The sequence below is a fragment of the Myotis yumanensis genome, unplaced genomic scaffold, assembly GCF_028538775.1.
Source record: "Myotis yumanensis isolate MYYU_CA2020_CCGP unplaced genomic scaffold, mMyoYum1.0.hap1 SCAF_22, whole genome shotgun sequence".
NCBI classification, from domain to species: Eukaryota; Metazoa; Chordata; class Mammalia; order Chiroptera; family Vespertilionidae; genus Myotis; species Myotis yumanensis.
In genome coordinates this window covers 13,055,983-13,344,340 of record NW_027223773.1, presented here as the reverse complement: position 1 = coordinate 13,344,340, position 288,358 = coordinate 13,055,983, and the positions used below count along the sequence as shown (strand labels likewise).

Genomic DNA, 288,358 nt, shown 5'->3' with positions numbered 1-288,358 from the left:
TGGGAAACTCTAAGCTACCAGAAGGCAAGAAAAATGTGTCTTGTTCATCACCACACCCAGCTCCTCTGACAAAGGCTGCCTCTTGCACGTGCTCACTAGATGTTGATTAAACCAGGAGGGAGGCACCCTGCACAGGTCGCTGTCAGTGAGGCCCAGTAGCTAATCCTGGGACCTGGCTCTGCCACTTGCTAGCTGTGTGGCCTTGCAGTTACTTTACTGTCTAGATCTCAATTTTCTCATCAGTGAAAGGGTCTATGGAGAGCCTTCCCCAAAAGGCTATTGTTGTGAACATTAAATGAGTTAATCAACATAAAGCGCTTAGAACAGGGAGCTATGTATATTGCTTCTATTAGTAATACTAGAGGCCCGGTACATGAATTAGTGCATGGGTAGGTTCCGGCCAGCCCGACCCATCAGGGCTGATCAGGCTGAGCCAGCTGGGGGGTGGGGCTGCAGGCAGTTGGCAGGCGGGCCCTGCCCTTGATTGGGGTAGGGGGGACCGATTAGGGGCGGGGATGGCTGGGGGGAGGTGCCACAGGCAGTTGGCTGGCTGGCCCTGCCCCCTGGTCAAACTCCTGGTGGAGGGGACAATTTGTATATTAGGCTTTTATTATATAGGATAGGAAGGGCTCCAGCCCTAGCCAGTTTGGCTCAGTGGATAGAGTGTTGGCCTGTGGACCAAAGGGTCCCAGGTTTGAATATGGTCAAGGGCATGTACCTCGGTTGCAGGCTCCTCCCCAGCCCTGGTCAGGGCATTGCAGGAGGCAACCAATCGATGTGTTTCTCTCACATCGATATTTCTCTCTGTCTTCCCCTCTATCTTTTACTCTCTCTAAAATAAATGGGAAAATATCCTCGGGTGAGAATTTAAAAAAATAAAAAAATAGTATGGGCTCCAGAGCCAGACCAGGGGTGATGCCTCTCTCTGTTGTCTATCAAGTGAATGGTCTCTCTGAACCTCAGGTCGTCTATTTGTAAAGTGGATATTTTAATGGCACCAACCTCATAAAGTTATGGTGAGGATTAGATGAGTTAAATGCAGCAGAGCGCCTAGCACAGGCCCGTGGCATACCCGACCGAGTGACACAAAGTAGTCTTGTCCCCGCTTAATCACAGTCCTGCCTCACACTCCGCTACCGCAGCTGGCAGGTGGCTCGCACATTTCTGCATTAGTCAAGCCTTAACTTACGGAGACGGCGTAGCTCTACCGTCATTTCTTCCCCTTCAGCTTCCTTCTAGGGTGATTTCTCTAGTAAAATAAATTCTGAACTTTTTGTTATGCAATTTTCAAACATATATCAAACCAGAGGGATTAACATGGGGAACCGCCATGTAGTCATTGCTCAGCTTCAAAAGTCATCAACACATAGGCAATCTCACCTCATCTACTAGTATATCACCCCTACTTTCTCCACCCAGCTAGATTATTTTGAAACAAATTTCAGAAAGCATATAATTTCATCCATAAATAGTTTGGTAATGTATCTCTACAATATAGTCTTTTTAACATAACCAACCACTCCATCTGAATTTTCTAATGATAATTCCTTAATATCATCAAAAAAGCCAACTAGCATGAAAATTTTCTTGATTTTCTCATATATTATTTATTTATTTTTAAATGTATATTTATATTGATTCGAGAGAGGAAGGGAGAGGGAGGGAGAGAGAGATAGAAACATCAATGATGAGAAAGAATCATTGTTCGGCTGCCTCCTTGCATGCCCCACACCTGGTATAGAGCCCGCAACCCGGGCCTATGCTATGACCTCCTGGTTCATAAGTTGATGCTCAACCACTGAGCCACACTGGTCAGGCCTCTCATACATTTTTTTCTTACAGCTTCAATAAGTAAATAAATAAATCAGGATCCAAACAAGGTTCCAACGTTGCATTTATCCGATGTCTTTGCAGTCTTTTCCAAACTATAGGTTTCACACCCCCACCCTTTCCCCCTTTGGAATTTATTGCTGAAGAAAGTGAATAGTTTGTCCTACATGTTTCTTACATTCTCCGTTTTGCTGATCGCTTCTTCATTGTGTCATTTAACGTGTTCCTCTGACCCAGAACATCTTGTTACATCAGAAGCAAGGAAACTGTCAAAGCCTTCCGGGTCAGGCAGAAGGGGCCAGGGCCACTAGCCGAAAGGGGCTATTTTGAGCATTAAATAAATAAGTAAATAAAGTGCAGCATAGTGAGATACAGCGGGCATGATGATATCCATGGGTTTGCAGTAATGTTTCAAAAATAGATTTGTTGGTCACCTTTGAAGGATGGGAAGGAAACAGCTCTCCATGCCAAAAATGAGTAAATAAAAATAAAGAATCAAGCATTGGTTCTGTCTTTTCTCTATGAGCTGTTTCTCAGGTCATCAAATAATCGATGAGAAGAGAGCCTTCTAATAAAGAAGGAGCGATACCATTACAATATTGCCATTTTGCAATCTTTAATGAATAAACTCTCTAATCAAGGACGATTGAGGGCCGCTAAAACCACAGAGGGAGGGCCGGTGGGGAACCTCACCAGTACAATGGATGTATCAGGTTGATAGTACCTGTCAGCCGATAGTGTCATCACAAAAAGATAAGCCACTAGGTATCATGTACCCTTGATGCGTCACAGCAGAAAATATACAGCCTCTGAGGTATTTAAGCCAAAAATTCTATCAGACTTACCAGCTTAACGGGGGTTCATACTCTTAATATTTATTCTTTTTCTCTTAAAATGAGCAAACACTAAATAAAAGGACAACCAAAAGCACTAGGCACATGTCAAATTGGACAATAAAGGAAGGTGCGTTAAAACAGTCCCAGTAGGTAAATGTGCCCGCCCCTCCTTATAAAACCATGAGAAAATGCCAGCCCTTGCCAGTGTAGCTAAGTTGTTTGCGCATCCCTCTCTCTGTGCTCCTCTCCCTTCTTCTCTCTCTAAAACTCAATAAAAATATAAAATAGCCGGGCCGGCATGGCTCAGTGATTGAGCATCGACCTATGAACCAGGAGATCACTGTTGGATTCCCGGCCAGGGCACAGGCCCAGGTTGCAGACTCGAGCCCCGGTGTGGGGCAGCAGCCAATCAATGATTCTCTCTCACCATTGATGTTTCTCTCTCTCTCCCTCCCTCTCCTTTCCCCTCTGAAATGAATTTTAAAAATATTTTTAAAATATTAAAATAACCATTTGCACTTTTTGTTCTGATTATTTCAATAAATATTTATTTAAAGGGGGGAGGTGCAGGCCCTAACAGGTTTGGCTCAGTGAATAGAGCGAAGGCCTGCGGACTGAAGGGTCCCAGGTTTGATTCCGGTCAAGGGCATGTACCTTGGTTGCGGGCATATCCCCAGTAGGGGGTGTGCAGGAGGCAGCTGATGGATGTTTCTCTCTCATCTATGTTTCTAACTCTCTATCCCTCTTTCTTCCTCTCTGTAAAAAATCAATAAAAATATATTTTAAAAAATAAAATAAAATAAAGGGGGGGTATTTCAGAGCAGACAGGGCTTTTGATGTTTGGATGTGTGTGGGTATCTCTTTTTGCCTTGCTCTATAAGATAAACTTGTACTAGTATTCACGTACGTCATGCCTAGGCAAGCTGGCTTCTGACAGCAGATGCATCCCTCAAGATCCCCTGTGGTGCGACAGGGACACGGAGCCGTGGCTCTGCCAAGCCCACGGCGCTGGGCCAGCTCTGCAGCCCCTGCGCGCCTGACTCCGGGTGGATGTGCGCCCCGAGCCGCAGGAGCCGCCTGTGCGCGAGTGGCTGTCAGGCGGGGCTGTCCCCCGGGTCCCTGCCAGCGGCTCCCAGGAGCACAGGGCCCAGGGCGCAGGCTGCAGGCTGCCTCATTGCCTCAAGCCCGTTCATATTTATCATCCTACCCCCAAAGCCTCAGGGCCCCACGCTTCCCCTTATGTATTCTCCAGTAGCACGTTCTGTGTTCCCGAACACAGGCGTGCTGATTCGGGGATCATTTTAACAGAGAAGTTAATTACATATATTTTGAAAACCACAACCCCAAACATGACGAGTTGGCAGGCGGTGCCTAACATATTGCACACTTAATGGGAGTTGTTTAAGGACTCTATTTTCTACTTAAGAACACTGGTACTTTAAAAAAAAAATTTCAGAGAGCACATGAAAAGAACATGAATTACAAGAAATTAAATTACAATACAAAAATGATCCCTAGATTCTTACATGAGAGAGACTGTAATTTTTTTAAACATATTTTATTGATTTTTTTACAGAGAGGAAGGGAAAGAGATAGAGAGTTAGAAATATCGATCAGCTGCCTCCTGCACACTCCCTACTGGGGATGTGCCCCCAACCAAGGTACATGCCCTTGACCGGAATCAAACCTGGAACCCTTGAGTCCGCAGGCCGATGCTCTATCCACTGAGCCAAACCAGTTAGGGCAAGACTGTAACTTTTTTTTAACACGTAGGAGGATTTCAAAGCCAAGATGTATTCTGGCATTTATTTATTTGTTGTTTTTTAGGTTAGCATTTTAGATATTTTATCTAAATAGTATTGCTGTGCCCAGCTGGTGTGAATCAGTGGTTGAGCATTGACCTATGAACCAGGAGGTCAGGGTTCAATTCCCGGTCAGGGCACATGCCCAGGTTGCAGGCTCCATCCCCAGTGTGGGGCGTGCAGGAGGCAGCTGATCAATGATCCTCTCTCATCATTGATGTTTCTATCTCTCTTTCCTCCTTCCTTTCTGAAATGAATAAAAATATATTTTAAAAAATAAATTGTATTGCTGTAGAAATTTTTGTTTCAAGATAGACTATGCATTTTATTTTTTCTTTATTTTTATTGTGGACACTCTTGCAGATGTCCCCACTCCTCCCCTCTTCGCCCCCCTCCTCCCAGCTCTCACTCCCCCTTCCCTCTGGCCATCAGCACACTGTTGTCTGTGTCCATGGGTTATACATATTTGTTCTTTGGCTACTCCCTTCACCTTTTTTCATCCAGTTCCCCCTCCACCACCCTTCTGACAGCTGTCAGTCTGTTCCATGTATCCGTGCCTCTGTTTCTATTTTGTTCCTCAGTTCATGTTGTTCATTGATTCCCATGAGATCATATGGTATTGACTTTCTCTGACTAGCTCATTTCACTTAGCATAACAATCTCCAGGTCCATCCATGCTGTTGCAAAAGGTAAGATTTCCTTCTTTTTTACAGCATTTATATGGGTCTCTTTGCCATTTTCATGGAAATGTGGTCAATGCAATTTCTGTTAATGGTAGTATTTAGCCTGGATTCTGTGAATTCAATTCAATTTTTTTTTTTTTAATCGAGTGGGATCCACGTTGGAGCTGGGTCTGAGCTTTTCTGACTTGTATATGTTGAATCCAAAGAAAAGTTTCCTTGTGCGGCATGAAAAGTCCAGGGTTAGCCTCTTAGTTTGCCATCAGCTCAGGGCAGAATGCTTATTCGAGGCCTGACATTCAATACACCAGTGATCACAGATATGGCCACTGAAAGCTTTTCCAACAAAGCAGGAAACAAAGAACCTTCTAGCAGTGTCTAACTTAATTCACAAAAGTGAGGGAGCTGGGAGATGAGGAGAAACACTGCCCTTAGGGACACTATCAAGTGTCCCCGTGCCACGTGAAAGAACAGCAAAGCAAAGAGAACCATATGTAAAGTAAGTATGGGCTCACACAGTGCAGGGCACAGCCAAGTGCAAGGTGAGAGTCTGGCTGCGGAAAACTGTAAGGTATGTTATTGAACCCAACCTCATGGGACCCGACCTCATGGGAGTATGTCTATGCAATCTCTAGGCTAAAAATAAGCTGGGATGAAGGGAAAGGTAAGACAAAATTCCCTCTGTATGTTATATCTGCATATTCTTTTCTCCCACTAAGATGCCTTACCACAAAAGCACTTTTATTTTTTTAAATATATTTTTATGGAAGAGAGGAAGGGAGGAGAGAGAGATAGAAAGATGAATGATGAGAGAGAGTCATTGATTGGCTGCCTCCTGCATACCCCACACTGGGGATGGAGCCCACAACCTGGGCATGGACCCTGACAGAGAATCAAACCTTGACCTCCTGGTTCATAGGTCGACGCTCAACCACTGAGCCAGCCGGGCCACAAAAGCTCTCTTTTATGAAGTAGTATAATAGCACTAAGGGGACAGGGAGAGAAAATATATGTATTATAGCAGCTGTCATTTCCATGTTTTTGTCTTTACTGCTTTGTTAGTGGTGTTTATACCAAAGTATTATTAATTACTTCACCCCACTCATTGTCTTGGCTTTGAGTTTGTTTTGACAACCACGAGGAAATATTACTAGAGCTCTGCTTCAGAGCAATCTCATATAGTTAACATTTCAAATGTGTGTTTCACAAGCAACTGTTGCTAAGGAATTTTGTTTAAAAGATACAAATATGAAGACATAGGGCTGGCTGGGTGGAGGAGGGTAAAGGGGTTGGATGGGAGATATCTGTAATATTATCAACAATAAAAATATATTAAATCAATAATAAAATAAATAAAATAAAATAGCCCATCCAGCATGGCTCAGTGATTGAGCGTCAACCTATGAACCGGGAGGTCATGGTTTGATTCCCAATTGGGGCACATCCCCGGGTTGTGGGCTCGATCCCCAGTGTGGGGCGTGCAGGAGGCAGCCAATCAATGATCCTCTCTCATCATATAAAAATAAAATAAATGGTAAAAATGATGATTCGTTAAGGATCATCCTTATCATGACATCAATATGTGGGGCTCGGTTTCCTCTCTCTCCAGTGCATCAGGAAGGTGGTGAGCTTCTCAAGGTCACAGCCATCCCTCTTCTTCTTTCCCATGTCCTGGTACACTGCTAGGACTGCAGGATGTACTCAGAGGGTATTTGTTAAATAGATAACAGGTTTCTGATTCAACTTAATTCATTTTTGTTATGAGCCGTGGACAATGATAACAGATTATAGAACACAACAACAACAGAATGCATTTGAAATTTCAGCTCTGCCAACTTCGGGAGAAGAGGAAAGTCCTACCTGAGAAAATAAAATTTGTCTTGAAAAATAAATATAAAGAACCCGGCCAGTGTAGCTCAGTGGTTGAGCGTTGACCTATGAACCAGGAGGTCACAGTTCAATTCCCTGTCCAGGCACATGTCAGGGTGTGGGTTCGATCCCCAGTGTGGCCCGTGCAGAAGGCAGCCAATCTATGATTCTCTCTCAACATTGATGTTTCTATCTCTCTCTCCCTCTCCCTCTCCCTTCCTCTCTGAAATCAATAAAAATATATTTTTTAAACATCATGATGAGAGGGAACCATTGATTGGCTGCCTCCTGCACGCCCCCACACTGGGGATCCAGACTGCAACCCAGGCATGTGCCCTTGACCAGAATTGAACCCGGGGCCCTTCAGTCTGCAAGCCGACGCTCTATCCACTGAACCAAACTGGCTAGGGCTGTAGAAGCATTTTACACGTTACATGCAAAGCCAGGGTCCCCGATAGAGAAGAGATTTCATGTTCTGAGACAAATATATAAAGTAAGGAAAATATAAAAGGGACTTTGTCAAACTTGCTCAAATCAAGCCTTGTCTTAACCATGTGCACCAGCATAAAACGACCTGATTCTATAGTAAAATTCAGGTGCTGCTGACGGCGATAAATCAGTCATTGTCAAACTTTTATTCTTAAAATATTGCTCAGAACCCTAAAATATGTAGCAGAGAAAGTGGGGCTTATCTGATTGAAGCCGAAGAGAGTTCCAGCAGCTCAGCCTCCTCTTCGTTCCTGTCCTGGAGCCTCCACGGCCCGGCCGGGAAAATCAGTGGTTAAAGGAATTTCTAGAAATGGCCAGAACGAAGCCTATACAAACAGCGACCGGAGTGGGTTGTGGCTTCATCATGCTCACAACCAGGTTATTCACGATAGCCTGACGGATTTAGCTCTGCCACTCGGTGCCGGTTAAGTTCAAATGCACTCAACGCCTCTCATTGTTAAAGGTCTGTATGTTTTGCTTGCTCTTTTCTTCTCTGTGGCCGGGTTTTCGACCGTAAGGGGGGCTCATTGAAAATGCAACTCTCCTTTTCCATCCCTATAACCTCTCCTTCTGTGAGCCTGGGGTACAGTTCGTCAGTCTGTACCTCTAACAGGTACTTCAAGTGAGCAGTGGACCCCACTTTGAGAAGCACTTCTCTGGAGCATCTAATAAAACATGGCACACGCCTGGCCAGCGTGGCTCGGTGGTTGAACGTTGACCTATGAACCAGGAGGTCACTGTTAGATTCCCGGTTAGGGCACATGCCCAGGTTGCGGGCTTGATCCCCAGTGTAGGCTGACCAATGATTCTTTCTCATCATTTATGTTTCTATCTCTCTCTCCCTCTCTTTTCCTCTCTGAATTCAATAAAAATATGCTTTGAAAAAACACACACAAGCCAAACCAGTTTGGCTCAGTGGATAGAGCGTCGGCCTGTGGACTGAAAGGTCCCAGGTTCGATCCCAGTCAAGGGCATGTACCTTGGTTGCGGGCACATCCCCAGTGGGGAGTGTGCAGGAGGCAGCTGGTCGATGTTTCTCTCTCATCGATGTTTCTAACTCTTTATCCCTCTCCCTTCCTCTCTGTAAAAAAATCAATAAAATATATTAAAAAAACACACACACAAAATAAAAACAAAACATGGCACTTAAGTATAATATTTCTTCTTCTGAATATAATGTAATTTTCACCATATTGATTGAGAAGGAGCTTCACATAACAGGTCCTGATGATGATGCAAATTATGACTACTAATCCATGAACCCAATAATGTGTTTTAAATTGGGATGAATCTAAAGGCTTTTGACCAAAATGAGACTAAATGGGGATTGATGAAAAGTACTTTGAGCAAGAGGAACTCTAATAGGTAATCAACTGGAAAACCAGTAGTAAGGAAAAAATCAAAGAAATCTTTCATGTGATACAATTTTTCTATTTGAAGTCGACACCTGACATATTTGATGGTAAACACTACAGACATTCACTTAAATATCTGAAGCAAACATGAAAGGTGTGTACTCTGTGACCACGATTATTCAAGGTTGTTCGGGTAGTTTTAGCCACTCTAAGAGATAATGGAAAAAAATGAGTTTAATTATTGGAAAAGAAGAGATTATTACCTTTCTTTCTCTCTTTTTGCACTTGTTATGTCTGTGTAGTTGGAAACACCAAGAGAATCAACTGCAATACTATTGGGAAGAATAAGACAATTCAGTGAAGTGACTGGTTATAAAATCAATCTTAAAAATAGTTTTCCCATAAGCCAGTTACAAACATAATGGGAAAATGTCCAATTTAAAATAGCAACCGCCTTGTCCCGTGGTTGAGCGTCATCCTGTGTGCTAAAAGGTCGCTGGTTTGATCCTTGGTCAGGGCACATGCCCAGGTTGCAGAGGCAACCGATCAAGATGTTTGTTCTCTCTCTCTCTCTCTTCCCTCCTCCCTTCCTCTCTCTAAAACAGGGGTCCTCAAACTTTTTAAACGGAGGCCAGTTCACTGTCCCTCAGACTGTTGGAGGGACGGACTATAGTTTAAAAAAAAACTATGAACAAATTCCTATGCACACTGCACCTATCTTATTTTGAAGTAAAAAAACAAAATGGGAACAAATACAATATTTATATTTGCATGTGGCCCGCAGGCCGTAGTTTGAGGACCCCTGCTCTAAAATCAATAAAAACATATCAATCAATCAACAGAGCAACCAAAGAATGTAAAATGTCTAGGTATAAACAAAATAAGAAATGTGAGGAGCCTTTAGGAAGAAAAGTCAAAATTTCCCCTGTAGCACACAAAAGATTAGAGAAAATGGAGAGGCATGTCCCGTTCCCATTAGGAAAGATCTAATGTTAAAATTGTTTATGCTCCCAAATTAACCTACACATTTAACTAAGGATCAACAAAAAGTCCAAAGGAATTTCATTAGAAATTAGCAGAGTGATTCCAAAATTAATCTGGAAAAGAAAATGCATGACAATATGAGATACCAGTATATGACAATATCCATATGTGATGATGTGACAATATTCACAAATATCTCTTATAAGGAACTTTAACATTTACTCCTTTTCTATTTCTAACTTTGCAATGTTATTTTATTTCATTTTCATTTTATAGTTGGTAAACTGAGGCACAGAAAGGCCTCCTCCTGTGGTTGCCATGCTCTCTCCACTAGAGCAGTGCTGTCTCCAAAGATATTTGATTCCTTTTACCCATTGTCTTCATTTTTTTTCTTTTTATTTCACCACATTCTTGATTCAGTACCTAAATCTCCCACAGAAATGATAAAACCTACCCAAACATCACTTCCTGTATCTGTCATGATTATGCACATTCATCTCTGTTTCTTTTTAAAAAATTGTTTTCATTTATTGATTTGAAAGAGATAGATTTGTTGCTCCATTCATTTATGCATTCATTGGTTGATCGTTATATGTGCCCTGACCGGGGATTGAACCTGCACCCTTGGTGTATTGAGACAATGCTCTAACCAATGGAACTATACAACCAGGCTCATCTCTGCTTCTTTGCTAGTACTTACACACCCCAGTCACTGTCATTTCTACATGGTTCAGCTTGCAACCCATTTTTATAGTCTGCGGCTGTTTCTACCTTCTTTCATGCTGTCCTTGATCTAGAAGACAATACAGTTTTCCATGCAAAGTTATCTTCACAGAGACTCTGTGCTTTACCTATATTTTGTCACCTTAATCCTCTCATGTTTCAGTTTTCATCCTGACAAATCTAATTCATTGAAATATCCAACATTCTCATTATACCCAAAGAATTTGGTAATCACTAAGAAAAATAATATATCTTCACCCAATAATTTAAAAACGAGCATCGTACTAACAAAAGCACTAAATATTCTAGGGAGATATGAACTGTCAGTTTGTATGTATTTTAACAATGATAATCCTCCTATATAATAAAAGAGTAATATGCAAATCGACCAAATGTCGGAACCTACCAGTCACTATGGTGTGCACTGACCACCAGGGGGCAGACGCTCAATGCAGGAGCTGTCCCCAGCCCGCAGGCCCCCATCGCCCAATCAGGGCCTGCCAGCCAACCTCTTGGTCCGCCCCCCGCCCCCCCCCCCCCCCACACTGCCGCGGGCTCTGATGACCGATGGGGAACGGAGAACCAGGGGTGGGTAGCTGCGGACACAGGTGGCACCAGGTCAAGGCCCCCACCCCATCAGTTGCCCAACATACAGAGGGTGACTGGCGGTGGGGTGCAGGGCCAGTGAGTGGGGGGGAATGGCCAACGTCTCAGTCCCTCCCCCTGGCTAGCAGGCTCCAATTGCCCAATGGGGAACAGGGAACGGGGGGAGGGGAGGGTCCTGGCAGGGGTCAGAGCGGCTGCTGGCAGCCAGGGAGAATGGCCCTGATTGCAGGCCAAGCCTAGGGACCGTACCCTCACACGAATTTCGTGCACCGGGCCTCTAGTACTAATAATAATAGCTAGCATTTGGTAAGCATTCACCATGTAATAGCCATTGATCTCTAAGCCCTTTACATACATGTAAACTCGTGTAATCTCAACAACCCTTATTACTCACTTTCCTTGGCCATCCCTGTATTACAGATGCAAAAACTGAGAAACAGGGAGGTAAAAACAACTTGCTTAGGGTAAACAGCAAACAAACAAGAGCAGTCATAGCAAAACAATTTCCAAATGACTGGGCTGGTGTGTATTTTTCTGCTTTGCAGGTTATAACTGGAGCAGTTAATAGTAACTTCAGTGCACAGTGAAGGCAGGAAGTTGCAGATTGCATCGTTTCTTCAGACCCGTTATTCACTCAAAGTACTGCACTGATTCTGCATTTACAAAACCCATCATTGGAAATTAAGATCCTATTCAATTTGAAAAATATATCTATGTGTTCTGTGGGACTGGGGTTAGCCACTCAGAAGTATGCAAATTCCCCCAAATTACCCTTCAAGAATTAGAAGAGCTTGACGCAAATATAAAAACCTTGTCAGGCTCCTTTCTCTCTCTTAGGGAATGATCTTTGCAAATAATTCACAGTGGAGGCCTCTGTTCCAACCTCATGCAAGTGGTTGCTTTTGGAAATCTTTCTGCCTGACCATCAGGTTGAATTTCCACATGATGGTACTGCTGTGACTCATCACCCTAGCCACTTTTCCATTTATTAAAGACTAGTGGCCCAGTGCACGAAATTCGTGCACGGGGGGGGGGGGGGGAGGGGGTGTCCCTGAGCCCAGTCTGTGCCCTCTCCAATAGGAGACCCTTTGGGGGATGTCTGACTGCCGGTTTAGGCCCCATTTGGCCTAAACCAGCAATCAGACATCCCTCTCGCAATCTGGGACCATTGGCTCCTAACCGCTCACCTGCCTGCCTGCCTGATCGCCCCTAACCACTCTGCCTGCCGGCCTGATCTCCCCAACTACCCTCCCTTCCTGCCTGATAGCCCCCAACTGCACACCCACCCACCCCTGCTTGCCAGCTCACCCCCAACTGCCCTCCCCTGCCGGCCTGATCACCCCTAACCACCTCTGCCTCCACCCCGCCACCATGGTTGTCCGGAAGGACATCCAGAAGGTCTCCCGGAAGGTCTCCCAGTCTAATTAGCATATTACCCTTTTATTATTATAGATACGTGCCTCCTACATAGCTGTTGCTCAATAGTACTTTCCTGCCTAGACATTTTGAGGGACGAATGGAAGAATGAATCGACAACTTCATTCTTCACTGTGCTCCTCCTGACTTGAGCAAAGGGTCCCTCATCAGAAGATCTAAAAGGGATGGTCTCTGAGTAAAGAGCTGAATTAGGAGACCATCTGGACACTGTAGTATTGGATTGTGGGGTGCAAGGCAGTGCCAGTCTCAGTGCCCATGTGCTTGTGGATTCAGAGGCTCCTGCTCCTTCCACCTGCCTGGCATCACCTGGGCTCAGTTCTGCTGCAGTGACCAAGCTTCTGTCTCTCTGTCTTCCCGTGTTGTTTCTGACTGATGGGGACCCTGCCTGCACTTTTGGCATCTAAGAGATCATCTAAGTCAGCGGTTCTCAACCTGTGGGTCGCGACCCCTTTGGCGGTTGAACAACCCCTTCACAGGGGTCACCTAAGACCATCCTGCATATCAGATATTCACATTATGATTCATAACAGTAGCAACATTACAGTGATGAAGTAGCAACGAAAATAATGTTATGGTTGGGTCACAACATGAGGAACTGTATTTAAAGGGCCAGAAGGTTGAGAACCACTGGTCTAAGTTTTTGTTTTTTAATTTACTGAATTCATTGGGATCATATTGGTTAATAAAATTACGTATATACATTTCAAGTGCATGATTCTAAAATACATCATCTGTTTATTGTGTGTTTACCACTCAATGTCAAGTCTCCTTCTGTCACCATTTATTCCCCGTATACTCTCTTCTACCTCCGCCCTCCCCCCTCCCCCTCTGGTAATTACCATACTGTTGGCTGTGTCTGTGAGGAGTAGTTTGTTGCTGTTTTTATTAATCCTTCACCTTTTTTCAACCAGTGCCCCAATCCCCTCTCCTCTAACAACTGTCAGTCTGTTCTCTGTGTCTATGAGTCTGTTTCTATTTTGTTTGCTACTTTATTTTGTTCATTAGATTCCACATATAAGTGAGCTCATATGGTATTTGTCTTTCTCTGACTGGTTAGTGGTTTACTTACTTTGTCAAGCACAGTTTCTAGCACATAATAGGTGTTCAATAAATATTTATTCAGTGAACAGATCAATCAGAAGAGTAATAAGACATGGAAGTCAAGCAATGCGGTTGCCCATTGGGCAGCGGTAAGACATACAGGAAATCAGGCAGACAGAAAAAGTGAACGTTTGGTATAGAATCAGCAGGATAACTCCCATGAACACTGAGTTAAGTGTGAGAAGCAAGCTTCATCTGACAGAATAAAAGTGGGGAAAAAATGTTTATTTTATTTATTTATTTTTAATTTAGAAAGAGAGAAGGGAGAGAAACATCGATTCGTTGTTCCACTTATGCATGTGCTCATTGGTGGTTTCTTGTATGTGCCTGACCTGCGATCAAACCTGCAACCTTGGCGTATGGGGACGATGCTCCAACCAGCTGAGCTACCTGACCAAGGCTGGACAAAATATGTTTAGACTTCCTACCCTTGAACTTTGTAGTTCTATTTCTAGAAATTTATCCTGAGAAAATAACCAGGGATGTGGGAAAATTTGTGTATGATGATCTTTGTCATGGCATATTTCCACGTGATCACAAAGTTGAAAAACACCACAAATTCCCCTCAATAGTGAGTGGTTACATACACCCTCCACGTGATGAAATACTAGGCTGCCATCACCGATGAGAATATTTACTGAAAAGGGGCAAAGCTTGCTAAATAGCATTGGCAAGAAAGAAAACAAAACCTTAACCGGTTTGACTCAGTGGATAGAGCATCAGCTTGCAGACTCAAGGGTCCCAGGTTCGATTCCGGTCAAGGGCATACACCTTGGTTACAGGCACATCCCCAGTAGGGAGTATGCAGGAGGCAGCTGATCGATGTTTCTCTCTCATTGATGTTTCTAACTCTCTATCCTTCTCCCTTCCTCTCTGTAAAAAATCAATAAAATATTTTTTTTAAAAAAGAAAGAAAACAAAAAGCAGGATATGAAATGTTCAGAAGCACTGATTTTTTTAAAAAAAGTTTAAGGGGTTGAGGCCTACGACACAGCCCTTGGTCTGAAGAAGTTCCTGGGGAAAAGTTGAAAAAGAGGAAATAGAGAAAATTAGGATTCTGGAGTCAGAAGCTAGATAGACACAAGTTGAGTTAGCAAGCAAGGAATCTGCTTTTGTAACATTCTAAGCCAAAATCGAAACTGAAAATAGAGATGTTCTAATTCATTAGTCAGGTGCTTCTGAGCACACACTATGTACCAGGTACTGTTAGGCGCTGGGAACACACTACAACACATACATGGAGGTTAACGTTCAGTGAAGGAGACAAAATTAAACGATCACTAATGATTAGTTAATTACAAGTACACAGAGTGGGTGATGAGGTACACAGGTATTCTCAGACTATAACAGACTTACCTAAACCTTGGGGGTAATGAGGCGACATTCAAAATGAGATCTAAGGGAGCTGCAGGAATTTTCAAGGCATTCAGAAAGAGGTAAGGATTCGAGGAGAAAAGTGTGTTCCAGGCAGTGGGAACAGCATTTGCAAAAGCCCTGAGATGGCATGAGGTCCAATCTGACAAAAAAGTAGGGGTGGAGGTGAGAAGTGATGTGAAGACAGCTGGCAGGATGGGGAGGACAGGCCATTCAGGGCCTGGTTGGGGATATGAAGAACTAAGGATTTTGGATTTTATTATAAGAGCAAGAGATGACAGTAAAAAAATTTTTTTTTGTCTTTTTGATGGGTGATATGGTGAGAGTCCCCTGCTGTTTCCAAATGCACCTTTTGGGAAGTTTGCCCAGCATTTAGTATGTGGTCTCACCCCCTTGTTCAATGCTCATTAGACCAGAGATATCCCACACCTAAATTTCTAACAGATTTTTTAATTTAATTTTTATTTATTTTTTAAAATATATTTTTATTGATTTCAGAGAGGAAGAGAGAGAGAGAGAGACATCAATGATGAGAAAGAATCATTGTTTGGTTGCCTCTTGCATGCCCCCCACTGGGGATCAAGCCCACAACCCTGGCATGTGCTCCGGACTGGAATTGAACCTGGGACCCTTCAGTCCTCAGGCCGACGCTCTATCCACTGAGCAAACCAGCTAGGGCTCTAACAGATTTTTTAAAAACTGTTAACTTCTATCAGATTGATTTCACAGCCTCTGATGGGTAAGCCAAGTATTAGCTTTTAATTCTTAAAGAGACTGTTTCTCCTCTGTGAACAGTGAAAAGAACCCTGAACAGAACCAAACTGCCTTCACATCGAGAGAAGACATGTAAACAACCCCCAAATGAGGGCCCCACTATTTTCTTTCACGGTTTCAGGGAGAAAACAACCTCTTCTTTTTCCTTTCATCTTATAATCCGACTTGCTAGTGTGCCGGCCCAGCCAAAGGCTAATGCAGCTTTGTGATGTGAGTTGAAAAGCCCATGGTCTCAGCCATACTGTAGGTTTCTAAAATTTGGAACTGACATATAACGTTATTTTAGTTTCAGGTGTACACATGATTTGATATTTGTATATGTTGCAAACCGACCCCAATAAATCCAGTTAACGTCCATCACCAGACAGTTACAAAGTACTTTTTCTTGTTTTGAGGACTTTTAAGGTTTACTGTCTTAGCAACGTTCAAATATGCAATACAGTATTGTTGACTATAGTTATCATCCTGTACATGACATCTCCAGGAAGTATTTCTCTTGTCACTGGAAGTTTGTACCTTTTGACCACCTTTACCCATTGCACCCGCCCTCAACCCCCGCCTCTGTCAACCACAGACTTGGATTGGTTTTTTTGTTTGTTTGTTTGTTTGTTTTTAGAGTCCACTTAAAATGAGGTCCTAAGGTATTTGGCTTTCTTTGTCTGATGTTCTGATGTCTTTCATAATGCCCTCCAGGTCCATCCATGTTGTTGCATATGGCAAGATTTTGTTCTTATTGTGGCTGAATGATATTTCAGTGTGTGTGTCTACCTACACTAATAAAAGAGAAATATGTAAATTGGCCATCACTCTGCTACGCCCACCAGCCAATCGGGATGAGTATGCAAATTAAACCAACAAAGTGGTGGGTTAATTTGCATACACAGGCGCAGAGCGAAGACCGAAGGCTCCGGCCTGAGCGAGGACTGAAGATGACTAAAGACTGAAGAGGCTTGGCTTCTCCACTGCGGCCAGACCAAAGGCCTGGGTCCCAGGTGCTGGAGAAAAACTGGTGCCGGCAGCCAGGGGAAGGAAGGCCTATTGCGAGAATCTTCGTGCAACGGGCCCCTAATATATATATTTCTTTTTTTAAAAAAAATATATTTTATTGATTTTTTACAAAGAGGAAGGGAGAGGGATAGAGAGTTAAAAACATCGCTGAGAGAGAAACATCAATCAGCTGCCTCCTGCACATCTCCTACTGGGAATGTGCCCGCAACCCAGGTACATGTCCTTGACCGGAATCGAACCTGGGACCCTTCAGTCCGCAGGCCAACACTCTATCCAATGAGCCAAACCGGTTTCGGCAATATATATTTCTAATAGATTAAATACACACATCTTCATTCATTCATCCATTGATGGACACCCAGGCTGTTTCCATATCTTGGCTTTTGTAAATAGTGCTGCGGTGGCCATGGGGATGCAGATAACTTTTCACATTAGTGTTTTCCTTTTCTTCAGATAAATGCCAGAAGTGGAATTACTGCACCATGAGGTAGTTCCATTTTTCATTTTTTAAAAAATATATTTCTTTATTGATTTCAGAGAAGAAGAGAGAAGGAGAGAGAGATAGAAACATCAATGATGAGAGAGAATCATTGATTGGCTGCCTCCTGCACGCCCCCCACTGGGGATCAAGCCCACAACCCAGGCATGTGCCCTTGGCCAGAATCGAACCTTGGACCCTTCAATCCGCAGGCTGATGCTCTATCCACTGAGCCAAGCCAGCCAGGGCACCATTTTTCATTTTTTTGAGGAAACTTCATAACAATTATTTGGTCTTTTTGCCAAATATTTTAGGTCAGTGGTTCTCAACCTTCTGGCCCTTTAAATACAGTTCCTCATGTTGTGGCCCAACCATAAAATTATTTTCGTTGCTACTTCATAACTGTAATGTTGCTACTGTTATGAATCGTCATGTAAATATCTGATATGCAGGATGGTCTTAGGCGACCCCTGTGAAAGGGTTGTTCGACCACCAAAGGGGTCGGGACCCACAGGTTGAGAACCGCTGTTTTAGGTGACCAAATGCTTACCAAAGGTAAATAATCAGATATAAAATACTTCTGAATTTTCTTGAACTGTGGTTCTTCATCAGGGTGATTTTGCCTACACAGAGACATTAGGCAATGTCAGGGACCTTTTTGATTGTCACAACTAGGGAGGGATGATCCTACTGGCATCTAGTGGGTAGAGGCCAGGGTGCTGCTAAATATCCTACAATACACAGGAAAGCCCCCTGCAACAAGGAATTATCTGTCCAAAATGTTAATTGTGCTGAGGCTGAGAAGCCCTGTGAAAAGGTGAAGACAAAAACAAACAAAACAAGCCCGGCCAGATAGCTCAGTGGTTGAGCATCAACCTACGAACCAGGAGGTCAGGATTTGATTCCCGGTCAGGGCACATGCCTGGGTTGAGGGCTGGATTCTCGGTGTGGGCGTGCAGAAGGCAGCCAATCAATGATTCTTTCTCATCATTGATGTTTCTAGCTCTCTCTCCCTCTCCCTCCCTCTCTGAAATTAATAAAAATATTAAAAAATAAATTTTAAAAAGGAAGAAAGAAATTTTAAAAGGTGAAAACAAAGGCAGTGGAAGGGGTGCTATTTCTCCACTGCCTTTTAAAAAAAAGTCCATTTACATAGAAATACAATAAGATTTAACAACAATAAATTATTATAAGGATTCTAACTCTACCTTATGGAAAATGTGAAGCTATGGAGAGAGTATAAAAATCAGTGGTTGCCAGGAGTTGGGAGGAAGGAAGAATGATCGGGTAGAGCACAGAGAATGTTTAGGGCAGTGAAACTACTCTGATACTACAATGGTAGGTAAAGGCCATTACGCACAGTCCAAACCCATAGAATGTACGAAGCCAAGAGTGAACCCCGACGTAAAATATGGACTTCGGGTGATAATGAGGTGTCAATCAATGTTTATCAACTGTAACAAATGTCATTCTCTGTTGGGATTGCTCATGTTGGGGTACAGGGGTACAGGAGTATATGGGAACTCTCTGCCCTTTCTGCTCAACTTTGTTGTGAACCTAAAACAGGTCTAAAAAAGTTTTTGTAAGCGAATTGAAAAACAAACTTTAAGAAACTTGGTGGGTTTCCCACTCTGACGTGTTGAGGAAAAGAGATTTGAAAATTCACAAAGAATGTTTATAACGACGCCTGCCTTTCACTATAAGATTCTGAAAGGTGTGTCATTGCCAAAGGCAAGAGTCATGCCAGGGTGGGGCATCGGGGACGCCAGGCCAGCAGGAAACGGTTTGGAAAGCCCTGGGTTAACAAAGTAGAGCAGTTTTTGTTCTTTCCTTTCAGGAAGAATCCCTCAGGGACCTCCAGAGGCTGGTGTTCACTGTGAATCCCTAAAGGGGTGTACTGTTCACTGCGTTCCCCAAACTTCTGGGACCCTAGGACCCTTTTCTTAAGGAAAATCTGAAGGGGCTATTTTGTGTTTTTCTTCTTGTTGTTTGTTTTAATTTTTTAATCCTCACCTGAGGATATTTTCCATTGATCTTTAGAGAGAATGGAAGAGAGGGGGGAAGACAGAGAGAAATATCGATGTGAGAGAAACACATCGATTGGTTGCCTTCTGCACGAACCCGGACCAGGGTGGAGCCTGCAATCAAGGTATGTGCCCATGCCTGGAATCGAACCCGGGACCCTTTGGTCCACAGGCCCACGCTCTGTCCACTGAGTCAAATGGCTAAGGCTGAAGGGCCTATTTTGGACACCAATGGAGAAGATACAGGAGAGTCAGTCCAGTTCAGTGGTTCTCAACCTTCCTAATGCCGCGACCCTTTAATACAGTTCCTCATGTTGTGGTGACCCCCAACCATAAAATTATTTTTGTTGCTACTTCATAACTGTAATGTTGCTACTGTTATGAATCGTCATGTAAATATCTGACATGCAGGATGTATTTCCATTGTTACAAATTGAACATAATGAAAGCATAGTGATTAATCACAAAAACAATATGTAATTATATATGTGTTTTCCGATGGTCTTAGGCGACCCCTGTGAAAGGATCGTTCGACCCCAAAAGGGGTCTCGACCCACAGGTTGGCGACCCACAGGTTGAGAACCGCTGGTCCAGTTGGTTAATAGCGTGGTCTTCATGGCTCAGGTTTCGGTTCCGGCCCCTTGTTTTCTTATGTGTGACTTGTTTTGATTGCTTCTCTCGATTCCTCCAATACCAACCAAGCTGCCCCTCTTAACCCCCCCCCCACCCACCCCGCACCCGCCCCTAGAACTCAGAATGCAGTGCTCACCAGGGACTGCCCCCAACAGAGGATCGGTATATTGCTCAGTGGCTCCATCGCTGTGTGGCTGAGAGCGCCTCCCCCATGTCTCCTGGCCCCTTGCCTCACGGGTGGCTAGTGTTACCTGCGTAACCTGCAGGCCTGTGCACTTCCTGCAAGCTGGCCATGCCTACCCTGTGAGCCTGGAGCAGCCCTCCCCGCCTCGAAGAAAGGTGTTGATTTCATTCTCTCCCCATGGAAGGGGAAATTCAAGCCCTTTTCATGGGGAAATTTTTCAAGTCAGCCCCACCAGGCCTCCCTCCTGACATTCCGCTCCTGCCCGCAGGGAGGGGCGTTCCTGTGTGAGAGTGGGAGTGCCTGGGCTATTCTGGGTCTTTCCTTCCCGCTGCCAGCGGAGCAGGTGTTTCTCCTGGAACATCACTGCTGCCAGGATCCCCGCTGCCTCCTGCCTTGTGTCCACCACTTGTGTCCGGGGCTGCCAGAAACCGTGGCTTTGTTTCTCTGTCCTCTCCCGTTGCACGAAAAGACGGAGCAATCTGTCCGACCAGCCACAATTTTCCCTTTGTCTTTATGGGGCAAGAAGAACTTCAGAACTCTGTTTTCTTGATATTTAAAGTGGAAGTCTTTCCCCCAAAGACTGAATAATATTTGAATGTAGAAGGTCAACTTCTACATTGACTTCATTAAACACTGGAGAACCACTGTGGGCCAGGCACTGCGCTGGGTGCTGGCATAGAGATGGGTGAGGCACAACCACACCTGGAGGCTGAAACGAACCAGGAAGCAGAGTGGGAAGTGCTGAGAGAGGGCTGTGCACAGGGAGCCCTGAGGGACAGGGGGACGCGGTCTCCACCTGGGGACCGTGGGTGGGCCCCAAGGAGCCGATGCCTTGAGCTGAAGCATCTCAAGGACTTTTGCCAAAACCCCAAGAATGATACATTTCCTTCAGGTAACAAATTACTACATATTTCAACGCACTGTATCTGACATATCATTGGGAGCAGTTTATTGATTTTCATCTTGAGACTTTAAGAATCATTGCCATGTAATACTCTTTGTAATACTTTAAGCAATAAAAAAAAAAAAAGAATCATTGCCAGATGGGTGACTGCCATTCCTGAACTGATTATTTTGTCAAAAGGAGCGAGAGGACGTCACAACAGAAAAATCTATCAAGGTGTCTTACAAACAAATGATAAGGGATCACATTTGTATGACATTTTAGCCTTTGCAAAGCACTTTTGCATAAATCAGCGGTTCTCAACCTGTGGGTCGCGACCCCTTTGGGGGTCGAACGACCCTTTCACAGGGGTCGCCTAAGACCATCGGAAAACACATATATAATTACATATTGTTTTTGTGATTGATCACTATGCTTTCATTATGTTCAATTTGTAACAATGACATTGGGGGTCACCACAACATGAACTGTATTAAAGGGTCGCGGCATCAGGAAGGTTGAGAACCGCTGGCCTAAAAAAACTCATTACCAAACTTCAGTCATGGTTTCGTTCAGCTTTTCAGCGTGTCCCCTGTTTAACTGGAGTGGTCATGCAAGAAGTACTGGGCATGTGGGTGAGGACTCCCATATGAAAGACAGGAACTAAAACAAACAAGCAAAGAAATAGGAGAAAAAAATTAGAGAAAACAAAGGCAACACAGGAAATGGGAAACAATCTTCAGAAACTAATTGGCATCCTCAGAGAAGTAAGATAAAGTGATAACAATTTTTTTTAAATGAGGAAATTTCCCATAATGTAGAGAGATGGAGCAGCAAGAAAATATTTCTATAACTAAAGGATTAATCCAGGTAGTCCAATAGCCAACGAATAGAAATTTAAGAAATAGGACGTACAGAGGAGGAAATGATCAAAGAAGTAACAGATGTCCCAGAGTAGGAGAGCAGGCTTCTAGATTCAAAGGGTCCATCCAGAAAAAATAAATGACAAAGAGGTTGACACTAAGTCATATCTTCATAATATTTCAGAACACCAAAGATAACAAGGAAACACTAACAGTTTCTATAGAAGAACAACAAAAAGGTAAGTCTCACAATAAAGATTCTGGAATCGGACTGGCAGGGGAATTCTCAAGAACAGGACTGGAAACTAGAAGACAATGAAGCAATGCCTTCAAATTTTTGAGAAAGAGTGTTTTCAACCTGCAGTTCTCCACCTCACCCAACTATTAATCAAATGAGAATGTAGAATAAGGCCATTTCCAGCCAGGCAAGATCTCAACACTTTCACTTCTGGCTCATCCTTTCTTAGAAAGCCACTACAGGATGTGCTCCATGAAAATGAGGGAGTAACCCAAGAAAGCCTAGGATACCAGGAACAACGGAATCCATCACAGGAGACAGGCGTAAGGAAGCCCCAGGACAGAAGTTGCACCTAGAGAGCGCCAGCCCATCAGGAACAGGGGCCGGGGGCTCCGGCAGGATGAAGTCCAGGGGAGAAAGGACACTGGTAGGTAGCCTACGTGATGTGTCCGACCATGGGGAAAATCTTATTCAGGGCCTTTGCGATTCAGCTGGGGAGAATGGGAAGAAAGAGTGATAATGATATGGGAAATTGAGCGAAGGAGAAATAAGGTAGCATAAGAAAGAGAATGCAATGATTATGCATAAATTGACTCAACAATAAATAAGACTTATCTAGTAGTTGTAATAATAAGGCAAAAAACAAATATTGGCTTAACCCACATTTTTATATAACTATGTTCGGGTAATTGAGGAAGTAGCATTGGGAAGGTAGGGTAACATAAGAGCATGATACCTTCATCTTCTAAAACAGAAAGTCAAATTGTAATGTGTCTGAGATTGATAGCAATATAAACATTTAATTCTTAGGGAGCTGTGAATGGGAGGAGAAAATCATTTTGTGTACTATCCCTCACAGTTTCTGTGGGTCAGGATTTCAGGCAGGGCTGTGCTGGGCAGTTTTGAGTGAAGGTCTCTCAAGACGTTGCTATCAGATACAGGAAATGCAGCTGGACCTGGGGCTGGAGCAGCTGGGGCCCAGCCAGGCATTTCTCTCTCTCTCTCTCTCTCTCTCTCTCTCTCTCTCTCCACGTAGTCTCGGGGATGCTCTGTGAGATCTCTCCAGCTGGGCTCATTGGACCTTTCTCATAGCATGGTGACCTCAAGGCAGTTGACATCAGGGTTCCAGAGGTGCGTGTCTCAAGAGAACATGATGTCCAATAGCGTCTTTGACAGTGAATTTTCTGTGTCAATTTGTCTAAGTCATGGAATGTCCAGCTACTCAGTTAAACATGGTTTCTGCGTGTGTCTGCCAGGGGGTTTCTGGAAGAGATTAGCATTTGAGTCAGTAGACTGAGTAAAGTAGATTGTCCCTCCCAATGTGTGTGTGTGTGTGTGGAGGGGGGATGGGGGGGTGGGGCATCATCCAATTCATTGAGAGTCTGACTAGAGCAAAAAGGCAGAGGAAGGATGAATTTGCTCTCTGACCACTTGAACGGAGATGTTTTTTTCCTCCTGCCCTCAGTGTACCTGGTTCTCAAGGCTTTAAACTACACTTGCACCATCAGCCTTCCGGAATCTCTAGTTTGCAGAGGGCACATGTGGGACGTCTCGGCTTCTGTAATTGGATGAGCCAATACCTTATAATAAAGCTCTATCTCGCCCGGCCGATGTGGCCCAGTGGTTGAGCATCAGCCTATGAACCAGGAGATCATGGTTTGATTCTTGGTCAGGGCACATGCCCGGGTTGCAGGCTCAATCCTCAGTAAGGGGCGTGCAGGAGGCAGCTGATCAATGATTCTCATTATTGATGTTACTATCTCTCCCTCTCTCTCCTTTTCTGAAATCAATACAAATACACATATTTTTAAAATCTCTATATCTCTACAGAGAACCTTTTGGTCTGTTTCTCTGGAGAACCCTGGCTAGTACAGCATCCCTTCTGCATACTACTCTGTCAGTCAGAGCAGTCACAGAGGCCACTCAGGTTAGAGGGAAGAAACACAGATACCACCATTCCATGGGAGGAATGCCAAGGTCTCATTAAAGAAGAGACTGTGGGTCCTGGCAGGTTTTGCTCAGTGGATAGAGCATCGGCCTGCAGATTGAAGGGTCCCAGGTTCGATTCCGGTCAAGGGCACATGCCCAGGTTGAGGGCTCCATCCCCAGTGGGGGGCGGGCAGGAGGCAGCCGATCAATGATTCTCTCTCATCATTGATGTTTCTCTCTCTCTCTCTCCCTCTCCCTTCCTCTCTGAAATCAATAAAAGCATATTAAAAAAAGAAGAAGAAGAGCACTGTGGGATGGGAGAGATCACCGTGGCCATCTTTGGAAAATACAATCTGTCATAGGCAGTGAATTGCTGGGGTATGTGTGTGTGTGTGTGTGTGTGTGTGTGTGACAAGCCTTCGATGATTTAAACAATATGCATGTATTATTTTTATAAAAATACAAATCAAGTGTTGAGGATACTTGTATCATTCTTTAGCAAATGAGAGCAATGTTTGCAAAGAGGTGAAGAGGATGCTTGAGATGGGGCTAGGACGTGAACCAGAGCTCTTTACTGCCAACGGGATGACGAAGGAGAATCGCTCTCACTTATATTAACGACCATAGCCTATCTCAATCACAACAGCTAACAAATGGGCTGGCTCTCCAACCTTAGCATTGATAGCCTTACCTCTTAGCCTGAATATCAGTATGAACTTTGAAAGCAAATGATCAAATCTCAGCTAAGCAAGATCAGAGCAAAGACACTCCGCTGCCTAACATGATGCCTTAGGCGCCCGAGAGATGAATTTGGTTTTTCAGTTGGAAGACCCTGGAGTTGGAGTAACACTCGTTGTCCTTCAGGATGACTGCGCCTTGCACTTGGACTTTTCTTTTTTTAAAAAAATATTTTTATTGATTTCAGAGAGGAAGGGAGAGGGAGAGAGAGAGAGAAACATCAATGATAAGAGAGAATCATTGATCGGCTGCCTCCTGCACACCCCCTAGTAGGGATTGAGCCGTCAACCCCGGCATGTGCCCTTCATCGGAATCGAACCCAGGACCCTTCAGTCCGCAGGCCAACGCTCTATCCACTGAGCCAAACCAGCCAACACTTGGACTTTTCAATGCCTACTTAACACACACACAATTGCCAGACTAAAACACAAAACAAAAACAAAGTTATTTTAAATAAGGCTCTGTGTAGATTAGTAATGCTACCCTTGCTCATTTCCTAAACATCGACCCGCACAAACCACCAAATTTTCCAGGACAGGACATTGAACTTGGGCCTGTGATTGCTCAAGGCACAAGTTATCAGTCCCCAGATCTGTTCCCATCAGGAAGTTGCATCACTGGGCCACTGACACTCCTGAGAAGCTACCCGACACCCAGACCACAACCCAGGACTAGGACCTTGCTCCTGCGCGGCCAAGTGTCTTGGTCAAGTTTGAACCTGGTCTATGAAGCGAGAATGCAGTTGCAAATATACATATAGAAGCAGGAGGAAGAAGAGCTACGACCCCCAAATTATCTACTTAACATGTTTCATGGAAGTCAGTGCTGCTCACTTCGCTGAAAATGATATTTATGACTTTCTAATTGGCACGATCATGTATCTGGGAATCCGGATTTGAACTGTGCAGGGGTGAGTAAGATTTCAGTGACTACATATCGCAAAGAGTTGATTCTAAAAATTCTAAAAGCCGCTTTTACAGGAAACAAGGGCATGAAGGAAAACAGCCGGCGAGAGTGGAACGCCGTATCTCAGAAATTCCATTGCAAATATAAGGGCGTAGGCTAGTCTTCAAAAGACTACACGTCATAAACGTCAGAAAGAGCCCTGGCTGGTTTGGCTCAGTGGACAGAGTGTCGGCCTGTGGACTGAAGGGTCCCCGGTTCGATTCTGGTAAGGGCACATGCCCGGGTTGTGGGTTTGACCAGCGTGGGGCCTGCACGAGGCAGCCGATCAATGATCCTCTCTCATCATGGATGTTTCTCTCTCTCCCCCTCCCTTCCTCTCTGAAAATAAAAATATTAAAAAAAACAAAAAACAAAAAACAAAACGTTGGAAAGAGCACAGGCTTCTCCAGGCAGCACCAGGACACACTGACTTAGTGACAGGGCAGCTGTGACACGTGAAGCAGTTCTACCCAAAGGACATGGGGTAGGTCTTTCCACATGAAATAAATTCATTCCTCAGACCAAACAAGGGCTGCAGCACAGAGCCCAGCCTGGACACCGGAAAAGGAAGCACAGGATCCGAGGCCCATAGCAGAGCTCGGAGGTGCACCCAGAAGCAATTTGTTAGAACAGTGAGTCTGTGCAAGGCTGTGGCAGGCATTAATATTGTATTACTATTCTCCCTTCCTGCCCTGGCCAGTTTGGCTCAGGGGATAGAGCCTTGGCCTGTGGACTGAGGAGTCCTGGGTTCGATTCTAGTCAAGGGCACATGCTGGGTTGTGGGCTGGGGGGCGTGCAGGAGGCAGCCAATCAATGATTCTCTCATCATTGATGTTTCTATCTCTCTCTCCCTCTCCCTTCCTCTCTGAAATCAATAAAAATATTTTTAAAAATATTCTCCCTTCCTCTCTGAAATCCATATAAATTTATATTTTTAAAATCCTTTAGGGTGGGCCCTAATCCAATCTGACTGGTGGCCTAAGAAAAGGAAGTGTGGGCACTGGGAGAGACACCAGGTGTGTGTGCGCAGATACAACCCCGTGAGGACACAGTGAGAAGACAGCCGCTGGCAAGCCAAGGAGAGATGCTGCAGAAGAAACCAACCCTGCCGGCTCCTGGATCTTGGACTTCCAGCCTCCAGAACTGAGAGACGATAAATCACTGTTGGGCCCTAACCGGTTTGGCTCAGTGGATGGAGCGTCAGCATGGGGACCGAAAGATCCCAGGTTCGATTCCGGTCAAGGGCATGTACCTTGGTTGCGGGCACATCCCCAGTGGGAGGTGTGCAAGAGGCAGCTGATTGATGTTTCTCTCTCATCGATGTTTCTAGCTGTCTATCCCTCTCCCTTCATCTCTGTGGAAAATCAATAAAATATATTTTAAAAATAAAAATAAAAGAATAAATCGCTGTTGGTTCAGCCGACTAGGACACTTTCACAACAGCATGTAGCTTCTAACCTGAAATTTCCTCTCACGGGGTTGAAATTGAATTGTGCATCTGATGTGACTTTGTTGGCTGAACCACAGGGGATATGGAGAAAAGGGCACGTTACCCTAGAAGCCTTCGGGGCAGGGTCATGACTCCGGACGTGGGTTTTCACTGGAGAAGCAACCACCCTCATCACCTGTGGGACCCCAAAGAAGCATCTCAGGCTCCTGCCTGCAGAGGCCGGAGGGAAGCAACACCCCCCCGTTTCTCTATGGTTCTCATATTGATGTTAGTCCCAGCAGGGCCTTTCAAATGCATAGGATGGTACAAATTTTTAATGGGGTTTATTAAAATAAAAGATGCAAATGAAGAATGCACTGCCTAGTGAATTTGTTTATTTTTCCCAGGCATGGAAAAGAGAGTTCTCTGGGCCACTGATGCCCTAATTAAAAAGAAAAACACATTGAGCCAGAATATAAATGACAGGCCTGAGGCCTTCGCTGGGCTGCAGAAGGAGCTGGCTGGCTGGCAGGCTGGGCTCCTCCTTGGTGCCTCCTTTGACTCCCAAAAAGCAATTTTTTAGGATAAAATTTTTTTAAAAAAATTAAACAACCAACTATAATAAAGTGAAATGGTAAAATAACTTTCTAAATATGATCTCCAGAGGGGCCGGAATGGGGGAAATTGCAGCAGGAAAATGTGTCCGTATAGATTTGAACTGGATCTTCTGAAGAGCTTTGAATAGTACTCTTAAGACCTCAGATTCATTCTGTAGGCATGATGAGGCGTCAGAAGTCCAGGAGGTAATAATATTGGTAGCTCAGGAAGTTAACCCTGAAAGCCAGGAAGAGGGGGTTGGGGAGCAGGTTAAGTCCCAGAAGAAGGGAAAGTAATGAGGAGGTTTTATAGTCCGAGAGAGAGAGCAATGGGCCCTGAATGAGGGCAATGGCCATGGAAATTGGGAAAGCTTATGGATTATTCCGGAGATCCTCAAAGTTATAAGCAAAAGAAATAGGTGATTTATCAAAATATGTGGGACTAAGAGGAGAGAGCTTTCCAAGGTGAAATGAAGGTTCCCGGCTTAGATCCTGTATTTGTTTCCTATTGCTGTGATAACAAGTTGTCACAAACCTAGTGTCTTTTTAAAAAATATTTTTTATTGATTTTGGAGAGGGACAAAGAGATAGAAGCATCAATGATGAGAGAGAATCATTGATCGGCTGCCTCCTGTATGCCCCCACACTGGGGATCGAGCTCACAACCTAGGCATATGCCCCGACTGGGAATTGAACTGTGACCTCCTGGTTCATAGATCGACCCTCAACCATCGAGCCACGCCGGCCAGACACAAACCTACTGTCTTAACACAACTTTATAATCTTCCATTTCCGGAGGTCAGAGGCCTGGCATGGGTCTCACTGGGCTAAATTCAAGGTGTTGCAGGGTTGCACTTCTTTCTGGGGCTCCAGGAAGAATCCATTTCCTTTCCTTTTCCAGCTTCTAGAGCAGCGGTTCTCAACCTGTGGGTCGCGACCCCTTTGGCGGTCGAACGACCCTTTCACAGGGGTCGCCTAAGACCATCCTGCACATCAGATATTTACATGACGATTCATAACAGCAGCAACATTACAGTGATGAAGTAGCAACGAAAATAATTTTATGGTTGGGTCACCACATGAGGAACTGTATTTAAAGGGCCAGAAGGTTGAGAACCACTGTTGGAGGTTCGTGGCCACCTTCCTCCATGTTCAAGGCCAGCGGTGGCAGACTGAGCCCTTCTCACTTTGCATCTCTGACCCTCTGGTTGTCACTTCTCCTTCTCTGGCCAGCCCAGGAAGGTTTCCCACTTTTTATAAAGTCTCGTGTGATTAGACTGGGCCCACCTGGATAATCTGATATAATCTTCTCATCTCAAAGCCTGTAATCACATCTGTGAAGTTCCTTTTGCCACCTAACAGAAGGTAACATATTCACAGGTTCCAGGAATTAGGGAGTGGACATGTTAGGGAGACATTATTCTGCCCATCAAACTAACCCATTAGTGGACTGTGAAATCGATTTAGTAGAACACTCTTGTTATTTTTCTTTAAAAGGGAACATAAACTGGTAGAGTACAATGCATGTAGCAGGTATCAATGTTTCTTGAAACTTCAATTTTGTTTTTAGGTATTAGCGATATGAATTTTCTGAACTGTGATATAAAATGTATTTCTTACTGAAGGTCATAGGCGGAGTGTTTGAAAGCCACTGACTTAGACAAAGAGGATGATGAGAGGGGTTAAACAAACAGAACATAATGTTAACAGCTAACATTTACTGGATGTTCGCCGTGAGTAGTGCCTGTTCTAAATGCTTAGCATTCATTAACGTATGTGATGGTTCTAAGTGCCCAATACAGTGGATACTGCCATCATCTCCGTGTTTTGAGGGAGGAAATGAAGAGACGTTGAGTGTCCTGCCCAAAGTCACCCAGCCAAATACAATACCAGGCAGTCCAGCTCCCAGCTCCCAAGACTGTACGTTGAACAGCACTCTGCAGTGTCTAGCAGCTCCCAGGGCTGGAGGAGGAACGCAATCTTGCTAACCTGCTACCCTGAGAACCTTGGCCCGTGCAGAGAATCCTATTTTAAATAGGAAACACTGCCCTAGCTGGTTTGGCTCAATGGATAGAGCGTCGGCTTGGGGACAGAAGGGTCCCAGGTTCAATTCCGGTCAAGGGCACATGCCCGGGTTGCTGGCTCCATCCCCAATAGGGGGCATGCAGGAGGCAGGCGATCAATGCTTCTCTCTCATCATTGATGTTTCTCTCTCTCTCTCTCCCTCTCCCTTCCTCTCTGAAATCAATAAAAATGTTTTAAAAAAATAAAATAAAAAATAGGAAACACCAATAATTGCAGAGCAGAAAACAAAGTTCTTATGTAACTCCAGGTATGGGTGTGTATTGGGAGAAGAAAGGAAGGAGTCTCCCCACCCAAAGTATGCAGTGAGCTCCCCTGAACAGGCTGATAGCCTGAATTTCAGCCTAGGAGTTAGAGCATAAGTGTGACATACACCACTAAGGCTAATATGTATGAAATTAATATTATTTTCTTAGCGTCAAAAGATTTACCAATAGATTAGTGCTCTTAGAAGAGAGAGACATGCACTATGCCACATATTATAAATACAAATATGCAAACTATATTTTATCTCAATGAAAGCTATTCTGCTTATTATCATAACAACTATTCTACTTATCATCATGGCAATCAAATAACAATTAAGTGACGAATCACCATTCCCTTTGCTGTGGAAATAGGGGGAAAAAAAGAAGTTGATTCTTTCCCTTGGAGAAAGGATAAGAAAGAAAAGATATAAAATGCTCATTTTTCTTCTTTGTCAACATTATCTCAAGGCTATTAACTTAACAAAAACACTTAAGAAATCTCATTTCCCTTCATGCATAAAATGAAGGTAACAAGAGCTACCCTGGAGTTGGGAGAATCTGATGAGGTGACGTACATAAAGAAGTGTTTTGTAAAGTATAGGATGCTAAGGTGTAAATTAACTATATTTGTAATTTTATTTATTTATCAAACTTGGATATAATACTTAATACAAGCCTGCATTGTTTTAAGTACTTCACAAGTATTAGTTTATCTAATGCTCATGAAAACTCTATGAGTATCTCCTATTATACTCATTTTATAAATGAGAAACAGAAGCATAGAAAGGTTAGGAAACTTGCCTCTGGTCATACAGCTAGTAAGTAAAGGAAAAGAGATTCTGTCTCTAGCAGCCTGTTCGTCTGTGCTCTTACCTACTCTGCCATGTTGCCTCTGTTCGGAATATTAGAACGAGAACTCTGCCTACATGTGTATGGAAGTCAAATGAGATCTCTGGCTTCAAATCCAACTACTGTCACCTCTCTCCTCCTTTCCATTTTGTCTACCATTGAAAGCCAGGGTCCGTGGGAGACTTTGCTCCTGGCAGTAACACTGTTTGACACTAGGCCTTGAAACTAGCCTATTCTTTATCCTCTCATTAGCCTCATGCTGTCAATGTTCCCTTCTCTTCATAATGCTTCCTAATATTTTACTGTACAGTATCTTCTCATCTACTTTCTTACATTATAAAAAGGCTGGCATTTTTTTCTGTGGAAAATAAAGGAAGCAATGAGAAAACACGACCAACATTCAAACTACTGACAATGGACAAATGGGTGGTCTGTGATTCCTCTTTGAAGTGAGATGATTAATACTCTCAAGGATGCCAGGAGGTTTTGTGACAGGTAGCACGAGTTCTCAGGATTCTAGGGCATGGACTCACCCACCTTCTGCTACACTGGCCTGTCCCCAGTAATCTTCCACCTCACAGTCAAGCATAACTCTTTTCTGGGACTTGGGCGCTGTCAAAGGTATAAAGGAGCAAAATTTGGTAAAACATGGAAAAGAAATTGAGGAAGTTGTGCTGATTCTGGCAACAGAAAGTCAAGAAGAAATGGCTGTTAACATGAAGGAAAGGGAAAAGAGAAGAAAGGGTGAGAGTGAAGGAGATTCTGGGATAACATGAGATACTGTTGGTGGAAGTGTTATGCAATGGAGAAAGCCCTAAACAGACACTATATTATTTGTCTTATTTTGATTTAACAAACATTAACTGAGCACATGAGTGCTAGCTTCTTGGGATATAAAGATAAATAAGACCTGTCTATCTAGTTAAAACACATTTTACACACAAAGGGTGGTTGAGATTGAATGTTGAGCATATTTTATATTTACAGACTATTAAATAAGTCCAAAAGTACAGCTTTATGTTTTACCCAGAGTGGACACTATGAATATCTACTGAATTGAAATATTGGAGTTGGCTAGGAGCTGGTTAACTGCTTATGCATTCATTCAACAAAATGTTTTATTGTGGTACAATATACTAGTACATAACATAAAATTGACCGTTTAACTATTTTTACATATGCAGTTGTGGACAAAAGGGGCCACATGCTGACCTGACAAACTCAGGGGAGGCCTGCATGGCGGTCTTGCAAACTCAGAGACCTAAAGTCACCACAAAGGATGGTCTGAATTTAAACTTTAACTAAAGCAGTGATGGTGGGCAGTTACGTCCTAGGCCAGTATCTTCACTGACAAGGTCAACCTTTACCTTAACTGAGCCTATCTGTCTTTTTGCATCTATGATAACACGCCCTTGAAATGTCTGGGTAACTTGTAACTTCCCTTTTTCTGGAGCCCCTGGGGCACAACCTAAGGTGCTGGGCGCCAGGACAGATACCACAAATTCCTTCATTATCATGTTCATTGATCCTGCACCCACCTAAGTATGTGTCCATCATTTTACTTTTTATCCAATCCCAGGGGTTTCCCTGCTTTGCTTTATCCCTCCTCCTTCATCTATCACCAAAGAATTTCATGTAACCCACCTATGTCCCTCCTTTGATTGCAAATGTATAAATACAGATGTAACTCTGCCATTCTCTGGAGCATTATCTCAATTCGTTGAGGTTCTGCTTCCAGTTTGGCTCAAATAAACTCACAAAAATTCTTTACAGGTTTCAATGGTTCTTACGTTAACACAGTTTAGTGGCATTAGGTATGTTCACGTCATTGTGTAGCCATCACCCCCATCCATCTCCAGAAGTTTTCCATCATCCCAAACAGGAACTCTGGACCCATTAAACAAAACCTCCCCATTCTCCCATTCAACAGATTTTTATATATTCCTTCCCTCAACAACTATGTAATGAGCACCTATGATTCAGCTTAATTCTCCTCGTTGTGGGAGGTCTGGGTTACAGAACGAACAAGGCAGATGCGCTCTCTCCTCCTCCGTGAGACACAGTCTGGGGAGGGAGGTGAGCAGACCAAGCAGACCAAGAGCTAACGTGTGCTGAATGCTCCCCGGACAGCAGGCAGTTCGCATAGACGACGTGCTGTGGAGGTAGGTGTGTAAACCAACAATAGTGTTCGGGAGGTGCCGTCTGCAGGACATAACTGGGTCAGGCTATCAGGGTTACCTTGAGACCTGAAGCTTGCGTGGGGGTAGCCCAGAGTATCCCCAGCACAGGCAGGCCCTGGAAACAGAGGGGTCCCCCAGGGCCCACGAAGCACAGAGAAACCTGAGATAAGACTGAAGACCAGTGGTTCTCAACCTTGGCTGCACATTAGAATCACCTGGGAATCTTTTTAAAATCCTGATTTCTGGGCCCCATCCTCCGGAAATTCTGTTTCTTTGTTACTCATGTTGTGGCCCCACCCCATAACAAAGAAACAATTTCCGGAGGATGGGCCCAGAAATCAGGATTTTAAAAAGATTCCCAGGCGATTCTAATGTGCAGCCAAGATTGAGAACCACAGCTGAAGAGGCAGCAGAAGCCACCTCCAGGAGGCCCAGCGTGGGTCTCTATCCCCAGGGCAGTGGGGAGCCACTGAAGAGCTTTCAGCAGGGCCTTCAAAAGATCAATCACTCCAGGTGCTAATGACGGACCCACTTCCCTGCGGCATTTTATTGTCATGTAGATGGAAAGCACAGCTTCGAAACACCTGTGATAGAAAAACCACTAGTACTTACATTGTAAAATTTGTCTGCATTTATGTTTGAAGTTCCTGTTCTAGGAATTCACCTTGAAGTAAAAGCGACTCAAGGTCTGATGAAGGAAAAAACTGGAAACTAGTTCCATCTTGCAGCCCATCCAGCTTCTCCTAGGATGCGAAGAAATCATATCGCCTTTCAGGAGGATGGGACTCTAAAGCAGCGGTTCTCAACCTGTGGGTCGCGACCCCTTTGGGGATCAAACGACCCTTTCACAGGGGTCACCTAAGACCATCGGAAAACACATATATAATTACATATTGTTTTTGTGATGAGTCACTATGCTTTCATTATGTTCAATTTGTAACAATGAAAATGTATCCTGCATATCAGATATTTACATGACGATTGATAACAGTAGCAAAATAACAGTTAGGAAGTAGCAACGAAAATAATTTTATGGTTGGGGGTCACCACAACATGAGGAACTGTATTAAAGGGTCGTGGCATGAGGAAGGTTGAGAACCACTGCTCTAAAACATAACTGGCCCCCCTTTTTCAACTTGTAGGTTCATGTCTGTCCTGAGGGCAGGAAGCTGAACTCCCCCAGTTGCTTCTGGACAAATGTAAATTAAGAATCTGGCCCTAACTGGTTTGGCTCAGTGGATAGAGCGTTGGCCTGCGGACTGAAAGGTCCCAGGTTCGATTCCGGTCAAGGACATGTACCTTAGTTGCGGGCACATCCCCAGTGGGAGGTGTGCAGGAGGCAGCTGATCTATGTTTCTCTCTCATCGATGTTTCTGACTCTCTATCCTCTCCCTTCCTCTCTGTAAAAAAATCAATAAAATATATATATTTTTTAAAAAGAATCTGTTTACAAAGTGCTTCATGAGCTTGCCTGGGCAATATTATCCACCACAATTTGAGAGTGAATTTGTTTCCAAATCATTTGTGCGCTTATGCAATAAAGGCCGGCTGCAGAAGTCCGGTTTCTGGAGGGAAGACGTGGGTAGGTAAGCACCTCCAAGGTGACACCCCATTCTGCACCCTGGGGCCTTGCCGTTGTCAGCTGACTGTCCACCCCCGGATCAGATCGCCGAGCAATCCTGGTGACAGTGGAGGCAGAGCAAACTCATTGCCATTACCAAGAAGAGACCTGTTTCCCCTGCTGGGCAGCCAACGACCTTCTCTTCACATTTTAAAGCACCGCACTCTTTTCTAGGGCCTGATCCGTTGTGTTTTTACTTTTCATGCGAATAACAATGCTTCTGCCCTAGCCGGTTTGGCTCAGTGGATGGAGCGTCAGCCTGCGGACTAAAGGGTCCCAGGCTCGATTCTGGTCAAGGACACATGCCCGGGCTCGATCCCCCCCCGCCCCAAGTGGGGGGCGTGCAGGAGGCAGCCGATCAAGGATTGTCATTGATGTTTCTATCTCCCTTCCTCTCTAAAATCAATTAAAAAATATACATTTTAAAAAATAATAACAATGCTTCTGTGGAAAGTCATGCAAATAAGGCCCCAGGTATCTTTTTCTGTGGGCAATAATGGTGATGTGAACCTCCTGTACAGATGAGCATCCAAGAGTCAAAAATCTCTCGAGGCCGCTTGTTCAAATGGCTTTGCTACTCCAGGGAGAAGACGAACTGTGTGTGCGTGGCCTGGACTCCCAATCACAGAGGCGGAGGTTACTAATCTGGCCAACGCTAGGAGTGTATTCCCCGAGCTGTCAGACTTACATTGTAAAGTCTTTCAATAAACACTGTTACCTCTCACTTTCAGACTGAAATAAGTAGGTAGTTGCTTTCCCCCGCCTTCTCCCCCAAAGCCTACATTTGGTACGCAATAATTACATGACTACCATCCGTTTGTATAGCATTTCGTGGTTTACGATTCTCGCATATGTGATTCTTACTTCTAAGGGGTAGATAGGACCTGATCACTTCACAAGGTAAGAGGCTGACGTTGAGAGAGGAGCAACCTTGCCTACGGTACCTGCTGGCTGGTAAGGAATGGAGCTGTTTGCTGAGCTCTGTCGCTCTCCAAGGGCTCACGCACTCCCCTTGTCACGTGTCCTGGATGCTTTGTTACCTCTCAGGCCAGGCTGGAACCGAACGTCAGCACTGTTTAGAAAATTAACCCAAATGGTTGTATTTGCTAAGAATGGACGGTCGAGTCAGAGGCCCAGTGAACATCTCTGGGGCTTAGGAAAACCCTAGGAATCTCCAGGAATGTTTTTCCCAGCCCTGTTACCCTCCTCAAGATGGAGCAGATGCTCTGACCGGTTTGGCTCAGTGGAGAGAGCGTCGGCCTGCAGACTGAAGGGTCCCAGGTTCGATTCCAGTCAAGGGCATGTACCTTAGTTGCAGGCACATCCCCAGTAGGGGGCGTGCAGGAGGCAGCTGATCCATGTTTCTCTCTCATTGATGTTTCTAACTCTCTATCCCTCTCCCTTCCTCTCTGTAAAAAATCAATAAAATATATTAAAAAAAAAAAAAGATTGAGCAGATGCATTTGACCTGGGTCAGAGTGGCCTTCATCACTTCTCACCTGCTCCACCCCCAGTGGCCTCCTGTGCAGTCTTCCTGCCAGTGCCCGGGCCAAGACCCTCTAGGCCAGCGGGCGCCAACTGGTGGTCCGTGAGGTCCGAAAGGTTGGCAACCGCTGTGCAGACGGAAAAACAAATGGCAAAGACACGGTCATCTTGGCCTATATAGTGTCAACCACCCCTCAAATGTAGGGGAATTGATATAAAAATGAAGATTTCCACCCTAGCCGGTTTGGCTTGGTGAATAGAGCGTCAGCCTGCGGGATGAAGGGTCCCGGGTTCGATTCCAGTCAAGGGCACACGCCTGGGTTGCGGGTTCGGTCCCTGGTGGGGGCGTGCAGGAAGCGGCAGATCAATGATTCTCTCTCATCATTGATGTTTCTATCTCTCTCTCCCTCTCCCTTCCTCTCTGGAATCAATAAAAAATATTTTAAATAAATAAATAAAAATGAAGATTTCCCACCTCCTTTAAAAAATGAGAAAGCCTCAGGGATGTAAAGTATAGTACAGAGAATATAGTCAAGAATATTGTAATAACCAGGTATGGTGGTCAGATTGGTGTTAGGCGTATTGGGGATCACTTTATAAGATACATAAATGTCTAATCATAGATTGTACATCTGAAAGTAATATAATAGTATATGTCAACTGTAATTGAAAAAATACAGTTCACAAACAAGGGGGGAAATTAAATGGGAAAACAGCAATCCTGAGTCCCATTTTTTAAAGAAAGGGAGAGAGAGAGAGAAAGAGAGAGAGAGGGACATCGATGTGTGGAAAAAACCATCCATCAGTTGCCTCCGCACCCCGACCAGAGATGGCAGGAATCGAACCCACAACCTGGGTATGTGCCCTGACCAGGAATTGCACTGGTGACCATTGGGTGCTGGGGACAATGCTCACTGGCCAGGGCTCACCAATGCATTCGCAGAGGTTGTTCCTCCTGCGTGGCATGGCCTTTCCTCCCTCAGCCCTGCTCACGTCAGAAAACCCAGCTCAGTGCCTCTTCCCCTAAGAAGCCTGTGGCTCTGTCTCCCAAACTGAATACACGCCTCTGTCACAGCACGTATTACTCTGAGTAAAATAGTTGGTTCGCCTGTCTCTCCTGCACTACATTCTGTAAAATCTTTCTGGAACAGCGCATGTCGGTTTTGACTTTGAGCAGTGGTTCTCAACCTTCCTGATGCCACGACCCTTTCATACAGTTCCTCATGTTGTGGGGACCCCCAACCATAAAATTATTTTCGTTGCTACTTCCTAACTGTAATGTTGCTACTGTTACGAATCGTCATGTAAATACCTGATATGCAGGATGTATTTTCATTGTTACAAATTGAACATAATGAAAGCCTAGTGATTCACCACAAAAACAATATGTAATTATAGATGTGTTTTCCGATGGTCTTAGGCGACCCCTGTGAAAGGGTCGTTCGACCCCCAAAGGGGTCGCGACCCACAGGTTGAGAACCGCTGGCTTTGAAACTCTAATGACTCGAACTCAACGGTGCAGGAAAAAGACTTGGCAAGGCAGTCAGGCAACTGTGATTGGATCTCTTACCTTTACCACGTAGTAAGCCTGGCCAATTTCCTAACCCCTCTGATCCTCAGTTTCCATATTTACTGTATAAACTGAGACAAATGCTTCCTACCTATGAGCTTGCTATGAAGATTAGAGATATTTGGTACAAAATGCCTAGCACTGTGGCTGGAGCATAGCAGGCACTCAATCACTGTCAGTTAATATCACAAAGAAATGAATCAGGACAAAACACAGCGGACTTAAAAGACAGCCCATGGGAAATGTGCATGGATGGAGCCAAGCGGAAGCAGGAAACAGAAGGAGAGGCTAGTAGATACCAAGGATACACAGTGTCTAGGCCAGTGCTCGGCAAACTCATTAGTCAACAGGGCCAAATATCAACAGTACAACGATTGAAATTTCTTTTGAGAGCCAAATTTTTTAAACTTAAACTATATAGGTAGGTACACTGTTATGAACTTAATTAGGGTGCTCCTAAGGCTTAGGAAGAGCCACACTCAAGGGGCCAAAGAGCCGCATGTGGCTTGTGAGCCGCAGTTTGCCGACCACGGGTCTAGGCGATTAGGACAGTGCAGGAGGCACTTCGTTGGACGTTACCCTCTACCCCCTGACAGCTTTTTTAAAAATTAAGATACAATTAGCATATGATATATTAGTTTCAGGTGAACAACATCATGATTCGAGATTTGCATATATTGTGAAATGACCACAGTAATTTTTTTGTGTGATCTACACTCTTCACAGCTTTCAAATATACAACATAGTATAGCACTGTAGTGACCATGCTGTACATTATATCCCTAAGATTTTTTAAAAATATATTTTTGTTGATTTCAGAGAGGAAGGGAGAGGGAGAGAGAGAGATAGAAACATCAATGATGAGAGAGAATCATGGATCAGCTGCCTCTTGCACACCCCATATCGGGGATGGAGCCCGCAACCTGGGCATATGCCCTCACCGGGAATCGAACCGTGACCTCCTGGTTCATAGGTTGATGCTCAAGCCCGGCCGGGCCCGGACAGCTTTTAATGAAGGACTTGTCAGAGGGCAGAAGTCTGCAAATGATTGGCAGCTCTGTATTTAGAATAATGAATATGATATCAGCTCATCTTAGCTAATTACTGTTTACTTGCAAATGTCATACACTGGCTTCTGAAGTGCGTGTGTGAGGCTGTGTTATGTTTTGCTTTTGCATGTGTGAATGTTTGTGGGTGGGAAGCACGTGCACAAACCTGCGCCCTGGGAACCTTCCTGACAATGGCTCAGCAGATGGTCCAAATGGCGGGTTCCCCATGGACTTTACTAGTGTCCCAGTAGCATCCTGGTTATAGCTCGTCTTTTTCTCCAAACTGCAAGCTCCTGGATGCCTGGGACTGTGCCATTCATGTCTGTTTTCCCTGCAGAGTATAGTGCCTGGTACATAGCAGGAGTTCAATAATATTGGTTAAGTAGCCCTGGCCGGTTTGGCTCGATGGATAGAGCGTCAGCCCACAGACTGAAGGGTGAGGGTTCGATGCCAGTCAAGGGCCTGTACCTCGTTTGTAGGCTTGATTCCCCACCTCGGTCAGGGCACATGCAGGAGGCAACCAATTAATGTGTCTCTCTCACATCGATATTCCTCTCTCTCTGTCTCTCCCTCTCCCTGCCACACTTTCTTAAAATCAATGGAAAAATATCCTCAGGTGAGGAATAACAAAAATAAATAAACAATATATATCTAAGTATATATACATATTTGTTAAGTAGAGACATAGATGAATTGGGAGTTGACTGTATGTGTGTCTATAAAACTGTAATATAAATACACATAAGCACACACACTTTTACTCTAATTCTTTACTTTCCATTTAGTCTGGCTGTTGAGCCATATATGGATGAGGGTTCCTTCCTTGGCGTAAGCTGTACTTTCAAAACAGTCCGTAAAAGCACTGTCCCAGAGAACTTGGATGATAAAAACATTCTATTCTGCATTGTTCAGTATGAGACCAATGGCTAGGGAGCATTTGAAGTGTGGGTAGTGTGAGTGAGGAATTTAATCTTTAATTTAAATAGCTACATATGGCTTAGCGGCTACTCTGTTGGACAGCGCTGGTTATAATCTTTTTTAAAAAATATTTTTTTATTGATTTCAGTGAGGAAGGGAGAGGGAGAGAGAGATAGAAACATCAATGATGAGAGAGAATCATTGATCGGCTGCCTTCTGCACATCCCCTACTGGGGATCCAGCCTATAACCCAGGCATCTGCTCTTGACCGGAATAGAACCTGGGACCTTTCAATCCGCAAGCTGACACTCTATCCACGGAGCCAAACTGGCTAGGGCCACGGTGGTTATAATCTGTTATCATTATGTGCTTTTCTAGGTCATAGTCAACTGGTAGATCCTGGATGACACTTTTCGATGGTGCTTGTATCTGGAGCTAGAAGACTTTCCTAATAGTTTAATACCACCTTCTAAATAAACTAAAAAATATTCGTCAAGCATCTGGTACTTGGCAATATTGCTAGGAGTGATAGACAATATAAAGTCCTTACCTCTGTGTTCTATCGAATAAGGAAATGGGTTAGGAGACCTGGGACATTAGAGAAATAGACTACAGCCTTGGGCATGGCTACTCTTAAGATGAGTATGAAATTACTTGTTACTTATTCTGCAGGTGTTATGCCAAGGAAGCTCTGGTAAATAAAACTCATTATCACAGCCTCTACTTGATTTTTGGAGAACTCTCTTAAATGAACAATTATTCAGTGCGCATCAGGGCTGTGATACCTTTCACACGTCTTTGGAGGATTTTTTTCATTACTGAGCATCTTGTCCCCCACACCCCGCAGGTCTCTCCGAGGACAAGACACTGCACGGTGGGGCTGGAAATGTCAAGCGCATCTCACTCCCTGCCCTCAAGGAACTTAGACTAGCTCAGAGGATGCCTGTGGGAAGAGAGAGCTTGTGAGGTCATAATCACGTTCATCTCATTCTTGTGCAGAAGGGACTACATATCTTCTTCATGAGAGCATTGAAAGCATAGGAAGCAAAAACAATGAGTAACATTGGCATTAGATGTACTTCCAAGTGGTGAAATGTCCACTGGCAGATTTCACCCGTTTCTAAGAAGAGCAAACAGTAAGGTGATGGCTCTGTGAATATTTTTTCTTTCAAATGTTGCCCTAAGAAAGCCCAGCATAATGGAGGAGCCCTGGGGTGGGAATTCCCTGGGTTGTAAAATGAGCGGACTGAAGATCTCCACGCTTCCTCTGGCTCAGAAAGTCTGCAGAGCTCCTGCAGAGAAAGCCATGGAACTTTCTATACTTCATGTTTATTATTACAACTGACTTCACCTGCCAAGAACCATTATAAATTGTTATGTCGATAAACTTTATTTTTTCATAGTTTAATTTTTTCCAGTTAAATTGAAACTGTTTTCATATCACTAATATTTACTAATATAAATATAGGTACACATAAACTTAAAGGACCATCATAATAACTATACTGAAGCTCTCATTCACTAATTACCCAGTTTGTGAACACGTAAACATCCGATAGCTCTCGTCACGTTGTTGAACAAGGGCACAGAATTTGAAAAGTTTAAATTCTAGTTTGTGACTTGTTTATTAGTCACATTATATCCAAAGGACATTACTAGTATACCCAGGACATTACATCCAAAGGCTAAAATGAGTTTTTTTTACATTACGTGGAGGTTCCTATTTTGGATGCTATGCCGTCTACCTCCATTAACTTGAACTGAGAATTACCAGTACTGTACATAGTCCATTCATTTCAATTAAAATCATTTCATAAAAAAATCATTTCATAGTGTTAATATTTCATCTTTATTCATGACTACATGGCAACATATAAAAATGTATATATCTATGAATCAGTAAAATCATATTAACCTACAGGAGAAAGTTTACATATGTATTTTTCCAAATTTCAAATTAATATTGGGGCAGCATTATTGTGCCAGTTAAGCACCAGTGTACCCAGTATAACTGGCCTCCTTAGTCACAGCTAGTGGAACACGGGGAGATTTTTCCGGGTTTTAAGCTGTTCACCTCTATCCCAAATCTAAATTCCGGCACCCCTATCTAAAACCTCAACAACACAACACACCTTAGCAAAGAGGAAAATTAAACTTCAAAGACACCAAAAAAAAACCCCAAAACCCCACACATTTCTAGAGTGAGTCTATTTTCCTTTTTACAAAATCACGGCGCTTTATTTTTCACGAGCTTTTATTAGCGTGTCAGCATGACCGGGTCAAGAATGTTCCTGCGGGAGAACGCAGAGAATCCAGTGCACGGTTCGCGGGGCCTCATCCTCGGGGTCAGCTCCCGGGGCCTCCGCCCGGCGGCCAGGTCCTGAGCTGGGCCGGGGGCGTCTTGGGGGGCAGGGGGTGCGTCTGCTCGGTAGGCAGAGGGGACCCCGAAAGGCAGTTCTGAGCCCGATTTCTGGGCTGTTAGCACCGGGTGCCGCTGCCCCGATGCTGAGTGTGGTTGGGGATCCCGGGCGGCCCCCCCAGCCCGCAGCAGGGGGAGAGGAACGGACAAAAGCAGGCCCTGCCCTCGCCCTTCCCCAGCTAAAGTCCACTTCGCCCGCAGGACTTACAGACACTAAACCAGCGGTTCTCAACCTTCCTGATGCCGCGACCCTTTAATACAGATCCTCGTGTTGTGGGGACCCCCAGCCATAACATTATTTCCGTTGCTACTTCCTAACTTTAATGTTGCTACTGTTATGAATCGTCATGTAAATATCTGATATGCAGGATGTATTTTCATTGTTACAAATTGAACATAATTAAAGCATAGCGATTCATCACAAAAACAATATGTAATTAATTATATGTGTTCTCCGATGGTCTTAGGCGAAGCCTGTGAAAGGGTCGTTTGACCCCCAACTGGGTCGCGACCCACCGGTTGAGAACCGCTGTCCTAAACCAAATGGTAAGCGTGTAACAACTGCCCATTTGCGTTGCACAAATCAAAACTGAAAAAACAAACAAACACATTTTAATGAGGCATTTGAAACCAATAGCTGGACGGGGCGAATCTAAGATGGCAGGCGGAGGATGAGAGCCGTGAAATTGACACGCTGCGGGCGGAAGGCGGTCGGGCAAAAGCGGGCTCCGGCCGGAAGGGCAGAGACGGTCCGAGCGTCGCCACCAGAGAAGCAGCGGGGCCCACGCGAGCCGCGGGGGGTCGGCCTGGGCGAGAAGCGGTTGGCGCTTCCTCCCTCTGCTCAGGACCGATGGGGCCCGCCGCGCTCAGGGCCGGGACCCGGGCCGGGCGCGGGGGCGGGGCGTCGGGCGCGCGGGGGGCGGGGCGTCGGGCGCGCGCCTGCCCTGCGCGCAGACCCGCCCGGCGCGGGGGGGCGGGGCCGCTATATTACGTGCGCGGCGCCGCGGCGAGAGGACGTTGCGTGCTCGCTCGCGCCAGGCGAGTCTCGGCGTCTCCCTCGCGAACTCCGTGAAAGGAATTGGCGCCGTTCGACACCAGGCGGGTCCGCTCTGCAGCAGGAACCCACGTCCAGCCGCAGCCGCCACCCGCGCCGAGGAGCAGCCGCCGCCAGTGCCGAGGAGGAGCGAGTCTGAGCAGCGCCAGCGTGAACGGGGCCCTCACCATGAGTTCCTCGCCTGTGAATGTAAAGAAGCTGAAGGTCTCGGAGCTGAAGGAGGAGCTCAAGAAGCGGCGCCTCTCCGACAAGGGCCTCAAGGCCGACCTCATGGAGCGGCTCCAGGCCGCGCTGGACAGCGAGGAGGCCGGCGGCCGCCCCGCCATGGAGCCCGGGAACGGCAGCCTCGACCTGGGCGGGGACTCCGCCGGGCGCTCGGGAGCAGGCCTCGAACAGGAGGCCGCGGCCGGCGGCGACGAGGAGGAGGAGGAGGAGGAAGAGGAGGAGGGGATCGCCGCCCTGGATGGCGAACAGATGGAGATCGGGGAGGAGAACGGCGCCGCGGGGGCGGCCGACGCGGGCCCGATGGAGGAGGAGGAGGCCGCCTCGGAGGACGAGAACGGCGACGACCAGGGCTTCCAGGAGGGGGAGGATGAGCTCGGCGACGAGGAGGAAGGCGCGGGCGACGAGAACGGGCACGGGGAGCAGCAGGCTCAACCGCCGGCGACGCCGCAGCAACAGCCCCAGCAGCAGCGCGGGGCCGCCAAGGAGGCCGCGGGCAAGAGCAGCGGCCCCACCTCGCTGTTCGCGGTCACGGTGGCGCCGCCCGGGGCCAGCCAGGGCCCGCAGCAGTCGGGAGGTGAGCGGGCGGGGGCGGCGGTCGCCGCGGGGCGGGCGGCGGGTGGGGGTTGCGTTGTAACGTCGCGCGGCGGGAGGCCGGCGCGGGCGGGGGGGAGGCGGGGGCGGGGGGGGCCGCGGGGAATCCCGGATTAGCCGGGAGGCCTAGGGATCGGTGTGTGCGACGGGGGTGGCAGCGCCTCCATTATGTGGCTCGAGAGGCGGGGGAGCTGCAGCTGCCGCGGGGGCGGGGGGGGTGCCCCGTCGGCCGGCGGTGGCGCCGCCGCGCTGCGTGCGCGCGGTGCGGGCACATGTCCCGGGGGGAGGGGAGCGTCCCGAGGGCCCGGGTTGGGCGCGCTTTGGCGGCGCTGGGCCGCGGTATTGTGCGCGGCGCGTGGGGGCTCGGTGTGACGTCACTTCCGGCGGGAGGGGCGCGCGGGGCGGAAAGTGAGTACAATGCGGCCGCGGGGCGCGCGGGCCCGGGCGGGGGAGGGGCTGCGGGGCGGGCGCGTCCCCTCCCCCGGCCGGAGCGCTCTGTCGGGTGCACGTGGGCTCGGCCTGTGCGGCGCTGGTTTTCGTTAGGGTTCTCGAACCTTCGAACGGCCTGCCGAGGTCTGTGATGTCTCTCGACTGCGTCACTCACTCCAGGCCAGTTTCGAGCGGATGGTGGTTGCATTCGCGTTGGATTCGTGGATTAAAGACGCTTACAACCAGGAACAAGGAAATGCCGGGCTGTTTTGAGCCTCAAAACCCAAGGGCTGTGTGTGTGGCCTTGGGGCTCGGCCTCCTGAATTCGGGGTGTTGTGTGTTGTAGGCGACGGCAAAAGCGAGCAGAAAGGCGGAGACAAAAAGCGAGGAGTGAAGCGCCCGCGGGAAGACCACGGCCGTGGCTACTTTGAGTACATTGAGGAGAACAAGTACAGCAGGTAGAGGACCCCCCCCCCCCCCGAAGGGCCGGGCCAGCCCGCCGCCCGCTCCGCGCGTGTCCTGGGGGAAAGGCTGTACCGGAGCCCCTGTTGTCTTTCAGAGCCAAGTCCCCGCAGCCGCCCGTGGAGGAGGAAGATGAGCACTTCGATGACACGGTGGTTTGTCTTGACACTTGTAAGTGAAGCTGCGGCGCCCCCTCCTCCCCCAATGTTCAAATGTGGTTTCGGTTTGAAATGTTAGGAAACTTAGTAGTACATTGAGCTTAAGTGCAGAAAATTTAACGGGGAAATGGAAACAGGTTTTTAAAGGCAGGAAGATGATTTATCCGGTAGCTTAAATATTTGGTATAACATCAGCTGTATTGATAATTACACAGGCTCTAAGCAATTTGGTAATACTTTTATGTTACCTGAAAGTTCTTTGTAGGAATGTAAAGTTAATGCCAACTTTTGACTAGCTAACTAATGGAAACTTGTAAGGCTTCCTCAATAAAGTAATTTCATCTTTTTTGGACTCACCTTACGTGAGCTATTTGGATTAGTTACGTATTTATTAATGGCTTTTCCCGTTAGCACACAAGTGTATTCCCTATTCTAAAAGATTGTAATATTACTTTCTCAATAACTGCTCTTTTGTTCTCAATTCCAGTTCAGTAGCTGCTGCTTTAACATAAGTTGATTTCTTCCAAAGACCTGGGGCAGCAGCAGTGGCCTATCACTGGGCCACTAGCTCTCTTCACCAGCGAATGGTATCAATGGCAGCGCTGTAAATACTGCTCCTTTACCCAGTTGGGTTGCAGTTGAGTAGGAGGAAGTATTAGTATTGCAAACCTCTCAATGGCCATGGCTGTTAGAGTTGTAATTTTTATTTACGAAGAGATTTGTTGATTTAGTATTTGGTCAGTTCTTATCAGTTCTTTCAGTGATAGAACAAAGGGTAGAAATAATTGCTTGAAAAATAAGAGGTAAGGTGTCAATCTGCCCTGTAGAGCCTGGGGAGTTGAAGCTTAGATTCTAGTGTTTTTGAATACAGATTGTTTTTTTATTCAGATATGTCAGAGTGTTAATATAAAACTCTTGATTTCTTGTTGAGTATCCTTTACAAGTAGTTAAGATAGTGGAGTCTTTTAAAAGAAAACTACATGGAAAAGTAGTCAGGTGGATGTTTTCTAAATTCGGTTTCTTAAATATAAAGTATTAGGTATTGGCAAGATAAATGAAGCAATAATTCAAGAAGGTAATACTACTACTATAAAGTAGACAGACTTGTAACTGGTCACCTAGGAATATCAATTTGTTAAGTGCAATATTGGGTTCATTCTATCAATGATGGTCGGGAATTTTAAGAGCAAAGCTAATGTAAGGGGAATTCCAAACTACGTAGATTTAATTTTTTCTCACCAATAAAAACTTTTTAAGGAAACAGCTTTCTAACTTCAGCTCTCCCTCAGAAGTGCATGTTAATGAGCCACTGACCCATAGGTAGCGAGCTAGGTTAAAGACGTTCTGGATTTGGATAATCTCGGAAGTGGGTAACCCCCATTGTGTTGAACAGGCAAGCACAAGGAAAGGAGACCTACAGCGCTATAATAGTTACAGCATTAGACAACTGGGTTTGTGTTTGTAGATTGAGGCTGCCTTCACAAGTTTTAGAAAAGAATTTAGGATCTAGAGTCCCTGGTGTTTTAAAAATAGAAAGTACAGGATCAGCAGCTCATACAATACTTGGTCATGGCCTGTCAGTTCTGTTGTGGCACTGGTAAATTCTACCTGGTTCTGGCATGCTTCACTTTGATTTCCTGCTATCCTCTACTGCTTGCCTCTAAATCAAGGTAAAGAGCAGAGCAGGTATGTATTAATGTCACATTGTCTTATTTTATATACTTAAAATACACATTGGACCTTGGTGTTTCTTAGTTTTATAGGTAGTTTACACTTCAGTACATAATTTGGGAAGTGACTTGGTGGGAGTGGGGCTTAAAATTGAAAATTTAACAGCATGTAAAAGTGTCCTATGTAGCATTTAGACACACGTGCAGAAATTTAATAACCAAGTTTTGTCTACATAGCAAATATGTTTACATTTGATGTGAAAAGAAATAATATGGTATTGATATAATTACAGATAATTGTGATCTGCATTTTAAAATATCAAGAGATCGCCTCAGTGCTTCTTCCCTTACTATGGAGAGTTTTGCTTTTCTTTGGGCTGGAGGAAGGGCTTCTTACGGTGTGTCAAAAGGCAAAGTCTGCTTTGAAATGAAGGTAAATATAATTTGTGTTTTGTTTTTTAAGAACCTTTGTGAGTTTCCATTTACCTGGCACTATTGGGTATCAGTAGAACTTTTTATTTTTGGAAAGTTTCTATGAATTAGAAGAGGGATAGAAACCTTTTGTAATAGTTGAACATGTTGGATCTGAATTTGTGGTACACAGCCAGCCCCTTTATTATTAAAATGCACTCTTTTTAATCAGGCACTTGAAAAGACCCACCAAGGGTTTAAAAATAATTAGACTCTTGATTTTGTTCCAGAGAAAAAATGTTAAATATGTGCTTTAATTGTTGTAGGTTGAATATTGAGAATATGTAATTTTTAAACATTAACTGTTCTTTTAAATGTGATTCAACCAAGTACTTAAATCTTTTCAAGTTATAAGCCCTTATCAATTCTTTAAGTTCTTGAGTGGGTGACTTTGTATTAGCAGCCAGAGCAGAGTTATCCCATGGAATGAAATAAGCCAGGTTTCAAGGGTTTATTTATCTTTTGGCTGATAGTTAAATCATTTATGATTTGACTTTCAGGTTACAGAGAAGATCCCAGTAAGGCATTTATATACAAAAGATATTGACATCCATGAAGTTCGGATTGGCTGGTCTCTAACCACCAGTGGAATGCTACTTGGTAAAGTTTCTATTTGAGTCCTGTGTACTCAGTGTTTAGGGTCTGATTTTAGTAGTTAGAGTAGAAGGCATTCCAAATATTTTGCTTGTTTTTGTCCAATTCTGTTAATATTTTAAATTAGATAACATTAGCATGTAGTAGGCATAGGCTAAATTTTAGTTTTTGTTCTTTTATGACCAATAATATTTAAGATAGAATGTTACCCACGTTATGCAATTCTTAAACTAGTTATATAACCCATTTAACTCTACATCTAGTATAAAGTCAGTGTATGTGAAAGAATATTTAGTATATGCTCATTTTTTTAAAACCTTACATCACGAATACTAAAATATATGGGCATTAAGCTGTTTTGAAAAAAATCAGCTTCATGGTAGTTTATTATTATTTTTAGGAGAAGAAGAGTTTTCTTATGGGTATTCTCTAAAAGGAATAAAAACATGCAACTGTGAGACTGAAGATTATGGAGAGAAGTTTGATGAAAATGATGTGATTACATGTTTTGCTGTAAGTCATAGCCAATTTTTTTGTGTGTAAATAGCAAGTTATATGCTGGGAATTTTTTTTTTTTTAAACTGTGTTAATATCAACATTCACTACTAACTGATAAAAGTACTTAAGTCGACCTGAAAATCTAGTCTTACCTTCTTCTAAGGCAGTATTGTTTCTGCTTTTGGATATAGATTGAACCTAAATAGTATTTCCATAGGATAACGGTCACTCATTTGAAAGTTGAAGTTTCTTAGAAGTTTTACAGGAAGCAGATTAAAACTTAATCTCTCTCCCTCCCTCCCCCTCTATTAACAGAACTTTGAAAGTGATGAAGTAGAACTCTCCTATGCAAAGAATGGACAAGACCTTGGTGTTGCCTTCAAAATCAGTAAGGAAATTCTTGCTGATCGGCCACTCTTCCCACATGTTCTCTGCCACAACTGTGCTGTTGAATTCAATTTTGGTCAGAAGGAAAAGCCATATTTTCCCATACCTGAAGACTATACTTTGATTCAGAATGTCCCCCTGGAGGACCGAGTTAGAGGTCCAAAGGGGCCTGAAGAGAAGAAAGATTGTGAAGTAAGTGACCTTTTTAGAAAGCATTTGAGCACTGCTTTTGTTTGGGCAAAAATGACATTTAGAAGAGTTAGGTGATTGGTGTTTTTCATTTACTTTATGCCATTCCTGTAATTTTTCTCTAAGTAGCTATCTTCTCTTCTTTATGTGGAGTGTTAAATTTTCCACAAATTACTTTGTTATAGTGCTATGAAAATTCAGCTATTTAAAGTGGGTTTTGTGCATTAAAATATATTTTAAATTTATTAGGTGGCTTCTGATGATTAGACAGTGAAATAACATTTCTTTCCATTGTAGGTGGTTATGATGATCGGCTTGCCAGGAGCTGGGAAAACTACCTGGGTTACTAAACATGCAGCAGAAAATCCTGGTAAATACAACATTCTTGGAACGAATACCATAATGGATAAAATGATGGTAAGTAGAATGTTTAGTGCATGATCTCAGCATTTTAAAAAGACCCGAAGGTATTCTGAGTAATCCTTCTGCCTACTGTCCTTATCCATTTGTGATAGTATTTGAGAGGGGAGTTTGGGGAAAGTGAAATTGGTTATTTAAATGTGGGCTCTTTATCTGTAAGGTAAACTGCTTTCCAAATTCTAGGCTTCATTGTCTTTTCTAAGGAATTTTAAGTTCTTACCATCCAACAGCTACAAAGATGAATAACATGGGGTGTTAGTACATGCTAGTGACCCTTTTTATTATAGCAATAGTGGGAAAAGGTAATTATTTAAATTTTTAAACTGTTGCCTGTTTTCCGTATGTAGGAAAGATTTAAGCTGATGCTTAGCTTAAGATTCACAAGCTCAAAGGAAACTTCTCACTTTTACAAACAGGTAGCAGGCTTTAAGAAGCAAATGGCAGATACGGGAAAACTGAACACACTGTTGCAGAGAGCTCCACAGTGTCTTGGAAAGTTTATTGAGATTGCTGCTCGTAAGAAACGAAATTTTATTCTGGACCAGGTAAGCTCTGTAGCTTTGAAGTTGAGAAAAGTAACTGAAAATTGGGTTTGTGTAGAATTAATAAACAACTTTTTGTTTGTTTTTAAGACAAATGTGTCTGCTGCTGCCCAGAGGAGAAAAATGTGCCTGTTCGCGGGCTTCCAGCGGAAAGCTGTTGTCGTTTGCCCAAAGGATGAAGACTATAAGCAGAGAACACAGAAGAAAGCAGAAGTAGAGGGCAAAGACCTACCAGAACATGCAGTTCTCAAAATGAAAGGCATGGAATTTTATTCTCTTGTCACAGTAAATCTCTTTCTGTGATTTATGTCTGTAAACTTAGTTTCTTCTAGAAATACTGTTCCTGGAGTTACATTAACTCTTTGTAAATGAGTATGTTTGGCTTATTTCCACTTTTAGGAAAACGTGTTAGTAAACCAGGAAGTTACTGTAGTGTGTGTTGAAGAACTTTAAGCCATTCAAGAATTGGAGCTTTAAGGATTGTGGGATTGTGAATGTGTGTTAATCTGACTTTATTCCTTGTAGGAAACTTTACACTGCCAGAGGTAGCTGAGTGCTTTGATGAGATAACCTATGTGGAACTTCAGAAGGAGGAGGCCCAAAAACTTTTGAAGCAATATAAGGAAGAGAGCAAAAAGGCTCTTCACCCCGAAAAGAAACAGAAGAGCAATAAAAATAAGAGTGGCAAGAACCAGTTTAACAGAGGTGGTGGCCACAGAGGACGTGGCGGATTCAATATGCGTGGTGGAAATTTCAGAGGAGGAGGCAAGTGAACATTCAGTAGTCTATGTGATTGGAAATTGAAACAAGTGAAAATCTTCTAATTTGGGTCTACATGTTATTTAGCTGAATTTAACACAGGAAATTTGATCCTCATTGATCATAGCTCCTCTAGTTTAAAGTTTTGATGTGATTTGGTAGGATACACACCTAGGTTATGTCAGCGGTTAAACATTACCTTCACCTTTAAACATTTATTTTTCCCCAGAAGAACCCTAAGTCATATGTGTAAAGGAGGCGCAACACACTAATCTAAAATACCTCTTGTTTTTTAGCTCCTGGGAATCGTGGTGGATATAACAGGAGGGGCAACATGCCACAGAGAGGTGGTGGCGGAGGCGGAAGTGGTGGAATTGGCTATCCATACCCACGTGGCCCTGTTTTTAGCAGCCGAGGTGGCTATTCAAACAGAGGAGGGAACTACAACAGAGGTGGAATGCCCAACAGAGGGAACTACAACCAGGTAATGATTTATGATCCTGATGCCCTGATCCCTAATTGTCTGTATAAATTAGTCTAAAAAGAGTAAGCTTGTGTTGCATAGCCTCTGTAAGAGTTGTGGGAACACAGTGTAAATGCATTGACATAAGGAAAATTAGTCACGGCAGTAAGATGAGTCCACTTAATTAAATTTGATTTTCAGGTACGCTAATTAGCAACTATCCCATTTCTATGCTGTGCTCCCTCATGCTTCCCATGTACAAACCTAAGAAGTGGTTGTGCTCTGAGTTCTTAAAGATTTTTCTTTTTCTTCCATTTTAGAACTTCAGAGGACGAGGAAACAATCGAGGCTATAAAAATCAATCTCAGGGCTACAACCAGTGGCAGCAGGGTGTAAGTAATCTCTTATGTGCTTAGTACATTAAGTTGTATTTTTTCATAAGAATCATTCTTCAAAAAGATCTTATCCAGGGATTGAAGTGTTTGTAAGTGTTACAGGGCAAGGAGTGAATTTTGTTGCAGTCGTAGCCATAATCTTATCTTTTGAAGGTAAAATAGGTTGATGTTTGATGTAACTTAATATTTTTTTAATTAGTAGTATTTAATGTATATGGTTCTTTTTTACTACTAGCTTTAATTGTATAAACTAACCAAGTCCTGATGTGTTTCCTTTTGTAATGTGTTTATTGATGATGATAATGGGATATTAATACTAACTGAATGTGGTTTGATAGAAATCAGAGGTATGACAGGTATAAATTTGTTTCCAGCAATTACTCTGAATTAGATTCATTGTCATTTCCTAAAAGCAGTTTGAGTGGCTTATTGATGTTTTTTCTTTAAAAAAAAATTTTCTCTTACAGCAATTCTGGGGTCAGAAGCCATGGAGTCAGCATTATCACCAAGGATATTATTGAATACCCAAATAAAACGAACTGATACATATTTCTCCAAAACCTTCACAAGAAGTCGACTGTTTTCTTTAGTAGGCTAACTTTTTAAACATTCCACAAGAGGAAGTGCCTGCGGGTTCCTTTTTTAGAAGCTTTGTGGGTTGATTTTTTTTCTTTTCTTTTTTGTACATTTTTAATTGCAGTTTTAAAGTGAATCGTAAGAGAACCTCAGCATTGTGCACGATAAGAGAATGTGTCAGTATTTCAGGGTTCTACATTTTATCTGTAAAATGTGACTTTTTTTTTATCACAACAAAAGTAAAATGTTGCTTTGTACCTGGTGTCTTTTATTAAGAATTTACTCCCCCCATTTCTCAGAGATAACAGTCGGGAGTCATTGTCACAATATAATAGAAATGTTAGCAACCAGATTCATGGAAGGGCCAAGTGGTCCTCATGAATTGCATAAGACTCTGTACTGCTCATATTACACTCCATCCTCTCTGTAGTTTGCTGAATAGTGGAGGGGGTTTGCTAAACAGTAGTTTCTGGCAATAACTGGGAAGGCTTTTTCTTTTTAAGTAACATTGGAATTGGCATAATTGAATGAAGATACAACTTGGAACCAAGATAGAGAAGATGGAGTGTATGTAGAAGGGCTGTTAAAAATGTAAAACTTGGTTGTATTATTTGTGGAGGCTCAAACTTGTGAAGGTTAAATACCATAATTTTCCATTTGTTCTGCATTTTGATTCTGAAAAGAAAGCTGGCTTTGCCCATTTCTTATTAAAAAAACTTGTTGTAAATCCAGTTGTCTAATGGGATCTATATGAAGTTAGCTATGTCTGTATGCCCTTCTCCCACAAAATACTGTATAACTAGTGTGCTTGTAGTAGTTAACTCCACCATCTTTGTAAGCTAATGCAATTGTGAGTCACCCATTTATATCTTAATTTTTAATCATGTCAGTTCTTGAATGGGTATCTCCTTAGCCTGCTGATTTCTTTTTTCTTTCTAAAGAAAGTGGGTGGAGAAATTAATTTAGACGTTTGTTTGCAATAAAAAGAATTCATTTTACTCTCGTTTTGGGATTCTCGCCATCAAGGTTCAAAATCCCTTTTTAAAACTCCCAAGAGGAGAAAACCTAAGTGTGTGCTCTCTGGACAGCTTATTCTTTACTCTGTACTTGGAACATTTAGGTTTTAAAAACTTAAATGTATATTGACAATTGATCTGAATTGTGAAGTAAAGTTGAATTCTTCCCTTCCCCTCCCCCATAGATGACTTAACATTAAATGAGGGGAAAAGGTAATGGCTGGGAGAAGTTAACACTCAGTTTATCATCTTACAAAATGCTAATGGCTGTCCTCAACTGATATTTTATATACATATGTAATACATGAAACTCTGGGAACAGATGCTTTTAGAAGCCATCATGCAAGCCAGTCATTGATTTCACTACTACACAACACTGCTAACTTAACTGTAGCTATGTGATAACAGTAGATCCCCTAACTGTAATTTTATTGGGTTTGCACAGAACACTTAATCTTCTAAAGGACCCTCACTAATGTGAAGTGAGGAATCAGGAGTCAAACTGTAGAACTAAAGCTTCAGTCTAGTGTTTTGTTGGTATTTTAGGTTGCTTCTGGTAAGTTTAGGTTTGTCTATATTTGATTGCTTAGATTTGTTTTAGCTGCTTCAAATCAGATTTTTAACTTAACTACTAGGATTTTTTTTTTTTCTACAAGCTGAGCTGGAGTTGAGTTGTAGATGTTGGTGTAGGTAGCTTCAGTTGATAAATTTGTGGAACAGGGCTAATGTTACAATCACCATAAGAATACTTAACAGAACAAGCACAAGGTAGCGTCTCAAGGGCTTTTGTCCTTTCAGCAATTAGCGTGCTGCTGGCAGTCACTAGCATGAGCTACTTTGCAGTACATATTATTACTAGGATTGCATAGACTTAATTTAAACCAAGGGGGCAAAATTCAAACTTTGTTGCTAATCAATGTTTAGATACTCTAAATATCTAGGTGCCTTTAAAAAATCTTAAATATACCTTATAGTTAAATATTGCTTACTAAGAATTCCATATTCTAATAATTGCAGTGGAAGAATAATGGCCAAATGACAGACACTATTTGATAGACTTAAGGAGTCTCAAGATCAGAATTAATAGTAATGTCTATGGTTATATTAAAAGAAATAATCTTAGAAAGTACATAAAAAATTCAGAACAGGGAGAGCACTAAATAGCAAGCAAAAGGGAGGAAAATGCCAAGTTTAGCAGAGTAAGATCTGTGAGTGAGAAACTTGGCTTATTCACTCCTCCCCTTACCTACCTCTCCTGGCAAGCAAAACAAAAACAAGAGGTACAGTACTGAACAAATGTCCCAACTATACCTAGGGAACACTCACCTGTGAGATCGCTATTGGGGTGCTTTTCACTAGTAAGTTACGCAGATGCTGAGTCAAGAGTTGGATCGGATTGATCAACTACCGTAGTATTAAAACCATTAACAACATAAAGAGGTTAATCGAGAAAAAATTGCACGATAGAAAAGAAGTAATGTGAACTGACATGCCTTAGTTCTCTGTTGCTGGTAGGTTACATCTTGTCACAGGATCTAGCCTTTGATGGAGGCTCTGACTCTGACCTAGGAGGCTGAGACCAGCTTCTGGCAGTAAGAAGCCATAATAAACCCACAAAACAATAAGTTCTCATTTGCCTACGGTACATCCTGTCTGAAAATGAGAACTATGAAACTAGAGATCCTAAGCACTAGCAACAAGGTATTTAAAGCATCTTTTAAAGACATTTTTCTTAGAAAAAGTACTTAAAAGTTTTCCAGGAGAGGTAATAGTATGTTTTTCACCTATCTGGGAGCTTACATTCATGAACAGTCTATTCTGTATTTAATATTTGACTCAGTTGTGGGAATTAAATGTAAATTAGCTTTTAATCCTAGGATCATTTTTATAATAGGTCCCATTGCACAAATGAAAAAGATGAAATATTTTAGCAGTTTTTAGGTAGTGACATCTCAGATAAAGGTCTGATGGTCAGTTTACAGGAGTACATTTGATGTTTGTAAAAAGCCAAACCAGATCCATTTCCATCCTTTAAAGTTAGTTTCTCATGCACATCTTAAAAACAACATAAATTTCCATAATTTCCTTCACATAACTATAGAATGTCTCTGAAAAAAATGGATGGAACTTCTCTACTGTCCAACCCTCCAGAATAGTCCTGAAATATTCTGGGAAGATGAACACGATATTCTCAAGCCATTTTATCCCTAAAATTCTTGAAATGCTTTGAGTCTGACTCATTATTTCTGGGGCTTTGAGGAAAACTGGGTTTAAGTTTTAACATTTTAGTAAATAGTTAAGAGTACGTTATGGCCTGGCGATCCATTAAGTTTTAAGGGGCTGTTAGTGCTTTGAGTAAGAATCCGTCAATGCCTTGGCTCTAAACAGCAATTTGCATTAATTATGTAAACCAGAGTCTCTTCAAATCATTAATTGCTACATTTAATCTAAAAATAAAACTGAATACCCTTTTGATATGGAGAAGAGCCTTTTCCTTTGGGTAATTTTTAAAATTGAATTTTCTTACTGGCCCAGTCATTACTCCATTTCCACACTGAAACATGCAGATGGTAGGGTTAGCCAGTTTAGCATTTGAGATTTTTTTTTTAGGTTAATACTGTTACCACAGGTACATGAAAACCTTTAGGTAGGTGGGAATGGCTAACAAAGATTACTATGCACTTACACGAAAGATATACTCTCACCTCCTATCCAATTGACTACAAGTATAGGTGGTTGAATATGTTTAATTTGCCCAAGGAACTATAAGGGTTAGTAGATTGGAGATAGGGGAGAAATGTTAACCTATAGTTTACTCAAAGAATGTAAATACCTTGTGTGATTAAGTTGGAAAGTGCTGTCCATGTGGAAAGCCAAATTCAGTTTTTTCAGCATTGTGTAGATCGGTGATTTTAGGTGATTGCAGATCCAGTATTAGGGGAACGAATGGTGCAGGTAACTGATAGGCCAGAACACCCGTAATCACTGCTTGGTTAGGTTGGACAAGGAACTTGACCATGTGTTTAATCTGTAATTACCTAGTTATTACTTAGGAATATTATTGTTTTCCTCCCTTTTCATGCCAGGAGTCACCGTTAACTTGCAACTTGACAAGGAACAGGGGTTTTACTTTTGACAAAGCTGGATCTGTGGTATGAGTAACTATACTCTAGTCAAGCAATGAGGTAATGACATTCGAGACAAATGGAGAAATGCAAGAAGATTCCGCTCCTTATTGTGGCTGTGGCACAGCAGTTACTCCTGAGTGTCCAGCTCGAGTGCCTGCAAACTGGAGGAATGCAGGGATTATAGGCTAGAGAGGCTGACATAGCATCCAGCTGATACACACAGCTATTTGTGGCATGTTCTTTCCTGCTGTTCCTTTTAACAGTCCGCGATCGCCCAGGAGGTAAAATTAGTTTTGTCCAGTAAACTTATGCTTTTGCCAAGCCCTTGAGAAGCATTGCCACAAATTACTGCCAGCCAGAAAATTTTTAGGTAAAAACAGTATAGACATCTAACTTGAGTGGCACAAGCTTTAAGATGTTAAGGCATCTAGAGAGGAGATGAGATAAGACCAATACTTCAGATTGATTGGGGCTTATGTAAGTGGCAACTAACAGGTTAATTTTTTAAGGTAGCTATTAAGGTGTTTCATAACAGTTAAGGGAGATAGAGGAGTCCTGGTCAAGTACAATATAAAAGGTTCCAACTTCACTATTTTTTTCTTTTAAGTAATAAAACAAATGTGCTGATTTAAATTTCATCTCCTTTTCCTTAGTCTGTCCATGTGAATGTGCTGTGTGGAAGAGTAAAAGGGCCCAACTAAATCTGTTCCAGTGATTCCAATAGGTATTCCACATTAATTGCTGCTTGTACATTTAACACTTGTTACATTGAGTTTCTAGGATCACCTTAGTTAAAATTGCCCTTATTTTAAAAAGATGGGGAGGAAGGGGAAACTTGGTAAGCAGACAGGTAGGCTTTATAACGGAAAAAAAAGCTCGATTTCTCCTTCGAATACCTGAAGTGGGCAGTCCTCTTGCATAGATATTTGCAGTATATGTAAATAGAGCCCAGTCCTCTTAAGGTTAGAACCTTATTCTAATTGTTTGAATTCATTCTGTTTAACTTTTTGCAAGACATTGGTTATAATGTCCTCCATACTGGTAGACTTTAGTACTCTGATGCAAAAAAAAAAAGAATACCTGTGTTCTTAGTCTCCCCAAAACTTCCTGCATCTATACTAAATGCATAAGTACAAAAATCTAAAACAATGATTGAGATCCTTTTGGATAACAAAGTGATATTCTAGGAAGTAAATGTAAGTTATAAAGAAGGAATAAGGCCCAGGGAGCTTTGCCAGTCCAGAGTATGTCATGTCTCTTCCCTGATGTGTTTAAAGCTTGATACGGAGCTTGGAGGACATTTATTTTTCCTGCTGCGGATTCCATAATACTGTATTTTGGTGAAATGAGTGGACTTGGGTGCTATATTGATTTGAAATGTAGCTCCGGGTTTGCTCAATGAAACAGAGTTCTATTCTGTCAACTAAAAACGATCTAATGGCTTCTGAAGATCCCATAGCTCAGCTTAAAGTGAGCAGTATTGCTCAGTGTCACTGATCGCTTTCTCACAATGGAAATACTTGGGGAGAAAGTCATCATTCTAAGAAATGAAGAGGAAGGCAAAGGCAGTGGTTGAAAAGACATATTTACAGCATATTTGTAGTGCTCATGTTACAAACTTGAAAATGTAATACTTTGAGAAATGCCTTCATAAGCTTTTTGTCCCTAAAGCTTCCCTTTTAAGAGAAAATGTAGAGATGGAACTTAATGCACAAAGTATTGTGTATTTGGGTGGTAAAGGATATTGGTATATTACACTGACCTGATTGGATGACCACTGGACAATATTTTAAGATGCTTCCAAACATCCTTTATTTTGGAGGACCATTAAAATCAATTATAGCAATCGTTTTAATTTTTCTACTTTCCTCATTAAGGTTTTCTGCTTACCCAAAGCATAGTGTATATATTAACATGACTTTTAAAGGGGCGCCTTGATCCCCATCTGCAACAGATTTTTATCTAGGAATAGAAGGATTCAAACCCTATTTGATCCCTAGCTCTGTGCTGAAAAGTGCATAAACAGGAATCCTGAATTTATTATATAGACCTCCTCGCATTATATAATCGAAGCAAAGGGAAACCAGCGATGGAGTAGAGGTACGTAGACTAAAGAGATGCTTGCAAATCAAATAATGGAACTAGGGATAGTCAAAAATTCTTGTTGCCTAACTCAGTCAATATTCATTACAAGTCCAGAGAGAAGCTTGAAGTTAATTTTAATTCCCTGAGGTCCTTTTATTAAAATGTAAAATCAAGTAGTCAAAGCAAAGGGGAGGGGCGAGGGAAGGGGGAAATGCATAAAGCACTGGAAAGTTAAAGTAGGTATGAGAGATAAGCCACGAGAAGTTGTGAAAACTACTAATGACCACAATTCTATTTTAATCAGCTATTTAGCTGGTACCTACTGCTATGTCACCTAGTGTGAAATTTCGGCTTTGCTGGAACACTGAAGACGCGGTGCAGCTGGAGGCTCCAGGTGAGCGTGGAAGGTAGGTTACTCTTTCAGACTAAAATCTGAAGTGTGTGCATGGATGAGAAGGGAACCTGGTTCCTGTCCATTTGCTAGTGAATAGTTAGTAATTCACTATAACAAGTGTTGACTGTCTTGTGACACTTGGTTGGAATGTGAAGATACAAACATTGTCAGGGTTCTTGACAAGACAGTTAGGCTCAACTTGTAGCACAAGTTAATGGAAGTGCCACCTACTGTAACAGATGAAACGGGTATGAGAACCTAAATGAGGTGACCCTAATCCCCAGAGGTTAGTGACCAGGAGGATGAAAAATGTTAGAGAAGAAGTAGAAGATACTTGCAGTGAAATTAAAAAGTTTGAGGAGTATGAGTTCAGGTCATGGTGGCCCAAGGTGCACTGAAGATAGAGATGATTGGACCGGAAGTGGGCGGGCAGAGTGGAAATGGACTGGAAAGGCTACAAGTGTGTCAAGATCGACAATGGAGGCCTTATCGATGTGTCCAGGGCAATGTGATAAAGGGCCTGGAGTCTTAGACATAGTCTACTAATTCAGTAATACATCTCCTAACATCTTACCAAAGAAAAAAATACATATGTTACTGATCATGTGAACGTATGAGTGACATCTCCCTGTTTTTATCCAGGTCTCCAATTTATAGAGCATCCTGCTGTGAAAATGAAAACTAACCTTGTTGGTGAGGGTCCTGGAATTTTCACCAGCCGAGAGAGGCTTCTCTCTCACCCGCGGTAAGATGTAACCATAGTATGCTAGAGCAAGAAGAGGCCTTAGTTATTTAATCCAGTTGCCTCGTTTGATGTATTACATATATTTGTAAACTGAAGCTAAGGACACAAGTGGCCTGCACAGATAACTTGTTAAAATAAATATCAGCTCTGATGAGTACTCATCATTTTTTCCCCAACTTGTGCAGCCTCTCAGATGGGTGTCACATCATGGCTTTTTAAAAACAAATTTGGTTGTAATATGAATATTTCTAATACCCTTCCCTAATCAATGCCCAAGTCCTTCCTTTGGTGGCTGTCAAGATGATTAGGATCAATAAACATTAGGACAGGTGTGTGACAATGTCATTCACTAGTCTAGCCGTTACGGTATTTGGTAAACCACATAACCTAGGCACCCAACCCTCATAGTAACAGCCACAAATTTATAATTTCCTAACCAGGAAGACCTCTAGCATGTATTTTATTTAACAGATTTTTTTTTAATGTTGATTTTAAAACAAAAAAATAAACAACAACACTGCTTTGGAGAGAATTTTTTCCTGAATGAATAAATGCTGTGGGTTGAGTTGTACATTGGCTGCTTTAAAAATATATAAATATATACTTATATATTTACAATATATAGAGAGCGAGAGAGCAGAAGAATGAATTATAAATGTCTTTTTTACATCCGTGCAATACTATGTAATCTGGCAGTTCTTTTTCCTTTGCATCAAACAAGTTTTGAAAATATTTTGTGCATATTTAAATTTTACATAAAACTTAAAACCATGCATACTGCCAAAACAATATTTAGAACAGTTAAGCAGCAATCTTTACCTTCCATGTAAGACATGAAAGAATAGTGTCAAGTAATGGACACGTTTTTAAAATAATTTGCAAAGTGATCCAATCTATTAGCTTTAAGTTTTATACTACCATTGGTTTAAAGAAACGAGGACATGCCTGGCTAGTGTGACTCAATGCTTGAGTGTGGAGCCATGAACCAGGAGGTCAGGGTTCAATTCCTGGTCAGGGCACATGCCAGGGTTGCAGGCTTGATCCCCAGTAGGGGGCGGGCAGGAGGCAGCCAATCGAAGATTCTCATCATCGTTTCTTTCTCCCTTCCTCTCTCTCTGGAATCAATAAAAATACATATTTTTTTTAAAAAGGAACCAAGAAGTATTCCCTCATTTTTTAACTGGATAGTAATACGATTGTTTTAAAGGCAGGTTTTAAAATCTAACTGGGATTTTATTTAAAATGGACATCATTTACACTCACTACAAAGGAACTTTTTAAAGCTTGCTGAACACTAGGTTTACTTTGTGTGACAAGTCCACTATTGAGCTATGCTGGTAGTAGATAACAGGGCCAGAATAAGTTCATAAAATATTCCTACAAGTGGAAAAAAGACTACAACTCACACATGCTTTATTTACTTGATTGAAAACCTTATGGCACATGCAATGTTTTACATAGTTGATCTCATCTTGGTTCACACTGACAGTTGTATTTGGGTTCTATGCTCGAGACTGTTCAGGTGCTGCTGCTGCTGTTGGTTTTTTTTCAGGATCAAGGTGGGTACTTTCATATAAAATCTTATTTTTAATTCCTTCTCTGGCCATTCTTTCCTGGATTCTTAGCTTTGCATAATTATACCTACAATGGAACCTTGGAAGAAAAGAATACAAAGTCATTAATAGAATAGAAACATTTGACATTTTACAGTAATAAAATTCAGGAATGCTTACAGATGAGTACCCTGAGACTGAAAGTATAACCATTCTAATCTGCAGACCTCTTTTTGGTGGTTTGGTGTCAGCGATACCTATGAACACTTTTATATAAAATGAGGATTTCTGTCACTTTAGCTTAATTTTACTTGTAGAACTTCATGCAAATGGAACCAGTACTGTGGGTCTGGCTTTTTTTGCTGACGAAAACAGAGCTGATAGTCATCCATGCCATATCAGTTCTCAGTAACATCAGATGTGATGCTGGGAGCAGGGATGAAATGGGAATTAGGGTGTAAGGTACAGGGTGGAGGCCTTCATAAATGAAGTATAAGCCATAACTTGGCGTTAATGGCATATTATGCAGTCATCTGCTCATTCAAGAAATGGTATAAAATATGAGTACATATACATACTGAAAGGATTAAGAGATTCCAGCAATATCATTTAAGAAATTTCCATTAAAAAGTCCTTTTCTTAAAAGTAAAAATCCTTTCTAAGTAACTGAGGGTGGAAATCTCCCAATGGGAAATTGCTCTGAAAAGAGCATGTGCATTGGAATTGGGTAAACCTATAATCATGGGGTCCTCTTGAATGCTTAGTGCACATACCAGCATCCTAAAGTCACGAGGATAAATCCTCCTACTCCGACATCACATGATCTTCTAATTCTACCTGTCAAAAAGCACAGTCATTATAATTATTATGACATATTGTTTCATCTAGAAAATAATTGTTTGCCACACATAGATGTGTGTTGTTTACTTAGAGAAGAGTAGATACTCACTAGTTAACAAAAAATGTCCAAGGCCAGCCACAACAGATCCTAGTGAACCATATAACACTGAGTCCCGTGCACAGGGAATGTTCTCCACATCTAAAATTCCTAGGAGCTTAAAGGGCTAAGATAAAATAAAAAAGAACCTAGATTGAACAAGGAAATACTGTAGATCACAGTGGTTTGGCAAAGAACATGACCAGGAATCGATCCATTTACTTTCAACATCCTGCTTTTGGCATTTAGTCTGAAGAAGCTGAATCCTAAAGTGGGAAACCTTGAAAATTTAATTAACGAGAAAGCCTCTAGAGAATAACATACCTAAATCAATTGAATTTTGATGTTAGATAATAATTTGCTAATTGAACAGTTTGGAAATAAGAGCACATTTTATGAGCTCTTTAGACATCTGTATGAAATTTGGGAAGCATAAGTGGGATTGGTACAATTCTAATGAGGTGAACATCAATTGTTTACAAGAATAAATATTTAATGTAAAGATAAACATTGGGCATTATAACTCCTGATCTGTTTCCTTGCCTGATAGGAAATTGCACTTAATTATATTTATCTTGTGGCCCTCAGTGGAGGGCAGGACAAAATATTCAAGAAAAAAGTCACGTCTAGAACACCATGCGGAGACAGAGCGCTGGGCAGTAGGGGTCACATTCTTTCTCTATTCTCTGGGGACTTTTTTTTTACGTGAATAAAAGTGGATTTCAGGGGGGAAAAAAAAAGTCACGTCTATTTCATTGTGGCATTTCTATTCAATAAAAAGGTAGAAAACTTCTGCAGGTTTTCAGTAATGTAGCTTTTAAAAGAGCTGCTTGTCCATTAAATGACAGTATAGTTCAAGGGTCCTCAAACTTTTTAAACAAGGGGCCAGCTCACTGTCCCTCAGACCGGACTATAGTTTAAAAAAAAAACTATGAACAAATTCCTATGCATACTGCACATATCTTATTTTGAAGTAAAAAAAAAACAACAAATGTTTTTGGCAGGCCGCAGTTTGAGGACCCCTGGTATAGTGTATAGCAGGAGGCCAAAGGGGGTGGAGGGTTCCTCCAGGACGAGGGAATATAAGGGAAAGACAGATCGCAAGAAGTGGAGAAGGAAGTCAGGTTAAAGGTTGAAATAACATTCTTGGTTGTATTTTTCTCCTGTTTGCTGCTTTGGCTCAAGCTTCTGCCAGGAAAGACAAAATGTGTGACCTGGTTCATAATAAAGCAAAAATTACATACCCTCTGGGATCATTCTATTCCATTTTTCCTTTGGTCTCTCCCTGCTAACCCTTCCCCCCCCCGACACAGGTTACTTCATGCACACAGCAGGTATTCATTAATATTGCACTTTAATTTTGAAAGTTCTTTAATACAAATTTTAATAGACATATTTGAATTGTGCTTCTAGGTTTTTCATTTTCACTTAACAAAAAAATTGAGTTCCTCTGTCAGCTCAAAAGCCCAGTGGAACATGTGGTTGGAGGTGAGGGTGCGAGTTGCTCTGCAGGGAGGGAGTGTTGGGCTCTGCGTTCCACCGCCAACCCAGCCTCTCCCCGGGGAAGGTGCTTAAGCTGCTAGGGCTCCAGAGGGTGGTCAGTAGTGTCAGCTCTAGTAGGTCCTAGGCGCCAACACAGGTAGAAGGTGAGGCTTTCATGTTTGGGCCGAGAAGGAAAGGGGCCAGCATGGGTTGTCCACACAGCAGGACAAGGAGGACACGCCACCACCAAAGATCACACAAGTTTCGGTAAGGCCTCTGGGCTTCTCCAGTCTGGACCCCCTTTTATAATGGAGCCATGGGGTGTCACCCCCCTCATTCCCCAGGGTAGACCAGAATCTGCAGACAAACATTTCCTGGGGCACTTGGAAAAATGCCATCCACCCCGATCCTTTACAAGTATATGAAGTATACTTGCCAAATAGCACATTGTTATTTAAGCCAGCTAGGTAACTATCCGGATTTTTAAAAAGGTATTTCCAAAATTCAGATCTGGGATAGGCCATTAGAATGTTTAGAAGATTGCAGGTCTCTTTAAAGACAAACATCTTCCAGAAATTACACGCCCTATTTAAAATGGTCCCTTCTAGAACCAGCACGTGGCTAGAGGCCCAGGATTCTGCTGCTACACATTCTACAACACATCGGCCCCACCTCCGACTTAACCTGTTGTGATGCCAGTACTGCCAAGGTTCAGAAACCAACGCAGGCCCAGAACAGTTCCAGTATAGAGCCTGGGGGGGAGGGGGGGTACCAGTCCCTGCCCTTGACAGCCCTTATGTGTTGTTCTCACAACCTCTGAGATCTCTGAACCGGCTCCGGGTCTTTACACAGGGCTGTTAGGTGCTGGCAGGATGGAAGTCGGCCTGGAACTATCTTCCCCACCCCCCTTCCTTCCCCCAAGAGCCCATCGTTTCCATTGCATCCTTTAACCTTCTGGGTCTGTTCTAGAGGGAAAAAACCAGGCCCACAGAGGAGTCGTGTTCCAAAGGTCACCCACTGAGGGAATACTAGGACTAAAATACGTAATTGTGTATCTGCAACTTTTCTCAAAACTGGGAAAGAATGAACAACATTTAAGATGAGAATCATTGATGGGCTGCCTCTGGGTTTGATTCTGATCAAGGACATAGGCCCAGGTTGTGGGCTGAGCCCCCAGTTGGGGATGTGTGGGAGGCAGCCAATTGGTGATTCTCATTGATGTTTCTATCTCCCTCCTCAGAAATCAATTTAAATGTAGTTGAAAAAAAACAAACATGCCCATATCTGACTAGTCAGGAGCACTGATCTCTTTTCCATTAGATTGTCCAATTTTAAAATGACAACAGCAAACAATAGCCATCTGGTGTGAATGAATCACAATTATACCTAATTTTTTTTTGTCAGCAAAAACTGCATTTTTGGAGTGCTGCAATTTTAGTAATAATGTGTGCCGCAGATGAAAAAAAAAACTGAAAATTGCTGGTTCAGAATATTGATTACTGTTAATTTCCAGAAGCAAGTAAGAACTAGTCTTCAGCATATGAATTGTAAGATTCTCAGAAATGTAAATTAACATTTCACTATTCCCTAATTAGTCTTCAGTTTAACTTGTCAATGAATTTAAGCCCTTAAACTAAGGAATTTTTCTAATAGTATTTTGTAGGCATATTCTTAGATTTAAAAAAGCAACATTACCAGCTCACCTTGATTGAACCAAGGGAAGTTCAAGATTTCTAAGCCAGAATACCAGTTTAATAATTTATAGGAAATAGATCAGATCAAATTAAGCCAGCTCATTACCCATTGCCAGTATTGTTTTCCTCTTGTTACAAGGGATGAACTGGCCAACCAACTGTGCCACAGCAGCCACAGCCCAAATTTCATATTTTAAAACTTCTCAAGCAAAGAATGAGAGCAGAAGAAAAGTTAAGGGCTAGTTCTTTTTTTAATCCTCACCCCAAGATATTTTCCCATTGATCTTTTAGAGAGAGTGGACGAGAGGGAGACAGAAACATTGGTTGCCTCCGGCCCCGCTCCGCTCCGGGCCTGGGCTGGGGAGGTACATGCCCTTGACCAGAACTGAACTCTGGTCTGCAGGCCAGTGCTCTTCGCACTGAGCCAAACCGGCCAGGGCCCTTTCTCATTTTTATCTTAGCCGGCTCTAAAAACCAATCTCTGGGTTGTGATAGAAATAATTGAAAAAAAAATTTTTTTAAGTGCAGGCTTTTCTGATATTACCCTGGGCTGCTAATTCAGACATAGCTTATATTAATTTTATACTTTTTGATGAGCTTTGATAGGTACGAGTGTTTCATGAACTCACAGGACTTGACTTACAGTATTTTGTTAATGCTGGACCAATTAAATAGGTCATTAATTTTTTCTTCCATTGAATTCTTTTATCAATTCTCAGTGAATTAAAACACCCTGTTGACCATTACATGACAGCGGTTCTCCTATCAAAGTGAACAATCCGATACAGAAGGGATTAAAGCTCCATTCAAGAGCCCAGTGTTCTCTCAAAACAATGGAGAATTCCATATACTAAATATGGAAGTTTCAAACAAGGGTACATTTTGTTACACTAAACATATTCCAAATAATATACAAGACATTAAAAAACAAAAGGCACCAAGTGTTGTATAAATTGACAAAATCTGTTGTTAAATATAGAAAAATCTTATCCAACCTTTGTTCCTATTAACCTTCTGGTGATCGGCTGTCTTGGCCAAATATAAGTGGAAAAGTCCCCAGAGAAACAAGAACTTTGAAGAAGTGAGCAAAACGTCCAAGCTGGTCAGGCTATCCTAAAACTACAGATCGGGAGCAACTAGGATGCCCTGCGCGTCCTCACTGTGTGCATGACGGACCCACTGACACCAGTGGACAGTAAGGAGCCCAGGGAGTGACTTCCGGCGATGCGTGTGCGGTGGCTGATGAGCTTGGGGAGCCCCGTTCAGCTCCAGAGCACCCGGGGGAGGCAGCAGCCGGCAGGGCCGTCCGCGCGAGGGGGGCTGGGCCCGATCACAGGCCCGGGGGGAAGCAGCGCACCTGGCAATGACGGGGGACCTGCGATCACACCGGTGCTCCAGGCGGTCGAGAGCCAGGTTAACGGGAAGTCCCGATCTCTCTCCTCCGCACGGAAACCCGCGGAACCTAACCAGCCCCCTCCCAGGCCAGCTCCTGTCCTCGGGAGCTTTTAAACCCCCCCTTCCCGCCAAAGGCCTGTGCGCGATTCACAGCGGCCCGCCCTCCCGCTGTGTGGTCACCGGTCCCGAATGAAGACAAAAATACCAGGGGAGCGGGGGGCACGAACAGATTCCACCCCGGGCGGCAGGGGAGCCAACGACACGTGCTCGGCCTCGGGTGTCCCAGCTCCGAGGCCGCGTCCTTCGGAGGCGCCCGCCCGCGCCCCGCTCGCCCCCGCCCCCAGGTTACCTTCTGCCCGGGCTCCTTGGGCTCCGGCGCCGCGGCCATGGGCACGAGTCGGCGCCTGCACCCCCGCCCCGCCCCGCCCCGCCCGCCCAGGGCCTACGCGAGCGGGAGCCCCGCCCTCGGAGGGCGGTGCCAGAGGGAGCCCCGCCCCCCGCGGAGGGCGGCCGCCCGCGGAAGCCCCGCCCCCGGCCGCCATCTTAGGGAACGTTTCTGCTGCTCTGCAGTGTCTGCGCTGGCCCCGGCCATCTCCTTTGTTCATCCAACGGGCCACCCCTTCTCCCCGAGGGGCTCCCCCCCCCTGCCGGCCGGCACCGCGGGAGGGGCGGGCTCGGGAAGCGACGCCGCACCCGGGCTGCGGCGGGGCGCGGGCGGCACCGCGAGACCGCGCCTCTCCCCTCCCATCCCCGCCTTCCGCCCCAACCGCCATTTCCAACCGTCGCCCGCGCTCGTGCTCCGCGTGCTCGGGCCCCGGGCGCGCGCCGCGGGGGTGGGCGCTCGCCGCCGCCGCTTTGTCCCGCGTGCGCGGCCCCCGCCCGGAAGTGGGCTCGCACCGGCCGCGGCCCGCGGCCCCGCCGTGTCCTTTGTCCTTCCGGCCCCGCCACCCCCTCCACCCCCTCCACCCCTCCCTCCTGGGGCTTTAAGGCAGCGCCGCTCGGGGCGCTGAGGGAGACGGACGGGGACAACATGGAGGGGCTGGCTGTTACTGAGCGTGCGCCGCCCGCCGCCCTCCCGGCGCGGAGGGACGGGGTGTAAGAGGAAAAGGCCTGCGCCGTGCGCGTGCAGTGTCAGCGGCGGCCCCCTCCCCGCCCTCGGCCGCGGGTTCACGGGAAGCCCGAGCGCTGCGTGTGGGCGGCCGGGAGGGGGCCGCGCTGCCGGTGCAGGACGGGGTCAGGCCGGGCCTTCTCAGGGTGTCTCTGTGCCCCCGATGGCCGCTCAGCCTGCGGGTCCGAGTGCGCGGGAGGCGGGGCCGGCGCTGCGCGGAGTCACGGTGCCGCCGCCGGTCACGCCGCTGCCGGTCACGCGGCGCCGGCGCTGGGCGGGGTCAGCGGGGACTGTGTCCGCCGCCGGCTGCGGGGCGGCCTCCCATTTCACAACCTCGGCGCCTTCCCGCAGCCCCCGCGGAAGACGCAGCTTGTGAGCCACAGGTGACAGTTGTTTTTTAAAATGACTGACCTTTGCGGAAGTTGGACAGATGACCTCCGGCTCTAATAGAAGTAAAGCCCCGCCCGGGCAGTGTTGGCGGTGGTGACTGATGCTCCATCACAGGAGGGGGGGTTCGCTGAAGTGTTTCCAATGATGCCCTCAACCAGCGGTTCTCAACCTGGGGGTCGAACGACCCTTTCACAGGGGTCGCCTAAGACCATCGGAAAACACATCTATAATTACATATTGTTTTTGTGATGAATCCCTGTGCTTTCATTATGTTCAATTTGTAACGATGAAAATACATCCTGCATATCAGATATTTACATGACGATTCATCACAGTAGCAACATTACAGTTAGGAAGTAGCAACGAGAATAATGTTATAATTGGGGGTCCCCACAACACGAGGAACCGTATGAAAGGGCCGCGGCATCAGGAAGGTTGAGAACCGCTGCTGGAAACGGAGGAGGACTGGAAAACTGCCAGCCTGCGTGGCTGTGGACTGTGACCTGCGAATGGCTGGGGTAAACTCAGTGGAGGTCCATGGCGTTTCTTTTTGAAAGTATTCTCGTGTCACCTTTTATGTTAACTTTAATTTCACAAAAGTTGCAAAATAATCGTGTGTTTGGTTTTTCCATGTTCACAGTTTGTAGAGTGAAAAGTCAAAATCTCTTGCACTTTCACCCTTTTCTCCCCTCTCTAAGGTAAACACAGCTAATAGCTTGATGTGTCTCTTTCTGAACTGCTTTTTTCTTAATCAAAACACTGGAATATAGGGTAGAAGCGAAAGTCTCTGTCCCACCTGACCCCATACCTACGTATGCACGTAGCTATGTGATGGACACATATCACAAAGGCTGCACTATGGGATTTGCAATCAGTCATTTATTTTTTACCATTCAACACTGTATCTTGGAAATTTTTTCGTCTAAGTACCAGTAGATTTACTCATTCATTTTAAAGGCTGCTCAGCAATCCTTAGTTTTCTTTCTAACTGACATAGAAAGTTTCAATTTTTTCAATGAGCCCCCCGCCCCCGGCGCCCCCCCCCCCCTAAAATTCAGTGAGCATCTTTATGTATACATCTTAGTGCACATGTTCAAGTATTTCCCTAAGATAGGTTTCTGGAAGTGACCTGATTCAAATGAGTATGAACATTAAGAATTTTAATCTATACTGCTAAATTGTCCTGCAAAAAATACTACCAATTTACCTTCTCCATTCATAATGGATGAGAGTGCCTTGTTTAAACACTTCACATTGTCATACTTACCTGATGGGTGAAAAAATAGTGCCTTTAAACTTTCCTGTTTACTTATAGGGTTGAGTATTATTTCAAATGTCTATTGGTCATTCTTTGCTAAGCATTAACTTTGTATAGCTTTTGCATATTCAAAAGTTTGGTTGGGTATGTGATTTTGTAAAATGATATTTTTATTTCAGAGAGGGAGTGAGAGCTAGAAATATCAATGATGAGAGCGAATCATTGATTGGCTGCCTCTTGCATGCCCCCCACTGAGGACTGAGCCCGCATCGAACCGGGACCTTCTGGCTCATAGGTTGATGCTCAACCACTGAGCCATGCCGGCTGGGCTATGTGATTTTTCTTAGTTTATAGCAGCTCTTTACAGTTGTGACTTTTAACACTTACATTTGTAACATGTCTTCTAGTTCACTTATTTGTTAATTTTGTTTATGAAGTTGTTGACTTTAAACAAATAGCCAGGTATTTCTCCAGCAAAATACGTTTTTCCCCAGAAACAAGAAGGAATTGCACCTCCGACTGCAGTGTGGTGGGGAAGCACCTACACCAGTGATGGCGAACCTTTTGAGCTCAGCGTGTCAGCATTTTGAAAAACCCTAACTTAACGCTGGTGCCATGTCACATATAGAAATTTTTTGATATTTGCAACCATAGTAAAACAAAGACTTATATTTTTGATATTTATTTTATATATTTAAATGCCATTTAACAAAGAAAAATCAACCAAAAAAATGAGTTCGTGTGTCACCTCTGACACGCGTGTCATAGGTTCGCCATCACTGCCCTACACGGTTGTCCAGAGAAACAAGCGAGAGGAAGGCTCGTCTATGGACTTGGGAAGGGCTGCTGTAAACAAAGAGTCCAGCCGAAACCGGTTTGGCTCAGCGGATAGAGCGTCAGCCTGCGGACTGAAAGGTCCCGGGTTCGATTCCAGTCAAGGGCATGTACCTGGGTTTCGGGCACATCCCCAGTAGGAGATGTGCAGGAGGCAGCTGATCGATGTTTCTGACTCTCTATCTCTCTCCCTTCCTCTCTGTAAAAAATCAATAAAATATATTAAAAAAAACACACACAAAAAAAAAACAAAGAGTCCATTGGAGGGAACTGAAAGTTCAAAGTACAGTGAGCTTTTCATTGGCTGATTTATGTCAGTCTCTCATTTGCTCAGCTACTACTAGACAGGGAGGAATCTTTTGTTTTTTCTTCTGATGGGCAGAGGGCCTGAACAGACACTTTTTTAAAGAAGACATACAGAGAACCAAGATGGCGGCGTAGGGAGCGGACCTGTGTGTGCTGCTCTCTCACAGCATCATTGAAACTATCAACTATGAAGTAAACAACCGCCACTCAGAACCATGGGGAAGTTGGCCCAGTGGGAGATCTACAACTGGAGGAAAAGAAAGAAGCGCAGTGAGACTGAGTGGGAGCTACGGAGGCACCAAAACCAGAGGTACGCAGTCACACGCCACTCGGGCTGCAAATGGATTCCCGGTTTTTTACGAACCCTCGAATCCTCTGGGCTTGCTCGGGGCGGGTCTCTGAGGCCCCAGATCCCACAGGGAGAGGCGGCCATGGCCTTGCAGTGGTCGGAGAGCGAGGGAAGCTCTGACACGCGGCTGCTCGCCGGCACCGAGGGACAAGAAGTCCTGGTGTCCCGGGGAGGCGAGGGGCGCGGAGACGCCGCCATCGCTATTTCCTCCACGCTGGAGACTCCCTGTGACCCCGCCCTACCCTCAGGGCTGTGCCAGAGGCACAAGAGGGAATGACTGTGCTTTTACAAACTCTCAAATCCACTGAGCTGGTTCGGGCGGGTCTCTGAGGGCCCAGGCCCCAAGGCGAGAGACAGCACGGCCTTCCAGCGGTCAGAAAGCGAGGGAGGCTCTGGCGCTCGGCTGCTCGCCAGCACTGGGGGACACAAAGTCCTGGAGTCCTGGATAGGCAAGGGGCCGCTGAGTCTCCGCCCCGGCGACTCCCTGTGACCCCTCCCTACGCAATTTACATTCCCGTCTGGGCTGTGCCAGACTCACAAGTAGAAACGCCTTTGCTTCTGCAAACTTTCAAATCCACTGAGCTGGTTCAGGCGGGATCATGAGGCACCAGACCCTACGGGGAGAGGCAGCACGGCCTTGCAGCCATCAGAAATCGAGGGAGACTGTTGCACAGCTGCTCGCCGGCACTGGGGGACACAAAGCCCTGGCAGAGATTCAAGGGGCCGCGGAGACTCAGCCAGTGCTATTTGCTCCGCCATGGCGACTCCCTGAGACTCAGCCCTAATTAATTTACATCCCCATCCAAGCTGTGCCAGGTGCACAAAAAGACCCACCTGCGCTTTTGCAGCCTATCCCAACAAATTGCAGACTTCAACTGCTCGCAGCCATGGGAGACACACTCAAGAAGCAGACCCAGGAGAACCAGGATGGCGGCATAAGGAAGAGACCTGTGCGTGCTACCTCACACAACAACATCGAAACTACCAAATATCAGACAAACACCTATCATACAGAACCATGGGAAAGTTGGCCCAGTGGAAGCTCTACAACTGGAAGGAGAGAAAGAACATTGAGACTGAGTAGGATGTGACACCAAGTACAGAGCCCAACCCAACAAACTGCAGATTTCAACTCCTCGCATAGAAAGAAGCGCATTGAGACTGAGTAGGATGTGCAGAGGCACCAAGTACAGAGCCCATCCCAGCAGGCTGCAGATTTCAGCTCCTTGCATCTGGGAGGGACGCAATCGGGGGGCAGAGTCGGGTCCGGGGCCGGCCAGGGCTGGGCCTGACTCGGCCGGCACTGTGGAACTGCTGTACCAGCAAGCGCACAAACATGCCCACTGGTCCCAGTCTCTTGTGGGGCGCTGGGGGACAGCAGACAGGCAGTCTGTGCACTTGGTGGAGGGCAGGAGTGCTGGATGTTCAACCACCAGGAACGCCTGGAGATTTTGTCTGGTGGGGAGCCGCCGGCAGGGGACAGAGGGCCAAACTTCCTGTTTCCCTGGTAAGGCTGGGATGGCCCCGGTGAGGTCGGGATGGCCCCGGTGAGGTTGAAACAATCCCGGTGTGGTAGGGACGACCCCGGTCAGGTCGAAACGGCCCCGGTGTGGTAGGGACAACCCCAGTCAGGTTGAAACAGCCCTGGTGTGGTAGGGACAACCCCGGTGAGGTTGAAATGGCCCCCGTGAGGTAGGGACGACCCCGGTGAGGTTGAAACGGCCCCCGTGAGGTAGGGACGACCCCGGTGAGGTTGAAACGGCCCCAGTGAGGTAGGGACAACCCTGGTCAGGTCGAAACGGCCCCGGTGTGGTAGAGACGACCCCGGTGAGGTTGAAACAGCCCCCGTGAGGTAGGGACGACCCCAGTCAGGTCGAAACGGCCCCGGTGTGGTAGGGACAACCCCAGTCAGGTTGTAACAGCCCCGGTGTGGTAGGGACAACCCCGGTGAGGTTGAAACGGCCCCCGTGAGGTAGGGACGACCCCAGTCAGGTCGAAACGGCCCCGGTGTGGTAGGGACGACCCCAGTCAGGTTGAAACAGCCCCGGTGTGGTAGGGACAACCCCGGTGAGGTTGAAACGGCCCCCGTGAGGTAGGGACGACCCTGGTCAGGTCGAATCGGCCCCGGTGTGGTAGGGACAACCCCGGTCAGGTTGAAACGGCCCCCGTGAGGTAGGGACGACCCCGGTGAGGTTGAAACGGCCCCCGTGAGGTAGGGACGACCCCGGTGAGGTTGAAACGGCCCCCGTGAGGTAGGGACGACCCCGGTGAGGTTGAAACGGCCCCCGTGAGGTAGGGACGACCCCAGTCAGGTCGAAACGGCCCCGGTGTGGTAGGGACAACCCCAGTCAGGTCGAAAGGGCCCCGGTGTGGTAGGGACAACCCCTGTCAGGTTGAAACAGCCCCGGTGTGGTAGGGACAACCCCGGTGAGGTTGAAACGGCCCCCATGAGGTAGGGACGACCCCGGTGAGGTTGAAACGGCCCCCGTGAGGTAGGGACAACCCCAGTCAGGTCGAAACGGCCCCGGTGTGGTAGGGACGACCCCGGCGAGGTTGAAACAGCCCCCGTGAGGTAGGGACGACCCCAGTCAGGTTGAAACGGCCCCGGTGTGGTAGGGACAACCCCGGTCAGGTTGAAACAGCCCCAGTATGGTAGGGCCAACCCCGGTGAGGTTGAAACAGCCCCTGTGAGGTAGGGACGACCCCGGTGAGGTTGGGGCGGCTCCCGTGGGGTGGGGACGACCCTGGTCAGGTCGACACGGCCCCGGTGTGGTAGGGACAACCCCGGTCAGGTTGAAACGGCCCCGGTGTGGTAGGGACGACCCCGGTGAGGTTGAAACGGCCCCCGTGAGGTAGGGACGACCCTGGTCAGGTCGAAACGGCCCCGGTGTGGTAGGGACAACCCCGGTGGGGTTGAAACGGCCCCCGTGAGGTGGGGACGACCCTGGTGAGGTTGAAATGGCCCCCGTGAGGTAGGGACGGCCCCAGTGAGGTTGAAACGGCCCTGGTGAGGCTCAGATGGCCCTGGTGAGGTTGAGACTACTCCAGTGAGGTTGGGACAAATAAAGGGGACCAGTATGGACTGATGAACAGGGGTAGATACAGAAGCAGAGAAACATTGAACAGAATGTTAATCTACAGTGGGAAGCCTGGGGAGGGTTGGGGGGGGGGGATTAAGAGACCAACTGAAGGACTTATATGCATGCATATAAGATTAACCAATGGACACAAGACATGGGGCGGGGGGGGGGCGGGGGGTAGGGGCCGGGGGAATGTCAAGGGGGGGAAAAAAGGAGACATATGTAATACTCTTTGTAATACTTTAAGAAATAAAAATTATTTAAATATAAAAAAAAAAAGAAGACATGCAAATGGGCAACAGTTTTATGAAGAAATGCTCAACTTTATTAGCTATAAGGAACATAAAAATCAAAATATAAATGAAATACCACCTCATACTTGTTAGAATGACTATCAACAAGACAATAAATAAGTGTTGGAGAGGTTTTGGAGAAAAAGGAACCCCCATACACTGCTGGTGGGAATGTAAATCGGTACAGCCAATTTATAGTAGTATCCTATATAATAAAAGGCTAATATGCAAATCGACCGAACGGTGGAATGGCTGGTTGCTATGACACGCACTGACTACCAAGGGGCAGACGCTCAACGCAGGAGCTGCCCCCTGGTGGTCAGTGCACTCACACAGGGGGAGCGCCACTCAACCAGAAGCCATGGCGAGCGCAGCGGCCATGGCGGGAGCCTATCCCACCTCCGTGGAAGCGCTACGGATGTCTGACTGATGGCTTAGGCACGCTCCCCGGGGGCAGTGGGCCTCAGCTGTTAGACATCCCCCAAGGGCTCCCGGACTGTGAGAGGATGCAGGCTGGGCTGAGGGGTCCCCTTCCCCCCGCTGAGTGCATGAATTTCTTGCACCAGGCCTCTAGTTTATTTATAAAGATGTGTGCACCCCTATGTTCGTTATAGCATTATTCATAGTAACCAAGACATGGAAACAAGTGTCCTTCAGTGGGTGATTGGATAAAGAAGATGTGGTACATGCACACAATGGAATACTGCTCAGTCATAAGAAAAGATGAAATACTACCATTTAGGACAGCAAGGGTGGATCTTGCGAGTATCATGCTCAAGTCAAATAAGTCAGATGGAAAAGGACAGGGACCATATGATTTCACTGTGGGATAAAAAAGCAAAAACTAGTATAGTGGTTACCAGAGGGGAAGGGGTGGGGAGGAAGTTGAAGAGGGTAAAAGGAGTAAAAAATATGGTGACAGGAAATTAGACTTTGGGTGATGAGCACACAATGCAATATATAGATGATGGATCACAGAATTGTGCACTGAAACTTATACATGTATAATCTTATTAACCAATGTCACCCAACCAATTTATCTTTTGTTAATCCTTACCCAAGGATGGATGGAGATATATATATATATATATATGTATTTTACCCAAGGATATTTTTTCCATTGATTTTAGAGAGAATGGGAGTGGGGAGGGAAAGAGAGAGAAACATCGATGTGAAGGACACATTGATCGGTTGCCTCCTGCAGGCTCCCCAATAGGGACTGGGGATCTAACATGCAACCCAGATACGTGCCCTTAACTCCTGACTGGGAATCAAACCTGGAACCCTTCGGGGCACAGGCTGATGCTCTAACCACTGAAAAACACCGGCCAAGGCAATGAATTTAATTAAAAAAGAAAAGATGCCGAAACCGGTTGGCTCAGTGGATAGAGCGTCGGCCTGCAGACTGAAAGGTCCCAGGTTCGATTCCAGTCAAGGGCATGTACCTTGGTTGCGGGCACATCCCCAGTGGGAGATGTGCAGGAGGCAGCTGATCGATGTTTCTAACTCTCTCTATCTCTCTCTCTTCCTCTCTGTAAAAAATCAATAAAATATATTTTAAAAAAAAGAAAAGAAAAGAAAGGCGTCCGTGACAGAACCTCATTCCAATGGCTTCTGGGAGTGCATGCATGGCCCCACCCGCTTCCAAGCATGTCCTAAGATACTTCATAGAGTTCTGAGATGTTGCAGAATTTTACCAGTTTGGGAAGCTTTTCTCCCTTATAAAAAAAAATGCATAACTGCTTTAAAACTATTCAGTTAACCTTATACCATAGTCTCTCCTACAGTAAGTAATATAAGGAAATCCTAGCTCATTAATAATGTATTTGCTTAGTGCTTTGTATTCTGTCTTATTGTGAAATATGACTAGAATCTCATTGTTTAAAAAAGAAGCTTATACTTTATTTAGAGCATGGTGCTATCTTCTACACAATATTAAAGACTAAACGTTGTGGCCTGGCTGGTGTGGCTCAGTGGTTGATCACCGACCTATGAACCAGGAGGTTATGGTTGGATTCCCAGTCAGGACCCATGCCTGGGTTGCAGGCTCGATCCCCAGTGAGGGGCGAGCAGGAGGCAGCCAATCGATGGTTCTCTCTCATCAATGTTTCTATCTCTCCCTCTTCCTTCCTTTCTGAAATCAGTAAAAATATATTTTTAAAAAGACTAAACATTGTATAATGAACTAAGCATATTTGAAAAGCCAATAAAATGGAATGGAATACTTGTTTTGAGCCACAGGAGGGCCATATATTCTTTGCAAATATCCATATTCTAATGGTTGAACCTTATTGTTGGGGGTAAACCCAACAATAATATAATTATAAATCTGACATAATTATAAATCAGCATAAAGATAAACCTATGAGAAGATTATGGATTGGAAAAACATTATTGGAAACTGAATTTCCTCCACGTTTGATTTTTCTGATTGATTTTTTTAAAATTGATTTTTAGAGAGAAGGGAGAGGGAGAAAGAGAAACATCGATGTGAGAGTGAAACATCAATCAGGGACCAAGCCTGAAACCTGGGCATGTGCCCTGACCGGGAATTGAACCAGCAACCTGTGGTGCACAGGACAACACCCAACCAACGGAGCCTCACCAGCCAGGACAATAATTTCCTTACCTTCTGACACAAGAGGTGTCCCTGGAACGTCTTGTACATTTTGTGTCATGGACCTGGACTCACCCATTTCTCCGAAGAGCCATATTTTTCTTCGTGGGCATTGTAATTGGAAATCAAGAAGCAGCGGGGTGCCACTGCTCCTAGGCTCTTTCAGTGGGCGGAGGCAGAAAGAAACATGCTAAAGCATGAATTTATATTTTATTCAAATTAGGACATTTACAACCTGGGCACCAGTGATGCCCATTGCTATTAGGTGTCAGTACTTCTTGGCCTTTTCAGTAGACAATTACTGCCTACCATACAACAGTCCATAGTAATGGGTTGGAGCAAGCATGTCAAACTCGCGGTCCGCGGACCACAGGCCTCTTTTATGTGGCTCGAGTTAGCCTTTGAGTTTGACATGCTTGGGTTGGAGGATTTTTATTTAACTTTTCTGAAGTTTAGACTCCTGTCTCTTTTATGCTGAAAATCTTGATTCCTAAGTTATTAATATAATATAATGATTATCTATCTATTTATCTATCATCTATCTATCTACTTTTGTCCTTAGAGTCCACCCACCAGGGGCGTGGGGTCAGTGCTGTGTTTTCGTCTCTCTCCGTGGATGTGCCACCAACTGGATATGCAGTTAGAAGCATTTGCTTCAGTTGGTCACACATTTTGAAAATATAAAAATTTCTCTGCCTTTTGCTAATTTTGTAATAAAAACATTTCCAGGAGGTAGGTGTGAATAAATACGCTGAGCAAATGCATCCAGGAGAGAAAAGGTTCCTCCCTTTCAACCTGCTCTCCTGCTGCCCCTAAAGGGTGGCCAGGGCATGTGCAGCCTCACCTTTATGTGCCCTAGGCACGCAGCCAGGGCCTTGGCAGATACTGTCTCGGGTGGCCGTCGCTACCGCCAAAGGAGGGAGATATTTTTATTATGATTTGCCAATGAAGAAATTGACTCTCAAAAAGGTCACACTATGAGGACGGGAAGAGTTCAGAATTCAATGACAAGTGTGCCTTGTCTAAAACCCTGTATCCTTTTCCATCCTGCCACGTTACTGTCATTAATAATTCTCTACTAAAAAAAGGAAACATATGTAATACTCTTTGTAATACTTTAAGCAATAAAAAAATAAATAAAAAATAATTCTGTACTATAACATCCAAGTCTAGAACTTTGTTCCACCCCAGTTCAAGAGAGATTTAGCTTGTTTGTTTCTTTACGGCTTAAGACTACATCTGGCACGTTCCAACAGCTGTCTTGGTAATAGCCCAAACTGGAAATGCCCCAAGTGCTCTCCTAGTCGCAAGAGAATGAAAGAATTACTGCCAATGTTATGACTTGGGTGAATCTCAGAAAGAGAAGGATGAGGGGGAAAAAAACAGAAATGAAAATAAAAATGCTGTATGTTAGCATTTATATAACGTTCAAAAACAGATCAACTAAATCTGTGGCCAAAAGTGGTGGGTCAGTGGCTGGGTGCCGGCTGTTCGATTTCTTTCTTTTTTAAAAAATATTTTTTATTGATTTTTTATTTTATTTTTATTTTTATATATTTATTTATTTTTACAGAGAGGAAGGAAGCGGGATAGAGAGTTAGAAACATCGATCAGCTGCCTCTTGCACACCTACTACTGGGGATGTGTCCACAACCAAGGTATATGCCCTTGACTGGAATCGAACCTGGGATCCTCCAGTCCGCAGGCCGAGGCTCCATCCACTGAGCCAAACCAGCCAGGGCTGATTTCTTTAATTGGGTGCTGGTTACAGGGGAGTGTTTGTCAAACATCAGTATTGGGTGAATGTTGTTAGCCAGGGCTTAGAGAGGTTAAATACTTTGCCTAAGGTCACATAAAAGTGCCTGAAGCAGGATTCTAACTCAGTTCTCTCCAAGGCCAGAGCCCATTTGCGTAACCACAGCATATGCCTCAGAAGAGCAGCACGGAGGAGGCATTCTGGGTGCAGGAGGGGCCGGCTGGGGCCTGAGGGGGGTGCACCTTGACCAGGGACAGGCCCTGAACTGAATGTGCTCCCAAGGCGCCTGGGAATGCCCTAGAATGAGAGGCTGTGTTTCGGCTCTGGACCAAGGCATGGGATCCTGAAAAGGCATCAGGGATCAGGGAAAAGCCATGGTGTCCACCCAAAAGGACCTTCTGCAGCTGTCACTATCCATCAGCCTCCCAGCTGTCTGCCACCGAGATCCAGTCATCACAGCGGGAAGGATACCAGACCCCAAGGCGTCTCTAAGGAACCAATGTGAAATCTCAACCAGTAACCAGAATGAGTCATTCTGACTCTAAGTGTACACATTAGCCCGGCCGGCGTAGCTCAGTGGTTGAGCGTCAATCTGTGAACCAGGTCACGATTGATCCCCAGTCGGGGCACATGCCCAGGTTGTGAGCTTAATCCCGTGTAGAGGGTGCAGGAGGCAAACAACCAATGATTCTCTCTCCTCATTGATGTTTCTCTCCCTTCCTCTCCGAAATCAATAAAAATATATTAAAAAATAAATGTATACATTATAAATTTATACATATACTAGAGGGCCGGTGCACGAATTTGTGCACAGGAGGAGTCCGGCTGGCCGGCCCCAATCAGGGCAATTGGGCTGGGCTGGCCAGTGGGAGGGGCCATGGGCGGTTGGTCGAACTCCCAGTTGAGGGGACATATTAGCCTTTTATTGTATAGGAAACCCATGGACATTGAGTTAAACTGTTGGGATGGCTGGAGAGGCATGGCAAAATGACATAACAGTTAGGGTCAAAGGTCAAGATTTATTGTACTATCCATTGCATTCTTGCAGAAAAAGGCTAAAACTCAAAGTACCCCCTTTTTCTTAGCCTGTAAACCAGTGGTTCTCAACCTGGGCTGCACATTAGAATCACCTGGGAATCTTTTTAAAATCCTGATGTCTGGGCCTCATCCTCCGGAAATTCTGTTTCTTTGTGATGGGGTGGGGCCACAACATGAGTCACAAAGAAACAGAATTTCCGGAGGATGAGGCCCAGACATCAGGATTTTAAAAAGATTCCCAGGTGATTCTAATGTGCAGCCAAGGTTGAGAACCACTGCTGTAAACAATTCATAAGCTTTTCTTTTTAAAAAATCCTCACCTGAGGGTATGTTTATTGATTTTAGAGAGAGAGGAAGGGGGGGAGAGAGAGAGAGAGAGAGAGAGAAGAATCCACTTGAAAGAGAAACATCAGTTGGTTTCCTCCATGCACATGAACCTGCAACCCAGATATGTGCCCGGACCAGGAATTGAACCCACAACCTTTTGGTGCATGGGACGGTGCTCCAACCAACTGAGCCACCAGCCAGGGCTCAGCCTGTAAGCAATTCGGAAGCTTTTTATTTCCTTAGCAACACAAAGCCTCTGAGGGCCAGGATGTATTCACAGAGGGAGGCTGTGCCACCTGTTCTCCCCTTGGAAAAAAGACCAGCAGCTGTCCCAGGAGAGCCGCGGGCCTGCCAGGCTCAGCCTGGGCTCCCGGAGAGAATTCTGGGGGCAGCAGCCTCCTCCCATGCCCGTAAGGAAGAGGGCTCTCGGATTAGGGTCACCGCTGGCCTCGCCGCTGCTCTAAAGCCCACCTGTCAATCTTCATTGGCCCCACGCTGTGTTGTTATTCAGGGGAGGACGTGAACAGCTCCCAAGTGTTTCTATCTCCACCACCAGTGGGCTGTCACCCCTTATTAGTAAACTCTCAGAAAACATTGTTATTGTTGATAATATTACAAGTATCTCCTATCCCCCCCCCCTTCATTCCCCCTCCTCCCAGGCCCTACCCACCCGCCCCTCCAGGTCTTCATCATCCTACTGTCGTGTCCATGGGCTATGAATATCCTATATAGCAGCGGTTCTCAACCTGTGGGTCACGACCCCTTTGGGGGTCGAACGACCCTTTCACAGGAGTCGCCTAAGACCATCGGAAAACACATCTATAATTACATATTGTTTTTGTGATGAATCACTATGCTTTCATGATGTTCAATTTGTAAAAATGAAAATCATATCAGATATTTACATGACGATTCATAACAGTAGCAAAATTACAGTTATGAAGTAGCAACGAAAATAATTTTATGGTTGGGGGTCACCACAACATGAGGAACTGTATTAAAGGGTCGCGGCAGTAGGGAGGTTGAGAACCACTGCTATATAGTAAAAGGCGGAACATGGTGGGTGTCGGCCGCGGCCGGATGGTGGAGCAGGTGAGTGAGGGTGCCAGACCAAGGCGGGGCACCAGTCACTGTCATGGGGTGAGCCTCTGGTGGCTACTGAAAATTCTTTGCTCCTGCACACTGCAGTCCTTCCTGGCGCTCCCACCTGGCCCAGCTCCGGCCCCAATTGCCCCTCAGGGCTTCTCCACCTTCCCCTGCTCCTGAGGGGTGATTGGGGCAGCAGCTGCCGCTCACACCCGCTGATGGCACCAGCCCCAATAGGTCAGCGCCATCAGCCAGTGTGAGCTGGGCTGATGCCACCAGTGCATGGGAGCTGTGGCAGTGGGAGCGGAGCTGCCGCAGACGGGGCCGGGGGCCATGGCGGGAGGGGCCAGGCAGGGGCCCAGAGGATGGGCTGAGTGCCCACCGCAGCCCCTGTGCCCACCACAGCCTCGCGGCCCACAGTTCCTTTCAAGGTGCATGAATTCCTGCACTGGGCCCCTAGTTCTATATATATAAAAGGCTAAGTTGACTCCCGCATGTGCAATACATATAAAGCTCTCACTGGCACCAATTGCACACGTGTGTTTCCATCTGTCATTGTGGATCGTAAATTTGGTTGACACTTCTATTATAGAGAAAGGGTGAATAGCGATATTAATATATTTCTTCTAATTAATTTCCTCTCAATGTGCATGTAATCCATGCACCAGGACACTAGTAAGTATATAAATTCTTTGGTTTATCTCTTCTTGTCCCCCCAACCCCACATCCAGATATGTCAGTCTGTTCCAGGCCTCCCTGCTTCAGGTCCTATTTCGTTGGTCAATTCATTTTGTTCATTAGATTCCACAAATAAGTGAGATCATGTGATATTTGTCTTTCTCAGTTTGGCTCATTTCACTTAGCATAATAGTTTCCAGGTCCATCCACCCTAGAAAACTTTTCACCACATGTTCGGTCTTAATGTTTTGTTATGATGGTTTATGGGGTTTTATCATAGTAACTTATTAAATAAAGTAAGACATTTTAAAAGAGGAGAAAGCTACAGTATTGTCAGTATTTACAACTAAAAATTGCCAGAGCTGACACTCACTTATGTAGATTGTGATCAAAGGACAATGAACAATTGCTTGTTGATCCTAATACTCATGGTTACATAAACATTTAAAATCCCCCTTTCATCCGTGTAAGCACAGAGCCTGTGGCAACAAAGAGCTCGCCCTTGTGGCCAATCCTCGCAATTACCATTACATTACCAACTATAAAGGTTAAGCGTAAAAAGCAGTTACAAAAACTCACTGTGTATTTGTGTTGCTGTGAAAAGATTCTACCAATTTCTGCCATCCAATTGATGTATATTATTTTAAATCTTTTTATTGAAAAACGAAACGCAGATACAGAAAATCACACCAAATGAATGTATAACTTAATGAATCATAAGGCATATGTCAATATTTAATATTAAGTTATTAAATTAAAATTAATCTAATCTTATGTAGCATCAAATTAATATTAGCTTATTACTATGTAATTAAGAGGCACGTGACTACCACCCACATCAAGAAACAGAACTTCTCCACCCCGAGAAGGCCTTCCATGTGCTTCCTTTCAGTCACATCCTTCCCTCCAAGTGACCACGAAGATAGCCACTCCCTTGTGCTTCTTTATAGTTTTTTCTCCCAAGCGAACACCCTGGGACTCTATCGTTGTCCATTTAACATTTTCGATGTTAAGTCTCTAAATCTTCAAGTTTCTCCTTGACCCCTTTCTCAGCCTTACCACTGACCTCTGGGGAACCCTGAGACCTTGACTTGGGACATGTCCTGCCGCTGGGATGTCGCTGGGAACATGCTCTCAGTGCAGGTCAGCACGTCTGGGTTTCCTTCCACTTGGCAGCTGGGGGGAAAGCTGAGGGTGGGGAGTCCGACTCCACCTTCTTGGCAAGACCATAGGTGGTGAAGTGACCTTGAACAGGAGGCACACGCCCTTTTGTTATGTAAGCAACCATTGATGCTTAATACCTACTTCCATTCATTCCCTGGGAGTTGCAAAATGGTACTATTCTAATCTATCGCTTTTTCGATTATTAGTTGTAATGTTTTCATAAAGAGATGCCTCCCTTTGTCAGTGGGTCTCCTGGTGGTAACTGATGTAGGAAAGGCAAGAAGAGTGCTTGATTCTTTTACTTTATGTACCAGGGCTTCGAGTTGCTTCCTTACATCCCCCAAGTGTGATTGTTTACATTTAAAAAATATATAATGAACCTGTGGACTTAACCAATTTCAGCCCCTTGGGCTCAGGCGATGGATGCCTCTTGCAGTGGCTCCTGCGTCCTCTTTACGGGGCTAGTGGTCTTCCACGGCTTCACTGTGAGCTGATATGACAAGATGATATGACGGGTCGGTGTGTACACCTCCTGCCCCAAACCAGGCATCAGCCAATTCTTCAAGAAGCCCTGGTTTGTTTCAGTGGGAAGCGGTATGTCAAAATAATAACTTGTAGTAAAGATGCTCATTGCTACCGTGATGGGCCTTTTCAGTTAATATAATGTAATATATGATATGATATAATGTAATAATATAATATATAGTATAAATACCCCATGAGTTCATACTGATACTTCAAATTCAGATTTAGGACTACAGGGTTTTTACTTAGCCTCTTCTAACTTCCACTTGTATATATATCATTCTCAGAAACAAGACGGATAATAGAATATTCCATACTGACTCATTTGCTTTATCCTATTCTAGAGGCTCTGTGCACGAATTCGTGCATGGGTGGGGTCTGGCCAGCCCACCCCCATCAGGGCCGATTGGGCTGGACCAGCTCAGGGTAGGGGCCCCAGGTGGTTGGCCGGCCTGCCCCACTCCCTGGTCAAATTCCGGGTTGAACTCCCAGTTGAACTCTGGGTGGAGGGGACAATTTGCATATTAGTCTTTTATTATATAGGATTACAACAGTCTCAAAGCAACAATACTAATACCATCACTGCCTATATAATTACTAAAAACAGTTATTTATTTTTAAAATTTCATTTATTGACTTGAGAGAGAGAGAGAGAGAGAGAGAAACATCAATTTGTTGTTCCACTTATTGATGCATTCATCGGTTATTTCGCATGTGCCCTGACCAGAGATCAAACCCCATAATCTTGGCGTATTGGGATGATGCTCTAACCAACTGAGCTACCTGGCCAGGGCTAAAAACAGTTTATAAAACCCCTTTATATGCCCCCTCGCCCTATACTTGTCCCATTAAAGAACAACACCCAGCTATATACTGTATCTACATCCTCGGAGCGTACGGCCAGTACAGATGATACTCACTCTCCTGGCTCCTTCCAGCTCCCTTCCACAAGCAGCTGTGCGTCCAGCGCTCGCCGCCAGTCCATCTCCCGTCTCCCAGCGGAAGCTCTCTTCCCGCAGGTCCACCTTCCCTCCAAAAGGAGAGGATGCGACTCTCTAAGACTCACCCCGGGGACCTGTGACCGCACTTGCACTCGGGGTGGGAGAACTTCTCCTTTGCAACCCACCACGCGGTCCTTGCAGCTGATGGCGGTGGCGGTAGGACAGCCGGAGGGAAGAAGGCCCGACTTGCTCCCTTCCGCTCCCCTGGCCCAGCTTTCTCAGCTCCAGCGCCGTCCACATTGGGGGCTGGGAATTCTGCCTGCGCCTGGCAGGATGGTTAGCAGCACCTCTGGCCTCTAACGCCACCCACCCCACCCGGCGCGCTGTGACCTGGGGCGTCTCCCTGGAGGACACACTCACCTGGCTGAGGACCCCGGCCCTGCACTTGCTGTTCTGACCCCCATTGATTGGCACATTGTAAATTTAAGCAGCTAGCCCCTGAGGGAGGTGACTAATGCTGTCTCAACTTTACGCGATATTAAAATCCCTTCCCCCTGGCCGGTTTGGCTCAGTGGATAGAGCGTCGGCCTGCGGACTGGAGGGTCCCAGGTTCGATTCTGGTCAAGGGCATGTACCTTGGTTGCGGGCACATCCCCAGTGGGGGGTGTGCAGGAGGCAGCTGATCGGTGTTTCTCGTCAATGTTTCTAACTCTCTATCCCTCTCCCTTCCTCTCTGTAAAAAAAAAACAAAACACCTCAATAAAATATATATTTTAAAAATCCCTTGGAAGGAAAATCCATGGCTGAAAGCTAACTTTGTACTAACTACCTCTATTATAATAATAGCCAACATTTGCATAGCATAATATTTATACAATTTATTATTATTTTTCTTCTGGGTATTGTCTTCCAATGACTCTTTTATCTTTAAAAAAATCTTTATTGTTGAAAGTATTACATCTGTCCCCCTTTTTTTCCCCTCATTGATCCCTTATAGCCCACCCCCAATATTTATATAATTTACAGAATAATTTCCACTTGGGGACACGGGTTAGTAAGCTCAGTGGGGATTATTAAATCTTTCTGTTTTGCAGGTGAGAACGCAAGGCCTAACGTGGCTGAGCAGGTGCCAGGTGAGAGAACCAGGGGCAGCCTGACCAAGCGCTCACCTGACCGCGTGGTGGCTCATTTCCGCCCGTGATGCACACGCAGACATGCGCACTCGCACGCAGGTCCACACACTCACCGCCTCTGGTCTCCGATTCTGCTTCTTAACGTTTCCATTTTACTTCATTTTCTTCAGGAAGAAATCAGGCATCTGCCGTTAGAGGCGGCTCACGCTGTTGTCGCATATTCTACCACCAGGTGTCGCTGTAGCACATCGACACTGTTTTCTTTCATTGGCGAATTCCTAATTTACTAAATTCTCCAAGGATTGATATTCCGGCTAATTGTAAGGAAGTGTATCATGCAGCTCAAAAGAGCCAAATAAAAGCAGAATGAGGATTAAAACAGTGACTAGGAACCATGGTGAGAAGGGGTTTTAGTTGACTTTGCATATAACAGGAAGGGAGATGCACGTTTGACCTTCAGTGCTACAGTTCTTTTTATTTTATTTTATATTTTGTGTGACAGTTGTTTATTATCATTCTCAAGTATTATGTACTGTATATAACTGTATTGCTATAATTTTATTTTTTTATAATTCTTTATTGTTGAAAGTATTGCATTTGTCCCATTTTCCCCCACGTTTCCCCCCCTCCATCCCCACCCCAGGCCCTCACCACCCCATTGTCTGTATCCATGGGCCATGGATACATGCATACAAGGTCCTTGGTTGATTACCTCCCTCCCACCACCCTCCTCCACCTTTCCTCTGAGATTCCACACTCAGTTCCATGCTTCCATGTCTCTGAATCCACTCCGTTCATCAGTTTATTTTGTTATTTACATTCCACATATGAGTGAGGTCATGTGATGCTTCTATAATTCTTTTTAGAAAAAGAGTGGCTGCGGACTGGGTATTTGTGTCGTCCTCCCCCCCCCCCCCCCCCCACCCATTCATTTGTTGGACCCTAATCCTCAATGAAAGCATTTGGAGGTAGGTCTTGGGAGGTCATTAAGATGAGGTGTTTTCATGAGAGGCCCTCATGATGGGATAATGTCCTTACAAAAATAGGAGGGGACCTGCGATCCCTCCATCCTGTGAGGACACAGCGAGAAGCCAGCATCTGGGAGTGCTGCCAGGGACCTAACTGGCTGGCATCTTGGCCTTGGGCTCCCTAGAGTGTGAGAAATAAACGTCCATCGTGTAAGCCACCCAGTCTACGGCTTTGTTATATCAGCCCAAGCAGACAAACTACGCACGAGTCCTCGCGGATGGGGCAGACGTGTGTGGTTTCCAAAAGGGCAATGTTGCAGCAGAGGTTCAGCGTGCTCCGGCCCAGGCCTGCTGATTGCAGCCGGAATGGAGAGCAGGCGCGATGGACGGATTGGTTAAGTGGGGGTCAGTTACCAGCATGCCCATTATCCTACGTAATAAAAACCTAATATGCAAATTGTCCCCTCGACAGGGAGTTCCACCAGAGGGCGGGGCCAGCCCACCAACGGCCTGCGGCCCCTCCCCCCGGCAGGCCTGCCTGATCAGCCCCACCTGTGCACGAATTTGTGCACTTGGTCTCTAGCCCTATATAATAAAGCGGTAATATGCAAATTGACATCACACCCTTGCACAAGATGGCCGCCCCTGTGTGGTCACAAGATGGCCACCACAAGATGGCCTGGAGGGGAGGGCAGTTAGGGGCAATCAGGCTGGCAGGGGAGTGGTTAGGAGGTGATCAGGCTGACAGGCAGAAGCGGTTAGGGGCAATCAGGCAGGCAGGCAGGCAGGCGAGCGGTTGGGAGCCAGCAGTCCCGGATTGTGAGAGGGATGTCCGACTGCCAGTTTAGGATTGGCTGCCTCTGGCAGTTGGACATCCCCCGAGGGATCCCAGATTGGAGAGGGTGCAGGCTGGGCTGAGGAACACCCCCTCCTCCCCCAGTGCATGAATTTTGTGCACTGGGCCTCTAGTATTTGAATAAAAATGTACACATTGAACTATCTCAAAACACAGAAAAAAGACAAAGTAATATTTAAAGAAATCGAAGACCTAAGTACGTCACCTCGATTTTTATCCATTGCTAGCTCACTTTAGGTTTTGTTTCCTGAGTTGAAGCCTTGTGGTGCCTTCAAGCGGCGGTGTGCCTGTGACCATCGGGTGCTGACTCTGCAGGTTTAATGGGTGGTTTGGCTCTCAATGGCCTGGGCCGCCTGGGCCGCTGCGGGACCCTCCACCCCTTGAGGCGCAGGAAGAACCCAGGTCCTCATTGCTGCTGACACTCATCCCACACGCACAGCGTGGAGTCCCCAGATCTGCTTTTGTGTTTTAAACACTTTATTGAGACTTAAGTGCAGACCATGCCGTTCACCCACTTAAAGTGAGCGACTCGGTGGCATCCGTGTGTTCACAGGCCGGTGCAGTCACCACCATAGCCAACTTCAGACTGTCATCACCCCAAGAACTCCCTCTCCTCTCCGCCCCAAGCCTGCCACTCACGGGGTGGCACAGGCCAGCGCCTTCCTCTGAAGGTTTAACACGCGTTTGAACAGCTTTTAGAGTTTACAGTAGGGGGAGGGGTTGCATTTATTCCCATGTTAACGCAGGACAGACGGATGCTGATAAGACGGCAACTCAGTAATGCGCATAGACACGTGCACACACACATGCGCCCAGAGCTGGACCCTCTGTCCCCCAGAGGGCAGGACCCTCCCTAACGGCAGGGCCGGGTGGGAGGAGGGCCTCCCATTTGCTTCTGCACCAGCCTGTGTCGGCCGCAGGCCCAGGCCAGAAGGACAGACCCCAGGGAAGGGCTCACAGCCTGGAAGCGGGCAGGCGGCTGGGAGCTATGTCGCCAAGGTGAGAAAACCAGGAGCGGAGCAGATGGCCGCCTCCCTCTCCGGGCGGGAATCTGCCCGCCCCTTGGCAGCGAGGGTGGAGGAGGCGGGACTTGGCTCCCTGCCCACTGCTGGGGCGAGTAGTGGGTTTCTCTGGACAGTTGTCCCCTCTTTTTCTTTTTTTTTTTTTCAAAAACATATTTTTATTGGTTTCAGAGAGGAAAGGAGAGGGAGAGAGAGATAGAAACATCAATGATGAGAGAGAATCATGGATTGGCCTCACACTGGGGATCGAGCCGGAAACCCAGGCATGTGCCCTGACCCGGGAATCGAACTGGGCACCTTTGGGTCCAGGGGAGGATGCTCAATCCACTGAGCCACCACAGCCGGGCCAGGTGTCCCCACTTAGGTGCAGTTTTGCTTTCTGTGCTTTCAGTTTCAACAGCGGCCTGAAGATATTAAATGGAAAATTCCAGAAATAAGCAACCAGTACGTTTTGTGTGTGTTTTTTAAAAAATATTTTTATTGATCTCAGAGAGGAAGGGAGAGAGAGAGAGAGAAACATCAATGATGAGAGGGAATCATGGATCGGCTGCCTCCTGCACCCCGCACTGGGGATGGAGCCTGCACCCCGGGCCTGTGTCCTGACCGGGCATCGAACCGTGACCTCCTGGTTCCTTGGTCGGTGCTCAGCCACTGAGCCCCGCCGGCCGGGCAGCAATCACTACCTTTTAAACTGTGCGCCGGTCCGTGGGGAGGGAATCTCACGAGTCCTGCTCTGTCCCGCCCACCCGAGCACGTGTTGGGCGTCCGGGGCTGCAGAGCGCCGGTCGGTCACCCAGCAGCCGTCAGGGGTCAGGCCCGCTGTCCGGTGTCCGTGCTGCTCACGTGCCAATGGCCGGAGCGCAGCCGGGGACGGGACCGGGAGGAGCCGCAGCCGGTGAGCGCGGGGCCCCTGCGCGCAGCTTTGGTTACCGCGCCTCGGCTCATGGCCCCGTCTTGCAGTTGGGTATTTTTTTTTAATCTCTTCTAACTTATTTTATTTTTTAAATTTTGTTTTATTGCTTAAAGTATTACAAAGAGGAGTATATGTCTCCTTTATCCCCCCCCTCCCCCCGGTTACTGCTGGGTACGGTGAGCCTCCGCTGTGTCCCGGTTATAACCCACTTCGTGGCAGGTGAGCGAGCGTCAGGGAAAGCCGGGCATTAGGCCCGGTGCCCTGCGGGGTCAGGCCTCGCAGGCCTCGCAGTGTGTCCCCGCGGGTAAGGGGGGGCTGTGTTCCGCTCTCGGCCCAAACAGTCAGTCCACCCAGTGCGCGGGGGGCCGCTGTCCGGCGCCCGGCTCCCGTGGGCATCGGCCTCAGTCAGCGGGGAATGAGCCCCAGGCGGGCCGATGTGCTGTTTCCTGTCCGTCTTTGTAGCTCAGTCGATCACGCTGCACTTACAGTCTGGCGGGGCCAGCTCTCCACCAGTTTGCAGGGTGATGTATCAATAGCCCGTGGGGAGGATGCGCTTCACCATCAGCTCCCTCGCTCCTCCCCGGAGCGCGCTGTCTCCCAGCTGCTACCCAGGTCCTCCCCCGGGACTGCGGGGCCTGCCCCAGGTAGGGTGGGGGGCCTGGTCTCTGTGTGGGGCCTGGTCTCTCTGTGTGGGGCCTGCCCCAGGTAGGGTGGGGGGCCTGGTCTCTGTGTGGGGCCTGGTCTCTCTGTGTGGGGCCTGCCCCAGGTAGGGAGGGGGCCTGGTCTCTGTGTAGGGTCTGCCCCAGGTAGGGAGAGGGGCCTGGTCTCTGTGTGGGGTCTGCCCCAGGTAGGGAGGGGGGCCTGGTCTCTCTGTGTGGGGTCTGCCCCAGGTAGGGAGGGGGGCCTGGTCTCTGTGTAGGGTCTGCCCCAGGTAGGGAGGGGGGGCCTGGTCTCTCTGTGTGGGGTCTGCCCCAGGTAGGGAGGGGGGCCTGGTCTCTGTGTAGGGTCTGCCCCAGGTAGGGAGGGGGGCCTGGTCTCTGTGTGGGGTCTGCCCCAGGTAGGGAGGGGGGCCTGGTCTCTGTGTGGGGTCTGCCCCAGGTAGGGATCTGCCCCAGGTAGGGAGGGGGGCCTGGTCTCTGTGTGGGGTCTGCTCCAGGTAGGGATGGGGGACCTGGTCTCTGCATGGGATCTGCCGCAGGTAGGGAGGGGCCTCTGTTTCCGTCAGGTCCGGGAGTGAAGCCATCTGGGGTTGGACAAGTGGAGCCAGGCTCTGGGGTCCAGTGCTGCCCGGAGGGGAGAGTCTCTATCCCAGCCATGGGCAAACTACGGCCCGAGGGCCGGATCCGGCCCGTTTGAAATGAATAAAACTAAAAAAAAAAATAAAAAGACCGTACCCTTTTATGTAATGATGTTTACTTTGAATTTATATTAGTTCACACAAACACTCCATCCATGCTTTTGTTCCGGCCTCCGGTCCAGTTTAAGAACCCATTGTGGCCCTCGAGTCAAAAAGTTTGCCCACCCCTGGGTTAGCCTCAGTTGCACACAGCTGCCTCTGGCCACAGCCCACGTGGGGCTAGTCCTGCTGAGGAGCTGTTTCTCATTTGAGTTAATTTAAATTTAAGGAGCCACGTGTGGCTATTGGCTGTGGCGTCAGGGCCGCTCCTTGTAGAAAACATACATAGACACACAGATACCAAAGGTGCCCCAGGTCACAGGCACCTCTGCTTCTGGGACAGAGTCACGATTAAAAAAAAAGGGGGGGGGGGTGTTGCCCTAGCTGGTTTTGCTCAGTGGATAGAGCAGGGGTGGGCAAACTTTTTGACTCGAGGGCCACAATGGGTTCTTAAACTGGACCGGAGGGCCGGAACAAAAGCATGGATGGAGTGTTTGTGTGAACTACTATAAATTCAAAGTAAACATCATTACATAAAAGGGTACGGTCTTTTTTTTTTTTTAGTTTTATTCATTTCAAACGGGCCGGATCCGGCCCACGGGCCGTAGTTTGCCCACGGCTGGGATAGAGCATCGGCCTGCGGACTGAAGGGGCCTGGGCTCCATTCTGGTCAAGGGCACATGTCTAGGTTGTGGGCTCGATCCCCAGTAGGGGGTGTGCAGGAGGCAGCCGATCAGTGATTCTCTCTCATCATTGATGTTTCTCTCCCTTCATCTCTGAAATCAATAAAAATATATTAAAAAAGAAAGGTATGCCCTGGCAGGGAGGCTCAGTTGGCTGGAGCACTGTCCCGGACACCCAAAGGTGGCGGGTTCGATTCCCTGTCGAGGCACATGCCCAGGTTGTGGGTTTGACCCCTGGCTGGGGTGCATGTGGGAGGCAACTGATCGATGTTTCTCTCACATCCATGTTTCCCCCCCTCTCTCTACCTTCCTCTCTCTAAACATCAGTTTTAAAAAAGGTACCATCTTGAAAAGTTTGAGAAATCTAAAGTGAGGATTTTGCTAATGAGAAGAAAGAGTGTCACTTACCTTGAAAACGTTTAACCACCAGGCAAAGGGCTCATTGCAAAGAGAAGCGTGGAAATGTTTGAAAGAGAAATCAGAGCGGTTTTGGTTTGTTTGTTTGTTTTTTCTAAAAATGGGATTTGATTAAACAAAAATGTTAACACCAAAATAAAAGGGAACGTGGTGGTCCCACACATGAAGAGGACTCAGTGTAGACGGCGCAGTCGGATCAGCTCACAGCCGCTTTCCTGCTAGCAGAGCCCTCCTCCGTCTGCCAGGAGGCCCTGAGCCCTGGTAAGTGAGGTGCTAGCGCTCTGCTCCAGTTCCTGGGGTACATCTGAGCTTCACACACCAGGGGTTCTCCAAGCCACCTGGGGAGCATTTAGTGAGTTCACCACAGGCGCCTGCGCCCACACCCAGGCACTCCGATTTAATTCTGATGGGCCCGGGCTGGGGCCCAACCACACTTCCCGGTGATTCTCCTCCCTAATCACTAACCCAGCTGGTCGCCCCGAGGTGGGTGAGTCTGAAGCTGGTTATCTGGCCCCTGTTAGCCTTTGAGTCTGACCTGCTCGCACTGGTGGGTGACCCTGGCCTGGATGGCTGATGGCGCGGCCTGGGAGCTGGTGCTCATTCTCTCGGCCTCAGAGGAGTTGGTTCTGCACCGAAACTCACAGCCGGGGGTGGGGGGGGGCGGGGGGGCAGAGCTGGGCGGTGGCCGGGGGGCACATGTGCACACGGGCTTTGGGGGGACAGGATAGAATCCCTGAGCTGAGCCCCTGCGGACTCCTCACTGTGCAGGTGTCCTCCCTGGGGCCCTTGGCCCTGGCGGCCCCTCCCGCAGTGGCCTCTGCACCAGGCAGCGTCTCTGGAAGCTTCCGTGCTATTTGCCACGAAGGAAACTCCCGCGGGCTCACTGTGTCTGTGGGCGTCGCACCGGCCACGGCTTATCGCCGCTGTGACAGCCAAGCAGGCTGGCGCCCCCGCCTGCCCCTCTCCTGCCTCACCCCCTCCCCTCTCAGGCCCGCGTGCCCTGGTCTGTAGAGATGGGTCATAATTTATAGTTTCCTATAAAGTTGATGAGATGCTCAAATGCAATAATTTATGAAAGTGCTTTGTAAACCGTAAGAATCACCAGGCAATGTTTTGTTCTCTTTGTGGGAATAACAGCGAACGTGGGAGGGAGGGAGGGAGCGAGCGAGGGTGCCGTCCCACACGCAGGAAACCCTGAATAATGTGAGCGCTGGAGGAGCCAGCGTCCCAGCCCACATTCCCATAAAAACCAAACCGGGAAGAAATGAGAGAAGTTCAAGGTCATTGCTGAAAGCCATGCTTTCCTGCTAGCCCCGTGGGAGGCAAGGCTTTCACTTTAGTGTGAAAGCAGGAATATAATTCCGTTTTCCCCAGGCAGAGCCCGTCGTGTGTTCGCATGATTCACAGGCTGTGACTCACATGAGCGTTCTCACGAGTAAGTTACCGCCGGCTTCTATGCCTTAAGAAGGGCATCAGACGGAGCCCAGGGATTGCATAACTGTTTTCAGTCTATACCTTGGGCTTATCTGACCTGATAATTTCAGGAAGAAAAACTTTCTCTTCTGCAAAGAAAAGAGCCCTCCGTACTGTCTGCAGTCACCAATTTTCAAAACGCCTGTGCCCACCGGCTCCCGGCCCCTGGGTGTACATTGTGCGTCATCTTTAAGGCTTGAGAAGCCTAGAGGCCTCCCTCCACCCCAGGAGCTCACCCACGTGTCTCTTCCAAACACACACAGCGCTTTCCCAAAGAGCTGGGACAAAATAAATCCCATCTCATTGCACCCCGACCAGCAACACGACTTCTCTCTTCTTAAAATATATTTTTATTGATTTCAGAGAGGAAGGGAGAGGGGGAGAGAGAGAGAGAAACATCAATGATGGGAGAGAATCATGGATCGGCTGCCTCCTGCAGGCCCCTAGTGGGGACTGAGCCGGGGTTCGATTCCCAGTCAGGGCACGTGCCCGGGGTTGTGGGCTCAATCCCCAGTAGGGGGTATACAGGAGGCAGCCGTTCAATGATCCTCTCTCATCATTGATGTTTCTCTTTCTCTCTCCCTCTCCCTTCCTCTCTGAAATAAATAAAATTATTTTTTATTTTTAAATATATTTTATTGATTTTTTACAAAGAGGAAGGGAGAGAGATAGTTAGAAACATCGATCAGCTGCCTCCTGCACACTCCCTACTGGGGATGTGCCCGCAACCCAGGTACATGCCCTTGACCGGAATCGAACCTGGGACCCTTCAGTCCGCAGGCTGACGCTCTATCCACTGAGCCAAACCGGTTTCGGCTAAACCTATTTTTTTAAAAAATGCCCCTACATTCTCATCAGTTTGGGTCTGAGCTGTGTTCCCCTGCGTGGAGTTGCCGATGGAGCATGGTTGCCTGGAGACGAGGGCCTGATAGATCCTCCTTTTTCTTTTCTTTTTTTAGGGAAAGAAAGCATCGATGACTATAGAGCTGACGCATGGTCGCCCTCCCCCCACGGACCTCAAAGGACCACCCCAGGATCTCCCCCCACAGGTCAGAGGGCACCCTTTCCACCCGCAGGTCATGAGTCATTCTCTTTATGTTGTGTTTGCAGGATGGGTCGGGGGTGGGGGCAGCAATTGGGGAAATAATCCTCCTTGTCCTCAAATATTTATTTAGTGTTTTTTTGGGTTATTTTTGCTATGTGCCATTTAAAAATTATCTTTACTGTTAAAAGCATTACGATGTCCCCTCCCCCCACCACTGACCCCTCCACTCCCCACGCGCTATTAAAGTGCTTTCTACATAAAGGCCCATGTGCTGGGTGCTGACACATTACAAGGAGCCTCGGCTTCTTTTTTTTTAAATATATTTTATTGATTTTTTACAGAGAGGAAGGGAGAGGGATAGAGTTAGAAACATCGATGAGAGAGAAACATCGATCAGCTGCCTCCTGCACACCCCCTACTGGGGATGTGCCCCCAACCAAGGTACATGCCCTTGACTGGAATCGAACCTGGGACCCTTCAGTCCGCAGGCTGACGCTCTGTCCACTGAGCCAGCCCAGCCAGGGCCAGCCTCGGCTTCTTTATGGGTTCCCATTTCACTGCATTCAAAGTGCTCTCGTGCTTCCCACTCAGTTCCCACACCTTTAAAGATGATCCTGCGATCTCCCCGTTTTACAGACGAGGAAACTGAGGCTCAGGACAGTGAGGGAGCTTCCCCCTGGCCGGGGCAGAGCCAGCCCCGCCCCCCGCCCCGGCTCCCTCTGCAGATTCCGGGTGTTGTGTGCGCTGGGCCCTCTGACCTGTGGGGGTCAGTCTCTCTGATGTCACTTGTGACCAGTGGGTGCGCAGGGCCCTGCCTTCCCTGGTTAGACCCAGGGGAGTGGCTTGGGAGTCAGAAATAATGGTGACGAGCCCAGGTGGTGTGGCTCAGTGGTTGAGCGTTGACCTATGAACCCAGAGGTCACGGTTTGATTCCCGGTCAGGGCACATGCCCGAGATGCAGGCCCGATCCCTGGTGTGGGGCGTGCAGGAGGCCGCCAATCCACGATTCTCTCTCATCATTGATGCCTCCATCTCTCTCTCCTTCTCCCTTCCTCTCTGAAATCAATACAAATATATTTTAAAAAGAAAAAGAAATGGTGATGATCGCCACCTGGCAGCTTGGAGAAGCTCTGGGGTTGTCCTCCTGGGCATGGTGGCTCCGAGGACATCCACCCCCAGTGGGTAGCACAGAACCGTCATCCTGGCCCAGTGCCCACGGGCGGGGGGAGGGCCACCTCGGGCCTGCCCGACGAGGGAGTATCCCATCGCCCCATTCTTCTGGCTCCTCCATAGCCTCCTGGCTGCAGTTTCGTTTCCTGGGATCTTGACTCCTGAGGGGCTGGTTTCTGTGGATGGATCACCTCATGGGCTCGCTTGATGTTGCCGGAGGGCGGGGGACTCGGTCAGCCCGGGGCGTGGAGTTAGGAGACGCGACGGCTGACCCGCGTGTGAGCTGGGCCTGTGTCCGGCGGGGGCACTGGCCCGGGTGCTCCTTGCAGACAGCGAGGCCACCCACTGGTCGGTGTTGTGCACGCCCCTCTGGCCGGCGGTAAGACGCAGACTCAAGGAACACCGATGCCTGGTGTTCGGCTTCTTGGCCGCCTCACGCCTGGAAAAGCGAGTACTGATGATTCCGTCCACAGACCTTGAGGGATGTGCTAGGTGCAGAGTGTTAGGTGTTATGGGAAGAAGTGAAACATTAAAAACCTATTTGTATTACCTCCCCCACCAAATAGTACAACCTGAGAAATGGCAGTGTGTCTGCGGACGCGGAGACAGGGGGCGAGAGCTCACCCTGAATCGGTTCTGTCACAGGCGTCCTGCCCCTGCACAGGCTTTCACAGAGCGGAGCTCAACCTGTGGGTCACGATCCCTTTGGGGGTCGAACGACCCTTTCACAGGGGTCGCCTAAGACCGTCGGAAAACACATATTTAATTACATATTGTTTTTGTGATGAATCACTATGCTTTCATTATGTTCAATTTGTAACAATGAAAATGGGGGTCACCACACGTGAGGAACTGTGTTAAAGGGTCGCGGCATCAGGAAGGTTGAGAACCGCTGGCCTAGATTTTCGGGTGATGATGTCGCGTGGCGCCGAGGGCTGTCAGACGTTGGAAATTCCCGTTATCTGGGAGAAATCCCGATTCCAGCCCGGTTTTTCGGCGAGTTACGGTGTGACCTTGAGAAATTGCTTCACGTGTTCGGAAACCCTGAGTCTGAGTCTGCCTAGTCCAGCAGAATGCATGTGTCTTGCCAGAAAGGGTTTTGAGCGCATTGAAGGGGTTGACCCTCCACATTTATTTATTTTTAAAAATATAGTTTTATTGATTTCAGAAAGAGAGGGAGAGATAGAAACATCAATGATGAGAGAGAATCATCCATCGGCTGCCTCCTGCACGCCCCCCACTGGGAATTGCGGCGGCAACCCGGGCATGTGCCCTGACGGGGAATCGAACCAACGACCTCTTGGTTCCTGGGTTGACGCTCAACCACTGAGCCACACTGGCCGGGAGAGTGTGGCTGTGTCCGTGTCCCAGACCCCTTCCCTCTGAGTTTCCCTTTTCCTTTGGAAATTCTCTCTGGGTTCCCTCGGCCATGACCTTACATGGATATGAGCAGTACACAGTTCCCATTCGAAACTCTGTTAAAGGACTATTAAAATACCGATGGATATCGTCCTTATCACAAAGTACACTGGCATCATCTACAAAACCACAAAGACAGCAAAAGGAAAGCGGAAGTTAATCAGACACAGGAAGAACTCAAAGACTACACACAGCTGTGTTAGCCCTGGCCATTTGGATTCCCAGTCAGGGCACACACCCGGGTTGTGGGCTGGATCCCCAGTAGAGGAGGTGCAGGAGGCAGCTGACCGATTGTTTCTCTCTCTCCCTCTCCCTTCCTCTCTCTCAAAAAAACCACCAAAACAAATCTTTAAAAATAAATAAATGAAACAAACAAAATTATGTTTAGAAACTAGGTCACTGGCCCTACAGTACCTATGAGGTTATCAGCAAATGGGGCTGCTCCCCTCGCTCACCAGGGCTGAGATGACCACCTTCCACCCAGGAGCTCCGTGGCTTCCTGGTCCCTTTCCTTCCGGCTCCCTGTCCCCATGGCCAGGGCCTTCCCATTCCCAGCACAAAGCCTCCCACGGTGGGTCTGGCCCCTCCCCTTTTCTCATTAAACCCCACACTTGCCGGCTTTGAGCCTTCCACCCCCTCTGCCCCTCGCTGATGCTCCATCTGGGAGGGCAGATCAGATTCCCAGCTGATTCGCCAGGCAGGGTATGTCCCCACCCTCCCCTGGCTTGGCCTGTCACCTCTGCTTCGGCGAGAAAGCCTTCAACAGCAGTTTGTACGTAAGCGTCTTCACCTGTGAAGTGGGTGCTGTGTCTGTCGCCCTCATGGGCCTGTTGTGAGGCCGAAGTGAGATCGTGCAGAAGATGAGAGCCAACGAATGAAGGTGCTGGTGAAGGTACTGATGGTGTTAACTCCGGGGCCTCCCCTCCTTCCTCGCTCACCTCCTCCCACCTCTGAGCCCTGCGTTATAGCGACGGACACCCACAGCCATCTCCCTCCTGTCTGCTGTTTTGCTTTCTGCAGTCTCAGTTACCCACGGTCAACCGCAGCTCAAAAATGTTAAATGGCCCTCGCTGGTGTGGCTCAGTGGACAGATCACTGGCCTGCGGACTGAAGGGTCCTGGTTCGATTCCTGGCAAGGGCACATGCCTGGGTTGCCATCCCCAGTAGGGGGCGTGCAGAGGGCAGCCGATCAATGATTCTCTCTCATCGTTGATGTTTTTGGCTCTCTCTCTCCTTCTCCTCTCTGAAATCAATAAATAAAAATATTTTTTAAAAAATATTAAACAGAAGATTCCAGAAACAATTCACAGATTTTAAATTGCATGCCATTCTGGGTACCCCCCCTTCTCTCATCACGTAGGTATTGTATCATCTCACATCACAGGAAGAAGGTGAGCACAGGACGAGGAGTTACTTTGAGAGAGAGCCCACGTTCACATAGCTTTTATTACAGTACTAGAGGCCCGGTGCATGACATTTGTGCACTGGGGGGGGGGGGGGGGTTCCTCAGCCCGGCCTGCGCCTTCTCCCAGTCCAGGACCCCTGACTTCCAGCTTAGGCCCGATCCCGGGGGCAGCCAGACATCCCTCTTGCAGTCTGGGACCCCTCTCTTCTTACCACCTGCCTGCAGTGGAGGTGGGAGAGGCTCCCACCACCGCTGCTGCGCTCGCCAGCCATGAGCCCGGCTTCTGGCTGAGCGGCGCTCCCCCTGTGGGAGCGCACTGACCACCAGGGGGCAGCTCCTGCATTGAGCATCTGCCCCCCTGGTGGTCAGTGCGCGTCATAGTGCTTGGTTGTTGCACCGTTTGGTCAATTTGCATATTAGCCTTTTATTATATAGGACTAGAAGCCTGTTGCAGGAGGATTCCTGCAAGAATAGGGCTTCCTCGGGCCAATCGCGCCGCCAAGCCCCGCTGCCCAGGGCCGCAGACGGGGGTCCCGCCCGCCCAGGGCCGCACTCGGGGTTCCTGGCTGAGGGCAGGGCTTAGGCGGCCTGTTTGCACCGCCAAGCCCCTCCACCCAGGGCCGCAGACAGGGTCCCGCCTGCCCAGGGCTACACCTGGGGGTCGAGGCTGGGGGCGGGGCTTAGGTGGCACACGGGGTCCCGGATGGTGGCTCGCGCTGGCCCGCCCTGCCTGAATTATGCAAATTAGCCACCACCTTTGTTGGCAGTTAATTTGCATATCATGTTGATTAGCCAAGGGGAGGTGTAGCGAAGGTACGGTCAATTACCATGTTTGCCTATTATTAGATAGGATATTGATATAATTTTCCTATTTTATTGTTGTTAATCTTTTCCTGTGCCTAGCTCATAAATTACACTTGATCAAAGGTATGGGCATGTGGAAAGAAGAATTAGGAGATACAGGATGGCAGAAATCTTGGGGAGAATGCTGTGGGTTTCCACGGGCCATGGTTTTGGGGGGCTTCTCGGGGGAGGCCCTGAGAACAAGGTTGCACTAAGATTTCAGTGGCCTTGACAAAGGGAGGGAATCTGCTAGAATAGCACCCACACATTTGTGGGTGTAACTCCCCAGGGTCCTCGGGTACGGACTTTACTTTCCTAATACGGGAGCCAGGCCTGTCCCAGGATGCATTTAGGGAATCAACATTTCATCTGAAAATATCTGGAGGAAACATTTGGTTCTTGTAAGAAGGAGTGATGGGAGAGGTCGCCTTGTAAAGTCTGTGGCCGGCATGGCCCTGGGGGGCCGCACTCGCCCCCTCATGCCTCTGCTCACAAATAAACCCCCGCTCACACACAGGGATGGTGTCACCCCCAGCCTGGCCGGGACTGAGCGCTGGCTCCACCTTCTCGTCCCCGCGTGGGGCTGGCCCCTCCCCTGGTACCTGGCTGCATGGGCAGCAGGTGGCGGAGACGGGGGAGGGGCAGGCTGTAGTAGAGGTGACAAGACTATCTCCTGGGCAGGGTCCCCTTGGCGTTGTGCTAACTGACCTTCACCGTTCCTACCACCAAACCCAAAGCCATCTGTTCCTTCTCCCCCGATCTCTGCATCGAGCATTTTCCTGGGAACGTTTCCAGGCGTCGGAGCTCCCAGGGCTTGTCAGTGGCGCTAGGCCTTCGGAAACAGGGTGCTGCTGGGAGAGCCCACGCGGGCTGTCAGGGCCGGGGGCGGGGGGTGAGCCCGCAGAATGGGGGAGGGTCCCAGAGCAGAGCGGGTGGTCCCTGCGCAGGGGCTCGGCCAGGCCCTGCGTTGAGGCCCTGCGTGCTTTGTCTCCTTTGCCCCTCAGGGTGACCCTGTGCGATGGGTGGGAGCAGGTCCCACGCTGGGACGAGAGGGTCCCTAACCCATCAAGGCCACATTGCGATTCCGAATCAGGTCGGGGACCCCCCACGCACATGCTCGTAATGATGCTGTTCTCTGTTTCTGGACTTTGAGGGCACTGTGTCCAAATCTGCCGTCACTTTAAAACCTGGGGGGAGAGAGCGGGTCTCCACACCCCACTTTCTTCTTCTTTTTTAAAACATATTTTTATTGATTTCAGAGAGGGAGGGAGAGGGAGAGAGAGAGAAACTCAATGATGAGAGAGAATCATTGATCGGCTGCCTCCTGCACGTCCCCTACTGGGGGTCGAGCCGCAACCCGGGCCTGTGCCCTGACCAGGAATTGAACCTGGGACCCTTCAGTCCTCGGGCTGATGCTCTATCCACTGAGCCACACCGGCGAGGGCGCCCACTATCCTAGAATGTGACTCTCGTTAACTCTGGAGACCCCAGGTCTCTGCTGCCCTTCCTGGTGCTGGGTCAGGACGGGGCCCGGGGAGCCGCTCCTGCTGGGCTTGGGGGGCTCGAGCGCTCCGGCTCGTGGTCCAGGAAATCTGAGACCTGGAGGGAACTCCCGCAGTCACTTTACGAGAGCGCCTTGGTCTCTCCCGTGACCCTGGCAGGGGGGCAAATAAAAACACAGGATGCCTGTGCCCTGGCCGGGTGGTTCAGTGGGTTGTGCATCGAAAGGTCGCTGGTTCGCTTTCCCAGTCAGAGCACGTGTCCGGGTTGTAGGTTTGATCCCTGGTTGGGGTGCAGGCAGCAGCCGATTGGTGTTTCTCTCTCACACTGATGTTTCTCTCTTTTTCTCTCCTCTCTCCCTTCCTCTTTCTCTAAAAGTTAATAAAAACATATTAAAAAAAATATATATATATAGGATGTCCAGTTAAATTTGAATTTCTGGTAAATAACTTTTTAGTATACCTATGCAATATTTGGGATATGCTCACACTAAAAAAATTATTTGTTGTTTATCTGAGATTCAAACTGCACTGGGTCTCCTGTGTTTTATCTGGCAACCCTGGGCCCAGGGCCCTGGAGGACTGAGAGCTGTTTGGTGGCGGGGGGTCTCTGAGCCAGGCCTGCGGGGCGTCGGGGTAGCCTGGACCTTCGCTGGTGGCGTGGGGACCCTGGTGGCTGAGGGCGGCTGCGGAGGCGTGGGCCTGGCAGAGCTGCGTCAGAGGAGCCTGCGCCCAGGGCTGCCAGGGCAGGGCCTCCTGGTGCCTTGAGAGCAAGCGGGGACTTCGGGCCAAAGAAACCGAGAGGCAGAGCCGGCAGCCACCGTGTGTGTTTTCTGGGGCCTACACACCCCCAAGTGTTCCCTGCCAGCTCTGCAGGCCGGAGTCAAGGTCAGGGTGTCGGCAGGCTGGTGTCTGGGAGGCCTCCTACCGTATGGTTACATGATCTCCCTTCTGTGTCCATGTCCCAATCTCCTCTCCGGACTCCGGTCATATCGGATTAGGGCCCACCCTCGGGACCTCATTTTAACTTAATTTTAACCTTTTTGGACCCTGTTTTCAAATATAGCCCCATTCTGAGGTTCTAGGGCTTAGGTCTTCAGAGGATGAGTTTTGGGGGGTGGGACACAACAGGCAGAGAAAGATTCAGGAAGCCTGTGAGGGGCTTTGTGCAGGGCATCGTCCTGGTGCCCTGGGCGCCGTGTGCACGCTCAGGCCGCGGGGGCCAGGCCCGAACGTAGCTGGATCCTGGCAGAGCGCCTGTCATCCTCCCGGAACTCGGGGCCCAGGAGGCTTTCGAGGAGGGCGATTAGGGCGATTGTGTCCAGGGGCCTCCTAGCGTCCTGGCAGCCTTGACTGACGCGCCCCGCCCCCCCATGGAGGGAGGGCCCAGTTACAGGCTGTCACGTGGCTGCATTGGCTCAGCAACGGGGTCCCACTGTTCCGCTGCAGTGCTCTGGCCCCTCCTGCCTCCGCCTTGCCCGGAGCACAGGCTGCAGGGAGCTGGCACCTTCGGTCGCTCGTCCTTACACTGAACATGCAAATTATGTCCCATGTGGGGCTCGTCGTCTCTTTCCCGGTCGAGTCTGTCAGGATTTCCCTTGCGCTTGGCTCTGGCACAGGAGGCAGGAAGCACAGAGCCTGGGTCCAAGGGGGAGGCCCCCGTGGAGAAGTGGGAAGGAGCAAATAGAACATAAAGCCTTCTAAAGCGGAATGGCTTGTGGGGGTCGGCTCTGCAGTGAAGGGCAAACAAAGGGCACTTAGGGGGTGCTCAGGGGTCATGAAGACGGAAAGGCTCCTGCCCAGTTATATGAAATGTAAATAGTTGTTAGAAATAAGGACTGGACGGCTGGTGGTTTTTCCTACATCGAGGGGGTACACAAAAATCGAATGCTGCCCCCTACCTGTTGACTGTGGGCATTTGGGAGGCGAGGGCTACTAGAAGGGTCACTATTCCGGGAGGGCGAAGAGTTGAAAGCTCTGAACATCAGCATAGTCATGTAATGTCCTGGGTTCAAATCCTGTCTCCGTAACTCAGGAGCTACGCCATCTCAGGTCAATGATTTTGCCTCTTTAGATTTCAGTTTGCTCTGCCTGAAAGATGGGAGTTTTCCTTCGAGTTGCTGAAGATTGTGTAACAATAACTTACTCAGTGTATGCTTACCAGGTGCCCCGTATGTGCTAAGTGTTTTATACGTGTTATCTCATTGAATTCTCACAGCCACCCCGGAGGTGGGAGGGTATTATCTGTTTCACAGATGAGCACACTGAGGCGCTGATTGGTTGAGTGACTTGCCCGGTTAAAGCCAGAAACATTGGGGCCAGAATTCAATCGCAGGCCGACTCACTGCAGGGCCTGCTCGCTTGCCAGGGGGCTGCACAAATTATGCAAAATGTTAGGTAATAAGCCTGGTAGCTATTGTGGATTTCAACCTTTCCTTACTTGACTTCGAGAAAATTGACTAGTGCAAGAAAGTATGTAAAGAAGCAGGACTAGAGAGGCTTCCTTTCTTTTTTATTTAATCCCCCCCTCCCAAACATGTTATGTTTGTGACCAGAAAACAAGTTATTGAAAAAATTCAATCGCAATAATAAAAGGAGGAGAATCTTTGAGATCTTCCCTGAGACTCTGGTTCCCTATTGACAGAAAAAAAAATAGGGTCACCTGAACCAGTCCACAAGATTGGAGGCTCCAGGGCACACAACCTGGACGGAACCCCAAGCCGAGACCTGGTGCTGGCGGATCCGTGGAGATGCTCGTCACCCGAGTGAGGTCACGTCGGAAAGTGACTCAGCCACGAGGCTGATGGGTCTGTGGTCGGGGATTGCGTGGGACTCTGCATCCTGGTGTCCCCTGGGCCGCCGAGGGGTCTGCGTTAGGCTGGGCATTGTGAGGTCGCGGCCGCGTTTCCTTGGCAACCGGAACCTGCGGTTGGGCCGCGGCGCATCCATCCCCCGGGAGGTGGCAGAAAGGGACCCGAGGCCTGAAAGGGAGCCACGTGGTGTCCGGGAGGCCTTCGCGGAGTCGCCGGACCTTCAGTTCCCGTCAGTTCCCGACACTGAGACTTGGGCCGCGGCCGCGTCCACGCGCTCCCAGGAGAGGCCTGGGCCCCGATGGCCATGCTGGACACGCGGCCCTGCGGTCCCCTGCGTGGCCGCCTGGAGCTGCGGGGGACGGTGGCGCGCCTGCCGCGGGGCGGCCCGGGGCGCAGGGAGCCCGAGGCGGGGCTGCCCACGGCCCCTGGCGACGGCGCCCGCTCGGGCTGCTGGTTCTGGCGGCGGCTGCTGCGGCGGGGCGCGCGCAGGAGGAGGAACCAGCCCGCGCGGCCCTGCGAGGCGGCCTCGGAGCGCGGCGCGTGGGGCCCGGGCCTGCAGAGGCTCCTGCGGCGCCTGGCCGCCTGGGGGCGCTGCCTGCGGGGGCGCGGGGAGCCCGAGCACATCCCGCTGCTGCGGCTGGAGCGTGCGCGGGGCGCCCCCTAGGACCAAGACCAGGACCCGACGGGTGCGTTCCCGCCCGGTTTTGTTGTTTGCCCAAGGCCAGAGCGGGGCCAGCGCTGCCTGAATGAAGGCCTGCACGTGAAGGCACCTGCATTTGCACCCTGCGTCTCCGTGCTGAGTTTTTAGCTAAGGAAACGGCTCTGGGGACCCGCGCAACCCACGGGGCTGGGAGGGCTGCCCGCGGGGACCCTGGGGATAGCGGGGCTGGGCTGTCTTCCTGACACCCCCAGGGAGAGTATGGGAACTGCATGGTTTTCAATCCCCATCTGTGCGATGGTCTAGGCGGGGATTAAAAAAGATACATATATTTATGTATATGCTAGAGGCCTGTGCACGACATTCGTGCACTCAGGGGTCCCTCAACTGGCAGTAGGACATCCTTAGCCCTGCTGCAGAGGTGGGAGAGGCTCCTGCCACCACTGCTGCCCTCACCAGCCGTCAACCTGGCTCAGGCTTTCTGGCTGAGTGGCACTCTCCCTGTGGGAGCGCACTGACCACCAGGGGGCAGTTCCTGCACTGAGCATCTGCCCCCTGGTGGTCAGTGTGCGTTATGGCGACTGGTCTGCCGTCGGGTCAGTTTGCATATTGGCCTTTTCTCATATAGGATGATGCTGAGCTCTTCACCCCTCCGTGTGACGCAACATTGGAACTAAGGCTGTGGGTGGGAGGGGGAGTTTGAAAAACTAGACCCAGAGGAAAAGAGCGAAGGGAGAGGAATTCTGGAGACTCCTGGGTGGCTCTCTAGCTCCTTCCTTCTCTTCTCCAATGAAAACCTGCTGGTGAGGCTCTGGCTCCTCAGGCTTCTGAGGATGAAAGTGCAACGTTGGACATGGAGGTGCGCGAAGTCGCTGAAGAGCCATCACAGTCAAGGTGTGAACCTGTCAGTGTCACCTCCTTTGCTTTGTGGGGACCACTATTCACCCCCCCCCCCCCAAAAAAAACCTGCCTTTTAACTAGACTCTGCACGGTTCTCGCTCTCGCTCTGGCTCGCTGCTGCTGCTGCTGCTGAGGCAGCTGGGAGCTGCCGGCGCCCCGGTCGGTCCTTGCCCTGGACCTGGCGTCGGTCTCTTGGGAAGAGGGCCGGGGAGGTCTGGCAGCTGCTCAGTTCACTGCGGTGGTGGGGCAGGCGCTTCGGACACAGGAAGGCAGACAAGCCGGGCACAGGCAGGCGGCGGGGCCAGGAGGCCCGGGGCAGAGCCTCTGGAGCTGGGGCCGGGCATTTTGTACTTTACTAACCTCTATGCCTGCGACTGTCCAAGCAGCTTAAGTTACCCCATGGGGCTGAGGGGGGATGCGTTCTCAGAAAGGCACGGGCCTGAGCCAGCCCCACCTGCAAGGAAACCGATCCCATCTGGCACCCGCTGGTGGAGGGACAGCTGCCCACAGGGCAGCGCTGGGGTCCTCTGCTCGGAGAGGCTGACGCCAAGAGGCCAAAGGAGAGGCACCGAGTACCAGTGGCCGAGTGCTCAAGTCCCGGAGCAGGTGCTATTAACATGTAAGAAGGTCCAACTATTTCCTGTTTCCTGGGTTTCTTTCCTTAAGAAAGAGCCAAGCTAAAGCAGACTAAATTCTCTCCTACCCTCAATGTGAATGTAACTGTGGCTTTTTGTTTTCGCTGACAGTCCATGGCTTACTCTTCAGGAGGCGGAGGGAATGGTTCTAGAGTAGACTGTGCCTGGGTCTGTGTGGACACATCCGTACACACACACACACCAGCTCTGTATAAGCAAATTCATCAGGATATTTTTTCCATTGGTTTTTAGAGAGTGGAAGGGGAGGGGAGGTGGGAGAGAAACATCAACGTGAGACACCGATTGGTTGCCTCCCGCACACGCCCGACTGGGCGGGATTGAACCTGAAACCCAGTTGCTCAGGGAATTGCGTGAACCGTCAACCGATGACCCTTTGGTGCGGGGCCCAAGCTCTAACCACAGGAGCTTTGAATTAGCAAAAGGCCAATTCGGGAGGAAGGGGGTCAGGTTGGAGGCTCAGCAGCAGCGGGGCAGGGTTGTGGGAAACCAGGGGCCCAGGCGCCCAGGCTCCCGCCGCTTGAGGCTTCGGGAGGGGGAGTGGGTACGCGGCGGGGCTAGTGCCCTGCAGGCCCCCATCCGCGTGGGCTGGATTCCGAGGGTGGGGACAGGCGTGTCCCCCCCCCCCCCCCCCTTGCCTCCACTCCCCGGGAGCCGCTGCCGTGAGGGTGTGGGCTGCGCTCAGAAGGAGGCTGTGACCGGGCCGAGTCTCTGGAGCAGGTGGGCGTCTTGGGTTTGAAAAACAGCCTCCCACCCAACCCCAATACCTAACAGCTGCCCCTGCCTGGAGGTCAGAAAGCGCGTCAAACACTTCTTACAAAAGTATTTTTTAATAAATTGATGTATTTCAATGTTGTTAACATGATAGCCCAATGCTGTATCAAGGTAGCAAAAGTGAAGATTCCTGGTGTTTGTATACAAACACTATGAATGACAGTACATTTGCATTCAACATCACAAGAAACCATCTTCAGGGTCATGAAGAGCAACAGCTGGAGAGTTTTCCGCCCACAAAGGCGCCTCCGGACCCGGCAGACGGTCCCCTAACTGAGCTCCACGCAGGGGAGGGGCCGGCAGAGGGGCCGCTGCGGCACAAGCCCCGGTCTCCCCGCCGAACCGTCAGACAGAACAGAACCGGAAGCCGGAGTGTTGCTACCCGCGGGTGGACCCAGGACCCTGCTCGGTGCCAGTGCTGGTGAAGGTAACGCTATTGCTGTGGGCGAAGCGAGTGGGCTGGATCTCAGGCACCACCACCCCCCGGACTCCACAGGCCACTCAAGGTCGAAAACACACGCACGGGCGTGGGAAACGGCAGAACCCAGCAGCCTCTGACCCTCCAACGCTGTTACTGTCCCGCGGACCTGAGACAGGCTCACTCGGCCTCCATCCTCTCGGTATCTCCATGGCCAGATGTCTGACACGGTCAGGTGGGGAGCACGATTCCTCCCTCCGGGGCGAGGAAAGGCGGGTGAGTGCCAGTTAATGAACCCACGCGCACTCTGAGCTGTAGAGAAGGAACCGGCTCCCCGAAAGTAAAGACCTTGACTTCTCAACCTCGAGTCCAATTAGACTGTGATCACCTCCCGCCCAGAATTCCACCCGATTGTTACTATGACCCGCCTCGAGCCACCTGTACTTCTGGAGCTAGGACCCTTTACTGTTTTTAAACTCGAACGGCTGCAGATTAAAGTAAATACAACAAAAGAACAGTCGCTTTTGTGCTGGGCTCTGGGCGAGCAGATGGGAAGGGCCCGGTGTTGGCCACTCCACGTGCCACTGGCCCGGAGTGAGCCCGTGGGTCTGAATGAGTTAGAAAGAACTGCGAGCTGCCAGTTGGACAAGCCCAAGGAAATGCACCGCAGGTTCCCCTACCTGGGTGTGGGGACAGGGCTCTTGGTTGAATGAACAAATCCACTGCTTGACTCTTAGTGTTTTATTCTAACCTCATGTTAGACCTAAACCAAGTCGCCTTTCCATGAAGCTCCAACATTGCTCCTGCCACAGCTTATATCAAGTGCTCTGTGCCCAAGAGTGGGAGTAACTGACAGCTTTCCTCCCAGAAGCAGAAGCCAAAGGCGTAAGGAGGTTACGTGGCTTCCTTTTCCTCGGGTCAATGCTTAGAACTGGAGGTTTATTTCCCCTCTGAACGGGGTGTGCTTAAGTTGATAAAATGAATCAAAATCAGCTTATGGAAAAGTTAAAAATGTAGTTTACTGAAAGATATGTATCTTTACAAAGAGTAGTAGCACTAACAATCCAGTCTAGACGCTGAAATAAGAGATGACTTTAAACTAACAACGTGTAGAAAGTGGAAGTCACTGCCTTGGGCATCCAGTCTTACGTAGGACATTCATTCTTAAGGCAGAAAAATTGAATGTGACATGTAATGACGTGGCTCTTACATCCAGGGGCCAAACTGGGAGTAGACTCGAGCGGACAGATTCCTTGCTAATGAGGACTTATCTGTGTGACAGTTCCATCCTTAGAGAGTGTGACGGAAGAGACGTACATTTGAGAGAACAGAAAAAAAGGAACTTAAAGACACACAAGTGTGACTTCAAACGAGAGATCAATGAGACGCCTTCCATGATGAGGTGAAACTACTCCCATAACAAACTAACAACGTACTCTCCCTGATGTGGTACTAAAACGCCTGAAACATCCAAAGATCAGCTTTTTGGAGTGTGTTGCTTTAACCTGTTTTCAAGGTCTAGTATAAAGGCAGCCTGGATAGCTACACGCAGTTGAACGTCAACTCGTCCTGCTGCTCGGAAGGCTACCGTTTAGGATGTCCCTACTCACCCACAAACTCCTGTGCAGGGAGGCCGTCAGCGTGTTAAAGAAAAATGAAGCTCCCAACACGTGTGCAAAACCACTTGTCAGTTACTCTAACGAAAAACATCTTAGTTCCAGAGGCAGAGGCAGCAAAGCCAGCTGGACAGAGGCGAGGCGCGTGCCTCCCGGGGGAGGGTGTTGGGGAGGAACCAGGGGAGATGTGCTGCCCGGAGGGAGGGGGAGAGGGATAGGTGAGTAGGTGCCGAGAGGAGGCGGAGGGGCTATCTCCAGCAGACCCGGCCCCCAGCCCTCGCGGCTGTGTGTGCTCTTCGCTCTCTGCCTCCTGTGTCAAAACCTCAACAGAAACGAACACAAACCCGACAGACAGTTCTCAAGCAGGCGATGCCCACAACCGCTGGTCTCTGTGTGTGCCTATGATTGACGCCAGAGCCCTGGCAATCGTCAGAAGTGTACGAGATTGCCTGCCTGATAGTGAAGACATGGAGATTTTCCTTCACGGTGGCAGGAGTCCATGCAAGATCTGTAAACAGCGATACAAAATACTGTAAACATAACTTAACAGAGTCGTAGAAAACAGAAGAAGAAAATCTGCATTTACAAGTGGGTAAAAAACCAGAGGGCGCTCACGCAGTTCTCCCTCCTGCGCCGCGTGGCTGGTTATACAAATGGAATCCTGAGCTGTGAGACCGGATGGGAGAGCCAGCTTTGCATACGCGTCACCGGACGCTTCCTCCTCACTTCTCGCTAGTGACACTCAACCGCCGGAGACAGTGCCGCGGGGGTGGCTTTGGAGACCTTTAGAGTTTAGTGTGGCGCCCGGGCCGGGAGCCGGCGGCGGCCGCAGAGGCGACAGCATCCTCGGCCTCCTCCAGTTCGCCCTGGAGCTCCTGGCTCACACTGGACTGCAGGGCTGCGGGCGTGAGCCACTCCTTCGGGAGGCAACTCTGTAGAAAGGGGATACAGGAGCTGAAGTAGGCAAGGCGGTTGATCCAGCGAGGAATCTCTTTCCCACAAAGAATCTGCAGGAGGAAGAGGTGTTATTAGGTGAGAGGTTACTTGCCGTGGAGGGTGGAGGGTGGAGGGTGGAGGGAGGTCAGCCAGCCACTGCACAGCAGCCCTTCCTTTGTGCTGGGACGGCAGCCTCTGATGACAAGCAGCTCCCTAGCTGGGGGCCTGGTCCCTACTGTCAGCTCCTTCCTTCCTTCCTGAGGAGCCGTCAAGCTGCTTGCTTTTCATGTCCGTAAAACGAGCTATTCCACCCGGCTCCTTCCTTTCTTAGGTCCTTGCAACTGCTTTGACACACGTGGGAGGACTGACCACCACAGGGGTTACTGGAGGCAGAGACGCCCCAGGCGGGGGGAGGACTGTCAGTCTTGGGTTATGTTCCTCTCTGTGAATTCTCCCCGCCCTCCGTCTCTAGCGCCCATTTCTCCTGGCTCTCACTGGCCCCATTTCCCAGGAGCTCACGCTGGCCCAGAAAGCAGCATCTCCCTGAGGAAGCCTGGCTTTGGGGCTGAAGGCCACCAGGGACGACAGACAGACGAGGGCCCGGAGGCTCCCTCCCGGGCTCCTTTCCTGATTCAAACAGTGAGAAGTGGGTCTTTCATAAAACGAACTTCGTTCTTTACTGTTCCCTTCCTCCTGCAGACAACACCGGGCTTGACTGAGGCCGTGTTCCAAGGCTCCTCAGCATTTCTGCCTCCAATCATGTCCCAGATGATGGCCATGGAGCTAGAGGGCCGTCCCACCTCTTCTGAGCCGATGACTGGGGAAAGCAGTTTCAAGTAGTTTATGTCCCCGAATTAGCAGGTGTGGACACAGGCTGACACCTGTCATTACCTTCCTCCCTAAGGTTCAGCCGTGTGCCTGATGGTTACTGGCCTCTGTGATACCACTGCCATCTGTACTCTAAAATCAGACAGGTATGACCTTTCACACCGAGACACGCTAAGGGCTAGCTGCATGGCTGAAGGTCGGCCCCAGGAGTGGGACTGAGAGCACAGGTCCGTGTGACACACACCAGGACCACTGCCCCCTGGTGTACCCATGTGCTTCCTGAAGCTGCCTGCGTCCCGACCCAGGTGCGGTAACTGGACTGGCCTAAGACACAGCCCGTGAGCTGTCAGCACCCATGTTTGCATCCTTACAATGTCATGCGAGTCTCAAGAAAGCCCTGAGCCACCTTCCTCCTGCCCTGAAGATCGCCCAGGTCACCCCTGTGGCATCGATGCGTCCACAGGACTGGCGATGCTTCTCCAACTTCTGTGTTCACAGGAAGCACCTGGGGACCGTGTTGCAGTGAAGATCGGACTCGGCCCATCTGTAGTGGGGCAGAGACGATGCCCCTCTCACAGACTCCTATGTGGGGCGCAATGTCCGTGAAACATACTTGGAGAAGCCCCGCAACAGTCCGCTACAGTCCTGCTGGCCGCTACGCCATGGGAGCCGGGAGGGAGGTGGGCAGAGCCAGGGCCACGCATGTCTGCAGGGGTCAGGGAGGCCTCCTTGCAGCTCACAGCCTCTGGAACACTTTCCTCCACCTCCGTACCCGGCTGCCCCAGGCCAGCGAGTTGGGAAGCTGTCTCAAGCACTATTTAATTCTCTAGACCTTATCTGAGCATCCTTCGTTTTCTTCCTTCCATTTTCTTTTTCAAGGTCCTGTAATTCTGATCTAGTTTTGGTCTGCCTGGGATTCAAGAATTAGGAAGGCCTGTAAGTGCCTGCGTGATAAGGTGGCAGAGTAAGATTCCAAGACAGGAAAAATGAATGACTTATGAATGAATAAGTAGGAGCCGGGGAAGAAAATTCAAGTTGGCAACTAAAACTCAGGGCAAGAGAAATACGAGTGGCTGGAAGGCAGAGTGCCTTAGGCACTCACTTCTTCACAGCAGAGTTACAGGCTGTAATAACATGAGTTAGAATAAGAGACAACCACTGTACTCGCTCTGTACCCACAGCAAACAGAGTCACAATTCCAAGCTGTGGGTACACCATGCAAAAAGGTCACCATGTTAGAAAGGTCACGCAGACAGGAGAGAGAGAGGCAATACCTACGTTATACAACACGAAGAACCAGGAAGGACGAATCAGTTACAGCAGTGGGACAGTGAGTGTACTAGGACATGTTATCACTTGAAGAACTTCTAGGATAAAATTTAACTTACCTCCGATAAAGCTGAAGAAAAGTGATTGCAGTTTTTGTGCATTAAGTGATAGGCATTGCCTTTGTATTCCTTTCCCAGTTCTTCTACAATTTTTTCTACCTCATCTTCTAGGAAGTCCGTGCTCCCTAAAACAACAGATTCTCTTAAAGAAAAGAGAAAAACATAGCTGTGTGAGGTTTATGTCTTTATAAAAAGCATGTTTAAAGATTTGATATTTCCAGGAATATCGTGGTGAGGTAACAAAGCAGGTTTCTGTAATAAGACTAAAGATAAATGAGATACTTTAAAAATGTCAATTATTTTCGTTTCTACTTTTCTGCAATAAACTCTTACACACACTACTTCTGAATAATTCCAATGCAAAGTCAGTCCATTTCTTTATAAAACAATATGCCCTGACATTAAAAATGCAACAGCACCGTTGTTTTACAACTGTGTATACGTGGTCACACTGTTAGAGAACCAACTCCATGCCTAACTGCCCTTGCCCTCAACGCTGGCCATAACCCACTCCCTCACCCAGCTACCACCCTGGAAATGTAACAGACACTATCCAATAGCATGTAGGATTTTAGAGCAAGTAGGGCAACCAAGGAAGCTAAACGTATTAGGAAGCCCCACCTAAGGAGGCCTACAGAACAGATGCAGGACGGCTTTCTACAGCGATCCTGCGGGAAATGTTTCCACCAGCCACAGGCGGAAGGAGCCACGAACATGGGTGATGGCATGTGCAGCCCTACACTGGATTTCCATGGCATAACCTCATTTCACTATTTTTCACTATTTTTGGCGAGTTAACTATAACATGCCCAGAAGTTTCTCTGAAGCTTCTTGAAACTAAGATTGTAAACATCACTTTAATCAAACCTTAATTAAGAGACGGAAATCTGATGGTCAGCATTCAATTTCCAGTGCTGTTTACCACTCATAGGTTCCAGAATACATTCATATCCACCACTTCAGGTTGATCACCTTAGCATAGCTTCCCGGCTAATCAATTATTTGAAATTTATAAAGTGTCCCTTTCACCGGGACAATGAAGAGGCTGTTGATGCTGTTAGGCAGGTTAAAATAAAGCTCTCCTCCATCTCCCCCGAACGGGAAATTGAGGAGCAATGCTTAGGTATGAACCTTTTCTAAAGCCGAGCTGGAGTCAGACCCAGTCAGAACAGCTGAAAGTGCAGGAGTGACTCCATGGGTCCCGAGTAAAGCACGAGACCAGGCCGTCCAGGTGCTGCATCTGGCCACTCCCTTCTTCACACAACTCCTGAGATTTGAACATGAAATGTCAGCAGCTAAAACAACGTTACACATTTTACCTTCCTACAGGTCAGCCTGCAGGAGGAATTCTGTATGCCTGAAAACAAGCGTTGGCACTAAAACAGTGTAAAAAAAAAAATCCTCCCTACTTACTTAAATTTAAATGTCTCTCCTAGTTCAGAAGCTTTTCCTGGGGAAATTTCAAATATTCCAGAAAAGGGGTAAGGATGGCCACCATAAGCAAATTCTGAAAAGAGAAAACTCATGATTTTTAGTATTTATCACACAAAACAAACAGAATGCTGAATTAGCTTTAGTAAATGATAACAATATCACCTGAATATGTTTCAGTTTACTAATGCTTTCGCAAGCATCTCATTTAGCTATTTCTTGTACAGGACAGCTGCCGCCAAAGGCCTGAAACTCTAATAATGAAAGACAGTCACAAGTAATACTTTGATTTTACTGGCAAGAGGAGAGTGATTAACACTCCGACGTAAATACAGCCTCTGCGATCGAGCTGCCACACTAATGATGGGGTCAGTTCACTCAGCACAATGTGATTAAAAGTCAAAAGTGTACTTTACTGAAAAATCTGTCTAATAACGAGTTTTGGCCCAGTCGGCATGGCTCAGTGGTTGAGCGTCGACCTATGAACCAGGAGGTCACAGTTTGATTTCCCGGTCAGGGCACATGCCCGGTTGTGGGCTTGATCCCCAGTGTGGGGCGTGCAGGAGACAGCCGATCAATGATTCTCTCTCATCATTGATGTTTCTATCTCTCTCCCCCACTCCCTTCCTCTCCCAAATCAAAAAACAAAAAACAATGAGTTTTCATGATTCCTGGCTGAAGACTCCTGGTGTATCTCTGAAACATTAGCAAACCTGAAAAACAGAATTCAACTCCCCCATTCAAGAGAAAATAAACTGCCCAGTTACTATGCACGGCCCTCCCCCACGCTCTGACCTGACGCACACGCTGCCGTGGGAGGGAGCCCCCTGCACCACAGGCCGCCTGCCAGGCTCAGCAATGCCAGCTCTCCCCAGATGAACGTGGGGACGGCTCCCATCAGGAGGAGCGCAAGCTCCCGTCTGCACTTCTGCTGTGAGACACTCAGGCATTTACGTGGAGATCTTAGCGGCTTATTGAAAGACTTCTAAACACATGTTTACATTGATCTCATCACGACTATTCATTAAAGCTAACCTTAAAAGATCTTAGAACAAAGCACGGGAAAGAACTGGCAGACACAAAGTTTACCTTTGATTCAGATCTTTCAGAAAAAAGCAATGACGTAGATAACAAAAAGGTGTCTCACACTCAACACTGAAATATACATTAAAACATTTTTAGTGCCCTGGCCAGCTTGGCTCAGTGGATAGAGCGTCAGCCTGCGGACTAAAGGGTCCCAGGTTCGATTCCAGCCAAGGCACATGCCTGGGTTGCGGGCTCAATCCCTAGTACGGGGTGTGCAAGAGGCAGCTGATCAATGATTCTCTCTCATCATTGATGTTTCTATCTCGCTCTCCTTCTCCCTTCCTCTCTGAAATCAATAAAGAAATTAAAAAAAAAACAAAACATTTTTAGTGACAGGTTTTATAAAACCCTGTGGGTAATCGGGTTGGCCATGGGAAGACTGTATTTGGATTTTTAACTTTCTCAACTGCAGTCAGAAGAGTCACAGAGCCATTTATTCTCCTGTTTAAGATTTACTTTCAGGAATATAGAGAGTGGAACAAAAGTAGGTTCACAGTTGTGTGTATGAATCATTAGTTATTGTATTGTTTCCATACGTAAACCTACTTTGCCCCCCCCCCCCCCAATAGCAGTTTGCCCTAGCATTGCTAAGCTTATGTGGATGTTTCCAACTATGATTCTAACGACCCCTACATCGTTTCATGAAAGGGAGCAGCGATTAGGCCGATGAAAGAGCGATGGACTGGTGCTTAAGAACACTTGGGTTCCTCCTGGGTTTATGGCTGATTCGCAGCATGACTGTCAGCAGGTTTGGGTTCTTCATCTGAAAAGTGGCTCTTATGTGTGTACCTTCCAGGAGCACAGGCCTGTGTTCAAGACTTGATGGCACTTTAAACTAACACACCATGCAGTTCAGATGAAGAGGAACACACACACAACTTTGGCAGAAGCCAAGTCAAACAAGGGAGCAAACCCCACACTACAATGCCCCCCCCAGCAATGCTCCAGCACTGAAGGTGGACGCAGCCTTTCAAGTACATTGGAGCTGCCACAGCAGACCCGCAGGGCCCACATTCAATACGCTGCACCCCGCCGGGACGCCGCTGGCAATGTGCGGCGTGAGAAAGGGACATTCTAAGCACCGTACTGACACAGTTACTAAACGAGCCTTTTCTTCGTAACAGCTAAGCTGGCGTGTAGGTAGCCTTTTTTGAGTAAATGCAGGAACACATTCAAAGAGGTCACAAAGCCTGCCTAGCCGAAGCCATGCAAGGCGTTTCTGCTATAGGGTGAGTTTATGATTCACGCTCATATATTATTACAGCCCTGATAAACTGGCAATGTGGTCTGTCTGACACACACTATTACTGCTCACAACTTGCTCACGAGCCAATTATCCTCACCGAGAGTGGGACTTAGAACAAAGGGCCAAGCTGCTGAGAGCAGAGCTGCTAGGTGTGAGTGGCCCCGCGTGCTTGCCAGGATAAAGGTAATAAAGAATAAAAAGAGCTGAGTTAATGAATGACCAAGACCATCGTCCCCCAGCAAGAAGCTGGGTGTAATCAAGGCAGAGTTTGCTCAGTGATATTTTAAAACTTTAGAACTACACACTTGTAGGTCTACAAACACAAATCACTGAAATTCCCTCCGGAAACTGGTATTTCAAGTGTGGCACTCGCTAGAACCAACCCTTCTCCAACCAAAATGATTGTTGTGGTATAACAATCTCAAAAAAAATATGTGTTTTTTTTAAAGACATAGTATCTCTATATATAAAAGCCTAAGTGACTGAATGACCGAACAACTGGTTGACCAGTTGCTATGACGTGCACTGACCACCAGGGGCAGACGCTCAATGCAGGAGCTGCCCCTGGTGGTCAGTGTGCTTCCATAGCCAACCTCCCGCAGCCTGCCAACCTCCTGCGGTCCCTCTCCCCTGGCCAGCCAACCTCTCGCGGTCTTTCCCCTGGCCGGCCAGGCCCTCCCATAGGCCCCGATGGTCAGCCAGGCCAAGGGACCCCGCTTGTGCACGAACTCGTGCATTGGGCCTCTAGGTCAGAATAAAAGATAACTAAATGAACGTACACTCATGTACTTTGGTACTTTCTCCCCCAATACATTCAACTTTAGGCATTTCCTCAAAACATGGTATAATATGGAAAATGATCTACTTTTCTGCAATAGAAAGTTATGGAAGCAGTTAAAAAATGAAAAGGAAGCACTATAGTTATGCCTTTGCTACTCCTTTAAAGAAAAAAACCTTCAGAAAGTGTACTGAGACAGTGTATACACTTACCTCTGCCATACACTTCAATTCCTGAATGAAAAACTCCAATCCCAATGGAGGAGGTGTACTCGTTCATCCAGTACTAGGAGAAAAGGAAAGATTCAGAACTTCTGTTCCTTATGACTCAACTCCACATTACAGGAAGCTACGACTCCCCACACTGATCCCATTTCTTGGTATTTTCCCTTCCACCTCTGAAACTCCCACGATAACGACCCATTTAGTCCTATCTCTGTGCCTTTGCTTGTGCCACAGCCCATGTAGAATTTCTTCCTGGGCCAAAATGAATGTCTCAATTTCATACAAGCACATTGAGAGCATAAAATCTAAACCTGGCCAGGTTGGGAAAAAAAATTGATATAAAAATTCTGTTAGTGACTGAAAAAATCCACCTGACATCTGCTTTCATATCTATTTTTCTTCTAGCTAAGCTTTCCCTTTCATTCCCTGGTAAGCTCCTGAAGACAGGGATATTTTGTTCTTTTTAAAAAATGTTTGAACCCTGGCTGGTTTGGCTCAGTGGATAGAGCGTCAGCCTGCAGACCAAAGGGTTCCAGGTTCGATTCCGGTCAAGGGCACATGCCCGGGGTTTCGGGCTCGATCCCCTGTAGGGGGCATGCAGGAGGCAGCCGATCCATGATTCTCTCTCATCATTAATGTTTCTATCTCTCTCTCTCTTCCTCTCTGAAATCAATAAAAAAATATTTTTTTATTTTATTTATTTTTTAAAATATATTTTATTGATTTTTTTACAGAGAGGAAGGGAGAGGGATAGAGAGTTAGAAACATCGACGAGAGAGAAGCATCGATCAGCTGCCTTCTGCACACTTCCCACTGGGATGTGCCCGCAACCAAGGTACATGCCCTTGACTGGAACTGAACCTGGGACCCTTCAGTCCGCAGGCCGACGCTGTATCCACTGAGCCAAACCAGTCAGTGCAATATTTTTTTAAAAATGTTTGAAAAAAATGTATATGGCATATATGTCCTGACTCAGCTCAAAGTTTGATAATGATATTACAGGAATAAATAATATGAGGCACAAAGGTTGGACCAATCTTCTTATCTATCATTGGCATGGAAAAAACTTCCCAGAAAAGGTCATATCTAAACTGGATTTTTTTAGGAACAAATAACATTTCCCAAGATAGAAAATTTTTTGGGTGGAGGAGAACGGGAAGAAATGCCAGAAGAGGGAAGAAGATGTACATAGGTAGTATGATATGAAATTATGGGGATGACTGTCAAAGGGGTTAAAAAGGCAAACTGTAGAGAGTTATACCTAGAAGAAGGGAAATGAGCTAAAAGTTCATCAAACAAACACTTGGGTAATACTTAACAGTGTCACAAAACCTATCAGATTTCTCCCAGGTCAGAAGATCAAATGATCTTTAATTTTTCTAGATTTATTTAAGTTTCAACCTTGGCTCCAAACCCCTAGTCAGTTTTCTCCCAGACCTGGGAAAAGGCACATTCTCATACATGGCTGGGAAAACATAAATGGATAAAGTTGATTCTCTCCCTCGCCCTCAAATATTTGAAAAAGAACAAGGGACTTTCTCATCTAGGTATCAAAATATTCATTAAAAGAGTATGGTACTGCCCTAGCCGGTTTGGCTCAGTGGATAGAGCGTCAGCCTGCGAACTGAGGGGTCCCAGGTTCGATTCTGGTCAAGGGCACATGCCCAGTTTGTGGATTTGATCCCCAGTGGGGGGCGTGCATGAGGCAGCCAATCAATGATCCTCTCTCATCACTGATGTTTCTATCTCACTCCCTTCCTTCCTGAAATAAATAAAAATATATTAAAACAACAACAGCTATCATTCTTTTTTTTATCCACCAGATTGGCAAATACAAAATATACTGCTAATACTTGGTAATGAAGAATGTGAAGGAGATACTGCAGAAGAGTGACTCAATGATAGTTAATTAACCAGTCTACTTCGTGGGATCTATTCTATAGAAATACTTGAGCATATGCAAAGACACATTCCAGCTTATTAACTGTGTTGTCTATAATACTGAAAAACTAGGAACAACTTAAATATCAGTAGGAGAATGATTAAATAAATTATGGTGAATCTGTATTATGAACTATCACTGTCTACAGCTACTACAAAGAATGAAGTAACTCAATACATATAGACATGAAACAGTATCTAAGACACAAAGTAAAAACCCCATTCATATATTATAGCATGATCACACTTTCATAAATAAACAGTGTGTTTGTTTAAATACTCAATATCTATATATATAAAAGGCTAACATGCAAAGTGTCCTCTCGGCAGTTCAACCGGGAGACTGGGAGTTGGATCACTCACTATGATGTGTGCTGACCACCAGGAGGTGGCGCAGAACGAAGGAAGGCCCCAGCCGGCAGCCGGGGAAGGAAGGCCCTGGCCGGCAGCCAGAAGGCCCTGATCAGCTCTGATCTCTGGCCAGACCTAGGGACCCTACCTGTGCACACATTTTGTGCACTGGGCCTCTAGTGGAAGAATAAAGCAAAACCACCATCAACTACAACAAAATAAAGTTTGAGGCAGAACAAAGTGTCAATAGTTTGAGAGAGGAGAGCAGGTATTCAGGGGTGGGGTGGGAAGAAGTATAAAGGGATACTTTCACTTTTAACGCCATATTTCCAGATTGTTTCTCTTTATTTGAATCCTACTATCATAAGGGAATAGGCTCATATATACAGACATCACAAGCAGCAGCATTACTTGTGTGAGAAAAATACTGGTAAACAACTTAAGTGTGATTCTCAAGGGCATTGGCTGAATAAACTGTGATATATTCACACAACATTTGGAATATGATGCAGCCATAAAAAGGAGGAGGATGCTCTCAAGGAACTGATAGGGAGTATTTTCCAGGACATATTTGTCAGGGGATCAAAAGCAGAAGAAGAATGGAGACATGGCAAATGATATAAAAGCTGGTTTGAAGGGACTTCCATTGGTCAACTTTGGAAAAATTTGAGTATCGAAGAGAATAATGACAACAATGAACTATCACATATTGAATAAAAAGAATTTGAGCCCATAGTAATACAAAAAAGAAGGAAAGGAGGGAAAGCTCTACTTTATAGCAGAAAGCCAGCTAATCAATGTAGATGTGAAAGCAGAATTAGGTAAGCACCATTTTGCAGCCCCTGCTGATACAAGGTTCATGGATGCTAAAACCATTGGGAGAGGGTTGTTGAGAAGCAATGGTCACAGAGTCTCCAAGTAACAACCCTACGTTTCCCTAAATTATAAGGAAAAAAGTTACCTTTGCAATGGAAAAATACGGTATCATCTTATCTAAGTGATTAAACTGAGTATTGTCAATAGTTGGACAAACTGATGTTATGTGCCTCCTGGTGTGACAAAACAGAAAGGCCATTTCCTGTTAGTTTTCTTGTCAACTATGTTAAAGAGAATATAGCCATAAGGAAAAATCAGCTAAGTGTGAGATAATCAATAAGAAACGCGGCCTGGTCTTTTAAAAATAATTAAAGTATAAAAAGGGTGGCTATTCTTCAAAGAAAGATTTAAAAGATTCGACAACTAATACAATTAAGGAATTTGACTAGAGCTTAGATTAAAAAAAAAAAAAGCCAAAAGGATATTATTGGGACAACTGGGGGAGACATTAATAGGGACTGTACGTTAGATGATATTGTATCAACTGAAAATTTCTTGGATGTGATAATAATGTGGTTAAGGTAAGACTGTCTTCTTAGAAAATATATGCTGCAGTATTTACAGGTGAAATACTGTAATGCTTCTGCCTTACTTTCTTTAAAATATATATATATATATATATATATATATATATATATATATATATATATACACACAGTGGGGTCTTGACTTACGAGTGTCCCGACTAACTAGTTTTTTCGAGATATGAGCCGTCTCTCGGCCGATTTTTTGCTTTGACTTGCGAGCTAAAATTTGGGTTATGTACGAGCCAGCTTCAGATACCCCACCGCTAGTTGGCGCAGCGAATGTCACAGTGATTTGACATACGAGTAATTTGAGTTACGAGCTCCATCACGGAATGAATTAAACTCGTAAGTCAAGGCTTCACTGTGTGTGTGTGTGTGTGTGTGTGTGTGTGTATATTTTAATTGATTTTTAGAGAGAGAGAGAAATATTGATGTGAGAGTGAAACATAGCTTAGCTGCCTCCTGTACGCCCCCTACCGGGGATTGAGCCTGTAACCCAGACATGTGCCCTGACTGGGAATCAAGTCAGCAATCTTTTGGTGCATGGGATGATGCCCAAACAACTGAACCGCACCACCCAGGGCATTCCACCTTACTTTCTGTGTGATTGTGTGGTGTAGGAGAAGTTAAGAGAAAGCTAATGTGGTTTTTACTGGTGACACTAGGTGAAAGCATACAGATTGTACTTCTTACAGGGTTTTAAAAATATATATTTTTATTGATTTTAGAGAGGAAAGGAGAGGGGGAGAGAGATAGAAGCACCAATGATGATAGAGAATCATTGATTGGCTGCCTCTTGCACACCCACACTGTGGATCGAGCCTGTAACCCGGGCATGTGCCCTGACAGGGAATGGAACCGTGACCTCCTGGTTCAAAGGTCGACACTCAACCACTGAGCCACGCCGGCCAGGCCTTACAACTTCTTTTTGTGAAGGTTTACATATTTTCAAAATAAAAGGTAGGGGAACCAAAGAGAATAATCTGGTCCTTGCCTCCCTTCAACAGAAGAGATGACTTTCCGAATTTCCTGCTAACCTCCTCCCTTCTCCTTTTCCAAGTAGAAAATACAAGGTGACCCTGCTGGTCCCCATAACCATGCTGCCAGCCTTTCTCCAGTGAGCAGCTTCCTTGGCAGGCAACTCTAGGACTTAAATCGCCTTTTCCATGTGCGAAATCCCATTGTTTATAGCGTTTGCAACCAATAATTTGGCCTGTGCACTGCTGAGTTCCATAACGACGGCACAGGCAGGCTTTTTTTTTCCTGGATGCTGACAGCTCTATTTTAGTGACCTTTCTCTTTTTACACGTGAGCTTCTCTTTCAAAATACAGAATATTTCCAAAAAGCATACATACTAATGGTTTGTCCAGAACATCTACAATAAAACACCGTCTACAATGTTTTAAACTCTTAGTAAATTGAACATTTATTTCCATTTAATGTTTCATATCACTTAATTTTAACAATTTATCTTTTAGTTGAGCAGTAAATAGCCTTCCCAAAGTGCTTTTATAATAAATGCCTATAATGGGACTCTAACTGTTTTATTGAGAGATAGAAAGGTTTTCACAAAAAAGAAAAATTATACATGAACAGTGACTTTGGGCCAAAGGGTAAAAACAGTGCTGGGATGGGAATGCATTTGTCCGAGTGGGATCCTGAACTCAGAAATCTTTTGTCCTCTGCCTTTTCACAAATGACAATAATCTCATCCCTGCTTAGGGATTTCATACTTAGGACTCCTGCATGCTGCCTGGGTATGTACTATACTATTTTAGTTTGAAATTTCCCTGCACTCAAGTCTTTATATTTAAAAAAATAAACATTTTATAAATGGGGAAATCTGTAAAAATGAGAGAAACTTAAAAACGAGGGGAAAGCCCTAACCGGTTTGGCTCAGTGGATAGAGCATCAGCCTGTGGACTCAAGGGTCCCAGGTTCAACTCTGGTCAGGGGCATGTACCTTGGTTGTGGGCACATCCCCAGTGGGAAGTGTGCAGGAGGCAGCTGATCAATGTTTCTAACTCTCTATCCCTCTCCCTTCCTCTCTGCAAAAAAATCAATAAAATATAATTTTTTTAAAAAAGAGGGGAAAATGTACCATCCAAAAATGTGGTCAGCCTTTGGAGTTCAGTATACGGAGATCTGACCTATATAAGGTTTCTAAAGAATTGCTGAGACACTACAATGAAAAATGAATACCTGGTAGTTTTGCATGTGGTGGTGTTATCTCTACTCTCAAACGGAAAGTTGGACAATTAGGTCAAGTGTTTTTGTTCAAGGTTATAGGAAGCCCACAAGTTGCAGGGAAAGGGATTTCTTGACCCAGCGATATATCTTTGGACAGAACTAAAGAGCAGGCTACCCACTCCTAACATTTTCCCCCCAAGGCTCGATCTCCATATTCTGTGCCAGGCAGGAACTGATGTTGTTGGTGCTTACTTACTGTTCACAATAACAATAAGGGACCCAGTAACTCTCTGCTTTTCTGTTTCTTTGTGTTCTTATCTCCAGAAAGACCCCCAAATTTAAGGGTTAAGTTCTTTGAGAGATTAAGTAACTATTTACTAGTTAGAAATCTATGAATAGATAGCTCTATTTAAAGAAATAAAAAGTATTTCAAGCAACACTATCAACAACTGCATACCAACAAATTAAATAACTCAGATGAAATGGACAAATTCATCAAAAGACATAAACTACCAAAACTAACTCAAGAAGAAATTTAAAAATCTGAATAGATTTATAATGAATGAGAATGAGAGAAAGGAGAATTAATTAGTAATTTAAGAACTACCCACAAAGAAAAAAGGCTATGATGAGAAGAATCTGGAGAATTCTACCAAATATTTAATAAAAATCACTATCAATTATTCACAAACTGTTCTAGAAGACAGAAGAAAAGTGAACACTTCCAAACTCATTCTGAGGCCAGAATTAACTTGACATCAAAAATACAGACACCACAAGAAAACTACAGATCAATATCTCTTATGAATACGAATTTAAAATCCTCAACAGCCCTAACCGGTTTGGCTCAGTGGATAGAGCGTCGGCCTGCGGACTCAGGGGTCCCAGGTTCGATTCTGGTCAAGGGCATGTACCTTGGTTGCGGGCACATCCCCACTGGGGGGCGTGCAGGAGGCAGCTGATGGATCTCTCTCATCGATGCTTCTGGCTCTCTATCCCTCTCCCTTCTTCTCTGTAAAAAATCAATGAAATATATTTTTTAAAAAAATCCTCAACAAAATAACTAGCAAACTAAGCACAGAAACATATTAAAAGAATTATATACCATGAACAGTGGGATTTATTATAGGAATGAAAGGTGGGTTTAATATCTGAAAAATCAATGAATTAATATACCATATCAATAGAATAAAGGACAAAATCATCTCATTAGATGTTGAAAAGCATTTGACAAAATACAGCATTCTTTTATGATAAAAAGACTCAACAAACTAGGAATATAAGGAAACTTCCAAAACTGATAAAGGGCATCTATGAAAAACCCACAGCTAATATATTAATGGTGAAAGATTTAATGCATTCCCTTTAAGATCAGGAACAAAACAAGGATGTTCATTTCTGCTACTTCTATGAAACGCTGTGCTGAAGATTCTAGTCAGAGTGATTAGAGAAGAAAAATAAAATATATAATTAAAAGACACCTAGACTGGAAAAGAAGTAAAATCATCCTTATTTGCAGATGATATCCTGTATATTGAAAATCACAAAAAAATCACTAAAAAACTATTAAAAACAATAAATTCAGCAAGGTTACTGGGTACAAGCTTACTATACAGACATCTATTGTATTTTTATATAATAGCAACGAACAATACAAACATGAAATTTAAAAAAAATTCCATTTATAGTTACATCAAAAAAATATCTAGGGATAAATTTAACAAAAGGAATATGAAACTTTGTATCTGAAAACTGTAAAACATCACTGAAAGAAATTAAGGACCTAAATAAGACTTAATATTGTTAGGGTGACAATACTCCCCAAATTAACCTGCAGTGTCACCACAATCTTCATCAAAATCCCAGCTGCCCTTTTTGCACAAATTGACAGGTCAATGCTAGAAATTCAAGAGACCCATAATTGCCGAAAAAATTGGAAGAGCCACACTTCCCGATTTCAAAAATTAGTACAGAGCTACAGTAATCAAGACTGTGTGACTGGCACAAAGGCAGACATACAGATGAAAATAGAATTCAGTTCAGAAATAAACCCTTATTTATGGTCAATTGATCTTTGACAAGGGCACCAAGACAACTCAGTGGAGGAAAGAAATACTCTTTTTAGGAAATGGAACTGGGAACTGGATGTCCATGCAAATGAATGAAGTGGGACTCTACTGTACATCATATATAAAAGTCAACTCAAAATGGATCAAAGTCCTACATGTTAGGTCTAAAACTATAAAACTCTTAGAGGAAAGCAAAAACATATCTTCATGATCTTATATATTAGGCAATGGTTTCTTAGTTTTGACACCAAAGCACAAGCAACAAGCCCTGCTGGTGTGGCTCAATGGTTGAGTGTCGATCTATGAACCAGGAGGTCACAGTTTGATTCCGGGCCAGGGCACATGCCAGGGTTGTGGGCTCGATCCCCAGTAGGGGAGTGTGCAGGAGGCAGCCAATCAATGATTCTCTCTCATCATTGATGCTTCTATCCCTCTCTGCCTCTCACCTTCCTCCCTCTGAAATCAATTAAAAACATATTTAAAAAAGAAAAAAAGAACACAAGCAACAAAAGAAAAAAATAGATAAACTAGAAAAAATTAAAACATTTTGTGTTTCCAAGGACATTAAAGAAAGTGTCTTTTTCTAATAATACAAAAGAAAAAGATGGTCCCATTAGTTCTTGAACTCTAATCCCCAATTAAAAACCTTTAAATAGGTTACTTCTCAAATTACAGACTACATTTAAAAAAAAATATTTTTATTGATTTCAGAGAGGAAGGGAAAGGGAGAGATAGAAACATCAATGATGAGAGAGAAACATTGATTGGCTGCCTCCTACATGACCCCTACTGGGGATGGAGCCTAAAACCCAGGCATTTGGCCTGACAGGGAATCGAACCCATGACCTCCTGGTTCATTAGGTCAACGCTTAATCACTGAGCCACACTGGCAGGATTAAAGACCACATTCTTAATTCCAGCCAGATGCTTTAAAAAATATGTGGAAAACAGGCTAAAAACAACACAAGAATAGAAAAAACACAACTCATAATATATGTATTCTGATCAGCCACCTCCTCACACATGAATAGCAGCACATTAATGACGAAATTTTTAGAATCTACGTTATAAAGTGAATTGGATGTTTTTCTTTGGTGTGATTTTTTTTTTTCTGAATGGATTCAGAAGAAAACCTTCATGGAGAGCTAGTCAGAGAGATGCCCTCCAAATGTTTCTGCTCCTGTTAGGGCTCCCTAGCTCCATAATTAGCAAACACGCCTGGAAGGCTCAATCTTTAAAAACTGGGCACGCTGCCTGCGGAAGACTGGCGTTTAATTCAAGGTCAGCATGTCTTACCCAGTCCTTCTGCCTCAAAGCCCTGCCACGGCTATGCAGACAATATGGATGATGCTTATTTTAAGTGGGGATTTAATGAGATAACTGTAAATAAAACAAAACAAAAGATATAAGAGGACTAGGCCTTTTACAGAATGATTTTGGTTGTGAAACTCCCCTACAATGAGTTGCTGTTGCTATTCATGCTGAAGAAATTATTACCCTCTTGTAGTTTAAGATTTTAGAAATTAATAGTGTTTCTCAGTGCTTCTCTATCTTGGTTTCCATCCTCTGTCGTTACTTAAAAAAATTACTACTGTCAAAACCTTGCGCATAGCATCTCTGGAGATCAAATCTCTGTACAAAGCTCAACAGAGCTTCTCAACTTGCTATATGGAAATTCATGCTCTGGTAGAACACCATGAAACACTGGTAGTTTCTAACAGAAAACATGTCATAAATATGCAACATGAAATTACAGCCAAGAACATGTATCCAGGAAAAACAAACAAACAAAACAAGCTGCTCGATTAGATATGACTGGATGTCAGCAAGATCTCTGTTCACTTTTGTTGGGTATGTCTTCATTGATTTGTTGTCTAAATAGTAGCAGATGCCAAAAGTTTAAAATTACATGACTGGGAAAAATGGAAAATCTGGGACAAGGTGAACTGAAAGCTGAGCTCTTTATCTGAACTGGGAAAGGAGCACCTTTCTGCCTAGATTTGGACCAAGTGTAAGAGCACAACGAGGGCTCAGGGGAGTTTAAGGTCCGCGCTCCACGACGGCTGCAGAGGCCGGATGGAGGTGTAGCCACACTATCACACAGAGGCCCTGCTGGGCAGGAGGAGCGACACAGAACAGCAGGCGGGTCCACTACAGGAGGCGGTATAGTTAAGGTTACTCATTGCGGACAACTAGATAATCCCTCAAGGATCCATGAGAGATCACATGTTTTCACTTGAGTTAGTTTACATTCTTAAACCCCTAACATACCAAAGGAAAACAGTAAACCAGCCAGTTGCTACCACAAACTAGCATCTCTCAAACCATGAACCAAAAGCAGTTACCACAACATCTCTACGTCAACCACCTACCACCCCATCTGTCCTGAGGACACAGCAGGTCAGCCTAACCTAAGGCGAGTTTCCCTGAGGTCGAGAGGGAAACCCACAATGTGCCAGCTGAGTCACAAGGACCCTGCTTCTGTTCTACCTGCGTTTCCTTCAGAGACCACTGCTTGGGTAAGAAAAGGTGGAGCCAAGTACTGCCACTCACACAGGTTGAAGCATGTGAACTATAGTGAAACTGGGCGGTGTGTCAGGAATCTGAGGCTCTTGGCCTTTATTTTCATAAATATTTAATAACTTTAAAGGTACCCAATCTGTCTCAAAAGTTGGATTCCAATTCAGTTCCTGGAGACAGAAGGCCTTCGTTCGAATTCTGGCTTCACTAGGTACTAGCATGATCTGGGAAAGAGACAAATCCCCCCAATATTTATAAAATAGAGGTAAACAGTATCTACTCAGAGGGCTACTGTGCGGATTAAACGAACTAATGACATATAAATTAAAGAGTGCCTGACCCATATCATAGTAAACATTAAGTGTGAGCAGCAGTAAACACATATAGTTATTGACAACTAGAGGCCCGGTGCACGAAATTCGTGCACAGTGTGTGTGTGTGTGTGTGTGTGTGTGTGTGTGTCCCCAGCCCAGCCTGCACCCTCTCCAATCTGGGATCCCTTGGGGATGTCCAACTGCCAGTTTAGACTCAATCCTGGGGATCAGGCCTAAATTGGCAGTCGGACATCCCTCTCACAATCCGGGACCGCTGGCTCCTAACTGCTCCCTGACTGCCGACCTGGTTGCCCCTAACTGCCCCCCCTGCCGACCTGGTCACCCCTAACTGCCCCCCTCTGCTGGCCTGGTCACCCCTAACTGCCCCCCTCTGCTGGCCTGGTTGTCCCTCACCACCCCCCTGCTGGCCTGGTCGCCCCCAACTGTCCTGCTGCTGGCCTGGTTGCTCCCAACTGCCCTCCCCCCATCGGCCTGGTCGCCCCACACAGCCTGATGTTCAGTCATTTGGTCGTCCCTCACTAAAACCCCTGCCGGCCTTGTCGCCCCACGCAGCCTGCTGTTCGGTCGTCCGATTATTTCGGTTGTGATGGCCCCTGGCTTTTTATATATTAGGATATGATCCTTTTCTAACATTTTTGTTCTAGCAGATCAGTTCTGGCTCTCTGTTAATTCTCAGAATGTTCAAGAACCTTTGGGAGAGGATATCAAATAACCAGGAGCAGCATCTCACTAAATTGAATAGCAAACAATGGCAGAGTTATTTGACTCTAGAGCTCGTACACGCAATCATTCCTATTCTTGGGAAGTACAGCTCTGAGTAAAAGGTCTCTGTAAGCAAGGCAGTGGTTTCATAAATGCTTATACATTCATGAGGGGTGTGAGCAGAGGGCTGGAGAGCCACATCTCAACTTGGGTGCTTGGACCTTCTGGCCTTGCACTTCTAAGACTATGGAGATGATAGCTATGCAGAAGATGGCCACAGAAGAACCACTAACACATGACCTCCTCTGGTGCCAGCCAGTGTCACGGGTTTACAGCAGCGGTTGTCAACAGGTGGTCCGCAGACCACTGGTGGTCTGTGAGGTCCGAAAGGTTAGCGACTGCTGGTTTAGGGGGCTTTTCAAAGCATTCTAAAGTATTAATATAACAAAAGACAGGAAAACACAAGTCACAGAAAAATTATCATCTTAAAATATGCGGGAAGGCAATACATACATAAGTACAATTACTTTTGAGCCCAAATTTGCCTCAATGCAGAAAAAGAGGCCTAAATATTTCTATTTATTATTTTAAAGCATAGTTTATAGAGGAGGACTGTGCTATATTATAGTCATACACTATTAAAATGTTAAATTAATCTTCTGACAAAGAACTTTCATTAAACTTCATTTTGGTCAATGATTTGCCTTATGGATTTAATAAAATTTTATGCTTCTGTTTGCAAGCAACAAAACGATAAATGCCATCTCCCTAGTCTGGAACTTAAAACACTTAACTAACCACTTGGGGTCTGGGCCTTCCTTCCTGAAAAGGTAGTATTGAATGGTCTGCGTGCGTATAAAGCATGATTGTTTCCTCTGAAAAACCAGAGCCCGGGTTCCTGTGGATTAGAGCAAGTGTTTTACTTAATTGCCATAAAAAGGCGCTTAGGGAATAGAGAAGGCGTTTGATTACTGAGTTACAAATCCCAAATAGCTGTGACTAGTGGAAATTGTGGGATAATTACTATAGTTCCATCTCATGTAAAACTGTCCTCTGTGTTTCTGTTCACAGTGTTAAACTGTCCTGTCAGGTCCTTTTGGTACCATTTGGGTTGAGTCCCAGATAATCCTACAGCAACTGCTATTTAACAGGAAACCACATTAAAATGCTACCTACGGTGCCTTAGCATCTGGCTAGTCATAAAGTGGAGTTAAAAAAGCCTCACTGAATGAACTGAGATATTTCAGAATTTTTTAGATGAAATCATGAACACCTAGGGCTATTAACTTGCTTTACACTATAAGAATAGATTCTATTCCATTATTATTTCTAAGAAAATGTTCAATCATTTCACTACTAGAGATGAACTAAAATAAGCACATGACTCACTTTCTTGATCTTAGGGAAAGTTACATAACAAAAACATTTTCATTCCAATGCTATGTATAAATTGTTGATTACTTTCAATCTTTGAAAGTAATCTCTCCTGATTACAAAAGATTTGCCAGTGGGTTTTCGGTTAATAGTGCTTCAAGTTTTATAAATGTTCTGTAAAGCTTCTTTTTAATTCTTTTCAAGATAACGTAACCAAACAGGAACACATGCACTAAAGCTAGGGTAGCCACGCTCCTAGCTCACTGGGACAAGTCCCTATTTACATCTGTTCCAGCTCTTCAACCCGTTTCCTCTCCTGCGCAAGTTCGTTTTGATAAATGTTAAGGTTAGCCTAAGGCTGGCTTAATTAAGGACTGTACGTCTTAACAGCTCCTAAGCACAGTCCTGCGCTCATCAGTGTGAGTACACAAAACTACATACTTACACGCTAACCGAAAACCAAGAAAATGTATTTTGTATAAAGCTAAAGCTTCCTCCTCTTTATCAACCAGGCCAACTAATTTTCAAAAACAAATTCTTGTGCTTGCAGAAAGACCTAATTTTTAGGATCGACAAGCTACACTCAGGATTACTATGAATTAACTTATTTAACGGAGAACACATTTTTAACTGTCAAACCAAATGTCCCCTGAATATTTTTAAGACTAAATCTATTTTATATATAACCCACAGTTTGATTCTACTAGTGATGAGAAATAGATGAGGCAGGGTACTGTCATCAATTCTTGATCCTATTATCACATCTATGCCAGAAAATTCTCCTATCAGCACTTAGCTTTAGTTGTGTCTGTGACTGGTGTCAAATATGTTGGTAAAATCTTGAAACTTCTTTTAGGCCCACTTGTACTTGACTATTCCCTTGGGTTGGGCTCTAAACTGCATGAGGTCTGAGACTGAGCCTTACTTAACTTTGCTTCCTCCATGATGCTTAGGTGGTATACTATTCTAGTAGACCACTCAAACACTATGAGTTAAAATGTAGCAAGGAGTTTATAATGCTATTTGTGTGTTTTTAAATTATATATAGATACATTTTAATATATATATTTTAACTGTTGACAGTATTACAGATCTCTCCTGCTTTTCTTTGTTTTGTCCTTAATTGTGACGTATGGAAAAGAGTCTCTTCATTCTTTCTCTCATTCCAGAAATACTTACTCAACACCTACTATGTGCCAAGCACCAGCAATACGGACGTGAAAATGAAGTGCCTGTTCTCACGGAGCTTGCATTCTTGAGAGGTGTCTTAGAACCTCTTAGGGGATCCTGAAATCATTTTGGTGGGCTACCCCAGCATTATTTCAAATGAACAAAAAATAATGAAATCAAACTTATCAGAGGACATCACACAAAGCAAGCTGTTTCCTTAACATTTTGTTTCAGTACTGTGCGTGCATAATGGGTATGATGTAAAATGTATTTCTTAGTTGGTCCAGGTTAAAACTGAGAAACACTGTTCTAGAAGAATCTGTGAGTTTCAGTTTAAATTTCACTTCATTTTATTTTTAATTAAAAATTCTTTTTTCAATTACAGTTTACATTCTATATTAATTTTAATTAGTTTCAGGTGTACAGCATAGTGGTTAGACAATAAATCTCATTTTAAAGATTTCCCGCAAAGCTATAAAGCAAGTTAGACAACTTTGCTTCCATAAAATGTACGTATGCTTCCCATGTGTCAGGGACTCTGCTAGACACTGGCGATACAAGAATGATTAATTCACAGTCCTCATGCATAGGAACTCATTAAGAATGTAAACAATCACAGTTTGATAGGTGTTAAAATGGAAATATGTGCATACATAGTAAATTAATAACTCATTTTTTTGGATGCCACTCTAAAATAAACTGCACTTTCACTTATTTTGTTTTTCGTAATGAGAACAGTTGATGTAAAATATGTAAATCACATTAGGGATGTTCAGGCAAATAATATGCCCAACATCACACAGAGTGGCTAAGCTATATAAATGGGACCCAGGTTTCTTAGCCTTCACCTACTCTTGTTTTTATCACATATCTTGTTGTATCTATTTTCACACTAGAGGCCTGGTGCATGAAACCCGTGCACTAGGGTGGGGGGGCAGGGGTGTCCCTCACCCGGCCAGTGCCCTCTCGCAGTCCGGGACCCCTTGGGGAATAACCAGCAGTCGGACATCCATCTTGCAGTACAGGACCCATTGCTCCTTACTGCCTGCATGCTTGCTGCCCCTTAGTGCTGCTGTGGAGGCGAGAGGGGCTCCTGCCACTGCCGCTGCACTTGCCAGCCGTGAACCCGGCTTCTAGCTGAGCAGCACTCCCTCTGTGGGAATGCACTGACCACCAGGGAGCAGCTCCTGTGTTGAGCATCTGCCCCCTGGTGGTCAGTGCGCATCATAGTGACTGGTCGTTTTGCCATAATGGTTGCTTAGGCTTTTATTATATAGACTAGAGGCCCGGTGCACGAAATTCATGCACGGGGGAGGGGGGACAGGTGTCCCCCAGCCCGGCATGCACCCTCTCCAATCTGGGACCCCTCGGGGGATGTCCTAAACCGGCAGTCAGACATCCCTCTCGCAATCCAGGACCACTGGCTCCTAACCACTCACCTGCCTGCCTGCCTAATGCCTCCAACTGCCCTCCCCTGCCGGCCTGGTCACCCCCAACGGCCTTCCCCTGCCGACCTGATCACCCCTAACCTCCTGCCAGCCTGATCTCGCCCCTAACCCCCTGCCAGCCTGATCCCACCCCTAACTGCTCTCCCCTGCTAGCCTGATCTCGCCCCTAACTGCCTCTGCCTCGGCCCCCACCACCATGGCTTTGTCCGGAAGTCAGACATCCGGAAGTTGGCCGGTTGACCTGGTCTAATTAGCATATTACCCTTTTATTAGTATAGATATGGCCTTGATTTTCTGTATACCATCTTTGTCTTTGTGGCATAGCCTGGAACCAGACCTCATGGATTTGTATCCTATCTCCTGCTTTTTAGCTGTGTGACCTTGGGAAGTTACTGAACAATTTCAGAATAAAATGAAGATCATTACTATTCATCATTTTTCACTTAAGTGTGAAATTATGGTGACCGCTAATGTAACATCACAAGTAAAAAGGAATAGCCATCACCAACCATTTACCTAAATTCCATGTAACATCCCCACCTGATCACTAATTTAGTGCTGTAGAGGTCTCCTGTTGTGGGAACTATAACTAACTTTCATATCTGAAGGAGAGAGAAAATCTAGGCGATATGTTCCTTCTGGAAACTAGAATTTCAACTGTACTTTCACCAAACAACTCTTTTCATACTATTCAGTATAAACTAGAACACACTCAACAGCATGTACTGAGAACTGATGGAGACAGCTATCATTTAAATCCCTTATCTGGTGGTTCTTTGAACGTGTTGGACAATGGGCTAGAAATTACACTTACACTATAGATACAAACCAATCTCAGGTTAAGTTGTTTATTTTCATGATTTCTATAAATGTTTAAAGGCTTATAAATTAGTTCCATTAAGTTCATCTGGAAGAAAGGCTAAAGACCAGCTGTCAAGCCTGACACACAAGGGGCAAAACAAGGCGACACAATTAAGCCCAATGTTCCATATATTTTAGAGCTAGTGTCAAGCATACAACAGCCTGCCTTTACGGCTTCAATTTGGGTAGCACTTTGTTCTCTGCAGGATAACACTCCAGATAAAATGAAGATTCCAAAGATCAAATCACTACATGTTCCAACTGCTGAAAGTACACAAATGGGAGCTCCTTATTTTCTATAAACCTGCAAATAACAACAGCTAACACTTTCTAGTGCTTATCATATGACAAGTACCAGGCTAGGAATTTTATGTAAATCGATTCATATGATCCTTACAATAACCCTATCCTATATAATAATCTTATCCTATATAATAAAAGGGCAATATGCAAATTGACCCAACAGCGGAGCGACTGGTCGCTATGATACACACTGACCACCAGGGGCAGATGCTCAACGCAGGAGCTGCCCCCTGGTGGTCAGTGTGCTCCCACAGGGGGGAGTGCCGCTCAGCCACAAGCGGGGAGCGGGCCTAAGCTGTCAGTCGGACATCCCCGGACTGCTAAAGGGGGCAGCCAGGCTGAGGGACCCCTCTCCCCTGCCAGTGCACGGGCCTCTAGTGAGTTAGATAAGCTACTATTTACACTTTTGAAAGGGACAGAGGCACAGAGAAGTTAAGTAACTTTCCCAAGGTCACACAACTAAAAAGCAGGAGGTAGGATACAAATCCATGAGGTCTGGTTCCAGGCTATGCCACAAAGACAAAGAACTGCATTACATTACAATTGACCCTTGAACAACTCAGGTTTGAACTGCACGGGTCCACGTCCATGCAGATTTTTCTCAAATAATACACTGGAAAATTTTTTTGGAGATTTGCAACAATTAAAAAAACAACAACTCACAGACGAACCACATAGCCTAGAAATATTGAAAAAGGTGTGCCATGAATGCGTAAAATATATATACGTTATTTTAATAACATCTTTTCTCTAGCTTACTTTATTATAAGAATACAGTTTATTATACATATAACATACAAAATGTGTTAACCAACTCTTTCTGGTATTGGTAAGGGTTCCATCAACGGTAGGATACTAGTAGTTAAGTTTCTGGAGAGTCAAAAGTTATATGCAGATTTCCAACTGCATAGGGGGGCGGTGCCCCTCACCCTCGTGTTGTTCAGGGGTCAACTGTACTTACAACAGATTCCGGACAGCAGGCTGGACGGGGAGGAGGTCGAGTACAGCTTCTTGCTGCCTGTGCCTTGGTCATGACTGTCACATCACTATTCCTGCTCTGAACCAGTGCAGATAGCTGGGGGCTCCTACAGGTGAGCAGCCTGCCAGAGAGAGGCTGAAACACCTACACTACTGCTGGTGTCAGCGGCTGCTTCTGCACCCTCCGGCCAACAGCAGCCATGAACTCGGTGGCACCGAGGGGAAAGGACCTGCTTCAGGTGACAGGTGCTAGGGGACTTCAGCCGAGTCCAACAAACCTTTAAAAAGTAATTACTATGTATCTTGCTTGCGTTTTGGTTAGTCTTTTAAAAGTAATATAGTACGTTTCTGAAGAAGTTGATTAAAAAGGACACAAACCACTAGTTTGAGAGCAGAGTACATTACAGTGGATGGTAAATGGAGTTCATATTAAAGGATCCCACTCATTTTCTTCAGTTCAAATGCATGAGGACTGGATAATACAGCAGATTCCTACACTGACTGAATAGAGGAGAGCTGATGAGGCAGGAGGCAGCGGTGACAATTCTGAGCGAGAAGTCCCTGCACAGGAGAGAGGATGGGATCCACAGAGTGGATGGCTTGCCCTCAGTTAAGGACACAGGTGATTCAGTCCATCCCACGACACAGGAGGGAGGGCAGACTATAGCAGGACAGTGGTGGTGGGAGAATGGAAGATTCTCTTCAAATGCCTCCCCCAGCCCACCCTTTAGTGAAATAAGCAGGGAGAGCATCCGCTGAGTGAGGAATGGGCAGAGGGTGAAACACGCAGCTGTCCGGGAGAGTGGAAGTCAGCTGACCAGGAAAGGAAGCGTTGCTGATAGCCTTCAGGGGCCCGCAGGGGTTTGCAGTCACGATTTTCAAGCGATGGCCAGTACAGCTGCGTATTTCCCCAGCTGCATCCAGCCCCTGAGATGTAGAGTACAGGGACAGTTCAACTGTCCTGGGGTTCCCAGACTCAGACACAGCGGGAATGATTATGATGGTAGACTACAGGCCCGAACTTGGAGAGGGGAGGCATAAGGGAGTGATTAAGGAAACTGGCCATGTGACTATGGGGAATGGCAGACTGGCGACCGCATCTGGAGGCAGAATTCCTTCTACCTGAGGAGACCTCAGTCTTTCCTCTGAAGGTGTTCAACCTGATTGGATGAGGCCCACCTGCATTGTGGAGGATAATCAGCTCTACTCAGTCTACTGGTTTACATGTGAATCGCATAAAAAACTACCTTCACAGCAACATCTGGACTGGTGTTCGACTAAAAACTGGGTGCTAGCTTGACTTAGCCAAGTTGACATAAAATGAACCATCACAGAAGTAGGAATTTTTTTGTCACTGCTCATTCATGAGTTCCAGAGTGCACAGAGTGGAAGTTAGTTTAGAGAGGGTGTAAGTGTAGGACAAATAGAGAAACAGCACTTTCCAGGGATGGGAGGAGGAGAGACACATTGTGGTGGTGAAGGGCCCAGATTTTAGTGTCAGAACTCTACCACTTACGGCACGATTCTGAGCAGGTTCTCCAACTGCTCCATTTCATCATCTTAAAAAGGGACAATAATATAAAGAAATGGTTTAGGGCAATGGCTGACATGAAGAAATCACACAAAAATGGTAGCTCTTATTATTATGGGAAGACTCAATATTGTAAATCTGTCAATTCTCCCAAAAATTATTCATAAATTTAATGTCATTACACTTAAAACTGCAGTGAGTGTTTTGAGAAATTGATTCTAAATTTTATTTGAAAAATGAGTGTGAGATAAAGAAAATTCTGAAAGAGAGTAAGAGAAACCTCCATCAGCAGCTATCAAAATACACTACAATACTGTAATTAAACACCTGATAAAGGTTCAGGAAGAAGCAACTAAATAGATGAACCGCAAAGAAAGTCAAGAAATAGACTTAGATAGCGCGGGTCATTTACTACGGGATAAATGTGGCCCGTGCTTCCAATTAACAAGGGGCGCAATGGATCATGCACTAAACAGTGTTGGCATGATTGGCTTTCCACTTGGAAACAAACACAGGTTATTTGTATCATTTTAGACGTGGGAAAGCCTTTCTGGGGATGACATGAAGCTGAAAGGTCATAAACAACAATAGTTTTGACCACATGCAATTTTAAATTTCCGTAAAGCAAAGGACACTATAAACATACTTAACAAGCTTAATGGGGGATTTTAATTTACTTTCTGTCATTTCATAATTTATGTGCTTGGCTCTACTTGTCTTCATTTTACATTTGTCTTTTTTGTTTTCTCTCTTACATCATATGGACTATATTTCCTCTGCTGTTTCCCCTCTAGATCTGACTTTAGCCCAACAATACTTACACTTACATGAAAATAAATCACACACACACTCTAACAGACTTTTCCAATACCAACAAGAACCAATTGTATCTACTGGGTTATCGCTATGTCGGGCTGCTGGATGCTTCTGTCTCCTCCCTCCCCAAGGCCTGGTCCATATAATCTGAGACTTAGTTGTTAACATCATGTTCATTCTCTTCGAAGAGTAATTCTGGGTACTGACATTCTTAGGCCATATATCCATTAGGCTGTATCTATATTAAACAAGTACGGATGCCCACGCTGTTTCTTTTATACTGTCACCACCTTCCTCAGGTTCTTGAGTCACCGGTTACCGCCCCAAAGGCGCCTGACACGTCTATGCGGTCTGCGCAGGAGGCCACCGGGAAGCTGGAGCGTTCTGCGGCGATGGCTCCCCCCAACAGTCTGCAGATAATGCTGTTTATTAGGCTTTGCTGTCATGAGCGAGGAGTCTGAAGTCAGCTTTTGCTCCCTTGTGGTAACTTTTTGCCTGTGTGTATTTGTGGATTTCTGCTTTCTCCTTGAAATTTGAAAGTTAAACCAGGCTTTGGTGGAATGTTCTTAACGTTAAAACAGTCTGCCTAGCGCTTTTGGAGATCACCGACCCTTCTACTCAGGGTTCTGAGAGCCTTTCTAAATCTTGCTGTTTTCTCTTTAGTTTCCAATCCGTTTGTTCAGTAACTCCTTCCGGCTGTAGTTTTAAATTCGGCAATGGTGCCCTTTCACCTTTGTGGAATGTATCCTCATCTCAGACTGTTCCTTTCTGGGTACTGCCTGCTGCATTTTCAATGATCTCATTAATCTACCTGAGAATATAATTCAGAAATCCCCCTAAAAACATCTTGTTTCTTGCTGTACTTAAGAGGCATGTGGCCCGACTAATCCGTCGAATTGCTTACCCTGTACCCGGAACATTCCTTCCCTGGACATCCACATGGCGCAGCCCTTGCTCCTTTCCGGATGCTGCCTGGGGAGGCCTTTCTCGGCCACTCTACTCGAAACTGCACCACCACCCTGACCGCCACTGCCTTCCCCTTTCCCTGCTTCGTGTTCCTCTGGAGCCCTTCTGTCACTCAATATCCCATATATCTTATTTATTAAGCTTATTCTGTTAATAGAGGGCCCAGATACATGAGTTGGGCATTAACTTATTTAACTATTTGCATGTATTTTCTGGAAAAATATTTCAAAAAGCAAAAAAATAAAATAAAATAAATCCTACTTTTATCCCTGGGAGGAGGGATATTATAGAAAAGATGCCAATTCTTTCCAAGTTAACTTATAGGTTTAGTGCAATTCCAATTTAAAAATAATTTATGGGCTGTTGGGTACATCTATCCAGAAGAATTGAAAACAGGGACTTGGAAGAGATATCTGTACACCTATGTTCACAGTAGTATTATTCACAATAGCCAAAAGGCAGAAGTAGCCCAAATGTACATTGATAAATAAATGGCTAAACAAAATGTGGTATATACATATAATGGGATAAATATTATTCAGTCTTAAAAAGGATGGATGCTGACACATGCTACAACATGGATGAGCCTTGAGGACACTATGCAGAGTGAAATAAGCTAGGAAAAGACAACTTACAATTCCACTTATATGAGGTCTCTAGTCAAACTGAGAGACAGGAAGCAGAATGGAGGTTACCAGGAGTTGAGGGAAAGAGGAATTTGGGAGTTGCTTAATGGATATAGAGTTTTAGTTTTGCAAAATGAGAGATTTCTGGCGATTGGGGCACAACAATGTGAATAGAACATACACTACTGAACGATACAGCAAAAATGGGTAAGATGGTAAACTTTGTGTTTTTTAACACAATTTAAGAAAACAAAAGGATAAAAAAATGTATTGTTTTCAGAGAGCCTTATAAAGTATTCATAGAAAAGGAAGTGAATTTAACAGTCAAGAAAACTTGGGAATATTAATCAAAGGAAACTGGCCTAGCCACATACTAAGATATATTGTGAAACTGTAACAATTAAAATAGTGTAGTGATGAGTAGTTGCAACAATTCTGTCTGGGCAAGAATTTAGTATGATAAGGATGACATCACAATTTTGTGAGGAAAGGCTTTCATTTCAAACTAGAGGCCTGATGCATGAAATTCATGCAAGAGGCTAGGCCAGGGGTGGGCAAACTTTTTGACTCGAGGGCCACAATGGGTTCTTAAACTGGACCGGAGGGCCGGAACAAAAGCATGGATGGAGTGTTTGTGTGAACTAATATAAATTCAAAGTAAACATCATTACATAAAAGGGTATAGTCTTTTTTTTTTTTTTTTTTTTTTTTTTTAGTTTTATTAATTTCAAACAGGCCGGATCCGGCCCGCGGGCGGTAGTTTGCACACGGCTGGGCTAGGCCCTCGCAGCCCCAGCTTCGTCTGGAAGGACGTCCAGAGGTTGTTTGGCTGTCCGGTCTAATTAGCATATTACACTTTTATTATTACAGATAATGTGGGTTCAATTAATTAATTTGTGAGTTAATGTTTTGGGGCTAGGGAATCATCACAGTCATATACCAATACACAATCTGGATAAACTGAAGCAAAATTATTTTCATGTATCTTACTTCCCTCTATTATTTTCCTGCCTTCCTTATACTTTAAGATTATTTTGGCAGTCTTCCCTTTGAATTCTATTAACCAACTGGGTGACACTTAATAATGCTGCTTTTTAAAATTTAAATAATCTTGCAGAAAATCTGACAGTCAACAAATGCTAAGTACACCCTGTCTTAAGAAAAATCCATTTAACAAAAGAAATCACCTAAAATAGTAGGCTCTTCTTGGTACTGAAAAATATTTAACTTCCAAGTTTCATTCAATTCTATTTTATTAACTTTATCTGTCACCAGTGTGACCTTGGGACTGACACATTATGCACTGCAGGCTGAAGGGCCTGTAGTCACCAACATGCTTGGACCCTTCACGTCTGCGTATCTGCCAGTCACAAAAGGTTTCCATACGTTACGTTCTGGACATTTCAAAATTTCCATTTTAAGTTAAAATTTATTCCATGCCAAGTCAAGGGACTGTAAGAGGGAACACTGGACATACCGGGGTTTACAAAATACCTTTCATAGATGCTGTGGAGGCACAAGGACTCCCTAGGATGTCGACACTCTAGTGTCCAGACCTGTGAATATGTCACCTGATGTGCAAAGGGACATGGCCGATGTAATTAAAGTTAGAACCTTCAGACAGGGAGATGATCCTGGAGTACCCTCTCGGCTCCCATCTAATGACATGAGCCATTAAAAGCAGAGAACTTTCTCTGGGTGGGGGGAGGACAGATGCGGCGGGAGGGGAGGGTGGACACATCTGAAGCATGAGAAGGACTCACTGCACTTTTGCTGTTTGAAGATGAAGAACGCAGGCCCTGGCCTCTCCTCCGCTGACCCCAGGCCACCCAGGAGGCCTCGGCCTGCTCTCCCCGCATTGGGGCTACATCATCGTGGCACGGCCCCGGGGAACAGGGAAGAGAAAGAAACCGGAGAATGAGGAAACGAAGGAAATGAAGTGGACAGGCAAATGCAGTTCCTCAATTCAGTCCCCTCCATTCCAAAAGCGCTGGTGGCCAAAGGGGCTCCTCACCAGGCAGCAGAGGCCTCTGAGATGCCCTCCCACCCTGCTGACCTATCAGTCCAGTGCACACACACTCCTTGTTTGGTGTGTGTGTGGGGGGACTCCCCTGGAGCCCCAGGTGAAATATAAAAAAAGATGAACGCAGATACCAGAACCGTGGCGCAGCCAGCAAGGAATGTCTGTGTCTTACAACCCCAAGCCACTGAGTTCTCGCCAGCCCGAGTGACCCTGGGGCAGACTTCTCGAGCCAGGCTGGCTGACCTGTCCCTTCAGCCCGACTGGAGCAGAGCGACAGCCCTGCCCCCGGGCCTTCTGACCCACAGAAGGTGAGATAATAACTTGGCTACGTTTCTGGCAGTTTGTTATTGCAGCAATGGAAAACACATACAGAGAGTGAATTCTTTCCTCATTTAATCTACACCAAAAAATAAAGATACTGCCATGGATAATTAGGAGGACAGATTTATGATTGTCCTCTTTTTTTTTTTTTTAATTTAGCTGGACTTATGCGTCAGTTTCTACGTCAAGTGGTGGAAATGGCTCTGGCCCAAGATGCACACTTGGTACAAGAAGGTTAAGACTAGTTTCTACTAACTAGTTAATCCATGTAAAATTCAGGAACTGACAATGTTTTCGGAAAGATTATGTTCCAAGGAATGACTAAGATCCAACTTCAAAAAGTAAACGGATTAAAAACATTTCCTCAGCCTAGTCCCATGATGCTTAAAAAAAACACACAAAAATACTGACAAAGAAGAATATTTGATATTTTTTCTCTCATTCCCATGATCCTCCCCCTTTCGTTTGGTCGCCCTACTCCAATAATAAAAGCTAGAATCCAGCAGTGCGCTAAGTACAAGAAAAAAATACAGAAATAGGTATTTGGCACAAACAGAAGGGAGATCAGATGACCTTTTCATGCTATTTCAGTATTGACACCACCACTGATAAAACTGCCTAATTAAAATCCCGCTCGATGGTAAATATTTACTTACAGAACTCCTTATAGTGACAGGCCCTGTTGTAGACACTGGCGACAGTAAGATGCTATTAAGGAACTCAGTCTAGTGCAGTGGTTCTCAACCTGTGGGTCGCGATCCCTTTAGGGGTCGAACGACCCTTTCATAGGGGTCGCCTAAGACCATCGAAAAACACATATATAATTACATATTGTTTTGTGATTAATCACTATGCTTTAGTTATGTTCTATTTGTAACAATGAAATTGGGGGTCACCACATGAGGAACTGTATTAAAGGGTCACGGCATTAGGAAGGTTGAGAACCACTGGTCTAGTGGGATCACAGAATCACAATACATGCAGTGATTGAGACAGAAAGTACAACTAGGGCACATAAGTTTACCCACGTCTGATGAAGAAAGGCTAAGCTACAGCCAGGAGCAGGAGGTTGCAGCTGATCATTTTTGAAACAGGACATTTCAGACAGCAGGACTAGCATGTGCAAAGGTACTGAGGTGTGCACTCGTACAGTACAGCTTGCCTGGAAAACTGAAAAATTTCACTGTGTGAGCATAAAGCGTACAGGGTGTGTGGGAACTGTGGGGGTTGGTAAGTAGTTACATCATAAGTCAGGTAGGTGTCACATCATAAAGGGCATCGGATTGTATCCTGTAGGTGAATTTTAAGCACAAGAATGACACACAATCACCAATGGTTCAGAAAGATCCCTTGGGTAACAGAGGGAAGATGGGTTAAAACGAAGTAATACCAAAAAATGACACTAGTAAGAAGGCTATTATATTACGCAGAGATAATCTGAACTTGAGAAGCAACAGTGGAAATGATCAGGTAACCACTTGAAAGAATACTCAGAGGCAGTCTAGCTTCGAGGCCACCATCTTAGAGGAAAGGCCGGAGGAGAGAGGATGGGGGCGGAATAGAAAAAAAGAATACTCAGAAAATAAAGTACGTGATGGACATCATAGGTCCCAGCTAACTGCCTTTCCAGCTCCCGGCCTTCCTCCCCGGAAGGCAGCGGAAAGCTAGAGAGCCAGGCGACCCTTCCTGCTTCCTCCGTCCCACGCGACAGCTGTGGAGCGTCTCTGGGAGAGCCCTGCCTATCGAAAGGAAAGGTGCAGGCAGAGAGGCCCCTCACCTGTCTGCCTTCACATCCCGCTGCACAGGGCTGGTATCTGTGCTGAGGGGACAACCAGGAACGAAAGGCGACGCGCTGAGGACAGCAGAGCGGAAGGTGGAAGTCCTGGTCCTGGATGGCCGAGCTGCTAACCTAGTCCAGGGTCTGTTTACTTGTGGACTTAAGATCATTATCCTTCCAGTTTAAGCCACCGATTATCAAGCTGTTACTTTCAGACAAAATCAACCAAAGCAAAACAGAGACAGGGCCTGGTGACTTAACTGATTGTTTATTTGCAATAGAGAGAAACTTAGTTTTATTCCCAGGGTTCTGGCTTGGGAAACTGAGCTAGTCACAGAAATAAAATGACAACAGAGAGGTTTGGGGGTGCTGGAGCAAAGGGGAAGGGTCTAAGGTGAGAAAGGAGGGGAGGGAAAAGGCTGTTACTGATCAGACTGCTCCAGAGATTATGGAATCGTTCAGGCAAAGGGTATGTTCAGATGAGCCTGGAACACATGCAGAAGCCTGCCTTTGACCTGCTGAGCGTGGGAATCAGATCCTATCACACCTGCAGGACCTCACACTCTCCTGTTAGCGTCTAATGGAGACCCCGGTGGTGAGGGGCTGGGGGTGGGGGGCAAGAGAATGGAGAGCAGACCAAAATGTCCTCATTTGAAGAGTTCTAGAAAGTGTGTTTACTTTCTATTAAGACTTTGAAGATGTACAGATACTATTTAAAAACAGGAAGAATATCAATAAAAATATATTAAAAAATAAAAACTGGAAGAACATTGTTTATTGACAATCTACAAACATCACCACAGGACTGTCTATGCTTATTTTATAAAAATTCATTAGTAGCCACGATAATATGAAAAGCACATAATCGGGAACTAAGACAAATGTTCGAGCGACTACACCCGAGATTGTCCCAGCAACTGACATTGATCTGAATCACCTGCTTTACAATGTAGGCCAGTCAACCGGGAGTATGCGAATCACCTCATTCCCAAGACTCAGAAAATAACTCCAGGACATGTTTTATTGGTGGCAGGTTACCCCAAAGTACAAAGAGAAACATAATCACTGAGAAGGTGGCAAGCAATCATTTACAGCCCGTGTAGGAGGCAGTGAGCTCAGGAGGATGACGCTCCTCCTCCAGAGAGGAAGGTAATACAGGTGATCCTCAGATGACTGCGGGCGGAAAGAAATGACCAGCAGCTCCCAATCTGGCCAACAGGAGCAGGTGACAGTCTCACAGACAAGCAGCCCCCTAGACACAGTGATTACTAGCGCCGTTTACAACAGAAGACAGCATCCTCACCAACGGGCCCACAGGAGCAGGGAGCGCTGCCGGCGACAAGGATATGCCCTGGACACCCAGCAGAAAGGTCTCCAAATCCAATACGGACTGGAGCAACCTGAGTACAACAGACACAGGTGTGTACCTCAACCCACTGGTCTTAATTCTAAAGCCAACTCTGATCATGCTGCTCGACTACAACTTTAAGTGGGTCCCCCCAGCTCACAGACACCCCCCCACCCCCGCCCCCACCAACCCTTCATCCCAGCCCCAAACTAAGAAAAGTTCTAATCAAACTTTCAGTGTGTCTCCTTTCATGTACCTACACTGTTATTCTGGACCAACTGCTATTTCCCAAATCCACCCCGTGCTTCCAGCTCCTGCATGTCCCCAGGCCTCCAAGTCCCCCAATACCATTCAGTGTTTCCTGATCCTGATCCTGGAGCCTCTCCTGAACTTCTTGTTATAACAGCTCTTATCCAAGTCATGCTACTCTATTCTGAATTGTCACTACTACTGTACCTCTCCTGTGATAGTCTAAATTCCTTAAAAAAGGACAACTGATTCATTTTTGTGACTTCTACAGGGTCACACTTGCTAACTGTAGATTGCTGACTTAGTGACATAAAACAATCACAAACGGAGCCCCCCAAAGAACATACAAAAGCAAGTTTACTAGAAGCCTAACAATTCAACTCTCGACCATTTTGATAAGCAGTCATCTGCTGCTTCTCCTGTTGACAGGACAGAGCAATATATAAGAAATGAAAACTGGGAATCAGCAGAGATGATGATGAATCAGGCTGCGGCCTGCAAGTCCCAGCCCCTCCCTGGTTCTAGTCACCTGGGCAGGTTTCACTCACCCTTTGCTCTACCTGCTTCCTCTGCACAAAGGTGATGTGAGGAACAAGATCTTTGTTAATCAGTTCACAGTATTAATCTCTCAGAATATTCCTCCCTTTAAAATATAGTGGTTTCAGCCCTAGCGGGCTTGGCTCAGTGGATAGAGCATCGGCCTGTGGCCTGAAGGGTCCTGGATTCGATTCCCGTCGAGGGCACATGTGTGGGGCATGCAGGGGGCAGCCGATCAATGATTCTCTCTCCTCACTGATGTTTCTCTCTATCCCTCTCCCTTCCTCTCGGAAATCAATGAGAAAACACATATATATATATATATATATATATATATATATATATATATATATATCTACCTACTAAGCGCCAAGTGAAGGTCATGAAGGAGAAAAGAAGAGTTTTCCTAGGATCTCTGGTTCCGATCCCCTTCTCTGTAATCATGGGATCATGGGATCATGTCCCCCGCTTCTCAGCACGTTAGCCTCCGGGCCCTCCGTGAACTCACTGAGACCCCCCCTCGGCGCGGGTGGAGGTGGAGGTGGAGGTGGAGGCGGGCCAACTCCCTTCTCCCCAGGAGGTGACTCGCAGGCGGTGCCAGGGAAGGAGAAGTTCACACCTGCGGCTGGGAACCCAGACGTCTGGCCTCGAGGGCTTCGGTTCCGGTTCCGTAAGCCAACCCAAGTAACCAGGGGACTTTCACGGGCGCACGCGCAGCTGACCTCAGAAGAACCAGGGGGTGACCCGACGGGACCTCATGGCCACAGGCGAACAGACCCAAGTCGGCGTCCCACGGCGCCCATCGCGCCCCACGGGGGCCTCCGAGCGCGCATCCCAGGCCCGCGGGCCGAGCGCGTCCTGAATGCCGAGCGCGCGGGCTTCCCAAGGGGGGTGACCCGACGGGCGCCCCCGCCCCCCAACCCGGGGTCAGCCAGCCACCTGTGGCAGCCCCGGGACCGTGGCCTCCAAATAGCTCAGCGGGGCCGCCTTCTCCTCACCGTTAGCCCCGGGCAGCTCCGCCGGGCACCTCAGGGAGACCGGCTCGGACCCCGACGGCGGGGACTGCCGGGCTGTCGGAGGGGCTGCGAGTTCTGAAGACTTGGACGTGGGGAGAGAGAGGTGGGGCCCCGCCGACCCGGGGAGCCGGCGACCGAGGGGGGCCCCTGCGGTGCGAGTCGGGGATCGCACCCGCGACGGGAGCTCTGCAGGAAGGACATGCCCCGCGGCCCGGTGCCGGGCCCAGGGCCGGGGTCCGAGGCGGGCGGGGGCCGAGAGGGAGAGACATTCACGTCGACCCGAGCCTGGGCCGAAGCCCTCGAGGGTGAGAGGAGCCCCCCTCCCCCTCCCCCACCCGGGAGCAAGCGGGGGCCGGGGGCCGAGCCGCGCGGGGAGCGGGCCGGCCGCACTCACCATGTCGTACACGTTGAGCACCACCAACTGGTTGGCCCCCATCCTCCTGCCCGCGGCCGCCGCCTCGCCCCCCAGCCGCTCGGTCTCCGCGGGGCCGAGGCCGCTCCGCCCCGCCCCGCGGCCGCCTCAGGGCCGGAGCCGGGCCCTAAGCGCGCAGCCCGGCCCGCGGCAACCGGCGCTGGAGCATCGGGAGGCCGGGCCGCTCCAGTGCGCCGCGGACAAGACCTCCGCGCCGACCGGGCCGACTGCTGCCTGCCCGCTCCGGCTCAGGCGCCTCCCCCGGGCGGCAGACACGTGGGGGAGGGCGGGGCCTGGCGAGGGGCGGGCGCCGGGAGCTCCGAGGGCGGAGCCGGCCCGGCGCCCGAGCTGAACCCGCCTGCGCTTCTCTTTCCGCGGCCGCACCTCGGACCTAAAATGGCGCAGCCGCCGCGTCCCTCCACCTCGGGGAGCGGAGTTCCGGGGGAAACTACAGTTACCAGCATGCAGTGGGGTTCACCCGCTGCGTGCGTAGCGCGGAGGCGGAGTCTCAACAATTACGGCCCTTCGTCGAGGCGTTCTTTCCAGGCCTTGACTACAACTCCCAGCATGCTGCGCGGGTCCCGACCCTATCAGACTAGGTCTTCACGGGAGAATACAGTTCCCAGCATGCAGTGCTTGGGAATCTGCGAATGATCTTTTGCGGCCCGCCCTTGGCTGCGGGGTGAGGTCCTCGATATGCGAACCGTATTCATTGGTTTGTCGCATTGAGCTTGGTGAAGATAACGAAATGTGGCAAAAGACCGCAGCAATGACCTTGTTTTCCAAATCCTTTTTTTTTTTTTTTTTTTTTTTTTGCAAGGGGCGAGGATGGGGAATAGAGGAAGGCGGGTTTCTGGTGGTGGGTGGGGTGTAACATACATCCAGCTAATCCACAATGTGGAATTTTACGTTTTATGAAATTGTCCTGACGAAATGAGACTTAGATTTGCTCAACCCTAGCACACAGTTGGTGCTTTTGCATGCATTTAACAACTATTTGTTGTGTCTGCCATGTGCCAGGCCGTGTTGTAGGCCCAAGGAAATACAGTAATAAACAGGAAGGAGGACAAACAAAATATTGGTGGTTTGTGCTTTGCAGAGAATTAGAATAGGATGAACTGATTGGCTGCAGCGTGAAGGTCTCTTGCCAAGGTGAATTTTAAGCTGAAATCTGAATGACAAAGCCACCCTATAAATATCAAGGGACAAGTATCCCATTAATAGGAAACCACAAACCTAATTGATTCAACTAATTAGGAATTGGTTCCATAAGTGCACGCTAAAAGGTAGTTTGGATATTGGGAGTAGTAGGGAACACAGAAAATTAGCATTGGAAGTAGAGTCTACAAGCCTTGGGTTGGGTGTTGAGTTTTTTAGGGAGGGAACATTCAAGGATAACTTCTAGATTTTCAACTTGGGAAATTGTGAGGATGGTGGTGCCATTTGTAAGATGTGAAAATTGGGAAGAACAGATTGGTATGAGGGAAGTGAAGAGTTATGGTTTGGTCATGTTAAGTTGGAGGTGCCATTTATTTATTTTTTTGTAATCCTCACCCAATGAAATTTCCCCACTGATTTTTAGAGAGAGTGGAAAAGAGAGGGAAAGACAGAGAGAAATATCGATGTGAAAGAAACACATCGATTGGTTGACCAGGGCGGAGACCAGGGAAGAGCCTGCAACCAAGGAACGTGCTCTTGACCAGAATCGAAACTTTCAGTCTGCTCTATCCACTGAGCTATCAAACCGGCTAGGGTTGGAGGTGCCTTTAGACATCATTTACAGGTCAAGTAGAGGAGGAAGAGGAACTGTGTGGCTGGAGAACATGGTAACACAAAAGCCACAAGACTGTTAGATTTAGCAATACGAAGGTTACTGGTAGCCTTGACAAGAGCAGTCTCCGGGGAGGAATGAGGTCCAAAGAACATCTAGAATGGTTTGAGGAGTCAGTGTAAGGTGAAGAAATGGAGACTATAGCGGCTAGGGCACAAATGGGATGGGGCTGTGTGGTCAGTGGAGGACATTTTAAAGATGAGAATACTAAGGTATACTTGTATGTAAAGAGAGAAATCGGTGATCTAGGAGAGAGGGCGAGGTTTCCAAGGGCAAGGTAAGGAGAAGAGATCATCCAGTGCACAAGTGGAAGGAAGTGGAAAGTTTGCCCATTAGTAGGAGGGATGCTTCACCCATAGTGACAGTGATCAAGCGGAATGAAGTTAACTAGAAGAGGACGTTCTGCCAGGAAAAGGCGGGAGCCTGCAAGCGGGCCACGTCAGAACAAATTCTTGCAAGCAAGACTTATTGTTCAGAGGCAGAACTTTCCTTGAGGTGATAAATAGCCCATGAGGGCATGAAAAGTTCAAGGGAGGGTGCACTGCTGCAGGTGGAAAGGGTCTTTGTATAACATAGGAAATTAATACTGTAATGTATCATTTAGCTCTGATGATCTCATAAGCATGCCTGTTAATAATCATTGTTACTTGCTGTACTCACTGAATAAAAGCCATGAGGGCTTTGGGGGCCTTTGCTATTTGCCTGACTAGCAATACCCCTCTGCTTCTCTAAACTTCATCCTGCACGCCAAGCTTGTCTCAGCATCTCCGTTCACAAAGAACATCAACAGACAGCATATAAGGTAGATACAGGTGCATAGTGATGGCCTAGAAGCTATAGAGACAAATGGAAGCCGGTTAGAAATTGGGGGATGGGGAAATGAGGGTTTCTTTTCGGATTTGCTTTTTCTCAATGAATAAGAGACAAGATGATCATTGGAGAGTTAGAGAGGGGAGAGGTGAAGTGGAAGGAATTTGAAGAGAGAAGAAGGTATAAAATAGGGAAAACAAATATACTAGGAAAAGAGGGTTGAACTCCAGGCAGTGTTGAGTGGCTCTATGCATGACTGTTAATTGACTGTCCTCAAAGTTGTGGACAAACTTTTTCAATTGTCGGCCAGCTGGGGAGAAAACATAGCTGGGATTCAGAGAATGATGGTGCTTTTTGTCTTAGATGTCTCCAGTTATGAAGTGACTTTTTTAGCTTGTTGGTATGGCAGTGAAATGTGGTTGATCTCTGACCAATCTTTGACTGCAGGGGTTGCAGTCACTGTCCAGGTAGGCACTGCAACTCTGTATCTGGAGTGGAAATCACCTTGGCAGAGGTATGTAATTTTCCCTGGCTAGGTTCAACATAGCTTACCTGTCAATCCTGTGTTTCATGTGTCTGCAGGAGAATTATTTCATGTTGGTGCTAAGGTAAAGATCATCCTTGTTGAAATTTGGGTAATCAGCTGCCCCATTACATATATATGTATTGATTATATGTATATAATCGGCTGCCTCCTGCATGCCCCGCTACTGGGGATTGAGCCCGCAACCAGGGCATGTGCTCCTGACTGGAATGGAACTGGGACCCTTCAGTCCGCTGGCTGACAATCTAGCCACTGAACCAAACCGGCCAGGGCCTGTTTCATTCTTAATTGGTACAATGGGAGCTGGGGCCGAAACCCTGGGAGCAGACCAGACAGGAATTTGGTTTGCTGTTGGTTATCTGTATGAGGATGTTTACCAGGGGAATTCCATAGGATCAGCAGGGAATGGAATGTTGTTGACTGTGTGAGTGTGAACTGTTTCTGATCTTCCTTTCACATGGGACAGTCTTGCTCATGATCATTTATCTAAAACACCTAAACAAAATAGGAGCAAATGAAACTCATCAATATATTAAAAAATAACATATCCAGACCAGTTTTTGAGATAGTTCATACCTAAGATGACTTAGCTCCAAGGAAACCAAGCTACCTTGGTACTCTGCTCAATGGCCATGAAGCACGGGCCAAATTCCTTTGTGGCAGACTTCCTGTGAAAACTATCTTCAAGGCCTAGCCAATGACTCTTGTATTGAGCAACTTTTGCTAATAAATTCCGTGTCAAGAAGGAAATACCAGTTGTTTATTTTTTTTATTTCATTTCCCTTGCCTTTGGGATTCAAATTCACAAAACCACCACTGAAAATCAAGGTCTACAAGTTTAGTGCCCATGTTTTCTTCTCTGTATCTTACTGTTTCAGTCAAACATATGTGGACAAAAAGGGGCCACATGCTAATTGACTAACATAGGGAAGGCCCTGCATGGTGGCTTTGCAAACTCAGAGACCTACAGTTACCACAAAGGATGGTCTGAAATGAAAACTTTTAAAATTGAAAAGCAGTCTAATGGTGGGTAGTCATGTCCTAGACAGGTATCTTCCCTGACAAAGATCAACTTTGACCTTGACTGAGCCTATTGTCTTTTGGCATCTATGATAACATACCTTTGGAATGTCAGGGTAACCTGTAACTTCCCTTTTTCCGGACCCCTAAGGGCACAACCAATGTGTCAGGGCAGCTTGATCCCCAGTGGGAGCTGTGCAGGAGGCAGCCAACTGATGACTTCCTTTCTCATCGATGTTTCTATCTCTCTGTCCCTCTCCCTTCCTCTCTCTATGAAAATCAATAAAAATATGTTTTAAAAAGAGAAATGCAAACACATTAAGAATTAATTTTATAATATGAGATATATATGAAAATATTTGTGCTTTGGATAATTTAGGAACATTTTTCAGATCTTGAATTTGACGATACTTACTATAAACTTTTATTCTTAGTACTTCTTGGTCAAACACATGTTCTCAATATAAACACAATACATATTTGTACTTTGAGTATATTCCTACATATATATATATATATATATCCATAGTAAACAAACTTTCATTTTTTTCCTAATTATCCTTTTCTTTTTCTTTCTCAAGTATGAAAATCATCATGTAATGGAAGTAGCTAAAAGTTAGAATACTGCAAAACAGTAGCATCAGGATAAAGAGGACAGAAAAAACCAGGTAGCCATTTGGACTGAAATTAAAAAAAAAAAAAAAAAGTCATTAGAAATGATTGGTCACTTTGGTTAATTTAGTTAGTCAAACAATTTCTAAATTGCTAGCTACTATTCCACTGACAGAGAACAAAGGTGAAGAAGACATCTTGTCCACCCTCCAAATGTTTACCTTTTAGTGGTTGAGGCTGACCAGGCAGGAAAATAGAGAGTATGATCAATAGCATGAGAGGCTGCTGCAAAAAGTCGAAGCCTGTTTCCCAAAGTTACTTAGAAACAACACATGGCTCTTCTCATTTGCAGATTATTCGCACCATTAACCACCCATCAGTGCAACAAATTGAGGACTCAGTAATATTTAAAGTAGGGCTATAATTAATGATTTGTCTTGCATGTTGGTTTAACATTTTACAAAAAAAAAAACAAACAAAACAAAACCAGGCCCAGCACAGAGGAGCAAAGTTATTTGTGGTCCCAACTTTCATCTAAATATATAAAAACCTAATATGTAAAGTGTCCCCTTAGGAGTTCCAACAACTGGGAGTTCGATCACTCGCTGTGACGTGTGCTGACCACTAGGGGGTAGTGGGGAACAAAGGAAGGCTCTGGCCAGCAGCCAGCAGCCAGCAGCCATGGAAGGGAGGCCCTGCCTGGCAGCTGGCAGCCGCTAGGGACCCTACCCGTGCACAAATTTCATGCCCTGGGTCTCTAGTATTAACATAAGACTTTTTATTCTGCTCTCCAAAGAAACTGGCATGGAGTCCAGGAAAATGCTTTTACAACCAGTTACCTGGGTGTATCTGGACAATGGCCATTGGTCCAGGGCTGATTCAGGGTCTGCGGGGGCACAGCCACCATCCCCTCTCAGTCCCACTGCCAGTCTACCTGCTGCCCTCAAGGTGGAGTTGAAAGAGGGGGATAGAATAAAAGGGGAACCCAGCCCGGCCGCCGTGGCTCAGTGGTTGGGCATGACCTATGAACCAGGAGGTCATGGTTCAATTCTTGGCCAGGGCACATGCCTGAGTTTCAGGCTGGATCCCTAGTGTGGGCATGAAGGAGACAGCTGATCAACAATTCTCTCTCATCATTGATGTCTCTCTCTCTCCCCTCTTCCCTCCTCTCTGAAATCAATTTAAAAAAATTAAAGAAAAAAATGTTTTAAAAAGAGGAACCTAGCTGCAGTAACTCTTCTCAGGAGTTCCCTCCTGCTGGGTCCCTGGTGTAACAGATACAATTTCTAGGACAGCATATAGGGCAGAGATATTAGGTCCCAGGAAGATGGGAGAGGGGCTTTTCCTTTTTAGCTACCACCTGTGTCTTTTACAACTTCTTTCTTTAAAGGCTGATTAGGCACAATCATTACCTGGGAATCACTCCAGAGATCCGTATTGCAAAGAGAGCTCTTAGGTCACAGAAACTGCAAATTAGAAAAAGAATATTAACGATTAAATTAAGTACAATATATTAAGGCTCCCTCCACTATCTCTATGGTAATGATCAAATCATGTATCATCTTAGTTAATGTGTCACTTTCTTGACAAAGGAGAGAGCAGATACATTTATATAACAGCAGTGATGATTTTTCTATATGTGTGACTTAGGCTGCTTGCTACAGAATTCCTTGAGCTGGTCGCTACAACCTCACCGACCTGCTAACAGTTTTATACCATTTTGATAGTGGTTCCCAAGACAAACGCAATCATGATATTAATAATAATTAACAATAATAAGTATTGACAAAAATAATAAAGTTATTTTTTGACCATTAATACTTACTGCAAATAATACTAATTGAGTGTTTGCTATGTACCAGGCAATGTACCAAATGCTCTACATGATTTATTTTGGCTAATCCTTATAGCAACCGTTCCTTTTAGATGAGGAAATGGAGACTCAGATAGGTGAAGCTATTTATAAATGTTTACACAGTTGTAAGTAGTAGAGCTTGGATTTGAATTCAAGGTTTTCTGATCAAAGTGCATATGATGTTTACCTGATGTAGGCTAACTCCTCCAGGTAGCTGAGAATGTTAGGAGGTCGATATAGGAAACTGTGTTATTACTTCTGTAGTTACGGAGTCTCTCTTATAAGTTAGCATATTGCTTGAAATGAGACAGGATATAGCTAAATAAACATTAATAATATGATTTACCTACCTTCATGTCGCAGGAAGAGAGAAGAAGGAACCTTTTTATTGAGTGTTTGCCAAGTGCCCAGCAAAGTTAGGGATTTTAACCCAGGCACTTCATTTAATCCTCAGAATACTATAAAATAGGTTTTATTGATTCATTTTACAGACAAAGAAATAACCTCAAAGAGACAAAGCAATTTGCGTAAGACTGCATAGCTACTCGTGCAAAATTAAGACTCAAAGCGCCTTTGCTGGTTTGGCTCAGTGGATAGAGTGTCAGCCTGCAGACTTAAGAGTCCTGGGTTCAACTCCAATCAAGGGCACATGCCCGGGCTGTGGGCTTGATCTTCAGTGGGGGTGGGCAGGAGGCAGCCAATCAATGATTCTCTCTCATCAATGAAGTTTCTATCTCTCCCTCTCCCTTCCTCTCTGAAATCAATAAAAATATATTAAAAAATCAACATAAAAATATATTTAAAAAAAAGACTCAAAGCAAAGTAGACTTTCTAGCACAATGTCCTCAAGGTCCATCTATGATGTTAAAATGGAAAGCTTTTCTTTTCTTATAGCTGAGTAATATTCCATTGTATATATGTACCACATCTCTCACTGATCCATTCATCCTCGCTTGACACTTAGGTTGCTGTCAAGTCTTGCCTATTGTAAATGATGCTGCAATAAACATGGAGGTACAGGTATCTTTTGGAAATAGTGTTTTGTGGAACTCTTCTGTTAATGGTGACCCCAGACTCTATGACATTTTTTATTCTTTCTGCTAAGTCAGAAAATTATTTTAATAGCTACAAAATATGTATATATTTACAGAATCAGTGTAGAATAGCTGTTGGTTTCTTCATAATTAACAGAATTATTTATACTTGAGGTCTTGGCTAAGAGGGGCTGAAAGCAACTAAAGGTCTTGGATTGTTGGCTCAGAAATCATTCGAGGAAGCACGCCTTGTTGATATATGTCATGCTTAGTTTTTATGAAATAACCTGGTCCTTTTTTTTTTTAGACTTTTTATTTTATTTTTTTAAATTAAATCTTTATTGTTCAGATTATTACATTGGTTCCCCTTTTTGCCCCCCTAACTCCCCTCCACCCAGTTCCCACCCCACCCTCCGCCCTCACTCCCTACCCACTGACCTCATCCATAGGTGCACGATTATTGTCCAATCTCTTCCTGCACCTCTCACACCCCTTTCCCCCCAAGAATAGTAGTCCATTCCCTATTTATGTCCCTGATTCTATTATAATCACCAGTTCATTCTGTTCATCAGATTATTTACTCACTTGATTTTTAGATTCACTTGTTGATAGATATGTATTTGTTGTTCATAATTTGTATCTTTACCTTTTTCTTCTTCTTCCTCTTCTTACAGGATACCTTTCAGCATTTCATATAATCCTGGTTTGGTGGTGATGAACTCCTTTAGCTTTTCCATATCTGTGAAGCTCTTTATCTGACCTTCAATTCTGAATGATAGCTTTGCTGGATAAAGTAATCTTGGTTGTAGGTTCTTGGTATTCATCACTTTGAATATTTCTTGCCACTCCCTTCTGGCCTGCAAAGTTTCTGTTGAGAAATCAGCTGACAGTCATATGGGTACTCCCTTGTAGGTAACTGAGTTTCTTTCTCTTGCTGCTTTTAGGATTCTCTCTTTGTCTTTTGCTCTTGGCATTTTAATTATGATGTGTCTTGGTGCGGTCCTCTTTGGATTCCTTTTGTTTGGGGTTCTCTGAGCTTCCTGGACTTGTAAGTGTGGGAGAGTACCTGTAGATGCCGCAGCAAACTGCTGGTTCTGGGTGCGTGGCCACTGTGACCTCTGAATGTCCCTCTCAGGTATGTTGGCAGTTGCTGGGGAAATGGAACCAACTATGGTCGACGGTAGTCTGGGAAACGGGGCAAGTTTATAATAGTCTAGGAAACGGGGCAAGTTAATATTAATAGCTAGGGCAACTGGGCAAGTTGATTAATAATACCTTGGTAACGGGGCAAAAATTGATTAATGATGTTTTATGTAATTAACTTGTTTTAGTAACCGCACTTAGCAACAATGATTGATTGTATAACCTTAAAGGAAATAAATAGGTTGCAACGGCGATCAAAAGATGCCGTTGGCCATTCACCTGCTTCTTGTGTGGGTGTCTTATTTCTGTCTTATGTCTTCCTTCCCACATGTAAGTCTATTTCTTTCACCAGGTAGGGGAAGTTTTCTGTCATTATTTCTTCAAATAGGTTTTCAATATCTTGCTCTCTCTCTTCTTCTGGCACCCCTATAATTCGGATATTGGTATGCTTGAAGCTGTCCCAGAGGCTCCTTACATTATCTTCGTATTTTTGGATTCTTTTTTCATTTTGCTTTTCCTGTTGGGTGTTTTTTGCTTCTTCGTATTTCAAATCTTTGTCTTGATTCTTGCAATCCTCTGGTCTGCTGTTGGGAGTCTGTATAATATTCTTTATTTCAGCCAGTGTATGCTTAATTTCTAGTTGGTCCTTTATCACAACATCAAGGGTCTCACTAGATTTTTTGAGGGTCTCATTAAGTTTATCAGTGGTTTCTAGAAAATTCTTGAAAAACCTTAAAAGTGTGGTTTTGAACTCTATATCCAGTAGTTTGCTGTCCTCCATTTCTGTCATTTCTGTCCTGTTTCTTAGTCTCGGCATTTTTTATGCTTCGCTGTGTCGATAGAGTGGCTTTCTGTGCTAAGTGTCCTATAGGACACTGGTCCAGTGGCTCAGCCTCCCCAGTTACCTGAGGTAGACACTCTTGGTGCACCCCCTTGTGGGCTTTGTGCACAGTCTTGTTGTAGTTAAGCCTTGATTGTTGTAGGTAACACTGGGAGGAATTGACCTCCAGGCCAGTTGGCTGTGAGAATCAGCTGTGTCTACGGTGGGAGAACTTCTGTGCTGGAGACACCCTTCTGGGGAAAGACTTGCTTCAGTGGGGCTTTGGTGCTCGCTGAGTCTGCCCCCTGAGTGTCCCTTATGGATCTGAGGAGTTGTAATTGGATGGTCCCACTCTGACCACTGGGGACACTGGTTCTTGGATCTAAGGAGGTGCTAATCTAGCCTCTGCCTGAGGCTACCCAGCAGAAGCCAGCTGTGAAGCAATGCAAGTTGCCATTGGGCCTTGGGGCAGCTGCAGTTTGTTAAGTAATTTTCAGATTACAAAGGGCTGGGCCTTTCATATGCAAAAGCCTCCTGGCACGGCTTGGGCAGGGCGGGGTCTTAGGGGAGCAACAGGGCAGGAGGAGGGAGCATATGGCTGCTCTCAGTCCTGCCTTCAGAGGTCCTGGCAATCGCTGCGAATGCCTCCGAGAGAAAGCTGCCCTTGAGTTCCGACTGATGCCAGACAGTCCTGCTTCTCCCGTATGAATCTGGGTCCCCAGAGACTCGCCCAGAACTGGAGCTCAGAGCCTGAGACTCCCTCCCGATTGAAAAAGACAATCATGTCCTGAGCCGCCAGCCCTCTCTGCATCCACCTCCGCACCTTTGTATTTTACTTCTGCACCGCACCTCCTCTGAGTCTCGGTATGCTTTTCTCTTTCCTTCTAGTTGTAGAATTTTCACTCAGCCAGCCTTCCTGTGGTTCTGGATGATGTCCATTCCGTCTTTTAGTTGTATTTTTGAAGTGGTAGTGCGAGGCAGCAATCTCTGGTGTTTACCTATGCTGCCATCTTGGTTTCTCCTGACCTGGTCCTTTTTATTAAAAACATCTTTTTATTCATTCTTTGGAGGCTTGAGTGACTCTGGCAGCATTCATCAAACACCTTCCAGCCCCTGACATTTACCACTTCTTCAGCATTCAGTTCTGACTGCATCCATTTCAACTTTGTCTGTTCTTTTCTAAGTTGCTTTAATAACATGAAATCATCCAGATTCTTTTCTCTCTCTTCTCGGAGGTGTTTTAATGCTGATGAAGTCTGAGCTGTACAATTTTTTATGACTCTGTCCCTACTGACATGAGCCTCATCAAACTCATAAAATTGTTTACAGGTTTGGCTGGCATAATTTTTTCCTGCAGAGAGAGCTGTTGTAACCATAGTGTTTAATTCATGTCCTGTCCTGTCATCAGCCGCCCTCATCACCTTAGTAATTCCTGGAACTGGGCAAACTCCTCATGATTCACATGCCACTGGGCACCAACATATTGGACCTACATCTTTCATCCTTGCTACTAGGAATTTCCTTCCCTCTTGACTTAGTGATATTGACATGTCTTCCTGTAACTTATTTATTGGACTTTGCAGAGTGAAGTAGACATTTTATTCTATCTTGTCATTATTCCTTTAAACAAATTCCCTGTGGAATTGTTCTTCCCCACCCCTGGATAAAATACTGTGCGTAATATTTGTACCATTCTTTGTGCTCTTCACAGGCTAATATTTTGTTAGGAACTATACTTTCATGACAACACTCCCCTTGTAAAGATGCTAAGGAGGCATGGTTTGAAATTGACTTCAAAATTATGCCTTACCTTAGTCTGCCTCCTTTGTTTTCTACCTTCCTCACTCAAGGTATTTTCCAACTTCCTTCATGATCCACAAGCCACAGGCTTTTCATTATTAGCGTGGCTTCTGAAAGGTGTATTCTAGTCCTCTGGCAATGTCAATTCTATCAATGTTTCTTATTCTCCATGACGTTTTCTTCTGATTCTCAAAATAGCATTGATATTTCCCATCTTTGAATTATTATTCTGCTCATTAATAATACAAATTATTATATTTAAAAATATCTCAGTATTGCTCTGATTTAACCTCCCTTGGTTTGTTTGTGTCTTTCCCACTCCTTCTTCCCCAACCAGTTTAATTACAAGTGCCTTGAAGGCTGAGATTGTGCTTATGTTATATTTGCATCTGTCATAACCAAGGAACATAGTAATTGTGAATTGATTAATTAATATTTAACATGAAATCTTTTTTTTTTAAAATATATTTTTATTGATTTTTTACAGAGAGAAAGGGAGAGAGATTGAGAGTCAGAAACATTGATGAGAGAGAAACATCAACCAGCTGCCTCCAGCACACCTCCCACTGGGGATGTGCCTGCAACCAAGGTAAATGCCCTTGACCGGAATCGAACCTGGGACCTTTCAGTCCACAGACCGATGCTCTCTCCACTGAGCCAAACCGGTCTTGGCTTAACATGAAATCTTATCTTCCACCCCCATACAATGCTTATTGTGATTGCCACAAAAATTAGAAAGCAGATGTGTAAATCATAACAAAAATTGAATATCTAGGTGACACCAAATCAAATTAAATTAACACAGACAACAGCATGATGATTACCAGAGAAGAGGTGGGAGAGGTAGAAGAGGGTCTGAGGGGAAAATGGTGGTGGAAGAAGACTTGATTTGGGAACACACAATACACAATATAGATGATGTATTAGGAATTGTACACCTGAAACATATATAATTTTATTAACCGATGTCACCCCCAATAAATTAAATTAAAAACTTAAATTTAAAAATAAAAATGTAATTTTGTGGAATTAATGCTAAAATGATTGTAATAAAACATTTATATTCACCTATAGTTTGGATCCAGGATCTTCACTTTAAACACATACATTCCAGCTTGCGTAAGAGGCCAAACTAAATGGTTACCGTTAGACTTGTTGATAATCTCGTACGGTTGACTCAAGTCTCCTGGTTTTCCAATACCATAAGAAAAACAGTGCTTATAGTTCTGAATAGGAAACAAAGACAAAAACCCACTTGATCAAACCATCTATAGCCTCTGAGAAAACAAATCTCCCCTAGCCTCAGGAATTACACCTCCTTTCTAGCCAAGGACTTCTTGGAATAGTATGTCAGCCCTGTCTAGAAACGTGAATCCTGTGTTGAGTTGTATGTGTGTAGCCAATAATTCAGTACCATTTCTCCCTTCCCTTCTCAAGCTCTAACATTAACTTGGAAGATCCTGTGAAAATGTCACTTTTCCTTTAGAGACCTTCAGTTTTTCTTCTGAGAATTTACATCTCTATAGTTACCTCACAGATCTTTATGCAGGCTATTCATCCCTGTAGAGTCAGGACTATGCAGCAATCAGCATGGCTCCAGGAACTGGAATGCTATTTCATTCCAAATATATGTTTCAGGGAAAGAGCGCCACTGGTGGCCATGTTCAGATAATATACCCTCGGGAAGGGTAGCTTTGCTCACCCAGACATAACTAGTCTTTGCAGGTGCCTGCGTTCCATTATACTCAGACTCCAGACTGAATGCACCCTTCCGGTGCAGAGCTTTGTGTCTCCATACAGTAGGAGTGAGTATTTAGGGCCTGGTGTGGGCACTTCAAAACTTTCTTGAATGTAAGCCACTATTTCACTTGTTCTAAAATGTGATCAGCAGTAGCAGCATCACCTGTGAACTTGTTAGAACTGCAGATTTTGAGGTCCCTCCCCAGATCTGTTGAACCAGCAACTTTGGAGGTAGGGCCCAGAGACCTGTTCTAGCAGTGGTCGGCAAACTCATTAGTCAACAGAGTCAAATGTCAACAGTACAATGATTGAAATTTCTTTTGAGAGCCAAATTTTCTAAACTTCAACTATATAGGTAGGTACATTGTTATGAACTTAATTAGGGTGCTCCTAAGCTGGCGTTTGCTAAAAAACATCCTCAATCTGATTGAGGTACGTTCGCTGAGGTCGATCCCTTCCAACTCTCCCATCCACACTCGTTTTGTATACTTGTTTCGTCTATCTCCTTTCTGAAAACTAACTTCTGCGCATGGGCCACGAAGTTTCAATCGCACTGTACGTGCGCGCCCACACATGATATTTTGTGGAAGAGCCACACTCAAGGGGCCAAAGAGCCGCATGTGGCTTGTGAGCCGTGGTTTCCTGACCACTGCCCTGGTGATTCTGATGTGCATTAACATCTGAGAAACACTGCACTGTAGCATACTGACTGGGGAACGCTCCAGGACTTTAATTAACAGGTGGCCCATTGCTTCAAGTAATGTGTTATTTTGGCTAAATCCTAGAACATTTGGGTGCCTTGTGTGAGATTTTGGCAAATAGAGTGTCACACAACCCCAGACCCTTCAACAAAAGTCATAGGGCAAGTTTCTTTTTTAACTGACTCCATGACTAGTTTAATTCCTTATGCTTTTAAAAAAAATATATTTTATTGATTTTTTTTTACAGAGAGGAAGGGAGAAGGATAGAGAGTTAGAAACATCGATGAGAGAGAAACATTGATCAGCTGCCTCCTGCACACCCGCTACTGGGTATGTGCCCGAAACCAAGGTACATGCCCTTGACTGGAATCGAACCTGGGACCCTTCAGTCTGCAGGCCGACTCTCTATCCACTGAGCCAAACCTGTCAGGGCTTCCTTATGCTTTCTTAATAGTGGAATTAATACTCTATAAGAAGGTAGATGGCTATACTCTATTAATTAGTTCCACCGATATTTATTGAGCACTCATAATGGGTAGATGGTGGGATACAGCAGTGAACAAAACACATACAATTTTGTTCACTTATGCAGCTTGCGTTCCAGTTGGGGAGCCAGACAACAAATGGGATAAATAAGCAGACTACATACACAATGTGTCAGTGAGTGACACATGCTAATGACAGTAAAGAAAACTGGGAAGGAAGATATGGACTGCCGGGGGTTATGGTTAACTTTTTCTAGAGAGTGGACAAGGTAGTCTTCATTGACTAGTTGATTTCTTTTAAAATGTATTTTTATTGATTACAGAAAGGAAGGGAGAGGTAGAGAAAGATAAAAACATCAATGATGAGCCCAAATTGGTTTGGCTCAGTGGATAGAACATCCGCCTGAGGACTGAAGGTCCCGGGTTCGATTTTGGTCAAGGACACATGCCAGGGTTGCGGGCTCCAACCCCAGTGTGGGGTATACAGAAGGCAGCTGATCAATGATTCTCTCTCAACATTGATGTTTTTATCTCTCTCTCTCTCTCTCTCTCCCTCTCCCTTCCTCTCTGAAATCAATAAACATATATCAACAACAACTACAACAACAAAACCCCAAAACATCAATGATGAGAGAGAATCATTGATCGGCTGTCTCCTGAACACTGGGATGGAGCCCGGAACCTGGGCCCATGCCCTGAAAGAATCAAACTGTAACCTCCTGGCTCACAGATCGATGCTCAGCCACTGAAACACACTGGCTGGGCTTCACCAGTTGAAAATATAAATATATATATAAATAGATATATATATATATATATATATAAATAGATAGATAGATATAGAGATATAGAGATATAGAGATAGATATATATGGTTTTTTCTTTTTGACTAGTTAATTTTTAAGTAAAGACCTGGAGGAGGAAGCTGGCTAGACATAGGGGAGGGGCATAGCAAATAATGAAGGCTTTGCTGTAACTGAGATGGGAACCATTTCATGGTTTTGAGCAGAAGAGTGACCTGTTCTCGTTTATGTTTTGGAAGGAACACTAGCTGCTGTGTTGTGACTAGATTGGTGGGGGGCAAGGCTGAGGCACGGAGACCGGCAGGGATACTGCTGTTCTAACCCAGATGGCTGGTGATGGAGGGGCAGGCTGGTGGCAATCGGGGTGGTGAGGAATGACCAATTCAGAATATGCTTTGAAGGAAGAGCCAACAGATTTCCTGGAAGACCAAACGTGGGCGCGAGATGACGCTCAGAGGCTTCTTTCCTGATCAAGCTGCAAGGATGGGATTCCCACTCACCGCGGCGGGAAGGACGCTGGGCTATGTTTGTAGGGTGGATAGTAGGAGCTCAGTTGAGACATGTTAAGTTTGAGATGTTAATGGGAGCACCATAAATTTTCTTTAACACGGGGTTATTTGTCTCATCTTAGTAAAAAAATAAGACCCTCTCTTCGCCTCTTGCTCTCTAGCTGCTACACTATGTCATTCTCCCCTTTGCCCCCAAACTCCTCAGCGGAGATGGCTATTCTTGCTGCTTTGAATTCATTGTTTCCATGTTAATTAAACCCACTTCGGTAAGTTTTTGTCTCTCACACTGCACCTAAATGGATCCTTCAAGGTTACTAGTTATCTCCATGCTGCTAATGTACATGATCAGTTTTCAATGCTCACCATAGTTGACCTGTCTTAGTGTGGACTTGACACAGTTGATCCCGCCCCCCATGTAAGACTTGCTTTACATGTTGTCTGTCTGGAAAACCACGCTCACCTGGCTTTCCTCCTGCTTCTTGGATTTTTCCTCTCTCATCTCCTTTGACCTCCTCATTCCCCCAGTCTCTAAATAGTTGAATGACCCAACATTTAGTTCTCTTCTTTTTGCCTCTAGATCAGGGTTTCCTACACTTGTTTTGTGTGTGTACGAGTTTTTTATGTGCGTCCTTTTGTCAGTTTGCTAAAACCTATGGATTACCAAGGATACCTTCTTAGAATAATGTTTTTAAAGACACAATATAAAATTGTATCTACAAGGGAAACTTGTTATAAAGAATTATTGCCGACAAAATGTTAAAAACAATAAGGTACTATATTATAATGTAAAAGATGTGCTTCTTTAAATACGGGATCTAACGCCAGATTTAACAAGCACCATAATGACTTTGGTGTAGTTGGAAGCAAGTTCGTTAGGTAAGAAGGAGGATAGGTGAAGAGGTGTTGGAGATTTTAGGAGAGAGGAGAGAGTATACACTAGCTACTTATGAGACGGGGAGAGCGAACAAACTAGAGAAATACAGTTATACTTTTGGGCAGTGTGATGGGACCTTTTCAGTCATGACATGAAAATGAAACAAGTCAGCATGAGTATGTTGTTCTCTGACCACAGTCAGCTGCTAAGGTGGATAGTTGAATTTAACCAGGGTTGTGATTTAGTCACACAAATATGAAGAAGTAAGAGGGGCAAAGGAATTGAGGGTACCTATTAATACAGTGATATAATTATTGGCCATGGAATTTAAGCTGGATAAAGAGGGGAAGATAACCTGGGAGTGTGGTGAGGGTGGTAAGATCACTAGATTGAAGGTTAGGCTGGGGTTGAAGGATGGTTTAAAGTGTTGTTAGAGCCAAGCTTCTAGAGCAAGCATGTCAAACTCAAAGGCTAACACGGGCCAAATAAACAAGGTTTAAGTGTCTGTGGGGTGTAAAAAAACAAAAGCTTCCATTTCCATAGAAACGTAGGTTTATTTCGGTGGAGACATGCTGAGTACAAAGGGCCGAAATAAATGAGTCATCGTTAACATAAAATAATAGAATATTTTAATAAAAATTAATATTTTTTCTTGAACATTAACTTACCAGACACTGAATAACTGCACAAAATGATAAGCGTAACCCAAATAAACCTATTTTTCTTGTTCTCTGAAAGTGAAATATTTCCTCTTGCTCACACCAAACAAGTCAGTCAGTACAAGACTAATGACGTGGCCATCGGCTGCTAAAATATTCGCTGCTAGTATTATTAGAGAGAAATGGTGCGCCTGTGCATAAGGCACGTAAGGGAAATGAAGGCAACACGATTATAGTAATCAGTCATTGGTGAACATTGTAGCTCGTTATTAATAATGATGTATAACAGGATATTGTAAAAATTAAGTTATGAAATTTTTATTAAAACGTTTCTTACATACCATTATATTGGCTGGGCCACAAACATATCCATTGTGGGCTGCATGTGGCCCGTGGGCCGCGAGTTTGACATGTTTGGTCTAGAGTTATGTTGCTGGAAAGTGAGGGGATAGTGGATGGAGAGTGGAATGTTTGGAATACAGAGGACAATACACATCATTTGTATATATCTTTGTCTTGACATGCATAGATTCTGAGGCAGAAGCAAAGTAACATTGTGATTTTAGGATGAACATTTTATAGGCTGAGGTATTCTCTGTCACTTTTTATTCATAAGATATGATCTGATTCTCCAAATAACATACATTAATTTCAATTTAAGAAAATTCAATTGCAAAAAATTAAAAACAGTCTAGGGTTGATAATTGGCAGTAAGAAATGTTCTTCTATGGATTAGAAAACTGTGGTACATCTACACGATGGAATACTATGCTGCTGTTAAAAAGAAGGAACTCCTACCATTTGCAACAGCATGGATGGAACTGGAGAGCATTATGCTAAGTGAAATAAGCCGGTCAATGAAGGAAAAATACCACATGATCTCACTCATTCATGGATAATAAAGACCATTACAAACTTTTGAACAATAATAGATACAGAGGCAGAGCTGCCTCAAACTGATTGTCAAACTGCAGTGGGAAGGCCAGGGAGGGTTGGGGGGGAGGAGAGGGGGGATTAAGAGATCAACCGAAGGACTTGTATGCACCCATATAACCATAACTAATGGACATAAGACACTGGGGGGTAAGGGAGGGCAGGGGCTTGTCAAGGGCGGGGGGGAAAAAAGGACACTTATGTAATACCCTTTGTAATACTTTAAGCAAAAAAAAAATAAAAAAATAAAAAAAAATAAATAAATAAAATTAAATTAAAAAAAAAAAAAGAAAAAAAAAGAAATGTTCTTCTGCCCGGCCGGTGTGTCTCAGTGTTTGAGGGTCGAACTATGAACCAGGAGGTCAAGGTTCAATTCCCGGCCAGGGCACATGCCTGGCGGGCTTGATGCCCAGTGTGGGGCGTGCAGGAGGCAGCCAATCAGTGATTCTCTCTCATCATTGATGTTTCTATCTATCTCTCCCTCTCCCTCCCTCTCTCTGAAAGAAATAAAATGATATAAAAATAAATAAATAAAGCAGTTTGCAAAGTAAAATTTTACTTACCTCAGGTCCCCAAACATCTTCTAATGAGCGGTTCTTGTTAAGCGTGATCATTTTATCCCACGTCTGGGCCTCATTTAAACAACCACTCTGTCAAGATATATATACATTTAATTATTTAAATGTTTGCTGATACACAGAGAAAAAATAGACTTCTGTATATTGACCTTGTACGGAGAGCACTTCTTCAATTCATTTAATTTGAGCTGTTTCACATGAACAGTTATGTTACCTGTGAATATGACAGTTTCAGTTTTTCCTTTCCAATTCTTATACTTTTTATGTAGTTTCATTGTTTATATATAGTTGGCCGCTTTACAAAGATCAGGAACAATATTGTGCTGAAGTAGTGGTAATTGGCACTCTTATTTCATTCCTGATTTCAGGTTTTCAAATTTTCACCTTAAGTATAATGTTTTCTATCGGGTTTTTAAATCTATATTTTATTAGATTAAGGAAGTTACCATCCATTTGTAATTTTCTAAGATTTATTTTTAAAATAATGTTAGCCCTAGCCGGTTTGGCTCAGTGGCTAGAGGGTCTGCGCACTGAAGGTCCCGGGTTCTATTCCCAGTCAGGGCACATGACCAGGTTGCCAGCTCGATCCCAGTGTGGGGCATGCAGGAGTCAGCTGATCAGTGATTCTCTCTCATCATTGATGTTCCTATCTCTCTCTCCTTCTCCCTTCCTCTCTGAAAAGCAATATAAAAATTAAAATAGGTAAATAAAAATAATGTTATATATGGATGATAATTTTGTAGTCAAATAACATTTCATCAACTATTATAATTTTCTTTATTCTGGTAATATAGTGGATTACTTTGATTTTCAACTCTTCTATGTGAAATGAACAAAACTTGGTCTGTTTATTGATTTTTCTTTTTTCTTTTTTAGAGAGAAAGAGCGAAACATCAATTAGCTGCTTCCTGCACGCCTCCTACTGGGGATCAAATCGGAAACCTAGGCATGTGCCTTGACCAGGAATTAAACTGGCAACCTTTTGATGCGTGGGATGATGCCCAACCAATTGAGCCACACCAGCCAGGCAGGATATAATATTGTTAATATATTGATGAGTTTTGTTACTAGTTTGTTTTGGTGTTTTGTATCATTGGTCATGAGTGAGATTGTCTCATAATTCTGTTTTGTTTTAAGGTTCTCTTGGATTCACAAAGTAAGTTGGATTAGAGATTTCTATTTTTTTTTTCTTGGAATACAAGAAGCTTTGTTAAATCATGTTTATCAAGGCATTTGTCCATTTTATCCATTTGTTCCTTGTCAAATTGGTTGAGATAAATTTATTTATAACAACCTCTATTGTTTGGGTTGTAAAATGGTGATATTCTAATTCTGTCTTTTTTCCATGTGTGAACTGTAATAAACTTAGAAGAGAAGAGATGCTTCCCCTCATCTACTCTTTGGTGACCCACTGGTACAGTGTATTTGAGGAGGGTAGGATGATTATTTGTTTCTTTCTCTGTATTTGCCAGTTTTCAAAATAAGAAATTGGTTTGCTATCATTCTCCAAAGGTGAACTTAAAAAAAACCATTATGAGCACATAGATTTAACATATTTAATGGGTTTGACCCATTACAATAACAATCCCAATGAAGCCCAACTTGTCCCAGCTTTGGCCTGTAGGACCTCTTCATGTTGACTTCTGGTTACTGTTGGCAGACCCTAGCAGGCTGGATACTTCTTGCTATTGGGTGTGCCAAACCACTGCAAGTTCATCGGGTACATTTCCTCTTTCTGGTTGGGATCAGTCATTCATCTAAGAATCTCCAAGTACTGTTAGTGGGAAATGCCATTTCAAGACAACAATCTGGATACTGAGGATACTTACTGCTACTGATTAGTTATGTTTCCAGGGATCTTAAAAGACAGAGTAAGAATAATTTATCTATTTCTCTCTATAAAAATATGATATTCATATGTTTATATCCAGGTCAATATCTAATACCTCGTGGGTTTATATTGAGTTTTATACAAATTCAGGATTTTTGTCTAACTTCTTCTAGCCTACATAAGGCCCATTGCTCAAATTAGATAGGAAAAGAAAAGAAAAAAAAAAAGGGAGAGGTAGAAAGGGAGAAAGCATAGGGTTCGGTATAATGGATACCTAGATTGTGTGAGAAAAAGCAAAAGTCAGAGAAATTGTGGGAGTAACCATGAGAGAACTGGGAGGTTGAGATCAGAGACTGAAATGCGTGAGACTAAATTTGATTCCGGGAGGGGGAGTGATATTATTAGTTGAGATCATTTCTGCTCTGCTGCAGTAATAACCCCCAACTCTCAAGTTCACACATTAAAAAGTTGATTCTTGACCACACAGAATTCAATGCAGATGTCCCTGGTTAGATGGTTCTTTTGGATCACAAAGAAGTGACTCAGGAACTCAGGAACTGAGGGGGAGGGGGGGGTTTTCTGTCTGGTGGCTCCTCGAAAGCCCCCTCACTAGATCCTTTCACCCAGCCCTCAGATACTCCATCTTTCATGGTTGCTGCAATCTATTGCATGTGAAGGAAGACAGGAAGCATGGAGGTTCACCTGGCGCCTCCTTAAGCACTGGATCCTGAGAATGAGACACATCACCTCTGCTCCTAGTCCGGTGGTGAGGCCCAGTGGCAGGGCCCCAGCTCCACACACAGGGGGCTGGAAATGCAGTCCCTGCTCAGAGAGCTTCCTCCTGCAGGGACCCTGCCTGGTGGCTGGAGGCCCTCAGGAGTTCACTGCGACTGTCCTCAGGGCAGGAGGAGGAAGCACTGAGTCTGAGTATCTGACAGTCACAAGTAGGGATGGGTTAGATGACAGCGGCTGACAAATCACATTTTACTTAGGGTGAGGAGACCATCTGGGAATCATAGTGTGGATTAGGGAGAACATCCATTCCACAGCTCAGCCGTGAGAGAAAACTAGGAATTGGTAGGAAAGCGATATCCTCTGAGGATCGCACAGTGAAGGCCTTCAGAGCCTTGAAGCCTAAGGTCCACTGGGAAGTTCGAGAAGCTGGAGGGTAGTGGGAGTGTGGCCCAAGGATAGACGGTAGAATAGTTTCGGGATGGGACTGGGCTGGGAAAGCAGAGCAGAAGGACTTGCACATTGAGTGGCCAACAAACGCAGGAGGAATGTGTGATGTGAGGCATTATGTTTGGTGCCTAATTAAAGGGTGATTAGTTCTGGCAGTACTCTGGGGGCCGGGGGGTGGGGTGGGGGCAGCAGGTGGGAGAAGGTTTCTCAGCTGCCACCCGGGGGGTGGTCCTTCTTGGAGAATTAAGGTCTCTGATGGGAAAGAGTTACTTTGGAAGGAGCAGGTCCCTGGGGACTCTCAGGAATCAGTGCTGTAACTTCTAGAGAAGCTCCGTCATGATGCCCCCTCAAGGGCAGAAAGCCCCATGCGGGGGTGGCTGGGAGGGACTCGGGAGTGGGGGTGGCAAGGCCTTTGGGCCGTGGCCTGCAAAGTGAAAGGCAGAATGAGGGAGATTCACTGTGCAGGCTGTGCTCGACCAGGCTACCAGGCGTGGAAGATGCAGGAGAACTGGGAGAGAGTGCGGGCAGGGAAGTCAAGGTCAGCGAGTCACATGACGCAAAGAACTCCAGTGAGGTGAAGCCGGGAGAGTGTCTGTCTGATTTAGCACAAATGTGATCAATGCCTGGAAGCCAGAGGCAGACTCGTAAATTCTCCAACATGAAATGCAGTGTGGAGAGAAAAGAAAGTATTGATCTATAATTGCATCATGCTACTATAAATATTACTTTATATGTTCCTAACCCCTGTAAGTCTGTTTTATATGACAATGACTTCTTTTCCCTAAGTTAATTTTATCAGTCATAGGCTATCGAGGTTATACGTGTGTTTTTTTCCTACCCTCAGCGGACTGGTTTTATTTTCCTTAGGTAATTTATATATACTAGTAGATTTAAAATAGAAAGACATGTCTAATTGCACGCCAAGTTCTATTTAATTCTAGGATGGCGTACCTTCTGCATAGTGAGGTTATAGGTGTAGTCATCCCTGCCGTGGATTTCCCACACTATGAAATTTGCGTCCACATCCTTGATAAAGCCATTTTTGTTGTATCTGAAAAACAGCAAACACAAAACATGGTTGCGTCATCCTACTAGAAACATTTTATTTCTTCTGACCCCTTTAAGCCTGTTTTACATGACAATGACTTCTTCATAAATTAATTTTCAGTGGCTGATTTCATTTTCCGGTGGAACAGAGCAGAGGTCGCCAAACTGTGGCTCTCGAGCCACCTTCGGCTCTTTGCCCCCTTGAGTGTGGCTCTTCCACAAAATACCACGTGCGGGCGCGCATGTACAGTGCGATCGAAACTTTGTGGCCCATGCACAGAAGTCGGTATTTTGTGAAAGAGCCACACTCAAGGGGCCAAAGAGCTGCATGTGGCTCACGAGCCGCAGTTTGCCCACCACTGCAATAGAGGGATCAAGAGCTCCGGTTTTCGAGTTGGATGGGCTTAGGTTTAAGTCCCGTTCTTTTCACTGAACAGCTTTGTGCCCTGGGGAAGTTCCTTCAGCTCTCAGAGCCTCCACGTTCCTATCTGTGAAAGCATCACTGTACCTACTGTGTGGGTTTTCTTCAGCTCTCAGAATACACCAGACAGTAGCGAAGCAGATTTTTTTTTTTAACATTTGGAGCCATAACTTCTCTTTGCTTAACAGGCACCATGTATTAATAAGGCGAGGGTGGCCAGGGCCCTGCCAGCAGGCTGGCAGCAGGGAGAAGGATGGAAGTGAGCGATGGAGGGAGGGAGGGCAGAGCAAGATCCCCTGGTGTCATTTAATCAACGAATATCCAGTGTGGCCCAGTGTGTACCAGGGAATGAACCCACAGAATGACCACGATGAGGATGGAGATGCTGCAGGTCTCCCTGGAGGAGGCAGCTGGAAGTGACACTGGGTGTCTGAGGGTTAGCTGCCCTCAGGAGAACTGAGGTGGGCTGAGAAGCAGGAGTCATCAGAAGCTCCGGGAGCGATGGTCATGCACAGCGCATGCTCAGGGACACGTGAGGACTCCCGCCAGCAGCAGGCGCCAGCACGTGGTCCAACATGGACAGGCTGCCCACTCCCTGACACAGGCGCCTGAGACATACGCCCCATTGAGATTAGTGAGTTTTAAGAGATGTTACTTCAAATTAGTAAGATTATTTTTTCCTGATATCATTAAGAAATAAGGACCTGACCCCAGCTGGCATGGCTCAGTGGTTGAGTGTTGACCTATAAGTCAGGAGGTCAAGGTTTGATTCTGGGTCAGGAGGGCACATGCTGGGGTTGCAGGCTTGATCCCCAGTAGGGGACGTGCAGGAGGCAGCCAGTCAATGACTCTCTCTCATCATTGATGTTTCTATCTCTCTCTCCCTCCCCCTTCCTCTCTGAAATCAATTTAAAAAATTATATTTATTTAAAAATAGGGACTTGAGACCAAAGCTAAAGTTCAGATACTGATAAAGGCACACTTTTGCTAACCAGAGCTTGTGACTGATTTAAAAATGGTTATGGGTCTTCCTTCTCCATCAGCTATTGCTTGTTTTTCTAAATGGAATTGTCCCCCACACTCCTGGGATGGACATTTCACTTAGGACCCTGGGCTCAGGCAGGATGCCTCAGTGTCTGATGTATTTTCTGGGTCCCATCTCTGTGTCTATTCATAAAAAATGTCGGATCCTGCCCTGGCTGGTTTGGCTCAGTGGATGGAGCATCGGCCTGCGGACTCAAGGGTCCCAGGTTCGATTCTGGTCAAGGGCATGTACCTTGGTTGCGGGCACATACCCAGTGGGAAGTGTGCAGGAGGCAGCTGATCGATGTTTCTTTTTCATCGATGTTTCTAACTCTCTATCCCTCTTTCTTCCTCTCTGTAAAAAATCAATAAAATAGATTAAAAGAAAATGTCGGATCCTTGCTGGCGTCTCCTTATTCACCGCCCAGATCTCTGCCTGACTTTGCAGTTATTCTATCTGGCTTCCCAGGCCAGCTACAAATTGCTACCACCCACTCCTGTTTATAAAAAGCAGTTCTTGGCCCTTTCTCACAAACTGGGCAGAAAAAGTTTAAGTGTCAGAAAGTGGTAACTGAGAAGCTGTTTCATTTTCATCTGAGTTTTGCTTAGAAATCATAAAGAGAGGAGCTCAGGTGTGAGTAACAGATAGCGGACCCTGACTTTGTTCTTGGAGCGGGAGGGAAGTTATAGAGAACTAACACACAATTTTGCACCCAGTTTCAGAGATGTGGGTCCGGCTTCAGTAAAGCTCTAACTCTAGGAAATTCAGAAGGTGCAGCATGCTTGATGCATCTTCTGTAAGCGATCAGAGTTTTTGAATGACTAAGACTAGTTGCAAAGGCCATATGTTTTATTTCAATGAAAAAGATCTTGAATTCTGAGCTGGCATCTTTTGACACTCACAACAACCAATAAGCTCCAGTGCCATCTAGTGGCCATAGGATAAATTGCATGACCCCGACTTTCTGGGTTTGGGAGTCCTAATATTTGGTGACTGGAGAAGATTTGACTTTGGGTGGTGGGCACCCCATGCAATATACAGATCACATAACACAGAAACCCACATCTGAAACCTGTATGTTCCTGTTGACCAATATCATCTCAATCAATTTAATAAATATATATATATTTAAATTGTCTTAGGTAATATTTTATTTATTTCATGGAGATTATGGGACAAAAATACTTGCCTAAGTAAGCATGGCTTATTCGCATTAATGTTCACTGATAGGAGATACAGAACGATGGCAGGAAAGTTCTCTAGCTGGAGCTCTCCAAGCCATTGTGAAAGGAATATTGAAGAGGTCAAAAAGGTTTATTGGCATGCTAATTGCTGTAATTCTTGGATTAATTGCTAAAACAGCAACAGCTGCAGCAGCTGGGTTGGCATTACAGTGATCAGTCCAAACTGTTACTTTTGTTCAAGACTAGCATAAAGATTCAGAACAGTTATAGAATTCTCAACGGAAAATTAATAGTGAAATCAATGAACAATTGGCTGATCTTGAATAATCAGTAGTTTTATTAAGGGATCAAATTGTTAATTTGCAAAAGCGATTACAGTTAAAGTGTGATTAGAACCATACTGGTTTATGTGTCACCCCTGTACCTTATAATGAAACAGCTTTGCTATCTTCTCTGTCATGATTCAAACCTGCAGCAAAACTAAAAAGGGGGAAATTGTAGCTGGACAAGTGATATGAAGTTAACTATAAGAGGACGTTCTGCCAGGAAAAGGCGGGGGCCTACAAGCAAGACTTATTGTTCAGAGGCAGAACTTTCCTTGAGGTGATAAATAGCCCATGAGGGCATGAAAAGTTCAAGGGAGGGTGCACTGCTGCAGGTGGAAAGGGTCTTTGTATAACATAGGAAATTAATAGTGTAATGTATAACTTAGCTCTGATGATCTCATAAGCATGCCTGTTAATCATTGTCACTTGCTGTACTCCATTGTTATTTGCTGTACTCCCCAAATAAAGGCCATGAGAGCTTTGGGGGCTTTGCTACTCGCCTGAGCGAGCGGTAGCCCTCTGCTTCTCTAAACTCATCCTGCACGCCAAGCTCATCTCAGCGTCACCGTTCACAAAGAACATCAATACTATTACATGAAAAGAGTGAAACACTGAGGTGCTAGAATTTCTTTGTTACCACAGCATAATCTGGCCATATTTGACTAATGCAAGGGGAAATAGTCAGACTGGAGATAGAGTTTTTGGGGGTTTATCAGTATATTGAGACATTCAGGTCCATGAGACTGGATGATACTACAAAAAGAACAAGTTGAGATAGAGAAAAGAAAACAAAGCTTTGAGCCTAGCCGTTTTGGATCAGTGGATAGAGCATCAGCCTGCGGACCAAAGGGTCCTGGGTTTGATTCCGTTCAAGGGCATGTACCTCAGTTGCAGGCTCCTCCCTGGCCCCGGGCCCTGGTCGGGGCTGGTACAGGAGGCAACCAATCGTTGTGTTTCTCTCACATTGATATTTCTCTCTGTCTTTCCCTCTCTCTTTCACTCTCTAAAAACCAATGGAAAAATATCCTTGGGTGAGGATTAAAAAAAAAAAAAGAAAGCCCTGAGTCTTGGGCATTTCAATATTAAGAGGTCATGGCGGGAGGGAGGGAAGAAACTATGAAATTAAGGAGTAGCTGCTAGTGAGGTAGCAGGAAAAGCAGGAGAATCCAATGTCCTGGAAGCCAACGGAAGAAAATATTTCAAGTAGGAGGGAATGATCAAATGTGCCATTCTTGTTAATGAGATAAAGTAAGGTTAGACCAGAGAACCGAGCCTTGGGTTTAGCAATGTGGAGGCCACTGGTCACCCTGGCAAGCAGGGCCAATGAAGTGGTGGGGGTAAAAGTCTGACTGACAGGGATCTGGGAGAGAATAGAAGAATTGATGACAGTGAGTATAGTGGCTAAAGAGGTGGTGGGGTCAAGAGCAGGTTTCTGGGAAAGAACTGCATCTTTATATGGTGATCCAGAGGGTAAAGTTGATGATGCAGGAGAAAGAGGGGACAATTTCTGGAGCAATGCTCTTACTTAGGAAAGGGATGGGGATACATACAGTTCACAAATGGAGAGACAGAGCTTAGATATGCATATAGTTAATCTATGCTGATAGGAAGACAGAGATCATGGATGCAGAGGCGTGGAGATGAATGGGTATGGTGATGGAAGTTTGTGGAAGATCTCTTATGATTGTGTCACCTTTGACTCATTGATCTTCCTCGTTTTCTTTCCCTTACTATTCACATCTATCACTTATCAAGCCCTGCCTAAGATTGATCTATTATCTATCTATCTATCTATCTATCATCTATCTATCTATCATCTACCTGTCTATCATCTATCTAACTATCTTTAAGATTTTTTTATTGACTGTTAGAGAGAGAGAGAGGAAAGGAGAGGGAGAGAGAGAGAAACATGGATGTAAGAGTGAAACATTGATCAGCTGCCTCCTGCATGCCCCCTACTGGGGATCAAGCCCACAACCCCGGAATGTGCCCTGACCAGGAATCGAACCAGGAACCTTTCAGTGCATGGGACGATGCCCAACCAAGGGAGCCACACTAGCCAGAGCAAGCCCTGCCTTCAGCTAAATGTTCATTATCCTTTAAGACTCAGTGGCTCAGCTCAAGTGCATGCTTTCTAGCAACATTCCTCGGAGCCCCCCTTCCTTCCATAGCTAGGCTGGATACTTTCCCTTTGAGTTTCAATGCCAACCACCCACACTATTTCTTTCTATCGTTCCACTTAGCTTATCAGCTCATGTGTTTATCTAATGCATCAGACTCTTGAGCCCTTGAGTGCAGCAATCCTGTCTTATTTACCTTTGATTTACAAATGCCCAGCACACTAATTAGTGAAGAGTAGTCATTTAATAATGATGAAGTGAGCTGAAGAGTGCACTTCCCTGGGAGAGAACATTAAAATAACTTACTCCTGGGGGATGAGGCCCATTCCTATATAATAAAAGGCTAATATGCAAATAGACTGAATGGAAGAACAACCAGAACAACCGAACAACCGGTCACTGTGACGTGCACTGACCACCAGGGGGCATGTGCGGAACATGGAGGGTGTCGGCCACGGTGGAATGATGGAGCAGGTGAGCAGGGGTGCCAGACCAAGGTGGGGCACTGGTCGCTGTCATTGCGGCGAGCCTCTGGTGGTTACTGAAAATTCTTTGCTGCTGCTGGCGTTGGCCCCACTCCCACCTGCTGCTGGCATTGGAGCCGCTGCTCACACCCGCAGCTGGTGCCGGAGTCACTGCTCAACCCGTTGATGGCGCCAGCCCCACTCACACTCACTGCTGGTGCTGGCCCCAATTGCTCTGTGTCATCAGCAGGTGCAAGTGGGCCGGCACCGACAGTGCATGGAGGGGCGGCCAGAGCAGGGCTGTGGGCAGAGAGGGGACAGAGGGCCACAGTGGGAGGGTCAAGGCAGGGGCACAGAGGATGGGTTGAGAGCCACCCCTGTGCCTACCGCAGCCTACGGACCACAGTTCCTTTCAAGGTGCACGAATTTGTGCACTGGGCCCCTAGTATAAAATAAACAAAGAAAACTGGGCTTTGGTGAGAGAAAGAGTGTGGGATGCCCAGGAAGATCAGTGGCCTGAGTAGGTGTATAGAAGATCAAACTAAACAAGATAGCAGACTAACCAGAGGCTCAGAGGACCTGTGACCGAGGGATTGTAGGAGGGTGATGTAGGAGGGTGAGGAAATAGTGTGGAGTCTTACAGCTGCCGTGGTGAGGAGTGTGTGTGTGTGTTTGTATGTGTGTGTCTGTGAGGTGGGGGATATGCTGGCAGAGGCCTTTTGGATCCTCACAGGGAAAGGTCTGATGACAAACATGAATTAAAGCTCCTGACTCATTATTCTACCCCCACCCACCCTGTGGGATCTCAGAAGTTGTTGTCAGCCGAAGAGGTCCCTGAAAGCTGAATGCCCTGACTAAAATGTTGATCTTTTTTTAAAAAATATATTTTATTGAATTTTTACAGAGAAGAAGGGAGAGAGAGATAGAGAGTTAGAAACATGGATGAGAGAGAAACATCGATCAGCTGCCTCCTGCACGCCCCCCAGTAGGGATGTGCCGCAACCAAGGTACATGCCCTTGACTGGAATCCAACCTGGGACTCTTCAGTCTGCAGGCCGACGCTCTATCCACTGAGCAAACCGGTTCGGCAATGTTGATGTTTTACACCCAGGATTTTACATTCAGTAATGTATCCCAATGGCATCTCTGGACTAGTGTCCAAACATGTACATAAATGGATATTCACTACAATTTTATTTATAACAGCAAAACAATTACAAACATGACCATTTATCTTTTTATATATTTTAAATTTTGTAACAAGCTATGTGACTTCTGTAATCATAAATCAAGAATAAAGTCAGAGAAGCAAGCAAATGAATATAAAATTACTTGAAAAAGCCTTCCTCATAGCATTTTTACTTAATATTTTTAATATTGTTTATAAGAATTTAGTTAGAGATATTTTTGAAATCTCCCTATTCCCTTATTAGTAAATAGTTTCTTTCCTTGCAAGCTTTTAGTTATTATTGGCCCATAGAAAGAAAAGTCATATGTCACCTCAGGAAGGTAGTTTCTTCAAACTATCTTCAGTAGGAGCTTGGGAAGTGATTTAGAGAGGGAAAGTGAGGGTTAAGAGACTTGCCTACAGCCCGGCTACCATGGCTCAGTGGTTGAGCATCAACCTATTAACCAGGAGGTCATGTTTTAATTCCCCGTCAGAGAAAATGCCCGGGTTATGGACTCGATCCCCAGTGGTGCGAGTGTGGGAGGCAGCTGATCAATGATTCTCTCTCATCATTGATGTTTCTGTCTCTCCCTCTCCCTTCCTCTCTGAAATCAATAAAAATATATATTCCTTAAAAAAGAGACTGACCACATCTCTGAGAAGAGTCTCAGCTTCCTTACACATTTATATCTCAGGTGCTAAATTGTAACCTCCCTCAACATGCAGGAACCACGGTTATCCAAATTTGGTTAACTAATACTGAAAATCTAGTGTCACATATATTGGGTGCTCAAAAATATTTATTATTAAATGTATGACTAATTAGCCCTCTTTTCATTTTGAACCTTTAAAGTAAGTTCAAATTTTAGTAGAATATACTTACAGTTGAAGCAAAGGGTGAAATTTTTCTTTGAAATTAAGTTGCAATGGGCAGCCATATTTTCTCCAACTATATTTTACTCTCTAGGAAAGGAAAAATGCTTTGGTTATTTTCTCTATTAGGCTGATTAATAAAATTATAGTTTTCTTACCAAGTCTGTAGATGGTCGATTCCTCAGAAATGACCTATAAAAAGATATTTTTATTACTTATCTTTTCTCTTTTCAAACTTAAACATTAAGCCATTACTTTGTTTGGGTGGGGAGATATCACAGAAGTCAAGAAGATAACTGTAATCCCAAAATACTACCAAACTATGTGGAGAATAAACAATACACTTCTAAGTAATACATGAGTGAAAGAAGAAATCTTAAGAGAAATTTAAAAATACTTCAAACTAAATAAAAATGAAAATGCAACTTTTCAAAATTTGAGAGATGCAGTTAAAGATGCAGTGCCTAGAGGAAAACTTATAGCAATGAATGCATCCTATATAATAAAAGGCTAATATGCAAATCGACCAAATAGCAGAATGACCAGTCACTATGACATGCACTAACCACCAGGGGGCAGATGCTCAACACAGGAGCTGCCCCCTGGTGGTCAGCACGAAGCTGAGCTCATGGCTGGTGAGTGCAGCGGTGGTGGTGGGAGCCTTTCCTGCCTCCATGGCAGTTCTAAGGATGTCCCACTGCTGGCTTAAGCTATCAGTGCGACACCCCCTGAGGGCTCCCAGACTGCGAGAGGGCGCAGGCAAGGCTGAGGGACGCCCCCCACCCCAAGTGCACGAATTTCGTGCACTGGGTCTCTAGTTTATTATAAAAGATTGATGTTAATAAATACTGACTCTAAATTATTGATACTAAATTAATAAAAACTCAGTGCTTATGGTACAATATTTCTTACTTTTCAATAGTGTAAAAGAAATCATGCCGCTGACAACCTTTGTAACCAAATCTACAAAAACAAACATAATGAAACTGTAATATCATTCTTTTTATATATTTGCACAAACATTTAATCATTTAACTCAGTAATTCTAAAACTTGAGAGTATTATAGAGTCGTCACTTATTGAATTATAATCTCTGGGGTTGGTGTGTTGCCCTAGTATTTCTATTTTTAAAAATCAGTTACACAAATGTTCCTGAAGATACCAGAATTTGAAATCTATTGATTTATTTCTTCTATTTGATACCTGTGAAAACCTGATAGAAAATCTATCAAAAATGAAGACAAATTTCTGTGGATGGTTTTATTTCTCATACATTTTTTAATTTTTAAAATATATTTTAGGAGAAACCAAGATGGTGGCATAGGTAAGCACCAGAGTTTGCTGCCTCGCACAACCACTTCAAAAATACAACTAAAAGACGGAACGGACATCATCCTGAACCACAGGAAGGCTGGCTGAGAGGAAATTCTACAACTAGAAAGAAAGAGAAGAGCATACTGAGACTCAGAGGAGGTGCTGTGCAGAAGTAAAATACTAAGGTACAGAGGCGCACTCGAGCGGGCTGGTGGCTGCGGGCACGGTTGTCTTTTTTAATCGGGAGGGAGTCTCATGCTCTGAGCTCCAGTTCCAGGCGAGTCTCTGGGGACCTAGATTCATACGGGAGAAGCGGGACTGTCTGGCATCGGTTGGAACTCGAGGGCAGCTTTCTCTCGGAGGTATTGCAGCAATTGCTGGGACACTGAGATGCGGGGCCTCTGAAGTCAAGACTGAGAGCAGCCATAACTGCTCGCTCCGCCTGCCCTGTTGATCCCCTGGGATCCGCCCCGCCCAAGCCTTGCACAGAGGCATTTGCTGGATAGTCTCAGGCAGAGGCTAGATTAGCACCTCCCTAGAACTCCAGGACAGAAGTTCTCCCACCATAAACACAGCTGATTCTCACAGCCAATTGGCCTGGAGGTCAATCCCTCCCACTGTTACTTACAAAAATCAAGGCTTAACTTCAACAAGACTGTGCACAAAGACCACAAGGGAGAACACCAAGAGTGTCCTCCTCAAGTAATTGGGGAGGCTGAACCACTGGGCCCTAGAGGACACTTAGCACAGAAAACCACTTTATCAACACAAGGAAGCATAAAAAATGCGGAGACAAAGAAACAGGACACAAATGGCAGAAATGGAGGAAAGCAAACTGATGGATATAGAGTTCAAAACCACACTTTTAAGGTTTATCAAGAATTGTCTAGAAGCCGCCGATAAATTTAGTAAGACCTTTGAAAAGACTGGTGAGACCACAGATAAATGTAGTGAGATCCTCAAGAAATCTAGTGAGACCCTCGATGTTGTGATAAAGGACCAACTAGAAATTAAGCATACACTGACTGAAATAAAGAATATTATGCAGACTCCCAACAGCAGACCAGAGGATCATAAGAATCAAGTCAAAGATTTGAAATACGAAGAAGCAAAAAACACCCAACAGGAAAAGCAAAATGAAAAAAGAATCCAAAATAGTGTAAGGAGCCTCTGGGACAGCTTCAAGCATACCAACATCCGAATTATAGGGGTGCCAGAAGAAGAGAGAGAGCAAGATATTGAAAACCTATTTGAAGAAATAATGACAGAAAACTTCCCCTACCTGGTGAAAGAAAGAGACTTCCAAGTCCAGGAAGCGCAGAGAACCCCAAACAAAAGGAATCCAAAGAGGACCACACCAACACACATCATAATTAAATGCCAATAGTAAAAGACAAAGAGAGCATCTAAAAAGCAGCAAGAGAAAGACAGTCAATTACCTACAAGGGAGTACCCATATGATTGTCAGCTGATTTCTCAACAGAAACTTTGTAGGCCAGAAGGAAGTGGCAAGAAATATTCAAAGTGATGAATACCAAGAACCTACAACCAAGATTACTTTATCCAGCAAAGCTATCATTCAGAATTGAAGGTCAGATAAAGAGCTTCACAGATAAGGAAAAGGTAAAGGGGTTCACCACCATTAAACCAGTATTATATGAAATGCTGAAAGGTATCCTTTAAGAAGAGGAAGAAGAAGAAAAAGGTAAAGATACAAATTATGAACAGCAAATACACATCCATCAACAAGTGAATCTAAAAATCAAGTGAATAAATAATCTGATGATCAGAATAAACTGGTGATTATAATAGAATCAGGGACATAGAAAGGGAGTGGATTGACTATTCTTAGGGGTGAAAGGGGTGTGGGGGGTGCAGGAAGAGACTGGACAAAAATCGTGCACCTATGAATGAGGACATTGGTGGGGGGGGGGGGGTGTGGGCGGAGGGTGGGAGAGGAACCGGGTGGAGGGGAGCTATGGGGGGAAAAAAGAGGAACAACTGTAATAATCTGAACAATAAAGATTTAATTTAAAAAACAAACAAACAAACAAACAAAACAAAATCCAGTGGGTACCACTTCGAACCACAGTCAGATCAATGGAAGTCATAGCTCTGGAGGGAACACTGGCTTCTGCTAGATTTGCTCTAAAATTTTCCCATAAAAGATGATGTGGATGTAAGCCATTCTCTATGGACATGAAATTATTATTGGGGTAAAGACAGAGGCAAGTGCTTCTCCCTCTGGTTTCTGGGGAACGAGCTGTAGATTGAAGAGTTGAGAGGTAAAGGTGAAAGATGGTAATTGGCTTATTAAAGGGGAAGGTGGAGAAAAATGCTGGTGATAAGAGGTTACTTCTTTTTCCCTTTTAGGAATGATCAAATGAAATACATATATATATATATATATATATATATACATACATATATGTATATATATACATACATATATATATATGTATATATATATATATATTGGAGAGAGAGAGAGAGAGAGAGAGAGAGAGAGAGAGAGAGAGAGAAAGAGAAAATGGAAGGGAGAGGGAGAGACAGAGAGAAACATCAATATGATACAGAAACATAGATTGGTTGCCTCCCGCATGGGCATGACCAGGACCAGAGATCGAACCTGCAACCAAGGCAAGTGCCCTTGACTGTAATTGACCCGGGACCCTTCAAAACACAGGCTGATGCTCTATCCACTGAGCTGTACCGGCTAGGGCTCAAATGTAATACTTGATTTGGCAAAGAGTTCAAACAAATTTGGTTTGGACACTTGTCAATTCAATTTTGGATTACACTATGGACATGTCAGTCATTAGCCTAAATGATCACTTGTTTACCACTTGTTTTTAAAACGTAAAGAGTAAGACAGGTCTAATGTAAATATACTTGCCCTTTAACCACAATAAATTTAGTGCGATCACAGCCAACAGCTATTTGGAACACCTAAAATGAAGCAATTTAGTTGGTAAGTTCAGTGGTTCTGACCCACACATTTCTATAGCTAAAAGCAATTCCATTTCAAATTAGAAACAATAACCTTTTAAGTGTATTTCCTACTTCTTCTTTGATCACTTTTTAAAAATACATATATTTTTATTGATTTCAGAGAGGAAGGGAGAGGGGAAGAGAGAGATAGAAACATCAATGATGAGAGAAAATCATTGATCGGCTGCCTCCTGCAATGCCCCCTACTGGGGATGGAGCCTGCAACCTGGGCATGTGCCCTGACTGGGAGTCGAACTGTGACCTCTTGGTTCATAGGTCGAAGCTCAATCATTGAACCACACTGGCCTGGCTATGCATTATTTTTTAAAATTTATTTTTCAATTGCACTTGATATACAATACTATATTAGTTTCAGGTGTACAACATAGTGATTAGATATTTATACACCTTATGTTGTCCCCCAATAAGTTCAAGTACCCATCTCACATCATACATTGTTATTACAATATTATTGACTATATTCCCTATGCTGTACTTTATTTTTTATATATATATTTTATTGGTTTTTTACAGAGAGGAAGGGAGAGGGATAGAGAGTTAGAAACATCGATGAGAGAAACATCGATCAGCTGCCTCCTGCACACCCCCCACTGGGGATGTGTCCGCAACCAAGGTACATGCCCTTGACTGGAATCAAACCTGGGACCTTTTGTCCGCAGGCTGACGCTCTATCCACTGAGCCAAACCAGTTAGGACTCTATGCTGTACTTTAAATCCCCGTGACTATAACTAGAAATTTGTACCCATGTATTATGGAAGTAAACTGCTGCACTGTACCTCCCGTGGCTATTTTTATAACTGGAAACTTGTATCTATGCACTATTGAAATAAGCTTTTTTAAACCTTTTACCTGTGTCACTTACCTTTGGGGGTATTGGACATGCTTTTGAATATTCACTAGGCCTGACCTGCATAAGCATAAGACCCGTGTTCTGGTATCTAGGAGAAACAACACATACCGGTGAGTATAGACTCACAGGGAGGTAGACATTGCAGGAAGCCACCCACTGTCTTCACTATCAGAGAAGTGTAAACACGGATCCCAGAACGCTGGTGAACCTTGAGCCCCTGGCAAGAGCCAGAGCTATGCACCGATTGTCTAGTCCAGACAATGGGGGCTCAAGCTATTTCCTGACCAAATCGTCTGAGAGTACATCTTTCTAATATTTACTGCCCTTTAAGATAGTCTGTCTGTTACCACAATTACCTGCCTAAGAACTAGATGTGTATCCAACAGTGAGTAAAAGGCTGGCGAGGCCTGGGCACCGGTAGAAGTCCTTTCCCTTGCAGTGGGCTTTCCGCCTGGCCCCCAATATTTCCAAATTATTATTTCTTGTCTTGTCTCTTTTATTTGCATGTGGCCCCTTCTCCAGATCCTGAACCCTGCACCACGTGGGACGTGGGTCTTCACAGACATAACTCTGCGTCTCTGTAGAGCAGATGAGAGCCCCATGTACCTGCTGTGGCTGACCCCTCCTGAGAAATGCTGGAGGTCTGAGGGGTGGGGTGACTACCTGTGCCCTGCTTGTGCTGAGGGCATCGCCATCAGACCTGAAAGTCACTCCCACCTCATGGTATTCCTTCTGGCCAGCATAGGGTTGACACAATGGGAACAGAAATGAGCCTCTGTCAGCATTTCAACCCCCCTAATTCACTAACACCCTCAGTGCCTGGAGGGCGGAGGTCTGCTGCTTCCTGACCCTATTACAGGTTGCAGCCACCACAGTGGTTCCTTCTCGAGCCTCTACAGATGTTCCCTCCTATTGATGACACCTCTGGAGCAATGAAGACTAAGTTATGAAATTAGTTTCCTGAACAACATTATGCTGCACAATATGATCTGACTGGAATGGAAAGGGAGATCAGACACAATGCCTTTCTACCTTATGAAATGCTCATAAGTCATTTGTGCTCGGGCAAAACAGGACTCAAAATCACAGGAGAAATTAGGCTTTACTCAACTGCCACCCCCCACCCCTTTACCCCTGCCCTGCCTTTGCTAAGGTTATTACTTTTGGAAAGAACTGGGGGAAAACAAATACAAACTAACTAACCATAAGCAAATGTTGTTTTTCATCCAATATTTATTCCATTTAAAAAATATATATATACTTTATTGATTTTTTACAGAGAGGAAGGGAGAGGGATAGGGCGTTAGAACATCGATGAGAGAGAAACATCGATCAGCTGCCTCCTGCACACTCTCCACTGGGGATGAGCCCACAACCAAGGTACATGCCCTTGACTGGAATCGAACCCAGGACCCTTGAATCGCAGGCCGACGCTCTATCCACTGATCCAAACCAGTCAGGGCTATTTATTACATTTTAATATTTGTTTAGTTCTATAATTGATATAAAATATAGTAAGTGCCTCTTTCTCTCCCAATTTTTTTTTTTAGGAGGCAACCAAAATTTTTGGTGGCCTAAAATAAAGAAATAAAATAAATAAATAAATAAATAAATAAATAAAATGTAGTAAGTAAATGAGGATACGAATAGCTCGTTTTCATATTTTTAAATCAGTGTACTATATTTCACCAATTCTAATATTCATATTTTCCTCATTTAACACTTTTTAAATCAGGAAGCATCTTATAATTAAATATAACTATGCCAATTATGGCCTTTTTTTCAATTGGAGGGCATCTTTGATTTGATAAATTTAGCATATAGTATAGATCTGTAAAGGACACTAAAGTAAATATATTATCTTCAATTTCCCCCAGTTTTTCTCATGGGCACAATTTTTTCCTATCATGGCTGATTTCAAAGCTTTTAGTGTCTTTTTTCTCAAGTCTCAGTATCCTGGATAGTTTGATATGTATTCTACAGCAACAGAATTCTAAGTAAATATCCACCTAACCCAAAAGAACCAAACAGTCTAACCCACGACATTAGAAGAATGAGAAATGGTGGTGGGTGAGGGGAAAGGGATGGCTGTCATGTCTAGAGTAGCATTTTCCTCCCTATCCTTCCTGGACACACTCCACCACTTCTTTGTTTTACGTTCTCAGTAGTACTTATAACTATTTGGCATTATCTTGTTTACTTATTTGAGCACTTCTTCCACTAGGGATCTGTCCATGACAGCAGTGCTTCCTTCTTCTTGTTCATTAGGTATTTTAAACACCTAAAACATGCCTGGCATTGAGTGAACTTCTTCCCAGAACAACAATGCTATTTTTTGAGAAAATATTTTGAGTCAGGACAATGATCTATACTAATAAAAGGGTAATATGCTAATTAGATCAGACATCCTTCCGGACAAAGCCATGGTGCCAGGGGCCAAGGCAGAGGCGGTTAGAGGCGATCAGGCTGGCAGGGTATAGCAGTTAGGGGTGACCAGACCGGCAGGGGAGAGCGGTTAGGAATGACCAGGCCAGCAGGCAGAGTGGTTAGGGGTGATCAGGCAGACAGGCAGGTGAGTGGTTAGGAGCCAGCGGTCCTGAATTGTGAGAGAGATGTCTGACTGCCAGTTTAGGACATCCCCCGAGGGATCCCGGATTGGAGAGGGTGCAGGCCAGGCTGAGGGACCGCCGCCTTGTGCAGGAATTTTGTGCACCAGGCCTCCAGTAAACATATAAATGCCTTAAGACACAATTCCAAGTTGGTTGTCTTCCTCCAGAAATTAAGTGCTTAGGTGCTACCTTATTCCAGGAGTCAAAGATGGGTTTTTATCTGATTCTACTCCTGTTGAAGACTTTTGGGAACATTAGCATTCTAGTTTTTGCTTTAAGGATAGTATGTAAAGACTTTGGAATGGGAATGAAGGGTAAACATGCTTGAAAAGTACTGAATCAAGAAATAGCACCCCCTTTTTTTTTTTTGCATCTTCAATTGGATGCAACCTTCCAATAAGTCATTGTTTCCCTTTAGCCACAAGGAATCTTCTACATTTTTACACACAATACCGATTTCACATCTATCCAGACACTTCAAGGAATTTCCAATCTGGATATTTAAAAGGATATGAGGCCATTTAAATAAAAGGATAGCCACAAATCGAGAACCCCAATAGCGTATTTAGCATGAGTAGGTTCTTCTAAAAGTCATACTCACTGCTTCTTGAAGTAATCATCCACTGCCTGATAATTTACAGTCTGAAAAAATGTCATGAGCTGAAAAAGAAAGTAAAAAAGTTTTTGTAAAGCAGGAAAATTGGGGATGGGGAAAATGGATACTTTCAAGACAGATTTAAATCTTTCTTTAGGTGGGAAAAATAATACATTTAGCGTTCTTAAATTTTTCTTTACTATCTTAGAAACTCCAGCTATGTACACATTAGATTCACTGTTACATTTTCCTTTTAATTTTACGTTAACATAGTCTTTTTATTTCTATTGCTTCTCTCTCCCTCTTCATTTGACTTTTGTCATTACAATCTTAGTTTTATTTATATCGTGAGCATTACTTTTCACTTTTCCGTTTTTTGCTAACCTTGTTTCTGGACCATTTAATTTTCTCCCTGATGGTTTTAAGTGATTACAGATATCATCTTGTCTGTAATTTCTGAGACTCTGAGGAATTATTTGCCTGAACCTTTCCTCTGTAGTTTTTGAGTCATTTAAAAGAAATGTCCATTTGCTATTTGCATAAGTTCTTGCTATTTGATTCCATGTTTCATCTTTTATTTATTTATTTATTTTTTTTTTTTATTGCTTAAAGTATTACAAAGGGTATTACATATGTGTCCTTTTTTTTCCCCCGCCCTTGACAATACCCCGGCTTCCCCTACCCCCCAGTGTCTTATGTCCATTGGTTATGCTCATATGCATGCATACAAGTCCTTCGGTTCATCTCTTACCCCCCTCGCTCCTGCCCCCCAACCCTCCCCGGCCTTCCCGCTGCAGTTTGACAATCTGTGTGAGGCAGCTCTGCCTCTGTATCTATTATTGTTCAAAAGTTTATAATGGTCTCTATTATCCATGAATGAGTGAGATCATGTGGTATTTTTCCTTCATTGACTGGCTTATTTCACTTAGCATAATGCTCTCCAGCTCCATCCATGCCGTTGCAAATTGTAAGAGTTCCTCTTTTTTACAGCAGCATAGTATTCCATCGTGTAGATGTACCACAGTTTTCTAATCCATTCATCTACTGATGGGCACTTAGGCTGTTTCCAGATCTTAGCTATGGTGAATTGTGCTGCTATGAACATAGGGGTGCATATAATCTTTCTGATTGGTGTTTCTGGTTTCTTGGGATATATTCCTAGAAGTGGGATCACAGGGTCAAATGGGATTTCCATTTTTAGTTTTTTGAGGAAACTCCATACTGTCTTCCATAGTGGCTGCACCAGTCTGCATTCCCACCAGCAGTGCACAAGTGTTCCTTTTTCTCCACATCCTCTCCAGCACTTGTCGTTTGTTGATTTGTTGATAATAGCCAGTCTGACCGGTGTGAGATGGTACCTCATTGTTGTTTTGATTTGCATCTCTCGGATGATTAGTGACTTTGAGCATGTTTTCATATGTCTCTTGGCTTTCTGAATGTCCTCTTTTGAAAGGTGTCTATTTAGGTCCTTTGCCCATTTTTTGATTGGATTGTTTATCTTCCTTTTGTTAAGTTGTATGAGTTCCCTATAAATTTTGGAGATTAGGCCCTTATCAGATATGACATTGGCAAATATGTTTTCCCACGCAGTGGGTTTTCTTGTTTTGTTGATGGTTTCTTTTGCTGTACAGAAGCTTTTTATTTTGATGTAGTCCCATTTGTTCATTTTCTCTTTAGTTTCAACTGCCCTAGGAGCTGTATCAGTGAAGAAATTGCTTCGGCATATGTCTGAGATTTTGTTGCCTTTGGATTCTTCTAGAATTTTTATGGTTTCCTGTCGTACATTTAAGTCCTCTATCCATTTTGAGTTTATTTTTGTGTATGGTGTAAGTTGGTGGTCTAGTTTCATTTTCTTGCATATATCTGTCCAATTTTCCCAACACCATTTATTGAAGAGACTATCTTGGCTCCACTGTATGTTCTTGCCTCCTTTGTCAAATATTAATTGAGTATATTGGTTCGGGCCGATTTCTGGGCTCTCTATTCTATTCCATTGATCTATATGTCTGTTCTTGTGCCAGTACCAGGCAGTTTTGAGAACAGTGGCTTTGTAATACAGCTTGATATCTGGTATTGAGATCCCACCTTCTTTCTTCTTTCTCAGGATTGCTGCAGATATTCGGGGTCTTTTTTTATTCCAGATGAATTTTTGGAGAGTTCATTCTAGATCTGTGAAGTATGCCGTTGGTATTTTAATGGGAAGTGCGTTGAATTTATAGATTGCTTTGGGTAGTATGGACATTTTAATGATGTTGATTCTACCAATCCATGAACACGGTATGTTCTTCCATCTGTTTATGTCTTCCTCTATCTCTTTTTTCAACGTCCTGTAGTTTTCTGAGTAGAGGTCTTTTACCTCTTTAGTTAAGCTTATTCCTAGGTAGCTTAATTTTTTTGGTGCGATGGTAAATGGGATTGTTTTTCTAATCTCACTTTCTGAAAGTTCACTACTGGTGTATAGAAATGCCTCAGATTTCTTGGCATTAATTTCGTATCCTGTTACTTTGCCAAATTCATGTATTAAGTCTAGTAGTTTTTTGACGGAGTCTCTAGGGTTTTGTATGTATAATATCATGTCGTCTGCAAATAAGGACAGTTTTACTTCCTCTTTTCCAATTTGGATGCCTTTTATTTCTTCTTCTTGCCTAATTGCAATGGCTAATACTTCCAGTACTATGTTGAACAGGAGTGCTGAGAGTGGGCATCCCTGTCTTGTTCCTGTTCTTAGGGGAAATGGTGTTAGTTTTTGTCCATTGAGTATGATGTTGGCTGTGGGCCTGTAATATGTGGCTTTTATTATGTTGAGGTATGATCCTTCTACTCCCACCATGCTGAGAGTTTTTATCAAAAATGGGTGTTGGATTTTGTCAAATGCTTTTTCTGCATCAATTGATATGACCATGTGGTTTTTTTCTTTCAATTTGTTTATGTGATGTATCACGTTTATTGATTTGCGTATATTGTACCATCCTTGCATCCCTGGGATAAATCCTACTTGGTCATGTTGTATGATCTTTCTGATGTACTGCTGGATCCGATTTGCTAAGATTTTGTTGAGGATTTTGGCATCTATGTTCATGAGGGATATTGGCCTGTAATTCTCTTTCATTGTGTTGTCTTTACCTGGTTTTGGTATTAGGGTGATACTGGCTTCATAGAATGAGCTTGGAAGTGTTCCTTCCTCTTGAATTTTGTGTAGTAGTCTGAGGAGGATAGGTTTTAGTTCTTCCTTGAATGTTTGGTAAAACTCCCCTGTGAAGCCGTCTGGTCCTGGGCTTTTGTTTGCTGGAAGCTTTTTGATTACTGCTTCGATTTCTTCCATAGTTATTGGCCTATTGAGATTTTTAGATTCTTCCTGATTGAGTGCTGGAATGTTGTATTTTTCTAGGAATTTTTCCATTTCCTGCAGGTTGTCTAGTTTGTTGGAGTATAGCTGTCCATAGTATTTTTTAACAATCATTTGTATTTCTGTGGGGTCTGTTGTTATTTCGCCTCTATCGTTTCTGATTTTGTTTATTTGGGTCCTCTCTCTTTGCTTCTTGGTGAGCCTGGCTAGAGGTTTGTCAATCTTGTTTATCCTTTCAAAGAACGAGCTCTTGGTTTCATTGATTTTCTGTATTATCTTTTTGGTCTCTCTGTCATTTATTTCTGCTCTAATCTTTATTATCTCCTTCCTTCTGCTCACTCTGGGCTTTTCTTGTTGCTCTCTTTCTAATTCTTTGAGTTGTAGAGTTAGATGATTTACTATCATTTTTTCTTGCTTTTTGAGATAGGCCTGTAGAGCTATAAACTTCCCTCTCAGGACTGCTTTCATTGCATCCCATAGGTTTTGGATTGTTGTGTTTTCATTGCCATTAGTTTCCAAGAGGCTTTTAATTTCTTCTTTGATCTCATTGGTAACCCAATCAATATTTAATAACATGCTATTCAGCTTCCAAGTGTTTGAGTATTTTGGGTTGTTTTTGTAGTTCATTTCTAATATTATGCCATCGTGGTCTGAGAAGATGCTTGGTATGGTTTCAATCTTCTTGAATTTGGGGAGACTTTATTTGTGACCCAATATGTGGTCTATTTTTGAATGTGTCTTATGAGCCCTTGAGTAGAATGTATATTCCATGGCTTTGGGGTCAAGTGTTCTGAAGATGTCAATTAAGTCCATCTGATCAAGTGAGTCATTTAGGGTTGCTGTTTCTTTGCTGATTGTCTGTCTAGAGGATTTATCCAGAGATGTCAATGGTGTATTAAAGTCCCCTACTATGATTGTATTGTTGTCGATCTCTCCTTTGATATCTTCCAGGAGTTTTTTTTACGTATTTGGGTGCTCCTGCATTGGGTGAATAAATGTTTACCAGGGTTATATCTTCTTGTTGTATTGATCCCTTTAGTATTATGAAGTGGCCTTCCTTATCTCTTGTTATGGCCTTCACTTTGAGGTCTATTTTGTCCGATATAAGTATTGCTACCCCAGCTTTCTTTTCCTTTCCATTTGCCTGGAAGATATTTTTCCATCACTTCACTTTCAGTCTGTGTGAGTCCCTTCTAATGAGGTGGGTCTCTTGTAGACAGCAAATGTATGGGTCATGTTTTTTTTTCCATTCAGCCACTCGATGTCTTTTGGTTGGAGCATTTAGTCCGTTTACGTTTAAAGTTATTATTGAAAGGTACTTGTTTGTAGCCATTTCTTTTTTTGTGTGTGGCTGTTTTCTTTCTGAGCTTTTTATTTATTCTTTTTACACCAGTCCCTTTAGCATTTCTTGCATTGCTGGCTTGGTGGTGATAAACTCCCTTAGTCTTTTTTTGTCTGTGAAGCTTCTTATTTCCCCTTCAAATTTGAATGATAGCCTTGCTGGATAGAGTATTCTTGGATTCAGTCCTTTGCTTTGCATCACTTTGTAAATTTCCGTCCATTCTTTTCTAGCCTGATGTGTTTCTGTTGAGAAATCATTTGATAGTGTAATGGGAGATCCCTTGTATGTAACTTTCCGTCTCTCTCTTGCAGCCTGTAAGATTCTCTCTTTGTCCTGAACATTTTCCATGGTAATTATGATGTGTCTTGGTGTGGGTTTTTTCGGGTTCACCTTGTTTGGGACTCTCTGTGCTCGTGTGACTTTTTTCTTCTCCACCTCAGGGAAGTTTTCTGATATTATTTCTTCGAGTAGGTTTTCTAATCCTTGTTCCTCTTTCTGTTGTTCTGGCACCCCTATTATTCGTATGTTGTTTCGTTTCATGTTGTCCCAAAGCTCCCTTAGGCTCTCCTCCTGTCTTTTAATTTTTTTCTCCATTTGCAGTACAGTTTGGGTGTGTTTTGCTTCCTTGTCTTCTAATTCACTAATTCGGTCCTCTGCTTCTCCTAGTCTACTGTTGATGCTTTCAATGGTGTTTTTTATTGCAGCTATATCGCTCTTAATTTCTTGTTGGGTCTTACATAACTTATTGATTTTTTTCATCTGTTTCTTCTTGCTTCTTGCATAAGTAGTTGATTTTTTCATCTGTTTCTTCTTGCTTCTTGCATAAGTTGTTGATTTTTTCATCTGTTTCTTCTTGTTTCTTGAATAAGTTGTTGACTTTTTCCTCCATCCGGTTTATGCACGCTAGGACCCTTATTCTGAATTCTTTTTCTGTCATGTTGCATGCCTCTGTATCACTTAGCTGCTTTTCTGGCGAGTCCTCATTTTCTTTCCGTTGGGGGTTTCTTTGCCTACCCATGTTTGATCTCACTGACATGTCTAGATGTTGAGTCGTTCAGTGGCTGCTCCCTGGGTGGCAGGGGCTCCTTGGGCTGTGGTTGCTGCTCGGACGGCTGCGGTAGCAGCTGCTTCCCAGTTGGCAGCAGCTCCTCTGGTGGGTGCTGTTCACAGCTGTGGTGGCTCTTCTGACTGGTGGGGGGAGGCTTCACATACAGCTGCTGTTCCTCAGACAGAGGGTGTGGCGATCAGGAGGCTGCTGTTGCTTGGATCTGCTGCGTTGATTTAAAGGCACAAAATACAACACAACAAGGCACAACGTACCAGGCACTGAACACAAGTATATTCACGATATTAATAACCCCAAATAAAGGTGACCACCCGAATTAAGAGAATTAGGGGATAAGAAAGAAAGAAGAGAAGATGATAAAAGAAAGAAAAGAAAAGAAAACATAAGAAAAAAAACAAACAAAAAAGGAGTGCAAAGATGGAATTGGGAAAAAAGAGGGGGAAAAAAAGAAAAAAAAAAGAGCGAAAAGAGAGAATGAAGTAGAAGCGGGGAAGAGACTATTTGTATGCGGAGCAAACTCCAATAGAACTGCCACTAATCCCAACAAATTCCAGCAACAGATCCCTGGAGATGAATGCAAACTACAAACCACCAATAATATCAAGAGGGGCAAGGGAAAACAGAAGCACAAAAATAACTGGGGGGGGGGGGGGGGGAGGGGAGGGAAGGGAAAAACCAGCAGAAAAAAAATAAAAAGAAAAAGCAAAACAAGCTCACAACCAGTCCTACAAAAGAAAAAGAAAAAACACAAAACAAAACAAACAAATAAAAAAAACCACCCCAATATATTCAACAATCAAGCAAAAAGCAAGAAAACAATAGAAAGATAAGAGAAAAAAAATGTTTGGAAAGTGAAGAAGGATAAAGGATAGGTGTATAAGGAGTTAGAGCAGTGGATTGGAAATAGGATATATAAGTAGGGTGGAATTAGAAAGGGGGTAAAAAGACGGAATTGGGAAAATCTAAAGCAGGAATAGGGTAAGAGAAACAGGACACCAAAAGGGGAAAAGTGAGGAAGAGGGTTTTAGCAAAGAGGTGAAATTGAGATAGGGAAAATTAATGCTAAAGGAACGATGAAAATAGAATGGAGAACACTAATCCTAAAAGAAAATAAAGAGAAAATAAAATGGCACTTTAAAAAATGGTAAAATGGTAGCAGTAATAATACTGGTTAAAAATAAAAATGTAGTAATTAAAAGGGTAAAATCAGGTGATGGAAAAAGAAGAAAAAGAAAAAAAATTGGTTTCTTAGTAAAAAGGCGAAAAAAGAAAAAAAAAGAAAAAATTTGCAGTAGCGATGGTCTTTCGGTTCTTCTACTCTTCAGCCTGGTTCGCCTTAGTCCTGCCAGGTATTCAGGAGAGTGATGAATTTCCCTGCGTTACACTGTTCCTCCGTGTTGTAAATCACAGTCCTGATTTTAAAGCAGGCCGTATTTGTGATCCAGTCTGCCTTAATTTGTATTCACCTAAGAGTCAGTTTGTGGCTCAGCCTCTGGGTGGCAGTGTTTTTGGGTTGGCCTCTGAGGCTATACGGCTTCTCTATCCAGCAATAAGGGTTTATATTCTCTATTGCACTTAAAAACTGGTTTGGGGAGGTCAACTGCCCAGAGCTGGTTTTTTAATCGTTACCCTGCTCTGTGTTGTTGGTGGGACTGAAAGTCCCTCTATAGGCCAGACCCTGGTAACTCCCAGGGACTAATCAGCTTATTTTAATCCTTTATCTCATACAGGGTGGAATCTGGGTGTGGCTGTGCTCCTTGCCTGGGGGGCTGGGGGGAGGAATTCCACCCTGTGGAGAGAATGGCTGCCCCAGTCCTGGGCCCAGGGGTGTCTCAGCACTCAATTTGCTGCCACCTCCCCCGGCTCCCCCTCTCTCCTCAGCCTCTCCCCAGATTCCACTCATCTGCACCTTCGCCCTCTCTTCAGCACAGGTGAGTGTCTGTATCTGAACTGTCCTATGAGCAGGGTTCAGTGAAAACAAACAAACAAACAAACAAACAAACGCCGGCCGGCTGCAGAAACACTCCTCTCTTACTGGTCTGGGAAACGCTCCTCTCTTACCAGCACTGCATGATCTGGGAAATGCTCCTCTCTTATGGGCACTGGATGATCTGGTCAGTTCCTCAGGGTGCCCCCTTTAGTCTCAGTTCTCCGAAATCACAAAATCCAAAGCTCAAATCTCCTGGCACCAGCAAACCCGCGCAACTCCTTTCCCCAGTCAGGGGCTGTGTCTGTCCCAAGAGACACGGCTGTCTGCCACGCGGTATCCCTCCGACCCTCTGGGCTCAGAGGTCTGGCAAACTTTCCTGCCCAGATCCCTGGTTTTTTACCTTTCCAGGGGAACTCTGCCCTTCCCGGCTGCAAACCGTCTCACCAGCTGAGTAAATTTGCCAATTCGGGGTGGGTGTTATTATTTTCAGCTGCTTACTCCCGTTTGCTCCGGGACAAGACCTGGGACGCCTCTGCCTTTATTGCCACCATCTTGCTTCTTCTCCCATGTTTCATCTTAATTTTCAGTATTTCAAAAGGTTGCTATATTCTAAGGTACAGTCATTTACAGAACATATATGATATTAGAGGAAGAAAATGATAAGCCTCACATTTTTAAAGTATGGTAATTACATTCCTAGATCCTTAAACTTTTTTTTCTTATACTTTTATATGTATTTATATATAAACACACACACACAGTAGTTTCTTTCCTTGAACATGGAACTTGATTTATTTTTCATGTAATGACTTTCACAACCTTCAACTTTATCACAAAAGATTTTAGATTTGCCCTAACCGGTTTGGCTCAGTGGATAGAGCGCTGACCTGCGGACTCAAAGGTCCCAGGTTCGATTCTGCTCAATGGCATGTACCTGGGTTGCGGGTACATCCCCAGTAGGGAGTGTGCAGGAGGCAACTGATCGATGTATCTCTCTCATCTATGTTTCTAACTCCCTATCCTGCTCCTTTCCTCTCTGTAAAAAATCAATAAAATATATATTTAAAAAAAACATGTATGTTTCTCAACATGTTCCAAGCTAAACCTAGAAGGGAAGTCTGTTTCAGAGAATATTAACATTATGCTTTTACATTTACTAAAATCAAAGGACATTTTAAAATAAAAACTTACCAGGGTTTTAGTGCAGAATCCTGAAGCAATTTCATAGTTAACACTGTATTTCTCTTTTAATAGTTTTGGGCCATAAGGTTCCACAATAATATACAAACCATTATTTTCTGGGTAGACTATTTGAGCCCAACCTGACAGGTTCTCTCCTTTGTCCAAGATGTAAAAAACATGATAAATATTAGTATGAAATGTCACAAAGGGACATTTTTCTTCTGTTTTGAAAGTTATACTTTGTACTTCCAGACTTGTGGGATATTCCTGTACATATAGTGTGCCATTTCCCAAAACATGTACAAAATTTATTTCATTAAATAAATTCCAGAAAAGTGCTGATTTTGTTAAAGTGTTTGTCCATAAAGGTAGCTTCACTGCATCTCTAATATTAATCTTGGAATGAAACAAGATATTATTTTCCATTTTTACCAAGATATTTCCAAAGTAATCTGGAAAAAAAGAGAGAGAAGTTTATTATTCTAAGTAACCATAAATCCATGCTCTTTTATTTAAGTGGACTTTTAACCAAAATAATCTTGTTTATAATGGCTGAGTATTTATGTACTTTGAGAAAATTAGGGTGTGCAGGCACAAACCTGCAACATCTCACAATAACTTCTCTTCCACTTCACAGTACAGTAGGTTTTTCATGAACACTTTTCTGCTTGCATTCACTATTATCACATATATATCACATCATTTAAAGAGAAAAAAAGAGCTTACTAATGTGTATTAAATAATGAGAATGAGCAGGACAAGAATGGCATTATTAGGAAGCATTGTATTATAGACTAAATTATGTCCCCTCTCAAATGCACAGGTTGAAGTCTTAACTCCCATTGTGACTGTATTTGGAGATGAGTCTTTAAGGAACCGGGCAGAAACACACACACAAAAAAAGAGTCCTTAAGGAGGTTATTTAGATTAAATGATAAGGGTGGGGTTCTACTCCTATATGACTGGTGTCCTCATAAGAGAAGGAAAGGCACCAGATGTCTCTCTCCCTCTCCCCCAGCTCTTTCCCTGCATGCACACAGAGGAAAGGCCATATGAGGACACAGTGGGAAGGTGGCTGCCGTCTCCAATCCAGGAAGAGAGTCCTCATCAGAAACCACCTTGATGACACCTTGATCTTGGACTTCTAGCCTCCAGAAGCACGAGAAAATAGATTTCTATTGTTTAAGCCACCTACTCTGTGGTATTTGGGTATGTCAGTCCTATCAGAATATAATAGGGATGAAGAATGGGGGTGGGGCTGGCACTTCTTCATGTTCACTCTGTAAATAATAACAGTTTTTCTTCCCTTAATAGAGTATTATGTTTAAGTCTTAGAGATTCATAGACAGTAAGTCTCTTAACCTCTTTGGTTCTATAGCTTTATCTGTAAAACGAACAGTTAGTTGATTTCATAGCTTTCTTTTCAGATACAACAGTCTTTTTTTTTTTTTTTTAAATATACTTCACTGACTTTTTACAGAGAGGAAGGGAGAGAGATAGGCAGTCAGAAACATCGATGAGAGAGAAACATCGACCAGCCGCCTCCTGCACATCTCCTACTGGGGATGTGCCCGCAATCCAGGTACATGCCCTTGACCGGAATCGAACCTGGGATCCCTCAGTCCACAGGCCAACTGCTCTATCTACTGAGCCAAACCGGCCTCGGCTACAACATTCTTTGTGGGCCACATTTCTAGGGGTATACTTTCCTTAATTTTCATAAAACAACACCCAGAGAGGACTGGCTGAAAGGAGGAAGGTGAAGTCAGAGCCAGGGAGGTTCAGAGTGTATTGTGCTTCTGCATCTTACATTTGGAAACTGAATAAAAGTGATCTTTTCACAAATTTCCATAAACTACATTCTAATTAAACTCCTAAATCAGCAATACCAATGTTTTAAAAGATCAGAAATTTGAACATCAATGTCAACATACATTTCCTTATGAAGTTAAGCTCCCATTTGGTTATTATGTTCTCAGTAGGAATTTAACAGTATAATAATGTTCCTGAAATCGTTACGTAGATAGGTGAGGTTAATATGAAGCCTGGAATATATTTCAGTGTTTTAGTGAAGCTGCAAGGATAAAATGCTCTCAATGCCAAGGCAACAACACAGGAATCAAACACCAGTGTTTTCATGGTTCTGCCAGTGCGTGTGGGGGGTGGTCAAAGCTGTGGTGCCAAAGTGATTGGGGTGATACCGTGACTATGTAACTTTTCTCAGATAACTGAGATTTCTTTATACATTTAATTTTGTTTTGTTTGCTTTTGGCAAAAAATCCATCCAGATTCTTGGCTTCTTGTGCTTTGTGTATGTTTCTGGAAACTTCACAAGGTGGAAGGGGAGAAAGATGTGGGTGATGACATAACAAAATATATCTCTGTTGAATGAAAAAGGTAATTGCAGGACTCACAAACTGATGACATATAAAATATAAAAATCTCAAAAAAAATTTTTTTGCTCTTATATAATAGTCATGGGAAGGTAAAGTACAGTGTAGGGAATACAGTCAATAATACTGTAATAACTATGTATGGAGCCAGATGGGTACTAGACTTGTGGGGGTCACTTTGTAAGATACAGATATCTATCACCATGTTGTATACCTCAAGCTAATATTGTATGCCAAGAATAATTGAAAAAGGTTATGTGTACACTATACTGTAGTTTAGTAGGTATGCAGTAATATTATGTCTAAAATATATACATACTTTAATTCAAAAATACTTTATTGCTAAAAAATGCCAATCATCATCTGAACCTTCAGCAAGTTGTGACTTTTTGCTGGGAGAGGTTCTTTCTTTCAATTTTTTAAAAATGCAGTATCTGTGAAGTCTATAAAGCGAAGCACAATAGAGCAAGTACACCTGTACTATTAAGAGGTTTACCCCCTGTCCAGTATTATCCTAAGCATGTTGTATACAATCCCTTCCTTACCTAATTATAATAGCAGTCCTATATTCTAGATCAGAAAACCGAGGCCTGGAAAGTTTAAATGACTTGTTCAGGGCTTCAAATACAGGTCCATTCAACTCTACCTGTTCTACATTGACTTTTGTCCCGCCCCCCCCCCCCCCCAAAAAAAAGACAATGAAGTTCTAACTCTCACTACGACTTCAGAATGTGCCCTTTTTTTGGACATAGGGTCATTACAGCTGTAATACTGGAGTAGGGGGGTCCTGCTGTCCTTAGAACAAGATGGCATGTGATGACAAAGGTAGAGATTGGGAATGCCAGACTTCTAGCCTCCAGAGCTGGGAGACAGTACGTTTCTGTTGTATTAAACCACCCAGTTTGTGTAGTTTGTTACAGGAGCCCTAGGAAAGGAATAAAACCGTATCACCTCCTACACTGAAAATGCACATGAAAGGTGCTTATTTTGAATCTGCTGATGGACCAAAACGAACCTCTGAAAAAAGAACGTGAGCTTGCCATTTTGCTATGTAAGATCATAGTTAATGTGAGTAGAATCTGATACCCATTTTTAGGTGGTAAGAAGTGCACCTTTACCTATCAACATTTAACGTGCATTTAGATTTGCTACAACTTCGTAAGAAAGTCATCTATTATGAAATCAAGACTATTTTTTGCACAATGAGAATGGCTCACCTATAAAAGTTCTATGAATAATACTGTCATGTGATAATTTTGACAGATTCCCAAATTCTGTAGGTGTCTGTAAAACTCCAGTCGTTATGAAATTGTCATAAAAATAGTAGATCCTGTGTTTGTCCCATACTATTAATTCCGGTATTGCTGAATACAGAAAATATGGAGTTATAACACTGTCAATCGTGACGTTTAATGAAAAGTCTTTGTGCACCCACTGTTCTGAATCTTCATTATATATCACTAGGTGAATTTTTTTCATGACATTACATGTAACACAGATACTTAACAACAAGCCAAGTTCCAAAGGGTGTGCTGTATACTCAATATTATGTATAGTCAGAGTAGCAGTCGGGATTATATGTAGGATTTCCCCCAGTCTTTTAGTATCTATTATTTTGACAAATTTAAGATGAGCATATCCAAGATAAAGTTCATTTTTTGTCCAGATTGCCATGCTGCTTCTTTTATTAGCCTGGAAAGTGGAAAATAGAAAATAATTAGAATATCTTCAATTTTAGGGCTACTTCTAACAATTCCTGTCTTCTAGCTTGCTATATTTAAAAGTAAAACATAGCTCTGACCAGTTTGGCTCAGTGGATAGAGCGTAGGCCTGCGGGCTCAGGGGTCCCGGTTTGATTCTGGTCAGGGGCGTGTGCCTTGATAGCGGGAACATGCTCAGTGGGGAGTGTGCAGAAGGCAGCTGATCCGTGTTTCTCTCTCGTTGATGTTTCTGACTCTCTGCCCCTCTCCCTTCCTCTCTGTAAAGAATCAATAAAATATATTTTAAAAAAATAATAAAAGTAAAACATAGTAACTAGAATGGTTTATTTTTTAGTATATTTCTGAAAAATACTTCAATCACAGAAATACATGGCATAGAAATAAGTCATCCTATCTAGTAATAGACAAACATGGTAATTAACCATACCTCTGCTACACTTCCCATTGGCTAATCCGGGTGATATGCAAATTAACTGCCAACCAAGATGACGGCAGGCAGCCTTGTAGCTGAAGCGAACAGGAGGCTTGCTTGCTCCAGTGATGGAGGAAGCCAAGGTTCCCCGCCTGCCGCAGCTGGGCTCTGAGCTCCAGTCTAAGCAACAATGTTGCAATTACAGAAGCTAAACAAACCCAGATACCTGCTTTCAGCCAGCCGGCCTCCGAGCTGGAGCCACAATAGAGTTTCAATTACAGAAGGTAAATAAATCCCAGAATAAAAAAAGAAAAAGAAAAAAGGAGAGACTGGGAGCTTCAGTTGCAGGCTTGGCCCGCCTGAAAACAGCCCTCAGCCCCTCATCCAGGCTGGCCAGGCGCCCTAGTGGGGACCCCCACCCTGAAGAGGGTGTGGGTAGCCTGAAAACAGCCCTCACCCCCTCATCCAGGCTGCCCAGGCACCCCAGTGGGGACCCCCACCCTAAAGGGGGTCCAGACAGCCTGAAAACAGCCCTCAGCCCCTCATCTAGGCTGGCCAGGCACCCCAGTGGGGGCCCCCACCCTAAAGGGGGTGCAGGCAGCCTGAAAACAGCCATCAGCCCCTCATCCAGGCTGGCCAGGCACCCCTGTGGGGACGCCCACCCTAAAGGAGATGCGGGCAGCCTGAAATCAGCCATCAGCCCCTCATCTAGGCTGACCAGGCACCCCAGTGGGGTCCCCCACCCCGAAGGGGGTGTGGGCAGCCTGAAAACAGCCATCAGCCCCTCATCCAGGCTGGCCAGGCACCCCTGTGGGGACGCCCATCGTAAAGGGGGTGCGGGCAGCCTGAAAACAGCCATCAGCCCCTCATCCAGGTTGGCCAGGCACCCAAGCGGGACCCCCACCCTGATCCGGGACACCATTCAGGGCAAACCAGCCAGCCCCCACCCCTGCACCAGGCCTCTATCCTATATAGTAAAAGGGTAATATGCAAACTGACCCTAACAGCAGAAAGACTGGGAATGACTGGTCACTATGACACACACTGACCACCAGGGGGCAGACGCTCAATGCAGGAGCTGCCCTCTGGTGGTCAGTGTGCTCCCACTTGGGGGAGCTCTGCTCAGCCACAAGCCAGGCTGATGGCTGCCAGTACAGCGGTGGTGGTGGGAGCCTCTCCTGCCTCCTCGGCAGCGCTAAGGATGTTCGACTGCAGCTTGGGTCTGCTCCTCGCTGGCAAGTGGACATCCCCTGAGTGCTGGGGTCCAGCCCCAGCGGGTCCAGGGGTCCCCAAAGGTGTGGATGGAGTCGGCAAAGAAGGAATGACATGGAGACAGCGTTCAGTTGATCAGCAGCCTAGCCAGGATCTCTAGCCAGGAACTCCAGCCAAGTTCTGGTCAGGATCTCCAGCGAAGTTCTGGCTAGGATCTCCAGCGAAGTTCTGGCCAGGATCTCCAGCGAAGTTCCGGTTAGGTTCTCCAGCCAGGTTCTGTCTTGGATCTCCAGCCAGGTTCTGTCTAGGTTCTTTTGCCATGTTCTCTCCCTAGGTTCTTTCTCTAGGTTCTGTCTCTAGGTTCTTCAGCCAGGTTCTCTTGCTAGGTTCTGTGTCTAGGTCCTTCTGCCATGTTCTGTCTCGAGGTTCTCTCTCTAGTTTCTGTCTCTAGGTTCTGTGTTCTATTGTCTTGTTACATCTGTATTTATACCAGTTGATTTTAATCCTGTCAATTTCTATTGCAAAGGTTAGGGCGTTTCTTATCTCCATTCCAGGGAGTAAAGATTATATAGCTTAAGGGTGTTTGTTTGTAGTTAAAGTGATTAACTACCTGCCTGGCACTTAGTTAAGGGGTTTTATTCCCTCCCTGACTTCAGGGAAAAATCCCTACCTGGGGAAACAACCTTTCTCGGAGAGGTGACCTTGGTTAAAACACATAGCGCCAAGAAGGGGAGCAAACATATTAAGAACAGTATGCCATATATGCCAGGTCCCTTGAAACATATGCTGTGCAGATGTTTCTTCCCTGCAGCGGCTGTGTCAAGCAGCAAGGATGGACTGGCTCCTGGCACCTGAGGGCTGCCAGGCTGCCAGAGGGATGTCTGATTGCAATCTTAGGCCCAATCCCCCGGGCAGCAGGCCTCAGCCAGCAGGTGGTCATCCCCCGAGGAGTCCCAGACTGAGAGAGGGCACAGGCTGGGCTGAGGGATTTCCCCCTCCCCACCAGGGCACAAATTTTTGTGCACCGGGCCTCTAGCATTACAATAAAAAGAAATGATCTTGCCCTAGCCGGTTTGACTCAGTGGGTAGAGCATCGACCTGCGGACCAAAGGGTCCCAGGTTCGATTCCAGTCAAGGGCACATGCCCGGTTTGAGGGCTTGGTCCCCAACTGGGGAGCGTGCAGGAGGCAGCTGATCAATTATTCTCTCTCATCATTGATGTTTCTATCTCTCTCTCCCTCTTCCATCCTCTCTGAAATTAATAAAAAAATATTTTAAAAAATTATTTCAGTAATGTTAGTTTTTATCAGTAGAAATAATTAATCTTAATTCCCTTTTAATTCCTCAAAGACTATCGATCTTCTCTTTTCCTATGTATATATTTACTCTGGTTAGGAGTAGCCCTGTGATCTTGCTGTTTACTAAGATCAATCTATAATGACACCTCAAATATTACACTATTTTTTGAATTTTAGCTTCTTTGGGTATCAGATAAAGGGAAGAAAGAAATTAAAACTTTAAACAAATCAATACTTCCCTTTTGTGGACCCAGTCTGTTAGAGAAAAAGGCTATCCAGAGACTACATCTGAAATTCAGTGGTCCTAATTTCATTCAGTGGGCCCTTCTCCAGCTGTTTCTAATTCTTAGGTGTTTTTATATAAAATGTAACTCCTATGTTCATGACCACTACAAGGAGTCTTCTGGGCACATCTTGTCTATACTCAAATAGGCTGTAGAAAGATATCAAACTGGTAACCAAAGAAAGACACTAAGACTATTTGGAGTAAAAAGTATTTTTATCAAATAAAGATTCAACTTAAAGTCTAGAGCTCATGCTGCTGGAAAAGACTGTGAAACAACCTCAACGAGGAAACAGATTGGAAACAAAATGATGAGCCCTTCACAGAAAAGACGCACAGCTATTCTCATTCTTGGCAGAGGGATGGGAAGAGGACTATGCTATAAATATGACAGATGGGAATCCCAGGGAACCCCAGCCAGGGGATGAGTTTTCACTCACCCACAAACTCTCCTATAGATCTTCACTTAATGCTTGGGTTTAATTCACCAAAGGTCTTGGGGCAAGGCAGGGGAGCTGGGGGATCCCTTTGAAGCATTCAGGGCCTCTTGCAACTATCTATATATATAAAAGCCTAAGACCGGCCCAGACCGCCTGGTAGCTATTACGCACAATGACCACCAGGGAGCAGACACTCAAAGCAGAGTTGCCAAGCTGTGGTGACTTGGCAGCTGTGGTTCTTGGGTGACGCACCTGGAGCTAGAGAGGAGGGAGCCCGATTCCGGGGTGTGTCACCCAAGAACCACCCTCTCTCAATCCAGGACCCCTTGGGGGTATCAGAGAGCCAGTTTTGGCCCAATCCCTGCAGGCCAGGCTGAAGGACCCTAGTAACACATAACCCTCTGAAGACAGGCAGGGGGCAGGCAGCAAGGCAGCAAAGTTGAGAGAAATCATTTGCATCCTGGATTCTCAGGTTCATAGGCTGGGAGTGGGATAAGAGAGCAGAGAGAAACTTCCCCTCTGAGACAGGTTTGGCCTTTACCCAAATGGTAAAGCAGTCCCCTGCCAAGATGGGGAGAGGGAAAGATAGGTCCGCCAAGGCACACAAATCCAGAGGCAGATGAGAGAGGAAAGATATCCCTCGGTGATTAAAAAAAAAAAAAAGCTGACAGCTAGGCTATAAAGCAGAGACAGCGCTCTCATGGTTTGGAATGCTGGTGGCTCAGTTGTAAAGTATGAAGAGATCTCTGGAGTCTTGTCTGTGTTAAGATACCAAGCATGGCTAACAAGAAAATAACCATGATAAAAATGCTGAACTAGTCGGAAAGAGACAACGTGAGTGCAGAGATGGGGAATCAGCTGAGACATGTAAATGATAGAAAAGAAGAACATGGAAATGTTAGAAATAAAAAATATGTTATCAGGAATGAGTACATTATTAGATAAATTTAAGAGTGATCTGGGAAAAGAAGCAGTGAACTTGCCCTAGCCAGTTTGACTCAGCGGATAGAGCATCGGCCTGTGGACCTAAGGGTCCCAGGTTTGATTCTGGGTTGTGGGCTTGATCTCCAGTGGGGGGGCATGCAGGAGGCAGCCAATCAATGATTCTCTTCATCATTGATATTTCTATCTCTTTCTCCTTCTCCCTTCCTCTCTGAAATCAATTAAAAAATATGTAAAAAAGAAGCAGTGAACTTGAAGAAAGTGAAGAGCATGTATACAAACTGAAGTACAAAGATAGAAACAGAGTGAAAAACAATGAACAGGTGGTCTGAGATCTCTGGGACAATATTAAATGGTGTCATGTATGTGTCTTTGGAATCCTAGAAGGAGAAGAAAAGAGAATGGTACACAAGAAATATTGGGGGGAGAAACCAAGATGGCGGCATAGGTAAACACCAGAGATTGCTGCCTCGCACAACCACTTCAAAAATACAACTAAAAGACGGAACGGACATCACCCAGAACCACAGGAAGGCTGGCTGAGTGGAAATTCTACAACTAGAAGGAAAGAGAAAAGCATACCGAGACTCAGAGGAGGCGCAGTGTAGAAAATACAAAGGTGCGGAGGTGCGTGCGGAGCAGGCTGGCGGCTGAGGTGGCGGTTGTCTGTTTCAATCTGGAGGGAGTCTCAGGCTCTGAGCTCCAGTTCTGGGCGAGTCTCTGGGGACCCAGACTCAAACAGGAGAAGCGGGACTGTCTGGCATCGGTTGGAACTCGAGGGCAGCTTTCTCTCTGAGGTTTGCAGCGGTTTCTGGGACTCTGAGAGGCAGAGCCTCTGGGACGGGACTGAGAGCAGCCATATCTGCTCGCTCCGCCCCCCCTGTTGATCCCCTGGGACCCACCCTGCCCAAACCCTGCACAGAGGCATTTGTGGGATAGCCTTAGGCAAAGGCTAGATTAGCACCCCCCTAGAGGACAGAAGTTTTCCCACTGCAGACACAGCTGATTCTCACAGCCAGTTGGCCTGGAGGTCAAATCCCCCCCAGTATTACCTACAACAATGAAGGCTTAACTACAACAAGACTGCGCACAAAGACCACTAGGGGGTGCACCAAGAAAGCATAAAAAATGCGGAGACAAAGAAACAGGACACAACTGACAGAAATGGAGGATATAGAGTTCAAAACCACACTTTTAAAGTCTCTCAAGAACTGTCTAGAAGCGGCCGATAAACTTAGTAAGGCCCTCGAAAAGACTGGTGAGACCGCCGATAAATATAGTGAGATCCTCAAGAAATCTAATGAGACCCTCGATGTTGTGATAAAGAACCAACTAGAAATTAAGCATACACTGACTGAAATAAAGAATATCATACAGACTCCCAACAGCAGACCAGAGGATCGTAAGAATCAAGTCAAAGATTTGAAATGCGGAGAAGCAAAAAACACCCAACTGGAAAAGCAAAATGAAAAAAGAATCCAAAAATACGAAGATAGTGTAAGGAGCCTCTGGGACAGCTTCAAGCGTACCAACATCAGAATTATAGGGGTGCCAGAAGATGAGAGAGCAGGATATTGAAAACCTATTTGAAGAAATAATGACAGAAAACTTCCCCTACCTGGTGAAAGAAATAGACTTCCAAGTCCAGGAAGCGCAGAGAACCCCAAACAAAAGGAATCCAAAGAGGACCACACCAAGACACATCATAATTAAAATGCCAAGAGCAAAAGACAAAGAGAGAATCTTAAACGCAGCAAGAGAAAGTCAGTTACCTACAAGGGAGTACCCATACGACTGTCAGCTGATTTCTCAACAGAAACTTTGCAAGCCAGAAAGGAGTGGCAAGAAATATTCAAAGTGCTGAATGCCAAGAACCTACAACCAAGATTACTTTATCCAGCAAAGCTATCATTCAGAATTGAAGGTCAGATAAAGAGCTTCACAGATATGGAAAAGCTAAAGGAGTTCATCACCACCAAACCAGGATTATATGAAATGCTGAAAGGTATCCTGTAAGAAGAGGAAGAGGAAGAAAAAGGTAAAGATACAAATTATGAACAACAAATATGCATCTATCAACAAATGAATCTAAGAATCAAGTGAATAAATAATCTGATGAACAGAATGAAGTGGTGATTATAATAGAATCAGGAACATAGAAAGGGGATGGACTGACTATTTTTGGGGGGGCAAGGGGTGTGGGAGATGCGTGAAGAGACTGGACTAAAACCGTGCACCTATGGATGAGGACAGTGGGTAGGGAGTGAGGGTGGAGGGTTGGGTGGGAACTTGGAGGAGGGGAGTTATGGGGAGGAAAAAGAGGAACAAATGTAATAATCTGAACAATATGGGTGCGGTGGTGCGCGCCTGTAGTCCCAGCTACTCGGGAGGCTGAGGCTGGAGGATCGCTTGAGCCCAGGAGTTCTGGGCTGTAGTGCGCTATGCCGATCGGGTGTCCGCACTAAGTTCGGCATTAATATGGTGACCTCCCAGGAGTGGGGGGCCACCAGGTTGCCTAAGGAGGGGTGAACCGGCCCAGGTCGGAGATGGAGCAGGTCAAAGCTCCCGTGCTAATCAGTAGTGGGATCGCGCCTGTGAATAGCCAGGGCACTCCAGCCTGGGCAACATAGCGAGACCCCGTCTCTTTTGAACCCTCAAGAAATATAATATTGATAATCACTGCCTGAACTCTTAAGATTTAATTTAAAAAAAAAGAAACATTGGAAGAGGTAATGTCCAAGAACATCTGTGGGAACCATGCCAGAGTTGCCAGATAGTCAAGTCCAATTAGAGTGTGAAAGGCCCTATTTACAGTATGCTGGATGGCCAAGGCCACTCTGAGCATGGGAATCTTACTCAGGGTGTCCAAAGACTGTGCCCTTCTATAACCCAAATGATTGGTATCACTGTTGGCAAGAGGCCTCTTTTTGTCTAAGTGATATAATACGTTACTGACCAGCTAGTGTGTGGAAAAGAATGGAGAGACTAGAGAGGCTACTGAGGTTGCTTAGGGGAGAGCTCAGGTGCTGCTACTATGTGAGGTTATGGGTCTAGAGCAGTGGTTCTCAACCTTCCTAATGCCGCGACCCTTTAATACAGTTCCTCATGTTGTGGTGACCCCCAACCATAAAATTATTTTCGTTGCTACTTCATAACTAATTTTGCTACTGTTATGAATCGCCATGTAAATATCTGATATGCAGTATGTATTTTCATTGTTGCAAATTGAACATAATGAAAGCATAGTGATTAATCACAAAAACAATATGTAATTATATATGTGTTTTCCGATGGCCTTAGGCAACCCCTGTGAAAGGGTCACTCGACCCCAAAAGGGATCGCAACCCGTAGGTTGAGAACCGCTGGTCTAGGGGCAGCATGCAGCTGCTCAGATAGTAGTTGTGAGTACAGAGGCTACTGCTACTATGTGAGAAAGATGCATTTGTTCATCAGCTGGTGTGTGGCTGCCTGTATGAGACTGTTCTGAAGAACTGTTTTGTCTAATGGTTTTATGGCCACTAGCTTCTGTAATAGAGACTCATTCTTATACACCAACAACTTCTCATGGCTTCTCTGTCTACTACCCTGCGTCCAAGAAGGTCCACCCAGGAACAGGGGGGCTCGGACCCAACAGTTAGCATAGTAGGGCAGGATCAGGACGTGTACTCCCACACTTGGACTAGTCAGCAGAATAGAGCAGTGAGTGCTCTCACAATTAGTGCTATGAGCACGATTTAGGAGCAAGCTCTCCCACTAGAATTAGATCCTGCTCTGACATCCCCAAATTAGTAAAGTACATAATCCCCCAAATCCAAGAAGCTCAGTTGAACCTCAACGGGATAAATACAGGGTGGGGCAAAATTAGGTTTATAGCTGTGAGTATGCAAAACATAGAGTTTATTTTTGTATTATTCATTAATTATTGTATCTTTTCCATACAAACAACTGTAAGCCTACTTTGGCCCCACCCTGAGGGCCAACAAGAACTTTACCTCAGTTATTTAAGTATTTCACAATCTTCTGACTTCCATTCGTATCATCTAATTGTTGTATTCTTTGTTTATAATTTGTATTTCCTGTTTGAATATTTTTTATATCTCTTATTAGTTTCTGATACGGTGCAATATTATTTTGTGTCTCAGTGGGCTTTCTTTTTTCCTCTATCAATCAGAATTTATTAGTACTTCAGGATTGACTATTGATATCTTTATTTAACTCTGAAAAATTCTCAGCTCTTTCCCATTCTATCTAAACTTTTATTTTGGAATTCTGGTTAGATGTATACTGGATTTTCTCTTTTTCATTCATCTTTCTCTTCTACTCTCTTTTTTTGTTTGTTTTCCATCCCTTTTTCTCTCATCTTTTCATTTTGTTTAATTTCTTATCTAATTTACAATTTAATTATTTTTGTTATATGCAATCTCCTATTTAAGCTTTCCATTGAATTTTATATTTCAGTTATTAGTTTTATCTAAGTTTATTACATGAAATGTTATATTTCAACATTTGTTTTTACATATTAATATATTTTGAAATAGAATTCACCTACAGAAAATGGACCAAATGGAACTATATGTAGCTAAAAGATTTATCACAAAGCAGAATCTAACAAATGGAATCTTGTCAGAACTCCCAAATGCCATTGATATTGTTTCCCAATCACTACATCTTTCCTTTCAGGATAACCACTATCCTAAATTTTATGGTAATGAATTCCTTGCTTTTAGTATTACTCATTGCCTTGCTATTTGATAGACTTTTAAAAAAATGTTTTCTATTTTCCTTTCAATTTATTTAAATCCAGTAAAAATATTTCATATTTGTCTGTCCCAATATCTGATGTCCTTGCAGGGTTGACTGTGCTCTTGATTGTTTCTGCTGACTCCTGTGACATCTTATTTCTTCAGATATTTTGCCATTTTTGAATATGAGCTCAATTTTGCCAGAATATTATTTGTGGAAAATTTCCAAAGCCAGCCGAAACTGGTTTGGCTCAGTGGATAGAGCATCAGCCTGCGGACTGAAAGGTCCCAGGTTCGATTCTGGTCAAGGGCATGTACCTGGGTTGCGGGCACATCCCCAGTAGGAGATGTGCAGGAGGCAGCTGATCGATGTTTCTCTCTCATCGATGTTTCTAACTCTCTATCTCTCTCCCTTCCTCTCTGTAAAAAAATCAATAAAATATATTTTTAAAAAAATTTCCAAAGCCTGACCTTATGGTTTATCCCTCCAGAAAGGATTTGTGTTTGCTTCTGCCTGGCACTAGGCTTGATATTTCTCGGCCCACTGTGAATTTGGGCCCCAAAGTCCATGTGGGTTGGTTTTTGGTCATGAATTCCAAAGACAGACATTTTCTGGCCTTTTAAGAGTTAAAACTGAGATACATTCAATTATGTTGGGACATTTTGGAAGGTTCCTATTTAATGCAAAGAATGACCAGATGGCCGAAACCGGTTTGGCTCAGTGGATAGAGCGTCGGCCTGCAGACTGAAAGGTCCCAGGTTCGATTCCGGCCGAGGGCATGTACCTGGGTTGCGGGCACATCCCCGTTAGGAGATGTGCAGGAGGCAGCTGATCGATGTTTCTCTCTCATCGATGTTTCTAACTCTCAATCTCTCTCCCTTCCTCTCTGTAAAAAATCAATAAAATATATTAAAAAAAAAAAAAAAAAAAAAAAAAGAATGACCAGATGCCCTCCCTTGCTCAGGTGCCAGGCTTTGTTTCTAAGGACCAAATGTCTAAATGCTTGGGACCAGCACCGGCCTCGGGAGGCGAGATTTTGGCATTTGCTTATGTCTCTGAATTAGTGCTCCAGGACTCCACTTTCCTCTTGGAATTGTCCTTACTTCCACAGAAGCCCAGTTATGTGCCTAAAGAAGTTTAAAAATTTCTATGCAGCATTTCAGGTGTTTTGTAATGCTCTAACTTAAGGATATCTTATTCACTCTATTGTCAGAAATTAAAGAGTTAATTCATTTTTGAGAGCACATGGAGTTTTTGTTTGGGGAAAATAACTTTTTGACCTTTTGCCCGTGACAAGACAAAACAAAACTCTCATAATATGACTAAGTGACACTGCACAATAACACAAGATTCATTTTATTCTCTGTTGTCAGAGGTATAGCTCTGTAAGGGCTCTGAGAAGTTAAGTCAGGAAGATAGAGCTATTGACAGCCATGTAAAATAACTCAGCAAAAAAACTGCAGAGTATAGACTAATATTTCATTGAATTAAAAGGTATGGTGAATATCTAAATGTGTAAGTATAAATACATATATGTAGTATTTTACTAACCTTCGCTAAATAGCTGTGCCAACACCATTTTCTTGTTTTAATGCCAATAATTTCACCTTCAGGAAGATTTTCCTTGCTTCCCAGTTTTGCAAATCTGGTCGAACTTTTTAGATAGAGGATACCATTTATTAAAAAAAATATCCCATCACGGGATATGTTCACATCAGACACATTGCTTCTTTCTTCATCAGTCAGGATGTTTGGAGGCACTCTGATTCTGGTCCAAGTATGAAATGAATCGTTGGTTTGAAAGGTCTCCATATCGGCTACCAGAACAATAGATGCTGGAGTACAGGTATCCCAGGCTATCAATAACTGACTACCAAGCGGTGAAGAGATTGGTAAAAAGCCAGGAACCTCAGGTATTGTGAACCAAGGAAAGCCCAGCAGGAAAAGGATGTTTGCAACAAAGCAATCTTGAAAAGTCACCTGATTTCCTCTGATCTCTTTTATTTTATCATTTGCTGACATTGGTAGTGAGATATGCCAGGTCCTAAGAAGAGAACAGAAAGGATAAGAATTATATGGTCTCTTTCTCAGCTCCCATCCATCTTGCAAAGTGCTTGCATTTATCATCTTTAAAACTTTAAAAAATTTTTTATCAAGATAAACCTGGGTAACATAAATCAAATAGTACTAAAATGCTACCCATTTCTCCTTGTTCTTCACTCGTTTCCAAAGGAGAACAATCTTTTTTTTTAAAAAATAAACGTTTTTTATGGATATCAGAGAGGAAGGAAGGGGTAGAGCTAGAAACATCCACGATGAGAGAGAACTGTCAATCAGCTGCCTTCTGCACGCCCCCTACCGGCAATCGAGCCCACAACCTGGGCATGTGCCTTGACCAGGAATAAAACCATGGTCTCCTGGTTCATAGGCTGATGCTCAACCACCGAGCAACACTGGCTGGGTGAAGGAGAACAATCTTGACTCTTAATGCTCCTTCATATTCTCAAATAAATGTCCTTATACTGCTTCTTAATATGATTTTTACATATTGGTTTTTTATATGACAGATGAAACAGTATCTCTCATAGTGTATACCTACTGATGCATCATCTTTTCTTTCAAATGTCACAATGTTTAGCTAAATCTATAGTGTTTATATTGTTATCAATATGTACATATTGTTTACTACGGAGCCAGTTATTATGCTCATTGTTTTCTTTGATAAATGTATATTTACAATATTTTCCCTAGAGTTAACATTTTATTTTGAAAATTTGTTTAGTGTTCTAACTTTTCTAATAGCTAGCTGAAATGGCCCTTCATAATGGTTTCCATGTGGTGAATGCAGAGGTAATCTAGCACTTGTTTGCTGGGATTTCCCTTCCTTTTTCTCTGGGTTGAAGCACCATTTACTGGGTCCAATACTTTGATCTTGTTTTGCTAACACATATTCTTCAGTAAGTACTCTTTGTCAAAGTGCACCTGAAAATAAAGTTTTTGAGATCCTGAAATCCAAAAATATCTTTAACACATTTGTTTGATAATTTGTCTGGGCAGAGACTTCAGAGCTTGGACGGCCTTTTCTCCAGTCTGTTTGTATTTAGGGTTACTAATGAGAATTACACCTTGATCCTTGTGACTTAAATGGCTTGCCTTTCCATACGTTTTTAGGGGCTTCCCTTCTTTTCTTGGTATTCTAAAATTTGACAGGGCTGGGTCTTATCTTTTGAAGTGGACACACGAGGAATTCGTGAAAACAAGCACTCGGACATTTATCTTTGAAGTCAAGGAGAGTTCTGAGGAGCATTTCTCAGCAGGCCCACCCAGACACATCAGGCTGCAGATGGTCAGTAAATGCTTCTTTAGTTTCCTATTTCCTCAATGAACACACACTTGGGTTGGTGGTGATGGCATTCTGCCCACTCAGAATGAGGTGCTGCCAGGTCAAGAGGACCCCATGTTGGAGTAATTGTAGGGCTGTCATCAAGCCTCTATGTCCTAAGCCACGCCACCATGAAAATCAGTGCAACTCTGATTTTTACAAACCACACCACTGACTCTAACATCTGTTTCAAGTACAATTACAAAAAAATGACCAGTACCATTTTGTTACATTGTCCACTGGCTATAATAATCTCATACTAAGGTGAACACCTACCTGTGTAGTAGTCACCCAGATCCAGATTCACAACATTCCAATACCTTGGAAAGTTAATGTATGTCTCTCCCTCCCCCTTCTCTGCCTGCTACAGGCCTATTTTGTGTTTCCATTTGTGTCCACATTCCTGTGCTTTTAAAAACTAGTTTTGCCAAATGTATGTCTTACTAAATCATAGAGAAGGCAAGAAAAATCCACTAGTATAGCGACTTCCAAATCCCTCTGTCAGTAATGGACAGATATAGAAGGCAGAAAATCAGTAAAGACATAGTTGAAGGAACAACACCATCAACCAACTGATTTAATTGGTTTAAAGACTACTTCATTCAACAACAGCAAAATATACATTCTTCTCAAGTCCACATATGACATTCACCAAGATAGACCATATCCTGGGTCATAAAACACACCTTAAGAAATTTTACAAAATAGAAGTCAGCCAGCTGGTGAGGCTCAGTGGACTGAGCATGGTCCCATGCACCAAGAGGTCATTGGTTCAATTCCTAGTCAGGGCACATGCCCGGGTTGCTGGCTTATTCCCCAGTATGGGGCATGCAGGAGGCAGCCAGTCGATTTTTTTCTCACTCATCGATACTTCTATCTCCCTCTCCCTCTACCTTCCTCTCTCTCTAAAAATCAATAAAAACATATTTAAAAAATAGAAATTATACTAAGACAGCTCTCAAAACACAATACAGTTAAACTAGAAGTCAATAACAGAAATATAGCTATAAAAATCCCTAAACATTTGGAGATTAAACAGTACACTTTAAAATAACACGCAGTTAAGAAAGAAATCTCAAGTGAAATTTTAAGTAGTTCAAACTAAATGAAAATATAACTTACCAAAATTTGCGGAATGAAGTGAAAGCAGTGCTTAGAGGGAAATTTAGAGCATCAAATGCATGTATTAGAAAAGAAAAAAATCTAAAATAAATAATCTAAGTTTTCATCTTAGGGAACTAGAGAAAGAAAAGCATTATAAACCTAAAGGTAGAAGAAGAAAAATAATAAAAATCAGAACACAAATCAATAAATGGAAAACAAAAACAATGGAGAAAATCAATAAGAAAAGCTGGTTCTACTTGTGCACTGCTGGTGGGAATGCAGACTGGTGCAGCCACTATGGAAGACAGTATGGAGTTTCCTCAAAAAACTAGAAATGGAACTCCCATTTGACCCTGTGATCCCACATCTAGGAATATATCCCAAGAAAACAGAAACACCAATCAGAAAGATTATATGCACCCATATGTTCATAGCAGCACAATTCACCATAGCTAAGATCTGGAAACAGCCTAAGTGCCCATCAGTAGATGAATGGATTAGAAAACTGTGGTACATCTACACGATGGAATACTATGCTGCTGTAAAAAAGAGGAACTCTTACAATTTGCAACGGCATGGATGGAGCTGGAGAGCATTATGCTAAGTGAAATAAGCCAGTCAATGAAGGAAAAATACCACATGATCTCACACATTCATGGATAATAGAGACCATTATAAACTTTTGAACAATAATAGATACAGAGGCAGAGCTGCCTCACACAGATTGTCAAACTGCAGCGGGAAGGCCGGGGAGGGTTGGGGGGCAGGAGGGAGGGGGGTAAGAGATCAACCGAAGGACTTGTATGCGTGCATATAAGCATAACCAATGGACATAAGACACTGGGGGGTAGGGGAGGCCAGGGGATTGTCAAGGGCGGGGGTAAAAAAAAAGGACATATATTGCAATACTTTAAGCAATAAAAAAATTTAAAAAAAAAGAAAAGCTGGTTCTTTGTAAAGTTCAATAAAATTGGTAAACTTTCCAGTTGAGCTAAAAAAAAAAGAGAAAGGACATAATTTACTAGGATCACAGATGAAAGCGAGGCCATCATTATTGATTTCATGGGCATTAAAGGATAAGAAAAATAATACTATTAACAGTTCTATGCCCATAAATTTGATAACTTAGAGGAAATGGACCAATTGAAAGACAATCTATCAAAATCATATAAGGAGAAATAGATCATGTGAATAGGGATATATCTATTAAAGAAAATTGATAATTTTTTAAAAATATATTTTATTGATTTTTTACAGAGAGGAAGGGAGAGAGACAGAGAGTCAGAAACATCGATGAGAGAGAAACATCGATCAGCCGCCTCCTGCACATCCCCCACTGAGGATGTGCCCGCAACCCAGGTACATGCCCTTGACCAGAATCGAACCCGGGACCCTTCAGTCCGTAGGCCGACGCTCTATCCACTGAGCCAAACCGGTTTCGGCAAGAAAATTGATAATTAATAACCTTCCAAAACAAAAAGCAGCAGGCCCAGATGGGTTCACTGGTAAATTCTAACATTTAAGGAACAAGTTATGCCAATTCTCTACAATCTCCTCCCGAAAATAGAAGCAGAGGGAATATTTCCCAACTCATTTTATGAGGCCAATATTACCCTAATACCACAATCAGGTAAACACATCACCGATAAAGCTACAGACATTGTGAATCCAACAATGTGTAAAAATAATTATGTATGGTGACCAAATGGGACTTATTCCAGTTATGCACATATGGTTCAACATTTAAAAATCAACTAATGTAATCTATCACCTCAAGGAAGAAAAAGCATATAATCATATCAATAAATGGCATAAAAAGCATTTGACAAAATCTACCACTCATTCATGATAAAAACTCTCAGCAAACTAGCAACAGAGGGGAACTTCCTCAACTTGATTAAGAAGCATCTACAAAAAAACATACCAAGAACATAATGATGAGAAACTGTATCTTCTCCTCCTAATAACAGGGACAGAGCAAAATGGCTCTTCTTACTACACCTATTCAACATCATATTAGAAGTACATATTGTATTTTATAGTTATAAGCTCCTTGACCTGTGCCTAGGTGGAACAACAGATTAAGAAAGGCTCATGATAACTTGCCAACTTAACAGTAACAGATTTTACTGCTCAAGTGGAATTTGTGATGCGCAGTTGCGTGTATGTGGTGGCACAACTATGACATCGGTAGGAAACATTTTAAGGTATTGCCAGGATGTGCCACTCTCCTGAAGGTTTAGCTCTTAATACAAATTGTGAGAATAGAATCCAGGAGTGTGACTGGCATTTTCTGAGTTGGTAACTAGTTCTCATTATCACTTATTTTTATTTTTTGTATCATAAAATAATCTACTTGGAAGTTACACATCAGATATTCCATGAAATTTTACCAGGGTTTTAAAATCCCTTTTGCTTTAAGTCTCTGATTCTTATTTTACTGAATTATACAGATGAATTTTATATTTGAAATTTTAAAAATTAAATACCCATCCTCCAGTTTTTCATCTGCATAATATATTCTTTTCTTCAGAAATGTATGTATGACTGGCTTCTGTCCCAAAGTGGCAAACTGCTTTGTAAGTACAAAGGAATTCTGGAAAAAAGAAATTATTTTTACTCTTATCACAGCCAAATTTACTTGGAAATTACATCATGTTATACTGCATCGATTATTTTAGTTAAGACACTTTATAAATTTACCTCATTTTCAATGTGCCGGTTTCTTTTTTTCTACCATTTGGTCCCCTTCCCCATTAGAATTTTATGAATTATAATGAAACCATAATACAATTTCCAATATGTTGAATATACCATGCGCAATGAGAATACTGAATGAATTGAGACTATGAGGACCCCTAAATAAATACCCTTAATTTTACTATCAATGGAATACATAATGGAGCTTCTAAAACTAATCTGTTAGAATTATTTCTACATGAGTCACCTCCAAAGCAACATTCTCTTTCAAGGCAGGTTTCAAATGATATCTGGAGAGTTTAACAGAAATTCTCTTCGTAATAGACAGATATAAAATGCTCCCTCTTTTTCTCGGAGATTTAAGGAGCAGTTGAATTGACTGGAATTATCCCTAATAAAGCATTTTTAGAATAGAGACAATATTGTTATTATGGGGAATCCCTAGAATTAAAAAATCAGATGAGGGTCAGTCTAGAATTCCATAGCTCCCTTCTGCCCTAATCCTCCAATAATGCTCCTGTTTGATTTTCTAGAAATATGTTAACCACCTACAAAGGAGCCTTTGAGGTTGCCATGATGAGCGTCAGTAAGGGTGTCGTCATTGGGACTATGCAGAGGTTCTCAACCTGTGGATCGCGACCCCTTTGGCGGTCGAACGACCCTTTCACAGGGGTCACCTAAGACCATCCTGCATATCAGATATTTACATGACGATTCAAAACAGTAGCAACATGACAGTTATGAAGTAGCAACGAAAATAATTTTATGGTTGGGTCACAACATGAGGAACTGTATTTAAAGGGCCAGAAGGTTGAGAACCACTGGACTATAGGGTCACCCAATAGGAGGATTCAACCTATTTTTGAAGAGTAGGTGTGGTGGTCAGGGAAGGCCTCCTTGAGGAACACACACTTAATGATTTTGATAGAGAAATATAGGTTTGCCTGGTAAATAAAGAATAATATATATTTTTCTTTTGTTTCTGAAAATCGTATTCACTATTCAGAATTTTAAACATAACTATCTTTCATATAACGGTAAAGGCAAAGAGTAAATGAGAGATTCTTAATGTAGCTTGGATTAGATGGAAATAAAATATTATAAGCAACACACACAACAAGATGATAGAAAAAGGGACAGGCCAAGAAAAAGTTAGGACAATCATGTCCACAAACTCAAAAACATTTTTCATTAAAAGGGTGGTTCATGGTCATTAAAGGTAATTGTATAAATATAGAAAAATTACCACATAGAAATTACCAAAAATATAAAAACACATTGAGTATATTTTCTTAGGATTTATCAAATGTAGGCTACTGGTATATATTCATGTTATATAAACAGAAGTCTATATAAATGATAGCATGACATTCCACTGAGTGAATTATCATTGACTTAACAATCCCCTATTGGACATTTAGGTAGTTTTATTTTTTCACTATTGCTAATATTATTGCCATGAACACCATCAGCTATACAGTCTTTTCCATAGTTAAGACTATTTCTCTTTGAATGTATATATATATATTTTTTTTTTTTTCAGAGAGGAAGCAAGAGGAGGAGAGAGAGAGAGAGAGAGAGAGAGAGAGAGAGAGAGAGAGAGGGAGAGAGAGAGAGAATCATCAATGATGCGAGAGAATCATTGACTGGCTGCCTCCTGAATGCCCCCTACTGGGGATCGAGCCCGAAACCCAGGCATGTGCCCTGACTGGGAATCAAACCGTGACCTGACCTCCTGGTTCATAGGTCAATGCTCAACCACTGAGCCATGCCAGCCAGGCAGGACTATTTCTCTTTTGATTAGATTCTCGGAAGTGGGATTACTAGGTAAAAAATTATGAATACTACATATTATCAAAATGATTTATAAAAGGACTATGACAATTTACTTCATTATTAGTAATGTATAAGAGAATAAATTTCACTATGCTAGTGTCAACTTTTGCATTATTATTTTTTAAAGTATTTTTCTAGTTGTAACATAAATATCTGCCTTTGTGTCTCTGCTTATGCAACTGCTCATATCCTTTCTTCTCTACTCACACTGTAGGTTTCAAGTCAAGTATCTGCCTCCAAGATGCCTGCCATGATCAAATCAGGATGTTTTCACATGAGTAGTTTGAGGAAATTGTTTTAATGCTACAATTTTGATAAATCATCCACAAAATAATTCTGGCAAAATGTAAATTGTCTGTTTGGGTTTTCATCAGCCAATGTGTAATGTGCCTAAGAGACACCAAGTCCTAACTATCCCTGACTCTTCATTCTTCTTTCTCTTCCATAAACATCTCTGACTGAACTGTAAATAATCCCCAATTTTTAAGGCATTTTGAACCTCAACCCATCTCTGACTCAATAAGAGACTGAACAGGTTTTTGAAAGATGACTTCAAGATAGATGCTCAATGAACACCTATAAAGCACTTTAAAGATCAGCTTCTTCATGAATAATGAGGTGCACAGAAATTGCAAAAAAATGCTCAGAAAAGAATTCTAAAGGAAAATTTATAATTATAGAGATAGAGCATAAACTCACCTTAGTGGATAATTAAAATGTATTTAGTTAGTTCTGGGCCACTTAAAATAAATTCTTCACAGCCCTTAAAAAATAAATGTAGCATATTATTTTATCTAGGATAATGTTTCCACCTACTAGTGATGGCCCAACTGCATTCCATAGCAACTCATCTGGGTCAGCATTTTCTGGATCGTATATCCATATCTTGATAACCTACAAAGCAAAATGTTTGCATTTTTTTAATTTTGGACAAATTTCATTTTTAGTTGTAGCAAAACATAACCATAAAAATGTTTATATATTTTAAAAACTTTGATTATCTCATGTTTTTTAAAAAAATCAAAGCATTATGTGTTGTTTTTAAGTAAGTGAAACAACTCAGACATACGAAGGAAGAGTTAATAATATTCCTCTAAACACCTGAGGTAATTTTAAAACTTCATAGGAATGCTTATCTATGTTTCTCTGAACTCACAAATAGACACAGCGCCCCACCCCACACACTCACACATATGTTACAAAGATGAAGTCACACTACACAGGTTATTTGTAGCCTGCTTTTGCCACTTGATACACCATGGCCACCTCACTAGCTGTAGGTCTAATTCTTTTCTTTCTTGTTTATAAATTCTAGCACCATGTGGGGAGAATGGTTTTAGCTCCTCCCTCTCCCACGGGTTGGAATCTTCACTTTCCAGCTACAGAAACATCACCCCAGTCTACTAGGGATTATATTGTGTCTAATACTCTTAGCTCAGAATTCAATCTTATAACTTTGGCTTTTAATTCTTTAATTATTTCTGACCAATAGAAAACTCCTTTACTTGTTCTTAAATTCTATACACACACAAGTACCTGTATGAATGTAAAAGGCGGTACTAGCATTATGTAAACATATTTTCTTTTTAAAAAAATGTTTTTTTGATTTCAGAAAGAGGAAGGAAAAGGGAGAGAAACATCAATGATGAGAGAGAATCATTGATTGGCTGCCTTCCGCATGTCCCCTTACTGGGAATGGAACCATGATCTCCTGGTTCCTGGGTTTACGGTCAACCACTGAGCTACACTGGCTGGGCCAGACATAGTATTTTCTAAAAGGCATTTCTGTGTGTTTTGAGTGAGGTGGAGGTTATTCTGCATTATTTTGGCGTGTAATATGTATTCCACTTCTAGAAGTTTCTCTCTATTTTCTATATTTAAATTCCTTATTCACAAATAATACTCTCTCTTGCTTTTTCATGCAAGAGTTATAACCATAATAAAACATTGCATGATGTGAATTGGATTTCAGACAGGAGTATAAACAGACACATTCAACCATCTGGATGCGATATAGGAAGCTTATTTATTATTATTATTTTTACTGCATCTTTTTCTAGTAAATCACTGCTTTTAGAAAATTAAAATATCTATAGTGCTTTAACTTCCAAATATTATCACCTGATTTCAATTTAAAAATTTTGACCATATCTATCATATATAATCATCCTCTCATCCATATGTTAAAGACCTTTGAACTCAAGACATTTATTGTCTTAAAAATTACTGAGCATTCCATAAAGCTTTTGTCTTATGTGGGTTACGTTTATCAATATGTTTGATATAACAAATTAAAAATATTTATTAATTTTTTAAAAATTAAGATAAACATATTTACATGTTAACATAACCAACATGCTTTTATGAAAAAAATAACTATTTTCCAAACAAAAAAATAGTAATTAGAATGGTTGTTTTACATTATAAAATCTTTTTAATATCTTGCTTCATAGAATAGCTGGATTTTCCTCTATGTTCCTGCATCAAGCTGCTTATGTGTTGTTCTGGTGAAAGCATATTGGGAGAATCTGTCCTCATGCAGATATGAAGTTGGAAAAGGGTAGACCTCCTTAGAAGGCCTGCACCCTAAGGATCCTCAAACCATACCTTAGTACCATGCTCTACGCACATTTTGTTGAAAAATTAGTTTGGAAAATTCCTCTTCTGGTAATTATGGAAGATAAGAGAGAAATAACATAGTAGTGACATATGAAGGATGTATAAAATTTAAAAAAGAAAATTTACCTGGGTTAAATTCTGATGGAAAGGACTGTTGGGAAAAAGAGGAATCATATGTTAGTAAACAGCATGCTAAATATTAGTTTGAATACTTTACTTTCAATATACATAACTAAATCTTAGAATATTCCCTTTATATCCCAATAGAGATAAATTATTACGAGCTAAATGTAATAAAAGCCACATCTGGCTGTGGCTGAGTAGCTCAGTTGGTTAGAGTGTCATCCCGATACGCCAAAGTTGTGGGTTTGATTTCTGGTCAAGGGCACATCCAAGAAACAACCCATAGACACAGACAATAGTGTGTGATGGCCAGAGGGAAGGGTGGGAGCTGGGTGGAGGTAGGCAAAAGGGAGGGAAATGGGGAAAACTTTAATAGTGTCAATAATATAAAGTAAAATAAAAAATCAACCAACAAATGCATAAATAAGTGGAATAACAAATCAAAGTTTCTCCCCCCCCCAAAAGCTACATATGTCTAAAATTAAATATAATTATGACTCTCATGTGTCTTCACAAAGGCTGAGGGGCCTGAATATGCAAGCTTCCTTAACAACAGTGCACATTCACATAGCCAAGATGCATAACTAATATTCTTTTAAAATCTGACATCATCATTTTGAGAGGGCGTCAGTGTAATCAGGTCAGAAAGGTCAAGGAACAAACGGCATCAAAGCGTTACCAGAGTGTTACATTTAACAAGCACCAGGGCAATCAGGAAGGTTAGGAGGGGGAGATGGAACAATTAACTTTTATGGGACACAGCTGCAGCCAGGGAGGTTACGAGATGGCTGCAGCCCGGGAGTAAACTGAAAAGCAAGCAACCTGATAAGAAGGTGGACAGGCATTAATTCACAACGGCGCCAAGATTCCCAGAAGAGTGACCCCTTTGCTTCCCCCGTTTGCTCCCCCCGTTAGCTAGAAGAAGTATATAACCTATGCCTGAACCCTTAGTCGGGGCTCACGGCCACTGCTCTGCCGCGCTCAGAGTAAGTTGTGGGCCCCGACATATGTTGGAAGCTAAATAAACCCCTTGCGTTTGCATAGAAAGCGTCTCTTGGTTCTTTGTGACAGCGGCTTGCACCCCGGACTTTACATTTGGAGGTTCCACCGAGATACCGGCGGGGGTGAGAGGGACCCCTTATTTAGGGCTGGAGGCTCTCCCCCTGCGGGGAGGAGAGGGACCCCCTATTTAAGGCAGGAGGCTCTCCCCCACTTGTCGCCGGGCACGCAGCGAGGTATTTGTTGCAGCCGCCTCTGGGTTCCAACAGACGCTTCTTGGGGTAAGTGACGGCGCCTTTCTGAATAGCGATCGCTTAGATATTGGAAACACAAATTTAGTTAGAGCTGGCAAATCTGTTTGGTCGGGTGGCTGTCGGGGAGGGGCGTGAGCCTCCCCCGACTGCGACAGACAGACGTGTCGGGAGGTCGCAGGCCACAACCCCAGGGGACGCCCTGGTGGAGTCTGGAGAGGACCAGGGACGCCTGGTGGACTCCTGTCTGTTCCGTCAGTTAGGTACGGATTCTGATTCTGGTTCTGTAGTTCTGTTGCCAGCTAGGTCAATTGGTTCTGTAAATCCTTCTTTTTGGATCCTCCGATTTTTGTCTCAACGCGTTGTGTCTGTCCTTGTCCTTTGTTCCTTGTTTTTTGTCATTGGTGTGTGTGTGTTCGAAGTCATGGGCCAGTCTGCCTCTACTCCCTTGTCTCTGACCCTGGATCGCTGGTCAGAAGTCAAGGGACGAGCTAAAAACCTATCTCTTGTTGTCAAAAAGGGTAAATGGCAGACTTTTTGTTCATCCGAGTGGCCCGCCTTTAATGTCGGATGGCCCCCGGAGGGGTCTTTCCATCTGCCTCTCATCAGGGAGGTAAGGAGACAGGTATTTCAGCCTGGCCGACACGGGCATTCAGATCAGGAGCCTTACATCCTGGTCTGGCAGGACTTATGTGAGAACCCCCCGGCGTGGGTCAAGCCTTTTTTACCCCCTGATTCTCTCCCTAGGTCTTCGGTGTCTGTCTCTGAGCCAGCAATCCTCCCTGTGAAGCCGGCTCTCCCCTCTCCTCCACCCTCTGTTCCTCCGGTCCTCCCGGACTCACAGCCTGATCTTATTCTCCTAGATTTCCCACCACCTTATGCTTCGCCTTTGCAGCCTCCGGCGGCCGAGGCACTGCAGCGGCCTGACCAAGTGCCTTCTCCGGCGCCCGGTCCAGCCCCCCTGCCAGCGTCCCCAACGGTGGCCTCCCCAGATTCCACCCTCGAGGTTTCCCTGCTGCCACCGGGCGACGGGCCAGCACAGCGGACTAGGAGCCGGCGCCAGCCGGATGAAGGACCTGTGGCCACTACTCTGCCGTTACGCCCTTACGGGCCTATGGTGGAAAATGGGAACGGGGGGGAGATGCCGGCCCTCCAGTATTGGCCATTCTCCTCCTCTGATTTATATAATTGGAAAAATAATAACCCTCCTTTCTCTGAAGACCCCACTCGGTTAACAGGTCTCGTGGAGTCCCTTATGTTTTCTCATCAGCCAACCTGGGATGATTGTCAACAACTTCTGGGGACCCTCTTCACTACAGAGGAAAGAGACCGGATCCTGTTAGAGGCTCGAAAGAACGTTCCGGGACGAGACGGGCGTCCGACACAGCTACAGAATATTATTGATGACACCTTCCCACTGGCTCGCCCCGACTGGGACCCTAATACTCCGGAAGGTAGGGAGCATCTGTCCTCCTATCGCCAGGCTCTCGTGGCGGGTCTCCGGGCAGCTTCTAGGCGGCCCACCAATTTGGCTAAGGTAAGGGAGGTCGTCCAGGGTTCTGATGAATCTCCTACAGTCTTTTTAGAGAGGTTAATGGAAGCCTATCGGAGGTTTACTCCCTTCGATCCGGAGTCGGAGGGCCAGAGGGCTTCAGTAGCCATGGCTTTCATTGGCCAATCTGCTGCAGATATAAGGCGGAAACTGCAGCGCCTTGATGGGCTGCAGGACCTCACTCTTAGAGACTTAGTTAAAGAAGCAGATAAAGTTTTTCATAAGAGAGAAACGGAGGAGGAGAAAGAGGAACGTAGGGAAAGGGAGAGAGAGGAAAAAGAGGATGCCAGGGATAAAAAGAGAGATAAAGCATTGACTAAAATCCTGGCCGCAGCAGTCGGTAACAGTAAAGAGGGAAACAGGAAGGGAGGCAGGGCTGGGCCACGGCCGCGACCAAAATTGGACCCGGATCAGTGTGCCCATTGCAAGGAGTATGGGCATTGGAAGAAAGACTGCCCAAAGAGACCCAGGAAGGGCCTACAGGCTAAACCGCCCACCTTGCTGGCCCTGGATGAAGACTAGGGGCGACGGGGCTCGGACCCCCTCCCCGAGCTCAGGGTAAAGTTTGATGTGGAGGGGACTCCTATTGATTTTGAGGTGGACACCGGAGCTGTTTACTCGGCATTACAAGCACCACTGGGGCCGCTGTCAACTAAGCGGTCCCTAGTAAGGGGGGCCAACGGTAGCCGATACCGAGCCTGGACCACCAAAAGAACTCTAGACTTAGGAAGGGGAAAGGTCCATCACTCCTTCCTGGTGATACCTGACTGCCCAGCTCCCCTCATGGGGAGAGATCTGCTTACCAAATTAAAAGCCCGCATCACTTTCAACCCCGAAGGGCCCAGAGTAGAGTTCTTGAGCCCCTTAGTCCAGCAACCAGTAGTAACAGCTCTAACAATGTCTATGGAGGATGAATACCGCCTGTATGACTCCCCGGTAAAGGAACAGGATGTAACAAGGTGGCTAGACGAGTATCCGGATGCCTGGGCAGAGAAGGCCGGATTAGGGCTGGCGAGAAATCAACCTCCGGTAGTAGTTGCCTTAAAAGCCTCTGCAGTTCCAATTCGGGTGAGGCAGTATCCCATGAGTAAGGAGGCTCGGGAAGGAATCAGGCCACATATTCTAAAGCTACTGCAGGGAGGCGTCCTGAAGCCCTGTCAGTCAGCTTGGAACACACCACTCCTTCCCGTCAAGAAACCGGGGACCGGGGATTACCGACCAGTGCAAGATCTACGAGAGGTTAACAGCAGGGTACAGGACATACACCCCACTGTCCCTAACCCTTACAATCTTCTGAGTTCCCTCCCACCTGACAGGAGCTGGTACACTGTATTGGATTTAAAGGATGCCTTTTTCTGCCTGCGACTCTGTGAAAGCAGTCAACCTCTATTTGCCTTTGAATGGGCCGACCCGGAGGCTGGTCTTGCAGGGCAACTGACTTGGACCAGGCTGCCCCAAGGATTTAAGAACTCTCCCACGATCTTCGATGAAGCACTCCATCAGGACCTGGTCACCTTCAGAACCCAGCACCCGGAGGTAACCCTGCTCCAGTATGTAGATGACCTGCTGCTGGCTGCGTCGTCTCGGGAAGAATGTGAGTACGGGACTCGCTCCTTACTACAGGAGCTCGCTCAGCTTGGGTATAAGGCATCAGCTAAGAAGGCCCAGCTATGCAGACAGGAGGTTACTTATCTAGGGTATACTCTCCGGGGAGGGAAACGCTGGTTGACTGAGGCACGGAAAAAGACTGTTGTGCAGATCCCCACACCAACTTCCAGAAAACAACTCCGAGAGTTCTTGGGGACAGCTGGGTTCTGTAGACTGTGGATTCCGGGATTTGCCTCGCTAGCCGCCCCGCTGTACCCACTCCTGAAGGGGGACACAGAATTCTCTTGGGGGTCAGAACAACAGCGAGCCTTCGATGATATAAAAAGAGCCCTGCTATCAGCCCCAGCATTGGCGCTTCCTGATGTTGAAAAGCCCTTCACCCTTTACATAGAGGAGCGAGGGGGAGTGGCGCGGGGGGTCTTGACCCAGACTTTAGGACCCTGGAAAAGACCTGTAGCCTACCTATCCAAACGCTTGGATTCAGTAGCTGGGGGCTGGCCCCGCTGTCTTAAAGCTATAGCTGCCGCTGCCTTACTAGCCAAAGATGCGGACAAACTGACTCTGGGACAAAAACTAACTATTGTGGCCCCTCATATGCTGGAAAGTATCATCAGGCAGCCCCCGGACCGGTGGCTCTCGAATGCTCGCATCACGCACTATCAGAGCATTCTGTTAGACAAGGACCGAGTGACCTTCGGACCTCCAGTTACTTTAAACCCTGCCACTCTACTTCCGGATGAGGCTGCAGGCCCGGTCCTACACTCCTGCCAGGATATCCTGGCAGAAGAAGCAGGAATCCGTCGTGACCTAAAGGACTTCCCATTGCCAGACTCAGAGGTGACCTGGTTCACGGACGGCAGCAGCTTCCTACAGGATGGTAAGAGATGCGCAGGGGCGGCAGTAGTTAGCAAGGACAGGGTTGTATGGTCTGCGGGGCTGCCAGAAGGGACATCCGCCCAGAAAGCGGAAATAATTGCTCTCACAAAAGCCTTAGAGCTGGCTAAGGGGAAGAAAGCTACCATTTATACGGATAGCCGTTATGCCTTTGCCACGGCTCATGTACATGGGGCCATATACCAGCAAAGGGGACTGTTAACCTCAGCCGGAAAGGACATTAAACACAAGGCTGAGATCCTTAGACTACTAGCAGCTGTCCTACTGCCTACCAAATTAGCTATTGTTTATTGCCCCGGCCATCAAAAGGGGTCGGACCCTGTAGCCGCAGGAAACCGGCGGGCAGACAAAGAAGCAAAGGCAGCAGCTCTTAAAGGGGCAGAGGTCCCAGCACTAGTGAACAAGGCTCCTAAGGAGGACACGGCACCCGAAGCTACAGGGAATAAGAAACAGCAGGCGGCCTCCTACTTACAGCATGTACATCAGCTCACTCATTTGGGGGCCAGGAAGATGCAAGAGCTATTAAAAGAGCAGCCCTTCACTCTAGCAGCCAAGGAAAACAGAAACCTAGCTGAACAGGTGGCAAGAAACTGCCGAGCCTGTCAGGCTGTAAATGCACACCCGTCGCAAATGCCAGAAGGGAAAAGGCTCAGGGGAAGCCGGCCCGGCCAATTCTGGGAAGTGGACTTTACTGAAATCAAACCAGCTAAGTATGGGTTAAGATTTCTCTTAGTTTTTGTAGATACTTTCTCAGGATGGGTAGAGGCCTACCCCACCCGAAGAGAAACAGCGCAGGTGGTGGTTAAGAAGATTATGGAAGAACTTTTTCCTCGATTTGGACTGCCCCAGGTAATTGGGTCAGATAACGGACCTGCTTTCGTGGCCCAGGTAAGTCAGGGAGTGGCCAGGGTGTTGGGGATTAATTGGAAATTACATTGTGCTTATCGTCCCCAAAGTTCAGGGCAGGTAGAAAGAATGAATAGAACCATTAAGGAGACCTTAACTAAATTGGCCTTAGAGACTGGCGTTCAGGATTGGACCTTGCTCCTACCTTATGCCCTGTTCCGTGCTCGGAACACTCCTTCACCTTCTATGTATAATCTCACCCCTTTTGAAATTCTGTATGGAACCCCACCTCCGGTCTCAAAAATGTTACCCACCATAGACAAAGACTCATTACCCCACACTCCTTTACTTGCCAGGTTAAAGGCTTTAGAGGGAATCCAGCAATTCGTCTGGAAGCCCTTGGCCTCTGCCTATCAGCCAGGAGACCTCAAAGTGCCCCACTCCTTCCACGTTGGAGACTCGGTGTTCGTGAGGAGGCACCAGACCCACAGCTTGGAGCCCCGGTGGAAAGGACCTTACGTGGTGCTGCTGACCACCCCGACTGCGGTTAAAGTAGATGGCATCACTCCCTGGATCCATGCCTCCCATCTCAAGCCTGCACCGCCACCGGGACCTGAATGGACAATGGAAAGGACTGATAACCCTCTTAAGCTTCGCTTTCGTTGTAAGCCCCTGCCCGGCCAAGCTGATGGCGAGTAACCCCCATGCCCCTGTAACTTTAACCTGGGAAGTCATCAACCCAACAGGGCAAGTAGTCTGGTCAACCAGAGGTGTCCACACTCCGGGTAGCTGGTGGCCCACCTTATCTCCAGACGTATGCCAGCTAGCTGTCGGCCTAGACACATGGGACATATCAGAGGTAGAGGACCCTTACAACATCCCGATGGCACCTAGTAAGCCCTCCGCTGGTCTCGAATTCAGGGGCTACCCCAGTAGCGATACCAATGCAGGATGCCAAAATTATGGCAAACGCACCCTCCTAGGCCACCTCCCTTTTTATGTCTGCCCAAGAGATGATCGTAGTCGAAGTAAGATACAGAGCTGTGGTGGGCCTGAATCCCTTTACTGCGCAGCCTGGGGGTGTGAAACCACGGGGTCAGCTCATTGGATCACCCGATCCAGTTCAGACTGGATAACTGTTCACTGGAGCAGAAGGGGGGAATGTAAAACAGAAGCTTTGTGTAATGGATTAAATATCTCCTTAACAGAACGAGGCAGAGGAGCGGACAAGCTTTCCCACTGGTATAAGGGAAGGACATGGGGGCTTAGGTTTTATGCCTCCGGATATGACTTTGGTCTCTGGTTTACTATCAAACTACGACAAGAGACCACACCAGTCCTGGTGGGGCCCAATCCAGCTGTCCGTCCGGTCTCCCCACTCCGGCCCCTGGCGTCCCTGGGTGGCTTGGAGGGGCCAGTGACAGAATCTCCCCAGGTTACCAACCTTGTTCAGACTCCGAGTAGTGGGACTCCTCCCCTGAGAAGCCCAAGTGGTAGGCTCCCCCTGTTTAACCTCGTAAGTGGAGCTTACTCTGCCCTTAATGCAACCCAAAGTAATTTGACTCGATCCTGCTGGCTCTGCCTCTCGGCAACACCCCCTTATTACGAGGGGACTGCAGTAAACGGAACTTACACCCTGACCACAAGCTCTGCCTGCAGTTGGGGAGGAGATCACAAGCTAACCCTCCCTGAGGTTTCTGGCAAAGGACTCTGCATAGGTTCCCCCCCGCTGAGCCACCGGCGACTCTGTGCCAGAACTGTCTCTATGAACTCCACAGTTGGGTACCTGGCTCCAGAGGCAGGAACTTGGTGGGCCTGCAGTACCGGTCTGACCCCTTGTATTTCCACTGCTGTGTTCAATAGTTCCCATCACTTCTGTGTCATGGTCCGTTTGTTTCCTCGAGTATTATATCATGATGCAAGTTCGTTTGAGGAGATGGTGGGGGAGCGTGTCACCCGCTTTAAGAGGGAACCAGTGTCTCTTACTATAGCAGTCCTCCTAGGAGTTGGAACAGCAGTGGGGATAGGGACTGGGACCACTGCCCTTATCCAGGGGTCGAGCCATATGCACCAGCTTCAAGCTGCTATAGATCAGGATTTAAAGGAATTGGAAACCTCTGTAACTGCCCTTAAGGACTCCCTCACATCGCTCTCAGAGGTAGTTCTGCAAAATAGACGTGGTCTCGACCTCCTATTTATGCAAGAAGGAGGGCTCTGTGCAGCTCTCAGGGAAGAGTGTTGTTTTTATGCCGATCATACAGGGGTGGTGGAGGAGTCCATGACCAAGCTTCGGCAGCGGCTAGCCGAGCGACAGAAGGAAAGGGAGGCGCAAAAGGGTTGGTTTGAATCTTGGTTTACACAGTCACCATGGTTAACAACCCTGTTGTCAGCGATCGCAGGGCCGCTCATAATCCTACTGTTAATCCTCTCTATAGGGCCCTGCATCATAAACAAAATTATGGAATTCATACAACAGAGGGTAGGGGATATTAAACTCCTTGTCATCAGGCAACAGTATGCAGCCTTAGCTGAACCTGAGAGTCTCTAAGATTAGAAACCTTCCACAGAAAAAGGGGGGAATGAGAGGGCGTCAGTGTAATCAGGTCAGAAAGGTCAAGGAACAAACGGCATCAAAGCGTTACCAGAGTGTTACATTTAACAAGCACCAGGGCAATCAGGAAGGTTAGGAGGGGGAGATGGAACAATTAACTTTTATGGGACACAGCTGCAGCCAGGGAGGTTACGAGATGGCTGCAGCCCGGGAGTAAACTGAAAAGCAAGCAACCTGATAAGAAGGTGGACAGGCATTAATTCACAACGGCGCCAAGATTCCCAGAAGAGTGACCCCTTTGCTTCCCCCGTTTGCTCCCCCCGTTAGCTAGAAGAAGTATATAACCTATGCCTGAACCCTTAGTCGGGGCTCACGGCCACTGCTCTGCCGCGCTCAGAGTAAGTTGTGGGCCCCGACATATGTTGGAAGCTAAATAAACCCCTTGCGTTTGCATAGAAAGCGTCTCTTGGTTCTTTGTGACAGCGGCTTGCACCCCGGACTTTACAATTTCACATCTGCAGCAACAGAAAAGCTCAACAGAGCCAAAGGATGGTTCTCTGAAAAGGCTAATGAGAAAGCAATACCCCTCGGAAGAAGAACAAGGAAACCGAAGGGAGACACAAATAAAAATGTTACAAAGGTAAGACATGAATCACTGCACCGATCTCAGAGGTTAAACAAAAATAAGAGGACATTATAGACAACTTTATGACATTGAAATTTATACTAAAATTGCTAGACACAGTAAATTTCCAGAAAAATACTACTGGTGAAAATGGACTTTACAAGAATAAAAATTCCAAACTAGCACACTAGGCATTAAAGTAGGAAATTTTCCACATCCTCTCACCACAAAAAGAATCCAGATTCAAGTGGATTTCTATGCAAGTTTCCATCAAATACTCAAGGAATATACATTTCCAATCTTACACAAAATCTCTTAGAGGAAAGAAAAAAAAATGACTAATAACTTAAGTGATGAGTCCAGCATACCCCAACCCCACTCCTGAATATTCTCACACACACACACACACACACACACACACACACACAACTATACAAAGTATTAGCAAACATGGGAGTATAGAATCTTCTATTACCATCTTGATGTTTTCTACATTAAACCCTCTGTCTTTAAATATATTAAAAAATATTAGCAAACAAAATCTGTCAATATATATGAAAGAGAATTCATCAATACTAAATTGGATTATTCTAGAAATACAGGGTCAGTTTAAAATAGAAGCCCTAACCGGTTTGGCTCAGTGGATAGAGTGTCAGCCTGCAGACTCAAGGGTCCCAGGTTCGATTCCGGTCAAGGGCATGTACCTTGGTTGCGGGCACATCCCCAGTAGGGAGTGTGCAGGAGGTGGCTGATTGATGTTTCTCTCTCATCAATGTTTCTATCTCTCTATCCCTCACCCTTCCTCTCTGTAAAAAATCAATAAAATATATTTTAAAATAGAAATATTAGTGATTATTATTCCCCTAATAAACACAGTAAAGGAGAGAAGCCATATTAACTTTTAAGTGGAAACAAAGAAAAAACCTTTAAATAAATTTCAATGCCAATTCATAAGAAATATTCACCGCTAAATGGAATAAAAGGAAATTTCCTTAACTTGTAACCTGAACAAATATTACACAAAATAATGAAATGATGACAGCCTCCCTTTAAGATCAGAAATAAAACAAGGAGGCCTGCTATATAATCCTTCTAGATACACTGTGGGCCAGCCATGCAGTATAGAATAAAAGGAATAAAAGACATACTTGTTGGGAAAAAATATTTTTAGGCTATATGATTTATAAAAATTCTAAGAGAATATATAAGTAAAGTATTAGAATTAATATAAGGATGTTATAAGGTTGCTGGAAATAAAAATCAACATTCAAAAGAAAATTGCATTATATACAACAAGAAGTTCTGGTTAGAAAATGCAATTTTAAAAACTTGACTATAATAGCAATAAAAATACAAATGTACCTAGAAATAAGTCTAATAAAAATGTCCATGCCTAGCCAGTTTGGATTGGTGGATAGAGCATCGGCCTGTGAACTGAAGGGTCCCAGGGTTGATTTCTTTCAAGGGCACATGCCCAGGTTGTGTGCTTGGTCCCCAGTAGGAGGTGTGCAGGAGGTGGCAGATCAATGACTCTCTCTCATCATTGATGTTTCTATCTCTCTCCCTCCCCCTTCCTCTCTGAAATCAATAAAAAAAAATACATTTTTTAAAAGATGTCCAGGCATCCATATGAAAAAATTACAAAACTTTATTGGTGGACATGTAAAAGAATCTAAATACATGGAGGGTTATATATTACTAGTGGCCCGGTGCATGAATTTGTGCACATTGAAAAAAAATTGATTAGAAGAAATATTTTAATATTGCTATTTGCCCTTTCTCTGTAAGTGTCAACCAAATTTACGATCAACAATGACAGATGAAAACACACGCATGTGATTGACGCCAGCGAGAGCTTTATATGCATCGCGCATGTGTGAGCCAACTTAGCCTTTTATAAACATAGAATAAACTTGCCTAGTTAGACCTGCTTTCTGATTTAGCTAAACTTTTTCCAGCCCAATGAAGCACCCCAGCTTCTCGTTCAGGTAATTGTCAGCAACACAGCAGTAACAATCAACACGAAGCAGATTATTATTGTAGATCACGCAGGGAGAACAAAGGGTAAAATATTTAACTGCAGCAGTGTTTGACTATATTCTGCGCAGTCAGAAAACCTGAAGTTATTTTCAAGGTCCACCATTTCTTTCTTTTCAGTGGGGTCAAGTTTCTAAGCTTTCTAAATCTCCGTTTTCAGGCTAATGAAAAGAAAATAGGATTCCACCGAGTCTCCTATCTACCTACTCCAGGACTTCTGTGAGGATCAGATGAGATGAGGCATGGGAAAACGCTTCACAGACATTTGGTTACAGTGTAAACTGTTTCCACCTGTGTTCCTGGGCTAAAAAAACTGCAAGGGGGCTAGTTGCTGCTAGGGAGAGGAAACTGGGCGTTGCTATGTGATGTCATTACCAGGCACCCACAGCGACCGTTTCCGGGTTGGGCGGGGCTGTGGGCTGCATTTTGCACCTTGGGGTCTTGTCAGAGTTGGCTGCGATTTGGTGGGCTATGGCTCCGGGGTAGTGGCGGGGCCTGTGTCCCACTTGGGGGAAGCCGAGTGTTGCTTTGTGGGCACCAAGTCCACAGTGCCGTTTCTCTGTGTGTTCATGGAAGCTCCTGCACTGAGCGCCTGCCCTGTGGTGGTCAGTGCATGTCATAGCGACCAGTTGGAAGGTGGGAAGGACACTTAGCATATTAGCCTTTTATATAGATAGAGGCCCGGTGCACAAAATTTGTGCACAGGGGGTGGGGTCCCTCAGCCCGGCCTGCACCCTCTCCAATCTGGGACCCCTTGGGGGATGTCCGACTGCCAGTTTAGTCCTGATCTGTCGGGGTGGGCCTAAACCAGCAGTCGGACATCCCTCCCGCAATCTGGGACCACTGGCTTCTAACCACTCACCTGCCTGCCTTCCTGATCGCCCCTAACCGCCTCTGCCTTGGCTTCTGCACCTGGGAACAGGCTTCCCTCCTCTGGCCAGCTGCAGGAACCCAGGACCTAGGCTTCCCTCTCTCTGGCCGGCCACAGCACCCAGGACCCAGAGTTTCCTCCGTCTGGCTGGCCACAGGCATCCAGGACTGGGTGGGCTTTGCTCAGGCTGGCCACAGGCACCTGGGACTCCAGGTGGCTTTGCCTGGGCTGGCAACAGACACCTGGAACCCCTGATCACCCCTAACTGCTCCCCTGCTGGCCTTATCACCCTTAACTGCTCCCCTGCTGGCCTGATCGCCCCTAACTGCTCCCCTGCCAGCCTCATCGCCCCTAACCACCTCTGCCTCAGCCTCTGCACCTGGGACCCGCGGCTTAGTCTGGAAGGATGTCCGGTCTAATTCGCATATTACCCTTTTATTAGTATAGATTCTTGAGTAAAAAGACTTTCCAATTTGATTAAAATGTTTAGAGAAAGTATAAAAATCCCTACCAGGGTTTTTGTGGAATTTGACAAATCCGTTCTAAAAATGTATAGGGAGGAAAAAGAGGCCCAAGACATAGCTAAGAGACTTCTGAAGAAGCATAAGAGCTGGGGTTGGAGTGGGATGGGTACTGGAGCTACCACTTATCAAGGACAGCTGGACTGGAAAGACATCCATGCAGAATGGAAAACTGACCTATGACAGAGCAGGCATTATAGGTAAATATATTATTCAATAAGTGGGTATGAAAAATGAATTATTCATCCCGAAAAATAAAATTGGATCCCTGTCTTGAAGCATGTAGAAGAACTTCCAGGTAGATTAAGGACTTAATTCTGGAAGGCAAAAATGTATTGAACTTTTACTTATTATTTTTATTTAAAAAATATTTTTATTTATTTTAGAGAGAGCAGAAGGGAGAGAGAGAGAGAAACATTGATGTGAGAGAGAAACATTGCTTGGTTGTCTCCTGAATGCACCCCCAATCAGGGATTGAACTTGAAACCTGGGTATGTGCCTGACCGGGACTGAACCTGTGACCTTTTGGTGCATGGGACAATGCCCAACAAAAGGAGCCACATCAGCCAGGGCTGTGTTGAGCTTTTAGAAAAAAAATATAGGAGAATATTTTTATGAACTTGCAGGTAGGAAAAGATTTCTTAGATTAAAAAAGGGATAAACCCATAAAGGAAAGAGTTTATTAATTAATCTACCATAGTAGGGACCCTCCTGTCAATAGAGATCATAAGAAGTGAAAAGCTGCATAAAGTGGGATAAAATACTTTAAAAAATATATGATAATGTCCTAGTAATTAAAATATAATAAAACTATTTTATGAAATATAAAAACAACTCAAAAATGGGTAAAAAGGCTCATTTAATAGAGAGAGAAGAAAATTCCTCATGAATACATGAAAACATGCTCAACAGTAATCAAGAAAGTGTAAATAAAAAGCACAATGACATAATTTCACACCTACTAGTTTGGAAAAAGTAAAAAATCAGATAATATTAAGTGTTCATTAGGATATAGAACAATTGGAATTTTTGTCCATTTCTGGTGTAGATATAAAATTTGGCAACCTTTTCAAAAACCCCTTATGATTACCTAGTCAAGTTGAACAAGTGCATACCCTAACTTTAGGCAATTCTACTTTTAGGTGTATATCTCAGAGAAATGCTCACTTATGTGTGTTAGATTGGTACTTCCCAAACAGTAATGAACATACAAATGACTCCAGGATCTTGTTAAAATGCAGGCCATGATCCAGTAGGTCTGGAATGAGGCCCACGATTCCGCATTTCTAACAAGTTCCCAGGTGCTAGTGCTGCTGGCCACACTTTGAGTAGCAAGGCCCTATGGTTGCAAATACATGCATTGGCAGCAGAATGAGCAAAATATTCATACAATGGAATGCCTTTGAGCATTCACAATGCAAGAACTAACGATTCTTGTTTGAACATGGGAGTCTCAAAAACATGTTTAGAGAAAGAAGAAAGTCACAGATGAATTCACTGAAGTTTTTTACTTATAGAATGCTTTATTTTTATATTTTATTGATTTTTACAGAGAGGAAGGAAGAGGGATAGAGAGCTAGAAACATTGATGAGAGAAACACTGATCAGCTGCCTCCTGCATACCCCTTACTAGGGATGTGCCCGCAACCGAGGTACATGCCCTTGACCAGAATCGAACCTGGGACCCTTCAGTCCGCAGGCCAACGCTTTATCCACTGAGCCAAACAGGCTAGGGCTTATCAAATGATTTTATAGTGCAGTTAGTTATTATTTTTTATTTTTGTTAATCCTTACCTGAGAATATTTCTTTCTATTGATTTTTAGAGAGAGTAGAAGGGTGTGTCGGGGGGAGGCAGAGAGTAAAAGGAGGGAGAAAGAGAAAGAGAGAGAGAGAGAGAGAGAGAGAGAGAGAGAGAGAGAGAGAGAATCATTGTGAGATTGGTTGCCTCCTGCATGGGGCAACTGGGCTGGCATTGAACCTCTAACCAAGGCATGTGCCCTTGACTGGGAATCGAACCAAAGACCCTTCCTTGACTGGCCAAGGCTCTATCCATTTAGAAACACCGGCAGGACTAATTATTTTTTCTTGTACTAGTTTTCCCTTCTTAGTTATATTCATTCACTTTCATGTTACAATGGGTTAGAAGAGCTATCCAAGACAGAGTCCCTTTGTAACATATACAGTAATAAAAGCGTACTATGCTAATTAGACCGGCTGTCCTTCCAGACGTGATTCCGGACATTCTTCCAGATTAAGCCAGGGCTGGAGGGAAGCCCAGGTCCTGGGTGCCTGCCGGCGGCCAGAGCTAAGCCTGGGGCACGGGTGCCAAAGGGAAGCTGGTGCTGGCAGCCGGGGGAAGGAAGATCTACTCTTGCACGGATTTCGTGCATCGGGCCTCTAGTAACGTATATAACAGAAAAAAAAGAGTCTTGTAGTCTGAAAAAACAGAGTCAAACCCCAATGCTATCTTTTAGTGGCTTTGTATTTCTGTCCAAATTCCTTAATCTATCCAAGCTTACATTTCCACATTTAGAAAATAAAGATAATAATACTTACATTTGTGTGGTTATTGTGACAAACTGAGAGATGTGATTTACATAAAATAGAAGCAGTGTATGTTCAAATAGTGGTTGTGATTGTTATTGTTTGTTTTTCCAATATAAGTCTGGCAGCATATTTGAGAATTTCTTTTTAAAAAATATATATTTTTATTGATTTCAGAGAAGAAGGGAGAGGAAGAGAGAGATAGAAACATCAATGATGAGTGAGAATCATTGATTGACTTCCTCCTGCATGCCCCCTTCTGGGGATCAAGCCCACAACCAGGGCCTGTGCCCTTGATCAGAATTGAACCCAGGTCCCTTCAGTCCACAGGCCAACGCTCTATCCACTGAGCCAAACTAGCTAGGGCTATTTGAGAATATCTTGATTGGTGAAAGAAAGCTTATATGGAAACTGTAATGTACATAACCCATTTGTTAATTTTGTTAATTAAGGTTTAAAGCTTAATTCTCTTAGGAAGTATAATAACCTTTGTATTCAATATTGCATTACTTACATAATTCTATGATACCACATAAAGCAAGTATTAGAACTGCCCACAAATAAATTGCGTTCTTCTTCTAAATCCTAAAAGAAATTGCAAAAGCAACTATGATATATGAAGTTAACTTAAAAAAATAATTTACTACAGGCATCAAAGTCACAGAGGAACTAAGTTAATTATCTAAGATTAGAGGAAGTATAATGAATAAATTTCAGAATAAAACTAATAAGTCCAATTCTTTAGTTACTCTCTGTAATTGAGGATTTACTATCATGGGTGGCGACAAATTTAGATGGCTTATTGTTTCTATTATATTTGACTTTGTGTAATAATAAGAAATATATATATATATATATATATATATGTATATATATATATGTCTTTGCCCTCAGTTCCTGAGTCAGGGGTCCTCAAACTTTTTAAACAGGGGGCCAGTTCACTGTCCCTCAGACCGTTGGAGGGCCAGACTATAGTTTAAAAAAAAAACTATGAACAAATTCCTATGCACAGTGCACATATCTTATTTTGAAGTAAAAAAACAAATGTTTTCGGTGGGCCGCATGTGGCCCGCGGGCCATAGTTTGAGGGCCCCTGTCTGAGTCTTTGACCATGATTCCCAACACAGAGCTCCCTAAACTCTTGTAATTTCCCGAGTGATAGGAGTGTCTGATGCAGAGCTCCTACAATTTTCCCCACTGAAACACAATTCAGTGAATTTTCTTGTTTAATGGTTATCAACCAGGGGTGATTTTGCTCACCAGGGGACACATTTGAAAATGTCTGGAAATATTTTTGGTTGTTTTTGAGTGAGTTTCAAAAGACACATGTCACTATACATAAATGACAAAGATAGTCCTTTGTACGCATGTATTTGTGTGTGCTTATTTTTTTATATAACATGTTTCATAATGTTTCTATGGGTTTCCAACATACAAAAGAAGGGAAAGGAACCCGGCTGGCATGGCTCAGTGGCTGAGAATTGATCTATGAACCAGGAGGTCATGGTTCGAGTCCCGGTCATTTCACACGCCTGGGTTGGGGGCTTTTTCCCCAGTGGGAGGCGCGCAGGAGGGAGCTGATCAACGGTTCTCTCTCATCATTGATGTTTCTATCTCTCTCTCCCTCTCCCTTCCTCTCTGAAATCAATAAAAAGATATTTTTAAAAAAAACAATAAAAGAGAAAGGAATCCTATACTTTCTCGGGAATTATGTTCACGAAACTTAAAAAACTCATAAACTCAAAAGCCAAATTCCAATATTTTCCCATCTATAGGGATTAAAAAATGAATTAATATTCATCTGGCTTCCCTCATATCACTCTACTTGTTTCATGAAAATGAAGATTGTTAATTTAAAAGAAGGCACAGCCCTAACTGGTTTGGCTCAGTGGATAGAGCATCGGCCTGGGGACTGAAGGGTCCCAGGTTCGATTCCAGTCAAGGGCAGGTACCTTGGTTGCGGGCACATCCCCAGTAGGGGGTGTGCAGGAGGCAGCTGATCAATGTTTCTCTCTCATCGATGTTTCTTACTCTCTACCCCTCTCCCTTCCTCTCTGTAAAAAATAAATAATATATATTAAAAAAATAAAATAAAATGAAAATAAAAAGAAGGCACAGGCCCCAAAGTAAAGGCAGGATTAGTCACACAGAGTCTCTGTAGCAGTGGCTTTACACATTTGTGTGAAAACTTAAGCTGTGAGGTGTGGGTCCAGTATTTTGTTACTAATTGATAAAGTGCCAATATTTAAAATGCTTGCCCTGGCTGGTTTGACTCAGTGGTAGAGTGTCGGCCTGGGGACTGAAGGGTCCCGGGTTCGATTCCCGTCAAGGGCACATGCGTGGGTTGCGGGCTTGGAGGCAGCCGATTAATGATTCTCATCATTGATGTTTCAATCTCTCTCTCCCTCTTCCTTCCTGTATGAAGTCAATAAAAAAAATATTAGAATGCTTTACTTTATTGGTAAACCTGAAAGGATTTATTTATTTGCATTCACATGTTTTCTTGAAAAAACAAACAAACAACAGAGTAAAAACAAATCTAGAAATGGCTCTTCATCCTGGGCATTGTCATAGGAGTATAGGACGTGAGCCCCCTCAGCCGGGAGCACTGTTATCATTACGACGGTAACTGGGGCTTTAACATGCTGATAAAAGGCGAAGTGAAAATCACATACCATTCCATCACTTATAACTTGCAAAGACACATCTAAAAATTAATGACATTTTAACAGTAATTTAAAAATACCTCTCATTTACAGTTACAACTTATACTATTTAAAACAGGTTGAATTAGGTTGAAAGCTCAAAAAAAGGAAAAATGAACTGGATTTTTCAAGTTTCATAATTCAGATCAACTCACTGGCCCTGTAACAATTGGTCTTATAGTCTGAATGCCCGGAGAAGAACAGCGCAGCTCTGTCTTAGGTGAACTAGCATTTAAAGAGAACAAGAAGGGAGAAATAAATAAAGATGCATATGAGATTAATCAAAGTTTTCTACTCTTGTTTAAGCTTAAAAACTTCAATAAGAAAAAGAAAAATACAGCAATATTTGACTTGTATTTTCAAACTGTTTTTGTTTTTCTTTTCACATCTATTTAATGGGAAGAACTTCACATTAAATCACAGCCTTGAGTGTGAATTCATGCTATATAAATGTTTTGTTACGTGTAAATACACATACATTGACATTCACGACAAAAATATTACCGTTTATTTTTCACAGAACAAGTTCCTGGCACACTCCACTCAGAAAATAATGTTCCTTCATACTCTAAGGTAATCTAAAGAAGGAAGATAAAATAGTTCAAACAAAAACTTTGCTCCAAAATTTTCATGTCATTGTTCAGATGTACGATTTAATTTTCTGGGTCTTTATTAAAGAAACTAGAGGCCCAGTCCATGAAATTTGTGCATTCGGGGGTGGAGGGGCCCTTCAGCCTGGCCTGCGCCCAGTCTAGGAGCCCTCAGGGGATCTCCAACTGATGGCTTAGGATTGGACCTGTCAGTTGGACATCCTCAGCACTGCCCCGGAAGTGGGAGAGGCTCCCGCCACCATTGCTGCACTCGCCAGCCATGAGCCCAGCTTCTGACTGAGCGGCGCTCCCGCTGTGGGAGCACACTGACCACCAGGGGGCAGCTCCTGCATTGAGCATCTGTCCCCTGGTGGCCAGTGCACGTCATAGCGACCTGTCATTCTGCAGTTCGGTCAATTTGCATATTAGCCTTTTATTATATAGAACTAGAGGCCCGGTGCACAAAAATTTGTGCACTGGCGGGGGGTGGGGTGGGGGGGTGTCCCTCAGCCCCACTTGTGCCCTCTCACAGTCTGGGACCCCTCGGGAGATAACCACCTGCTGGCTTAGGTCCGCTCCCCGGGTGGCAGATGGCAGGCCCGATCCCTCGGTGCCTGCCCCGCCTCCCCGGATTGCACACACGGCAGGGCTGAACCGGGGGTTGGAGCGCCACCCCGGGTCGGGTCGCACACGAGCCACCCGGGCAGGCCAGCCGATCGCTGCTGCCCCGCCGGGCCGCCCCGGGTTGGTTGGCACACGGGATGCCCGAATGGAGGCAGGGCGGGCCGGCCGATCGCTGCTGCACCACCCGGCCATCCCGGGTCGGGTCGCACATAGATGCCGGCCACCCCGGGTCCCAGATAGCAGGCCCAGATGGCGGCGGGGCAGGCGGCATGGCGCTGTCCCGCCCTGCCTGCAGTATGCAAATTAGCCATCTTTGTTGGTGGTTAATTTGCATATTGTGCTGATTAGCTAATGGGAGTCGTAGCAAAGGTACGGTTAATTACCATGTTTGTCTACTATTAGATAGGATAATAATTAAACTTTGATGTATTTGAAATTATAGAAAGTAGTACAATGAAGGAAAAGTAACTTTTCTGGGACACTTCAGTAGTTTCCCCACCAAATAAGATTTGTATTTTATTTCAAAAATAATATATTAAGTATCTAGGAGGTACTCTAGTAGGTTCTGAGGATTAAAATAAGAAGATAAATGAGACAGGGTCATCCTATCTGTATCTTGACATTACGTTTTGAATATTAATCACAAAACACTCAAACCAACACCACTTGTTTTTGCAACTTACATAACTAAGGACTATTATTAGAGAGGGAGATCTATATTAGGAAGATAAATGAAATGAATATGAAATAAAAATAAAAGAATGACACTGTACTATACAACTGAGTATGATTAACTCTGCCCTAAGACAAAAAAAACAACAAACAAAACAACTTAACTATAGTTTTAAAAAGTTAAACACTTACAGTACTTCTGGTACTAAAAATGCGGTAGTTTGGGCTGTTAGTGTGATATCTGTGGAGGAAAAGGTCAAATAAGAATATGAAAATTAATTTCTCCTCCAAGGAAGAGGGATTCTATGCATGGCCAGAGCATGCCTGGGCTGCCAAGAGCTTTACATTTCTGCCCACACATCTTCCTGGAGAGCAGAGTCAGGGCTAAAACTCAGGATTATCCGTGAACTCTACCCACCACTCATGAGACGTTAGGGTTTGCTCAGTATCTGAAGACACTAGAATGACAAGTACAGATGCTTCTTGACTTACAATGGCGTTACATGACAATAAACTATCTTAAACGTGCTCAGCACACTGACATTAGCCTATAACTGGACAAAATTATTTAACATAAAGCCTATTTTATAATGAAGTGTTGAAAAATCGATGTAGTTTACAATGCACATGGCTTTTCCATCACCACAACGTCAAAAAATCACTAAGTGGAACTATCGTATGTTTGGAACTGCCTGTAAATACTTTTCCATCCTTTTTTATTTACTTATTTACCTTTAATACTAGAAGCCCAGTGCACAAAATTCGTGCATGGGTGGGGTCCCTAGAGGCTTCCAGCTGGGGCCTCCCTTCCAGCCCCTGGTGGTCACAGTATGTCATAGCGAGTGATCGAATTCCCGGTCAGGGGAACTCCTGAGGGGACACTTTGGATATTAGGCAGGCATATATACATGTATGTGTGTGTATGTATATATATATACTAGAGGCCCCGTGCACAAAAATTTGTGCACTCGGGGGTCCCTCAGCCCATCCTGTGCCCTCTCGCAGTCTGGGACCCCTCCGGGGATGTCCACCTGCTGGCTTAGGCCTGCTCACCGGGGGATTGTGCCTAAGCTGGCAGTGATACATCCCTTGGGGGATGTCCACTTGCCAACGGGCCAAAGCTGCAGTTGAACATCCACAGAGCTGCTGAGGAGGCAGGAGAGGCTCCCACCATCGCCAATGTGATGCCTTCAGCCTGGCTTGTGGCTGAGCAGAGCTCCCCCTGTTGGAGTGCACTGACTACCAGGGGGCAGCTCCTGCATTGAGCTTCTGCCCCCTGGTGGTCAGTGTGTGTCATAGTGACCAGTCATTCCCAGTCGTTCTGCTGTTAGGGTCAATTTGCACATTACCGCCCTAACGGGTTTGGCTCAGTGGATAGAGCATCGGCCTGCGGACTGAAGGGTCTCAGGTTCGATTCTCGTCAAGGGCATGTACTCTGGTTGCGTACACATCCCCAGTAGGGGGTGTGCAGGAGGCAGCTGATTGAAGTTTCTCTCTCATCGATGTTTCTAACTCTCTATCCCTCTCCCTTCCTCTCTGTAAAAAATCAATAAAATATATTTGGGGAAAAAAATTGCATGTGCACATTACCCTTTTATTATATAGGATAGAAGCCTGGTGCACAGGTGGGAGCCAGCTGGTTTGCCCTGAAGGGTGTCCCAGATCAGGGTGGGCAGGGGACCCCCAGCTCCCTACGATCGCCCACGCCGCCCCTGCTCGCGATCGCTGGCTCTGCCCATGCTCACGCCTAACACCTCTGGCCAAGGCATTAGGCCTGGGCAAGAGACCCCCAGCTCCCCACCATCATCAACTCGGCCCCTGCTCCCTGCAATTGACTGCTCAGCCCTAATGCCTCTCACCCAGGCATTAGGCCTGGGCAGGGGACCCACAGCTCTCCAAGGGACCTCCACCTCCACCCCTTCCCAGGCCTAACGCCTGTGGCCAAGGCATTAGGCCTGGGCAGGGGACCCCAAGCTCCCACCATCAGCGACTGTGACCCTGCTCCCCATGATCACTGGCACTGCTCCGGCCCAGGCCTAATGCCTCTGGCCAAGGCATTAGGCCTGGGCAGGGGACCCCCGCAGCTGCAGCCTCCCAAGATCATGGGCTCCACCCCTACCCAGGCCTTACGCTTCTGCGTTGGGCCCGGGCAGCGGGGACCCCCAGCTGCAGCTGCCCCTGCCCCGGCCTAACACCTCCTCTGGCTGAGGCGTTAGGCCTGGGCAAGGGACACCCCCAGTTGCAGCCGCCTGCGATGTGGGCTCCACCCCTGCCTGGGCCTTACTCCTCTGGCTGAGGCGTGAGGCCCCGGCAGTGGGGACCCCCAGCTGCAGCTGCCCCTGCCCAGCCTAACGCCTCACTAACTCCTCTGGCCGAGGCGTTAGGCTGGGCTGGGGACCGCCCGCAGCTGCAGCCGCCCCCCCCCCCCCCCCCCCCCCCGATCGTGGGCTCCGCCCCTGCCCAGGCCTTATGCCTCTGGCTGAGGTGTGAGGCCCGGGCAGTGGGGACCCCCAGCTGCAGCTGCCCCTGGCCAAGGCGTTAGGCTGGGCAGGGGACCCCCCGCAGCTGCAGCCACCCCCCCCCCCCCATCGTGGGCTCCGCCCCTGCCCGGGCCTTATGCCTCTGGCTGAGGCGTGAGGCCCGGGCAGTGGGGACCCCAGCTGCAGCCGCCCCTCCCGGGCCTTTTGCCTCTGGCGGAGGCGTTAGGCCCGGGCAGAGGATCCCCCAAGCTGCAGCCGCCCCCTGATGGGCTCCACCCCTGCCCATGCCTAATGCCTCTGGCCGAGGCGTTAGGGCAGCGGGGACCCCCAGCTGCAGCCGCCCCCCCACCCAGCTGCAACCGCTCCCTGATCGTGGGCTCGGGGCAGCGGCTGCAGCCACCCGGAGATCCCTGGCTCCACCTCTGCCCAGCTCCCATTGCTGGCTCCACCCCTACTTCCTGCTATCATTGGCCAGAGCGGCAAAGGCCAGGATTCTCCAATCATGGCCGGGGGGCAGGGCAAAGGCGGCCCTAGGGGCCGCCTTTGCCCTGCCCCCCGGCTCTTAGCTCCCCCCTGGGTTTCCGATCACTGTCAGTGCCAGGGGGCTTCTTCTGTGCTTTCCATTTTGCCTCCCTGCATTGTGCCTACATATGCAAATTAACCGCCATCTTTGTTGACAGTTAACCGCCATCTTGGCTGGTGATTAATTTGCATATCTCGCTAATTACCCAATGGGAAGGGTAGCGGTCGTACGCCAATTACCATGTTTCTCTTTTATTAGTGTATATATATATATATATATACACACATACATATATATGATATTTTTATTAATTTCATAGAGGAAGGGAGCGGGAGAGATAGAAATACGATGAGAGAGAATCATCAATCAGCTGCCTCCTGCACGCCCCCTACTGGGGATCCAGCCCACAACCTAGGCACATGCCCTTGACTGAGTTGAACCTGGGACCCTTCAGTTCGAAGGCTGATGCTCTAGCCACTGAGCCAAACCAGGTAGGGCTGTTTTAGTTTTAGGATGAAAACTGTTAAAGAATATTGGCTGTATTCCCTTCACTTATAAACTGAGCATTAAAATAATGAAAAAAGATTAAAAACCCATAAAACAGTATTGCTTGTTTGAAACACTAGGTAAAGAGCAAATTTCTGTGAGTCCTGATTCATTTTCATTTCTATTATTCAGGGTCCTTGAATCTATCTAAAGCAGCATTGTCCAACATAAATGTAATGCAAGCCACTTGTGTAATTTAAAAATTTCTAGTGGCCGCATTAAAAAAGCAAGAAGAAACAAGTGAAATTATTTTTTTAATTTGACAAATTTTAAAATCCTCACCTGAGGATATTTTTCCATTGATTTTTCAGAGAGAGTGGAAGAGAAAGGGAAAGACAGAGGGAAATATTGATGTGAGAGAAACACATCTATTTGTTGCCTCCTGCATGCATCCCAACCAGGGTTTGGGCACGGGAGGAGCATGCAACCTAGGTACGTGCCCTTGACCAAAATGGAACCTGGGACCCTTCAGTTCGCAGGCCGACGCTCTACCCACTGAGCCAAACAGGCTAGGGCAAGTGAAAAGATCTTACAAAAGATCTTCATTTGGACTAGTCATATTTCAACTTCTCAAAAGTCACGTGGCCAATGGCTCTCATAAAGCATTCTTTTTTTAAAATTTAAATTTCAGTATACTTTTAATATTATTTTGTATTCAGCTGTACAGCATAGCGGTTAGACAATCCTATACTTTACAAAGTGCTCCCCCTGATATTTCCAGTGCCCACTCGGCACCATACATAGTCATCACAATATGATGGACTCTATTCCCTATGCTGTACTCTACATCCCCATGACTACTTTGTGACTGCCATTCTGTACTTCTTAATCCCTTCCCCTCTTTCCCCCAGACCCCAATCTCTCCCCTCGGGTAACCACCAGTCTGCTCTCCGTATCTATGAGTCTGTTTCAATTTTTGTTTGTTCATTTATTTTCTTTAGATTCCACATGTAAGTGGAATCATATGGTATTTGGCCCTAGCCAGTTCGGTTCAGTGGATAGAGCATCGGCCTGCAGACTGAAGGGTCCTGGGTTCGATTCTGGTCAAGGGCACATGCCCAGGTTGCGGGCTCCATCCCCAGCTGGGGGCGTGTAGGAGGCAGCCGATCAATGATTCTCTCTCATTATTGATGTTTCTCTCTCTCCCTCTCCCTTCTTCTCTGAAATCAATAAAAATATATGTATATTTTTAAAAAGAAATCATATGGGATTTGTCTTTTTCTGGCTGACTTATTTCACTTTGCAGAATACCCTCTAGGTCAAGCATGTCAAACTCGCGGCCTGCGGACCACAATGAATATTTTTGCGGCCCACTCAATATAATGGCAAGAAACATTTTAATAAAAATTTCTTAGCTTTTTACAATATCCTGTTATACATCATTATTAAGGACGAACTACAATGTTCGCTAACGACTGCTGACTAAAATCCTGTTGCATTCATTTCCTTTACGCGCCTTACGCGCAGGCGCACCATTTCTCTCCACTAATACCAGCAGCGAATATTTTAGCAGCCGATGGCCACATCATTAGTCTTGGACTGACTTGTCTGATGTGTGCAACAGGAAATATTTCGCTTTTGGAGAACAACAAAAATAGTTTTATTTGCGTTAGGCTCATTAGTTTATGCCGTTATTTAGTGTCTGGTAAGTTAACGTTCAAGAAAAAATAATGTTTATTAAAATGTCTTATTATTTTGTTAACGATGACTCACTTATTTCGGCCCTTTGTATTCCGCATGTCTCTATCGGAATAAAACCACGTTTCTATGAAAGTGGAAGCTGTTGTGTTTTTGCGGCCACAGCCACTCACACCTTGTTTACCCGGCCCGCGTCAGCCTTCGAGTTTGACATGCTTGCTCCAGGTCCATCCCCGCTGTTGTAAATGGTAAGATTCCCTTTTCATGGCCGAGTAATATTCCACCGCGGGTCTGTACCGCGGCTTTTGCACCCACCCCAGGAGATGGGTTTTTCTCACCTTTTCATAGAGAAGAAAACGAAGGCTCACACACGTGTTAGAATAGAATGCCCCCTTTTCGCTTTCTCATGACTTCACTGACCTCTGCAATTGCCTCTCCTATTATTTGCCCCCCTCAACACCCCCCCCTCCCCCGCCCCGCAGTGAGATGCCTGGGTCCCCCCCGACACCTCCGTGATGGTTTGGCTGCTCGCTGGTGCTCTAACGCTGTGAACGTGGGAGAGCAGGAATTACTGTCAGAGCAAAACCTCCATGGAACAGAACATTCGCAGGGCGTGCTTCTTTCTGGTTAACCCCCCGAATTTTAACCTGCGGTGAAAACCTTTCTAGGGTATTTTAATACGCATCCTTCAACCACTGGCGACCTAGTTATCCTAGTGCAGCCGTTCTCAACCTGTGGGTCGCGACCCCTTTGGCGGTCGAACGACCCTTTCACAGGGGTCGCCTAAGACCATCCTGCATATCAGATACTTACATGACGATTCATCACAGTAGCAACATGACAGTGATGAAATAGCAACGAAAATAATTTTATGGTTGGGGCACAACCTGAGGAATTGTATTTAAAGGGCCAGAAGGTTGAGAACCGCTGTGTGAATTCCCCGCCCCCATCCCCAATCTCTGTGGCAATTTTTGAATTTTTGCTCCTCTCCTCTCGGGCAAAAGCAGCGTCTCCGGATTCCTCGGGGCTCAGTGACGTGAAGTTACCACGACTCCACGGCAGCCAAGTCCCAACAGCGCCCCCTCATCTCGCGCCTGGAGGCACCGGAAACGCCGGCAGGGGCGGTGGGGCGCTGGTACCCGGGGGAGAGGCGGGGGCGGGGAGCTGAGGGCCCGGACGGTGGGGTGGCCGCGGACTCTGAGGCGCTGGGAGGGGGACCCCTGTGAGGCCCCGTTAGCCCGTCCTCCACTGGCACCTCTACCTCCACAGAGCCGAGCCGCAGCAGCTCAGACAGGACAGCAGCACCGCCACTGCCCCGGCGGACATGGCGCCCAGACGCTCCGCACAACCGCGCCGCCTCGCCGGTTCCGCCCACCCGCCTAGTGCGCATGCGCGGGACCGAGCGTGTACGCGTGCGTGTGCATGTGCGTATGCGTGTGGGCGTGCGCGTGCGCGTCAGCGACCAGGCACCGCAGGGGACGCCGCTGTGGAAAATCGAAAGCAGGGCGGGTAGAGGTTGGGAAGAGGAGGGGGACGGAGAGAAAATGGGAGAGATCTGTCACACTACTGACAAGGACAAATAAAAGAAAATCCAAACCAGGTTTTCGGAAAGGCAGAGCAATGCTTTTTTGGAGTGGAATAGCAAAACCACCTCGGAAAACCCGGGGTGAATGAAGATAGAACTTCCCAGTTTGTGTTTCTTTCAGACCAGCGTTTCTCAACCTTGGCTGCACGTTAGAATCACCTGGGAATCCTTTTAAAATCCTGATTTCTGGGCCTCATCCTCCGGAAATTCTGTTTCTTTGTTATGAGGACGAGGCCCAGAAATCAGGATTTTAAAAAGATTCCCAGGTTTTTCTAATGTGCAGCCACGGTTGAGAAGCCACTGTTTTATTTTTTAAAATATATTTTATTGATTTTTTTACAGAGAGAAAGGGAGAGGGATAGCGAGTTGGAAACATTGATTAGAGAGAAACATCAATTCAGGTGCCTCCTGCATACTCCCCGCAACCAAGGCACATGCCCTTGACCGGAATCGAACCTGGGACCCTTCAGTCCACAGGCTGACGCTCTATCCACTGAGCCAAAGCAGTTAGGGTGAGAGCCACTGTTTTAGACCAAATCTTACTACAACGATTGCAATAACAAACAGGCACCTAGCGGTGCATAACAGGTGCACGCACTCTATAAGTGACTTTTCCAATGAACAGAAATGAGCAGTAACAGGTGCTTTATTGAGCACCAACTGCATCACCAACGCTGTCTCCTGCTCTTGAGTAAAATAAATAAAATAAAATAAATAAAATAAATAAAATAAAATAAAATAAAATAAAGCGTTCTGGTTTACAAAGGGGCTTGTAATCTTGTGGCAAAAACATAAACACCAAAGTTTATCACGCAGTAGTATAATTCATCTGTTTACTTTTCGGTAGACCAAATAATGTGCATCCTGAAGGGCTGCAATTGTATCTTTATTCCTCCTTATGTCCTCAGTGCCTAGCACTACCTTAACTTATTGTAGGTTCTCCGTGTTTACTGATTCTGACTTAATGAATCTTTGAATAAAAATCATAAAATATGCTCTGGGAACCATTAGTGAACATGATTGCATACATATGACTTGGGACACACACATAATCTTTTTTTTTTCATTTGGGAGACACTACATTTAATGTGATTCTATGCACACCTTTTCCCCGAAACAGCTTTATTCATTTTAAAATATATTTTTCTTGATTTCACAGAGGGACAGAGACATAGGGAGATAGAAACATAAATGATGAGAGAGAATCATTAATCAGCTGCCTCCTGCACGCCCCACACTGAGGATCATCGAGCCCACAACCCAGGCATGTGCCCTAACCAGGAATTGAACGCTGACCTCCTGGTTCATAGGTCAATGCTCAACCACTGAGCCATGCCTGCTGCTGGGCCCAGCAACTTTATGTCAGAATCCTATGTCATAGTTAATTTGTGTTGCAGGTGGAAGATATTCCGCAGGAGATATATACTCTGGAATCTAGCGACATCTGAAACACTAACAGGAGTGGAATATACACAAAAGGGCTGGGTTGTGGACTCAGGCTGCTTAGATAGCAATTAAGCCCTTGGTTAGAACAAGTTAACTTTCAAATCCTGTAAAATAAGGATAAGATAGTATCACCTACCTCGGATGGTTGTGGGAATTAAAAGAGCTAAGTGCATCATAGTATCTGGCATATACTATCTGACATCGGTAATACACTCCTCCTCCCTGAGCCTGTGTTACTAAAGTGTAAAATGAGAAGGGCTAGGACTCTACTTGATCCCCAGATTTTCAGGTCTAACATTCTCTATCTTATTGCTTTACTTTTGAGTTGGCCCTATTCCATCCCTGCCCCATCTCTGTTCTTACCCCTAGTCCTCTACTTTCCAATTCGAAACCTATACGTTCCCATCCCAACCCATTTATATTATGAAGTTCCACCCTTTTTGTTTTGCACACAACCTCATCCCTTAATAAAAACAAGTAATTAAAAAATAATTTTTTCCCCTCACCGTGCAACCCGCTTCAGTGCCTGCCGCCTACGGGCAGGAGTCAGGCAATGGTTCAAGGCCACAGTTCCTCTGGCATGAGCCACTGTGAGAGACTCAGGGGGTCGGGCGTGCCATAAATGCAAACCCATGAATTAAAAAATAATTTAAAATTGAATGTTTTCAGAGACGGAAACCTACACAGGGCAGACACTCCGGTACCAGCACAGGTCCCTTCAGCTCAGAGCGTTGCATGCCGGGAGTTGTAGTCCGACGCTGGAGCACGTACCTCCGTGCCCTCCAGTTTGAAAAGCCGGAGCCAGGGAGGGTAGGCGGGGCGTTGAGGCTGGCGCGCGCTCTCAGCCCCGCCCCTGCCGCTTCCGGTCTCCGGTTGGCCGGAGAATGGCGCGCCCGGCCCTGGAAGGGGCGTGGCTTCGATTCCGGGCGACGGCGGTTGCGGCCATCAGGGCCTCTCCCTCCAGGCGGAGCTGCCACTGCCGGCCTGAGCGGGGCAGTCATGGTCCCCCCTTGAGCGGGCTTTGGCCGGCAGCCGGGTGGGGCCTGGGTGGAGGGGGCGGCCCGGCGGGGGCGGGGCCGGGGCGGGGCCGCCGCTGGCTGCCGCTTCCTCTGCATGTGGCTCCGGGCTGCAGAGCAGTTCCGTTCGCGCACTCGCTGCGGTCCGCTTCTCCCTCGGGCTCTCCTCGCGTCGCTGGAGCCATGGCGTTGGCCGAGACCCACCCGGCAGCATCCTCCCTGCCCAACGGCGACTGCGGCCGGCCCCGGGCGCGGCCCGGAGGGAACCGGGTGACGGTGGTGCTCGGCGCGCAGTGGGGCGACGAAGGCAAAGGGAAGGTGGTGGATCTGCTGGCGCAGGACGCGGACATCGTGTGCCGCTGCCAGGTGAGGCGCCCGGGCTCCGACGGGCAGCCGGGCCCGGGAGGTCGAGCCCGCCACCCGGAGCCTGTCTCCAAAACCGGGTGTCACCTTGAGCTCCCCTCCTCTCGCCGTGAGCTGCGGCGCCCTGGATACATGGCGGGAGGTCCGAGACCCCCGGACCTGGGGTCTGGGGTTGCGGGGTTGGGGTGACCCTGGAGGAACATGCGGTTTGCCGGGAGCCGCGGAGAGATGCGCGATGCCGGGCGGGGCGGCGGGTTCCGGCCTGGGCACCGGTTCTCAGCCCAGGACCGGGGCCGGCGCGGGGATGGATGCGGGGCGAGTTGGAGGACCTGCCGCCCGAGGCCTGCTCCTGACTCCCGGCGGAGGGACTGGCCGGCACCCTCCTTCCCATCCATCACCCAGCCACCCACCCACTCGGGATCAGGTGGGAGTGGATGTTCCGAGATGCCCCGAAATGCAGGCTCGCCCTTGCCCCCACCTGCAGGCCGGGCGCTGGCGGATCTCGGCCTCCTCGCGTCCGCTGGGCCGTGGACCGTTGAATGGCCCCGTTGTTTGGCTCCAGACTCTGTGTGTTCATATTAAAGGGGAGACTGTTTTCAAGTGTGGGTCCCCGAGGACGGAATCCCAGCTCTTCCACGAGTGACGCAAGTAAATGCAGGGTGTCCACACTGGTGTTTAGAAATATTTACATTGTCGCCCTGACCCTGAAAGTCAACTGTGGGGAAACGGGATGGTGAGAAGGGACTTCCTCCTGAGAGGCACGTGGTTTTTCGGTGGAAGCTCTCTTCCTATTGGTCGTGTTGCTTTTTCGAAGCTGCCCAGAGGCTAGGCCTCTGTCAAGGCTCCTAGGTTACTGTTGCCGATTTCAAGATTCGAGAGAGTTGAGCAATAGCCCGTTTCAAAAACAGATTGCAAATGTGATGTTTGAAGCCTGTTTGGTTCGCAGAGTATTTCTTCTTCATGAACATACATGGCACAGTGTGTTGATGCCATGTTGTGTGTGTTCCGACAAGTGAGTAGGCCCCCTTGACTGGAAGCTCTCCACCTAAAAGTGAATAAAAAGCATTTGAGCATGCAGAAACAAGGCAGTAAAAAAGCTTGGTACCATCATTCTGACTTATCCTGTAGTTTTTGTTGTGTGTTTTTTTTAAAATACTTTTTATTTTATTTTATTGATTTCAGATAGGATGGGAGAGAGATAGAAACATCAACGATGAGAGGGAATCGTTGATTGGCTGCCTCCGGCACGCCCCCTACTGGGGATCCAGCTCGCAACCCTGGGGAATCGAACTTGGGACCCGTTAGTCCTCAGGCTGACACTCTATCCACTGAGCCAAACCAGCCAGGGCTGTTTTATGTTTTGTTTTGTTTTTTGCGTGCAGAAATCCACCCTGGCCATTCCTCAGCGAAGATAGTTGCCCAATTGGCTCTTAGTATTCGCACCAGCACCAGCATCACCTCTCCCTCCATTCTGCTCCTCCAGCCCCCTGGCAGCACACAGCCCTTCTCACTAACACTCCTGAAGGTGTTGGCATTGAACTGCTGCCTCACACTGCCTTGGAGTTGCTCCAGGAGCCCAGCCTTCACTTCCTTTTGTCTTCAGACCAGATCTGGCCGTGCTGTTGGGGAAGAAGTATGGGAATACATACCTTGCTGGGTAGAAAGAAGGAGCCCAGGCCTGTTGGCTCCTGCACTCACTCCTGGCCATCTTCCTATCTGGAAATGGTTGTACTCAGGTTGAGCTACATTATGTAACTGGTAAGAAGGTTTTGGGAGTGGTATCATTATAACATTTACTAGAGAAGATCTCCAATTTTAATAGTAGCATTAGTTTGTAGATGGGTTGCTGTGAAAGCAGGCTTGAAGGAGGTCCTGGACCAGTCTGCTCTGTTGTCCTGGGAAGGTCTGGAGGGAAGTGATTGACAAGATGCCAAGTGTGGCTTTGCAAGGTGAGCTGCAGTCAGAGGAGAAACAGATGAGCAGACTTGTTAGACAGGCTTGCCTCACCTGCAAACTTTTAACTTGCTACCTTCCTTCCATAATTCTCAAATCTTTATATTCTTACAGTGTCCTTTAAGAGCTCATGTTTTGAGCTTGGGTTGCCTTGTTTGATGATTCAAGTTTTGTGGATTGTTGAAAATACATACTTTGTTAGAATTTAATATTTTTTGCGTGTGATATTCATCCCATAAACTCAAATTTTGTACAGATTGTTTCTTCAGAAGTGGTATGTACATAATGTATCCATGTTTCAACAATGGAACCATAAAAGAAGGAATTTCTTTCAATATAAAATATAGTTTATAAAAGAAAAACGGGCCCAGCTAATGAGGTTCAGTGGTTGAGCATTGATCTCTGAACCAGGTCATGGTTCAATTCCCAGGCAGGGCACATGCCTGGGTTGCGGGCTCCATCCCTAGTGGCAGGGTGTGCAGGAGGCAGCTTGTTGGTTAGTGATTCTCATCATTGATGTTTATATCTCTCTCTCCTTTTCTGAAATCAGTAAAAATATATTTAAAAAAAACTATGTTTTTCATTTTTGGAAAGAATGGATGCAAAGCCAGTGGCATTTTTATCATCATAACACTTAAGGCCTATATTTCAGATGCAGGATTTGTAAGGAATTATTATAACTTGGTAGGTATTCTTGATATATGCACCCCTATGTTCATTGCAGCATTATGCACAGTGGCCAAGTGTCCTTCAATAGATGTTTGGATAAAGAAGATGTGGTCCATCTATACTGTGGGATACTACTCAGCCATAAGAAAAGATGAAATACTTCCATTGGTGACAACATGCTGGACCTTGAGAATATTATGCTAAATGAAATAAGTCAGAAAAAGCTAAGAACCATATGATTTCACTCAAATGTGGGACATAAAACTGAAACTCATAGCAGACAGATAACAGCATGGTGATTACCAGGGAAAGGGGTGGGGAGGTGGTAAGGGTAAAGGGGCCAAATACTAGTATATGGTGACAGAAGATGACTTGATGTTGGGTGGTAGGGGAAAAGCTGAAAAGGGCGGGGATTGTGCCCACATGGAGCATATAATCTAGTGCAGCGGTCGCCAACCGGTGGCCCGGGGACCACTGGTAGTCCATGAGGTCTGAAAGGTTGGCGACCGCTGATCTAGTGGACAACTTACGGAAACCAGGATTGCCAGGGTGGGGATGGAGAGGCTGCTACCACAGGCTTTTCCAAAGGGTCAAAGTAAGGGAATAGGACAGCCTCTTTCTGGCCGCACAAAAGTAGTTTTGTTAGGAAGCTTATTGCCGCTGTCCCACCTAAGTAAACTGATACTGCAATTCCTTCATGTTGCATAGAAACCACAGAGAAAACTTTAACTATTGTCGTTTATACCAGCCTTCAGCAAGGGCTTGTTTATTGTTCTTGGAGAAAGCAAGCTTCGCAGCCCCGGATACGTGACAGACATGACGTTGCCTGTAATCAGGGTCGGCTGGAACATTTTTCTCTTTGTGTTTCCCCCCAGGGCTAAAAAGTTAATATAAAGGGAAAATATTAACTAAAATTAATTATAAAGGGACAGTCTATCCTGTTACTTGGTATATAAAAAAACTTGGCCATAAACAAACACTCAATGGAAAAACTGTTAATTTGTAGCTAGAGGCTAGTATCCGCCGAAGGCTCTGAAACCAGCTATTAATAGGTGGTAAAGGAGTAGAAAAGACACACCAGCAGCAAACAGACTCAGAACAATAGGAAAGGAGAACAACGTAAGTGTTATCGAATGCCTTGACCTACTACAGCTAAAATGACTGTTTCCCAAACCCCTGCCCATTATCTTGGAGATGGTAGAGAATTAGCATTTAAGGAAAACCATTCTTCCAGATTTATAATTGCTGTCTGTGTCTCCTCTCAGGGTTGCCTTTTATACACATCGTTTATAGTATTGCCCAGGTACATAAGGGTATACCAGTTGTTGTTTTTGTATACTTGGTTAACACTTGCTTTCTTGGATTACTGTGCTTTCCCTACTAGGATGTAGTTTTCTCAAAAAGAAGATTGTTGTCTTCCATTGCCCCGAGTACGGTGTGAGGCAGAGAGGCAGTAAACACTCAACATTTGGTGGGTGACTGGATCACCCCAATCATTAGTCTCACCCCGGCCTGTAAATTATCTTAACACTCCCTGGACAATTTCACTGACTATTAGAATGAGTTTAAGGTGGAATCACCAGCATTTTTTTGGATGAACTTAGTATTTGAACTAATATTTTTGACATGGTACCATTATGTTCAGAGGCTTTAATAGTTTATATTAAAGTCTTATCTCTTGTCTCAATGAGAATATAGGTAACTGATATTTCTTTTTAGAGTATTTTCCTCAGCATATATCAGTTGAATGCCGTGCAATTCTAGTAAAATAGTTTTTCTCTGCTGAGGGCAGAAGATCTTCAAGTTTGGTCAATGTGGATATTCTAAAGTTGTTTGCTACTTAAGCTATTTTAATATACCATCATCTCTACTTTTAAGGCATAAAATTTTAAGTTGTATGGGATCATCTCAGTGGTGTCTAACCAATATTACTTGTTTTTTAAGTTTTGGTGGGAATGGGTGGGTTACGTGGATAGTTTCAAGTATCTCTAGGAAAAAGTGTTGCCTAGAACAAATCTAGAATGAACTGGTAAACTGATAGATACTGAATAGCTTACTTACTGTAACTGGATACAAATGTAGTTGTATTACCCTTTGGGGACTATGTCAGATTTTGACACTAAATATTAGATAGAGTGGATGTAGTGCGAACACTAAATATCAGTGTGGATACTAAGAAGTAGGTTGGTAATTGTTAGAATTTATCAGTGGGAAAAGGGACTTTGAGGAATTCAGTGTTGCCTGGTCAAGGCAATTGAAAGGAACAGCAAATGGAGGACAGTTCCCATGGCTACACTGGCTCCCAAATGGGGTGGTACTTTACATTGAACCAACTTTTAATTACATTTTTGTCTCTTATCAAACTTTTTAAAACCTTTTTAAAGGAAGGATTTTATTTGTGAGAGAAAACTTTTTTGACTTGACACTTATATTCATAAATGCAATGAGTTTTTATCAAGCATTTACAAAGTTGCATGGCACGATTGGTTTATGCAGTTTGGGGTTGTATGTCTGATCCTCCTACCCATGACCTTGATCATCTCTGACCCTCGTTCTATAAGGGTTTAAATAGAGTTTGGTACGTAGAGTCTCAAGCTTCTTAATTAGGAACTTAAAATGCCTCTTTCCACTTTCATTGTGAGAAATGGTTTTATAATGGTAATTTAAGGTATAGAATACAGGTACCTGAGAATTTTATCATGTGTGACATTTACCTGTGTATGTAACTGTAAGGTGAAGGGTATATCCTAAGCCTTTAAAAGATAATGAGCAGTGCACTTGGATGTCTTTGCTGAAAAGAAATTCAGATACCCTGTATATGTGTTCCTACCTAGTGTGTCTGGTTACTGTTGAATAGTTTAATTTGATCAACTTACTGGTAGTAACTTAACCTGCTCTACTTTGAAATCAAAAGCTAATTGCAATTATATGAATGTTTTCACAAAAGAGAAGTCATCCTTATAATTACTTTGTTGCTGTGGGTTGACAAGTCTTTTAGCTTTGGCAACAGTGAAATGTTTAATCTGAAAGAAACACAGGTGTTACAGTTTTTACTAAGAAAGCAGCACAGTGACTCGAAAGATGGTTGGGTTCCCAAGAAGCTTGAAGACTAGGCAAGAAATAGAACCTTTTTTTGGTTGCTGGAATAGTTCAAAGGCATGGGGTTTGAGGCTTTGCTGCTCTCTGTTATGATCCATAGTGGATTATAGGAAAAACTCTGACTTCTTTTTTTATGTCCAATATTGGAGATATCTATTAGAGGCCCGATGCACAAAGTTCGTGCAAGAGTAGGCCTTCCTTCCCCTTGCTGCCAGCACCGGCTTCCCTCTGGCACCTGAGACCAGGCTTCCCTCGCAGCCCTGGCTTCATCCGGAAGGTCATCTGGAAGGATGTCTGGTCTAATTAGCATATTACACTTTTATTATTGTAGATATATATTTTATAGTATACTAGTGTGTGCTGCCGAAGCAAGTACCAACATTGGATATATTTTATTGCCCTATTGGAGTGCATGTTCCTTTTTTAAAAAATATTCTTTCAGTTTATTTTGTATTCAGGTGTACAGCTTAGTGGTTAGATAATCGTATACATTACATAGTGTTGCCCTTGATATTTCTAGTTCTCCAACTGGCACCTGACGTAGTTATTGCAATATTGTTGGCTGTGTTTCCTATACTTTACTCACATCCCCAGGACTATTTGTAACTACCAATTTGTGTCTCTTAATCCCTTTACTCTTTCAGCCAGTTCCCCAACCCCCTGTGTCTATGAATTTGTTTCAATTTTGTTTGTTCATTTTGTTCTTTACATTCCACAATTTTTGGCCAAGTGATTGGCCATCTGTATGTCCTCTTTTTTTTTTTCTTTTTATCATTGTTTACCAACTTTCTTTTTTTTTTTAATTAAATCTTTATTGTTCAGATTACATTTGTTCCTCCTTTTTTTTTCCCCCCATAACTCCTCTCCTCCCAGTTCCCGCCCCACCCTCCGCCCTCATTCCCCACCCACTGTCCTCATCCATAGGTGCACGATTTTTGTCCAGTCTCTTTCCCGCATCTCCCACTCCCCTTTCCCCCCCAAGAATAGTCAGTCCATTCCCTTTCTATGTCCCTGATTCATTATAATCACCAGTTCATTCTGTACATCAGATTATTTATTCACTTGATTCTTAGATTCACTTGTTGATAGATGCATGTTTGTTGTTCATAATTTGTATCTTTACCTTTTTCTTCTTCCTTTTTGTTAAAGGATACCTTTCAGCATTTCGTATAATACTGGTTTAGTGGTGATGAACCCCTTTAGCTTTTCCTTATCTGTGAAGCTCTTTATCTGACCTTCAATTCTGAATGGTAGCTTTGCTGGATAAAGTAATCTTGGTTGTAGGTTCTTGGTATTCATCACTTTGAATATTTCTTGCCACTCCCTTCTGGCCTGCAAAGTTTCTGTTGAGAAATCAGCTGACAGTCGTATGGGTATTCCCTTGTAGGTAATTGAGTCTCTTTCTCTTGCTGCTTTTAAGATTCTCTCTTTGTCTTTTACTCTTGGCATTTTAATTACGATATGTCTTGGTGTGGTCCTCTTTGGATTCCTTTTGTTTGGGGTTCTCTGCACTTCTTGGACCTGTAAGTCCATTTCTTTCACCAGGTGGGGGAAGTTTTCTGCCATTATTTCTTCAAATAGGTTTTCAATATCTTGCTGTCTCTCATCTTCTGGCACCCCTATAATTCTGATGTTTGTACGCTTGAAGCTGTCTCAGAGGCTCCTTACACTATCTTCGTATTTTTGGGTTCTTTTTTCATTTTGCTTTTCTGGTTGGGTGTTTCTCGGTTCTTCGCATTTCAAATCTTTGACTTGATTCTTGCGCTCCTCTGGTCTGCTGTTGGGTGTCTGTATAATATTCTTTATTTCAGTCAGTGTATGCTTAATTTCTAGTTGGTTCTTTATCACAGCATCGAGGGTCTCATTAGATTTCGTGAGGCTCTCATCAAGTTTATTGGCAGCTTGTAGCACATTATTGCAAGCCCTCAAAATTGCGTTTTTTAGCTCTATATCCTCCATTTCTGTCATGTTTTTTTGTCTCCGCATTTTTTATGCTTTCTTGGTGCACCCCCTAGTGGTCTTTGTGCGCAGTCTTGTTCTAGTTAAGCCTTGATTGTTGTAGGTAATACTGGGGGGGATTTGACCTCCAGGCCAACTGGCTGTGAGAATCAGCTGTATATGCAGTGGGAGAACTTCTGCCCTCTAGGGAGGTGCTAATCTAGCCTTTGCCCGAGGGTATCCGGCAAATGGCTCTGCTCAGGGCTTGGGCGGGGCGGGATCAACAGGGGGGGCGGAGAGAGCAGTTATGGCTGCTCTTGGTCCCGTTCCCAGAGGCTCTGCTTCTCAGAACCCCAACAACCGCTGCAAACCTCGGAGAGAAAGCTGCCCTCACGTTCCAACTGATGCCAGACAATCCCGCTTCTCCCGTTTGAGTCTGAGTCCCTAGAGACTCACCCAGATCTGGAGCTCAGAGTCTGAGACTCCCTCCTGATTGAAAACGACAACTGCGCCCTCAGCCACCAGCCTGCTTTGCGCGCGCACCTCGGTACCTTTGTATTTTCCACACTGCGCCTCCTCTGAGCCTTGGTATGCTGTTCTCTTTCCTTCTAGTTGAAGAGTCTCTCCTCAGCCAGCCTTCCTGTGGTTCTGGGTGATGTCTGTTCCGTCTTTTAGTTGTATTTTTGAAATGGTTGTTTGCGGCAGCAATCTCTGGTGTTTACCTACGCCGCCATCTTGGTCGTCTCGGAAATATGTCCTCTTTTTTAAAAAAAAAAAAATATATATATATTTTATTGATTTTTTTACAGAGAGGAAGGGAGGGGGATAGAGAGTTAGAAACATCGATGAGAGAGAAACATTGATCAGCTGCCTCCCGCACTGGGGATGTGCCCGCAACCAAGGTACATGCCCTTGACTGGAATCAAACCTGGGACCCTTGAGTCTGTAGGCCGATGCTCTATCCACTGAGCCAAATCAGTTAGGGCTGTATGTCCTCTTTTTAAAAAATATATATTTTTATTGATTTCAGAGAGGAAGGGAGAGGGAGAGAGAGAGAAACATTGATGATGAGAATCACCGATTGGCTGCCTCCTGCATGCCCCCTACTAGGGATTGAGCCCCCAACCCAGATATGTGCCCTGACCGGGAATTGAACCCGGGACCCTTTAGTCCACAAGCCCATGCTCTATCCACTGAGCCAAACCGGCTAGGGCTGTGTGTCCTCTTTAGAGAGGTGTCTATTCAGGTCCTCATATGATTTTTAAATTGGATTGTTTTTGTGTTGAGTAGTATGAGTTCTTTTTAAATTTTTGATATTAACTAACCTCTTTATTAGATGTATCATTGCCAAATGTACTCTCCTATTTTGTAGGTTTTCTTTTCATTTGCCAATGGTTTCCTTTGCTGTGCAAAAACGTTTTAGTTTGATCCCATTTATTTTTCTTTTGTTTCCTTTGCCTGAGGAGATATATCAGAAAAAATATCGCTAAGAGAAATGTCAGAGATTTTACTACCTAAGTTTTCTTCTAGTAGTTTTATGGTTTTGAGTCTTACATTTAAGTCTTTAATCCATTCTGAGCTTATTCTGTATATTGGTGTAAGGAGGTAGTCTAGGTTCGGTTGTTTTTGCATGCATCTGTCCAATATTCCCAGCACCATTTATTGACGAGTGTCTTTACTTCATTGCATGTTCTTGCCTCATTTGTCAAATATTAATTGACCATATAGGCGTGGGTTTATTTCTGGGCTCTCTACTCTGTTTCATTGATCTGTTTTGATGCCAGTACCAGGCTAACATGGACTTATTGACTGATGTTCACTTTGAGCGGCTTGATTCCAGCACAGTGCCCCTGTATCCAGAGCGAAAGGAAAAGAGAAGACACGCTGACTGTTTTCGAGGCCTGAGAAGTGCCTCTGGGCCGTGGGCATTGAAAGGGCGAGGGCTATGCCCTCCATCTTGCCTGTATCCTCCATGTTGGGGCCACGTGTGGCCTTCTTCCCAGAAGCCCAGGCCTCTGCTGGCCACGCCCGGGATTTTAAACTAACCAATGACAATCAAGGGAAGTGCGCGCCATAGGTATGACCACATCCTGTGTAACAAGACCCGGCTTACGCCTGGCCAATCGGCAGGGCCCACAATCCCCTCGCTCCACCCCCCTATTAAAGCCGGTTTTTTTCCACGCGGGAGCACTCTGCTCCTGGTCGCTGGGCTGGCCTGAGGCGGAGTCGGGTTGGCTAGCCCCCAATAAAAGAACCTTCTGCTTTTGCATCGAACTGGCTCCCAGTCTGGTCTTTGGGGATCTTGGAATCTGAGCATAACAGGCATGAGTGTTCGACACGGAGCCTCCACTGTTGCTGCAAAGAGACCATTGTTTCAGGCTCATAACACATTAGGGCCGGAAGTGAGTTGGTGATTTTGGGATGAGAAAGACCTAATAGCAAACGGAGTTCAGGATTAGAAGGCACTTTTGCAGACTAAGGTTATTTTATTCCCTTCCAAACCATTCTTTTTTTTTTTTTTAAATCTCCCCTGGACCTTTGGAGCTTCTTAGTTAGAAACCTACACATAACAACACTTCTGGATCTAAACTTCTGCTCCACAGTTGGACTTGACAGCCTCTGGTTCTTTGGAGCCACGAAAAATAATTTCAAAAACACTTGTCTTCTGACGTCTGCAAGCTTCAAATCAAATGGGGCAGCAAAAGCATGCCTGGGAAGGCTGGCAACAGTACAGAAATCATCCCTGTGTTCTGCAGTACCAGGAGTCTTGTTCTGGACAGCATAAATATTCAAGTTTAGAAGTGTGGGAAACTGATAAAGGGTAGGAGTTAATCCTTTTTATATGTATTTATCTTTAGTGAAAGATGTGAACTTAAAGAGCCAGCTGTCTGCATACTCTGTCGAAATGAGTTTGTTCTGTCAGTCATTTGGATTTTTTGTTTTCAAACAATGGAAAGAGCTGGTCTTAAGCAAAATGGTTTGTTTGAAAGAAGAGCAGGATGGCCCAGCCTCAGAGTCGCCCCAGACAAAGGCAGCTCTGGGGTCAACAGTTGGAACTGGAGGCCGTTCTCTAGGATGTGCCCTTAGGTGACTGGCGCCTCTAACTCCTAAGTGCCTTCTTCTCTATTCAAAATTCAGTGCCCAAGAGAGGGGAGCTGGATTGGCCCAGGCTGGGGTCAGGTTTCCCTGCTGGATCTAATGGCTCGGCCAGAGGGGTGATTTGCAAAGAGTAAGGGTGGGAAGAAGGGGGACTGAACCTTAGAGCCTTTGAGGCCCTTCTTCGTTTAACAGTTAACTGAACATTTTCTATGTTGTTTTTAAAATTTGGTTAAATAATGGAAAACACAGCTTTGATTAAGAAGTGTTTGTTAAATGCTACATGAGGAACTGGGTTCTTAGTGCTTTGGGAATTTAGCAAAGCAGCAAGAGATAGTTACAAGTAACTATTAATATGAATATATATGATGAATACTATATCTGGGGGTTGATTTACCAAGTTTGGCTTGGGGAAATTTTGGAATGCGTAAGGAATAGTGCATCTCTGTTAAAAACAGAACAAAAAATACTCATCTCCCATCATTTATATAGTACTGTGTGGCCTCCCAGTGCTAACTAAGGAGAATCGTTAGACATGATTAAATGAATGTATCCTCGCTACATACGCCGGTGCACACTATATAGACTTGCCCGTGTGAAAGAAAAGGAGTTCCGTCACAAACGTGGGAACGTACATGCAGTTCAGAGCAGCTGCCCTTGTAATTCTTGGTGGGCTTGCTACCTGCTAATATATGCAGATTCCCTGGTCAGGAAGCTCCTGTGAAGATTCCCTTGTCAGGAGCTCCTGTGAGCAGCTCACACTCAGCTCCACTGAGCACCCTTTCTGCACAGCCTGTGCCTCATGGTTAGAAGCTACCACACTCACCGTCCCCATAGGGCTCTGTGACCAGGGAGACTTATCTGACAAGCCTGACACTTTCTCCCCTAGCTCCTTACTAGGATAATCTGGGGTAAATATAACCATATTTTCATACTTAAGCAGAATTTAAATGAGATTAAGACTCCATAGTTATCCTTAATAAGACATGGGTTATTGAAAACTGTTGGTTAATGTTTGAGTGAGCAAGCTGTTAATTAAAATGTGATTTCAAGCCTTGTGCAGCTGAACTTTTCCAGCCTAAACCACCACCTGTCAATTTGGGAGAACTTAAAGAATTAAACCAGCGTATCCCCGTAAAGTCATCTGTCACACCAATCCCAGCCTCCTGCCTCAAACACACACACATTTCAGCCATCATCTCTCCATTATGGTTGTTGCCATCAGTACTGCCTGTTTTTGTAAAATATTATCTCAGAGAGTAGGTTTTGGTTATGCAACAAGACCACTGTGTACTTCCGAGTTAGTCACTGTTTCACCAAATGATTGTATTAATATCTGTAAAAATGATTTGTGTAAATTAGTAGGCTTTCTTTTAAGGTCTACTCCTCTACTCCAAAAATTACAGAGTAGTTTGTTTTTTATATTAAGCAAATGATAGATTTTTTTAAGAGCTGGTTTTAATTTAAATAATAATTTTTCATTGATTGTCTCAAACTTACTAATACTTTATAACAATTTCGTAAGCATTTATTAAATTTAGTGATTTATACTAATTTAGAATTAAATAATTGTAATAGCAAATTATCATTTTTCTGGGCACTAAAGAAAAATTGAACAGACCAATATGTCCTTTTGGCATGTAATACATGTTTTAGGAGTCTTCTATCAGTATTGGTGATAAACTTACACAAGTGTGAAATAATAAAGTATATACTGGGAAGTGTATTGTAACATTATGCAAAATGACAAAAGATTGCAAACAACCTGAATGTCTCTGTTATGAGACAAATTTAATGAATTATGTGTCCCTATAAAAAGGAGTACGGTACAGTGCAGCTGTTAAAAGAATGAGACAGTTCTGTTTGCAAAGTTATGGAATTAGCTCTAAGATTGCTCCAAAATAAAACAAGCCGCCCAGGTGTATATAGTTTGCTCACGTTTGTAAACATGGAATAAGACAATCTTCTTCTGTCTACACTAACAAAAGAGAAACATGGTAATTAGCGTACGACCGCTACCCTTTTCATTGGCTAATCAGTGAGTATATGCAAATTAACTGTCAGCCAAGATGGCGGCCGGCAGCCATGCACTGAAGCAAACAGGGAGGCTTGCTTGCTCCAGTGACTGTGGACTCCAACGTTCCCCGCCTAACTTGCCGGCCTCTCAGCTGCAACTCTAAGCAACTATGTACTATGTTGCAAATAAGAAGCTAAACAAAACCCCAGAAACCGGCTTTCAGTCAGCCCCGGACCGCAACATTGTATCGATGTTTTCAGCAGCGAGGCCTCAGAGCTAAAGCTGGCCCAGAATTAAAAAAAAAAAAAAAGAAAAAAGAAAACAAGGAGCGGTTGGGAGCTTCAGTCACTCGCCAGCTGGAAAACAGCCCTCAGCCCCTCAGCCAGCCTGGCCAGGCACCCCAGTGGGGACCCCCACCCTGATCCAGGACACCCTTCAGGGCAAACCAGCCGGCCCCCACCCATGCACCAGGCCTCTATTCTATATAGTAAAAGAGTAATATGCCTCCTGGCACCGGGATCAGCGTGACAGGGGGCAGCGCCCAAACCCCCTGATCAGCCCTGCTCTGTGCCTGATAGGGGGGAGCTCCCCAACCCCCTGATTGCCCTGCGGCTCTGTGTGTGACAGGGTGCAGCGCACCAACCCCCGCCCCCCCACGGGCCCTGCTGTGTGTGTGACAGGGTAGAGCCATAACCTCTCCATCGGCCCTGCCCTGAGTGTGACAGTGGCGGCGCCCCAACCCCCTGATCAGCCCTGCTCTGTAGGTGATAGAGGGTGGCGCCCCAACCCCCCTCCACGAGCCTTGCTCTGTGTGTGACAGGGTAGAGCCATAACCTCCCCATTGGCACTGCCCTGAGTGTGACAGGGTGCAGCACCCCAACCCCCTGATCCGCCCTGCTCTGTGTGTGACAGGGGGTGGTGCCCCAACTCCCCTATCGGCCCTACTCTGTGAGTGACAGGGGGGAGCTCCTCAACCCCCTGATGGGCCCTGCTCTGTGCGTGACAGGGGGGAGCTCCCCAACCCCCTGATCGACCCTGCTCTGTGTGTGACAGTGTACGGAGCCCCAACCCCCCTGATGGGCCCTGCTCTGTGCGTGACAGGGGGCGGCGCCCCAACTCCCCAATCGGCCCTGCTCTGAGCCTGACCAGGGGCTGCACTTAGGGATTGGGCCTGCCCTCTGCCACCCAGGAGCAGGCCTAAGCCAGCAGGTCGTTATCTCCTGAGGGGTCCCAGACTGTGAGAGGGCACAGGCCGGGCTGGGGGACTCCCCTTCTCCCCCCCCTCCCCCCAGTGCACAAATTTTTGTGCACCCGGCCTCTAGTATATATATAAAAGGCTAATATGAAAAGTGTTCCCTTAGGAGTTTGACCAGGAGAATGGGAGTTCAATAGCTCACTGTGACGTGCGCTGACCACCGGGGGGCGGTGCAGAACATGGTGGGTGACCAATGGCAGCAGTGGGGCGCTGAGGGAGCGAGGGAAGGAGGAGGCGGGGAGGCGGGGAACCTGATCGGTCCTGATTGCCAGCCAGGCATAGGGACCCTACCTGTGCACGAATTTCGTGCACCGGGCCTCTAGTATATAAATATGTTTGTATATGCAAAATTACCTCTGGGAGGACACAAAACCTGTGGTACCTGGTTGCCTTGTCCAGGGAACCAGGGCAGGGTCGGGGAGGAATACTGTGCATCTCTGCCGTTGTATCCCATGCAGATGTTTTCTGTTAAAAATAAATAGTAAGAAGTATTCACCTGCGCCCTTGGTGGTACCCAGTGAGGGAGGTATTGCTTAACACTCCTGCTTCTGTCTTCCTGTGTCTTGCCACCCACCTGTCATCTTGTAGATTATAGGTCACCACTGTCAAGTCATTTGTTTATTTTTAAACATACATGACACGCAGTAGCCTTCAAACAGAGATTCTTTGCTTTGTACAGTGCAAAACAGTGTAAATAGGCTTTTGCTTTTTTTGAAGGACTATTTTTCTGAATTCATGATTGGTAATGATTTAGTAAAATGTAAATAACATGCATTTTGGCAAAAATTGTCAAGTTAGACTAGTCATTCTCCGGAGGTACTGTTTTGATGGGTATTTTTTAAAACGTCCCATGAAAATGTCAAACTTTTTGTTGCGAACATATTCCTAGTATGTGGTTTACTTTAAAATTAAAAAATATTGTATAGAAATTTAAAGCAATAATTAATTGATTTGTGTTTTCTCCCATTCTTTTTAAACTTAGAAATTAGAAAATTTATCTGGTCACTTACTATTGTCTGCTTTGTGCCTAATTTTTATCATTTGACTTCAAATTGTGCTTTAATTGTCTGTTTAGGCTTGAGCTTCACAGAGGGGAAGTTTCACCCTGGGTCGGCAGTATGATTCCCAGCTTTAGAGGGTCTTTGACCTTTGACCCAGTGTATTACGTTATCCAGAGATGAGTAGATCCTGGGGATCTGTTACTAACCAAACTCACAAGACTGATTTATTTATACATTTAAAAGTTTGAGTCTCAGGATAGCCAATATTTGAGGTAGTTACTTGGAGATTTGCTAGTTGAGACGCCCATGTAAGAATACAAATGTCAGGTCACGAAGTTGCTTGACACTCTTAGGACCATGGGAGTTATATGAATATTTACATCAAGTTAGGCTAACTGGATGGATTACTCTTTTCTATTTTAGGGATTTTTATTTTGGAATACCATGGATAATTAATTAGATTACTACGTGTCCTACATAGAGAGTGCCCAAAACAATAAAAACGAATTGTCCCCTGTGGTCTTTTCACTTTTTTTTTTTTTTTTTGGTCCTTTTAGAGGGCATGTCTTCCCATCTACCAGAATCCTGAATTCTCCAGTTTTCAGGAGTGAGGAATGGAGAGAGGAGAGCGAAACTATTATAAATCCTCCAAAGTATTAGTGTTTGTGACAAATGCTTGGGTTTCCTTAAGTGATAGTGACATTTTAGCAGGAAATCATTAATTTCCCTTGGAAGGGGATATATTACTTGTCGTATTTATTGTCAGGTTCCATTTCCCATCATATGTTTCAGGGAGGAAATAATGCCGGCCACACAGTTGTTGTAGATTCCGTGGAGTATGATTTTCATCTTTTACCCAGTGGAATAATCAACCCAAATGTTACTGCATTCATTGGTAAGTATAGAATGAATCCCTTGAGAATTCCCCCCCCTAATTCCTAATAGTGTTCATTTTTCATTATCAAACTGATTTCATCCTTCACTAATCAAATGATTAATCTTGACCTTGGTACCTTCTGGAATATACCTAACTTTGGCTATTTTACAATTCCTTCTAGATCTTTTAGCACTAATACTTTTTGGAATGATTGCTTTGCGTTTAACTGTATTCATTGGTAATCTTAATTCTATAAAGAACTATTAGGTCATCAGATCAGTTTTTCAAACATGACACAATAAGGCAAACAAGTCTATGTTTTATAAATTGATTCTGAGCCCTTAGAACAGGGGTCCTCAAACTACGGCCCGTGGGCCACATGCAAATACAAATATTGTATTTGTTCCCGTTTTGTTTTTTTTCTTCAAAATAAGATATGTGCAGTGTGCATAGGAATTTGTCCATAGTTTTTTTTAAACTATAGTCCGGCCCTCCAACAGTCTGAGGGACAGTGAACTGGCCCCCCGTTTAAAAAGTTTGAGGACCCCTGCCTTAGAACATATAGTGTAAGCTGATATGTTCTGTTCTAGTTTCTTATTTTTTAAAATGCTAGTTACAACCCACTAAATTGATTTTATTAACAGTAATAGTGTGATTCCCAATTTGAAAGACATTGATCTAGAGTCTACTGTGATCTGGTTTAATTTGCCTAACGCTACATAACTAGTTTTTTTTCCAAAATAACAGTTTCACTTCATTTCAAAGAAATTTTAAATTATATTGGGTGTAATTTTAGTGTTTTTTAATTCTGTGTTTATGTTCTTTTGTTTATTTACATTATACTACTGTCTAAAACTTGGAATCCTTTCTGTGATATCACTTTGGTAAATCAGAATGTCCTGTTAATTCAAGTACCTCAATCTCCTATGTTCTAGATAAAGGGTAATTGTAGATGTCTATATTTTAATATCATTATGTATGTCTATATTAATAAAATATAGATGTTTAAAGTTGGAATTAATTTGTTTATTTTCCTTTAGGAAATGGTGTGGTAATTCATCTTCCGGGATTATTTGAGGAAGCAGAAAAAAATGTTAAAAAAGGAAAAGGTATGAAAGAATGAGTCTGCTTTGCTTGGTAACCAGTTATTATTATTATTATTATTATTATTATTTTTGGTAAAGTTTTATTCGGATCTCATGCCAGCCACTTAACATTTATATATTTTTATTTTTTATTTTTTTTAAAGTATATTTTTATTGATTTCAGAGAGGAAGGGAGAGGGAGAGAGGAGAGATAGAAACATCTGTGATGAGAGAGAACCACTGATTGGCTTCCTCTTGCACGCCCCACTCTGGGGCTTGAGCCTGCAACCTGGGCAGATGGCCTGACCAGGAATTGAACCATGATATCCTGGTTCATAGGTCAATGCTCAACCGCTGAGCCATCCAGGCTAAGCCACGCACTTAACATTTTTGTCTTATGCTTTAAAATTGCAGGTTATTGAGGACAGGTTGTTTAATCTCCGTCGTTAAATTTTATCAATTCTAATCCGTGTTTAAACAAATGACAAACATAATAAGGTCATTGTGTAAGTCTTGGTTATTTTACAAATTAAACTTTATCCTTAGGGAGCTAAAATTACTTACTGTATCTTGTTGGCAAAACTCTAGGAAATCTATGAGTTCATCTTGTCGTTTATAGTCAGGTTAACATATCCTTCTGCCCAAACCAAAAATGAGCGTAGGGCAGTGAGGGAGCCACCGGAGCCACTGTGCACATTGCCAGTCTTGTTTCCTAGACTTTAGCTCCGTGGTTGCCACAACCCAGGATAAAGGATGATTGTGAGGTCCCTCTTTCCGAATGAGAGAAATGCTCCTCTGTGCTATGGATCTGTCCATCTCCTTAAAAACATCTTGATTTCCTGCCTTTCCTAATCCCTTTTGGATTTTTGGAAGTCAACTTGGCTACCTTCTTGGCAATGCAAATAATATACAATTGAGGGAAATCATTAGTGATTTTCTCTTTAGCTTAGCTCGAATTTAAAATACCCAGTTCTATTACATCATTCAAGTTCATTGTTCAGCTTTAAAAGTAGCAATCTGTCCTCCAGTGTTTCAGACAACTCAGTCTGGCTTCACAGATCCCCGTCTCCGCCGTCTCTGTTGCCCTCCCTGCGGTTCTGGCGTCTGTATTGGGGCCAGCTCTTTCATTGGTCAGCCTGAGGTTCCCCTGCTGCGCTCTGCTTTCCTCCGTCCTCTGAAAGCTTTGCCCTACTTTCTTCTCCCACTGGCCTGTCTAATCCAGCTGAATCCACTGCTCTGAGTTTCTTTGTAATATATGTTTTGTAATACTCCTTAAACTAACTTTAGAGTGCATATTTTCATGTCAAAACCAGCTGTAGAGGGGAAGGTTTCCTATTCTGGCTTATAGCACATTATCAAGAAGCCCTTCTCTCTAATGTATAAGGAATAATTTGAAAATAAATCCTTAGATATTATCAGAATGAACAATTTTTAATATCTAACATGAGTTTTGAAAATGTTTGGAGTATGGTGGCTTATTCTTAAAATGTACATAGCCTACAAAGGTGTACTGTCTTTAAAAAATATATTTATTGCCCAGCCAATGTGGCTCAGTGGTTGAGTGTCACTATGAACCAGGAGGTCACAGTTTGATTCCTGGTCAGGGCACATGCCTGGGTTGTAGGCTTGATCCCCAGTGTGGGGCGTGCGGGGGGTGCAGGAGGCAATCTATCAATGGTTCTCTCTCATCTTTTTTTTTTTTTTTTTAATATATTTTATTGATTTTTTACAGGGAGGAAGGGAGAGGGATAGAGAGTTAGAATCATCGATGAGAGAGAAACATCGATCAGCTGCCTCCTGCACACTCCCCACTGGGGATGTGCCCGCAACCAAGGTACATGCCCTTGACCGGAATCAAACCTGGGACCCTTGAGTCCGCAGGCTGACGCTCTATCCACTGAGCCAAACCAGTTAGGACGGTTCTCTCTCATCTTAATGTTTCTATCTCTCCCTCTTCCTTCCTCTCTGAAATAAAAATATTAAAAAACATTTATTTACCTACTCATTCAACAATTTTTTTTGAATATTTATTGGATGACTGGCCCATGTTATGAAACCTCATGGCCCCTGCTCTCAGGCATTCACTGTTAAATGGGGAGATATATATTTACAGTTCGGTGTACTAAGTGGAGTAATTGGTAATACTTGGAAGGAATTAGTGAGAACATTTTACTATTTTATTTAATCACATTTTTTATAATTGTCTTGGGAAAGGGTGCCATCCCCAAGATTAGCAACTCCCTTTACTCAATTCTCCCCCCGCTCAACAGCTAACTCCTCTTCCCCCCAACTCCTACAAAAATGTCATTTTTTACCATTTGCTGTTTGGGTTCCTAGAAGTGTTTTTATGTGGATAGAGCTGGCTGTGTTTGGAGCTTCTATGAGCAAAACATTTAGAAAGAATGTGTGAATGAGTTTGTATATGTAATGAATGACAGGTGAGAAAATTCTCGTTAAACATGTTTCCTATGCAGAAGAAAAGCTATGAAAGTGATTACTTCAGTGAAAAACACTTTTAAACACTGTTTCTAAAGAAATTAAGATGAAAGAATTATTATAAAAAATGTTCCATGAAATGTATTTTCTCCCTTCCTTCTAGGTCTGGAAGGCTGGGAAAAAAGGCTTATCATATCTGACAGAGCGCATATTGGTAAGGGGGACGTAAGCCTATGCATTTATTTTTAACTATCGTTTTCCCAGAAACTTATCACACCGAAGCATTCTGTAACCAACTTTGTCTTCAATTGGGTGGATTGCAATAATTGGGTTCCAAATACATAAAGTATTACTAATTTTTTCTTCTTTTTTGTGTTTTTATAAGGGCTAGGCTAAAATGGACCCACGTCTGAAGGAAGAATTAGCTAGTCAAATGAATAGTATAAGCAATATTTCATGAGACTCTCTAATTCTACTAAAAAATAAGGCATATCAAAATACAGGGAGCATTTATTTCCACACATTAATACTCATGTAAAAGTAGGTCTACCATCTGGCAAATCAAGTGACTGACTCTTTGTGTCTCAAATGTAATAATGCTGCTTTTTAAATGATTCAGCCTTTATTCAGACTAGCCTTCTCTTCTATTACTTAGAGCAAACTGGATTCTAAAATTAATTCAGCCACTACCAATAAATTTGAGTTTTGTTTTCCTATCATCCTATTGCTGAAGTGATAGAATTGTTTATTAACGGTGACACAATTAAGAGACAATACCCAGGAAAGAGAAAGAAGAACTATAAGCCATGTAAGAAACTTATATGAGTGATCGAATTCTTAAATTCTACCTAAATATGTAGTTCTCCTGAGGCAGTTGCTGCTCTAGTTTTGACATTGACCTTCATTTAAGAGGCAGCCCCATCAAAGTTCTTCAAGCATAGCCAAGAAAGCAAATTAAAACCCTTTTGGACGGAAGCAATGAAGCTGTAAATCTGTCATTTTTGTTGGCTATTATAAGCTTCTGGTCTTTGGTCTTAAAAAAATCATACTCTCAGCTGTCACCTATATAAAACATATTCATTTGGTTATTAGCTTATCTTAGTAATTTCGTTTTATATTTTCATATATCATCACGATAGTGCTTTAATATAGAAAGCAATGTAGTGTTATTAATATTTTTTTATACTGACAGTCTCTTAGGTAGTGAAAAATGTATTTTTGTTCACTGCTTTTATACTGTGTTTATCTGCTTACACTCACTAATTATTACCTTGTACGTATTCTGATACCATGAATATTCTGTTACATCCTCGTTAACTTCTTTCCGCTTCATGGTTTTTACATATAGCACAGTTTGCATCCTTGAGTATAGCACAGTGTCTCAGCAAGTTACTTAACCACTTTGACTACAAAAAACAAAGAAAATAGTGGTGCACACAGACCAAAGGACCAGAATAACTGGAAAGTAGTGTGGTTTAAATGCGAATTAATGTTATATATATATATATATTTTTAAAATATATTTTATTGATTTTTTACAGAGAGGAAGGGAGAGAGATAGAGAGTTAGAAACATCGATGAGAGAGAAACATCGATCAGCTGCCTCCTGCACATCTCCTACTGGGGATGTGGCCGCAACCCAGGTACATGCCCTTGACCGGAATCGAACCCGGGACCCTTCAGTCCGCAAGCCGACGCTCTATCCACTGAGCCAAACCGGTTTCGGCTAATGTTATATTTTTATTATATTTCTTTAGTAATGGTTTTTTCTTTTTTATAAATTTATGTCCTTAAAGGAAAGGTTTTCTGGTAGAGGAGGAAAGTTAGATGTTAGTAATAATATGTGTAATAATACAGGGTGGGGCAAATATAGGTTTACAGTTGTCCGTATGGAAAAATAATACAATAATTGATGATAATACAAGAATAAACTGTGGAGAAATGCTGAGCAGAACAGACAACTAGGATGCTGAGGTTCTCGATAGCACTTTCATAATGTCTATGGCAATGAACAATATTGCAGTTTTAGACAATATTGTAGTGTAAACATGAGGTGTTGGAAGGTTGTCTTGGACCAAGTCCTTGAGGTGTTTGCGTGCGTGTTTTGTGGGCCCTGATATACACTTTTGCTTGGGCTGTGTTTGGAACTAGCATCTTACCATCTGAATTCAGTTATCTGAGATGAGAAAAGGCATAGTCACAGGTTCCATAAAAGCTGTGTGACCTAGTTCCCTGAAGACAGCTGGACTGGACTGGTAGGGAGAACCTGAGCTTTTATTCAAACTGGCCCAGGTTTGCATCCCAACTGTGTTACTGTCACATTTGAAAAGTCACCTCTCTGGATCTATTTATCTGTCCTCCAAGTTAGGCTGGTGGATTCCTTCCTTTTATCATATCTCCATCCTTTACTCCTTTCCTACTGTGTATGTCCTTTGTGCTGCTACAATTATGTTCTACAAATAAAACCCTAAGAATTAAGATCTCCAAATTCATCTTCCAGATACACAAACCATTTCATAGTTTTCCTATTTCCTGTGCGTCTCCAGACACTTTTTTTGCTCTTTCTTCAATCTTCCTACCTTCAAATATCAGGTGTTTTCCCTCTGTCTGCTCCTGCATATTTGTCTTTCAGAGTTCTACCATTCTCGGATCTTATCCCTGTATACCATCATTAAGAATTATTTCCAGGCCCTAGCCGGTTTTGCTCAGTGGATAGAGTGTGGGCCTGCAGACCAAAGGGTCTTGGGTTCGATTCCAGTCAATGGCACGTACCTTGGCTGCAGGGTCCTCTCCGGCCCAGGCCCTGGTCAGGGCTTGTGCATTGTGTTTCTCTCACATCGATGCTTCTCTCTGTCTTTCACTATCCCTAAAAATCAATGGAAAAATATCCTTGGGTGAGAGTTAACAAAAAACAAACAAACAAAAGAATCACTTGCAGGTCACGGTATTGTATATCTCTATTTTCATTTTTTAGATCATGACCTTATGTCTAGACCAGTGATGGTGAACCTTTTGAGCTCAGCGTGTCAGCATTTTGAAAAACCCTAACTTAACTCTGGTGCCATGTCACATATAGAAATGTTTTGATATTTGCAACCATAGTAAAACAAAGACTTATATCTTTGATATTTATTTTATATATTTAAATGCCATTTAACAAAGAAAAATCAACCCAAAAAATGAGTTCACGTGTCACCTCTGACACGTGTGTCAAAGGTTTGCCATCACTGCGTCTAGACACTGTTATTAAATGTCTGCTTGCTGAAACCGGTTTGGCTCAGTGGATAGAGTGTCGGCCTGCGGACTAAAGCGTCCCGGGTTCGATTCCGGTCAAGGGCATGTACCTGGGTTGCGGGCACATCCCCAGTAGGAGGTGTGCAGGAGGCAGCTGATTGATGTTTCTCTCTCATCGATGTTTCTAACTCTCTCTCTCTCTCTCCCTTCCTCTCTGTAAAAAAAAATCAATAAAATATATTTTAAAAAAAAAAAAAAAAAAAAAAAAAAAAAAAAAAAAAAAGAATAAACTGTGTTTCATTTACTCACAACTGTAAACCTATGTTTGCCCCACCCTGTATATGTATGCTTTAAAATGTGTTATTTTAGCCTGTCTGCTGTGGCTTAGTGGTTGAACGTCGACTTATGAACCAGGAGGTGATGGCTCAATTCCCAGTCAGGGCACGTGCCCGGGTTGTGTGCTTTAATCCCCAGTGCGGGGCGTGCAGGAAGCAGCCATCAATGATTCTCTCTCATCATTGATGTTTCTATCTCTCTCTCCTTCTCCCTCTTCCTTCCTCTCTAAAATCAATAAAAATATATTAAAAATAATAAATAAATTGCACACTTTATTTTTTTGTTTTGTAAATTTTTTATTGAAGTATAGCTGGCATACAATATTATATTGGTTCAGGTGTACACATAGTGATTCAGCATCTTTATAACTTATGAAGTGATCACCATGACAAATCTAATAACCCTCTATCACCGTACAGTTATTACAATATTGTTGACTATATTCTCAATACTTACATCCCTGTGAATTACTTTTATAACTGGAAATTTACACCTCCTAATCTCCTTTACCTTTTCACGTAATTTCTCTGGCAACCATCAGTTTGGTCTCTGTATATGAGCTTCTTTCTGTTTTGTTTTGCTTGCTTGCTTGTTTTGACCTTCGGATTCCACATATAAATGTAGTCATATGATATTTGTCTTTCTCTGCCTGACTTATTTCACTTAGAATAATACACTCTAGGTCCATTCATGTTGTTGTAGTTGGTAAGATTTTATTCTTTTTTATGGCTGAGTAATATTCCATTGTACACGTATACCCCATCTTCTTTATCCATTCATCTGTTGATAGGCACCTAGGTTGCTTCTCTATCTTGGCTGTTGTAAATAATGCTGCAATGAACATAAGGACATCATTTTGGATTAGCATTTTTGATTTTTTTCAGATAAATGCCCAGAGATGGAATTGCTGGGTCATATGGTACTTCTGTGTTTAATTTTTTGAGGAACCTTTGTACTGTTTTCCATAGTGGCTGCACCAATTTACACTCCTCCAGCTGGACAGGTCCCCTTATCTCCACATCCTCACCAGCACTTGGTATTTGTTGTCTTTTTGATGATAGTCCTTCTAACAGGTGTGAGGTGATAGCTCATGTGGCCTGATTTGCATTTTCCTGATGATTGGTGATGCTAAACATCTTTTCATATGTCTATTGGCCACTTGTATGTCTTCTTTGGAGAAATGCCTGTTCAGGTCTTCCGCACAGTTTTTCATCAGATTGTTTATTTTTCTGCTGTTGAACTGTAGGAGTTCTTTATGTATTTTCTTTCTTTTATTTGCTTTCTAAAATTTTTTATTCTTTATATATTTTAGATGTTAATCCTTTATCAGATATATCATTTTTTCAGCAATAGAAAGCCATTGACTTTTTAAGGCAAAGGAATGGTGACATTATATTTATGTCTTGGAAAGCTGGCTTTGGCTACATAAAAATTATGAATTAGAGGTGTCCAAGAGGAAGTAGGCACACTCACTAGGAGGCCACAGTTTTGGTGAAAGATGAAGGAGGATTGGGACTAGACAGGGAGAGGGAGATGTCAAAATAATCCCTAGATTTCTGGAGTCCAGAACTTGAAGAAAAGAAGATATCCTAGTAAACTGAGCTTCGTAGAATTGTTAGGTAGCGTGTTCCAAAATTACCTTCTTCATGATTCATTTTTAAAATTGTATATATTGCAATAAATAGGAATGGACGATCAGACCTATTTTTATATTAACATACCAGTTGGCATTGGAACCTTTACTCCCACCATTATTGTTGCTTCTTAAAATGTACTAATTTCTCATACTGAAGTCCGACTGAAGGGATTTATAGCTTTGGTCATTTAAAATACAACATGGTTTGCTTTCCGGTATCATCTTTGTTTCAACAAAACTGCTCTTGCTTTGTTTCCCTGCAGTGTTTGATTTTCATCAAGCGGCGGATGGCATCCAGGAACAGCAGAGACAAGAACAAGCAGGAAAGAAGTATGGGGCTTTTTTTCTTTGTTTTTCGTTTTTGGTGCAGTTGAAGCATATCCACACCCTAATGCTTAAGTTCTAGGCCAACTGTGCGGGTTCCCTTTAAGCTTTTATATAATACAAATGTAGGTTGAAGAAAAATAGGCATTAAAATAGCTAGTTTAGATTTCAGAGAAAATCAGTAGGGTTGTGAAAAGAAACTTACAGGAAACAGCATAAACAGAAAACAGCCTGTCTGGCCACAAGCATGGCATCTTGTCTAACTTAACGCTTGTTTTGGTTTATTTTTAAGTTTGGGTACCACAAAAAAGGGCATCGGCCCAGTTTATTCTTCCAAAGCTGCTCGGAGTGGACTCAGGATGTGCGATCTGGTTTCCGATTTCGATGGCTTCTCTGAGAGGTAACTAACTTGTGTTTCACAATGGAAAGAGCAAACGGAATTTTGGAATTTTTAAAACTCAGATTGCAGACTAGTAAAATCAGTATTCTCCTTGAATAGTGGTTGGCATGTTTGTTTTATTTAGGATATTAAAGTTAATTTTATTGCATTTTAATTGGTCCTTAATGCCAGATTAACTTTATGAAAAGTAACATGATGATATCATAACAGGGCTCCCAAGAAGACAAAACCAAAATTATGTTTAAGGAAAGCCAGATGGTGACTCCATGATGGGGGGTTAGTTGGTTGCATTTAATGACAGGTGACATCAAAGGCATCATGGATTCTATCCATTTCCAGTCAGTGGTTTGTCCGCACTGTCAGTGCACCTCCACTGGGGATATTAGAGGCTGATTGATAACGTCTGCCTCCATCTCTTTTATTTATTTATTTATGAATGAAATATGATTTTATTTTATTAATTGTTTCATTGCTTAAAGTATTACAAAGAGTATTACATATGTCTCCTTTTTTCCCCGCCCTTGACAATCCCCTGGCCTTCCCTACCCCCCAGTGTCTTATGTCCATTGGTTATGCTTATATGCATGCATACAAGTCCTTCGGTTGATCTCTTACCCCCGCCCCCCAACCTTCCCCTGCCTTCCCGCTGTAGTTTGACAGTCTGTTCGAGGCTGCTCTGCCTCTGTATCTCTTTTTGTTCATAAGTTTATAATGGTCTCTATTATCCATAAATGAGTGAGATCATGTGGTATTTTTCCTTCATTGACTGGCTTATTTCACTTAGCATAATGCTCTCCAGCTTCATCCATGCCGTTGCAAATGGTAAGAGTTTCTTCTTTTTTACAGCAGCATAGTATTCCATCGTGTAGATGTACCACAGTTTTCTAATCCATTCATCTACTGATGGGCACTTAGGCTGTTTCCAGATCTTAGCTATGGTGAATTGTGCTGCTATGAACATAGGGGTGCATATATCCTTTCTGATGGGTGTTTCTGGTTTCTTGGGATATAGTCCTAGAAGTGGGATCACAGGGTCAAATGGGAGTTCCATTTTTAGTTTTTTGAGGAAACTCCATACTGTCTTCCATAGTGGCTGCACCAGTCTGCATTCCCACCAGCAGTGCACAAAAGTGTTCCTTTTTCTCCACATCCTTGCCAGCACTTGTCGTTTGTTGATTTGTTGATGATAGCCATTCTGACAGGTGTGAGATGGTACCTCATTGTTGTTTTGATTTGCATTTCTCGGATGATTAGTGACTTTGAGCATGTTTTCATATGTCTCTTGGCTTTCTGAATGTCCTTTTTTGAAAAGTGTATATTCCACAGGAAACCATAAAAATACTAGAAGAATCCAAAGGCAACAAAATCTCAGACATATGCCAAAGCAATTTCTTCACCAATACAGCTCCTAGGGCATTGGAAACTAAAGAGAAAATAAACAAATGGGACTACATCAAAATAAAAAGCTTCTGCACAGCAAAGGAAACCATCAACAAAACAACAAGAAAGCCCACTGCATGGGAGAACATATTTGCCAATGTTATCACCGATAAGGGTTTAATCTCCAACATTTATAGGGAATTCACACAACTTAACAAAAGGAAGATAAACAATCCAATCAAAAAACAGGCAAAGGACCTCCATCTCTTTTAAAAGCATCATGTAGACCATCCCTTTTGTTTTATTTATTTATTTATTTATTTTAAAATATATTTGTATTGATTCCAGGGAGGGAAAGAAAGATAGAAACATCAGTGATGAGAGAGAAACATTGATTGGCTGCCTCATGCATGCCCCCCATTGGGGATTGAACCTACAACCTGGGCGTGTGCCCTGACCAGGAATCGAACCTTGACCTCCTGATTCATAGATCAATGCTGAACCGCTCAGCCACACTGGCTGGGCTATCCCTTTTGTTTTATACACAGTATAATATAATTAATTCAGATATAAGTCTTATAGTTACAGATTTCAGTTATTTTCCCCCTACATTATATACCTAAACTTGAGTAAAAAATATTGAGTGTGTCACTTATTCATATGACTAATCTCCTTTATTAGACTTTATTTTTCAGAATGTAACTTCATTTTGGGGTTAATTTGTTAGATCACTCATTGACAGAAACCCTTTGAATGAAATGATATTACTCAGACTATTTGAAAGAGAGCTAATGTCTTGATTTGTCTGTATTTCTCAGGTTCAAAGTTCTGGCAAACCAGTACAAATCTATATACCCCACTTTGGAAATAGACATCGAAGGTGAATTACAAAAACTCAAGGTAATGCTTTCTGACCTTTTTAATGTCCTTTTAAAACTTGTTTGCCAAATTGGCATCTAGAGCTTTCATTTATTCAGGCTTTGTGTTAGGAACTGGAAGTATAAGGATGAAGAATATATGGAGACTTAGAAGTTATACATAAAATAGTTTATAGTATAATAAGTGCCACACAGGTATGTGTGAAGTATTATAGATAAAAACTGGGAAAGCAAATTGTTTGCCCTCTTTAAATCTAAAAGCATTCAGGCCTAAAAGGAATGGTGTGTTTGAATAACTTCATATGACGTGAAACGAAATATTGAGTGGGGGGCAGGGAACAGGAGTAAACTACCTGAAGATAAAGTTAGACAAGTAGGGACCAAATCGTAGGTCTTATATTGGTCTTATGTGGCTTTGGCCAAGGACTTAAACGGGAGATAAGCTTTTATTCTGGAGATAATGAAAAACTACTGAATAATTTTGTGCTGAATAAAGAGTAGATTTATATTATATAAAATCACTCATAGCAATGTGGAGGCTAATGAACAAAGGGACAAGTGAGACAGCTCTGAAAGCTAACCAGCTCATTTAGAAGCGATACGGACAGGACAATCTCTTCAGAGACAAATAAGGTAATTGGCCAAAGATTAGGCCCAGTTGGCAGCTATTACTTGTCCGTGATGCCTGAATTAGTCAGTAGTCAAGTCTCCTATCTGCTCCACCCTCCATTCCTCCACAGTTTTTGGTGAATTTCAAGCTGCTTCCCGTGTATCTAATGTTACTCCTTCTCTTCTATAAGTAAGTATAAATATCCATTCCAGAACTGAATAGAAGCTTGCCAACCTCATGTGCCATTCTAAAACGATTGCAGACCTTAGGTCTCTCCCCTTACTAAAGTCCTAAAAAATATAAGACCTCCAAGGACAATCTAAATTGGATTTCAGTGTATTGATGGTTGCTTAGAAGAGATTGCCATTTTCTTTTCATTCTGACATGCAACAATTGCTTTAAATGAATATTAGCAACTTGGAAATATTTATGTACTAAAGTGTGGATGTGGCTTTTCATTTCTATTTTATACATGTTCCATGTGAATGAAAAGTAGATGAATAATAATAAACAGAATTGGGTAAGGTTCTTTTTTTTAAATATATTTTATTGATTTTTTACAGAGAGGAAGGGAGAGAGATAGAGAGTTAGAAACATCGATGAGAGAGAAACATCGATCAGCTGCCTCCTGCACACCTCCCACTGGGGATGTGCCCGCAACCCAGGTACATGCCCTTGACCGGAATCGAACCTGGGACCCTTCAGTCCGCAGGCCGATGCTCTATCCACTGAACCAAACCAGTCAGGGCAAGAGGTTCTTAATAGGTAATATATGTTGAACCAGGTCTTTAAGGAACAAGGGGTGTGATGATGGATTGGTCATTTTAGGCATAAAAAAAAGGACTAAAACAGGAATAAGCTTGAGATTGGAGACTAGAGCCATGAGGGGACCATGGTTTCATCAGTGGGTAGAGCACACTTCGGTGAATTCATGAATGGAAGTTGGAATCTCCATACTAGTCTGGCGAAATATTTAAACATCGTTGAAACTAGGTTTTATTGCAGTTATACTTATACCATAGTCAGTGGGGCAACTCTTGTTTTTACTATATTTTTAATGGAATTCTAAAATTAAGCAGTATTATTAACTTCAATATGTTTTGAGAAAGTTTTATAATGCTCACGTGTGAAATAGTACTGGATGTTGTCTACTAGTAATGCCACTGCGGTATTTTCCTGTAATGGAATCTAATGGAAGAAGAACATTGGCAATCAATTATTGATGTTTGCATGCTTGGCAGTGTCACTGGTGGCCCTCACCACATTTTGAGAATCACATTTTGAGATGCAAGTTTTAAAACTCAGGGTTACATGGCTTATAAATTATTAAATATTTCACAAAATATAAAATCGTAATGTAATACACTCAGTTCTTTTCATTTTCTTGAAAGCTGGTTTATGAAGTGTGAGTACTTGGCTACTTGGAAGGCTGTCACCTTATTTGCAGTGAGGTTAACCTGTGAATGTCATTGTATCTCTGCTGTTGTTGAGCCAGTGTCTCTTTCCTGGCTCTGGGAATCAGCATGAGAGACCAGCGGGAACCCCAGTGCTGCAGTAGGGTGGGCACCATCACCTGCCCCTTTCTACTTGGCATTTGTCAGTTTGCACTGTCGTCAAGTCCAGGAATTTTTACTCGTATTGATTATATTGTAAACTTATTAGCATACATTGAAATTGGTTTTTGTCTTGTGTATAGGGTTATATGGAAAGAATTAAACCAATGGTGAGAGACGGAGTGTATTTTCTATATGAGGCCCTGCATGGACCACCAAAGAAAATCTTGGTAGAAGGTGCAAATGCAGCACTTCTAGATATCGATTTTGGTAAGTGAGATAAGACTTAAGGGAGCTAGACGGAGCCCTAAAGTGCTTAAGATATAAATAATTCATGTTAGCATGAAGGTGTTTTAAACAAGGCTGTTAGCTTGTATACATATTCAGGAGTAGTGGAAGTTTGTCATCTTATACTCAACACAATACATAGATTAAATTTTGTTATTTATTAGAAAAATCAAATTAATTGGGTCAGTAGGTTTGAAATTCTGTAAACTGTGATTTTATTATTTGGTTCATGGTTCAATTCCAGACCTCACTTCTGTAGGACTGTGAGATGACCAGATGAATGCTTTGGAAGGATCTCTGTCTTTAATTCAGGTTTTAAAAACAATATTGGGGACTAATATACATTGTTATTAAATTCTAAAGTCTATGAAGTCTGCTTAATTAACTCCCCGGGTATGGGGTACTAAGTGGATTTAGAACATTTTCTCTATATTCAAAAAGTTAACACTTACCATCTTCAAACTGTTGCCCCATTAGTTTGTTGGCCTTTCCTTCTAAACAAGATCACTCAGGATAAGTCTGATTGGTCTCAGCTCTTACTGACCTTTCATTGGCTTGTGACTCCAAGTAAACCAGTTAAAGAAAGTGCATTTCTATGTAGTAGATATGTATTTTCAGAGAGGAAGAGAGAAAGATATGAATGATGAGAGAGAATCATTGATTGGCTGCCTCCTGCACACCTGCACACCACGTTGAGCCCGAAACCCAGGCATGTGCCCTGACCAGAAATCGAACCATGACCTCCTGGTTCATAGGTCAACACTCAACCACTGAGCCACACCAGCCGGGCATTAGATTGGCACTTTTGATACCCTAATATATTTGCCTAGCCAATCTGGAAAGAAAACAGATTGTCTAATTAGCATAGTGAATAATTTTTAAGTATGAAGAGGATCTTGGGTGGAGGTATACCACTCTTAGCTTACTCTCGTCATTTCTGGGCTTATTCCTGGAATAGACATCAAAAGGTAGGAAAATGCTAAAATACCATGCAGTTTTTAGCATACCGTTGTCACTGCAGGTTGCTGCTGTACCCTATTTAATAAAGGGAGTAAAATAAATTTGTTTTAAACTAACAGGAGAGTGTTCAAGTACATCGATTATAAGTCTGCATGGGAGATTAACACCAGGGTTTTGGCATTACATTATTTAGCAGTCCATTAGGTGAGTACCTACCCTACAGAGCTGAGCAACCGCATGCATCACAGAGCCACTCCAGTGTGCGCTGCAGGCATAGCTCTGACCACCTTTGCTTTTATCTCATCTCAGACAGAAGGAATCAGGAACAAACCATTGAGGCTTGGGGAGGGTGGTTACAATTAGATTCAAGTCTGTCAAAGACCTAGAGTATAATCCAGTGCAGAATCTTCATAGTAATTCTGTTTTAAAATAATTTGTCTCTATGTGTGTATATTTAATATTTGTTTCTATTTTTAGGAACCTATCCTTTTGTAACCTCCTCAAACTGTACAGTTGGAGGTGTGTGTACTGGATTGGGTATGCCCCCTCAGAATGTTGGAGAAGTGTATGGGGTTGTGAAAGCTTACACAACTAGAGTTGGTATCGGCGCCTTTCCTACAGAGCAAGACAATGTAAGCCTCTTTCTCAGGGAATCTAATCTGAAAGTTTTAAAAGAAAAATTCATGCTTTTCCCCTTAATGAATTCTTATTTTCCATGCATTTCACTTAATTTGCAAGACTGATCAGAGCAACATTATAAAAAATGTATGCACACATTTCTCGTTAGTGGCAGCAAAAAAGGAGGGATTAGAGGGTACTTAAAGGTCATTGTCATTGCAAGGCTGAAGGAAGGCGGGTTTATGAAGGGCATTGAGATAGTGGAGGCGGAAGAAGTTGTTAAAAATGACAGTTGCCTTTCACCAAAAGCTCATTAGGAGACAAGGGTGAGGAAAGTGATCTCTGGACATTGTCTGCTCATAGCCAACACTTGCATGGGGGTGACACTGTGTAAGTGTCCTATACCTATGAGCTCTTTGGATCCTCACAACAGCTCCTTCCCCACTGTACACAGTAGGAAACTGAGGCACAGAGAACTAAAGTCACTTGCCCCAGGCCACACAAACAGGGCTGGGAATCAAACATGACAGAGCAAAAATTTTTTAAATATGTAACTGTAATAATGTCAAAACATAAGAGGTAAGGACATGATGGCTTTAATCAGAAAAGTGTAAATTATGGAGTAGTAGATCAGAGATGGGAAAAGTAGGTTGCAGGAAGTGTAACTTAGATCTTTGAGCATTGTTTTCAACCTTAATTCTCTTCAAAAGAGTATTGTGATATCAACAAGTACTTATTAGATGCAAGTTTGCCTTATGGTTTTCAGGAAAATCATCAGGCTATAGTTGTTCTTCGGACAATTGGCTTGTTTGTTTTAATATAACAACTTAGTTTTTAATATGCAGCATTTATACTTTTTACATGTCAACCTAAATCTTGGGAGGTGATCTGTATGACATCATAAAAAAATACTGGTTTTAAAATAAGGTGGAAAATGAAGCCAAAATTGGATCTATTCCAAATAATGCCTCCTTCACATAAAATCCATCATCATTCTATCTTCAACTTAGTGATTTTCTGGAAGATATTTATCTCAAAGAGACTCTAACTTGTTATATGATCTTAAGTATAATTGTTCGAGATCGACAGCATTGGTATCCTAATTATAAAGTTCTATTTTCTGTCTCCTAGGAAGTTGGAGAATTATTACAGACAAGGGGTGGAGAGTTCGGTGTGACTACTGGAAGGAAAAGAAGATGTGGCTGGTTGGACCTCGTTTTGCTTAAATATGCTCATATGATTAACGGATTTACTGCGTGAGTTTTCTTAGAAACATTTATTTCAGGAAATACTAAGATAATTCATGACCACAGGTTAAATTTTCGAAATGCAAACTTGAGACAGTACCCCAATACAAAAAATTCTCTCTTTAACCTCTGAAATTTTAGTTCAAGTTAGAAATGGACCAACATATAGGAGAAGGGAAGCAAGGAGAGGAGCCCCAGGTGATCTTCCTAGACATCCAAGGTTGGAAGGAAGGAATAATAATACTCTTACATGCTTATGAGTATAGAGCAGTGATGGCGAACCTATGACATGTGTGTCAGAGGTGACACTCACACTCATTTTTTGGTTGATTTTTCTTTGTTAAATGGCATTTAAATATATAAAATAAATACCAAAAATATAAGTCTTTGTTTTACTATGGTTGCAATAATAAAAAAATTTCTGTATGTGACACAGCACCAGAGTTAAGTTAGGGTTTTTCAAAATGCTGACACGCCGAGCTCAAAAGGTTCGCTGTCACTGGTATAGAGGGAAGTTCAGGTGGGTAGGTCAATAGACAGGTAGATAAGGAGTTGAAGGGTGGAGTATATACATAGCTGAGGACATACATACAACAGTGATGTTGTCCATGGGCTTGATTGACGTCTGACTTTTGGATTTAAACCTCAGATCTGTGCATTGTGCTGTGTGACCTTGGGCACGTTATTCCTTCTGTGTCTTTTTTTCTTTTCAATCATCTAGATAATAGTATTGCCTGCCCAAATCTAGTGTTGTATCTAATTTCCACAAGTTTCCCCTTAAAGCTCTGTTTTCCAGTCATTTTGGTGGGGGGGATGTTGATGTATCACGAAGAGTCCTTGGTGTGTTTCCTCAGTCTCCTTTGACAGTATCTGACCGGAAGGGTGGAGGGGACTGTACCCAGAGTGAGGAGAGGGCTGCTGGCATAGGTGTGCATATGCATGCATCTTGTGGTCACCCCTGTGGAACAGAGTTCTGCTGTGCCACGGCCACAGAATGTGTTCCGTACCCCAGGCTGCCAGCCCACAAATATGTGTTGATCATAAGAAAGTTAAACAAGAGGATGTGGGTCAATCAGCGAAAATCCATTTTCATTATTAGAAGAGTAACTTACTAGTAGATTAAGTCATTTTTTTATTATGAGGAGAATTCATCAGTATGTTGTCTTGTTGTGTTTTATGTGTATCATGCTTTAAAACAAATTCCTAATCAGTTTTCAAAATTGCTTTGGAGCTTTTAGCTTTTTAAAAAAAATACATGTTTTTATTAATTTCAGAGAGGAAGAGAGAGATAGAAACATCAATGATGAAAGAATCATTGATTGGCTGCCTCTTGCATATTTCTTCCACACTGAGGATTGAGCCTGCAACCCGGGCATGTGCCCTGTCTGGGAATCAAACCCTGACCTTCTGGTTCATGGGTGGACACTCAACCACTGAGCCACGCTGGCTGGGTGGAGCTTTTTAGCTTTGTATGAATTTTCCTTTACTCCCTCATCATGTTAGATGTTAGAGCCTTTAAGAATTTGCTGTTTTAACATTGTCTTTTCTTCCAAAATTAGGTTGGCACTTACCAAATTGGATATTTTGGACACGTTTACAGAAATTAAAGTTGGAGTTGCTTACAAGTTAGATGGTGAAATTATACCTCATTTCCCAGGTATTTTTTTTAAGCTGTGTATAAAGAATATTTTTAGATGAATATATTAGAGCAATTTCATAAAGCTTTTCTGTATAATATATGATATATAGCCACATGGTTATTATGCCCTTGTGAACAGTGCAAGTATATTCACTTATTACTGGCAATGCTTCATAGTTGCTATGCATTTGGGTGCTGGATTGCTGCAAGCAAAATAAAACATAGGAATGAAGAAAGAAACATGTTATTTCTGAGCCCAGCTGTGCTGGTCCTGAATCTCACCTTTCTTAATCTATGTAGGCATTCCTCCATCCCTTGTGAAATGTGGGGTCGGAGAAAAGAGCCCTGCTTGTCAGGATAGGCCGGTCCTTAATACATTAACCCACCGTGTCCTTCAAGCCACGTAAATGATTTTCTCTAATCTCTAATCTGTGTCTAAAGTGGGTGGATGTAGGGAGACTTCCTACTTGAGGAAATGTGTTTTTTCAGGCATTCCTTTAGTTAAATGATTTCTTCAGTTACTCAGGAAGCTCTGGAAATGTTTCCAGCTTCCGGAAGTAGGAACTGTTAATTTGTTTAGCCATCCTATAAGACTGGGGATATGCCAAATGAGGGAATATTGACTAGCTCAGTGAAGCTTGGTAGGCTGGTAGGTTTTGTGACTTGCTAATGGCCAGTCAGTGGGAAATGAGGATAGCTGCAAGTTCTTAGAAACGTGTAAAGTCATTGTCTATTAGTCCGACCTCTGGGCCACCTACAGTTTCGTTTCTCTTGGCTATTCTTTCCCTTGATTCTGAATCACTGTTTCTATGTCTGAATATATTTGACAGACTCAGATTCTGTGATCTTCCTCTGAAGAGTATTGCTTCTTGTTTTAGGGGACAATTAAATTACTGGCTGATCATCTGGACCTTATTTAGCCTGGTTTTATGCTTTGTTAGTGCAGTTATGTGAAGAGCCCAAGAAGTAGTAGGCCATTCTGCAGGCCACCAGCAAGTCTAGGGACTCAGGGTTTCTCTGTGCATCAGCTCTGGTGTCCCATCCAAAGTCTCAGGGTCCCACTTTCCCCCAAACAGGACCCTGGCCTGTCTCAGCAGGTTTGCTGGGTTGGAGAACCCACCTTTCTCTGGAACTCTGTGTGACGAGGCCCGAGCCTGAGCCTCAGCTTTCCTGCCCTCTGCTGTAGGAGAGGAGATTCTCTTTACAATCTGCTGTCCACCAGGTCCTGCCTTTACACTTGCCTGAAGCTGATGAAAGACTGAATCTTTCATCGTCTTTCTCCAGTTCATGACTGGCGTTCATCGAGAGCCATCTGATCCATTGTTCCCATGTGCTTATTTCTCAATGCTTCAGGTCCTGCCAGGGCTGTACTCTGCCCCAGCAGGGCATCCCAAGTCACCTCCTATGAAAGTTAATAACTGCACCATGCCAGAGACTACCCGTCTCTGCCTGCCACCACTGATGGGCCCCCTGCCAGCAACTGGCCATGCTCCAGCTCCAGGACCCCATTTTAGAGCCTTCTTCCTCACACATTGCATTCTGTGGGAAACAGACTTGATAGATTTGCGTGCGGGTGGTGTGTTCGTAAGTGCTCTGAGCAGCAATGTCTGGGAGGGAGAGAGAAGCAGGCTTAGGCAGAGGGCGAAGTTGAACTGCAAGGTAGTTACATAAAAAGCCCTCAGCTGGTCCCATGGATGACCCTTCGGAGTTGTCCCAAATTAAGGTAAGTGGCCTGGTCCTTGACATCCTCGCATAGGAAGCCATGGGAGGTGGCTGCTCCAGACGGACAGCTCGCTTCGGTGGAGGGCATCCCAGGGGACATCCTGACCAGGGAGCTGTGCGCAGGCAATACTCCCACAGCTGAGGGGATGCGTGTGTCAGTCCTGAAGGGGGAATCTGAACAGAGTTCGGCATCCACCATACGACCTCTGGTCAAAAGAACTGGTCTGGCGTTAGTCCAGTTTCAGTCTCTCCTAGGGGATGCAGAGACAATGGTTTGGTGAGACGAATGAAGGAAGTTCCACCTAAGCTTTGGTACACAGTCACAGAAGCAAGAGATTTCCCAGATGAGAACAAGGGTAGCCTTCTCTCTGGGAGCCTGCAGACATTCCACAGATCATGGAGTTGAAACTAATAATCCATCTGTTTACAGTGCATAATCCTGTGTTGCTGTAGAAATATGCTTGATTATAAAACCCTACCCCAGGTGCACTGTTTTTCCTTTCTAAACTCTGAAAAACTTCTAATTGCAAAACACATCTGGCTTCAGCGATTTTAATAAGAGATTGTGAACCTATGAGATATCAAAAAGTTGTTGGACAATAGGCAGTGTTCAGCATGAACTAATATACTTACTCTTTAACTTTCAGCAAACCAAGAGATCTTAAATAAAGTTGAAGTTCAATATAAGACTCTTCCAGGGTGGAACACAGACATATCAAATGCAAGGACGTTTAAAGAGCTGCCAGTTAATGCCCAAAATTACGTTCGATTTATTGAAGATGAGCTTCAGATTCCAGGTAAATAGAAACACTTTACGAACAGGTGTCTTTGCTTTCTCTACTTTTGACTTGACTGTCTACCTTTGAAATAGGATAAAAGATTATTATTCATAGAGCACTTGTGATTTGCATAGATGCCCAGGAAGAAATAAAATAATGTTTTTCTTTAGAGTAAATATAATTATCTTTCTTTAATCCTTCCTGTGCCTGAAGACAATAGATTCCTCTCACCATTTTTGACCCTGTCTTCTGTTAGTCTGCTTTTCACCCTATGACATTGATTCTTGTGTCCTTCTCCCTCTTAAATAACCTCCTTTTGTGTCTGCATTTCCACCAAAAATAGTGTGTGGTTTTTCATTTGGGGTTAAACCACCATTGAGAATTGGAGGAGTTTCCTGACTAGACGTTAGAAAATAATAGGTACAGAAAATAGGAACTCTAGTTTGAACAAATGTAAGAGAAGAATAAAGAGTAAAGAAATGTCGGCTGGCCAGGGAATTAGGATAACCAGGTTATGGCTGTGACTAGTTATGTGAAGTCTTTGTTTTAACACATTGCTTTTTCCCCTTTTATTTGCACTGATGGGGATCTATCTGAGAGACAGAAAGTGAAGTGGGTGGGAGGTATCTTCCATATAATCTATTCTGATTTTTCATCTCAGACATGAATTATGTTTTCCATATTGCTACCTGCCCCTCCCTGCTAGTTTGTCAAATTCAGTCAACTCACCCTGAGTCAACATTGTTTGAAATATAAACAACGAATTTAACAATGATTCTGTAAAATTCATAAGATTTGCCCAGGAGCTGCAGATGATTAGAGATGCCCGTAGGCTGGTACAGTAGGCAATTCCTAAGGCTATGCTAGTTAACACAGTGTTCTCTTCTGGAAAGTTCTACTTTTATGAGATATAAAAGGTGCTGTGACACTTCAGTATCATCTTAGCATCATCCATTCATCAAAGGGGCTTATCTTTTCTAGTTATTAGGAACTTAATCAAAGGTTCTTTAGGTCTCTGCTGGTTTGGGCCAATATATTTTATCCTAATGATTAGGAATTGAGGAATTGTAAATATTGTGCATTAAAACAGGAAACGTTAAAGTAAACTACTCTGTGCTGGATCTCACCTGCACATTCTAATGGTTTAGAAATTGGCACAATCTGCTCCAGAATGGAACAAAAGGTAACGAAAGGCACCTAGGGCAAAGTTAAATGGTGACAATGAGAAAAGTGGGGGGAGGGGGGTCTCTTCATCCTAGATTCAACATTATAAATGAATTAATACAATTCTTATACTTTATTTTCCTCTCTCAGTTAAATGGATTGGTGTAGGGAAGTCCAGAGAGTCTATGATTCAACTCTTCTAAGGATTTCCAGTGACACAAGAAGCACTCCTTGAGAAGGGGGAAAGGACTTTCTTAACTATGTCATTATTTACAACTTTCAAGAATAAAGACATTGACGTGAGGTGTAAGCCCTATAGTTGTTTCCAGTCTTGAAGATGGATGGCTGGTGGGGAGGTAAGCTTCGGCATATTCCAGTGTCCACGTCCTTGGCTGGCACAACTGCCGAAATCATCTGTTGCTCCTGCTGCTCATGGTGCCACATTTTCTTTAATGTTTAGTAATAGTATAATCCATGTTGTTTGAAACCCAAAATAGAATGATTTTCAATGTAGTTTTTCTTTATTATTGTCCTTGTGTGTTCATAGGTTTTACCTCTATTAAATGGTAAGAACAATTAATGCAGTTTTGCACAAATATTTTTACATTCTGATCTTTCAGTTCTGTCATTGTAATCTTTGCTGTTAGAAAAAATGATAAGAGAGGAGTTCTGTAAACTTTTGTAATGTTATGAATTCTGTTTAAATGGTGAACTGTTTATTTTCTGCTGAGACCATTGCGAATTCGAGCTTTGGCGGGGGGAGGGCGATTTATTCATGGGTCCTTTAATTTGTACAGAACACAAAACTTCTTTCTCTCTATAAATTATTTAATACATTGAACAAATGTTCAAAGATAAGGTGTTCGCTAATACAATACTCTTAATGTTAAAAAATAGTCATTAAAAGATCTATTGTGATATTTAGTGAATATTTTCTTTAATATCAGATATTAAATCTGAAATGAATTGGTCTCCTGTTTTATCTTACCATTATTTTTAAATCTAGTGCATTGTTTTTTCAACATTGTGCCTGCCAGTATGCCTACAAAATAATCTGTAAGTGTCCAAATGAACCCAAATTGTTGGTTATGCCTTTATTTCTCTTTTCTTAGGAAAAAAATAAAAAAGAGGTGTTATTTTAACAATTAGGCTTAACATATTGTGTTGTAGATGATCTTTCAGTGAACTATCTTGAATGTTAAATTAGGTGCCACTTAAATTTATTTTATTATTCCATCAATAACTGATTAAAAAGAACCAGATATTTCTAGTATCCTTGTATTGTGTTTTTGTTCCGCCAAGAGAAGTAGTGGTAATACTAGTGTATATAAGGAGCTTTATCCATGTGGTGTGGGGAGATAAGGTGGGGAGAGAACAAGAACAGAATCTTTGAAAACATCTAACTACATTTTATCTTCACTAGATATATTTTTTATTAATACTTAGTTCAAGAAAAATGTTAAAATAAGAGCAGCCTTGTTGCCGAAACCGGTTTGGCTCAGTGGATAGAGCGTCAGCCTGCGGACTGAAAGGTCCTAGGTTCGATTCCGGTCAAGGGCATGTACCTGGGTTGCGGGCACATCCCCAGTAGGAGATGTGCAGGAGGCAGCTGATCGATGTTTCTCTCTCATCGATGTTTCTAACTCTCTATCTCTCTCCCTTCCTCTCTGTAAAAAACCAATAAAATATATTTAAAAAAAAAAAAAAAAGAGCAGCCTTGTTGGATTCAGTAAATAAAAAGGACAGTAGAGATGATCTTACAAAGCTCACTGCTGATTAGTAATGATCTTTATATAGAATAATAATTTATACTTGGTCCATAATAAATAATGTTTACTTATTCTAATGGAAATTTAATTGGTTTTTATTTCTTCTTGCTTTTTCATCTTCCTACATGGGCTTTAAAATATATTTTATTGATTTTTTTACAGAGAGGAAGGGAGAGGGATAGAGAGTTAGAAACATCGATGAGAGAGAAACATGATCAGCTGCCTCCTGCACATCCCCCATGGGGGATGTGCCCACAACCCAGGTACATGCCCTTGACTGGAATCGAACCTGGGACCCTTCAGTCCGCAGGCCGATGCTCCATCCACTGAGCCAAACCGGTTAGGCTCCTACATGGACTTTAAATTAGATTAGCTGCCCAGAGATGTAAGCTCCATTAGAAGTAAGCATGTTTGTTTAAATATATTTTTATTGATTTCAGAGATGACAGGAGAAGGAGAGATAGAAATAACAAATATGAGAGAATCATTGATCGGCTGCCTCCTGCAAGGG

General features: G+C 44.3%; 5 protein-coding genes, 1 non-coding gene and 1 pseudogene across 10 annotated transcripts; 2 read left to right on the top strand and 5 right to left on the bottom strand.

Moving 5' to 3' along the window:
- The first annotated feature begins 43,257 nt into the window (after nt 1-43,257).
- HNRNPU (heterogeneous nuclear ribonucleoprotein U) lies at nt 43,258-52,369 on the top strand. The gene is made up of 14 exons (XM_070401064.1): nt 43,258-44,082; nt 44,875-44,986; nt 45,088-45,161; nt 47,112-47,251; nt 47,790-47,889; nt 48,284-48,396; nt 48,697-48,960; nt 49,255-49,374; nt 49,794-49,922; nt 50,010-50,178; nt 50,445-50,684; nt 50,975-51,162; nt 51,462-51,533; nt 52,004-52,369. Exons 1-14 carry the CDS (start codon nt 43,452-43,454, stop codon nt 52,055-52,057), a joined length of 2,406 nt encoding a protein of 801 aa, XP_070257165.1. The 5' UTR covers nt 43,258-43,451; the 3' UTR covers nt 52,058-52,369.
- Nucleotides 52,370-60,876: 8,507 nt separating this feature from the next.
- Nucleotides 60,877-66,963, bottom strand: COX20 (cytochrome c oxidase assembly factor COX20). Of its 2 annotated transcripts, none has more exons than XM_070401065.1 (4): nt 66,891-66,963; nt 61,983-62,097; nt 61,807-61,870; nt 60,877-61,133 (listed from the first exon to the last, which is right to left on the bottom strand). In XM_070401065.1, exons 1-4 carry the CDS (start codon nt 66,927-66,929, stop codon nt 60,983-60,985), a joined length of 369 nt encoding a protein of 122 aa, XP_070257166.1. In that variant the 5' UTR covers nt 66,930-66,963; the 3' UTR covers nt 60,877-60,982. The 2 variants fall into 2 exon arrangements, with proteins under 2 accessions (XP_070257166.1, XP_070257167.1); XM_070401066.1 differs by having other exon boundaries at nt 61,043-61,133; nt 61,807-61,866.
- A 40,780-nt stretch (nt 66,964-107,743) lies between these two features.
- DESI2 (desumoylating isopeptidase 2) lies at nt 107,744-145,802 on the bottom strand. Of its 4 annotated transcripts, XR_011469362.1 has the most exons (6): nt 145,533-145,801; nt 116,271-116,343; nt 112,931-113,024; nt 111,518-111,659; nt 108,981-109,372; nt 107,744-108,873 (listed from the first exon to the last, which is right to left on the bottom strand). XR_011469362.1 is itself a non-coding variant. In XM_070401468.1 (5 exons), exons 1-5 carry the CDS (start codon nt 145,572-145,574, stop codon nt 109,151-109,153), a joined length of 498 nt encoding a protein of 165 aa, XP_070257569.1. In that variant the 5' UTR covers nt 145,575-145,802; the 3' UTR covers nt 107,744-109,150. The 4 variants fall into 4 exon arrangements, 3 of the variants coding, with proteins under 3 accessions (XP_070257569.1, XP_070257568.1, XP_070257570.1); XM_070401468.1 differs by having other exon boundaries at nt 107,744-109,297; nt 145,533-145,802; XM_070401467.1 differs by having other exon boundaries at nt 107,744-109,372.
- A 4,493-nt stretch (nt 145,803-150,295) lies between these two features.
- On the bottom strand, nt 150,296-244,813 carry CATSPERE (catsper channel auxiliary subunit epsilon). The gene is made up of 22 exons (XM_070401109.1): nt 244,736-244,813; nt 238,480-238,528; nt 236,906-236,979; nt 236,557-236,626; nt 234,211-234,281; nt 218,400-218,424; nt 216,471-216,548; nt 213,608-213,714; nt 208,184-208,676; nt 196,799-197,273; nt 193,198-193,640; nt 184,329-184,387; nt 181,131-181,206; nt 180,152-180,204; nt 176,854-176,904; nt 176,100-176,133; nt 175,952-176,031; nt 168,266-168,365; nt 164,287-164,373; nt 158,088-158,245; nt 151,780-151,833; nt 150,296-150,436 (listed from the first exon to the last, which is right to left on the bottom strand). Exons 1-22 carry the CDS (start codon nt 244,798-244,800, stop codon nt 150,307-150,309), a joined length of 2,832 nt encoding a protein of 943 aa, XP_070257210.1. The 5' UTR covers nt 244,801-244,813; the 3' UTR covers nt 150,296-150,306.
- On the bottom strand, nt 156,273-157,090 carry LOC138999329 (protein MIX23-like; annotated as a pseudogene).
- Nucleotides 244,814-247,008: 2,195 nt separating the features above from the next.
- LOC138999395 (small nucleolar RNA SNORA42/SNORA80 family) lies at nt 247,009-247,141 on the bottom strand. The gene has a single exon (XR_011469385.1). It is a non-coding gene; the product is annotated as a small nucleolar RNA SNORA42/SNORA80 family (small nucleolar RNA).
- Nucleotides 247,142-247,643: 502 nt separating this feature from the next.
- ADSS2 (adenylosuccinate synthase 2) lies at nt 247,644-287,351 on the top strand. The gene is made up of 13 exons (XM_070401423.1): nt 247,644-247,887; nt 263,705-263,807; nt 264,830-264,898; nt 267,474-267,524; nt 272,780-272,846; nt 273,133-273,240; nt 275,439-275,520; nt 277,805-277,931; nt 279,387-279,541; nt 280,659-280,783; nt 282,334-282,431; nt 284,783-284,932; nt 286,229-287,351. Exons 1-13 carry the CDS (start codon nt 247,705-247,707, stop codon nt 286,279-286,281), a joined length of 1,371 nt encoding a protein of 456 aa, XP_070257524.1. The 5' UTR covers nt 247,644-247,704; the 3' UTR covers nt 286,282-287,351.
- Nucleotides 287,352-288,358: the final 1,007 nt, after the last annotated feature.

Excerpts from the sequence above, each read along its gene's own strand:
- ADSS2 (XM_070401423.1), top strand. The coding sequence starts at position 247,705 with ATGGCGTTGGCCGAGACCCACCCGGCAGCATCCTCCCTGCCCAACGGC. Across the intron at positions 247,888-263,704 it reads ACATCGTGTGCCGCTGCCAG|GGAGGAAATAATGCCGGCCA; the intron begins GTGAGGCGCCCG and ends CATATGTTTCAG. Across the intron at positions 267,525-272,779 it reads ATCTGACAGAGCGCATATTG|TGTTTGATTTTCATCAAGCG; the intron begins GTAAGGGGGACG and ends GTTTCCCTGCAG.
- DESI2 (XM_070401467.1), bottom strand. The coding sequence starts at position 145,574 with ATGGGGGCCAACCAGTTGGTGGTGCTCAACGTGTACGACATG. Across the intron at positions 113,025-116,270 it reads AATTGAAGTGTATGGCAGAG|AATTTGCTTATGGTGGCCAT; the intron begins GTAAGTGTATAC and ends TTCTCTTTTCAG. Across the intron at positions 111,660-112,930 it reads GGAGAGACATTTAAATTTAA|AGAATCTGTTGTTTTAGGGA; the intron begins GTAAGTAGGGAG and ends CTTTTCTTTAAG.
- CATSPERE (XM_070401109.1), bottom strand. The coding sequence starts at position 244,800 with ATGTCCGCCGGGGCAGTGGCGGTGCTGCTGTCCTGTCTGAGCTGCTGC. Across the intron at positions 234,282-236,556 it reads GACCAATTGTTACAGGGCCA|GATTTAGAAGAAGAACGCAA; the intron begins GTGAGTTGATCT and ends AATTTCTTTTAG. Across the intron at positions 164,374-168,265 it reads ATAACCTCACTATGCAGAAG|AGTGGTTGTTTAAATGAGGC; the intron begins GTACGCCATCCT and ends ATATCTTGACAG.
- COX20 (XM_070401065.1), bottom strand. The coding sequence starts at position 66,929 with ATGGCCGCGGCGCCGGAGCCCAAGGAGCCCGGGCAGAAG. Across the intron at positions 62,098-66,890 it reads CCAAGGAGCCCGGGCAGAAG|CCCTTTAAGCTCCTAGGAAT; the intron begins GTAACCTGGGGG and ends ATTTTATCTTAG. Across the intron at positions 61,871-61,982 it reads TGGACATTTTTTGTTAACTA|GTAGAATTAGAAGATCATGT; the intron begins GTGAGTATCTAC and ends GCTTTTTGACAG.
- HNRNPU (XM_070401064.1), top strand. The coding sequence starts at position 43,452 with ATGAGTTCCTCGCCTGTGAATGTAAAGAAGCTGAAGGTCTCGGAGCTG. Across the intron at positions 48,961-49,254 it reads AAGAGAAGAAAGATTGTGAA|GTGGTTATGATGATCGGCTT; the intron begins GTAAGTGACCTT and ends TTTCCATTGTAG. Across the intron at positions 51,534-52,003 it reads ACAACCAGTGGCAGCAGGGT|CAATTCTGGGGTCAGAAGCC; the intron begins GTAAGTAATCTC and ends TTTCTCTTACAG.